Below are 288358 nucleotides of genomic sequence, written 5' to 3'. Positions count from 1 at the left end.
TGAAGAGCCTGTGGAAGTTTTAAGTGGAGAAACAGAAAGTTGGGTTGCTAGTGCCAGGTTCAAATATTTATTCATGAGCCAGGTTCCCCCAAAATCCAAACAAAATTTTCTTTAAATAGCAGCAACAAAGGTGTTCTCTTGACTTAAGCTGTTATTACCCCTTTGGATTATATTTCCTCTGCAAGCACAAGGGCAAGAAATTTACTTTTTGTAAAAGGCAAGACCCTCATCTCAGACTTTCAGAAACCACAGGTGTAAAAGCTCCCAGAGTGACTAAAACATCACAGGCAATGTTCTAAATAAACCTGTCTCCAAATGCTGCTTTGTTTTTTAAATGCATTGACTCAATACCTGGACTTCTTTTCTTCTCTTTCCTTCAGTGCTTTTTTGTTTCTCATACAGAGGGAAAAACAGTGCTTTTTTAGAGGGTAGCATGATAACGTTTTTGCAAGTAGATCCAGAGTCTCTTCTTCCCCTTTGAAATGCCTTAGATTATGAGATATTTTCAAGTTTAAAAACTGCCAGGGAAGGAAATTTCTTCAGAGGTGTCCTTTGAGTCAGAGATAAAAGTGATGCCCAGCAGGTATAGGCTAACAGTAGTCAAAGAAAAGATGAACTCCCAGCAGAAGCTGTGAAATTCACTCCCTCTAGTTCTGCTACTGTATAAGACTACATCATTCTTTATTTCTAACCTCTTTTTTTTCCTATCCACTGGCTTAACCATAAGTGTGCAAAAAATCTGCCTGTGAATCTGTGTTCTTAGCCTAATTATCCTGCTGTTTATGACGTTTTCCCTGAGGACAGGACTATAGACTACCAGCCATTTCATGCAGTGACCCAAGCTCCATCAAAGGGTGACACATCTGGACACCTCTGCAGAAGGTGAAGCACACCCCAAGGCTGTGGGAGCAGGCAGCAACTTGAACCTCACAAAGGCAATGTGCAGCTTCCCTGTTTAGCAATGATCTTTTGATACATCCGTGAGCATTTAACATCTTCTGCCTTGGTAAAGCTGAGGTTTTGTGAAAGTTCATTGATAGTCCCTGGAATTGCACATTTGAGTGTAATGCTATGAATGCAGTAAATGCTAAGATCCTTTTGCAAAAGGGGAAAAATTAATCTGGAAAGGCAGGGTAAGAGCATCCAGATGTAACAGGAGAGATGCTGGTGGTGAAAGGAGTCCTTCTGAGAAACCTGTTTTTATCTCCTGCAAATCTGTTTTACCATTTCAGCCCACATTCTTCATTTGCCCTCACCTCATGCCACGCTTGTTTAATTTCAACCTGAGATAAGCCAAGGACAGAAATGCAAACTCTGTTTCCATGACTCTCTCATGCCACCTCCAGCTTCCCCAAGAAAGCCAAGTATGCAGAGAAGAGTGACAGGGAGAGGTCTGTTCTGGCAGGACAAATTAAAACGTTGGATTCATTGGTGCTACAGCATAGAATCAATGTTGCACATTAAATAGTCCTTTAATGGATGTCAGGGAGGAATTTACATTCTATCTGGCTAGATAAATTATCTTTTAGGTATTAACTGTATTCCTAATCCATTTCTAACTCCCAGTCCTTTAAGATTGTTGAGGAACAGACCCCTCAGAAGGTGCTTCTATCTCTAGCTCCAGAAGCATGTACAAAGGAAGCTGCTCTAATACCTGGAAAAGTTGAGTTTAGAAGATCAAATGACTATTCACAGCCAATTACCAGTGCTGTGGCAGACTGAGTCTCCCTGGCTCAGCTCCTGGGGTCTCAGCTATCAGTACAGATGCTCAGACCATGGCAGTTTCATTGTGTTAGTTGAGAACCTGTAATAAAATACCTTATTTCCATGCTTTCTGAGTAACCTGCACTCCATGCACCCCCACTGTGCCAGTACTGCAGGCAGAAACCAAATAAGCCTGTGCTGACTCCTGCCTAACCAAACAGAAACCATAATCCCTGTATGCAAAATGCCTTAAATACACTTCTTCCAAGTTAGCTAAATGGTGCTGATGTTCTCTGATAAATAAAAGCCCTAGAAACTGTTCCCAGTGGTACAGTAGTGAGCAGAGAGGAGTGTATCTAAAGACAACTCCTTTACACCGAAGCTTTATATGAAGAATATGCTGAAGCTTCATCATAAATAATTAAATACCTTTCTAAACTATTAATGCAGCTTGTTGATGGCTTCTGTTTTGCTTATGGTGTTTCAAAGGTGTTGACTGTAGGCAAGTATAGATCTTTATCTGTGATGAAAAAAGCTTTGAAAACAGTATAACACCTTTGCAGTTAAAAGTCTTTCTCCAGACAGGGACTTAAAACTGAAGTGTGCTGTCTGCAAAGCAGCATTCCTAAGGAGAAATATCTAAAGATCAAAACAGAGCTCAGCGAAGTCACAGCAAACAAATCTATTTGGTGTTTGACCAGCTAATGTCAGCCACTTACAAAACATAGAAGTTTCACTCCATAAGGCCACCACCAGAAATATGCTGAGCTAGACAGAAATTGTCTGAAGCAATAACTGACATTATTTCCAAACTAACACCAAAAGTGGTTATTCAAGGCACTTTAGTGCTCAGAAATCAGGTATGAGACTGCAGTACATCACTTTTCCTTACAGTTCCCCTCCATTTAGAAAGAGCTTATGTGTATCAAGGCAGATGGTATCCAACAGATGAGTACTCCCAGTTTCTGGAGCGTGCCATGAACTTGCAAATTATCAGAACTCTATTTTTGAACTTGGAGAAATGTGAGAGAGGTTTTCCAACTATTTTCTGTTCAGAAAGATTTGAGGTTTCTAATCAGCTGATGAAGGGTTGCATAGAGTAACCTGGAGTATTCCAGTCAACCTCCACCAACCAAAGGGCACAAATGCCACAGCTCTTTTGCCAGATTTATGTAAAATCTCTGTCTAAGCTTATTCTGCTAAGAATGATCCCACTTGGCCAACAATTTTTGTTGTCAACCACATGCCCTGTACATGCATGAACAACTCATGCATGTACAACTCATGCATGAACAACTCTGCTCTGAACAACTCCAAGCTGATCCATAGATAATATTTCTGTGCACTCTGGTGATGATGACAGCCCATTAATGGCAAGTGTCCCAGTGGGTTGCCTTAGTGATTTCATGTCAAAGTAAAAAGATTTATGAGAAAGAGAGAAAACTAAGCTCAGACTCAAAAAAATATTCTGCTAGTTTGTAAGTAGGGTCCCAGATGTGGAAAAACATGCCCCCCTGCCCCATCCTTGCCTTTGTACTACCACAGTAAAATAACCAGTCTCAAAATGCCAACATTAGATCATCTCCTGTTAGTGCAGTAAAGGGCACTGCAGAAGGGCACTGCTGACCTGTCCTACAGAACACAGGGAGCCCCTGTTAGTGCTGTTATGTGCTGAGCTGGAATTCCAGCGCTGCACACAGCTGCAGGGCATTGGAACACTCGAGCCCATCTGCTCTGATGTTTATGTTAAATGGGTTGTTCATGTAAATACCAATGTAAATGGTCAAACTCATTATTTCCTCCTGGGAAAGTGCTTCATCTGTTTCAGTGAGAAGGGACTGCTTCTGTTGACTCCTGCAGCCTGCCTGCAGACCTGTCATTGCAACATGATCTCTAATCAATTAGGCCACTTCAAAACAAAATGAGAGCATTGAGTGTCACCGGCAGATGCTGAAGATCTGTGCCAAGTGGATAAAGCCTGTGTAGATTTTTGAGGAATATGAATGGAAAGAATAAGCAGAGAAAAATGAAATGTTGCTAGATGTTGGAGCAAAAATCGTGTTCTGCTTCAGCTGGACAGGAATAGCAGAGCAAGGAGCAGTGGCATCAGAGGGGATGTTCTCCTGCAGCCTGCTCTGCATCACTGAGACTCCCAAAAGCCTCCACTCACAAACAGAGCCTAAGGAAAATGACTAAAGTGTTGAGTGCTTTGCAGTTCAATCTAGTTACCTCTGGATAATGCATGACTTCCTCCCCATCTCATAGCACTAACCCTTTTTGGTATCATATTGGGGCACAGACCTTTTTTGGAGTGCCTGATCCATCTTCCAGACAAGGCACTTTCAAAACTACCAAAACACTTTCAAATTGCTTTTGTATGACACTATTGGTCTGGATTCTTATCTTGGCAATTTAGCATCAAAATGTCACTGACTGATCAAAGCGCTGGAATTCACACTATTTTTCTTTGCTTGAAGAAGCAAAATTATTAACTAGGTTATTAGAATAAAGACTTAACAGTGTATGTATTCACAACATTTTGCTCCCACTAATTAATCTCTGATCTAATACCCTGCCAGAGGATCACCTTACTACTGAGATAGAGATCACAGCACACAGAAGCTTAATTGGATGGGAAGTAGTCCCAGAAGGACACAACTCTGCTGCATATTGATGCTGTGCTGGATCAAAGGCTGCCAGGGGCTGGGCAGAACTGGAACCCTGTGAATGTGGCTGCAAATGCAGTTGCAAGGCTTTGCTGGCCCCAGGGCCCTCATTGCAAGCACCAGGGCATCAGAGCACAGGAGAGTGTCCCCCTCTTATTGAAGAGGGTTTTTAGTCAGCTTTACATCCCTGGAGGAGGCAGGGTTACATCTCAGCACCAGGATGATCAGGTTCAACAGCACAGTGTCCGGGCTGGGCTGCTGGCACACCTCAGCTGTGCCTCTGCAGGGCATATCCCCAAGGCTGGCTGCCAGAGCTCTTGCTTGGGTCTCTCTGAATTGCCCACCATGCCTCAGTGTCCACTTGTCCGTGCAGCCTTCAGCAGCAGAGGGGGAAGGCAGGGAGACCCGGGGTGGGCACAATGTCCATGACCCACAGGGCCATTCAGGACCTCATTCCCCTGCCAGACCATGCTGCCAGCAGCCACTGCTAGGGACATGTCCATCGTGGGGCAAGACTGACCTCACTGTGGCTGATGGCAGAAAGGGAAGACCAATGCCTTCAAGTTGTTTTTAGCCAGCTTTAGTCAATTAAACCAGGAATGTGACCAAAATTCATCTAACAAAAGCATCCATAGGACAATTCCTTATTGTGAAGAATCAGATGGGCAGTTGTCATCTGCTCTCTCTTCCCTGCTTTAAGGATTAATCACAGGTCAGCACCTGTCTTGCATTGACTTTATGGCTGGTCTTGCTTTCAATACACAGTCATTACCTCGTGGACACAAACCTGTCAGCATTGTCTGGAGGACATGGGGCACAATCCTCAGAAGAGTTCTTCTGTGAGGCTAAAGGTCGATTCAGTAATGAGTGACTCAACATGCAGCATCTCCAAATTATAATCAAAATTGAATATTGGATCATTTTAATGAAATTAATCCATCACTTCTGCTAACGGAATTGTGGTTAAATGACCTGGGGCAAATTGAGGCAGTCCCTGTGGAAAACTTCTTAGCACTACAAGCAAATTAAAAAGAAAAATGCAGGTCTTCTTTAAAACAGTCTTAATCCGGTTTGCCTTGGCAAAACTTGACTCCAAGTTCTGCCAGCAGCCTGATAATGCTGCTAAAAGACAATTGTACTCTGCTGCAGAAAGAAAGGTGAGCAGTTCTCCAGTTCTCATCATTCAATACTGAGATGAAAGGTCCTTTTCTTTACAAAAAAAGTTACTAACACTCAGTAGACCATAATCCTCATGCTGGAGTCTTAAGGGTAACAGCCTGGGTTGGGAGATCGTCTTTTGAAATGTTTTTCATGCTTGGATAAATCATTCCCTTCCCTCAATGCAGTACCTTTTTTCCCAGCAGCCATTCAAAAATGAATGAAAAATCTGTGAAGGAATTGTAGACAAAAGACAGCAGACACCTTAAACTTACAAGGAGCTTTGAAAAGACCTACAGAAAACCCAGATGGGTGTGTGATACATCATTAAATGTTTTATTAGCAGCAGTCGTAGTAGCTCACTGGAGCCTCTGAAGCATCTCACTCACTCCTCTGGGTGACTCATTTCTCCCTCATCCCAAACACTGCAGCCCATCACAGTGGAAAATACCGACTTTGCAGGGCAGCATTAAGGGATGAAGAATGTGCACTCTGAAAACTCCTGTGCTGCCCTTTAACAAAAATAGACCTCGCTGAAAGAAAGCAGCGCCCAGGCACGTGCACAGCCTTGACATTTGAGAGATTGTCATCCCACCAGCACTAATGAAGTCTGTGCTAATGCTCATCACTGGCTGTTCCTGAGTGGAATATGTGCAGATTCCTGATAGCCAAGTGATTTGTTGCAGAAATCACACAGCAGAGGGTAGCAAAGGACATTATAAAAGGAACCTGGAGCATGAGTGAGGTGGGCCTGGCACATTTAACCCTGCTCAGTCTCCTGGAAAGGTATCAGGGGTCAAAGGGTTTATTTTGTTCCCATTGCTTTCTCCTTTCTGCTGAGAAATGTTTTCATGGCAAGAAATGCTAAGAAATATATTAGTATAAAGCAAAACAGGAAGGGAAAAAACAAATACAAGGAGGAAGTTAAACCTGGTGTTTTCATGGTGTTTCTCAGGGCCTTCTGCATGTTAGCTGCCATGAAGCTAGGGATGCTTTCCTCCTTGCAGAAGCAAGATCTCAGTTGTGGCTGAACCTGCAGTTTTGGCTCAGGGGCCAGAAAACAGCCTCTTTTATTTACTGGTGAAAACACAACCATAAGGCTGTGCTAGTGACCTTGCTCTGCAGAATGTGTCTCATGCAGTGTTTTGCATCCAGAGCTGATGCATCCTGGATTAACATAGCAGCCCTGCACTTGGTGTCTGGTTAAGATCCTCACCAGAGTGGAGGGCTGAGGCAGCTCCAAATCCTGCCATGTGCTCCTCATATCCTGCTGCAAATCCCTTCCAGGAAAAGTCTTCATCTGTGTATCTCAAAGTGGGCTTCAGAAAGTGAGGCTGGACCCATGTTTCACTGCAGTTGAGATGATTTAGGGCTCTGTATCTTCATTCTGTCCTTGTGAGCACAGACTGATGCTGCTTGGAGCGCCCATGGCAGCTCTATTGCTGCAGTAAATGCTCTTTGCAGAGACCAGAGGACACTCACTCTTAGCAGACGATGCTCCACTGGAAACTAAGACCCCGAGAAAGCCACTGCAGCTGCAGTGCATCCCAGCCGAGGGCTGCACTGCTGTAGGTCCTTCCTGCTGCCCCAGGGGAAGCCTCACAGCAGCTCCTGGAAGAGTTAGGGGTAGGTGAGAGGTGCCCAGCACCCTGCCCTGCCTCCTGGTATTCCTGGGCAAGGAGAGCAACCAACTGCCTCGCTTAGAGTGAGGAAAACAAGCAGGATAAGAGCAAAATCTCTCTGACAGAGCCCAGCATGTGTCACTGCCCATGAGCCAGTGCAGCACAGAGCTGAGGTGGCATCTCCCGTCTGCATGCATGAAACCTGCAGGTAGCCCTCGGGGTCAGCTAACCCTGTCTGTTCAGCCAACACAGACATTTCCCATGGCAGCAGGAGCAGATAAACACTGTGAGAGGGAGGGAGGGAGGGAGGGAGGGAGGGAGGGAGGGAGGGAGGGAGGGAGGCAGGAAGGAAGGAAGGAAGGAAGGAAGGAAGGAAGGAAGGAAGGAAGGAAGGAAGGAAGGAAGGAAGGAAGGAAGGAAGGAAGGAAGGAAGGAAGGAATCTTTTTGCATGTTGGTTCCTGTATCACTACATTCATAACCTTAATAGCACATTAACACAGAAAGTGCATTAAAGCTGTAATTATGTTCCAGCTCCCTGAATGCTTCTCTTAATTCAGTCACGCTACCTTAGCTTTGTTATGAGTTACAAATCATTCTTGCTCTCAAGAAGCAAATCAACTTACAGATGTTGCAAGAGATAGGATTACTCAGCAGATTTTCTTTTTTTAGCACATGTAATGTAAAACTTTATTAAATGAAAGCAATTTCTCCAGGGAAGTCCAACAGGCGCTTACACTGATGGCAGAGGGAGACAAATTGCAAAGGTTTTTGAGCTTCAAGGAGCATCACATTGTGAAGGAATTCTGCCACAAACAATACAGCAAAGCAAGAACACAAGTTGTATCCTGTACCTGCGCAGGTTTTTAAATACTCATTGATTTTTCAAGGGCACAGATATTATGCATAAACATATATTATTATCAGAACATGAAGTGTTGACTTGCTTGAGATTGGTGGCATCTTTTTTACTCTGAACAAGATTTTTCAGTCAGTTTGAATTTTGCTATGGTTTTGGTCAAATTTTCAAGGAAAGATGACCCAATAGTTTGAGACCAAAATTTTAAAAATTCCCCACTTTGTTACAATGATCTGTGTGAGGATGAGTTATCCAGTTTATTAAATAATAATAATGGGTTAAAGCAAAACGAATTCTTTCTGAACTACTGGCAAGCATCCATACTCTTGTGCAGCCTTTTTCTGCTACATTTACCCCATTTACAATCACCACCTTGGTCATGCATTTACTGAATTACATGGTTGTGTTGGAGAAGGTGCACTTTTGCCTATATGAGTGCTGCTCCTAATTAAAATAATTAGAGACGGTGTCAACAGATGGTGCTGAAGAGCAGCAACATCACCCTGGACTGCTGTAGCATCAAGAATATTCCAAAGATCTGCAACCGATGCCACCAGCTGCTGATTACATAAACTTCCTGTACTTCTGGAGATACTGCACGGCTTCCAGCCATCAGTACATAATAAACTTTGGTATTTCTATAAAAACATCTGAACATATCAAATAAACATGAAAATTTCATTTTGTACAGTAATAATATGTCTCTATATTTTTTGGGCCATCTTCCTTAATGCCTTCTTTGGAAGTTGTCTGTAATGTAGTTCCAGTACATGTTGTCCGCCCTTTTGGAGTACCCTGGAGACTCTGATGCTATGATTTATGGGGATGAAACACACATTTCACCTGCAGTGACAGTGATCTTTCTGCCTTGCTGCTCAAGCTCTGCTCCTGGTATTGACACAGGGAGACACTCTGGAGATGAGCTGGTGAAATAAAGTCTGTTTTGAATAGGGTGATATCATGGGCTTGAGTTCAGTGATACTGACCCCAGCCAACACATTTAAGATTAAAATATCACAACTGTTCCCAGCTGGCAGCTTAACAAAAATACATCACTCTTGAAGGGCAAGGAAACCTGCTTTTGGAGGCTGTTTACTCTCAGAGAGTTCCAAGAACTGTAACTTTCTTCACACTTTATATATCTAAGAGCCAGCACATGAAAATAAAATCAATCCTCCTACTTCCAGAAGAGATTAATTCAATATTGCTTTGAGAATTTAATATCAAGATTTTAAAGAAATGCTGCAACATAAGTAAAACCTGTACCTTTTTCTTAGTTTTGGCTGGGATTGTGTTAATTTTCTTCCTAGTAGCTGGTACAGCATTATTTTTCACTTGTGAGCAATCAGATGCAACATGTTAACCCATGTTGTACAAGAAATCAGATTTTTCCTTCCATCTCTTTTCTGTAAAATCTATAACTTTCAGTGTTGAATGCTCTTATACAAGAGAAAAATTAAATTGTATCAGGAGAGGAGTGAAGGAGGTACATTTTGGATATCACTGCACACAAATCTTGTTGAACCAGCCATGGGCCTCCCATAGCTGCCCAGGAAATCTCTCTATGTCTCTTTCACCTCTCACATAAACTGTAAAGTTTCAGTTTGTATAGCTGCTCACTACAGACACCAATGTCTGTAGGAATGGGACATTGCACTGGGTTGGGGTCTCTAGGTTTGGCTCAGTTCCGCCTAAAAGTAGGCATCCAAAACAAGAAAACTCAACAAATAAATATTGGCATCTCCAAGGGAGAGCTGAATTTCTCCCTCTGAGAACTGCAAAGAGAGAGCTCAAGAGGGTGAGGTTCCAATACCTTGGATGCTGTTTGCCTGATGAATCTATGTTTAGGTGTAGCCTAAACTTAAACATTAAATCTGCAACATCACAGTTCATCGGATTCTCATCAGGTGTAACACTGAAATTGCCAGGAGGCTGTATTTTGGGGAAAAAATACCAGTTGCAGGATCCTTCACTTTGCATTTTTAGGAATCTCTTGTCTGCTTGCTCAAAATTGTTCATTATTTGATCACGGAGCATGTGCAGCTTCTGTCTGTCAAACCTCCTAAATTGATTGAAATAGCTAGTTTCAAGACAAGCAATGAAATACCCCACAATAAATAGTGTGAATGAATGGTGTTGACAAGAACTGATGTGCTTGCTTCAGACATCACATCGCATGCAACTGAGTATGTCCGACCTACAAAAGGTCAAAAACCTTAAAATAGCTAATGTCCACAAGCCCATCCTCTCCCTCAAACTCCAGAGATGCTAGCACTCAATTAGTGACACATTAATTTCTTATTTCCCAACACACCATGACATTTTGATGCCAGATAACTTCTACTGTTTTGTAACCAAACCTTGGAGGAAGGCTGGATGTCACACATTTTTATTTGGATTCTTGGGTTTAATGCAAGTGACAGATGGATTTTTTTTTTCTCCAGCTTATTCCAATATTCCAAAAAGATTTATGTTAAAGACTCACCCAGACACCTTGTCTCAGAGGTAACAGAGAATCTGGCATATGCAATTTGTTAACTGAACATTTGTTTCTCCATGAGCAATACATGTGTCACTTGTGCTCTGAAGTAATATATCTTTCTTCAAACAGTCTGCACCCACTTCCTTCTGATTCATGGGACAGACAGCAAGGACAAGTGATATATTTGGCCTCATCCCACACAAAGCACGTTCAGGGGACCAGCACCCCATGCTGAGGACTCTTCAAGGTCAGGCTTCAACTACCTCATGTACCCAGAGCTCGGATCACACCATGGTGCTGGTTTGTGATGCAGAACTCTTCTGCAAGTCAACTTTGCCTCCTCTTCACCCAGGTAGCCATTCCACAGGGATGCATTAGAAATTTAAGGTTATGAAAGGACACAAGGTGTACATGACCATCAGCATGTGGCTGGCCACCGTCCCAGGCTGCTGTAACCCACCAGAGTTACAAGGAGATAAATGGGAGCCACCATGAGGACAGCAAGAGTATAGTCATTGACAGAAAGATTGACAAAAAATACCAAACCTTGTCCTCACTGAGAGCTTGAAAGACCTTGGTGGCATTAGCACACATTAGCCTTAGCTACACACAATATGCCAGGAAATCTTTGCAGGGGGTAAAACCACAGCGTAAGAAATTAAATCACAGCCTGTATCAGTGAAACGGAGCTTTTAAGTTTTCAACTCAGAATTTAAGTGTCAAATCACTACACTGTCCCAGTGTCTGTGCTGGGGAATCTGAGCTGTCCCACACTGCTCCCCTCTCCTTTTGGCTCAGCAGAAGTCCTGCCTGGCCCAATTTGCCTGAATCAGATTTCAACCTCCTGTTACAGTCGGATTTTAAAAGCCTTGGAAGAAAAAAATCCAGGTTGTGCCTAGAATCTCACCCATGTTTTAGACAATTTTGATTTCAGTGGTCTATATATTGAGAAGATGAGCTACTGCCTGAGCAGTCACACCATATCACAAGATGGTCTTGCATTTTGAAGACCGGCCAAAGTCTGAATCAATACACACTTCCATGGACTTTCAGATAAAATATACACTATGTTACACTGATTATATATCACATAACTTTAGAAAATAAAATAAAAAACATCCCCTCTCAAAAGGAGTATTCTACATGGGAGAAGACCCAAATGCTTTTCACAAAATATCAGCACCTGTTCACCCTTCTGTGCATGAACTATGCAGCGGAAAAGCAGTGTCTGTGGCTGAAGCATCTGTTGAACCTTTGTTTTCCTATTGCTAAACAAAAACCAGGTAAGATTTTTCCTGAAAAATTTTGCTTGAATAAACTACACCAGAAGCACACAAAGCCAGTCTGTGTCATTTGATCACCAGTACCTTCACAAAATGTCATATTTCCTTCTAGAGCAAAGCTTAGCCTGTAAAATAATTATTTGTTGGGCAAAATTAACCAATACAATTTTGAGCAATAAAGAAACCCTAGCTTAAAATATAAGCAAACCAAGACCCATTCTCCAGCTGCTGAATACTTTATTCTTTTGTTACTTCATACACCTGAGCTCTGAGGGCTTGTAAAAAATATAAAATATAATAAAATCCCAGTATGGTTTTACTGATATTAAAACTGCAGCCTTGTATTTTTTAGTCATTTATTGTAAATATAAAGAAAGGTAGGAAAACTGCCAGTGTATCTACTGAAAGTACTTAACCTTTTGGATATTACTTCATTATTGTTGCAATGAGACTTGGCTTAGATGACTCAATTTTTTGAAGAGATGCCAATTTTATTACAACTCTTTCAGCAGAAATGTGTCCCGTTTGAGGGAGAAATTCAGTGAGAAGTGAACTTCCGTCCAAACCTTTTTGCTTTCTCATCCAGAAAAAAATCCCCACTTTCAGTTCTGCTGAACAGAGTAAGAGCCTGCCTTTGCCTCCCCCACAGATAACAGAATGCACCAAACAAAAGGCCAGAGAGAAATAAAAGGAATTATAAAAACACATATTTGAACTTCCCATACAAGCAAAATTCAAAATAAAATACACGTAGCAGCTCCAGCTGCGACAGGGAGTGTGGCAATATGAAGAGATGAACAGTTGGGGTGGAATGTAGGCAGCAAATCCTTCCGTAGAGGAATGAAGTTCACCGGCACGTAGAAGGTGTATGAATGTACTATGGCTTGCAGAACCAGGTCCTTTGAGAACCTGAGAGGCTTTTGCAAAATGCTATTTGAGGGCACCTGGCACCTGGGGCTGGAAACCATGAAGCCCTCAGACAGCATCGTGCAGATTTAGCTCCCTAATGCAATATAAAACATATTTGCTCCACTTAGTGACCCGGGAGCTTGCTTTGGCTTAGTTTTTTCCCCAGGCATTTGTTGTTAATTAAGCACTTAAAAATAACAGTCTCACACTTTCCAGAGATTCCACGTAAATACTAATCTGTCTTCTTCTAGAGGCCAGATTTTCTGCAAGGGCAAATCAATACAGTTTCACTGATTGAGGATCTGGCCTTAAAAGTCTATCCAGTGCATTAAACCCAGCACAGTATGACATGTGCCTTGGCAGTAAAACAATTCTCTGGATTAATATTTGAGAGAAATTTGGCAATTAAAAAAAAAAGCTCTGTTTTGAAGTGCTGCCATTTCTTTAATCAGTGCTGACCACCACAGTTTCTCCTCTTGTGAACTGCACAGTTGTGGCTGGAGTTTCACTTTCGCTGTCCTCGAGCTTTAGCCCAGCGTTGTCCAAGCCGGTGCTGTCGGGCTGGGGAAGGGCTGTGGGCTCTGCTGTCTGAGTAGGAGTGGAGCAGTACATGGTGAAGCCCACCATGATGATAACAAAGGACAGGATGTATAGACCTGAAAACTGGCAGAGGAGAGAAATAGATGCATTAAGTCTTGTCTGATGTAAGACTATGCCAATGCTGCTTTGTTTCAAGAATGTGAAAACTATCCTTCCTTGTAAAAATTATTTTAATGAGGATTATCACCATGAGCTGTATTTAGGTTCAGAAAACAAAATTCAACAGCTCCATTTACTTAAAGACTTGAGCTCCTGGCTGGTTTTCTCTACATCTCATTCCCAAGAGTGTTGGACATGGAGTTTCCTCAGGTCTACATGCAAGAATCTTAACAGAGAGAACAAATGGGTGTACACACAGTCGTATGAATGAAAGTTGTTTACACACAGGAATGTTGAAACACTCTAAGAGAATTTTGATCCAACACATCCAACTATTTCAGGTTCTGGCAAGAGATGAATCTCTGTCCTATCACAAGTCACCAGAGCAGTTCGTTCTCTGCACAGATCTCTTAACCATTTGCTCTCTACACCCAACAGGTCTTTGAAGGGAGGGAGGCTTGGGCTCCTTTCACAAGACTGGCATTTGTGCTCTATGAAGAGTGGTGAGAGCTAAAGAGCATGAATTGCAGAGGTACATCAGGCACTCCATTGTTCACATGCCTGTTAAAATTCCAATAAATTGCCAAGATTCATCCACCTTGACAGAAAGATAAATGCTTACTTTGTAACACCAGATTCAGTAATAACAAATGCTGAAGTTATCCACAGCCAGGAACACCTTTCAGCAGGTTTATTAAAATCCTCCATATTCCCTTTGTCAAACCACAGTGATTAAACACTAGGAGGAACGACATAGCATATCCTACATACCTCTGTCAATATTCTCTAACTTCCTTATCTTCCTTAGACATGCTTGAAAAATACATTCTAGTTTATCAGGTTGAAATGAATGATAGGGCCTACACGGTGGACTCTCATCCAAAAAAGACTGAGGCATCTACAACTAAGGCATTGCAATTCCTAGCTGGCGGTCACTTGGGTTGGAAACCCTTGGATGTCAACACACAGAAGGAAAAGTAGACTGAAACACAGTGGCCTTGTGTTTAGTGCCCTCTCTCCTCACCTTGTTGGCTATTTGCCTGGAGGAGATTGAACTCAAGCATTCACTCTGCACGGGAGGAAGCATCAAGCTCTGAACATCCCCCAACAGAGGTAGCAGGATCGCCCATGGTCATACCATGGACTGACCTGTTCCCATCAAATGAGCAGAGCCTGGGGCTGTATCCAATCAACTGCACAAATTCTCCAGCCTAAGGCCATGACTGAGGACGTGCCTGTATGCAAGGACCTGTGGCTGAGCAATCACAGGAACTGCAGATCCCTCTCACAGCACGTACAAGGCTGGAGGTGTCTCTGATCCCAATGAGTGAATTCCTCAAGGAGTCAATACAGTCACCAAGGCAGGGTGCCAAGGCTCTTGCAGTATAGCTGTGACTCAAGGCCTGCCTGTGTTTTTGAAGCTATTGACACAGGTGAACATTACCCATGCTGCTCCAACAGGCCTACAGTCTTTTCTTCCCTTTTGTTTCTGGTAAGAACTCAGTGCTATTTTCCTGGGATTCTTTTCCTTTTCATTTCAAATATTCCAACAACTTCATTGCTTCAGACAGTGATTTCAGTCCTACTTTGTGCAGCTGATATCCTCAGTCTTACTACTGAGCCTAGAGAGTACTTTAATGTTACTGGAGGACTGTAACTCCATCTAGTGTCTGTTTGTGCAGTGTACTCTCTTCCATAGAGCTTTATACAACAAAAGCATTTGAAGATCTTTTTCAGTACCTCTTGAGGGATTACAAGTATCTATATAATGAGATCATTAGGAGGCACAGCACGGATTCATTATGGAGTAAAAGAAAAAGAAAAGAAAATAGTTCAAAACAGGCATGCAAAATTCACATTTCACTTAAAGTAGACATGGCTGGGCCAAAATGTTAAGTGCATTAGCAAAACACTGGGCACAAATCAAATCTTTATCAATTCCTGGATCTGGTCCCTGCTGTAGCCACTGTTTGCTGTCCTTCTGTAAGTTTGTTTCACAGCAAGCTCAGCAATTCAGAGCTCTCCACTATACAGGCCAGCCAAGCCTCCAGCAGCTAGTGAAATACCACGGGATAACGGGGAATACAGAGCAATTCCCTGTATTTTTGCTTGTAGATTCCTATGTACAGAGTGCTTTTTAATCCAGCAAACATCCTGCTTGGTTTCTTTGCCACATAGGTAAAGAAACTATATGGTTAATTTGGTAATAGGATTTTCTACCACTGAAAGCCATGTCAAAATGGGGCTCTCTCAGTTAGTGGTTATCTCAGATAACAGATCAGATATATCTTAAGTTATCTCAGATCCTCTGACTACTAAAAATGTGGCATTATTATTGCTCCCCTTTTTGCTACTTCATTGTTTCTAACCCCAGATGCAAGTTCCTATTTCAGTAAGTATCTGAAGTTCTCTTAACACAATCCCAAAGTCTTCTCTAAATAATTTTTCTTTTTTGCTATCAGAATACCTTGCTGTTAGCAATTATGAGATGGCCTGCTCCCAGAAAAACCTCTTTCCAAAATAAGCTAAAAACATGAAAAATAAAAGTTTAATATATCACTTCCAAAGCTCTTCGTCCTCTTCACTATTATGAATATAAATTTATAATCATTTTTTGACTTAAGCTATCCGGGTGCCAAAATACACGTTTGGAAGTGACTTAGGAAGGATTTAATTGTTAGAGTGTAAGCACTGTTTGCTTCCCACATTCATTTTTAATGGATGCTTTGTAGCTTGGAGCAAAGTTTGGAACCCAAAACATGGAGAAAAGCTTAGCTAAGAGACTCTTGAAAAGGAAAATCTAGCTGCTGTCAGACCCTACCATTACCAGACTCTGCACCGCCTTCGTTTTCAGAAAACAAATCTGACCTAAAAGCCTCTGGCTGAAGAGAAAGCAACCACATGGAATAATACAAATTAAGTTCCTAAGCAAAGCTCACAAGCTTCTCACTCAACACTTCCAGTCACTGAGTGACTGACTCAATTACTCCAATTGCTTTAATGAGCTAGGTTCTCACAAGTGATTCTGGATGAAAAGTGGAGGGTGGAATGAAATCCTTTTAGCACTGTCATTTAGCTTGAGCAGACACTGCCAAAAATATTTTAGAGGACAATAAAAGTAACTGCCTTTTGGAGAGTGTACAGAATAATACATTTATCTGTATTTTTTCAGATCCTTTAGTCTCTCCTTAGCAGCAGCACTGAGAGAGCTTGATTTGCAGCCCAAGATGTTGCTAATGAACAGATCAAATTCCTGAAAGAAAATATTTTCTGAAAATCAAACTGGTCCCCTTTCAGACACCAAATACCTTTCAGGAAAGGGAGATGCAAACCGTCTCCTTGGACACTTGGAGTGACGAACCAGATCTAACATACAGTTCCACAAAGGGCTCTCAGTGAGAACTCTATTATTGGAACACCTCAGGAAATTATTTACTATCTCTTAACATTAACTTATTCCTTCAAGTGTGAAATGGTTTAAAAATGGCTCTCTGACTAATGGTGCAAGGCTCTGTCATTAACTAAGCACAACTCCTCCTGACTGACACCAGCCAACAATGAATGATAGAAGCTGCAGAAATTTACAGGTGGCAAGCAACTGTTCTGGGGCTTCTAAGAACATTCCAGTTTTTTATCATTTTGGAGCAGGAACACAACTGAAAGAATGTGAAAGTGAAGGAATGAATGTACTCACATTGTAGCGAAACAGGAATAGCCCAAAGAAGAGACTGTAGAGATCTGAGGTCAGAATCCCCAGGTTGACAGAGGTTGCACTGGTAATTTGTATCACAACTGGCATGAAGCTGTACAGACCAAACATGCACAGGGCAAAGGCTATGAACAGCAATGCTGCAAAAGAAGACAACAAGTCACTCCCCAGGCACAGAACAATGACTTTAAAGAGCACTGATATTCTTCAGATGCTTTAAAATTATGCATTTTTATCTCCTAAAAGATATGGGAATGTACATATAGGAAAGGCATGGGAGATTACCTTGTATTGCAAGAATTACTGTTTCTATACAAGACAGTTCTCATTCATTCCTACATAACATAAGAGCTGACTGAAGACATTTAGAGCTACATTTCTTGACAACGCTTAGTTCTGTTCAGGTCAAAATGTGTCAGTTTTTCCAGTACTTCATTTAGGAAGGACAACAGAGAAATGTTTTTGTGATGCTCCAACACCAAACACATCAGTAATTCAACAGGTTTCATTTTATTTATTTCAATTTATTTTGAAAACTTATTTCAAGTCATATGTAAAATGCAAAACCAGTTTTAATGTTCAATCCTGCAGGCCCTCTCTTTGCTGAGCTGCAAAGTTTGCAAAAAATAAACTTGTGAAATATAATATTAATGCTGCTTATTATTCAGAAAAAGAAAAGAAAAACACCAGCATTTGAAGTCAAAATTTTATAATTTTCCAGTTTTCTGTAGCATGTACATTATTTTATCACAAACATACCAACATGCCAGTTCCACTGAATTTTCGGCAGCATCTTATGTTCCACAGCAGCTCTAGAGTCAAATAAAAGATATAATACAGTAAAAAAGGGAAAAAATCATACTTGAATAAAGAATTTAATCATTAAAATATATAAGAAACATTTTGATTTAAAAGCCATTCATTTTTTCAAATTTTACTGAATGACACTAGCTCAAACATCTAATAAATATGAAAAAAGACATGAAAATTAAAGTGCCTGAAAGTCAAGAGCACTGTTATTTAATTCTTACGCCTTCTTCACAAGTGTTTTAATCCTTCAGCAATTCAATTTTATTTGATATACCATTTGAGGAAATTATTAACTATAATGATGAGAAACGAGAACTATATAATTTATTAGAAACACTTCAGTGCATCTGGTCTGTTACTCAAATGTGGTTATTTGTAAGAGCATACATGGCTTCATTTTAAACTTGAGTTTATTATGGAAGATCTCCTGCTAACAATTATCTCCTGAACTTTTCCACAGAGAAAATCCATTAAGAAATACATTCCTGTGAACAGTCCTCAGCATACTGAGTGTCCTCACAAACATCAACAAAATCAAAAATGCAGCCAAATATCCTCTGTGTCCAATTGCAGAAGTTCAGCTTTGGAATTGCTGTAATAAGTGTAGTGCAAATAAAAAGGATATAAAACAGATGCTGATCAGCAACAAAAATCAATTCAAGTGGAAAGACTCCCATATAGGCCAAATACAGATATGACAAAGAATTTAATAACATCATTTCAAGGTATACAAGCAATCATCTGTAGAATATTCTTAATTAGTTTTAAAATAAATATTAGATCCTTACAGCTGTATTCCGCTGATAATAGTCCCAAACAAGCCCACCATTCCTAGAAACTCCACTCTGCTCAGACTTTTCACAATGTATTCCTCACCCACATTAGAAATGGCATAGCAAGAAGCACCAAGAAGCACTAAGAGATCTCCAATCACCACGTCACTACCTGTACAGAAATATTAATCCACAATAAGGGTAATGCCGCAAACACTTTTTAACTTTTCTTAAAAAGAGAAGCAAATTTATCTTTAACATCTCTATCTTCCTAGCTCATTCCAGGGGAAGGGGGAAGGAAACGCTTCCTGTGTGTGCAGAGGAGTGTCTGAGTGCAGAGTCTGCTGCCTGCTCACCTCACCCTGCACAGTGAGGAGGGAACTAAATCCAGAATTTACACCTCATCCCAACCAAGACACTACTGTATCATCTGGTCCAATTCTACAGCTCACCTCAAGCACTGCAGAGAATTGAGCAAATTCCCAGTTAGAGATGCTCTCTGCATTTCAAGAATATTGTCCCCACTTTTGCAGTTAGGCCTGATTCAAGTCTTGCTAAAATCAGTCTCTTGATTTTGGCAGGACCTGGACTCAGCTGCAGGTTTCTGACAGGTCCTAGGCGAGCCCTGCAGACGGGTGGCACCATGTGTCCTGCTGTGATGTAATTATACTGCAAATGGGACTCCCTAAATGGGACTCCTGTGCTACGATCACTCACCATTAAATGCCTCTGTGCATCAGCTAAATAGCAAAAGGATCACTGCTGTTTAAATTCTTCGATTGGTTTAAAATTTCCTTCCCTAAGCAATCACTAAGAAAATATGTCTAAAATATGAGGGTAAGCACTAGTAAGAATCCCCCAGGGCAGCAAATAAAGCACAACTGTCCTAATGTCTCAGGGAAATATTCTTCTCCCTCAGGACCAATGTATTTGTACCACATAGCAGTAAAGCTAAACTTCAGTTTGTCTTATGTCTTACCTACAGTAACCCCCCCAAAATAACACCACAAAGGCTTATCTCTGTACTGCCTGATGAAGACAATGCTCTGAAATTTACCTTCGCTCATACCCTTTGGCTCTGCAAATTCAAAATTCTTATTCAAAACAAGATCACTATGATATGGGTTGATGTAGGCATCTGTCATAGAGAAGATGAGACCTGCCCTTATCTGCACCCAGCTGGCTCCTGGCCCCCAGAGCCCAGCCTCTGTCACAGAGGTCCCAGGAATCCTGGCATCCTGCCCCATCTCTTCTTGCACTCCATAGCAATCCCCCACTTTCCAGGCTGTGCCCTTGGGGAGTCATGGACCATTTCTGTTGGGTCTGCAAAAGGTAACTCTGAGAAGTCAGCTGCTGTGAGCAACTTTTTATTTGGTACTTGTACTCAGAAAACTGCAAATCAGAGATGTCTGGCTGCCAGTGGGCTGATACTGTATAAACAAGACAAGGTTCGCAGGGAGCGGCAGCTTCTTCTGTTAAACCATCTCACATGATGGTCAGAGTGAATAAGCTTTCATGAATGAGACTTTCCACCAAGTCGAATGAACAGCAGCAAAATTTAAACATAACAAAAGTGGGGTTTCTTTAAGGCAGATGAAATATCCAAACATAAAAGCAAAGAAACTTCACAGCTCCCCATAAAATCAACATCTCCTCTTCTTGGACAAAAAATAAAAATAGCAGCATGTTCTCTTCTAAACAGAACTGTATGTGCTACTGTTTCTGCTTTACAAGTTCCTGTCCACAGCAGGAACCATCTTTCTGCTCTTCCCCCCCCCAATAAAGGACTCCTTACCTTCACCTTCGTCCCTCCCTGCCAAAATGTCTGCACCCACCATTGTTCCTACACCCAGCAAACAGACAGCAACAGCAATAAAATGTATCAGCTTGTATCTTGCTCGGAGAAGGAACCACGACAAAGTCATCAGCACAGGAATCCCAAAAGAGTCCAGGAGCTGTGTGTATAGAAAAATGGTTTGAGTTAGAAACCCACCCCAAATCCGCACTGCAGCATCCTTAAAGCAAATGCACAGGATCTTACTTCCAACCATCAGATGTTAATGAAACCTGTAAAGCAATGCCAATAGATTTGTTTAAGAGAGGAGTGAGACCCACATTTCACCATTAAAAACGCTTTGCAAGTGAAGGAGGATCTGGAGCAGGGGTCCACCTTCTCCTGGTAAGAAAGCACTGATTTAGAAACTCTTCTAATCATGGCTCTAATCAATCTTTGCAGCTTCACAAATGAATGCTAACATGTTGCTCTGAAACAGCATTGCTCCCCAGGGCTCCAAGTACGTAAAGCAAAAATCTGGAACTATTGATGGGTAAAAGTAATCTGATGTTACACTGATGTGACTATGACAAGGACCTGAGCCAGCAGCTTTGGGTTTGATTACCCAGCCCCCCAACCCTGGATCATACTAAAAACCAAAATTGGTATGTGGGTTGGAAGCCACGTGCAAAACCAGTACAAGTAATATAGGAAGGGAAGAACAGCTTTTCTTAAGTCACCTTCCCAATCTCCCACCTTCCCACAAAACCACATACAAGCCACCAATGCATTTTCATCACTCTGTCAGAGCTAACTCTCACTTAGTCAGAAGCAGATAACCCACTCTAATTCACCCATGCCACGGCAGCAGACACACAAGGCAGCAGGAGTTTTGGAGCACTTCAGATGTGTTTGCAGACATTGCCCCAAGCAGACTAAACAGCTGTGGCTCAAGGATGTCTGTACTCCATGAAAAGCACTGACACTGACTTCATTTTTTCTCTACATGTTCCTATGCATCTTTGCTTTGCTGTTAGACCCACCCACAGAATCACAGAACTTCTTGGACTGGAAGGGACCTTAAAGTTCATCCCGTTCCAGCCCTCCAGCTATGGGCAGGGACACCTTCCACTCGACCACTCCAACCTGGCCACAGACATTTCCAAGGATATTCTACCTATTCTCATTTAGTACAGAAAGCATCAAGAGTTAGCTGTGTACTCAATACAGAAAAATACACTGCATAAAACAGACATATTGCTCTAGAACAGCCAAACACCATCAAGACCACTGAGCCAATCGTAAAAGGCTTAACTTTTAACTCAATGAAACAGATCTAGTTTCTGAATTTGTCAAAGGAAAGAAAAGGTGTATATTCTGACCTGTCTCAGTAGAGTGCCACGGAACTACCTAAGGGAACAGCCTACAGCAGAACATACAATCAACTTCCCAAAGATTCCTCAGAAATTACTCGCTAATGTCAGTCCTTAAAACTTGGCCTCTTGAAGTCCCAACAAAGTATAAGGTCCAGGTCAGTAGGACTGGGCCATAGTCCCTGCAATCAAGGCAAGAGCCCTTAGTTCTTAATGCTAATTTCCAGACTCTGCCTGCTTAAGTGCAGCACTGCAGTCGACTTCCGTGCCGTGCCATTGTCCCCAAGAGCTTTAACCACATTCATTAACATTTTGATGATATGTCTGCTTTTACTTGTTCATAAGTACACATAGTAAAGTCTTACAAGCACAGTGCTAAGGGAAGTTACTAAAGATTAAATCCTAGCAGTGCCTCTAATCCTTCCATCTGTCTTTGCTCCTTGGATTGCCTCCAGCTTGTCCAGTTTTTAAAGCCTGTGAAGTGTAAAACTACTTCTTTAGCCTGTATTATGAAAAATTACAACTACCTGAGTCCCAATATGTCATACCAAGTATTTCAATACAACTTTACACTATGGAAAACATCACGCTGTGACCTTCTATCTTGTCACAGGTCTCATTCTCTATCTTACCTTTAGTCTAGACTCAAGAAAAACCTCTAACATTTCCTTCAGATTAAATTGTTTTGATTAGCATCAAACAAGATATACTAAAAACATTAGAAAGCCAAATTTTTACCCCTCTGGTTGAAGACACCTCTTCTACTAATAAGTAAGCTTTCACTTCCCATTAATAATGTTAGCATGTAACCTTCCAACCTCCAAGCAGTTTTTCAACCCAAACAAAAAGAAAACCCTTTAAAAATATCTTAATTAGGATGTAAGGGAGTAGTACATAATGAGACAGAAGCTCTTTCAGTAACACCAGATGCGGAATTGCTACAACCACACCAAGAACATACTGGAGAACTACAGTACCATGGCTGGAGGACTTGCAGCCAGGACACACAGGCACCAAATGATGAACAACATGCCCTGGTAATCTGTTCCAGGAGACAATTACCCTCAATTATGGACAGATGAAATCAGATTTCCAACTACTGGATCTTGCCTTCCCTTCATCTAGTACATTACAGAGCTCTTCTGTACAAAATCAAGATCAAAGAGGTGCAAAGCAGATATAATATCACAATGAATTGTGTCAATGGAACCAATTAAAAGAATAAAGTTTATTTATTGAGGTTTCATGACATTTACAGCAGTACTGTGGTACTGACTACTATTTCCAGTAGAGCCTCTTTAAACTTGCATCTTATTCAATTCTAGCCTGAATTTTTACAAGGGGGAAAAACAGATAATCTGGTAATTTGATTTACCAATGTTTTGACTCAAGCCAGGCTTTGGCCGCACTGTTTATAGGAGGTTTTAAAAATAGGGTAAATTATTAAAAGATGTTTTAATACATGGTTAATAAATTATCATAGACAGCTGGGGGGTCATTGGTTTGCTTATAATTACCAGCTTCAGACAGCTTTGTAAGCAAGAAAGCTCAACTACTCATCCTGCTCATTCCCTACAAGACTCCCTCAGGGCAGCCTCCAGCTGAGCCCCAGGGGCTCATCCTGCATTTTCTCCTGTTGAGGCTAGCACTCTTCCTGCAGCTGACTTCTGTCAATAGTTGCCTGAAAAACATATCCATCTGAATTATATACAGAGCAAATGCTAAATGTGCCAAATAACATGCTGAAAACATGAAACCACAGCTATGTTGCTTGGTTTTTTGCTATAAATCACAAAATCATAAAATATCCTGAGTTGGAAGGGACACATCAGGATCATGGAGTCCAACTCCTGGCGCTGCATAGGACACCTCAAGAATCACACCATGTGCCTCAGAGCATTTTACAAGTCCTTCTTGAACTCTGTCAGGCTTGGTGCTGTGGCCACTTCCCTGAGGAGCCTGTTCCAGTGCCCAACCACCCTCTGGGTGGAGAACCTTTTCCTAATATCCAACCTAAACCTCTCCTGACTCAGCTGCATGCCCTAAGAGATGGTCAAATCGCAACACAGTCAAGTCCTGCCACAAGACAGAAGGACATAGGCAGCAAGGAGTATCCTGGCACTGCTTCAGCCACAGCCAAACAGTTCAGTTGTGGGCTAAAGTCTTCTGTATTTAGAGAAACCAGAGTTGCCATCCCACTATTATCACCTTAAAAGTCTCCAAGCCCCTTCTGTAAAATGCTGGTATTTGATAACTAAAGGGAAACCAGTTCTGCTTTTGTGTGCATGTGTGAGAAAATACATGGAAGTTCCTTGCTGAGCTGAAAAAAACTTGTCTTTGAAGCTATGTTTCATAGTGCTGAGCTGAAGCTCCAGCCAGCCAGCATCTTAACATTGATTACACTGCATTTGGAAAGGTGCCATATACCCCTGTGCTGCTGTTATGCTCCCTGGGCATCCACTTACAGCCACTACTGCAGACAGGCCATCAGGCTGCGTGCTCTGAACCACAGGTACTGATGTAGCTGCAAAATTGCTTGCCAAAAACAGAAAGAAAATGCCTTGCACTAGAGCAAATCACAGACTTTTGCTGTGGTGTTTTTTTCCTCCTGTATCTCATTTCTGACAATGGTAAAAAAAATGGCAACTTCAGAGAATATACAAGAAACCTTAGGGCAACAGGACATTGCAGCCAAATCAAAATCACTAAACTGACACAAAGCAGCATCAGTCACAAGGTTACCACAATGGGAAAAGGCTCAGAAAATTTTTGGCAACCAGAGAGGACAATCTATTATATCTATTCTTTCTTAATTTCTATGAAAGAAATCATGGGAATAGTTTTACTACTTCTGAGAACTTGGATCAAAGTCCTGGCTTTTTCAGCTGTAAAGTATAAGGTCAAACAGTTTCTCACTTATCAGCTTAACTTGATCTTGAGACTGAAACATGTCACTCTTAAAGCTTTGATTTCTTAGGCATTATTTGTAAGGCGATTAAAGGCCTAATGAGTCGTAACACATAAGTATGAAGTGGAAATGTGACAATAACAACCCAAGAGGCACAACTGGTCTTTAGCAGTGCAAAGAAAAGTTCCTGCAATTTTCTAAAGGGAGCCCAGACTACAGGAGTTTATTGCTTTACAGGTAATTCTCTTAAATATTAACCCCTGTTACTTTGACTCTGTAAAACACTGACACCTAAACACTCCTTTCCAACTAAAAGCCAAGTCTGCATGTTACATTGTTTTTTATTCAGGTAAGTGGGACCATGATCCCAGCCACAGATCCCCCCCTACTGCTAACAGCAGGCATGAACTGGCACAACCTGGACACACTCCCTCCTTGCTCATGCACCATCCTCTCCCTTGTTCCCACAGCAGCTGTGAAGTCACACAGCTTGAGTTAGCTGTGAGCTAACTTGAGCCTGACACAGCTTGCCAACAGTATAGCCAAGTGTAGGGTTTACTACCACTTTGCTCAGTGCTCTGAGCCAGTTTGTTCAAGGAAACTGGCCCTGCAAACTCAGGAGAATGCAGTTGGAGGCAGGAGGAAAGCACTGACTCTTCAGCAGTTTTTGTCTCTGTAGGGTGACAAAGAAATCCCCAGTTTTAGCCCTTCTGCTAGTAGAGCTTTTTCAGAACATGAGATTCATACTAGTGCAGCAATGCAATCACTGGTGTTGAAAAGGATTTCAACTATTACTTTTGGCATGCTGACTTTCTTTCCACCTCCTCCAGAGAGGGCCCTGAACTGCCACACCCAAAAGCCACAAGGCTGGTCCCTCACTGCATTGTCAGCAACACCAGCTAACATTCAGTGTGTCCTCACATGTCAGGGTACTTCTCACAACTCCTCCTGCAGCTTCAAGGACTAGGCAAGAGATCCACCTCACTCTCATCAGCAAGAATCTGCACTGAGTGACTGTTATCTGGTCATAAATCTTTACTTTGTGTCAGGAGAAAAAACTGAGTGACCGTCAGCAAACTCTTAGAAGTGCTTTTATCAAAATATTGGAGTTCAACTCAAGAGCTGGCACAGGGTAATACCAGCCAATTTTCCCTGCTTCCTGGAAAAGCTATTCATGAAAGGCTTAAATAGCTTCCATGTCTGTCCTATGAATCTCATTTTAGAAACCAGTCCAGAACTGTAAATAAAAGCAACAGCTCAAAAAGAGAGATCAGTCCTTACCTGCACACTCGTGAGGCTTGTATATTGGTAGGCTTTTACCATCACGTAATTGGCTTCAACATCAGCCAGTACTATAATACCATACTTCCACCACCTGTGCTTCAAAATGTGCCAAATACTGCCAATACCTGTTTAGAAGAAAGCAGCAATGAATATGTGTTTCTTTTCAACCAAATGTTGCACAGGAATTTTGCTTTTTAGAAGCATAAATAATACCAAGATGTTTGACTTTGCCTGCCCTTGCTTAAGATACAATAACAGGAAAACGCAGCCTGGGAGGAGACAATACAAATGGTGAAAAGCACAGAAATTCTTTCACATGAAGAAAAACACAGCAAGACTAGAGTTGTTTAAAGAGTAAATTAATAAGAATAGGAGGAATACTAAATAGCTTCTGGTAACAAAGCTTGTTACAACAAAGCCCATTTTTCCTAATACAACATAGGATTTCAAACCAAAGAGCATAAAATTCTAAACAGATACGAAGTTATATAAAATTAAATGCACATTTAACCTGTGAAATTAATTTCCATGTGTTATTATAACACAGGAACTTTAAAAACTAGGATGAGTATTGAGTTCTTTAGTTTCAAATTCTGAAAGGAAAATGTAGAAAAAAAAAAAAAAAACAAACCATGAACCAGAATCTCCCATCCCATATTTCACATACCAGTCCTAACCACCAGCATTGTTGTATAAACTACAAGCAGCAAAGCATAGTTGAGGAAACTTTGGAACATTGGAGTATTCACTTGGTATTTTTCGGCCAGATACTGGCTTGTAACAGCAGTCCCACAGATAAACAAGGAGAGCATCTGGCCCAGAATTACAGTTTTCCAAACATGCCTGTGAACATAAAAAACAAAACAGCAAGTTTAGAATTAAACATTCAAGTTTCTAAAAGAATATTTGCTAATTGTACAGAGTAAACGCCATTTTTTTTAGACTGAGGCTTTGTTCTTTTTCTACTTCCTACCACTGTTGTTCTGATCTACAGGTAAGCAAGGTTTTGTGTACACAGAAGGTCTAGTCTGATCTCAGGACTGCCACACGAGAAGTGACCCAGCACAAACTACCAACAATGGAGTCTGCAATTACTTGCAAGGATCTTCAAACAGGTCACCTGGGCAGGCTCTACCCATTAGCAAGTCCTAACCTTATTAAGCAGGTTTTGAGCTAAATCCTTTGTTCTCCACTGAATTTCATTCTGACTTTGGTCAACAGAGATCAGCAAAATGGAGATAAAGCCCAACTACCTTCAGGCTCATCTGAGACCTGAGTTTTAGTGAGCTGAGACCTTAAGCCAAGCAGTGCTAAGGAAATATAAAGGCATTAATGATAAAACCATAGAACAGACCAGTTTGGAAGGATCTGGAAATATCATCTGGTCCAACCTTTCATGGGAAAGGGAGCCTTGATGAGACTATTTAGCACCTTGTCCAGTTGCATCTTGCAAACCTCCAGTGATGGGGACTCCACAGCATCCCTGGGGCTGTTCCAGTGATTGATTATTCTCACCTTAAAATAAATCTTCCTTATAATAAGAATTATAATTAACACTTACTGTGGATTTTTTCAGTTCTATTACATCGTGTTCTGCTGTAGCTGAGGATGGAGTTAAGAATGCATTTTGGGCAAGATCATGTTTGCATATAAAGCTCCTCTTTAAGTCCCACCTACAGCCAGGGGCCAGGGGGGATCTCATACTCTTAGAGCAGCAATAGCAGTTTCTCACCTAACGTAAGATAAACTATTCTAGATGGTCCTAGACAAACAGAAGCATGTAACTCTATGTATCTTTTGGCTTGCTTTCTCCTGCCAGTGGAGGTACTGAGATTTGCACCACTCCAGTCTCTACACATGCACGATATGACAGTGACAGGAGCTCAGCCTGCAAAGTGCGAAGTTCCCATTTAATTTGTTTTCTCTGAAGACTACTGATGAGAATTTAACTGTCTGCACAATCAATTAATTTGTCTCCACTCAGACTAACTGAGCAAGGGAAGAAAGGACTCCATTAGGATTCTGCACCTACCCTGTGCCCTCATCTCTCCACGCTGACTTCTGGGAAGACACCACTGTGTCAGGCACACCACCTGAGAGTAACGCTGGCTGTTTTCCCAAGGTGGGTCACTTCAACACAGTAACTATCAGCTTACACTGCTATGCTGTGCAATCCAGCTGCCAGGCAATGAGAAGGGTGTGTTCGACAGTGCTAAAGCCAACTACAATCAATCAAATCCCTCCTTTTGGAAGGGAGGCATCTTCCTTGCACAGACTCTAATGCACCTGCATGAATCCTGTTTTCAATTCAGCCTGACACCAAGGTCTTCTGACTTCAAACATGCTGCTGGGTACATTTTTTTCTCCACGTACATTGTGATGAGGCAGCACATCTCTACAAAGTCCAGCCATGCTGCCTTTCCAAGAAATTTGAACCCAATGCTTTACTACAGCTTGCCTTGGCAATCCCAGCAATGGTGCACATTCACACTCTAAGTATTATATATCATGCAACAATCTTGCAAGGTACTATCCAGTCTCATCAGAGTAACTCTTACTGGTGTGTGAAAGAAAAACATACTCATTTCTAAATAGATTTCCAAAATACATATGGGGGGTGTTTCATTAAAAATAGCAGAAGAAAAAATTTGAAGTTACCTCACTTCTGTAACATTTTAACTAATTTCTTTTTAATTTCTTTATATTCCGGTTAATGGTCTCATTGTGATATTTAGTGAACAAATCAGACACATTCTGGTTAATTATTCTGGCTGATGCAGAAATATCTTTTTATGCTCATGTAAAGCATTTAATCAGTTGTCATCAGAACAAATGTAATGTAGGTTAGCTAAAATTTCAAGCAGGCATGGATGATGATTCCAGCTTGCCCTTTACCAGCCCTGTGAACTCTGGCTCCTTTGCAGCAGGTAAAATGAGAGAAGACCCACTGAAATTCAAAGGAAGATATACCGTGGTGAATAAAATATAAAAAAAGTGGTTTCAGGCATTAAAAAATAGATGTACACATTTTATTATTAAAATAAAGCTTCTTGTCCCAAACTAGAAGAAAAGTATTTCTTCTTCACCATCAGCACACAGGGAACACAGCAAGCCTTTAGAAGTTTATTGGACTAAACTCATCCTGTGCTTGGACTAGCTGGGAGGAGAGTGTGGACATAGGAACCAGACACAAATAGAGAATTGACTGGGCAAAACTGCTGCAATTTTACTGGACCAAAGTCTGCGAAGCCTGTGTGGTGCACAAAATGAACTAAATTTGTCAATATGCTGCCAGGAGACACTAAAGCTGCCATGGCTGGCCCGTGAAGAAGCCCTGATCTCCTGGACACAAACTCCCCTTCACCCATCTCCTGGGTGTTGTGACAGAGATGGGCAGAAGCACAGGCAATACCACCCCACAAGCTTGGTCAAGGAGGATTGTTTAACATGGACTTCTGTGTGTTAAGACTTTAAACTTTTTGTCTAGGATATGAGTTGCAAGGGGCAACTTTGCTGAGCTACAACACCTTCCCTGCAGCAAAGGCCTGGACTCTGCATGCAGCATTCTGGCAAACTGGATAGCGACCATGTTCCAATGAGAGGGTAAAATGGGGAAAATCTGCTGCCATTCAAATTAGCTAACACTTGATCTGCTTCAACCATCATTTACTGAAAATAAGACAGATCCACCTGCCCTCTTGCACTTGAGTAACTCCACTAAGTTGTTCCTCAGCTTTTCTAATAGCCAAGTTTCCCCAGTTTAAAGTACCTAAGGAATTACACCCTCGCATTTTTGCATTTGGGAAGAGATGCAGGTGCAGAACCTTCAGAACTGTTTGCTTTGTGGTTACTGCCCTAGCAATCATTGCTACTTAGTTAATGTATGTCTTGGCAGTCCTAGAGCATTTACTTCTGCTGTAACAAAGGTATCTGACAAAGCAAGCAGGCTTCATCACACTTCATGCCCGTCTCTATTTTTCTCTATTTTAATTCAGGGATTTTTTTTCCTTCCCTGAATATATTCAAAACGTTAACACGAAAAAACACACGGAAAGATATTGTCCACCAACAGTGGAAGGCTGCCCTCAAAAAATGTCTTCTGTGAATCCCAAAACGCTCCATACCTGGCAGCTTTCTCAGCTGTGTGTAAGGTATCAGCCTCTTGCTCTGACTGCCCCCTAATACCAGGTGGAAGTCTCAGCAGGAAGCAGCAATGGTTTCCCCTTACACCATTTGCCGAAGTGTCAAAACTAATTTCTTCAAATTGAGAAGGCAGCACTAGGCATGATGCACTGGGCTCACAGCTTATCTTAAAAGATGCATTTGATACCCTGTAAAACTAGGCAACAAACTTTAAAACCTACTGTTTGCATTTTACAAGGCAAGTTCTTCTGTGAAAAATGCTTTAAAGACACAAGTTTCCACTTATTTTGGTATTGATACAAGTAGCGATGACAGTGACTTGCTTATTAATAATTGATCATTTCTTGAAATATATTAATTATTAACTTTTCCATGCCAGAACTTGATCCTCTCTGCTTTTTTTTTTTTTAATGCACTGGAAAAGACTAATTCACTTTGGACTCTCAGACGATGCAAGGTAAGTGGTCTGAAAAGGCCTTTTAGTTTTATAGTTGAGGAGGGGGATTTGCTGTTGGCTTTTAATGCTTAGTAGAAAGCTACAAAGAAATTACTCCTCCCTTTCCTTCAGGCACCGTATCTTAGCTAGCTGTATCTATGGCTATGAGCAAAATTAGGAGTAATTTTGGGACTTTTTAGAGCATGAAAGTTTGCCACAAACTGCCTAAAGTGAACACTGAACAATGTGTTACTCTAAGAATCATGAGAAACTCAAGTTGGCTTTCACTGGTTGCATGTGAAATGCAAAATAAAAAATACACCAAGAGATTAAAATACAATCAGAGTCTATCCCTCAGGAAGTTAAAGAAAATTTAATAAGCACACAATTAACAATTTTATTGGTGGTTAGTTTACTAAATCCCATAATTTTAATGTGAGTTGTTTCCATGAAAATAAATACAGCTTTTCAAATATTAATTTTATTTATGTCACCAATCTAATACTAACATGCAAAGCCTAGCAACCCTCTCCACATACAGAATTTACTTGCACTTAGCTTTAACTACTGAACACTTCCTAAACTGGGGCGAAGTGACCTTTTCATTTCAATAATCTCACCTTTTCATATCAGTAGTTAAAGGAAAATGCAGATTCAGACTGAACCCATATTGCAACATAATTAGTAATTAGCTAAGAACAATAAAATATATTTTTAAGAACTAACATCATCAGACATTAATTTTTCCATGTTCCCCTTTGAAACTGAGGTCAATTTAATTTGTAAAAGATAAGAAACAGAAAAGCACCAGAAATATTTTCTAATGGTTTTACTCAAATTAAAGAAAACAAACAAAAACAAACAAACAAAAAAACCCACCACAACAAAACCCACACCCAGCCTAGTTTACTCCATATAAGCATTAAACCTTCCTACAACTCAGAAAGGCCTCTAACAAAACTGAAGTGGCTGAGCCTCCTGTCACCTGGGGGAAAAAAAATAAGAAAAAATATCAGTTCAGTATCTCAGACAACACTTTGCAAAATTCAGTGAAAGCACTTGATTTTCTTTCAAGTACTTTCCACAGACTCACTTAGTGTAGCCCTTTGATAACTACTAGCATAGGTTACGTTACTGAAGAGTTCAACAAGTTTCTATTTTGCCTTTTGGATCTCTCCTGGCAGACAGGAGGAATGAAAAGAGAAAAACTTATAACCTAAAGAGAAAAGCAGGCTTTGCCCACTGACACAAGGCTGTGCTTGGCCAGCACACACCAGTGTCAGACTCCAGCTGATGAGCATAAGGCTGGCAGGAAAGCCAGCACATCCTTGGCAGACAAATCCAATGCAATAATTACTAGTGACCAAACCTATGGCCCAAAAAAGCCTTTTAAACAAGGGCTATTCCTCCACAACCCCCCTCGCCGATGGAAAGTGAAACTCTAAGTGGATGGCCTAGAAGTCTGAGGATGTAGTTCTGATCTCCTGCAAGGCAGTGCTTTGCAAACACCAGCTTTGAAACACACGCTATGTCTGCACAGCTCGGCAACCTTTTTTCCACAACTTTTCCATGCTTAACTAGTGCTCGTATTTCAAGAGATACACGTGAACGGGTCTCTATCCTGAGCTGATTCGCAGAAGGAGGAAATGGGGATATTGGTCTTTCTGGACTCCACATCTCATTTCAGCTATTTTGTTCGATTCCCTTCCCTACCCCCCACGACCTGTCCTTCACAACGATGCTAATCGAAGAGTAGGAAACAGAAAAAGTGCGGGGGGGGGGGGGGAAGGGAAAACAGAGAAGGAAAAAAAAAAGCCTAATGCACGTGTTTCTATGTGAGAGCACAGTCCTACCTTAACAGAGTAAACCACGTCATTCGCTAATTTCACACTCAGCCGCGGCGACCCTTGGCGCTCTCGCCAGGAGCATCCGCAGGCTGCCCCTCGGCGGCGCTCCCGGAGCAGTCCCGCAATCAGAGCGCTCCGCTCCCGGGCCAGCGGCCAAAGCTCGCCCGGGCTCCCCTGTGCCAGGCCGGCCAAGGGTTCGGGCTCTGCTCAGCCCTGCGCCGCCCGGCCCGTGTCCCCCGGGCCCGCACCCCGCGGCCGCTCCGGCCCGGGCACCCCGCGGCCGCTCCCGGCGGCACAGAGAGGCCTCCGCATCCCGGCGGTGCTGTCCGCCGGCGCCGGCAGCAGCAAGGGCGCTTCCCCCTTCCTCCTTTGCTTCCCCCGCTCTGGCGGGCGGCCCGGAAGCCGGCGGGCGGGAGGCCGGCGCCGCGCGGCTCCACGTGGAGGCCTGGGACTCACCAGGTGCAGAGCTTGGTCCGGATCAGCAGCAGCAGCCGGCGCCGAGCGGCCTGGGGCGCTGGCTCGCCCGCAGAAGCAGCAACCGAGGGCAGCGGTGTCTCGGCGGCAGCGGCCGCTTCTTCCATGACGCGGCGCTACCCCGGCGCCGCTCCCGCCGGGAGCAGGCAGCGATGGATGGAGGGCGGGCGCTGCCGAGGTGGCGGGCGGCGCCCGGCGGACGGAAGGGATGAGCAGCAGCACCGGGACAGCGGCACAGTGCTCCGCGGGCACCCGCCGAGCCCGGCTTTGTGCCCGCCGAGGGGCCGCCCCCGGGAGGGGCACGGCCCGTCCTGTCCTGTCCTGTCCTGGGGCGGGGGGTCGGAGCTGTGCTGGTGTTGCTTCCCCTCGGCGCTCGGCGGCCCCGTGCTTTCAACCGCCGGGCGCAGGTGGGAGCGGCATGGGCGGCTGCAGCAGCGCCAGCGCCAAGCTCCTGCTCCTGCTCTCCCGCGGGGCTCCCCGGCAGCAGCTCGGCCCGCTGCCCCGCTGCGGCTCCCTGCAGGGCTACTTTGCCCCCAGCCCCTCCGCAGGCATGGAGCCCCAGGGCATGCGGGGCCTGGCTGCGGCTGGCCTGGTGCGCCGGCAGTTCAGGCGCATCTGCCAGTTACAGGAGTAAAAGTTACAGTAAACCCTTAACGTTTAACTTCTCTCAGCTTTCTGCGCAGCCTCGAGCAATCGTAACGTTTCAACTCCCACTTCTTTGCTGCTTCTTTCCCATGCCTGTGGATTTTTCACATCCTGTTTGTCTTCACCCACATCTCAGGGCAACTTACCTGGAGAATCCAGTGACATTTTGCATACCTTGGTGGGTATTTCAACAACACTTCTTATGATGCTCTGTATGTGCCACAGGTGACAGCATTGAGCCCCGGAGGTGTCGCCAGGAAGAGCAATCTTTTGCCCTCTTTGGGGCAAATACTCGTCACTCTCCTGGCTGTACTGGCAGAAGGGGTTTTCTGCCACAAGACACTGTTGGTCTCTACCCTCACCTGTTCCCCACAGAGCACCACGATTTAGTTTTTCTCCCCCTACCACCATAACATTTTCCAGATGTGTCTTTCTCTATCACAGTTCTCCCATTCAAATTGTGTTTATCTTCCATTGCTATTACTTAAATTTCCCATACTTTTCCTTCACTTGTATAACACAATAGTTTATTGATGTTGTAATTTTGAATTCCTAATCCAAAAAAAATCTTGCTGTGACTCCTGCAAGAAATCAGTTTGTCCAGATTAGTCTCAGGGTTGTGATAGTTATGAATCAAGTCATGCTAGTCACAATGCTTCACAACCTAAACTAAAAATAAGTTTAAAAGGAGCAGACCTATCAAACCATGTCTATTTAGTCATATCTGAGTTCCACAACTGTGGTACTATTATCTTCACATTTAATTTTATTCATCCTATGTCTGCAATCTGCTTCCAGTTTTCCAGAGATGGGGAATCATGTCTTCGGTGCTCTTTGTCTCCATTTAAGCTCAGCTCCTGGAATTTCTTGCTACAGGTAGGCTGCAGCAGCTCACACCAGAAAGGCACTGCAGGCCTTTGCAGGGGTATCTATGAACTGAAAGTATGAAACAAAATAAAACGAGTTTAGCCAGGCAGGGAACTCTTTTTAATTTTAATTAAAAAACAAACAAACAAAAAAAAAAAAAACACAGCCAGTAACAACAATTGTTACAAGTACCCTTTGTTAGACTTTGGGGACTAAGTTCATTGCAAAGTACAATAAACTTCGCTATCTCAGGAAATTTTTATGGCATGTGGACAACATGGCCATGAATGCAGCAATATCTGAGATGTCTAAACGTGACTTTGTGTTCAGCTACTCCTGCTTCATGCTCCTGCTTTACTACCAGTCAGGGTCCATCTCATGTGACTGTAGCTGCATGTTTCTGGGTCTTGGCCAGCCCCTGAGTTTGCCTCATGCCAGTGAAGAGCTCCATCTGCCTGGAGTGTGTGCCAGCCAGGCTGACAGGCATTCCCTTTCTTTCAACTCAGAGCTGGTATTGCCACTTCCCTGTGCTGTCTCACCAGTGGAACACGGGAGTGTGTGCATTTAAGGCTGGGCATCCTCGTTTAGAGATAGAAACTCTGTTCCTCATGCTCTACAACAGTAACTGGTTTCACTGTAATATAGTTTAATGTGTCTTTTCCGGGATGAGTGAAATCCCTGGGAATGACTCTAGTTTATCTACAGGCAGGGTTTATTTGGAATCTTAATGTCCCCCTGGACTAACTAGTAGGTATATAACTCTTTTTTCACAAAGAATTTTTAGCAATACATTTGTAGAATTCTTTAAAAATTAATTATTTAATTCAAAAGTTGTGTCTAAAATATCAAGCTACTTTGAAGTGTGACTGAAAGGAGCTAAGAATCCAAATATTTCTTATAGTTGGATATCTTCTCGAATGGATGAAGGATAACTCAAAAGTACCAGCGTAGCTTTTTTTGCTGCTTTTCAAAAATAAAAAATACTTTTGCGCTGAGAACACATAAAAGAATTAGCACAGCCATTACAAATAAGACAGAGACATAGCTCTGGTATCCTCAACTGCTTTCAAATCCTTTTTGCTAGTCACTTTCATTTCAGTGTAAAATGAAGTAAGTTTGAGTAGGTGATAAAAGTAAATAATGGTAACAAGTAAAGGGCAAAGCCATTGTATACCTAGACACTTTGTTGTACATTACTGTAACAAAATTATATTTTTTGCACCTGCATTATGGACCAAGGGAAAGACAAAAAATATTACATGAATTGAAGTTAAAATCTGAAACTGCAGAAGTGATTCCTTCTAAAATGCTGAGAAAGCATAATGTCAGGGTTTTTTTGATTGGAATTATATGTGCCACTAGAGGTCCTTCATGGTCAGATTATGTCTTCCTCCACAGCGTTTTGGGAGGGCTTTTTCTATTTTTTCATCCATGCTATACATGAAAATTATCATTGCTAAAGAAATTTATTTTGTTTAATATATTACATTCTTAGAATGATTTTTCCTTCATTAAGCCTTTTCTGGGGAGATATCTATACAAGGATTTTTCAGATAGCATTTCTTCAGTAAAAACTCTTGGTTTATTATGAAATAATAAATTTTATTTATTTTTTAATTCAATAACTGAATGTTTTCACATTTCCAATTTCTCATTGTCTTATACCACATCTTCAACATAATTGTTTTTCTTTTAGAAAAATAAAGGAAGAAAACAAATTTTAAACTAATGAGTGAAATTAAGATAAAAAAACTGGAACAATAAAACAAGATGTAAGGTAATTTTCCTCTGCTGTTTCATTATTTTCTTATTTTTCCTAGTCAGAAGTTGGTTAAAAATGTCCAAACACTATTTGGAAGTACTGTGCAGCCTTGGGACTGATATTATATTTATCTCTACAGAACACAATATCATTTATTGGGAAACCAGTAACAAAGATTTGTAGCTCATTTTTTGGAAATTATTAGGAACTAAGGCAAAGAAATACTTTTTCCTAGGATGGCCATGAGCTGGAATGGCCTAACAGCTGCACAAAGGGCAAATGAAATCACAGAATGCATCAGATGGAATCAAGACAGAGATGTGTTACCCTGTACAAAGTCCTGGGGAGACTTTTAATGAAAGATAGGGTATGTGCTAATTACTCGTATTCAAGACAAATATGCAGAAAGGTGCAAAAGGATCTACAGGAGACCATGGGCTCATTGGTCTAGCAAAAGACACTGAGAGAAGATGGGAACACTGTCAGAAATGCACTGAGAGCAAACCCTACAAACAAGCTTCTTTGGATCAAAGACAATATTACTACCAGAACAAACACACATATATGAAATATTAATAGGTTTAGGCTGAAAATGAACAGAGGGTTCCTTACTAAAATTTACAGTACAGCTGTGTCTATTGCGACCAACATGGCCTGGGACAGATTTTCCATAGGAATAGCAAAAACAACAAATTAAATACCTGGCAGCAGGGCATTAGCCCTGATAACCAAAAGATTCCTTGCCACCCTGTATCTTTAAACAAAAAAAAAAAAGGATTTACAGATGAAGGAAATCACCATTTTTAAATTAAAATATTCTAATATTCTCTAAAACTCTCTTTAAAAAATCAATCTGGGAAACATCACAGTAAGCTATTCAGTGCAAAAGCATACCTTATGGCTTCACCACCATGTCCTGTGGTGCAGGGATGGTTCTGCTGTCTCTACCAAGAAGGAAGTATGAAGAAGGATGTGTTTTCACATTGTAATGTCAAGGTATCAACTAAACAAAAGCAACTGAACAAGGAAGGGTCAGAATTTCAATATGTGGTGAGTTTTACTTACGAGAAGATATCAAGATTGGAATTTATGTACTTTATTGTCATTGCAAATAACCAGAGCCAACAGAAGTGGTAAGACAGATGCATTTTGGGGAAACCAATATGAGGTCACACAAGTCTATGCATCTGTAATTCTCATCTCACATACCATCCTCACTTCCTGTTCACCTGAAATGTGACCTCCTGCCTGGAACTGTATGCAGGGGAAAAAAAAAAAGGGGGGGGTTTGTTGCAAATTTAGTGTTTCCAAGGCATAAATAAACTGATGTGGGTGTTTAATTTCAGTAATAACTAGCAAAATCTCAAAGGACACTGGTTTTGCACCCAGTCTAAACACAGCTCCCTCAAATCTTTAACCTTCCAGCATGGACAAAACATATAGATATTGAAAGAGCTAGAAGGACAACTGGAGATTAACAGCTTCAAACCATGAGCTCAGTATTAGAAAGGCAGACATAATAAAGCCCAAGGACCACCAAAATTTAAATCCGTTTAGCACATGTTGAAGACTTTTTTGTTAAAATCAAAACTCTCTGTCCCTGAAATGAAAGAAAATGTTCTTCAACCCTCTGACAGATTTTTCTCTTAGAAGAATTGGATTTCGTGGAATAGCATCTAATACCTCTGATTCTGCAGCTGCAGGATACAATAAGTCCTCTTTAACAGGCATCTTCTACTCTTTTGACTTTACAGAATAGTTGGGTTTTTCTCAGTTGATCACACTGATGACTACGAAAATAATACTTGAAAATACCCAGAAAATTGCCTAGAGTTTCCTCTATACTGATGGGTACAACCTCATCTGAAAGCTTTCCACATTCTTTAGGAATTATGATCCAATAAATATTCCCAAAATTTGTGATGACTTTTTGTTTTGTTTTGCAGGGAGAAACTCCTGGCACAATGAATTTTTGAGGATCACGTGGGTGTACTTGGCTGCATTTCTGTCAGAGTGGGCAAAGCACACAACATGGTTATTCTGGCCTGGACAACAGGCCTGGGACCTGATAATTCAGTGTGTGTTGTGTCTACCATTTAGTCCATGCCTTCAGCATGGGACACTTGCACTGTGTTGGTATGAAATGTTGGGGATCATACCAAGTGGAATTGGATTTCCTTTTCTAGGATGGACCACTGTACTAAGCCTTCCACCTCTGGCTATGTGTTCCTGACCCTTCTCTTGTATTCCTCCAACCCTGAGATTACCCATGCAGCTGGTTGAGCCACCAGAAAATATCTTGGGATATGTGGGTTTGGGGTGTTTTTCTTAAATAACATCAGTGTTATATTGACTCACCTCTCTGCATTAAATTCCAGTCATGGAGTGGGCCTCCAGTCCCATTGCAAAGGTAGAGGCATTATGGAGAAAGGGCTGGGGAGACAAGAGCAGCTCTGATGTAGACCCATTTTGTCAGGATTGGGTTCTTCTTGAGAAACTACATTTTAGCTGTGCTCACATCCTATTATTATTATCATCAGACTAGGAATTTTAGTCTTAAAAAGAAAATCACAAACAAAATAGTCTTTTTACTATATTCACCCCATTTTTTAATCAGAATATCCTGTGATACTGCATTCAGCCTTGACATTACATGAAAAATAAAATCAATGTAAATTTAATTGCAAAACTTGCCATTGTGAGATATTTCTTGATTAAGATTGTGTTCATTTCAGTTTACTTGCTTGTCTGTGATGGGATATTGTCATAGTAATTGAGACTAAACTTTACAGTGGCAAAGGCCAGAATCCACAATTCCCTGCATGAGTGTGAATGCCAGACTTTACATTGTGTGGTGCACTTTTAAATCTCACCACTTACATACAGACTAGAGCTGAGAAGAGACTAACCAGGCCCGGACTAAAACAGGTTTAAAGGCAGGATAATATTTTACAGGTAAGTGAGATCCCTGTTTCTAGTCCCAGCCTAACAGAAGAGTTGGAACAATCTTTCCATGATTCTTTTTACACCTTACTGGCACTGGCACTTTTCCTTAACACCTTGATGAAAAAGATGTAGGTAACAACATCTAAGGCAGCATTGTGATGATCCACCACAAACAGAACATGGATTCCATGCAGAAGAAATTCTTTAATTAAATCAACTGGTGTAATTTGAAAAGAATTTAGCCAGACACACAGCAGTGCATCCAGTTGGGTTTGCAGTGTTGCAGATTTGGGCAGCATCAATGTGATATTATTAAGACAGGGATCCTAGGATAGAAAAAAAAAAAATTCATAGAATTGCAGAATAGCTTGAGTTGAAAGTGATCCCTGGAGGCTATTTAACCCAAACCCCTGCTTAAAGCAGGGTCATCTTGAACAGGATTTTCAGGGTCCTGTCCTGTTAAGCTTGAATATCTCCAAGGCTGAAGATTTCACAAGTCTTTGGGTGCTTGTTCCAGTGTCTAAGTATCCTCGTGGTCCAATAGATACATAAATAAATAAATACATAAATACATAAATAAATCCTTTTCCCTACTCAGAAATTCCCTCATTGCAAATTGTGATTGTCAGTCTTTGTCTTTATGCTGTGTGCAATCAGGAAGGTGAAGACTGCAAAAAGATTCCCCTTAGCCTTCTCTTCTCCAGGTTCCCCCAGCTTCACCTTGGCTGACAAATGCTGCAGACCCCTGACCACCTCCATTGCTGTACACCCTCCTAAATGTCATTTTCTTTTTTTTGCTGGAGAACCTAAACCTGAGCACAGCAATTAAGGTGATCATGCAGGGTGATTTCAGCAGTTTTAACATGTATTGTCTCAGAAACATGGATTCTGCCAGGTCCTTTCTGAAGACTTATATTCTCTTACTGATCTATTGATTCTTCATTATCTTTGTGGGTTTTGTGTTTTCTTTCATTATTTTTGTGTTCATATCTACACTGAAAGAAGTGTTAGTTAGTATAGACTTTATTCTTTAAATAAAAACATGCCTTCTGACATTTTAAATCACACTTGGAGGAAAAGTATTCTGTAGAAGCATATTACGTGTTAGACAAGAAAAAGCAGAAATTGAGTATCAACATCTGTATGGAACTAAAACCAAATTATTTTTTCTTCCTTTTAGTTTTTGGCAATCCAACAAATCACAAGTAATACCAGACATTTGAATTATGTAAAATAAAATTATTCTACATATAAGAAGATACTGTAGAATACTACATAAATAATGCAAACAGCTTTACTTTTTTTAAATTCCTACATATACAAAAGCCATTTCATTGAAATGTCTAGCTTGAAGAAATTTTAGTTAAACAATATGCTCATGTCTCATATCAATTCCTTCTCAGAAAAATAATTATCTTTTCTCAAAAACATTTTTTTCAGTTTTAAGTATTTAAAGTCAGGGGTTTTTAAATATGCTTGCTCTTCTATCCATGTTGGAGTTTAGGTCTTTGTATTTGTATTCTGAACAGTTCCTAAATACTTTTGTTAAGTGAGGAAAGAGAGACAAATGTTTCGTAAAAGTAGAATAAGAGCTACAGGTTAGGTATCACCGAGACCTGTGGAACTGCATTCCACTCTCTGTTTTAATCTTGGCAAGGCATTCCACTAATGAGTAAATGATGCAAGCTGTGCCTTGACTGTAGCATTACTTTAGTTGAACTTTCACTATGTGGGTAGATGTTGGAAGACATTTTGAACCTAAGGTTTAATATACATTCCAAGGGAAATTGTTTAGTTCTCATAAATTAACACAAAATAAGCAATGTTAATCATGTGTTTATTTTTTTGTTTTCAATATCAGTGTAAGAAAATATTGGTCTTTGAGACACTTGCAGAGCTTAGTTGCCAGGTTAGGAAAATATTAAGTACCCACTTACCTTCATGTGTTGAAGTGCTTTCCTAAACATTTTTTACTAAAAAATGTAACCAGATAATTTTAGTCATTCCTATTCCTCTTATAATTCCATCATATGATTTAGATTGTTTTAGGACTAAGATTAGTCACAGTTTTGACAGTCTTAATACATATGCAACCTTTGTAAATTCAATGTTACATTGAAATGTAAGTTAATGATGGAAATTTTTCTTTTCTTGGGGGAGGGTTTAAAAAGATATGTAATTTTCTGAAAGCTTAGCTGTTTTTTTGTAAAGTGTGTTCTGTGTTTCAGATTCTTATATCCTTTATAACAATGTAAGGTAGTAATAAGTTTGCAAATTGTAACACAGACCAGAATTTTATTTGGTCATTTTCTTATAACTTTTCCTTACTTGGTCTTCAGCCCTAGAAAATAAAAGTTAGGTCTTCCCACAGGAAATACACAGGCAAAGAGTTGTTAACCAAGACTGAATAACCATACAAGAGGATAATATGATTGTTGCTTTTTCATACTGCTTGGGTATCATGAATGTCATATCCCATGCCAGAAAACTGGCATTACATCTGTGAAAGAAGAAAAAGAATGGTTAGGCTGATTTACAGAAATCATGTGCATGATTTTATTACAAAGTTTATTATTTATCTGATGAAAATTGTCATTTTTGTTGTGTGCCTTGTTTCTTCTGTTTACATTTCTTTTCTGTGTGATGTCTGTTTGGCACATTTTCCACGTCCCTCCCCCAGCAACCCTTGATCCATCAATATCCCTTATCCACCACTACCACTCAGCCCACTTACACCACAAAACCCCCTATCAGCATTGCCCAGCCCTCCAAAACAGTGATATCAGCCACTACTTCAGCAGTCACATCAAATGTCTCAGCTTACAGTGACCACTATAACCAGTATGTACAAATCAGTGGTTGTTCAATTCTCTCAGCATGCTAAGGAGGGAACTCCTGTTATCTCCACTGCATTAACAGTGAGCTAAAACTTTTTCAAATAGCTCTGATTATTTTTGCATTATGAAAAGGCCGTTGTGCTTCCTGGAGCTGTAAATAGTACAATATCTTAGACAATGCACACTTAAGAAAAAGAGCTTCCTAAATTTGTACTCAAATATGTACTTAGTTGTGTTTTGACCTGCCTGGAACTGTCCCACCTTTTCCCGTTTCCTTAGAAGTCAGTCAGAACTTAACCAAAAGAAAGAACAAGGCTTTCTGCTATTTGGAAATTGCAAGCCAGATTTTGATTTGAGTTAGAGTGGAATAAATCCAGGGTGGCTGCCAAGACTGTACATATACATCTGAACTCCAGCTTTGATGTAGCCACACTCTATTTTTCTAGCAAAGAAAAATAATCCAAATCAAAGGACCAGGTAGCTGAGCCTGCCAGCTGGCTTTGGCTAGCTGTTACTACTGGATGAAGGCAAAAAAAAAAAAAAAAAAGTCTGTACAACTGTTTGACATAAATGCATCTACTTGAACAAAATATGAAAACTTGAAGGTTTAATAAGACTAATGATGCATAAGTGTTGACCAAAGCAAGTAGACTTTATCTTCAGGTCTGTCTTGAAGAGATCTGGTGATTGATCTGTAATGTCAAGAGAGCTAGCTGTGCGTGTTTAGCACCTCCCAGGGAAAAAAAAGTGACAGGCTGAACATGTTTAGCTTGTGTCCCCTCTTAAAAGCAGCTGGGTAATTGTCTTCTAGATTATTTGATAGTCTTGTATGGACAACAGCTTGTACTAAATAACATTCATCACGGTGTTTCTGTTGGGGCAGTGAACATGATGCTGTCATTTCCACAGACATCAGAGAACAGAGCACAGGAACATCTTAACCACAGCAATTGGAATTTATTCCCAGAAAAAGTTTTTTATAGAAATGATCCATCTATAAACCTGTCTGTCGGTCTGATCCTGAAAACCAGTGAGAATCTCCTCAGCACCACGGGTTTTTTCCTTTGGTTTCAGCAAAAAATACTTTGTCAAACTGTTTGGGTTTTTTATCAACTTAAAATGCCCTTGGTGCATGCAGACACATCTCTGGCACAGGACATCATGAGCACAACATGACATTACAACTTCTCACCAAGTACTGCTAATGCAGCCACGTAAAACTAGTGTCTTCCGTAAGACAGAATGGGTTAAAGACATTGTGTTTTAAGCCAAGGTGTAGATTTGGAAGGTAAAATATAGAGTTTTTCTGTAATTTTGTGTTAAAATAATAGGGTGGTGGAATGGTTGAGGTTGGAAAAGACCTATAAAATCGTCAAGGACAACTGTCAACCTGGCACCACCATGTTCACCTACTGGTGAACCATGTCCCTAAGTACTACAGCTACATGTTTGTTGAACACATCCAGAGATGGTGGTTGCACCATCTTCCAACTGAGCAGCCTGTTCCAATGCGTGACCACCCTTTCACGGAAGAAATTCTCCCTAATATCCAGTCTAAACCTCCCCTGGCACAACTTGAGGCCACCTTGTTCTGTCACTTATTACCTGGTAGAAGAGGCTGACCCCCACCTGGCTACAACCTCCTTTCAGGCAGATGCAAAGAGTGATAAGTTCCCCCTGAGCCTCCTTTTCTCCAGGCTAAACACCCCCAGCTCCCTCAGCTGCTCCTCACAGGACTTGTGCTCCAGACCCTTCCCAGCTCCCTTTCCCTTCTCTGGACACACTCCAGCCCCTCAATGTCTTTCTTGCAGTGAGTGACCCAGAACTGAACACAGGATTTGAGGTGTCGCCTCAGCAGTGCTGAGTACAGGGGGACAATCACTGCCCTGATCCTGCTGGCCACACCATTGCTGATCCAGACCAGGATGCCACTGGCCTCCTTGGCCACCTGTGTCCCGGAAAACTCGTGTTTCCGCAGCGCAGAGCGGAGCTCCATGAGGAGTTCCCCATTCCCAGGCCGCTCCCCCTGCACAGCCCGAGCGCTCCGCGCCGCCGCGGGCAGAGGGCGCCCCCTCGCGGTGGCATGGCGCCCTCACAGGCCGCAGTCACAACAGCGGCAGGCGGTGAGACTGCCTAGGTCCCTCAGGGCCTGGAAGAATTCCCCGCTCCTTCCGGGCAAGAAAGGCAACATGCATGGCAACTGCAGTGGTAATTAAGCCATTCAAGCTTTTTCTGCCCTCAGCCTTTAACAGTGATAGACCTCGGGCTGCCCTGTCTCCTGAGCTGAAGGAGCACGAGTGTGGGAACAGTGACCCTCCGTTTGTGTATGCTGACATTGCACGGGACCAGCTCTACCAGGGGAGTGCTCATGGAGCCTGATGAGATCCACACTAGGAGTCTGAAGGAGCCTGCAGATATTATGGCAGGACCCTTCGTGATCCAAAGGTCTTGGGAGATTGGGGAGTCCCTGCTGACCGATGTTAGTCCCATCCACGAAAAGGATGTGAGGGAAGACTCAAAACTACAGACTTGTTAGTCTAACCTCAGTTCCTGGGAAAATTATGGAGAAGATTGTTCTGGGTGCTATTGAAAGACATTTAAAGAGGAATGCACAGTCCACATGGGTTCACAAAGGGAAATTCTTGTTTAACTAATTTGATGTCTTTCTATGATAGGATCACCGGCCTACTGGATGAAGGGAAGGCAGTGGATGTAGTTTTCCTGGATTTCAATACAGCTTTTGATCCTGTTGCCACAGCACCCTTCTGGACAAGTTATCCAGCTGTAAGATGAGTGGGTTCATGGTGTGCTGGGTGAAGAACTGGCTGAAGGGCAGAGCTCAAAGTGCTGTAGTGAATGAGGCCACATCTGGCTGGCCACTGGTCACTTGTGTTGTTCCTCAGGGCTAAATTCTAGAGCCAGTTCTGTTCAATGTATTTATCAACTATCTGGATGCAGGAGCTGAATACACCATTAGCAAGTTTGCTGGTAATACCAAACTAGGAGGTGCTGCTGACTCTCTTGAGGGACAGGAAGCCTTGCAGAGGGATCTAGATAGATTGGAGCATTGGGCTTAAAGGTGATTATTACACTGTGTTCAGGATTGGTGCAGCCTTATCTTGAATGCTGTGGGCAGTTCTGGGCCCCACAATTTAAGAAGGATGTGAAGGTCCTTGAAGAGCTTGTCTGTTTTGGAGAAGAGGAGGCTGAGTGGCAGCCTCATCTCTCTCCACAGCTTCCTGAGAAGGGGAAGTAGAGAGGGAGGTGCTGAGCTCTTCTCCTGGTTATCCAGTGGTAGGGTGTTCAAAGCTGTGCCAGAAAAGGTTGAGACTGGGCACTAGGAAGCATTTCTTCACCAAGAGGGTGGTCAAACACTGCAGCAGTCTTCCTGGAATGTGGAGGGTGCTCCAAACCTGTTGGCATTTAAGAGACATTTGGATAATGCCCTTAATAACATGCTTTAACTTGGTCAGCCCTGAAGTGGTCAGGTAGTTGGACTGGGTGACCATTGTAGCTTCCTTCCAACAAAGATAATCCTATTCTATTTTATTCTATTCTGAAGTTCCTATAACAATTACTGGGGCGATGGGGAAAGGCGAATGCTCTTCTGTTAAAATGCTGTTAAAATGCAAATTCTCTCTCTGCAATTCTGGGTAAATATTAACTATATCTTTGGTAATGTTTGATTTTTAAAGAGTAAAGAACAGTTTCTTCTGTATATATATCACACTTACTTGGCATGCCAGACCACAGTATGTGTTTTGAAGAAGAAAAAGTAGTTTCATTGATTGCTTATCCAGGAAAATATTTAACATCCATTGTCATACTCTAAATGTTAAGATGTGAGTTCTGCCAAATCAATAATGTACTCAGAGGGCACACATGGTAACATTACGGATACATAGATGTTACACCATTGTTTTATAGCATAGGTATACTTTAAAAACTATGAGGATGTTGGACATACTTCAGAGATGTATCTTTAATTTCTCAGGTTAGCTAAATTTCCAGATTCTGTCTCTGCACTTCCACACTGTAAATAAATTTTGTGAACTGAAGCTTCAGCCCTTTTCTGCTGCAAGGCATTTGTAGTGACCTTTTGTTGGTGGATTAAATGGCTGTTGCACATGCAGTACAGACAAACACTCATCTGAATAGAGACTCGAGCACATCCACTTATAGCCTTAGAGTGGGGTACTTTGTGCAGAACCACTTATCTGCAAATGCTGGACCTTCTTTTTGTATTGTGAGAGAAACCTTTTGGCTTGAGGATTGCCAAAGCTGGTAGTCCAACAGGGGTGGGGCTGCTGCAGCTCCATGTTGCCAGATGCAGTGAGCACCGAGGTGGGCTATTGCCTGTGTTCCCAGTCCCCCAGGGTGTGTGAGCATACATATATACATAGCTGATCTCACAAACAGAAGCACAAACATCCTAATCCTGCCTCCTCTTTGGCAGTTTGGGGATTTTAATTGTGAAATGTGTACATACATTTATGTACAATAGGCCATGGAATGGCCAACAGTTCAGGCACTCAGTTTGTCCAGTAACTGACCCTGGACCCTTGGCCTTTCACTTTACTTTGCATAACCCCACACAAACCAACGTTTACAAATGGGCACTGGGGATGTTCCCAGTAACTAACTGTACCTGAGTCCTCCTGTCTCTCCTTGACTAATGCTCAGACACATAACCTGCAGATGGATCTCAGGTTGACCACTGACCTCACAGCCTCTCCTGTGGTTGGTTTGGACCTCTTGGTCCCTCCAGGAGCCAGCTGCCAGACCACTCTGATATCCCTGGTATCCAGCCTAAACCTATGGCTTCTCCAATATATGACTTCCAAGCCTCTTAACCTTCTCACCAACTGATCCAACTTGATATTTGCAGGTATGCACACACTGAAATACATCCCTTCATAGCACACAATCTTCTCAAGAAAAGCACCATCCTCTCTCAAGACAAACTTATTTCATCGGCACTTGCTCATAGCACACCTCTCAGGTGACCTTTACAAAGATCAATAGAACAGGGGTTGCCTTTTGCTTACAGCATCAAGTAGTGGTTTATTTCCTAGTCACATCATGTTTCTTACACTTTCCAACTGCAGCAGTGTGGGTTCCTCCCCAGACTGTAATCCCCTTCAGTGTAGTACCTGCTCCTGCAGGGATTCTGTCACGTGCTGCAGTTGTTTCAGGATGTTTCTGCACCTGTCTTTTTGTGTCCTTGTACCCTTACACATCTCCCAGCAGCCACTCCTCTTTATTAAATGTGTTTCACAGAGATGCTGCATGCTTCTATAACTGGTTCAGGTTTTGCCACCTGGTGGATTGATGGTATCTGTTGCCAAGCCAGCTGGAACCAGCTGCGACTGAAGGGCAGACCCTTCTCCTACAGGTTACCCCTGTAGCCCCACTGCTACCATAACTCTGCCAGCTATGAACAGTGTAGTGTTTTCTTTCAGTCTGAGGCAACTCACAGTCTTTCGAATTAGGGGCTGTGTTCAGGCAGAAGCATTCTCAGCCTCATCTCAGGTTTCCCCAGCCTTTCACTGCCCTCCAGTGGATAGTGCTGCTTGTCAGCTTTGTCTGCCGTGGCATATAAGGCAGTTTTAAGGTGTTTCCTTTCCTTCCACACCATATCCTTTAGCAAATAAAAAAAAAGAATAACATGCATGTGAGTGACAGTGTTCCTGGTCTGAACAATGAGAATCCCTAAAGGTCTTTGATTGATTCCTGCAAAATCACAGAGCTTTTCTTTTAAACCCAGACACATTCTGGAGCATAAGAACGGAAGAAGTGAGAGCAAAGACGTTTGAATGGTATTTGAGAGATCTCAGAGAGGTGTTACAGTGGGCATTTGGCATGTTTATAATAGTTTTTATTTTCATTCCTGGTGTCAGAAGGTCTGCTGAGTTCTCTTTCAATTCATAGTGTATTTTACCTGAGATGAGGAGCAGGACTTCACTGATGGAAGGCTTGTCTATATTTCTTCCTAAAGAACTGTTTCTAGTTTGGGGGACAGTTCTATTCCTGACAGTAGCATTAAATGATTCAGAAGGCACAGCTGAAGTGAAACTCTCTTGGGAGGATGGTCAGGAGCTAGCTCTTAACTGGAGTGCAAACAAATCCTCGTAAAACACACCCTTCTTCTCTCTGTACACCTCTCCCCTCTCCTTCTGCACTCCTGTTCCCACACACCATACACTGCACTCAGTCCCTTCAGTGAGACAATGGGCAGCGCAGAGGTTGGGATCAGTGCGTAGTGGTTCCTCTATCAGCAGCAGTCCCTTTAGAGTCATGCCTGGTGGGCCCTGCTCAGGCATGGTTTTCTCTATCCTCCTGGCCATTTTTTCTTTCTGTGCTGGTGCTTTCTGCCCTTCATGAAACAGATGTTTCAGATGTGCTACAGACCCATCTGATGTCTCAGAGCCACAAAGCAGTTTGGTTGATGTGCTCAGCTGTGGCCTGTGGTGGTTCAGGTGGAGACTGGCTGTGTCCAGTGTGGCTGTGACCTTCCCTCGGAGCTCACGCCTGCAGTCCCCTCCCCAACCTGCTAATTATATTTAGTAGACAGATACTTGACATTTTACAAATTACGTGGCTTCCCTGTGCCATGGGAGAGATGGTGCAATGAAGTGGAGCAGTTGGGCAGGCTGGCATTGTGGCTTCTATCACAAGATCCTGAATGACACATGGTACAATCCTGAAGGGAGCATGAGTGGGTCAATGTGGTTGTTCCTGCCATGGTCTGTCATCCTAGCACAGGAATATGGGTGGGTCTTGGGTTTCCCTCACTCTTTTCTACTCCCTGGACTCAGAGGCTACAGAAATAGTCCTGCATCCTAGAGCAGAGTCATAGGGCTTCCCTCCCCAGCATCTTTCTTCTTTACCTAGTCTGTAAATGCTGTCCTCATTTAGATACACTTCTTGAAGTTATTTGGGGTAAATAGCTCTCTGACAGTAGTCTTTTAAGTCTAACACGTTCCAATGATTGCCTTTACTGTGAAAATTTCATCCACTACTGTCTGCTAATTCCCTTCTACAAACTTCTTCTTTGTTCTAAATATCCTCATGTGATGTGTGCTTTTTGAGCAGAGACACAGTCTCTTAAATTTATAAGAAATTTTATTCACTTTAAAAAGGCTTTAAATTCCCATGAACAAGAGAGAAGACTTCCTGTCCTAAAGGCACTTGGTCTACCTCCAGTGTAAATAAGGAGGGGCTTTTACTGGAAGCAGAGGGGGCAGTGTTCTGGGAGAAAGACCATTGGGCCTATTTCCAGTTGCAAAGCATAAGACAAGCCTTTTACACCAGAATTAGGAGTGTAGGGCCACTGTCATTGTTTTTTGAATAAAAGTTGTCTCTGAGCTACACCATGCATCCCATGGTCACAAGGAGATGAGGTGGTGTGATATTCTGCTGAGTGATACCCAGTTTGCTTGAGCACATGGATAAGTGGATAATGATGATTCCTGATCTGCAAACACATCACACACAAATCAGAGCTTCAGCCCCACCAGAGGAACAGGTAATCCCAGAGGAACAGGTCACTCATTCTGACTGGTTGACATGCTGGGTCTATGGACGACAATTTAGCTTCCATGGATTGCAGTTCTTGGGCTTCAGCTCCTACATGGTATCAGATGACTACCTGTGGTGTTGCTCCCAAAGGACTATCATTTTAACAATTTAATACCTTTCATATTAAATCATTGATATAAGTTGGCAATGGCTCGGCTAATCGCACCACCTGAGGTCAAATATATTTTCCTTCCTCCATCCCAGAGGCAAATTAGTAGTTCCCACCAGAGTTTCCATAACCCTCCAGCCCCCCATCCAAGTAATGTACAAGAAACATGAGCTGTGCTACCAGCTCATACTGGATTCATCTAGTCAGTTCAAACTTGGCAGATGTTGTCGCAGCTCATTTGCCTGGGCAATTCTTCCAGATAGGCTAAATCAGCAGAACTTGCCATACAGGGAAGTTCTTGTTTAATATTTGCCAGCAGTGCAGGGAGACTTGTTTGCCTGTCCTGAATTATCTCAGCAATTACATTTATGAAGGCAATTAAAAATAATACTCCTTTTAAGAAATTATCAGAGATTGCATCTGACCAAAAGTGGGAATCTGTGAAAAACAGAGGACCATGATGGTGGGCCATGATTTGTAGGATTCCTTCAGAAATGCAGTGCTTACAGAAAAAAAGTATCTCTTTGATCACTGTGCCCAAAGAGTCCATGACACAAAGCTCAGAAAAAGAGCATTCTTTATTAGTGGAAACCTATATTGTTTCACACACCAGCATTTCTCAAACAGAAAGGAAATGTGGGAGAAAAACATTATCAGAGCAAAAGAGGCATAGGATCCTAGAAGGAATTATTCCAAGTGACAAATGGAAGAGTGAGGCACAAGAACAAATATTTCACTTGTTCTGTGTAGTAGAATAAATTTCCGTTTTGGGTTTTGTTCTTAATCTCACCTAAAGGCAATAAAATCCTGCCTAAAGACAAGTTTAGGCATTATCTGTGAAAAGTCAATGTGCACAAATTCACTTTAGCATTTTAGAGGAGCAGGTAACATGTTCCTGTATTTTCATGATTCTTTACTGAATTAGGTGTGTCTCTGTAACTGTGGTTGTCTAAAATGCCATCTTAGATGTGTAAAATGGCAAGATTTGCAGAGCTAGATACCTTCTATTGCTCCTGGAATACATGGATATTTGGGAGGGAAATGCTCTTCTTGTAGTACATCTTATCTAGGTACAGCAAAGATCAAGCTGTGAGTCATTGCTCTGAGTTTAACATAATGTTACTAACATTTTGAAGGAGGAGATAGTTGGCCAAGAGGGGTGAGATGGTGATTCAGGCACACACTGTTAACCAGTGTGGAACAGAGATGGCTTAAGAGGTGATGAAATGCGAGGAAAAGTATAAAATATCTAATAATTATAAAGCATTTTTTGAGTAAATACCCGGTCCTTGATTTTTAATACTGTTAAGTTAGTTTGGTTTTTTTCCCCAGGCTTGTCTTTGAAATTATGTTATAGGTACTTCTGGAAGATCAGGTCTGAACAGTTAGGATAAGCTTTTGTTGTCCCAGAGGTGTTTCTCTTCTTCTTTGACTGTCTCTGTGAGTTCATTCCTCTGTGAAATATTTTCACTTGCATCATCTCCACAGAGCCATTTGAATGCCTCACAAAGTGAATCTCTATGTAAAAATTTATTTATTTAGATATTTAAGTATTTATTAAATTTTTCTGTAAGTCCATTCATGGATTCTGATCACTCAGTTGGGCAAGTTGGTTTTTTTCTGAGGTTTGTACAATGTTTTTCCATGCACATATTTATCATCTCAACAAAGTAAGAAACACCCTCATGAAACAAGAACATCTTCTAAGAGGTTGTCATTTAAGAAATGTCCTTCCCACCATCACGTGAAACCTACCTGGCTTGATGATGACATCTTAGAGGAAGGAAAGTCACTGCTCATTAGTAGGGAGTATACCACCTCCAGTACTACTCTATCAAAAAAAAAAAAAAAAACACCAAAAAAACCCCCACAAAAAATAAAGAAGTAACACCAAAACTAAAAACAAACAAACAAACAAACCCCAAACCTTACAACAAAAAAATCAATACTTTGCATCTATTGAAACTTGTTCTGTGAAAAAATGAACAGCTCTATCAGCCTCCAGACCAATAGCCTAAGCAATTAAAACAGGCATGGATGGCATCTTGCTTTCAGATTGGTCCCTCAGTTCTCTTGGGTCATTGGGTGGCAGCAGAAGGTACAGTTTCTCAGTCACAGGCTGTCTGGGGTTGAGAATCAATTTCTTTCATCTGTGTTTCTCTAAATTTCTACATAAGTGCATGTACACGTTCTTCAGAAGTGCTGTGATCTATGTAGTCACCTACCCACTTACCAACATTTGAGAAAAATCCATGCCAGGTGAAAAATGTAACAAGAAATGAGAAAATTTTAGATTGAAACATCTTTGATTTGCATCTTAGTGCAGTCATTTATGTGATAATGGAGAAGATTTGGAAGTTTGGGGGTTTTTGGCTCTTATTATTTCCCAGAATTTAGGTCTGATTCACCCTCCCTGGGAAGACCAGATAGAAGCTGCCAATGCACAAGTGGTAGAATCTGTCTGAAGGAAAGTCAGATTTGTGTTGCTGCTTTAACCACTCTGCTCTAACCATCCCAGCTCCTCAAAAAATAGCCTTTTTTAATCACTTCTTCTGACTGTTGGTCTGAGATCTTTGCAAGAACTGCATGCTGTCAGGGCCTCTGTAGTCACTAGTAAATGAACAAAACCTGAATGACTTGGACAGAAAATTCACCCACTCTGTTCACTTCAAAACAGATAACACAAATGGAGATTCTTTAGGTAGCATTTATCCTATGACACTCAAAAGATCACAAATGGAGGTATAAGTTTGTGCTTTAGGTATGTATATACTACAGTTTTTCTACAATGACAAGCTTAGCTAGACAGACCAGATTGTGGAAGCCTGATAATATTTGGAGACATATTTAGCTCAACTGTAAATGCCCTAGGCAAATTGACTTTGCTCACCTGTTCGGAACTAAATGAGCTGTGTAACTCATTAGTGTGGGGTTCTTCCAGCCCAGATGTGCAAAGAACACCAATCTGCTGTGCATCTGATCTAGGTATTATGCAATGAACAAAGTCCACTTAAAATTTTTCAGTATTCACATTTGGCAAGTATCAGAGCTACTGGTACCACATACCTCAAACCTCTGCTTCACATGCAAATACTTCTGGTATATAAGTGCCACTTTTTCAGAACACTGAGGAAAGATTCCCAGGAATCACCTGTAATCATGTCCCATGCAGAACCGCAAGAAATTGACTGATTTTAGCCTAATGAGGGTTCTTTTATCATTATAATATGTATTATTTTAATTGTTACTTAATGTACAAGGGAGAAATGTACAGGATACAGAAAGGAACGCTCTCAGAGATACAGGCAGACAGAGAATCACCATGTCCCAGGGACTGACTGGCTGGCCAGAAAGGTACATGGAGAGAATGGATTCTTGGAGCAGGTGACATCTTGCAACTTCAGCTCAGCATGCATAGCAAGATAAATCCCTCTGGCAGCTCCTCGCTGTGCCTTTTACAGCTTTTGAGCTGCCAGGCCAAGTCCTTGCTGGAAGGTTCTGAGGTCATGTGGATCTGTTCCTCAGGGCCAGCCACCCATTCATATTCCAGACAAACTCATTTTGGGTCTGGGAGACATGATCTCCCAAGCAGTGCATGCAACCCTTCTTTTGACTTCACCCAATCCTTGGTCTCACTCATCCACACTGTGGAGCAAGATCTACACAAGCCTACAAGGGAAATCTATCAGTCTCACACTAGTGACCAAGTAACACATTGCAGTATTAATACCAGACCTGGACAATGAGAGTACAGCAAATAGCCCCAAAGAGTTACAGAAGAAATGTGGTTTCAGATGTAGTTCTAGCCAGCCACAGGTACTTAGGGGTTTAGTTGCATTTGTGTCCAATATGAACAAAGGAAAACAGACTGTGTGAAAAAAAAGTCGCCCATCTCCTCTCCCTGTCCTTTTCACTATCAAAGTGCCTATTCATATCAGTATCCATTTGCTGCTACCTTCTGCCAGCAACAACCTACTTCCCAGCTCTCCTAGCCTCAGCTGGGTTTTCAGGCTCTCTGCCCATGGCTCCCTCACCCCAGACTACAGAAGAAGCTGCTCCAATTCTGTTTACCAGAAGTTCAACTTTTTCCTTTTATTTGGCTCTAATGCCCTTACCAGCCATCTGAGGACTGTTAGTGTTTGTTATCCCATATGGTTCTCAGACTTTAAAAAAAATCTGAGGAATCTATTGCTCAGCAAATTTATCATAACATGATAGTCAGCTGAAGGTCCCAGTAGGGCAAAACAATTTCTCTGACGCGGGAATCTCTACTGACACAATTCTTCTATTACCGTGGGTAGAGACACTTTCACCAAGGCCAAATACATGCAGTTTGTTCCACCGGGAAATGAGTAGTGTGTGTCCCTGTCATTTCCAGTATTATGTCTTTTCTCTAGGGAGTTTGCATGGTTCTCTCTGGGGATGTCTAGATTGCTAACTCTCCTTTCCACTTTTGCCACTTTCCCAGCACATCAATATAGTCAGGCACTTGTTCCTCTGTATCTGTTGGCCTGCCAGCTCCCGCCCCACTGGATACCTTCCTTTCCAGGTCCGTGCCCCTTTTTCACCTGCCGATCTGGTTCCTTCCACACCTTCCCCAGCATTTCTTTTCTGCTCCTGATTTCTTTGCAAAATCATGTTTTAACAGTCTCTCTCCCACGATTTTCCATGCCGGCCTGGTGCCCTGCCCCAGCATCCCCCTACTCTTGTGCCAAGGCTACACTTGTTGCCCGCGGGGGGAGCTGGATGCTGGGCACGGGCTGTAGCCCCAAGGCAGCGGGGAGCAGCGCTGCGCTCCCTGAGCTCGGTGCGGCGGAGGAGGGCCAGTCTGGCCGCGCTCATGACGGCACGGTGGGAGGGCGGCCCCGGCGGGCTGCTCGGCTGCACCACCGCCCAGCGGGCGGCAGAGGCGGCCCCAGCTCGCACTGACGGCGGCGGCGGGGCCGAGGCTGCGGGAGCAGCGGGAGCAGGCGGAGCAGCGGGAGCAGGCGGAGCAGCCGGGGCAGCGGGGGCGCGGAGCCGCGGCCGGAGCGGGGCAGCCTGGTGCTGAAGGGACAGCGCCCACCCGGCCCCGCCCCGCCCCGCCCGGGCAGCCGGCGGGGACTGCGGCGCGGCGCCCCGGGAGCGGGGCGGGGGGATCGGGCGCCCGGCTCCCGCCTCTCGCCGCCGCCCTGCCCGGAGCGGCCCCGTCCTGCCCCCGCGGGAGCGGCGCTCCGGGCCCCGCGCAGCGCCCGCCGCCGCCCGCCCGCCGCGCCGATGCCGGGCGTGGGGGCGATCGGGGCGCGGTGCAGGCACCGGCCGCGCAGGAGCCCCAGGAAAAGCCCCAAGGCGGAGCCGGGCCAGGCCGGGGCCGCCATGGACGCGGCCATCTGGATCTACCAGTTCCGGCTGATCGTGCTGGGCGACTCCACCGTGGGCAAGTCCTGCCTCTTGCACCGCTTCACCGAGGGCCGCTTCCCGGGACCCCTGCACTCCGACCCCACCGTGGGGGTGGACTTCTTCTCCCGGCTGGTAGAGATCGAACCCGGCAAGAGGGTCAAGCTACAGCTCTGGGATACGGCGGGGCAGGAGCGGTTCAGGTACGGGACCTGGGATCTTACCCACACCCCCTCCCTCTTGCTCCCCAAACCTGCCGGCCGCCGGACACACCCTGCTGTCCTCCCGGCCGTGTACCCTCCTCGTCCGACACATCTCCGGCCCCAAGGACTTTGCCGCGCCCCCAGCACATTTCCCTGCACCCATTTGGTTGCTGTGCCCCAAACAGTCCTCCACCCCATTGCCTGCCACTGGTCTTGGCTCACCATCCCTCTTGCCCCACTGCTCACCAGTTCCTTCCCAGGAGTTTCCTTCCCCACTCTTTCCCTTCACACACCAGGGAACAGCTACCCTTCTCCTCCCAGCTCACTCTATGGGGTAACAAGTGGCCCTGTCCTGTTTCTTCTTCCTTCCCTCATCTTTCCCCTGAAGTCCTGAACCAAACATAGCAATCCCTCTTCCATGTTTTTTCTTTCTTTGCTGCAAGAGGCCTCTGCCTAACTCTGCGTTGCTTACTTTGTCATCACCTCCGAACTCATCCTCCCCTGCAGTATTTCCCTCTGCCTTTAACTTTCCCATTCAATCTGGAGACCAGGCCGCCTCCCAGCTCTTCCTCCTTGAAGCACAGCAGCACCGTGTGCACCAGTGCAGCCATGGCAGTGTGGAAGCCACTGGCAGCCAGCTACAGTCCCTTATTAGTGTTTTATCTGCATTCTGCACCTGCTGTGCACTGATGGTTGCCAGGAGTCTTCACTAATACCTTTACCATTTACAATGTAGCTAAACTAGCTCAAATGCTATACTGAGTATTAAATACCCTCCTTTGTCCCCTCTGTTACAAACAGGTAGCAAAACTACCCACTCTTCCTCCCCCAGAAAAGTCACAGTCATTTCCAAGTTTACAAACTGATAGTGTCACTCACTCTTGTGTCTCTGTGGCATTTGTAGTGCATGCAAGCAGAGGCAAGTTGTGGATGGATTGTAGTTAGGACTTGGGGTTTCACAGATATGAGCTCAGGGCGGGTGCAAATGTGTAACCCATCTCTGTGTACCTGATGCACACACCTGTTGTTACTGGAATGCTAGCAGGAGGATTGAAATGGGCCTCTTCACTGGCCAGAATCAATTCCTCTGTACTCCTGTCTTCCATCACAACAGTTGTGCAGATTTCCACGCCCAGCTGAAGAGGTGGGATTGCACTGTTTTTCTGGGGGAACAACAACTTTTTTGCCACTATAATAAGCGTTACAGTGAAACATCAACTTTCCTGGGCTTGCATGAGTCACAATTTCAGATGTATTTTTGCAGGTAGGCTTCTGAAGGGTTAGCAAAGAACTTAACGGTGTTAATGGACAGCTCTTAGTATTTTTCACCATCTTTGTGCTTTCCAGACAGAATGAAGAATAGCTGTAAATCAGTGGCTAAGAGTGTATAATCTCTTTATTTTGAATGTGCTGACAAATAGCCAGGATGGCCAATGACAAGACACTCAACTGAAAGAAATGTAAATGCACAGAAACTTGCATACATTTAAAATCAAATCATAGCCATCCTTTAACCCTGGAATGCTCAGGGAATATACACTGATGAGTCATGCAGTCAGCTGCTCTTAAATTTACCATTAGTATACCTCTGTGTTTTTTCTAATACTCAGAAAGTACAACCTGAAGAAAGTAGTTTTAAATATTTGTGTTTGTTTTTCTGCTAAGAGTTGCTTTTCAGTTGGTGTATTAAATATCATAGTGTTTATTGTATAGTCTGTTTCACGTTTAGTCAAATAAATTATAACTACTTTACTAGGTTACACCACAGGCTAAAATGTTGCACATTCTGTTCACTCCTAATGGAGAACACTACAGATCACAAGCAAAGAAGATCTTAGGGAAGAGCTAATTACTCCACTAAGTTATCTAATTCTGGGGAACACCAAGCAGTTTGCAGTTCTGATTTCCAATTCTGCTCTGGCTCACGCATTGGGATTTTAGAGGAGGTAAAACCTGTCTGGAAAGCTCCCTGGGGAGTTCCCTGCATGCAGGGCAAACTACTGGCTGCATAATAACCCCCCTTCTTTTGGTCCCAGGTATTAGGGACATTCCCAGGGGAAAAGTAAGGTGTGACACACCTGCCATCACACTCTCTTGAAAGATATCATGTACTTTCTTGGAGGAATTATTTGGGAAAAATTCTTACGTATCTTTAGTTCATTGATGATTCTGTATTTGAACTGAATTTCATGCACTGACAGGGCAGTTATTGACTATATTTTGACATCAGTAAGGCATCATTGAGCAGAATCTCTCATTGTTTAAGGTGCCACATGGAAAACAACAACATTATCAGTAACACCGTTAACACCTGACTAGAACAAGAACCCACAGACTTGTTTAGTATAGACTCAGGTTAATGCAGATTAATGTAAATGAAGGGTGCACCCTCAGTTTATTTCTATCTTCAGATCAGTCATTTAGAGCAATCTGCTACTTTGGATGTGTTTTACATCATCTACTTTGCTATGATTTTTGTTCATTTGTTTAATTTTCCCATACTTAAATCCAATAGTATATTTAAACCATGGAACCCCCAATGTTATAAAATGCTCGGTAGTGGTGCTAAGACTGAGAGATCATTTCAGTAGGGACAAAATATTGTGGGGGTACTTCCATTAACCCACTTTTTACTAGGCCAGGGTATTAGATACATTCTGCTTCTAACATTCTGGAAATTAAACACTATCCTATTCTTTTTCAGTAAACAATATGTACTTTCAAAATTAATACCATTACAATGTAGTCTTTAGTTATAGTATAAAAATAACTTTTCAAAATTAGATGAAGCTTTTAGTGAAAGTTAGGTTCCTCTGGTAAAGATCACTGAGATCATAATGAAAAACAAACACTGTGACTGTTTTAAAACCTCCCTAAAGCCACAGTCTGATGTGATTATACAAAGAATCATAGAATATCCTGAGTTGAAAGGGACCCACAAGGATCAAGCCCAAGTCCTGGCCCTGCACAGGACGACCCTAAAAATCACACCATGAGCCCAAGCACATAGTCCAAAAGCTTTTTGAAGTCTTTCAGGCTTGGTGCTGTGACCACTTCCTGGGGAGCCTGTTCCAGAGCCCAGCCACCCTCTGGGTGAAGAACCGTTTTCTAATATCCAGCCTAAACCTCCCTGACACAGATTCAGGCCATTCCCTTGGGTTCTGTCACTGGTCACCACAGAGAAGATATCAGCGACTGCCCCCCTCCTCTTCCCTTTATGAGGAAGCTGTAACTGCAATGAGGTCTCCCCTCAGACTCCACTTCTCCAGGCTGAACAGCCCAACTGACCTCAACTACTCATACAGCTTCCCCTCAAGGCCCTTCACCATCCCTGTTGCCCTCCTTTGGACACTCTCTAATAGTTTAATATCTATTGTGGCACCCAAAACTGTCCCCAGCACTCGAGATGAAGCTGCCCCAGTGCAGAGTAGAGTGGGACAATCCCCTCCCTTGCTCAGCAAGAAAGACATTGAGGGGCTGGAGTGTGTCCAGAGAAGAGAAAGGGAGCTGGGGAAGCTGGAGCGCAATGTGAGGAGCAGCTGAGGGAGCTGGAGGTGTTTAGCCTGGAGAAAAGGAGGCTCAGGGGGGACTTTATTGCTCTTTACAGCTCCCTGAAAGGAGGGTGTAGCCAGGTCGGGGTTGGCCACTTCTCCCAAGTGAGGAGTAGTGGGACAAGAGCAAATGGCCCCAAGTTACTTATATTGGATATTAAGAATGAATTTGTTTGCAGCAGGGTTGTAAAAGCACTGGGACAGATTGCCTGGGGAAGTGGTAGATTACCATCCCTGGAGTTATGTAATGTTAGTTTAAAAGCCATGTAGGTGTGGCAACTCAAAGGAAATGGTTCAGTGGTGGACTGTGCAGTGCTGAGTTAATGATCACTAGAAATTTTTCCAACTTAAATGATTCTGTGGTTCTACAATTCTTTTCTCAGATTTTAGAAAACCACACAGCATGATATTGTAGGTATCAATGTATCTTTAAGAATTTTGTATTTTTTTTTCTTGTGTTCCTGTTTTCGAAAGCCTCTCAATTATATGATTTTTTTTTTATAATGAGAAAACTAATTTAAAATTATGCATACCAGAGCTACAGAAAAAATGACTGCTGTCTCTCTGATATATTTACCCAGCTTTTGTGATGAACAGCACAAAGTTACAGGATACTTTTTTAGTCATCCCCAATAAAAGCAGTACACACACATAATTCAATATAATGACTTAGATCATCAGCTACTGTAAATTAGCACATCTCTGCAGAAGAGACTTACAAGAGATGAGGGTACTGTGACTGCTGTGTATAAGCACCCAAAACCACACAGAGGGCTGTGTTTCTGTACTCCAGTTCATAGACACATGATATAACATCTTTTTATATAGAAGTGCTTGGCAGATGATGCACTGCATTTTCAATACTAACTTTCTTTCTTTCCTGGCTAATGCTTTTCTTTGTTTTCAAGGCTTGGCGGGGGATGCTTGGGTTTTTTGTTTGGTTTTTTTGTCTGTTTTTTTGGTCATGAAAATAGGTTGTATTAGCTTTCACTTCTCCAAATCAAATCCCATTTTTGTCACTCACATTTGCTCTTACTAGAACCACCTGAATTATTTTTATGCCTTCATTTGTGTTTGCAGACACTCTAGAGGAAAAAAAAATGGTTAAGAAAACCAGAAACAGATCCTTATGGCACCTTTATTCAATACTTCACAAAATGTGACACCCCTCACTTATGGTCTTAAACAATTTTGTGGAAGAGTGTGCCATTTTTCATATCCAGGCCTTTTGAATTAATCTGAGGTTAAGATCCTATTTTCTTCACATTCAGGGAGACACCGCATGGACTCGGTTGCTGGGAATGTAGAAAAGATCTTTCTAAGCATTAGGAGAAACAGTCTCTCCCTCTTATCTAAGTAAAACCATTTCAAATGCTGTTTGCTGTGGCTAAATGAATTTAGATATGCCAAGAAATCTCACTCTTATTTATCTGTGCACTTACCTATCTGTAATAGGACTATTGCTGCTGACTGTACCTCTGTGTTCAAATTGTTATCAAAAACTCTATTAAATGCAATGAACTGAAAATCAGAGGGTCCTACCATTATAGAAAGATGTGTTATTGTGTACAGTTCATCCTGCTTCCTGAAGTTTCAAGTTGGCATCAGCATCCTCTTCATAATCATGAGATAAAAGGGAATTCATTCTTAGCTTACATTATGATTTCAAATAATGACTGTTGAAAGATTGTGCATCTCATTTAGAGAATACTTATATATACACTAGCTATATATTTATGCCAGCAACAAGTGCTTGTATCCGCTCCTTGGTAGGCTGTCACTTTCTTTAAAATGTCTCTTCTCACCTTCTCTTTTCTCCCCTACTGCGCATGATTAGAGACTTAAAATAATTTTTTAGTTCCTGTATCTTTCTTTCTCTTTCTCTAACATTCCAACATTTTACTTTGTTATTCTAGAGCACATTAAAAATTTTTTCAACCAGAAGAAGGAAAAAATTCTTTCAAAATTCCTTCCAGTGAATGTTCTGGAGCTTAGAGTTCTCAAAAGTAGAAAATATTTCTTGCCAGCCCTCATGCCAAAAAATACTAAATCTATAAAGAGCTTTTAAACCTCTCTGTGAGAGAGATGCTGGAGGCAGATGTGTCCCTTGCCTGTAATAAGTGTGTGTTTGCCCAGCTCACTCAAAGCTTTTGGACAGCTTCGTTCAGGGAGTTTCCTTTCTCTGCCTATTACCTGTTGATTCTGCAAGCACAGAGAGTTATGATTATTTGTATAAACTTTCTTTTAAATCATGTTTCTGCAAGGAATGCAAATGGATATGCCTGTACACTGGCAAGTTTGGGCTCCAGGTTTCGCAAATACGTATTTCAGTTTGAAATAATTAATTAGAACAAAGTGAAGTGCATGTTTATATGAAGCTGAAGGACTCAGATTTACACCAAAAGAATATATCTTTTCTTCTGTGAACATGTCCCACAGTTTGCTAATAAAGAGCACTTTGCAGAATAATTCAGCATTCAAAATTCACCCTAAAGATGTTGGATTCAGGAATTTTTAGAAAGTGAATTTTGAATGTAGGAAAAACAAATAGTAGTCTAGTGATAAATAATTAAATTTCAATTAGCTTTTAAAAAGCAAAGTTATTTAATAAAACTTATAAAATATAAAACCACATTGCCATATGGAAAAGTAATCAATTTATTAATAAACTGAAAATTATTTTAATTTTCCTTTTCCTTTTTTTTTCTTCATAGATCAATAACACGCTCTTATTATCGCAATTCTGTGGGTGGCTTACTAGTGTTTGACATCACAAATCGACGATCTTTTGAACATGTGAAAGACTGGCTAGAGGAAGCAAAAATGCATGTGCAGCCCTTTCAGATCGTGTTCTTGTTAGTAGGACACAAATGTGACTTAGAGTCACAGCGTGAGGTTGCAAGAGAAGAAGCTGAAAAACTGTCATCTGACTGTGGTATGAAATACATAGAAACTTCAGCAAAAGATGCCACAAATGTTGAAGAGTCCTTTACAATTCTTACACGAGACATCTATGAACTTGTAAAAAATGGAGAAATCTCAATACAAGATGGATGGGAAGGTGTCAAGAGCGGCTTTGTTCCAAATGTTGTACATTCATCAGAAGAAGCTGTAAAGCCCAGAAGACAGTGCATCTGCTGAATTTGTAGCATGCCAAAGAGCCCATGGGGTGTTTAGAAGATGATGCCAATCTAAATGACAGAAAAATAATTTTGAAACAATATTAGATCATGACATAACTAAATCATAGAACGGTAATTTGGTTTTGTATCCTTCTGTCTAGGTTATAATACTTTAAGTGCTTTCTTTTCTTTACAGAGTACCATAACTTCATGTGGTCTTCAGGAAAAGAGATCGTATATTGCTAAAGGGAAAACTAATTCTATAGCAAGACACTGAGAAAGTGCAATAATCATTGCGACAACATCCTCGCTTGGGCTTTGTATTTTGGATACTGTTTAAAATCAAGCCTTGTTAGGTGAGGATCACATGAGCTCATTACTTTTGTTCATCCTGCCTTAGCTTTGGACAAGAAAATATTATACCTTATACTTTTTTAATGTGATTCTTTACTCAAGTGCAGGGTTGCTAATGATCATTAAAGTTTAGAATGCTGTAGAATTTGATAATAAAGATAACTCTAAAGAAAGCAAACTGAAAGATTGCTCCAATAGCAAACACTTTTGATATGACAATGCATACAAGCCTTATTAAAGAAAAAGAATGTTTTAGAAAAGATGATTTATTTGTATACAAAAGTAGGGAATAGAAACAATGGAATTTATTATTCAATATTTTCTGAATTGTCAATGAAACTAAACATAACGTTACGTATGACCCAGCCGATCATATTATTTGACTTGTATACAAATCAGCTTTCCTGACCACTGAAGTTACATTTCAGTGGCCAGATCCTCAGCTGGGTAATTATCATAGTCACACTGCTGCCTCTGGAATTATGTTAATTTACACAAACAAATTCCATATTAGCTTTAAAAAATAAACCTAACTAGAAGTCAAAAAAGTTTAAAAGTGCTGCAACCCATGGGAACCCAGGCCTTAAATTTGAATAGAGCAAGGAGAGTTTTATTCTTAGCCAGCAAATGTTAAACTGTTGTCTAAAAATGGAAGGTTTTAAACTAAAACTGTTACAAATAGAGCATTTGGAGAGGAAAGACATTCTAAAATAATGCTCGGCTACAGAGAGCAAAGTTAGAGAACTCCTATTCTAAGAAGGAAACCCATAATGGCTTTTAATAACAACAACAATAGGAGATATCTGTGATCATGTAGCATTTTACTGAGCTTGGAGTCATCTTCCTACTCCTCTGAATATAACACACACTAGCTTTATGCAAACTAGGTCTAGCACTTAAATACCAAATAAATCTATTTCTATTTTATTGTAGTAGTATAAAAGATTACTTGATCTCCAAAGTTGATAAGCATCTACAATTTATCTGGCATACTCATAACCACCAAACATCAAGCCAGTATTCTTCATATAAAGGTGTGTTATTGTGTACAATTCTCCTTTTCCAAGACCAGGCAACAAGTCTATCTAATTTTCTTCTTCAACAAGCATATGATTGATTGTCTCTCAGTTTACTTTCACATTCTTTTACAATCCTTTTTCATATATTTCATCATATGGAGACAGGTTGTTTGGCTCCAGTTATTTTATACATTATGGGCAACTAAAACCATTGACGTCTAAGGGCACTAAAAGTTTAAGTTTTTCTAGCCTGAGTCTTACTTGCACTGAGGCACAGTTACATTATCATGGAAGGATACAGAGGCCTTAATATAAACAGGAATCAGCCTTAATTCATTAGCAATTAAAACAGTTAATTTTAGTCTCAGCATGCCACAGAGTAATTGCTGTGACCCTGATTCTCTGTTAAGCTACATGTATTGACACCAAATCAACTTTGTTTTGAGGGTATTTTAGGCCCTCTTTACAAAGTAAACATGACTACAGATGCCAAAAGGTAGTGTAGAATCAGGCTGTGTGCATTTGACACTGATTCCCTTATGATATGGAATGCATCTCAGAAGATCTTCTCTTCATTGTTTAAGAGGCCAACAAAAAAATCAGTGACTGGAGACTCAACAGACCCAAAGTGTACCACTGGTTCACTGTGTGTTTCTGAGCAAGGCATTTACGTTTTCTGTGCCTGACCTTCTGTATCTCAAATACAGAGATGATTGTTCTTCCTCAAATTCACAAAGACTGCTGAGACCAAATCAGTCTATATGATCTTCAGTCCTGGACTCTATCCTCTGTGTGCTACCTGGTTTTGAGTGTTTAGCACCATGGGATGCGGACAGTGGTTTCTTCTGACATACCCAAATAACAATAATTTTTTTTTAAATTAAATCAGCCTTATAAATGCCAGGTATTGCTGTGAATCTACATTTCATTGCACATTTCTTTGCTTTTAAATTAAAATCTTGTATCTTAAATTTCTCTTCCTGAATACTCTTGAGCCAATTAGCTTTTCATTCTGTATGAAAAATAATGGGTTGTACTGGGGGGAAAAGGACTGGGAGAAGAGAGGAATGGAGGGGAGGTATGCACAGAGAAATAAACAATCATCAGAACAGAGCCTTAATCTCTGTTGTCAATGTTGTACCTGTGGTATCACATTTATTACACTGGGAATAGAGCTTTTAACCAGATTCAACTGTGTAAGGAGCTGGTATTTTCAATGCAACTAGAAGAAAAATTCACTGCATTTTAAAGTACTGTGCACATAGTTGTCTTATTTGTAATTTCTAAAAATGTAGATTAACATGTACTTTCAAACATTGTCTGTCTTTATAATGTATTAAACCACTACTGTACCTTCTCACTACACACTTGCAGTTAATAGAAATGTCTGATAAATAGATAATTGGCTGAAATGCATAATTTTCTTTTCAGATGCTTTGTAATATGTTATGTAAGTAACAGCTTGAATAGGCTGTAGAATGGGTTCAGTGCATGTATATTACTTTTCCCCCCAAGGAAACATGAATGTTTATAACAGAATTAAATTACCAGAAATTACAGAAATTGGATAAATTTTACTTGGTAGCCAAATTTAAAAAGTAGGAAATATTTAATAAGAAAACACAAACTTTGCAAATTAAGGTTTGGTCAATCCCCAGTTAGGAAATGGAAAATGTTGAAAAACCTTGACAAAGGTTTTATTTGGATTCATAGGCCTCACAAATTAATGGATAAAAAGTATAGTTTTGGACTCCTAAAATGTTTAAACTTTCATTGCTTTTATTTTAGGTTTGATAAAGAATAGCAAATATCTTCCTCTACTCATTTAAATAATTTACACATGAATTCTTCCAATATTTTGGCTTGCTTATAATTGTATCTGTCCCATGTATAAGCAGAAACTAGCCTCGTACCTTAGGAATCAACCAAGGAAAAGATTTTGAGGTAGCAAATGTTCATACTGCTCATTTATGCCTTCAGTATGGAATAGACTTACGAATATTACTTCAAACTGGTGACTGTCCTGTGCTCACAGAAAACAATGCAGGCTTGACTGAGCCCCCCAAGCACACTGTGCTGCCCTGTGCTGAGATCCCCTCTGCCTCAGCCGAACAGTTATTGCTACGCAAGTTGCCTGTCTGAAAGCAAAGGTGGGTGGATGCACCATGATCACCGATATTTCAGTCTCAGCATTTCAGTTCCCTTAGGGAGTACATGCTTCATTGCCCTCTTTTTACATAAGTAACATCCAGGAAGAGTGCTTTTTCCCTCACTGTAGACCCCAGCACAATATGAGCTACTCCAAGACTCCGCCTTTGCTTTTTACACGGAACTGGCACAGCAATTTCAGCAGCCTTTATTCAGTCTATAAGAGAAAGAAGGAAAGCTGAGGGTTTATTCTCTACATGGGCATGGAACCTTACCACAAACATGCTGGACTGTTTAAGAAATCATTAAATATCAAAAAACAATTGTCAATAGCAGACATTTGTATTTCTCATTCCTCAGAGTCTATAGACTCTTTCAAATAAGTTAATGAAATTAAAATTCTAAAAGAGGAATCTGTAAAACATAAATCTCCCAAAAAAGCCTAATGGATAGGACTACGCAACAAAATAAACAGATTTAAACAAAAAAGTCACACATTTATGTAATGATCCTTTGCTCTAGTACTTAACTGTGTGTGGTAGCACCAACGTTGCCTAAGTTCTTTAAGGATAATAATGGCATAATTGAATGTATTTAAAACTAGAAAGATTAAACCAAAAATTCATCTGCCTAATCCTCTGAAAAAATACTACTATCTTGTAAATGCATGTACACTTACTTCCCAGCTCAATTCTAGTAGTAATTCAATATCTGGGTCTAGTGCTACATTACGTGCTCTCCTCTGAAAACTGACTACCTGCATTTGCTGTTGGTTTACTCACTAACATTTCCCCCTCTGTGAAGTGAAAACAGCTGTGGAAAAAGTGAATTTCTCTTTTGAGCATGGCAGAATTGTTTATCGTGTGTCAATCAATATGCAAATCTGATGAAGATGTGCCAGTTGAGCATAATATGAAGACTATGAAGGCACAGGTTCCTGAGTACAATTTACCTTGCATACTACTTAATCAGTGGGAGTGTGAAAAAAGCTAAGTTGGTTCTGCAAATCTAAAAGCATTTTGCCAAACAGGACTTCTAATGTGGAAGAGCCGGCTCTATAGGCACTGGATTCTACAGAGCAATGGGTTTTCTTCCAGAGTTGCTGCTCCCACAGGCAACCAGTGGAACAGCAAACACATGGCTAAAACGAATCCAGGAAAAGAGCTTCAAAGCACAAATGTACAAACATATAATATACACAACGTTAGCTTCTTACCCTGGGGAGTCAGGGAACAGTTGTTTGGCTGCAAATGCCACTTGCATGGCTTTTTCTCCCATAAGCCTCCACAGTGGCTAGACAGGAATGGGGAGTAGCAGGCTCTTTATGGTGGGGTAGGTAAATATTCATTTAAACTCAAACTGAGGAATTCAAAATCCCAATCCCGAGCTGCTAGAGTAGATCACTGTCTTTGAAAGCATTTAATTAATTTACTTCTCAGAGAAAGTAATGTTTTAAGCTAGGCCTGAGCTCTGTGGGTGTGCTCAGTGTGTAACCAGCAGAGAGATGACTACCCGCTGGGAGCAGTGCTGTGAGCCAGCTGACAGCATCCCCCAGCAGCCTCACAGGCAACAAGGGCAGCTCAAACTAAGATTAACCTAATCACAGGCTGCTACAGGCTCACCTTGCAGCTGAAGACCTTTTACAGAAAGGTAAAAGAACTAGCAAAACCAAAATCTATGCATTGTCCAGGTAAAGAAACTGGCATTTCTGCTATAGTTCAATTACTGCCATTCCTCACTGCTGTGGCTTCAGATATGCACCATCTATGCAAACTGAGTTTTCCAGCTCCAAGAAAATTGTGGAGGGACAAACTGAGCCTCCTGCAGCAATAAAGTCAGTCACCAGAGAGGAGGCTGCACAAGATTAGGGTGGAAGAAGGACACATAATTTTTTTCCATCCCTTCACAGCCCTGGGGGAGCAGTGAGACTTACCACTGCCAGAGCCCTTAAAACCCTATAGAAGTATTCATCACTGTTGTGGGATTTGTGGGATGAAAGAAAGCGCCAAAGACCTGGAGTCAGCACAGAGATGCAGGTTATTGACTCCCTAACTCCAACACTCCCTAAGGATAAGTTACTTCTGTGGCACAGCTGCAGAAACAGTTGGGTATAACTCTGTGCTGGCACTATGTCTACATTGCATAGTGTCTACATTGCATAAAAGCAAATGTCTACATTGCAGGTTTTTTCCCCTTTCACCTTCTCCCCCATGTGATTTCTTTACAGGAAGGGACTGACAGAAGCTGTCAGGGTCTGATAATGAGCAAGGCAATAGTTGAAAATATTAGTGGTAGCTGCTAAGTATTAAGGTAGTAAAACTGAGGGGAGGAGTTGTGGAAAATATTCCAGTCATAATCTTAGTAATAAAAACCTTCCAGGGTTGGCACTGCTCTGCAGCACTTTCGAGAATTGTCCATTTTGGTTAAGTTTTCAATGCCAAGGAAATAGTTCCACTATTTAGTAATAATTTATATTAGTTTGTCATTGAAAAATAATTACTGCTTATTATTCAGGGAGAAAAGTCTTCTCCATGCAGATCATTTCAGAAATTTTGCTGACATACAGCTTGTGTTGTATGTTTTAAAAGAGCAAGCTATGCCAGGATGTAACTTTAAAATATGCAAGTCTCAAATCCTATCAATCAGACCATTGAAATGCACAGTTCATTTTATTGGGATTTTTCTCTGCCCAATTCTCTGTGGAAAAGAGAGTCTGATTCTCAGAAAAGCTTTTAAAACAAAAGAGAGGCAAAGTTTACTGAGCTTTTGAAAAGAGATGCATATGTGAACAAGTGTCAGAAAAGTAGAACATGTTTTTTCATGTTGTATCCCCTTTCACTCTACCATGCTTCACAAACCAACTATAGCTCCCCGAGTACACAGTGAATGGAACAGTAAATTTCTAGCTGTCAAAAAACCACTGGGAGATCAAATGTAATTCCCCACAGCAGTTCTCTGCAACTCTGTGCTTGGGTGAGGAACAATGGCCACATTCTGCCTGACGCATGCCATGTGCTTCTCTGTGTCCCAGGAGGAATTTGGCTTCAACAAAAACCCTCCGGCAGGTTCTGCCTGCAAACAGTCACTCTGCACCACCCCACACCATCCTCAGTGACACTCAGGATAAAAAGTGTTAGGTTTTCCAGCAATGAAACTGTGAGGGAATAGCACCATGGTCTGAAAAACACATCAGAGAAAAACAAATGTCAGGGAGAGAAGTTTTTAAGCTAAAGGACAATGTTGGCATACTAACAAGGGGGGTCATACTGAGATGCACAGGATAGGTGGCTCTGCTGACGCTAAGATAGCAAAGCTTTGGGCCACTTTAAGTGAAAGCAACAGTAATCTCTACTGCCACATGCAGGCAATTTCTCCAGAATGCCATTGTTATTAACTGAAAAGGTGATGTGAAGTCCAGATAGTAAACACCAGAAGTGTTTGCTTTCTTGTTGAAATGGAAACAAACATAGGAGAAGTTTGGTCACTGACAGTGCTTCTGTTTTCAGCAACAGGTAGATGTCTGAGTGTCCTTGTCCTTTTAAAAGGATTGTCTTCAGTGACTTGCAGCATGGTTTGTGCATGAGGTCATTGTGACAGTCCACACCAATGATAAACAAGATTTTCCCACACAAAGAAAACCTGTAAGTTTTAGTATCCCTACTAAATAAAACTAGTGTGATAGGAGAAGAGTTTAAAATGGACTAATCAAGCATCAAATGTTTTTTCCCATCGTGGACTAAGTGAAGATCAGAAGAAACTATGTTCATCTTTATTGGTCCCTATGTTTCAGGGCATTAGAACAGATCATAGAAACACGTATTTCTCTGTGATGCAACTCATTCAAAGCCTGGAATCAGCTCACTCAGAGACATCTGGAATATTAGGACTGTATTAATTTCCAAATGATTAGGACTGTATTAATCATCCAAATCTTAATGAGCCGTTCCTTGCAAATCACTTTGAAGCCGTGCACATCTCTGGGATTGTCATTCACCCTGCCTTTTACAATCCATGCAAAGGATATAAAACTGTAGGCCAATGTAGTACCAATCAATAATTAATATCTTCATTACCAGCAGAATTTAATAATAATCCATTTGTAGTAGAATTAAAGCAAATAAAACAATATTATGTAACACTTAGTAATGTCAAAGAACCCTGAAGTGGTAGTAAAATACCATAAAACCTTAAGGCTCATAGATGTCTTTACTTCCCAGAAAATTCAAGCACAGATCTTCAGGGAAGAAAACAATTACAGTCATTGTGTAAACTGTGCATAATAAGATGCACATTATTTTTAATATCACAGTAAAAAGTACCACTGTTGCCTTGTCTCCCTGCTTCTCAGATCTTCAAGTTCTCTTTATTCCTTGGCTAGCCTACTCATAACTATTGCACAAGAGCATATTTGGGCAGGATGGAAGAACTCTCATAGTCAGTACAGTCATTGCTGACCCATCCAGGCCAGGAGCATAAATGTTACATAATAACTACCAGGTGCCCAAGGAGACTTAGAAAAGACCAGACCATGAAATGTACTCAGGTGCTGCTGTATCCCCTGTACTACATTTTTGTGGCAACATTTGGTAAGTTTGGATGAAAAGTGCAAATACAGAGAAATCCATAATTTTCAAACACAGCATTTTAAAACACCGCCCCACTTCATTTAGCTTCCATGTTGGTTAAGCAAAATTTGCTATTATAACATTCTAATGATTTGTGTTGTGGTTTTGTACTCCAAGCTTTGCATCAAAGGGACCTGAAATGAAGTTCTCTATAGTAGCTCATTTTCTGGCTCTATGTATCAAAAGCAGCTTATAAACCTCACAGAACTGTGGCATTAATAGCAAATATACATTCAAAAGAAACCTAATAGAAAATTAAAAGAACAAAAAATATCAAATAATTGGAAATGCTCATGTTTTTAAAGGATTTGGGCAAAAGAGAATAAATCAGTTCACAGACTAGTGGCTCATAGAAATGGCTGCCTCCACGTCACATTCTGTAGAATATGTGTCTGTATCTCAGCTTCTCTGGTACTTACATACCTGTAACTTAACACACAGACTGGGCAGAGGAGAGGCTGATGCACAAATACACAATGCATACATTATACTGACCCTGCTGGAGGCCTCCTAACTTCAGCACTCTTGTAGAATATATGTGCAATGGAAAGTGCATAATGCAATTAGATCTATATTGCATAATTATATATCATATGTAAAACTGTAAAACTGAGTCCATTATATGTGCAATGAATACTGTATCCTTAAATATTTATACTACAAAATATATAATAACAACAAAGAAATAAACAAACTAATTGGAACATTTGGAAGCTGGAAACCTTGTCAAAATAGGAGATTATTCAATACCTCCTTCTCACTTCTCAGTTAAAAGAAGGCCTTAATACGACTATTGTAATTTATTCAGTTACTAAGGCTGCAGACCACATTTGGTCAGCATTATCAAAACTTCCACAACAGCACACACATTTCTTAAATCTGTTTTTACAGGTTTCCTTACACTTCAGGGTCTCTACCCTCTGCAATATGAATTTATCTTCAAATCCTGTGCCCAAGGAGAGGGAAAGGAAGGGCTGCAGTCCTTGGTGGCCCATGGTGTGCCTGTCCATGCTAATGACTCATGGCAGGGCAGGTCAAACAGGCAGCATCAGCTCTCAGGGCTCTGAGCCTGTAAGAAAAGCTTGGCGAAATTTTCTTCAAGATACATTTTTAGGCAAAGGGTAAATGTTTTAATAGAAAATTGAGATTTGTTTTATAGAAATAAACTCTGAAAGTTTCCAAACCCCTTTAAAAAGGTGCCTAAATGCAAAACATTAGGAACATTCCTAAATGTTCCCTTGTCTCACTGCCAGGAGTCGGACTTTGACAAACCTTGTGTGTCTCTTCCAGCTCTGAATATGCTGTGCTCACAGAATCACAGAATGTCAGACTGGAAAGGACCACAGTGGGTCATCTGCTGCAACCTCCCTCCTCAAGCAGGGCTACGCTAGAGCACATGGCACAGGCTTGTGTCCAGACAGATCTTGAATATCTCCACTGAGGGAGACTCCACAGCCTCTCTGGGCAATCTGTCCTGGGGCTCAGTCACCCACACAGTAAAGCAGATCTTCCTAATGTTCAGATGGAACTTGCTGAGCATCAGTTTCACCACGTTGCCCGCTGACCTACTGCTTGGCACCACTGAAAAAGGCCTGGATCCATCCTCTTGGCACCCTCCCTTCAGATACTTGCACACTGACTGATTCTGTGAATAGAACACTTGTGACAAGCGGTACGAAGAACGACGGCTCAGCCGGAGAGGGCAGCGGCTCGGCTCGGCAGAACACGGCTTAGGGCTAGTGGCCGTGCGGGGTATGCCTGCGGTGCTCTCCGCTCCCTCCAGCCGGCCGTGCGGGGGGCCGGTGCCGCGGGGACAGGCCGGGCCGGGGCTAGTTAGTTATTCAGATGTCAAGTTTTTGCCGTGCTTACAAACCGCAGCGCCCCGGCACGCCGAACCCGCGGCTCCGCGCCGAGCGCCGTCCCCGCGGGGCCGTGAGGGCAGCGGCGGCGGGCCGGGCGGCGCGGGCGGCGGGCCGGCAGGGGGCGCTGCAGGCGGGGCCCGCAGCCGCGCTGGGCGGCGCGGCCGCTCCCGGCGCCGCATCATGTGGGCCCGGCCCCTTCCATGGAGCCGCGGCCGCCGAGCGCCGCCCGGGCGGACGGCGCCATGAGGCTCTGAGGGGCGGCTGCGTGCGGAGCGCCCGGCCGGTCCCAGCGCTGCCGAGCTCCCGGAGCCTCGCCGCAGGACAGGGAAGCCCAACGCTGAGGCCGCCGCCGCCGCTGCTGCTGCTGCCGCCGCCGCCGCGGGTCCGGCCGGGCGGGCGGGCGGCCCGGGGCCATGTAAAGCGGCAGCGGCCGGTGGGAGCCGAGCCGAGCTTGAGCAGAGAAGCCGCCGCTGCCGGACGGGGAGGCCCCGCGGTGGGGATCATGGCGACGTCTAATCTCTTAAAGGTGAGAGCGGGGCCCGGCCGAGTCCTGCGAGAGGAGGGGGGAGGCGGCGGGGCCGGGCGGCCCTGCGGGTGGCCGGGCCGGGCAGGGCGGCGGGGACGGGGCAGGGATAGGGGCAGGGTTGGGCCGCGGGTGCCGCTGCCCGGAGTTGCCGCTCGCAGGGCCCTCCCGCAGGTGAGCGGCCTTGGGCCGCCGGCCTCGGCCCGGCCCGGCCCGCTCCGGCCCCGCCGGTCGTGCCTGCTGCCAGCACCGCGCTCCCTCCCCCCGGCTCTCCCTTCCCAAACACGCCTCGTTGGGAAACAGCGTTGCGTCGTGCGGATAGACAGGGCACGGTGTCTTCTCTTTGTTTATTTAAGAAAACCCGGCTGTACGGAAAATGAGTTTTAAGTTGAACAAAGAGTTGGAAAATGTCTTCGCCGAGGGCAGGTGCCGTTATTGGGGTGGCCACCGTGTTCCAGTTTTTTTGTTAACCGCAGTTTTCCTGCAAAGGAAAACTCCCAGAGGCCTTTCGCTTACGTTAAGCAGCTTTGCTTTTGTAGTCATATGTTTTCAAGCACTTTCCCGGCGTTTGATAGCAGATGTCAGTCACCCCAAGCTGCTGCAGGTTGGAACAGAAGATCTCAGTAGGACAGTCCAGTGTTTGAGCTCAGGACTGCCTGTCCTGATATTTGCGGTATGTATGGGAAGACTGTGTGTGGCCTTTGAAGCCATGCCAGCACAGGGAAGATGGGCCTGCTTGAAACCACTGTTATTAAATGCCTCCAGTAAGTGTTTCTACAACATCAAGTAACTGCAGTGGTGAGATAGGCCTAGGGAAGGCTTTCTGCTTAACTTGAGGAGTTAGCAATTGAAGATATATATGTAAATATAAACATAAATATTTGTTCAGCACTATGTGTTATAGTTCAGTGTGGTCCTGAAAAAAGTGCTGCTTGCATTTGAACAACCTGACCTAATTTGGATGTATAGATCTAGCCTGAATCTGCTGGTTTTATGTATTACTCTGAGACATTAAGGTTGAAGAATTGAGAAATAATTTATCCCCTTGTTTCTTCCTGGTAATTTTTTTAAGATCTCCATATTAAAAATATATGTTTAAAAGAATCTTCCTTGAAATTGAAATGAAATTGAAATTAATTTTAATTAATTCCTGTATATTTTTATGCCTGTAAGAGCTTAGTTAGATATTTAAGCAGATAACATTTCCAAATACTTAAAAATAGGAAATTGAGGAACGCAACAACACGGGCAAAAAAATTAATGTCCCATAAGAAGCCTTTTTGTGGAAAAGCATGTGTTCAGAGCAGGGCTCAGACAGTTGTATCCACTTGTTAATATTTTAGAGTATCTCTTTACTGTATGTTTGAGGGTTTCTGGAAAGTCCAACACTTGCTTTTATGCTACACGTGGTGGGATAGCCCACAATAAATAGGGGAAACATGGGCCTGTAAGATTTGTCAGCATTCCACTTAAGCTATTTCAAAGGAGTAATAGGTGTTCAGTAAGTGAAAACAGAGTCAAAGGCCTTGACTTGGCGAGATGGCTCTTGCCAAACGGAAGTCTTTGTGTTAACTAGTCATGGTTTTGCCACTGGCCTTTGAGTCATCAGTCCTTTTATTGACAACAAGATATATATGCACCATGTGTTTTAGGAAAAATGCTGCAGATATATTTCTTCTAAAATAGGCCTTTCTGTGTTTCTTTTCTTAAAAACACTTTCACTCAAAGTGTTTTTAAGCACTTCACTTATTAATAAGTGAGTTTTCCAATGACAATAAGGTATGATTCCCACATTACAGAAGGAAAAATTATACAGTGATTTGGCTTTGTTTATAATGGCAGAATAAACTAGTGTGAGAATTAGAACTAGGTAAGTTCCTTCATTCCCCAGTTCCACTTGCCAGAGTGCTCTCAGAGAAGCAAACTGTTGATTCCAGGTCAGTGTTGCCTGGCAGTGCCTCATGCCATCTGAGTCTGTCCAACATACTTCTGCTTTCATCTTTAAGGGGAAAAAAAGGCAATGCCTGGGCACAGTAAAAATCCCAGGATAAGAAAGGAGAGGGGTTAAAATCTGCAAATTGTTTCCATGTCTTTTCCAAATAAGCCTGCATAATCAAATCTGAGTTGGGTATAGACAGGTCTTGGTTTTGCCAGCATGAACAGGAACTGAGCATTTTCTTTTGTTTTCCCCCATCCTGGTTCAGCTTTCCCACACTGAGTTGAGAAAATGAAGTTAAATATTCTTTTCTTATTCTATTAACAGATCCTAGCTGAATCCAAATCTGACTGGCTGTCATAATTTTAAAAGGCATTGTTTAAACTCCACTAGTGCATAATTTTCCTAATTGTAAAATCTTTTTTTTTAGTGAGAAGCATATTCTTGGAGAGCCTTCTTTAAATGCAAAATTAGAATGACCAATCATGTTCAGTCCTGGTGAGACAGAACAAACTGTAATGTGATGGAAGTACTGCAGTACTTAGTAAGAGCCATTACAGGGTCTGCTGGTGCCTGCCCTACTTGTAGGAGAGCTGCTCTCCCTCGTCGAGGCAGTGGCTTTCTGCTAGGTGACTGAGCCTGAACCATGTCCAGCAGAGTCCCCTCGAGTTTTCTGTCTCAACACACATGTGACACACGTGACACTCTTAAAGTGGGGTACTTCATTTCAAGGGCCCTGTTGGACTTGTGACTTGTTCTCTTTGCAGTGATGATACAGTCTAAACCAATTCACCCCTTTGACATGAAGACACTTGAGTGTTTCTGCAGTTTCTGGAGCAGAAAGCACCTCAGCTTATTGTAGCATAAAGAAAACCTGTAGCTGTATCCATGCTGGCAGATCTTGACACGGTTGTAAAGCCTTACTGGAGCTGCCAGCAAATGCAGGAGTCTGTCCTTGCAAGATGAACTGCAGCATGAGCCTGGTCTTAGAAAAGAAGCAGCAAAGGAAGCAACTGTTTTTCCATGGACTTAAATAAAATGAGAATCATTATTTACCTTTGCATCAGTTTCCACTGTTTGTCACTGACAACTAGAAACACATTTGAGGTTTTTTAATATTTCAATATAAAGTGCATGTTTCCAGATCTGTGTTTCAAGTTTATCTGTCTCTTCCTGGCTGTTTCCATTTAGGATATCCTTAAGAAGCTAGGGAGTGTTGCAGGGTGGTTAGTTACATACAAAAGCTTTTCCTGTGGCTACTTTTCTTCTTTGGTGGAAACTTGCTACAAGCATTACACTGATTTTTACAGCTACTTGTAGCAGAGATTAATCAGACAGTGCTTGTTTCCATCTAGGACATCGTATTTCGTACCTCATCCCTCTGTGAACTGGCTTTAGTAAAAATACTATCTGGAAACAATGCAATAAAGGTGAAGATGTTACTCATATGTAAATCAGATATACAGTAAGACCTAGAGGATGTTGATTTTCTGCAGTACTGTTTAGAGCATCTGGTAGAGATGAGGGCTGAATTGCTATGTGGCCTGAAATACAGAGAGTGCACAGCAAAGAGAGCTCCAAATAGACATTTTGAGGTTCAGAGGGAGAGTAGTGTGAAGGTCTTGCTGTATTGCCTTACCTTGTTATATCTATTATGTTTACATGCTTATGCATAGAATTGAACAGAGGAAAATAAAATGCGTAAAGTAGTATGTATTTCGAGTAAAGTTTAGTGTTAAAATGGGACTTTAAATCTTTAGGAACAAGTGTAATGAGGTGACTTTTGAAACAAATTATTTCATAAGTGGAGCTATTTTTCAACACATTAAATTTTAAACTCTAGAATGGCTACTTAGCCAGGGTATGGCTATCAACTATAGTGCATATTTTCAGAGAAGATTTGATAAGTGGAGTGATTTTATTTGGTATGCCTTACTGTCCTGCTTACGTTCCTTTTGGAGCTGTGGTTGGAAGCAAGCTAGGAAAGAAAAATTTTCCAGGAAATACTGCTCAGAAATTGCATGGGTGACTTTGGTGACAACTACAAATTGCCACTGTTTGACCTCCTCTTCTACTATAAAATTTGTTTTCTCTGGTGCACTAATAGGGATGGAATTAATGAATGTGAATTATCTGTGGTAGGTGGTATTTAATGAGGGGAGACCTCATTGCAGCTACAGCTTCCTCATGAGGGGAAGAGGGGCAGGCACTGATTTCTTCTCTGTGGTTACCAGTGACAGGACCTGAGGGAATGGCCTGAATCTGTGTCAGAGAGGTTTAGGTTGGATATTAGAAAAAGGTTCTTCACCCAGAGGGTGGCTAGGCACTGGAACAGGCTCCCCAGGAAGTGGTCACAGCACCAAGCCTGGCAGAGTTCAAGGAGCACTTGGACTATGTGCTTGGGCACTGGTGTGATTTTTGAGGTCATCCTGTACAGGACCAGGAGTTAGACTTGATGATCCTCATGGGTCCCTTCCAACTCGGCTTATCCTGTATTTCAGTGAATTGTTTATTGAACTTAAAGAATAGTTCAGTTGAGTACAATTTTTCATCCATTAATTTTATTTCATCTTTGACTTAATGAAAGAATAAAGAGGGAAATGAGGAAAAAAATTTACTCCTATGTATAGGAAACAAAGTTCTAAACTTCTGCAATGGTATTTCAGGACAAGTTTTATTTGAGTAATTCGTTCTAAAAAGGAAGGCAGATGTTGCTTATTAGGTGGACATACAGTTGTTGCAACTGAAATTGAAGGTTTTTTATGCATTTTAGGATTAAATAGGTGATCACAATCTAAATCGTACAAACAGTTGTGTTTGCAATGCTCTTCCTCTCCACGTTTTACAGTGAAGCTAATCGTATTCACAGAGAGCATTCAGGTTTTATCTTCAGCTGTTGTCAGTGAACGGCTGAATTGCACTTCACAAAAATTGGGTCCTCTCTGAAATTTCATTCCAAAGGAAATCTTTTGAGGAAGTTGCTAGTACTTTCCTTATAATGCCTTTTCTGGAACTTGTAACTGTTCAGTAGCTGATCTTTTGAGTTCATTATCCTTCAAAGAGGGACTTGGAACTGAAATATCTGCACGTAGAAGCTAACAGTTTTTGCGGGACTAGGAAAGATTAGAATAACACACCAAATTTTAGGGAATAGTTGCAAAGCTAGCTAGCTAGCTCTGTATGGGAGAAGCATTTAGTTGATGATTTTCAAAGATGATACATGCAAATGACTTTTTCTTTCTTTTTTGCAGTGAGAAAATAGGTAAAACTGTCTCTGATTTGGCAAACAATTTATTATTCTATTTTGTATATTGCAAGATTTACAGACTTTATCAACAGGGGCTGATTCCATGAAAGCTCTGTTCAGTACCTGCCACAATGGTGTGATAATGCTGTGAGGCCTCCAGGTGCTGTTGCTGTAAAAATAGTTAACTGTGGTGCCTGTTGCATCTGTATAGCTTGAAAGTGAGGTATCTTTGCACTTAAGAACACCAGGGGATATAGCTGCCAAACTGTGCTTACTCTGAATACTAAATAACAGATTTAATTGTAAATTTCCATGTAGAAATTAATCAAAAGGAGGTGATTGAGGGAACATGGTGTGCTGCTTGTGCTTGTTTATCTGCAGAGATGTTAGTAGCAGAATAGTGCACTTGTCAGAATTTCAAGTAGTTGGACTGTATTAGTTGCCGTATTTGAAGTGAATTGTGTCAAATGTAGTATTTCTAGCCAAGATAATGATCTGTTCAAAAGTAAACAGTGCACTAGAACATAACCCTGCAGATAACTCAACCAGTTGTTATGATCTTTCTGCCACGGAACTCTCAATCAGCGTATTCTTTTAACTGCAGGTTATTCTTTTTAAAATGTGGAGCTTTAAGCAAGTAGAATCACAACAAATGCAGTAGAACTGCTGTTTTTCTCTCAAAGTTGTTGTGTTTAGGTTTTTTAAAATAATGGAAGTTAGCCTGTATACTGTGGTGAGATTTTCCAGAATAATCAGAATTATATGGGAGCACTTAATTTCTTTAGCTTTCCTCTTACTTTGTATTGTAAATTTGAAAAATCCACCTTGGATTAGATTTTTCAGCATGCTGTAAATAATTTTTATCTGCACCAGCTGTAGTCTTGGCCTTCAGACTGCCTGTGGCCAGTTAACCCACAAGGAAGGGCGTCTGTGGTACAGCAGCTCATGTGTTAATATGCTTCCTTCCTCCGTCTTTGCTGCTGATGCCAGACGCACAGTGAGAGAAAAAAGTTACATGGTAGCATCCACAATACGATTCCTGATTCCTATCTGCCATTTTGATCAGGGTAATTTATTCAAGACAGATTTGCGACTGCCTCCTGACTTTCACTGTATGTATCTTGGTTGGGACAGTGGAGCTGACCCAAGTATCATTCATGTTCTCTGTGTGTAACTTCACCAGCAGCTGAAGAACACTTGCCAGAACTTGTTGCATTGTAGCTAATGCAATGATTAAATGAAGAAGTTGGCAGTCTCTTTGTAACAAGTAATAGCTCTGTCACTTTTTAAAATAATACTGTGAAAAGTACTGTTCAGCTGTGGTGGTGTAGCTTAAATGCTAGCTTATGAGGGATACCTGAGAAAATATTTTCATGTTAACTGTAGAAACTGCAATCCTTAAAGATAACTCAAGATACTGGTTTGTTAACAATATATTTGTTGTTCCTTTTAGAATAAAGGTTCACTTCAGTTTGAAGACAAATGGGATTTCATGCGCCCAATCGTTCTGAAACTTCTTCGTCAGGAGTCTGTCACAAAACAGCAGTGGTTTGATCTGTTTTCGTAAGTAATTTTTTTAGTTTCTTACATCCTTCTGCATGATGGGAATACAGTTACTGAACTACTCCTGATACAAAAGTTACATGTGACACAGCTTGTGTAGAAACACAGAACAAAAATACTAGTTTAAGTATGCCAACATCACTGTAAGTGTGCAAAAGTAGAGCTTTGCTGAGATTCAGGTCTTTGCAAATAGGACGGAGAAAGAACAGCAGTGCTTTTGACTTCCGCTGATCGTAGTAAACAAGTTTAGTACCTGCCCACAAACTTTTTGTTACAATTAGAGAGAAAATGTTTACTGCTGTGTCAGTAAATTCATTTAAAGGCAGTTTGCTGAATGTTACATTATTCTGATTTGAATGGCTTTCTTCTAAAATATTCTAAAATAACTGAAGTAACAGGGTGGTGCAGTTTAACTGGTATAATTTGAATAGTTTTTACCCAAAGAATGAAATATAATAGTTTCCAGACAATGTTTTCATTAATGAGCTTTCTATAAACTCTGCCATTTTCTTCCTTCCAAGAAGCCAGAAGTTACTTTTCCAGAAGTTTGGGTGATGTAGATTTTTTTTTTTATTTTTGCAAATATGATATAGAAGTGAGTTACAAAAGATATATCAGAAGTATATCTAAAAGGATCTGTCTCAATGGAGTTATTTTCCCTCAAATACAGTCATAATTTAGATCTGCAGACTCTCTTTTGCTTTTTAAAATCTGTTACAACAGTAGGTTTTTTCTCAAATGCAGTTTTGTTGCACTGTCTTTATTGCTCTTTTTCATGAAGACAGCATAGTGACTCCTTTTACACCCAGTCAATACACCTATCACACTTTTCTGCCAGCCAAGGGGAAAGGTAATCTAACATGTAGTGGGTTTTAATATCCTATGATGTGTCTGCTGTAGTAGTTGCCAGAAACATGGTATAGTTAAGGTACAAATTCAATTCTGAGTCATTGCTTTAATTTTTAATAACTAGTTCAATAATTCTGCATTGGAATTGAAACTTTATATTTATTGTTTTTATCGTAGCTGAGTTATTGAACAGAACTTAAGTAACTTCATTGCTAAATTAAGGCTATTGAGGGAAAGGATCACACTTCCCTAGGTTTATATTTTTGGACAGTGCTCTTTGTTAAGCTTCTTAATAAAAATGCAAAATCTGTAGGTGTCTTCTATGTGCCCTTTGAGTAAAATTATCCAGTACTGCTTTTTTTCACTGCTGCCAGGAAACAATGGCATTCTAAATACAGTAACACCTTTTCTGTCTGTGAATGTTGTGTAAGTCTCACCAGTTAGTTTAGACCTCTGTAAACCTTGGGCCAGCACCTTTAATCTGTGTCAAAGCAACTTGCAAGTTTTGTCTTTTCAGTCAAACTAAAAAAGCTGGTTTTGTATTCAAATAAGTGCTTTGATTTAATAGGAGCAAAGTAATAGCTTTAGACTATGTGGGTGCTTTTCTACAAAGATGTGGCCTTGTTGCTGAAAGGTGGAAGAATAACCAGAGGACAGTACTGAGTCAAAAAAAAGGCTTGCTAAGCCATGTTAAATATGATGTATGGTGAAGAGTATAACTCACTTTTAGTCTTCAATATGGAAAGAGTAGGAGTTAAGTTACATTTGCTGGGCTGTCAGGTAGGAAAAATTTCATTTGAATGTTGATTAAAACTCCGTAATAGAATTTTGCTTTGCAATGCCATTTAGTAGCTTTTCTCCAGTAACAATTGACTTGAAAATGCTACCACTGAAATGTTTGAGTGATCTTATTAAACTAATTAAATCATCTTTTAAATTACCTGATCCCTCAGGGTTCAAATTTCTCACGAGGAAGGTCTATTTCCTTTGTAGGATGTTGTAGTGCTTGGATTGTGAAACTGTCAGGGAAGGCTGCATGTTAATGACAGCATTTTAGAATAGCATGGGCTGAGTAGTTATGCTGCTACTGGCAAGTTACTTTTGTCTTTGTTGAGAAAAGCTTTTAAAATTGCGCTTAATTCAATAAGGGTTATTGAATAGATACTGAAAACAGAATTGGCTTATACATCATCTTGACCATAGCCTTCTCCTAGATAGGTGGCAGTTACTTACTTCCAGGACTTTTCTTACAGCTTCAGTCTCTTCCCTAGACATGTATTCTCCCATGTATCACTGGGATCTAATTGAGTGTTGTTTTAACAACAGCAGATAAAGTGTATTAATATCTTAGACATATTAAAATTATGACTGTTAAGGCCTCAGACACTGCAGCATTAAAATTTGAGTAGCTGTTACTAAAAGGTGGATAAATTCTTTTCTAGAGATGTACATGCAGTTTGCTTGTGGGATGATAAAGGTCCAGCAAAAATTCATCAGGCTCTGAAGGAAGACATCCTTGATTTTATTAAACAGGCACAAGCAGTAAGTACTTAACATTTCATAACTTCTATGCACATTGCTAGAAAAATAGCCAAATAATTCTGACTTTTGTTGGATCTAAATGTGTTGCTTTTTTGTTTGAAATTTTGTCATGTTCTGGAGGTCGTAATTACCCTGCAAACTTCTATTGACAAAAGGAAGAGCCTTGAGCATTTGCCTTGGCTGATTGTTTTCTCAGAGTGCTTGAAGCTGGGATGGGCAGTGATTTTTTTTGTTGTTGTTTGTTTTTTTGTTGTTGTTGTTGGGATTTTTTTGTTATATTAAAAACCCACAAAAAACACAGCATTATTTTTGTTTATCCAACAGTACTTAGGGAATTTTATTCCACTTGAAAAATTCTAAAGGCAGAATTTTCCATAAGATATTAATGTCTGAAAAAAGTGTTTACATAGCTTCAGTGCTATTTTGACATGTTCATGGATGGCTTTAAAATAAGCCATATCTGTGGCATTCTACAAATACCTGTTATCGACTCAGCAAGCTTTGCTGTCCAGTTTTATGGGCTTCCCTCCAAACAAGTGAAGCTGTCAATAGACTCAAAAGAAATTCTTCTGTTTGTAACACATATTACAGAAAACATCTTTTGCGATGGGGGATTTAAAAGAGGGAGTTGTTGTGAAATTAAAAAAAAAATTCTAGAGCATCCCATGACAAAGGTTTAGAAAGGAAAAAATAAAAGTGTACAAAATCTTTCTTCAGTGAAGTGATTTACACCACTAAGACTTTGCTTCAAGGGAAATAGTTTTTTACAGAGGCCTTTTTATAACCAGGCCTATAAATGTTGATTTTTAAGTTTCACAGTTTACCTGCTTACATGTATAAATGCTATGCTGAGCTGAGGCCTTTTGATGTGGTCTGTGTTGGCTGTTATTTGAGAGACAGGTTTTTTGGCATTATGATAGTCATTGTACAATGTAGCTAAGTTTTCAGGCTTTAATAAAATATACATGTTAACTATCTGTCTGGGCCTAATGAATGGTTAGTAGACTCCATTGTGTCAAAACTTGTCACTGTATGGAATATAAGATAGTACTCGTAGGTTTATGTTACTTCAGGTTTTTTTTTTTTAACATGGTTGTACCAGTACATGCCTTTAGACCAAAGTTTTTAATTTTTCACTTGCAGATTACTTAAAAGGAGAAAAAAAAAAGGTTAATGTGGAAAATTTGAACTTACCGAGTGCTTGTTTGTTGCTATCTTTCTTTGCCCTTTATAAATTACCTCCTCTGCTCCCCCCACCTGCAGAGAGTGCTGAGTCACCAGGATGATACAGCTCTCCTCAAAGCCTACATAGTGGAGTGGCGCAAGTTCTTCACACAGTGTGACATTTTGCCCAAGCCCTTCTGTCAGTTGGAGATCACTCTGATGGGCAAGCAGGGCAGCAACAAAAAGTCCAACGTGGAGGACAGCATTGTTCGAAAGGTGAGTGAGTGCTGCTGCCAGAGAGCTTTGTTGCACAGCTAGCCTCAGTTACAGCACTGAGGGGATTCTGGAGTTCAAGATGAAACTGCATCAGTCATGCAATGTGATGTATCACTTGGCGTTGGGAGGGTCAGAACAGCACTGCAACATTTTTTTTCCACTCTCCACAAGAGTTTGACTTTGTTTCTGCAGTTTTGCTTTGGATATTAACACAGGTGGGGCTTCCACTGTGTTGGTGGCTTGGTAGCCACTTTGGGGCTGGACCAGAGGCTGCAGGCTCCAGTGGGTGGGTGTGGAGCAGTGCATCACCTCAGCCTCACAGAACTTGCCCTACCCACCTTCCCCAACACACACTCCAGTTGTTTTGAGCTATTAATCATTTCTCTATTCCCCTTTGCCCTACTGTTTTGACATCTTGTCCTTTATACCTCTTGAAGACCAGGAAGAGAGAAAAGCAGGAGAGAGGAATTGCCACCTCAAATTACCTTTTTAGTTTTCATTGTTTGTTGGAGAAAGCATGGCATCTTAGACTCCCCAGGATTTGGCAAACTTGAGCTGTAAACACTGCCTTTTGCAGAAGGTAGGAGACCTAAGAAATTAAAGAAAAAACAAGGTGGAGTGGACAAAGCAGTGAGGAGAATCTGAGAGAAAGAACTGGTTTCTAACAATTCAGATTTTGGTCAGGACTGAAGCTGGTGGAGGTGTCTTGTCTCTCATATGCAGTCCAGTTAGACCAGCCCATGGGTGGGACATGAATGCCCAGAGTCTCCAACCTATCTCATTATTTCATGTTCACTGCTGAAGGTCCTCTTGATTAAGGCATCATTCTCTGTAGTTGTCTGAAAAATGCCTTGTGGAATCTCTTCCCTTGCTTGAGAAGTTCTTCATATATTCACCCAAAGTGATGTGTGTTTTTTTCCTTCAAATATCTCTATAAAATTTCCCTGTCTATAATGTCTGGAAGCACTCTGACCGGGAGAAAGCTGTTTATGTGCCTTCCAGGTTGCTTGATATTCTCACTGTTTCTTTTTCAGTTTTCACTCGCTTCAGCTCTTTTAAACAGTGCAATATAATGTTTATATCAGTGAAGTTAAAATACTGGAAAAAAGTAGTTGAGGAAGCGTAATCAAATAAAACTTTGCTTCTACATATGTTGCAATGTTTTAAACATTCTCTTCCAACACATAAGACTTCAGTGTCAGAAATGGAAATTAGCTGAAATTGAGAGACAGTTATGGAGAAATTAAGACTAAAGTATGGGAAACTTAACTCTCTTGAAATCTGACTTTTATTAGGTTCTAGCTGTGTTAAAATCTAAAATTTACAAACTAATAATGGAATGAGATAATCTAATCTTTATTATTAACTTTGCCATGCAATGGTGTGAAGTCGTCCTAAGCTTGTTTTTTAGTAAGCTTATTCACAGTCATGAGGTAAAGTTTGAATTGATAAATATCGTGCTTAAATTGCATTCATAACTGTTACTGTCAAATTTGTAGATACTTAGGTTTGAGCTTTCTTCTAAGCTCAATGAAATGGCCTAACTCGGATAGGAAAATAACATTCTCTTTTAAGCTTTGGCATAATTTTGTTCGATATTCAGTGTCATGTAGAAAGAGCCAGATCCAGTGTCTGAGGGCAAAAAAAAAATAACTCCAGTAACTGGAAGTTTAAAAGCAAACTAAGGTTTTTAACAAACCTATAGCATGCTTCAACTATTTACTACTGAACTAAGCTAAAGGGATTTAGGTGAGCACAGGTATGGTGGTCAGGTGTAATGCAATGCATTTACAGCAGCATCAGCAGCAATCACCAAAAATAATAAATCACACAATGGAATATAAACAGTCACATTGAGTGCTAAGAATTTTGATAAGAGCCTCCACAACTAATTTTGAAACTTTGCAGTGCTTAGTTGAGATTTGGAGTTTTTTATAAACTACATATGCATTGCTTGCATACTGAACTTTCTTGTTGGATAAATGCAGTCTAAAGCCATCAGTCCTTTTCTTTATGTAACTGTGGTGTTAGTTGAGTTTTTAGTTTTTTCTAAGACTGTGCCTGCCAAATGGTGAACTGTATTTGGGTGTTTGCCTCAAAAGTACCCCCTGATACTGCAACTCCTGATACACTGTGTTGCTGGAAAAGTTACTTGACTGTTTATCAAGAACTGTAGAAATAATACAGAATTTCGGAATGACTACATGCGTTCAAGACTGATTCCCCTAGCTGTCAAGTTACATTAAGTAAATTTAGAATGTGAGCTGAATATGGCTTCTATAACAAGTTCAAAGCAAGATCAAGTCCTAACGTAGTTGAACTGCTGTGTATGACCTGAAAATTACATTATAAATTGCTTCATTTCTGTTTCTGGTCTCTTGTATTTATTTTTTTTGCACAAACTTAGGTCTGCGTGTACCTTTCTGACAGGATTTTTTTTTTCTTCCTGATATGCAGCTCATGCTAGATACATGGAATGAATCCATATTTTCAAATATAAAAAACAGACTTCAGGACAGTGCAATGAAGCTAGTTCATGCAGAAAGACTAGGAGAAGCTTTCGACTCCCAGCTTGTTATTGGAGTTCGAGAATCATATGGTACGTCTTGCACACACCGATCTGTTGCCTCCTCACTTTAGTAAATGAATTTTCTTCATACAAAGTTGGCAGTTGTGGTGGTAGGGTTGGGATTATCTCAGTATTTTGTATTGATTGTTTTTGTTGTGCTTGTCGATACATGATACCAATTAAATTTTGTTTATAATCTTTAGCTTCTAAGTGATTTATTTACCTGTGTGTCATTTACTGCAAAATCAATGTTTTCAAAGAGAAGACTACTTTTTGACCTTTTGGAGTTGCAAATATAACTTGGTTTTTACTCCTTTACATACTGTTTCTCTTTCTTTAGACAGTTTGAAGAAGAAATGCTAAACAGGCTACATTTAAGACTTTCAGTCTTTTTCTTTGTTGCAGAATTGATCTGTGTATCTGAAACTTCTGTGATGTTTCACCAGGGCTGCTACTTTTGAAAGCTTTCCAGCCTGTTGAACTAAAGTTGTGGCTAATACTCTCTGAGATGGCTTTTTATAGAAGTCCAGTTCTAACTTTTTTTTAAAGCATATTCCATTTAACAACTATTTATTTCTCTGTAACAGTTGAAAATGGAAACTCTTCTTCAAATAATGCAAAGCACTGCAGTAAGCTCACTGTCTCCATTCTTGTAAAACAGGAAAAAAGTCTAAAATGGAGACATTGTAATTTCAGGAACTGTGTCTTAGAGAAGCTTTTTGCTCAGTCACGTGGAGAACTTTTCACTTTATTATGGCATTATTCTGATCACTTTTGTTCCTTCCTTACAGTTTTGCAGTTGTATGTGTATTTATGGTTACCATGTTCAAATGTCTGAAGTGCTGGAGCTAAGTGTGAAGTTCTTTCCAGTTTCCCATAGTTGATCTGAATGTTTTTGTGTGCAAAGATTGGCCAGATTTGGTTACCGTTGTGATCAGAGTCCATTCACCAGATATTTTGAATTGTTCAACGCCACCTCTTAATAGACGTCTCAGTCTCCCATTGAGATTTGCTTATTGTTAGCAACATAAATTTCCAAGACTTGAGAGTAAGTTTGGACTTTCTCTTTGCAGTTAACCTTTGTTCTAATCCTGAAGATAAACTTCAGATATATCGGGATAACTTTGAAAAGGCGTATTTGGATTCAACAGAGAGATTTTATAGAACACAGGCTCCTTCTTATTTACAACAAAATGGTGTACAGAATTATATGAAATATGTAAGTAAAAATTCTGTTGTAACTTTGTACTGAAAGTTTTAGTACTTAAAATGATTGCTGTTCTACTTTTGCACAGGCAGATGCTAAACTAAAAGAAGAAGAGAAAAGAGCACTACGATATTTAGAAACAAGACGTGAATGTAACTCTGTAGAAGCAGTGAGTATAATGTGTAAAAAAATTATGTATTTGATATTGATACAGTATACTGAAGTTTTTAGTTCTGTGTTACAGTATTTTTTGATAGCAGCAAATCAAAACTGTTTATTTTACATTTTCTGATCATCAATTATTTGTTGCAAAAACATGTATTACTTTCCAGTCTGGTGATCTACAATTTTTGCAGGTGTTTTAACAGTACATGTAGATCAAAAGTTCAAACTGAAGAGCAGGTTTTTATTCAGGTTGGTTTTTGTTCTTTCATTTTGAGTTAAGTATGGTGGGTTTTTTCCTGTGCTTAACAGTGGATGAGAATCATGTTGGATAGTAAACTGGCAAATGTGTTTGGCAAAGGGTTTGTCAGTGCTCATTTAGAATACCTGAGTTATTGTTCATTGTAATCAAAAATAGCAATAGAAATTTCATTAAAGCTGTAATACATATTTCCTCTTAGACTGAAATATGGCCATTTAACATAACAGATGGGTTTTCTTTCTTTCCTTCCCCTTCTTCCCTATTCAGCAATTTTTTACACTATTCAGGTTCTAAAGGAAGATTTAACTACAGAGAACAGTTCATAGTTGTCTGTGTAGAAATTAGTCCAGGAAACAGGTTATTCTAAATAAATACCTTTAAAATCTGGGGGTTTTTTGCAATGGATCAAAATGTGCTTTATGCCTTTTGTTAAGCTGTGAATCATTCATTTTGCACAGCTATAAATTGTAGCCCGTATAAAGAGGCAGACAAGAGAGAGATGGTCCTGATATGTGCAGGCAGTTTCTGTTCTAGATCTAAGGCCTTGTTCAAGGCATCCAGCCTGGTCCAAATAGGGTATGCTGGAATGAGAACTATTCTTAGCTCTTGGATGTATACTTGGAAATGAAACAGGGTAGTTACTGTTCCAAAAGTGGTGGCTCCCTTGAGAGAAAAGAGACCACAGAAATACTAAGCTCATTAATTCTTTGGAAGAGACTTTACCACATTTACTAACCTAAACATTTTGAAGAAATATGGTTCCCATATAGATTCTGTTCAAACTGCGCATACTTTTATGAATCAGTGAATGAGTTAATTTTTTTATAGAGCTTATTGTTGAGAACAGGTTGGATTTTGTGTCATGGCAAACTTGAGATACATCAGACTTCAGTGTTCAGGTGACTGCTTGAGCTAATCCTGTGTTTAATATATTTCAGCTCATGGAGTGCTGTGTCAATGCCCTGGTGACATCTTTTAAAGAGACTATTTTAGCTGAATGCCAAGGGATGATCAAACGAAATGAAACAGAAAGTAAGTGAAACTTCAAGAGCAGTGCAGGGTGAACCCTGCATGAACTGCATAAAAATAGATTTGTGTGTAGATATATCAAATTACTGTTTTTAATAGATGGTGGCAGTTTCATATAAAAATACTATTGCACATGAACAGTCCCACAAAAAATTTGCATCATTGGTTAATTTTTTTTTTCTATCACTTCTGAAATTTATGTGCACAGTACCCTAATTTGAATAAGTGCATAGCTCTCATCTTGCTTGAAAGAAAATATTTTGTGCTCTGTTTATTTTTTTCCTACACTTATTTTCATCGTGTTGACCAACTCTGGTAAGTGCTACATATGTCTTTACTTTCTATTTGAATACTCCAGATACAAACATTTCCTCTTCATTTCACCTCACCCATCTCTTTATACACCCAGGAAAAAAGTGAAACATCCCTTTATAAAAGCTTTTTTTTCTGAAAGGCAGGGAGACATTTTTCTTATTCTGATTATTGATGCAGGACCAGTAGGTCAAATGAACAAAATCTCTGCAAGCTGTTCATGTGGTTTTTTGCCATTATGTCAGTGTGAGTATTGAAAGTTAGCTCTGCATGCCTCTCAAAAGTTTTCAGAAGTTTTTTTAACTCTTCTGCAAGAAGCTAAGATGTTAGTGTGATTCAGAAGTCTTGTGTTGGTCCTGTATGATAAAACAAGCTAGATATTTCTTTAAAATGTTATAATTCAGGTGAAAAATGAAAAAAAAAAAAACCAAAAACCAAAACTGAAATCACAGGTTAATTTTTCTTTGTCTTGGTATCCTGCAGCCAGGGAATATTTACTAATGTCTTACAAGGTTTTCATTTCTATGGAAATGAGAAAACTGTTTTATGACTTAGAATATTATAGAAAATACTCACTTCTAAAGCCAGCATTTAAGAAAATATTTGACCTCAAAACTATGTCATCCTGATCTGTTCATCTAGCAGGATGATTTCTGGCAGTAGTCCAGAGCTAAATGTAGAAAGCCGTGAAACTTCTTACAAGTATATATTACAGCCTTTGGGAGAATGCAGGAGGCTTATGTAAATGCAGAGCTTCAGAAGAGTTCATCTACAGGCACCAAAGGATCTTTCTTTAGAAACCTGCTGAAATATTCACACAGCCCTCTCTTGTGGCTGTGTCTGTCCTGTGATCGTGCTTGGTTGCAGAGTACTTCCGTTTAGTTTGTAAGAACTGTTTAAAATGCTTTAATGAAGGATGCAGGTGCAGATGACTGAAGCATAATTAAAGACTGGAGCTATACATAGTAATGTATACATCTGATAGTATCCTCTGTTGTGCTGTGCTGTGCTTATGCATGTGACTTTCTGATATTATCTACCCCAAAACATTCTGTGATGTTTTCTTTATTAAACAGCACTGACAAAAAAGGGCTGTTTTGGCAGGGATTTTTGGCTGTGAGCTGGGCACTACTGTAAAATACTCGTTATATTAAGTAATATTTGCATGCTGTGAAGACAGAAAAGGATAATGTTTTCCACCTAGAAACTATCAAAAATGTCATAGCTCTCAAAGATTTCAGAATTGCCTTAGTGTGTTTTTGTTTGCTTATGGTATTGGGGAAGGCATGTCTAAATTTTAGTCTTGAAATGCAACAGAAATAAAAGTACACTTGCCTTTCACAAATACAGAATGAAAGCAGACTTTAAGTTCCCCATGAACTACAGTATAGACTTCTTTACTCTTCAGTCATGTGTTCTGAGACAAATTCCAGTGAAATACTCTTGGTTTTGTTACATTGAAGTCTGTCTTTGAAGAATTCATGGTTTTTTGGGTCCTGCAGTCTTAGGGATGCGCCTAGAGTCATTCTTTGCTACTGATTCTTAAAAGAAACCACTGATTTTTTTTCTTGTGTTGTTTATGCTATCACTACTGTACAGAAACAGATGTAGAGCCCTACATCTTTTAGTTTCTCTTTTTCTGCCATGTCTTCCTCCCTCTTATTCTTTTTAAAAGCCCAGATTAAAAGATCCAGTAAAAGTTGAGTGAGCTTTTTGGACTTTTTCTATGTAAAAATGCTGCCATTTCTTACAGTAGATCTAAATTGCACTGAGAATGCCTCTGACTAATTTTTTTTTCTGGTTCCTGAAATCCTGTCATTCAGCCTATAATGAGTTGTCTCTAGTACCATTGCAAGTTCTTATTCAAGGCTGTTTGTAGTTTCCATTCTCTAATTTGCATTGTTATGTTCTAAAAGGATTTTTTTCTTCTCTGTGCTTTTTTATTTGCTTCTGCAGCAGCTGTTAAGATACAGATGATGGTAGCATATTTCATCCTCAGTGGTGATGGGATCTTGATGTTTGCTGCTGACAAAAGTAATGCAGAGGAGAAAGCAAAGGCTGGGCCTCTGAGTTTTCCCCTTTCACAGTAGACATAACATTGAGGAGCTAGGTGAATCTATAATTTTTTTCCTATCAAAAAAGAATCAGAGTCCATTTGTTCTACTTCATGAAGCAGAGTCCTTTGCCGTGTTGAGTTCAAATCTCTGTGGTCTCTTTATAACAATCTGGTGACCTTAATCCCAGTGTCATTTGTGAACAGCTTTATCAAGATGATAATGGATGTTTCAGTATCCTTTTTTTCTCTTTTTTTTAGGCAGTGTTGAAATATCTTCACAAAAAGTAGACAAATAAAGCACATCGCTTTTTGAAGTTTTTGAACTGGTAACTTTCAGACAAACTGAATAAACTCTTTGGGAAAGAGTTCACTCTTTGCATTAGTCAGTTTTAGTTACTTCAGAACTTTTCAAGCTTTTAAGTAAATCAAAGCATTGTTAGTGGTATTGAAAGATACACAAAGACAGGTGGTTTTGGCTTTAATTTAAAATTTAAAAATGTCTTGAATCCATACAATTTCTTGTATAAACTCCTGTAGGCTTCCAACTAAGAGACATTTTTGCCAGGGATTTGAAGGCAGTTAGAACCTGGACTTAATCAAAATTTGCATTGGTTTTAGGGGGGTCTTATTCAAGCTTGTGCATAAGCATACTATGTAAGATACAAGCATACTATATTCATAAGGAAGTATTACATCACAATATATAGCTTTTTTTGCCTTCAAAAGAGTCTTCTTGTGGGACCAGAATTAGAACAGTACTCAAGACATCTTTCTTTTTAAGAGAGGAATTGGATTATCTGTTCTTCAAATATTTAATGTTTCACTTAAGACATGCCTAGGAGAAATGCAGTATATTTGGGTTTTATACAGGTCTTTGACTGGTGGCTTCATTAGTATTTGTATCTTTCAGAGTTGCATTTAATGTTTTCGCTGATGGACAAAGTTCCGAATGGCATAGAGCCTATGCTAAAGGATTTGGAAGAACATATTGTTAGTGCTGGACTTGCAGACATGGTAGCAGCTGCTGAAACTATTACTACTGTAAGTGTATTGGGTTTTAGTAAAATACCAACAGGAAAACAATTTTGCAGAAGTTAAATATTCTCTATTTGTGGGACAAATGTGTGAATGGAAATAATTTTTTAAGATTTTGTGTTTAGAGATCAAATTTTGATCCAGTGAAAGTTTTAAATGTCTTTAGGATAACTTTTTATTGTTTGTGTTTTCAGTTGTAGCTTTAAAAAGTGAATCTAATTTGCAGTAAAGGTTATAAATAAAGTGCATGGGACGCTTATGCAATACAATTGTGTTAGAATCTTAATTTTAAAAGCCTAAATCAATTTTTCCGGAATTCTAACTTCCTGATGAAATTTGAAATTTGGTTTCAATCTAAGAATGGTTGTTCAGTGTGGAAATTACAAGGTTTTTTCTCTCTGCTGTATTTTTTCAGCTTTTTGCCACCTTTTTTTCACTGGGTCTAGGAGGGCTAGGTGTCTGCAGCAATTGCGATGTGGCATGTGTCTTTTATTGGTCCTTGAAAACTTCCTGTAAAATAAAATGTTATTGTATAATATTTGAAAGTTACAGTTTGGGATTTTTTTGTATATTGGAAATACTATCCTGCAAGTCTGTGTTTAGGCCTACATGCTGTAGGCATCTTCAATACAGAGACTAAAGATAAAATGTGCATTCATAGTATGCAGGCTTTTGATAAAACAGCATTTTTGCAGATTAGGGAAATATATGTGTGCTTACACTGAATTCTGTGGAGTATTGTTTTTTTATTTGATTTTTGCCTCTTTAGGATTCTGAGAAATATGTAGAGCAATTGCTCACGCTATTTAATCGGTTTAGCAAGTTGGTTAAAGAAGCTTTTCAAGATGATCCAAGATTTCTTACTGCAAGGGATAAGGTATGTGTTTCTACTGGTCTTTCATTCACTGTGAGAATTGTCGCAATTTGTATAATGGTGTCTCCAAAACCCTTGTGCCTATTCACTGTTAAATTTAGAAGCTGCTATTACCCTATTACATATGCAGACTAAAATATTGGTGAAACTTACTACCGAGTAGCTTCTAATTTCTGTTGTAGTCCTGCATAAAGTTATATGTATTCAGTTTTGTAATGTTGTAGAGGACTTTAGATGATCTTTGTATCGAGAACCTTAATGTCTGATCCAGCAGTAATTTGTGTTCAGAATTTACTATGTATCTGTCTCATGACTTCAGACATGCAACCTGCTCCATGTAATCCCTTCCTAAATTGTTGTTTAAAGGAAACTAGTATGGTGGTGGAAAATAGGAAGATGCAATCCATCAGTTTTTGGGAAATTGAGTCATAGAATTTGAGCTGTCAAATTGAAAATAGAATCTGCAAGCTTTGGGCTAATAAAAAAATTAATTTCATATTACAGTAGTGTACAAAGAGATAAAATCATTGCAGTTCATATCAAAGAGAAATTGAGTGAAGCACCAATAATCTAATTATTTTTCAGGCATACAAAGCAGTTGTGAATGATGCTACAATATTTAAACTTGAATTGCCATTGAAGCAAAAGGGGTAAGCCATGTAAACTTTATGTGACTCAAGGTTTTTAAAATGTCTCCTCAAAAAGTAATGCTGTGTTTAAAAGAGCTTTGTGTTATTTGCATTATGGAATTTCAGATTCCTTGTCGACCTCAGGTAAGACTGTCTTTGTGTGGAAGCAGATCAGTGAATAGCAGCCTATTTCAACTTAAATTTATTTGTAGTAATTGGGGATCTATTATTTTATACTATGAGTCAGTTTGTTAGCTGAAGCTCATAGTGGCTTCCTGGACTATTAATTCCAAAAAACCTCAGCTGTATAACTCTGCCACAACTGCAGCAGAGATCGTGGGAAAGATGAGGCAGTATTCTTCATGGGAATAACTGCAGCTGACTAAGGTGTAACCATCCACAAGCTGTTTTACACCTCCTCTTGTGCCAGTTGTGAGTGTGACCTGTCCAGCTGTTGCATTTTTGTTTCAGTGCAGGATTAACCAGGTTAGTTTAAACAACTTCCACTAGATTAGGCAGACCTGCGTGACTCAAGAAGAAGGACCATGCTTACAGTGCCTGCTCTGCTAACTCAGCCATGAGAAGGTAGCAGTCAGTTAATTGATTGTTAACATTTACCATGTGATGTGCCACTTGAGTAGGAATTTGTATATATTTAGGTGCTTGGGATTGCTTATATATAGTTTGTCATCTGATTTACTATGGAAACAAAGCTTGTATAGCTGGGCTGCCAGCTTCCCTTTCAAATTGCTTCTGGTTAGGGGTGGATGGTTATAAATATCTGTCCAGCATCTTGGTTTGTATTCTCGGTTTGGTTTTGGACTAATGGCAAGCCTGAATAGGGATTAGTCTGTCTCCTTTTATTTATTGGAGAAGTGCTGTCACAAAAGACTGGATCCCTGCTGTCTATACTTTGCATAGATGTAGGTAAGGTAGAAGAGTTTTTCTAGGTATCTTCTAATGTTTCAATTTCCCCTGGGACCATCCAAATCGATACCTCATTCAAACTGTTTCACTCCTAAAGTGAAACCTGCCTGGTTGTTTCTTGGAAACCACTGTAATTGTGATGGTCTTCTGTTCAGCATTCTCCTTCCTAATCACTTTGAAGTTGTCTAGATATGCAGCTTGGTTTGAGCAAAATGAAATTTTATCTTCCTTCGTCTTTTGTAAAAGCCAGAAGACTTGTGATCTGCTTGTACTTCAGATGGTCTTTAGGAGGGCAGAAGACACTAGCCTGCAAGTTGCTTCACAAACTAAAAAAAAAAGACAAGGTGTCTGAAGAGTGTTTAGAGTGCTCTATCTATACTAATTGATTAGAGGGTGAAATAATGAGCAAGAAAACTAGGTCCTGAGCTTGCTTTGGGCCCTTAAAAGCAGCAGTCAAGTTGTTGCCATCTGACTCTAGAAATAGGGATTGGTCCTTGCTTATGGTTTTATTCACCAGTCTAGACACAGGTTCAGAACATGACCTGTGCTTGATGAATTTTTGAAGAACCACAGTCTCTCTACTGTAGCATCTTGTTCAGCTTCAGTCTGCTTTTAATCTCCAAGCTGTTAGTCCATCCTTTATAGCTGTGGTGAAATAATGTTATCCTGTTACTATGTGGTAGATGTGTTGAGTTTTGCAGTCTGTCAGGTGTGGTGCAGGAGGCTCTTCTCATTACAGCATACTGAGGAGATGAGTGAAACATTTCACTGTAGTATTTGTTAATTCTTTACTGGAATACTTCTTTCCGTGCAATATTTATTGTTTCAAACTGTGGTTCACCTATATCCTTCATTGTTACAGTTCTAAAATTACAATTAGTTAAATTAATCAACCTATAGAAGCTGTCTGAAAGTATTTGGCAGTATTTATTCTTTCAAGAAGAAAGAGTGTTATCCCTAATTTTTCATTAGTTTATGAGAATATAAATTCACCACCAGGATCCTTGCCAGGGGGATCAGGAGAGAGTGGTCTGTCTTGTTAACAATGTGACTACTCCAGAATGGCAGGATTCTGTATGGTTTGAAGATATACTGTTCTTCTTTTATCTAGTGTTGGATTGAAAACACAGCCTGAATCCAAATGCCCTGAGCTTCTTGCTAATTACTGTGACATGTTGCTAAGAAAAACACCACTAAGCAAAAAACTAACCTCTGAAGAAATTGAAGCAAAGCTTAAAGAAGTGGTATGTTTTTGCCTTCTATTTCTCAATTATTCTGAAGAATAAATTTGTTCTTTATGTGGGTCGAGGCCTTGATCTTCAAAAACAGTTATGCGAGATGTAATAGTAGAGAAAAGAGTTTATTATGTTACTGTGTGTGTTTAAATATTGTAAATCATTCAGTGTTTCATGTCTCCTCTGTCAGTTAACAAAAGTGGTATACTAAATTAATGCCTATATGAGACTGTAATGTATTACAATAACTAGTATTTGCCTAGAAAATAATACAGGAGATTTTTACATACCAGTGTCAATGTATTTTTGATTTAAGAGAATTTCTTGTTGCTTGACAAATGAAGAAATTTAAGGTGTGGTATTATGAAACATTCATTGTTGATGTCTATCATAGTATTAACACAGTTGATCTTAGGGCAATGTCAAGTAGCCTTTTTCTAGTCATAGTCTGCAGTTTCATTAGATCAGCATTCAAAGACTTGTCTGGTTGACAATGCAAATAAATATATTGAACTCTATTTTTGACAGCTTTTGGTACTTAAATATGTACAGAATAAAGATGTTTTCATGCGATATCACAAAGCTCACTTAACAAGACGTCTGATACTAGATATATCAGCTGATAGTGAAATTGAGGAGAATATGGTGGAATGGCTCAGAGTAAGTAGCATCACATCTTTCTTTGGTTGTGTCTCATACTTGTGGTTAATTAATATTCCAGTCTTGAACTTAAATATCTTTCTTGCTTAGGTGAGTTCTGTCTTAAATTGCAGGCAACTCAGGGCATCTTATACTTCCCTTCTATCACAGTACTTTGTGAAAGTAAAACAGTTCTCCTCTTCTCTAATAAAGGCAGTGATAGATTTTAAAATATTTCATATACAATTACCTAATGGCTTCATAGATTCCATATGCGAATGAACAAAATGCAGTGTACTTGTGTAAGTATGTAAATAATTTGAAATGCATTCTAATTTTGAAATTTTATGTAGATTAGAATATTATTTGTATGTCTTAAACATTCCTTCAAATCTCAGAACTCATGGATTCCTTAAGACATGCGTACATTCTTCAGCACTTGAATTTCTTTAAAAAATCAACATATGCCCTTAAGGGATGACTACTTATGATCCATGCAGAAAACCTTTTATATTGCACTGCAGGTTCACTGTTACTGTAAAGTGATGATACCTCTGTACTTTTATGCTCTTAATTTATTTGAGCTTATTATTTTAAAAACAAAGTTTTTTGTTCATAGTTTTCTATGCTATATTTACTGTTCTGTTTGTTTATGTAGGAAGTGGGAATGCCAGCAGACTATGTAAACAAGCTGGCTAGAATGTTCCAGGATATCAAAGTGTCTGAAGACTTGAACCAAGCCTTCAAAGAAATGCACAAAAATAATAAACTTGCTTTACCAGGTATTGTTTTCAAATTATTTGCTATTTTTAATTTCTCTTAGTGTAAAATAACTCTGTTAAATCTTAAGTTAAAAATTATGTCAACTGCAGTTTGAACGCAGTCTTCATGGCATTGTTGCCCCTAAATTGGAGGTCTGTAGACTCTGCTTTCTCTTGCAGTTGATGCTAGAGCTATATCACTCTGTGAGTTGTTGTGGGTTTTCCTTATGAGCAATCTTGTAGATACAGATTCCCTACTCTTATAGACAAATTGCAAGCAGGGGCTTGAATTGGCATCAGCCAGGTGAATGCCTCAACTACCTCCTTCTTTTATGCCCTCCTCATTCTTCAAGTGCTCCTTGCAATCCTCCTTTATCTGCCAGCAGGAGAGCTGGATGAATGCTATGAAGAGCTTAAATCACATTCTGAGATTGTTTCACTGATGAGAGAGGCTGAGGAACATCAAGTATTGGACCTGCCACTGCTGAAAACCCTTAAGTAGTGCTTGTAAGCATCAGCTGTAAAGCTGCACCAGAGTTCAGGGAACTCTGCAGTAGCAAGCCAATAAAACAGGTTTCTATCAGTGCTGCTGGCAGAAAACCAGTGTTGCATAAATAGAGTACTTATGTTTAAGTTGGTAGATACCCTACAGCTTTCTGAAAATTCAGTCCTCCAAAGTTGTGTTCAGAATAGAATAATAACCTGAAACATTTTGGTTTATCTGTTATACCTGGAGATTCATATAATCCAATATCATCTTACAGCTGACTCTGTGAATATTAAAATTTTAAATGCTGGTGCCTGGTCCCGAAGTTCTGAAAAAGTGTTTGTCTCGCTGCCCACGGAATTAGAAGATCTCATCCCAGAGGTTGAAGAATTTTATAAAAAGAATCACAGTGGTAGAAAACTCCACTGGCACCACCTCATGTCTAATGGAATTGTAAGTGTGTGGCTTTCAGCATATCAGTCTCAATGACTGTACTCTGTGTGAATTTATAACAGTGAGAAAGCTTGTAATCCAGACAGGCTTAAAAGTAAAATTTCCATCCTCTTCACAGATAACATTTAAGAATGAGGTTGGCCAGTATGACTTGGAGGTAACAACATTTCAGCTGGCTGTGCTGTTTGCGTGGAACCAAAGACCCAGAGAGAAGATCAGCTTTGAAAATCTTAAATTGGCAACTGAACTTCCTGATGCAGAACTTAGGAGGACTTTATGGGTATATCCCTTTCTCTTGAAACAGATTGCTTCTTGATTTTTTAACTCTGAAATACTGGATTAGTATTTCTAAAGCATTGTCTGATAACACTTTGAAACTGAAATGTGAACGTCTTTCTTGTAATTAATCAGTTGTAATGCTAGTTCCTTGCACTACTGCTGAGCACACACAGCCGTTACATTAGCACATTCTCTCTACGCATATTACTTCACAAGCTTTTGGAAACTGCAGGAATTTTTTGACTGTATGCTGCCTAAAGCACAGAGTTATGATTGTGTTTTGTCAAGTGGGTCTGGTCTAATTCTGGCAAATTAGTGACACCTGATAAATATGTGTTGCTTAAAAATAACTTCAGTGTTTGCTTTAGTAGACTTCTAAGTATTTAGCTCATGAATAAAGAGAAAAATCACATAAGTTAGACTTAACACCACTTCTGTAGCCATGAGTTTGTGTATTTTACTACTTTGTATGGTTTTGCTTATGTTAACACATTTCAGATGGAGATTTGGTAAACTGTATCCTCTCTCTGATTTTACTAGTCCTAAACAAGGCTATATGGGTCCCTCACTACAGTCAGCACAGCAGTGAATTATGGTCTTAAAAAGTAGTTGTTTCCATTTAGAAAGTCTGGTGTTTTATTTTCATTCTTTCTCCCCCTTCCCTTTTCTCTGTAGTCTCTTGTAGCATTTCCAAAGCTGAAACGTCAGGTTTTATTATATGAACCTCAAGTCAATTCACCCAAAGACTTTACAGAAGGAACCCTCTTCTCGGTGAACCAGGAGTTCAGTTTAATGTAAGATGATGTTTGAAAAGTAAAATAACAAAGTACTGTTTTGTAACTATAGGAATTCGCTTTAACTTAACCCTTGTTCTTGAAAGTTTTGAAAATTAAGCTAGACACAAGCTTTGCTGCCCTGGCCTCACTTAGATTTGGCAATAGTCATGCTTCAAGTAGGTGATTGGACTAGATGACCTGCAGCAGCTCCTTCAAACAAATGTTTTTGTCATTCTGATTTCTGTGAAATTAAATTTGTCACACACCTAGGGATGAGGTGCAAAATTGGAGGCTTTGGTATGTTCCAGTTAGCAATGGGTCCATGAAATTTCATGGAAGACAGCCTGTAATCAGAGCACTAGTGCTGTATTGATTATTACACACACACAGAATTTCAAAACAGAGTAATAAGTTAAAAAAGAGGAAGTGAAACTGCTTAATAATATGGTGTGCTGCCAAAAGCCAGGATTTTTGGTGGGGTTCTCACCAGAGAGGAGTGTCTTTATTTCTGTAAGAAGTGCAGTGCTTATTTACTGGTGCTTTGAAATAATTTGAGCACAAAATAACACAAAAAGAGAATATCTAAGTGCTATATGCTATGTTCAGTGTATTTTACTTGTGCTTCTGCCTGCCTCTATTGTCAATGACTGTGATGAGAACTGGCTCCTTGCTAGTAACCTCAGATTCTGTGCCTCATTCTCAGTAGCAGCTGGACATCTGGATCTGTGGAGAAAGAGATAAGTGATGAATCTGCTTTCCTGGGGCTTAGTTTCTTACCCAGGGCTATACTGCTTATTCCTGTCATCAGGATTCTGAGCTTTGGGAAATGATGAGAGGACATAATAGAAGACACAGGCTGTAGAGAAAGTTTGTGGGTGACCACTGATGAATGCTATCAGCTTCCTTTGTTGCAATAGCTGGGGTTTGCCCCAGACAGTTCTTTGATGGAATATGAACTAGTCAAATTTCCTGAACTTTGTTGTAAAAACTTCCTCCAAAGAACCCTACATTTATATAATTAAATATATTTTTCTGAAATTTTATTGTTTCAGTTGCTGGATTTACTTGTAGTGCTTGCTAGCATTATTTATTATTATTATTACTTCATTGTGTGGAGACATTGGCGTTGAGTTTTAATCTCTCAGTCAGCTCTCTCACTAATGCAATGCTAATAACCTATACTTACCTAAACTGTCATGGTACTCCTTGCTGCTGTAATATAAGTTTACCAGGAATTCTGTAATTGAAAGTGTATTTTTTTTTTGTGCTTACTTTCATGCAATACAACTTTTTTCAGAAAAAACGCTAAAGTTCAGAAAAGGGGCAAGATAAATTTGATTGGTCGATTACAACTTACTACAGAGAGAATGCGGGAAGAGGAGAATGAAGGAATAGTCCAGCTAAGAATATTGCGAACCCAGGCAAGTAACCTGCCAGAGGAATACAAAATTCCCCTATTTCTTTTGTTGCATTATCATTACTGTAATTTGTTGTATTATCGTTATGTGCTGTCCACAATTGGATATTGATGTATGAAATTGGTGCTTTTGAATCCCATTGGAAGTTACTTTTGCAACATGACTCTAGATCCTTGTGAGTACCTGATTTTGCGTGTGTGTTCGTGCACTTGTATTATCAGCCTCCTGTTCTGAAGCACCAGGTCACCATCTCCAGAGAGGACAAAGCAGATATTGAGCAAGTGGTGAAGGCCTAGTGATATACAGCAAATCAGCAATGATGAACAAACAGCACTGTTGCTCCTTGCCTTACCAGGAGCCTCCTGTTAATGCTGTGTTCATTTTGTCACTTCACCCAAACGTTTCATTTTTTTTTTTCTTCTTGTCCCCCACCAGGAGGCTATCATCCAAATAATGAAAATGCGGAAGAAAATTACTAATGCCCAGCTTCAGACTGAACTGGTAGAAATATTGAAAAACATGTTCTTGCCACAAAAGAAAATGATAAAAGAGCAAATTGAATGGCTTATAGAGCACAAATATATCAGAAGAGATGAGTCGGATATCAACACCTTTATATACATGGCATAATTGGAGGACTCTGCAGGATGCTGAGAACATAAATGGAAGGGTGCTTGGACAGACAGCTGCAACAGTTTGTGCTGCAGAAGGACTTGTTTTGACTTTCGTTACGTATTAAAATCCCTGCCTTACCTTACAGAGGACTATATTTTGCCAATCTCATTCAGCTAGCATGATGGCATTCCCTTCATGTTGCACACTTTTAACAGCATGCTGTTTTGTGGGAAACTTGCATTCATGAAGAGCCCATTGTGAACTTTTTAAAGTAGATTTGATTTACACCCACCAGGAAGAATACAGGTTTGGGTTTTTAGATGACCAGTACTTGCACAAGGAAAAAATATTCAAATATTCATGCACTGAGGAACTGCTATTAGTTTTGTTTTGGGTTTGTTTTTTGTTTTGTTTGGTTTTGGTTTTTGGGTTTGTTTTTTTATTGCAATTAGGACTAGAAGTAGCACTTTCACTTTTGTGTTTTGGATCAACAGAGTAATGTACTGTCCACCTCTGATCCTTGTCATGTAATAACATTCAAGAGACACAAACGCATTACAACTGATATGTATTTGTTACAGTCAAAACCTGTTGGCTAGAGCAGTGCTTCAATCTAGTACCTGGATTTTAATAATTGATACATTAAGTGACACAAAAGTAATTCCAAGTCATGGGTGATATTTTTCCCTAAGCAAGAGATCATTGTTTTTAAATTGTTTCCTGTAAACAAGTGGATATGTTACCTTATTTGGATGGATGATTTGCTACAATCCTTTTTGACAAGGTAAAGGCTTCTTGAATGATACTTCACTCTAAAAGCAGTTTTTATGGGTGGGTCTGCTATATGAACAGAAATATTAAGTGTATTTCCTTGTACATTTAATATTTATATTCCAAATATTTCAGTATGACTACATATATCAGGATGCATTAAAGAGTAATTTATGCACAACTCCCCCAGAAAGATAATAACACTTGAAGATCCCTGTACTGTTTCCTCAGTGGTAACTTTTATATACATGCAAGGTTAATCCAATTGGACTAGTCAACATCTTTATATGAAAAACAAACCCTCTGCTTTTGATTTTGTAACTGGTAGGGTAGGAAATACACTTCTAATGAAAATGATAAAACGCTAAGGAAAATACCTTGTTTAGTGTATGCAGAGAGAGTGCCAAACACACATCAGGAATTTCAAGTTTTAAATGTTACCTCTTCCATTCTCAATCATCTGAAGTAGTCATTTGGCACTGCTCTACTCTCTGCTATTCTGAAATATCCCAGCATGTACTGGAGCGATACCATGAGTCATAGGAGCAGAGTGCCTGTCTTTGGACAAAGGTAAGTTGTGTTTTACTCAGTTCTGTATGAATATTTCTTCTATAAATCGCAAGTGTGCGAAGTTTTTTTTTTTTTAATTAACCAGTTGAACTACAACATCTAAAGGTCTCATCTTCTTTGATGATAGAAAGGGAAGAGGATACAATTAACTTTAGTCAAAAAAGAAAGCCTTCCAGTAAGTAAGAGGAGAAGTTTTACTTTCACATGGTTACAGTAAAGTATGCAGTAAGAGTGGTTTAAAAGCAAACTTTCCAAGAATGGCTGTTTGCACCCTCAAGCAGGCTGCGTGCTCTGTTACTAATGTAAATGCCAGTGTGACTGCCTGAGAAGAGTGTGTACTTGGACATCTGTTTGAGTAAGAAATTTTTGGTAGTGAGGGTTTCATGACCAAGAGATGGAGAGAAATCAAGGCCTGGCCAATTATAATTGATTGAAATCTTACAGCTTGTGTTACATGCTTTTATTGATACTCAAAAGTAGATGCTGTTTAAAAATATTGCATCTTTATGTTGGCCCTGTGGTGTTGCAACTCAGAATCAAAAGCAAGTGGTGCTCTGTGTAGTTAACCAATGAAACTATTTGAACATTAGAAAACAAAATTCTAATAAAAAACTTTGTGCTGCAAGACTTCCAGTCTTTGTAAGTTAAAAGTAATAAATGCTTACTTGGGATAATTGGGGAAACATGACAGTCTGAGCACACTCTTCCACATGAAAAATTCCAACCCCTAACCAGAGAAGAACAGGTGTGAAATGGTCACATGTAAAGACCTGCCAAGGGGATAATGCTGATTTTTGAAGCCATTGTTTTAGATTTGAGAGAGAAGTTTAAGAGACTGTGTTTCACATACAACTGTTTAGGAAGCTGAAGTGTATGCAGAAAGCAAAAGGTGGCTAAAAGCTAAGGAGCTACACGTTCCCTCATAAATACAAAACCCTAATAAATACAATACAACCTAATTGTTACCTGTATATTTCTCAAAACCTGGGATGGAAATAGAATTGGTAATGTGCCTATGACATGGTCATTTTTTCTTTAAATATATACCAGAAATGGATGTCGGGTTTTTTATGAAATCTGAGACAGACACCAGCAAATTTGTTAAAGATGCAGAATCACGTTTAGCGTCCTTCATCAGGTCACTTCACCAATATGCACTTAAAACTAGTATCACCTGGGGCACAGGGAGATACCTGGGGTAAGCTGTTCTTTTGGGGAGGGTAGAGTTCAGATCTAAATGAAAACTATTCTTCACTTGCAATATGGCAACAACGCACTTTTAAGGCTGCAATTGTTAGCTATGAATATATATGTCCAAAGACCTAGCTTAAGGAGGTGCTGCATCTGAAAAACACGTTGCCACACACACTGCCACGGTGAATAGCTAAGGAATGAAATCTGATACAGAAGGGGTGGGGGGGAAGTCACTCTTAATGGGTTTAATTAAGAAATACTGTTAAATCTTTCTCTGTCCCAACAGCTTGATGAGAATCTCAGTTTCAATTCTGAAGTCTTCCATTTTCCTCTTTCCACAGTTGGTGTCCCTAACTTCTATTTCTCCACAATTATCTTTCATTTGTTATGACTGTAATGCAGTTACATTTCCAAATGACAACGTGAGTTTCTCATTTTCACCTTTTTAAAATTAATATAAATGTTCTGAATGTTCACATCTTGCATTTATCTGCATTGGGATGCCATTGTCCTGTAAAGTGCAAATTTTAAAAATACAATTGGCAAAAAGATTTGATAGTTTTACAGAAAGATTTGCTATCTCAAACTTTTCTATTTTCATCTAAATGACTGGGATGCTATCTTTGTAATTCTTTGAGGTCATATTTGTGAAATAAACAATACATGAAAGCTTTCCTGTCATATACACTATATGTAGTCTGGAGTGTTGAGCGAATTCGAGTTCCTAAGTTGTAATAACTATCTCCGTATGGTATTTACAATTTTGAATGTGTGCCACTACCAAGATAATAATGCTGTACAATTTTGAATGGTGGTAGTTTCTGTATGGCAGTCCAGCTGAACTATTTTGATGTACTGCTTAATTTTTGAATTTTATTTTTTAAGTTGTATAATTTATTTTCTTGCAAAATAAAAATGTAATTTAAAAGACTACTCATTTAGCAAGGCATTTTGGTATCTCACCCTGCAAAATTTTAAAGTTGAATCTAGGTGCTGCTCCTAAAAAATGCCACTGTAAGAAATTTGCCTGACTTCAAGTCCTAACACCTGTTATGATCAGAGTACTTTTTTTAAAAAGTGGAGACTTCCAATTCTTTTCTTGTTAATTTTTTTTAAAGTACTTAAGGTTATATGTAGAGCCATTTCATCTTCTGAATTCTGTTTAAAGATGAGCTGTAGTCTTTCAATTTCAGTGTATCAAAGCCTGCCATACCAAAAATGGCTGGGAGTGCCTGACTTTATGGCATTTTTAAAAAGGGACATAACCCTTTTTAAAAATGCCATGTCTCTGTGCAACTTACTGGGATGAACTTGGATTGCTGAATATTTTGGTTGATATTTCTCTGAAGTTATTTACAGTGTGTGTCACTGAAAGTTACTGGTGTTGCCACCAGATAGTTGGGATGTTTGGGTAGCTGATCCTGCAGTAAACAGTGATGTGAGAACAGTTGTTTGCCTGAAGGAGTGCTTTTAATGTAATAGCTTTTCTTCTCTGATTGTCCTTTCCTTCTAATGTGTATCTCATTTTACATTTCAACCCCTTTCCTTAAGTGCACCAGCTAACATCAGTGTTTTTGTTTTGTGCTTTCTGGTGTGGAATAAATAGCTATTTTTCAGTGACTGTTCAGTACTGCACATGGCAATTGGCCAACTGACAGTTTTTGCAGACAGAACCACTTGTTTTCCCTTTGTCAGGGCAACATATAGTCTTTCATCATGGTTTTCCAAGAGTTCTTCTCTAGAAGCCCCAGTTATCACAGGAGTTCTTTGGCTGAACCAACCCCGGTTTAAGTTCATCATTGACCTAAATACAAAAGGCTCTAAACCTTGTTCATTCTGATAAAGTGAGAATGTGGCTTTATTTTCTTTACCTGTCAACACAGAATCACAGAATTGTTTAGGTTGGAAAAGACCCTTAAGATCCTTAAGTCCAGCTGTTAAGCCATCACTGCCAAGTGCACAACTAAACCATGTCCCACAGAGCCACATCTACACAGCTTTTAAAAGGCCAGGGATGGTGACTCACTCACTTCCTTGGGCAGCCTGTTCTACTGCCTGACAACCCTTTCCATGAAAAAAGATTTTCTTAATATCCAATCTAAACCTTCCCTGGCACAACCTGAGGCCATTTTTTTGTTACTTGGTAGAAGGGACTTAACCCCACCCCCCTTGGCTACAACCTCCTTTCAGGTAGAGTTATAAGGTCCCCCTATAACCTCCTTTTCTCCAGGCTAAACAATCCCAGCTCCCTCAGATGCTCCTCACAGGACTTGGGCTCTTGATCCTCTCCCTGGGCATCTCAACATTTCTAGGTAGACATGGTGCCTTGCATTTGATCCTGGTTTATTTTAGTGATGCAGATCTGCTATGGAAATTCAGTTGGATGTTGTGCTTCAGCTCCTGTATGCAACTTGAAACACCTGTAAGAAAGAACAGTTGGAGGCATGAATGGCAGCTGCGGCTTTCCTTTGCTGATCTGAGGCACAGCCAAAGCAAATATCACCTGCTGAGCTAAGGAAGAGCAGCACAGTGTGACTGTTCTTAATAATTTGTGACTGAACACCAAAAATTAGTGACTTTGAAATTAGTAGGTTGTAGTTGTTCTTGGTGAGAAGAGATGCTGAAAAAATTGAAGAAGGGGATGCAGTGTGGGTTTCCTCCTGTTTTTAAGACCATGGTCTAATATTATGTATGTACAGCTCAGGATTTGCCATCTACACCATTGACTTCTGCTACTGAAGACATCAAGGAAATAAGCACACCTCCTGCCTTTCTTGGAACTTACTCAAGCTGACGTGAATATGCTGGGCTTGAGCTGCCATCAGTCATTCTGTGAAGGCAGCTGCCGAGACCGTTCTCAGCCGGGTCTGAATTCTGAGATAACACGGTTAGAGGTTTGTGCCATGGCCAGGCAGGAGGGAGGTTATGGGAATTAAGTTGCTGGCTCTTCTGAAAACAGCACGCAGCTACAGCACAAGGGCACGCCAGACACCAAGTGCCCCAGGCTCAGCCAATAATACTCGGCACCTGCATCCCCACCGACCTTGTCGTGCGCAGGCTGTTTCCGATATGGGATCCACGTGGAGATTAAATGTCTGTGGCTCAGGTCAGCTTAACCCGCAGCGTGCGGCGGGCGAGGAGCGGGCCGGGGAGGGGCAGAGCACAGCCCGGAGAGGCCGCACCCACAGGGGCGGGTTCTTTTCCGGCAGGGATCTTCCACGCTGTCTCCACACAGCTCGCTACCAGAAATTTTCCTTCTCGGCGCGGCATCCCAGGCTGTCCGCCCCGCGCCTGGGGCTGTCCCCGCACCCCCTGCCCTCTCCCCGCCCCGCCTGCCCCGAGCGGCAGCAGCGCCAGCCAGAGGAACGTGCCTGGCGCTGCGGCATCACAGAACCACCGAATCAGTTAGCATGGAAAAGACCTGTGGGATCATCGAGTGCGACCTGCGGCCCAACACCCCTGTGCCAACCAGACCGCGGCACTGAGTGCCACACCCACTATTTCTTTAAACACCTCCAGGGACGGTGACTCCACCGCCTCCCTGGGCAGCCCATTCCGGTGTCTAATCACCCTTTCTGCGAGGAAAGTCCTCCTCACGCCCAGCCTCGCGGGGCTCCGGCGCCCACCGTACCGGCGGCCCTCAGCCCGGCCCGGCCCCGCTGACGCCACCGCCCGCCTTCCGCGCCAGCCAATGGCAGGGGCGGGCTTGGCGCTACCCGGGCCGCAGGGCCAATGGCAGCGGGGAGGGGGCGGAGCGCCGCCGGCTATAGGCCGCGGCGGGGGCGGCGGTGAAGGTGACGGGGGCGCCGGCGGGAACATGGCGGCGGCGGCGGGGGCGATGCTGTGCGGGCGGCGTCCGGCCGCGGGGCTGCTGCGGGTGAGGCGACCCCGGCTTCCCTTTCTCCTTCCCCGCGCAGCCCCGACCGCGCCGCCGCGCCCAGAAAGGCTCGGCCAAGGTCACACCGCTCCTGCGGCGGGGCGGGCTGCGCCCCCTCCCCTCACCCTTGCGGGAAGCCCCGGCCCGGGAGGGAGCCGAGGGGAGGGAGCGGGTCCCGGGCCGGAGGGAGATGAGGGTGAAGGCGCTGGTGGGTGAAGGGAGGCCTCTGCCGCCCCCGCAGCCCTGGGCCCAGTGAGCGCGGCGGGACCTTTATCCGCGATCCTGAGCGCGGCTTTTTCCACTGCCAGCGCCGGGAATGCCGAGCCCTCTGCCGGGGCTCCAGCGCCTTCCCGCACGCTCCGCTGCCCCAGCCAGAGCCCTTGGACCAGCCGGCACCCGCTGCGGCCACAGCGATGGGCAGCAGCTCTCAGAGGCTGTGGCCAGGCGGGACACGAACCGGGTTGGATTCCTGGAATGGAGCAGTGTAAAGATACAAAACTGCACCTGTAGGTGTTGTTTCTCAGCTGGGCCGTGGGATGCTGCTGCCCAGCCGTGGGATGCCTGGCAGCACTGCTGGCGCTGTGGATGGAGGTGATCGCTGTGCCTGCCTTGCCTGGGGCGCTGCTGACCTACCTGGCAGTGGAGAACTGTGCTGGGAAGGAAAGGAGGGCAGGTGGATCGCATCCCAATTGCCATAGGCAAAGTTGGAAGTTGCATTTTACCAACTGTAGAAATGGGGTTTACTTTTATATTTTGGAATCTGTGATCGCAAACAGAGTATGAACACTCCTAGCAATGCCAGTTGCACTTGGTAAACAATTGTCTGGTTTGTCCGGTTTAAATTTCAGGCCTCGTGCAGTAAGGGTGTTTTTTGGTAGTATAGGTATTTATTTTGCTAGGCGGGGTTTTGGTTTGGCTTTTGGTTTTTTGACACTAACCCTGGAAAGCACTGCTATCAAAGCCCTGTAGGGACATAATTCCTTTTCAGGAAGAAGTTTAATTTAAAACTTCCTGCTGGCTATTATAACCTGAGCTGAGGAGAAAAACAGACAGACAAAAATCCCCAAACTCCTAAAAAACCCATAAATTAAACAACTAATTCAAAGTAATAGAAAAATCAGTATTTTGTCAGTTGAAGGTTGTCAAATTAAGAGGAGAAACAGACTGAATTTTTATGTTGCAGACAAAACCAGAAGGCATTCTCTAATTTATAATAATTATGGTGTTCTTGTGGTGTCTTTAAGCAGTTGTTTTTAATTAGTATTTATTTAGCTGTAATTCAATAATGACCAGAAGTTTCCAGTGTGCTGAAATGTTATCTAAGGAAATGGCTAAAGAAAGTGGTTTAAACCACTCATGGAAAGATCATTCTGTTAATATATGAAACTATATCTACAGATGTAATTTTGGATCTTTGCACTGCTTAATAGATGAAGTTACCAGCTGGTGAATTAGACTGCTGAGATAATCCCTTTTTCTTGGTTTTATTATCCTATTTTGGTGTGAGGTTCTGAATTCATTATCCTCAATTTTGTTCATGAAACACCAAGGGAATGGAAACTGTAGATGGAAACTGCCACTGTTTAAAAGCAGTGGAGTTAATGATAGGAATGAATGAACCAAAGTCCAGGGAAGCAGGCAGAGGGACTAGTAAACTTTTTCAAGATAACACCACTCACTCCTGGCTTTAGACATATGCTGTAGGTGTAGATAAAAGAGTTCGACAAAATGAATTGGGTTTTGTTTTTGAAGGAGCATTTGTTTATTTTTCAGAAAACATTTTATCACAGATGTTATGGTGAGACTGTACTAGACTACACTTCTTTTAAAAGGCATGTTACGATTTTTTCATATTTTTTCGATGTTTCTTAGATACTAATTTTTGAAGTAATGACCTTCTATGAAAATGGTACATTACTGAAACATCATGGCATTGGCTTTCTTCATGTGAAATTCTAAGGACTTTCTTATTTTCAGGCTCTGAAATATACAAGCCGTGGCTATGCATCACAGCGTACTTTAAATGTAAGTATAAAGCACTGTCTGACTAATAAAATGCTATTTTAAACTTCTTTGTTAATCACTGACATTTTTAAGAAAATCATCACCAAAAAACTGCCATAAAGACAATGTCACTTATGCTCAAGCCACACTTCACTGCAAAATCTGAAATAAAAGTCAGATTGCCATTTTTATTTTGATTTGTTAAGTGTTTGATAGTGCAGGACAAAATTAGAAATATATCAGCTGATGTAAGCTTCATGTAGCTATCAACCCAGAATGGAAGAAGACAGTTGATATCAACTGATCCCATTGAAATTATTTGTGTTACTGCAACTTGCTGTTACAACATAAAAGATGAGGACAAGTATGTTACTACCAATGAAGTCAATCATGATGAAGGAGTTACAGTAACAGACTGTAACAGACCTTCTTAGTTTTAAACAAGTATCATTTGTCTTTATTTTTTTTCTACTGTTTTCATTCTTTGCCTCATGACCAAACCCTGTAAAGTTTTGTGCTTAACTTCTGCTGAAACCAACACAGATGGAGGCAGTCATTACTGCTGTCAGGGGCAGCCAGAGGTCTGACATGGGCGTCTTTTTGCTGCCAGATTCTCGTGCTACTCTCACAGGGCTATCAGGTAGACATGTGGCTGCAATACTGAAGCTAAGAGGCAAAATAAGAGTAACTTGTTTTGAGGGGCTGCTAGTATAGAGCTGAATGTCATACCATGTCTTAGACTACTGCTTACACATTCTGCTGGGACCTGAGCTTTTGAGTATGTCCAGGGATGGAGACATCACAACCACTCTGAGTAACCTGTGTGAGAGTTCAGTCACACTCCCAGAGGAGAAGTGTTTCCTGATGTCCAGTGGGAGCTCCTTTGTGTCAGTTTGTGCCCACTGGTCCTGTCACTGGGCACCACTGAAAAGAGTTTAGCTCTGCCTTCTTTGCACCCTTCATTCCAGTAGTCATATACATGGATGAGGTGCCCCTGTTGAAGTTCTCTGTGTGGCAGTGCAACACTCTGGTGTATTGGCTGCTCCTCCCAGCTTGGTGCACCAGCAAACCTGCTGAGGGAGCACTGCACCATCATCCAGCTCATTAGTGAGGATGTTACACAGCACTGGACCCAGTATTGACTTCTGGGGCACATCATTGGTAACTGATCTCCGGCCAGATTTTGTGCCACTATCACCACCCCCAGCTTGGCTGTTCAGACATTTTCTATCCACCTCCCTCTCTGCTTACCCAGCCCATACTTCATTAGCTTCTGTAGGAGGATTTTTTGGGAGACAGTGATGAAATCCTCACTGTGGTCTAGATAGACAATGTCTGCTCTCCCCTTATCTACCAAACCACTCACTTCACTGTAGAAGGTCGGCAGTTTGTCTGAGCTTGGCTGCCCCTTGGTGAATCCATGCTGATGAGTCCTGCTGATTTTCTTGTTCATGTTCATGTAAATGGTTTTCAGGATTGATTGTTTCATCTCCTTTCCAGGGATTGAGGTGAGGCTGGCTGACCTGTAGTTCCCTGGCTCCTCTTTCTTACCTTTCTTGAGGATAGGAGTAATGCTTGGCTTTTTTCCAGTCCTTGGGCACCTCTCACAATTGCTGTGACTATTCCAACATTATTGAGAGTGACCTTAGAAAGTCACCTGCCAGCTCCCACAGCACTCATGGGGGAGTCTGACCAGGGCCCATGGAATTATGTAGGTCCAGTTTACCCTGACTTGTTCCTCTTCCACTACAGGTACATCTTCCTTGCTCCACCCTCCCCCCAGTCTCTGGGACCTGGGATTCCCGAAGGCTGCTCTTAGTACTGAAGAACGAGGCAAAGAAGGCATTCAGTACTTCAGCCTTGTCCATTGTCACCATGTCCCCTGCCCTATTTAGCATCAGATCCATATTTTTGCTTCTTAGATGCTCATGGAGGCCCTTCCTGTTGCCTTTGACATCCCTAGCCAGATTCAATTCTTGGCTTTCATAACATCCCTGCATGCTCAGACTGTGTGCCACATTCTCTGTCCCCATTTCCACTTACTGTATGGTTCATTTTTGTGTATGAGTTTTGGTGTCCATCCTGGTATTTTTACCTGACTTACTGCTGTTGCAATGAACTGCTCTGGAGCTTGGAAGTGGTAATCTTTGAACTTTAACCAGCTTTCTTCAATCTCCCTTTGCTCCAGGATGTTGAAGATTCTTGCAAACATCTTCAATTCCAAGGCTGAGCTCAATGCACTGCAGCTGTTCTGTCACATAAAGGGCGAACCTCCTCCTCTTGCCCTCCTGTCTGGTCTTCTTGGCCCGTCTTTCTAAGGAGCCCTTATCCCTGCATGCAGCACTCCAACCATGTGAGCCATCTCCCCACAGCTCCATGATCCTAAGCTTGTAGTGCTGCAGCTGCACACTGATCTCCTTATGTTGACTCCCCATGCTTCATGCATTAATAAAGATTTTAGTGCTCTGAAACACTTGCAGGATATAAGAGAAGCTGTGACATCAATGAAAGAATAAGAATGGTTACATTTTAAAAATACTGGTATATGTGTGCAATTGTGAGAGAGATTGTGACTTTTACTCCATTTTTCTGCACGTAGGAGGTGGTGATAGCAAGTGCTGTAAGGACACCAATTGGATCTTTCCAAGGATCCCTTTCATCATTGCCAGCCACTAAACTTGGTTCCATTGCAATTAAAGGAGCAATTGACAGAGCAGGTATGTATATACATTTCTTTTCCTGTGACAAAGAAAACCTCGAGTGGCTCAGAACAGCATTAGTCTGTGTCTTGTCAATTGCTCGGTAATGAAAAAATCCCGGAATGTCCTGGGTTTTTTTGCTCCTGTGATGTTTTTAAGTCTATCCACAAATGCCATTTAAGTAAAGTTGACTGTCAGGTTTTGGTTCAATCTGAGTTAAGTGCTGCTTCTAAGAGCAGAATGTTGCCTAGGGATATCTGTGCTAGTCCAAATCTGATTGAACATGTTAATTGCTTTTTTGAGGTGGGGTTTTATGACATGTGTAGGCTGCTGCAAAGGCTACTAGTTGCTGAGACCACCGGCCTTCCCTTTCCCTACCCATTTTTTATGTGGGCACATGTACTTGAAGGACAGCTTTGTGAGCCTTTTGATGGATTCAATCTAGCAATCAAAAACTGTTTTTAGGGGAGAGGAGGAGAACTCCCCTAGATGCTACAAGAACTTGGCCACCTGGGTGTTGCAAGAGATGCAGCAGGAGAGCTGGCCTCTTCTCTGTGATGACAGTTAGTTGTGGCCTTGGCTTGCCCTTGCTGAACAAACAGACAGAAGTGTCTATAGACATAATTGTAGCACATGAAAAGTTTTATGCATTTAACCATCTGTGAAAATTGAGCTGCTCAGGTGACTAATGAGACTTGGAAATGTTGACTTTAGTGAACTAATTGTGGCTTGTTCTGCAGGGTGCCAAGGAAATTCTCTTCTCTGGGGGTCAACAGTTCACCATACTCTGTGAATATGAGGGTAGAGATCTGGGATGCACCCACAGGAGCCTGGGTGCTGCTAGAACCTGGGTTGGATGTGGCAAGTTTCATTAGTCTTTGATAGAAAACCTCAGTGGGAACCTTTGTCAAAAGGATCCTGAATCAAAACGATTTTGTTTTACAGGTATCCCTGCAGAAGAAGTGAAAGAGGCCTATATGGGCAATGTCCTGCAGGCTGGACAAGGACAAGCTCCAGCAAGACAAGCAGTCTTGGGTGCAGGTATTCATTCCCTTGAGAGCAGGGTTGAAGGTTTTCTGTCTTTATGTAGCTGGAGTTGGTTGGGCTGTGAGTTAAAGGAGAGTGGTGGGCAGCCTTTTGTCAGGACAGTCTGTGTATGCTTTTTTCCCTCTGGTGGGTGAAGGGTGCATGTTACACTCATGCAAGTGGGATGTTCCTGCCTACAGTGTTTGAGAACCTGGGGAAGATGGTACTGTAGACCAGGCTGGTAATTCCACAGTACTTTACATTAATGGTGGATGCTGCTCTGAATCTTTCACAAAACAGGCTTTTTTCTTCAGTATATCATTATTCTTAAGTCTTACTGGATAAGGAGTCAGTGAGTTTCCTTTAACCCATGAGTATGTCATTACACTCATCTTCCCATGGATTCTGGAGCTGACACTGGAAGTATTCACTATATAATGTTAGCTCTAACATGGATCTTATTGGCCTGCAGGAATTATTTTCTTCTTCCTTCTTCTCTGTTGATGGGATTCCATACCTTAGCATGTTTCTAGAAAAGCCTATGGAGTCAAGGAAGAACTATGTAATTTCTTGGCTCTGTTCCTGTACATTTTTGAGGGTGAAGGAACAGTTTCCATGTAGGGCAAAGTGATAAATATGGCTCTTTTGTTTCACAGAATTATGGAGTGGTTTGGGTTGGAAGGGACCTCTAAGATCTAATTCCCACCTCACTGCTGTGGGCAGGAACACCTTCCACTAGGCCAGGTTGCTCAAAGCCCTGTCCAGCCTGGCCTGGGGTCTGTCTTGTTACCAGTTGCTAATTTCTGTAGCTTTGTGCTTTTTCAGCCTTGGATGCTGCTTGGAGGCAGGGATCAGGATTTCAGGAACAGGAATAGTTCTGGAGTCCGTTCCTTGATCTTCCATTTCCTTGCTTTCTGCCATACCACAAGTCAGTTGTTGGAAGGGGGTCTCCAAGAAAGATGGTGACTATGGAAGAGGGTAGATAAATTGCCCTGGCAGGCTAAATAGTGCAAGCTGGACATCCTGGGCTTAGATAAAAATTGGTGCCATATGAAATGTTGATGAAACACCAACAAAACACTGAGGTCTGCCCTTTAAATAACACAGTTGTGCAAACAACTTCTTTGACTCAGGTCTGCCAATCGCCACTCCTACTACAACTGTCAATAAAGTCTGTGCTTCAGGAATGAAATCCATCATGATGGCAGCACAAAGCCTGATGTGTGGGAGTCAGGTATGTGGATTTTAGTCCTGTTCTGTGGAAAAAACACACAGTTGATGTTGTAGATCCCATCCTACCAATGACTGCTCTTTGATTTGGGATTGTGTTTTGGCTTGGGATAATAAAGCTAATTAGCAAGGGTTTATTTTGTTTATGCAACACTAATTTAGTAGCCATTTAAGTATGTTTTGATTTAAAACAGAAAAAAAAATATAGTTGGAAAATTGTCAGATATGTGTTTAGAGCTGACTAACAAGGTGGATTCTTTTGGGGGGCATTTACATAATCTCTCTACTGCTCTACCCCCACCCCACCTGCCAATTCAGCCCCTAAAATATAATTAAGAGAATTTTCAAGCTTTCAGTTTTGAAAAACTGAAGAAATTTTTATAGACTTAGTTTTTGGTGACTTGACTCTCAGACACTTTTAACATTTAAATTAGTTAAATACATATGGTCAAACAATGTTGTTTCCAAGTACACTAAAGATTTTTCAGGCTTTTTTATTGTTTTAGAAGAAGAGGAATTTATTGTTGTGGAATAAGCTTTTTTCATTAAAGAGCTTAATGAAGGGGAATTGCTCATCTCTGTACAATGGGAAAAATACTGTCACTTAATGGGAGGATAAGAGAATACATAATTTTCAGTGAGCCTTTAATTGCTGTGCAGCAAAGAATGTGGGAGAAGTGTGAATATGAAGAAAGACATTTCAGTTTTGTTTTTAATTCGATACCCAAAGCATTTTGGTAGCATCTTTGGTTCTCTGAAGTGAAAATATCATCAGTTCAATATATATTTTTGGCTTACAAAGTAAGTGGCTCTTAAGTGAGGAATACTTTTGTGTGTGTGTTTGGAACGAAAGTAAAATATTTACATTTTGGTGTCCCTTCTTTGAAAACCACAGTGTAACTGGAGTTAAGCAACTGCTTTATTGCTGTGGCCTTGCCCTGCAGAGAACAGCACTTTGTCTGGGGCCTGCTGAAGCTGGTGGAAATCTTGTCACCAGACTTTGAACCAGGCCCAGTATGTCTTTGTAAACAGCTACATTTGGATTTAGTCATTTATATCCAATGACTTCATGAGAGTGGTTGTGCCTTTGGTTTGACGGATGTAGGCCATGAGCTCTGAATAGAACAGGAGTTTTCAGCTGAATTAATCATACAAGCTGTGCTGCCAGTCTCAGCAAAAGCAGAGACTCAGCCAGTTATTAGTCTCTTAGAGCTATAAATTATGGGGGGGTTGGTATTGGTTTGTTTTTCTTGGCTGTGGACTGTGAGGTATCTGTGGTATGACAGTCAGTGATGGTTCCCAGTGGCTCAAGTCAGTGTACACCACTATATGAACAATTGTATTGGCTCTCTCTCCAGGTCTTTCACTTCATGGAATTGAAATGCCAGGGATTCTTGTTCCTCTGATCTACTGCTGCTTCCATATCTCCACTGCCTTTCCAATTTATCTGTATTTTCAGTTTTGTCTCCTGCCTTCTTTCTCTTCTTTATTGCTTCATGTCACTGTTCCTGGATCTAGTTTATAATCTGTTCTGAGCTAAGCCATTATTTCTCTGAGTCTTAATTTAAAGAAACCTTTCATCTTCTTCTTGCTGTTTTGTGTAAAATGTTTTTGAATTTATATGAACAGCACTGTTGAACTCTTGAGGACTCACACTGCTGTGTATTTTTCTTACATTTATCTGTATTTGAAATACACCTATAAATACAAGAGTGTCTATTCTTCACATCCTGAAATCCTAGGGATTTTGGGGCTATAGCCTGATGAACAGTGGGTATAGTCCCTATAGCTTTCCTGTTGCAGGTTTTCTGTTTGCTTTGTTTAGCTTGAAAAGTACACTAACTTATAAATGCCCATGATGATTCCAGTTATGTAATTGTTAATTACTAATGTGTCTTTGTTTTTGTGGCCTTTTCAGATGATAAAACCATAGTGTAACCATAGTGTTTTTACATAGTAAGATGAAACAATATTATGTAAGACTGCAGGTACTTTTAAATCTCCTGCCTCTTCATATAATGGTATATGTCAGAATAACAGCAGTTATTCTGACTGCTGTTTGTTCCAAAGGAATGTGGAGCTTGGAATAAAGAAGAAAAATGAGAAATTTACAGAGGAAAAATCCCTGTAAAAGCGAAATTTCTAATTTGATCTTGGAAATTTTTGACATAAAAATGTGAGAGATCAACATGTGTCTTGCAGCTTTCCTAAAGCTGTGTACCAGACAGAAGTCCAGTTATTCTGCCAGGGTGGATTAACAATCTTCAGTTGTTCCTGCTGTTTGCTTTTTAAATGCTTATAGGGTTTTTTCCCTCTTTCTCTAAGACTCCTCAGAAAAATGAAACACCCATGCTTAAGCTTTTGCTAATTTATTTTCCTACAAGAAGTCTTGGAGAACACACTGCTTGTTTATTAATTTAAGCTTGTTTCCTTTGGGCAGGATGTCATGGTTGCTGGTGGAATGGAGAGCATGTCTAATGTTCCATACACGATGAGCAGAGGGGCAACACCTTATGGAGGAGTAAAGCTGGAAGACCTGATAGTAAAAGATGGGCTCACAGATGCTTACAATCATATCCATATGGTACATATTCCTGCACAGTGCTAACGTATCAACCTCATGAAGCTCTGAGGAGCTTGCTTATAGTTATTGAGAATCTGCTTCATCTAGCAAGCCTGGAAATGAGGAGGAAAAAGTCTTCCATTTCCAGGTTTCTTGCAGTAGCTGTAAAGGAGAGGCTAGACAGAAGACCAAAATAGCACAGCAGTTTGTGTGTTAGTATTTACCTGTCTCTGAAGTCCAAATAGCCTAAAGCAAGGATTAAGAGAAAAAATAATTCTGCTAATGATGGATAGCTGTTGCTCCATCTGAGGGAGGGAGCAATCAAGTTACTTGGTGTCTTTGAAGGTACCTGCTCTGTAGGATCCAGCAGGCTCATGTTTTTTCCCTCCCCCAGTGTACGTATCTCATATCTCCTGTGGGAAGGTTTGAGTCATCTGGTGTGCTTACTCATCAGCAGGGTAACTTAAATTGGACAAACAAGGGCAAACTTAGAATGGGTTTAGAAAAACAGATGATTTAGAAAACAGCTGATGCAAAGATAGTCAAGAACAATCACCAAGGAAGAAAAGTTTGAAAAGAGAATGGCTGCTTTCAGCTTATGAATATTTCTGACCTTTACCAGTGGCAATTCACCACTGTGGGGTATTATTGATTGATCAGTTAGTGCTCTTGCTGAGGTACAGGAAAACAGGTCATGAAGAATAGGAAAATTATGAGACCATATGGTTCTGTGGCTGAACAATCTGAAGATGTCAGCCCTAAGCACTTTAAAACTTACTTTCGCATACAGTTTTTTAATTGGAGAAAAAAACCAGCCTTTTAAAGAGAGTTCCTCTATGGTTTTGATCATCTCGATGATATTTCAAAACCAGAAGTTACTATTTCAGCATGACTGTGTAAATCACATTCAATTCTAGAAATCTGCTGGTTTAGTCTTTTTCTGTTGTACCTGTGCTTTGCATCTTCAGAAATACCAAACCTAACAGGCCTGGTTTTCCCCAAGGGCAACTGTGCTGAGAATACTGCAAAGAAGTTCACTATTTCCCGAGAGGAGCAAGACACTTATGCCATAGGCTCTTACACCAAGAGCAAAACAGCCTGGGACTCAGGAGTTTTGAAAAATGAAATAGTTCCTGTCACTATTTCAAAAAAAGGTATTGTGGAAAGATGTGATGAGATGAATTGTGTTTCTCATTGAAAGCTATAACATTGTCTGTATTCAGTGAAAACTGAATGTTGTTTAAACATGCAAATCTCAGGAACATTAATTTTGATCCCCTAAGAATTTTCTGTTAGGCAGATTTTCTGGTGAACAGCAGTCAGTGACCTGTCTGGTTTTTGTTTTTCAATCTTTCTTAAATGTTACACACAATATCTTCTTTCTTTTTTGTCTAAGGGAAAGATCAGCTATTGAATTTAGTTATGGTTTAAGGACATTTGTGTTTTAATTTACATTAAAGATATGCTCTTTGTCCCTTTTGTTCAGCCACTTGGAAATATAAATGGATTTGCTGTGAATAAATTTGATTAAGGAATAACTTTTTATTTCAGTTTTTGTAAGCACCTTTCTTGACGTGCATTTACATTCATTTGCACTTTTTTCCTGAAGTAAGTTATTTATATAAGGCAGCATTTAGTCACAGTACTGTGCTAGAATGTCTTAATAATTTTCTATAAAATACTCAACCTAATCTGAATTTCAGGAAAGCCAGATACTGAAGTGAAAGAAGATGAAGAATACAAACGTGTTGATTTCAGTAAAGTTCCCAAGCTGAAGGCTGTTTTCCAAAAAGAAAATGGTAAATACCGTTAAACGAGTTGCTTAATTTTCTGCTAAGTGCAAGGATACTTTGTCAGGGTGGAGAGAGCTGTTCACAAGAGCTTGAATGCCCAATAATAGACCCTTTATTTTTAAATGTCTGCTGAGATAAAGAAACATGCTGTACAACAGCATGGATTTGGTTAAAAGAACCTTAAAGCAGTGGGTACCTCTATTAGGGACATTTACTTTAAAAAGACTGACACAGATTGGTTCCAGTTTTGCCCTTGGCTTGGTCTCTGCCAAGTATAAGCTTGTGGCAGTGGGAGCTGCAGTGCCTTTATAGTGCCTTTACAGAGTTGCCATTGCTTCCTGAATCTGTAGTTGATAAATCTTCCTGAGGGCGAAGTTTTCCCTCATTCACAAACCTTTCTGAGCTGGAATTCGGTGAAAATGCTAGCAATGCAGCTGCCGTGGAAGGCATGATCTAAACCAGCACGGGCATAAGGATACAAATACCTGTGGCTGTGCTTGTTTAATCAAACAGGTATCAAAACCCAACTCATTTTTAGTTGACTCAGTGCAACAGGTGTCACCATATGATTGAGACTTCATGGTCAATGAACTCAGGGGAAAACAATCCTTAACAGGATACACATGAGCTGTTTTGCATAACACTTCCACCTCTGTCTAAGGAATGGTTTATCTTTTCTAGGAACAGTTACAGCTGCTAATGCCAGTACTCTGAATGACGGAGCAGCTGCTTTGGTGCTGATGACAACAGAGGCAGCCAAGAGACTGAACGTCAAACCATTGGCACGGATAGTAGGTATGATCTTTCTTATCTCTAGGGAAGTCCTGGAAAATGCTCCCATAGCATGCTCTCAGACTGGCTCTCAGACATAGTGTGCTCTCTCTCCTGTTTGGCTGGTTACCTGACATTATGGCTCAGTATAGTCCTTGAAATTTCAAGTGTTGTACCAGCAGACTTTTGACCATAAACAGAATTTTCTATACATGGTTATACTAAAAATCTGAAAATACTCTTGTGTGGCTTACTTAGGGTACTGCATTTTCGATGTATCTAGTTCATGGACCATGGTATTCAGAATTTTTCTATTTTGGCAGGGTTTGCTGCTTGCATGAAAGAAGATCATGTATGGCAAGAACACAAGGTCTTTAAACACCTTTTGTGATTTTTTTTTTTCAGCTTTTGCAGATGCTGCTGTTGATCCTATTGACTTTCCAATTGCACCTGCATATGCTGTTCCCAAGGTAAGAATAAAACTGAGTGGGTTTTGGAAAAAAACCCAGAAAACTTCTCTAGCATTCCACTGTTGGTTCATCCTTCAGTGGGTCTTCTTGAATTAGGATTGACATTATAATGATGTCATAAACACAAAGAACAGATGTTTTTTAGAGGATCAAGGCTAGAATGCAGATCTTCAGAGCTAGCAAATTTCTCACACCTATTTTGAAAGAGAATATTATTCAATACTGTTTTTAGCAACTTTGGGCATGTTTATACCTTTGAAGCTTCCCAGCTTGTATGGCTAAAAGGCAAAATAAATTTGATTATACAAGGATAGACTCGTCCTAAAGGAACTGAAGTGTATGGTGTGAGGCAGTACTGTGTCAGTTTAAATGGACTTACTGAAGCAGCAATCTTGGTGTGTGATGGAAATGTATCCTTGGCATGGGCTACTCTCCATTCCTTCTTTGGTGAAGTTTGTGCTTCAGTCCCTCAGTTTTGCTTTTTCCCATCTGACAAAGAGGTTCCAAAATGTGAATTTGTGAATCAGAGTATGGGCAGCCTGAGTCACTGACTTCAGAAAAGACCAATTATTTCTATAATTAATTTCCTAATTTTTTCATAGTAGTAATTATTTTTTATTATTTCTAGATTCTAAGTGAGTCAGGCCTGAAAAAAGAAGATATTGCAATGTGGGAAATTAATGAAGCATTCAGTGTTGTGGTGCTGGCCAATATTAAAATGCTGGGCATTGATCCACAAAAAGTAAATATTAATGGAGGTGCTGTCTCTCTTGGACATCCAATAGGGTAAGCAAAATAAACACTGGGTTTTGCTCTGCACAGAGGCATTGTTTTCTAGGTAAACAAGTTTTAAGCAAATAAGAGTATGTTTGAATTTAATCATTATTATAGATTTGGTTGTGGGAGATTTGTTCCCTTGTTAGAAGAGCTTTGCTCCATGTAGAAATACTTTGTAATATCCAGGCTCACATAGCTGATTTCTTTTTCCTGAAGAAATTTTAGATATACATACACAAAACTCATGTTTAAGAACCTTTGTGCTTATTCCTCTCTAGCTCCAGTACTTAATCTGTATCACATATTTACTATAGATGAAAGGATTTGTTTGGTCTTTTTGTTGCTACTATATTCTGCCAGCTGTCCTGGGCAGGTCAAATTAAGAATTTCCTTTAAACTAAGCTATATTCTTTTCTTCTTGTTGTATTTAGAATGTCTGGGGCAAGAATCGTCGTTCACATGGCCAATGCTTTGAAACCAGGACAATATGGTCTTGCAGGAATCTGCAATGGAGGTGGAGGTGCTTCTGCAATACTGATACAGAAGCTGTAGCTCAAGTAGCATCAGAAACACAGCCTTAAATGCTCTCTGATCAAAATCATGAGTGGTAGCTGTTACACCTTATTTATCAATCAGTGGATGAATTCTATAACTGCTATTCTAAAATTTCCTAAAGCATCAATGATTACTGATCCAGACATCTGGGCTTTTATCGCTTTATCAGTGTAAGTTTTTATACAGTACAAATAAAAAATGTCAAATTATAATTTTGGCTTGACACCTGACAATAAAGAATGTTAACTATGGCTCCCTCTGTCACTGCCGTGTCATTTCTCAAAGGCCCTTGAAAAGGAGTTCTCTTGGTAACTTACACAGTGCTGCTACTGGACATGGCTGTTTTCTCCTAAAAATTATTTGCTCTATGACAGCAACTTTTTTCCTATGAAAGTGACGAGATGATTCACATCTTCAGTAGTACCAGACTGCCTGAGCTGAAAGCTTGTGGTGGGTAGTGGGTGTCCCATGCAAGAGTTACATTTGGTCTCAAACAGCAAATTCTTTTTAAATGTCATTATCACTATTAAGCATTTTATGCATTAGACAATTTTTGTGCTGGCCTGCCCATGGCCTTCTGACAACTGCTATTAGAACTTAGTGTTTAATACTGAACTCTTTCTTCAAAAACAACTGACCAACATGACTTTTCTATACAACATCTGCAAAGCTGCTTAGTGGACTTAAAAATATTAAGGAAGACACAGAAGTTTTTATTAAAACAAAAATATTTATTCAAGCTGTAAATGCTATGCAGTATTTAGTTATTGGATGGGTTTAATATAAACATCTACTGCATAATCTTGGTTCCTTAGGAATCCTTGTAGTCTATCTGAAACATTGCCCTGTTGCTGTACAGATCTCTTACAAGAAAACTTGCAATTTTTTTTTTAAGATGTCAACAATTTGGGAACAAAGGAAGAAATACCAGTAGAGAAAATTCTGCAGTTTTGGAGCAAGGTGTGCTCATTCAGTAAAAGGTAGGCTGAGCTTCTCCTGCACCCCTTTTGGAGAGAGTTTGTGTAATAGCTATGACAACCTCTATGTTAAACAGAAAAATCAGATGCAAATTTTTCCATGTCTGGCTAAATATATAAGAGATAGATAGTAACAAACTTCTCAGCAGTACTAATGAAAGGTGAAGGAATTAACTTTTGCAATAGAACACGCTGTAATTCTTGTTTAGCTGTTGCTTCAGTTTAAGTGTTCATACTGAGGCATGACCCACACAAAAGTACATTGCTTGAAAACAGCTTTTGCATTCGAATTACATCCTATGCAGCAAATACTGTAAACAGAGGAGTTTTGCAGCCCTGTCCAAATCAAAGTTCTTGTCTGAGTGAGTGGCTGGGAAAAGCTTCATTAGATGATAAATGCTTTTTGAGGTTTTATTGGCCTTATGTTTAGCTATTGGTATTTTTATTACTTCATTCAAAGCCTTACAAGTTTGACAGTTATGAGACGAGAGTGTGAGCACAAGGCAGTTAGATCTGAATATTTAAGTCTCTTTCAGATTCAACAAGACAATGAGAAGTGGCCAAGGTAGCTGCCTGTGTCTTAGAATGGTGAGTGACAAACACCACCTTTTCAGACTGGCTGAGCAGTTCAGAGGGGTAAGTAGAGAAAGCAGCAGAACACAGACAACGTGGTCTAACAGGAAATGTACAATCTTTCTTACATTTCATTTACACAAATTTACAATTTTGCAATTTAAATGGCTCTATAATTATGCAAGTGCTTTTTCAAAAATAAACATATACCAACTCAATGATATTTACACTTTGCAACCTGCTTCAGAAACAGCACGACTTTGCTATAAAGTGAAACTTCAGTGCACTGAAAGTGCAACTCGCCCTTTAGAGTTATCTTCTCCTCCCATGCAAAACCTCAGCACCACTCCACTGAACTTCAGATGGTCCAACTTCGACTTCTTTGTGTTCATTCATCATAATGCAAAGACAACAAGAACTTGTCCACATCCATTCCTGCTGGAAAAGAATTCGGGAGCTTCTTTTTCTGTAGGAGAGGAAAGTAACAACTGTGTTAAATACAAAGAACCTGGGGGAACTGAAGAGCCTGTAAGCATTCCTTTCTTCCTCATCCTTCCATCCACCTTGTACCTTTTCCTGCACAAAGCTTCCCCAGAACTCACACTGCCATGTGCCCTTCACATGTGCCCCTTCTCTGCAGAATGGTGTATTTTTCAGTCAGTGTTTCAGGAACATGCAAGAACTAAGTATGTGAATTACAGAGTTACACTCCTTTTTGGTTATTTACATCCATTTACATCCAAAAGACACCTTTTGTGTCTCACACCTTGATGGCCCTTAAATCCTCAAGTCAAAGGCACAACGCTGCACACTACAGAGACTGGCAGTATCACTCATGGTGATAAACAAAGAAGCAAGAACAACCTGAATTCTAGTAAGGCCTACTTTGAGTTTGGTCCAATTCCTTCATTCCACCTAGAAACTTACTTAGAATTTAGAAACTCATTTATGTTTTACGAGAAATAACGTAGTTTTCATAGGTGTGTATTTAGAGAGTAGGAGTTACTTGTGTGTATCTGAAGACTAAATCAATCCTAAGAAATCTTAGTTCAGAGTATGCTCAAGAGGCAAAGTTTGAAAAACTGAAAAACATAAGCTGGATGTCAGGGATTTGCACTAGCATCTCTGAACCATCCCATTACAAATAGTATACACATAGATATATATATTTAGAATTTTAAATAAAAGAAGTAAACACTTGTACTTGCCTTTATTTTCTTTTTTTTTGATGCAGTTGGAGAGCTCTGAAGGTCTTTTCTATTTGCGGAACGAGAATTTCTCTCGCCCTCATTCAAGTCCTCCAGTTTCCTTTTCTTTACGGTGCTCCTCAGAGCCCTGAACTGCTGGGTGTTGTCCTTGAGGGGGGTGGCAGTGCTAGTCCTTGCGATGGCTGCCCGGGACAGGATCATGAGGGTGTGGGCAGCCATGCTGACGCTGTTCTCGCTGCCGGTCTCGCTGGCCGGGCTGCAGGCAGGCAGGTCTGGCGTGGCAGGAGGCACCATGATGCGGGGGGTGGTGCTGTCCTCGGTGAAGCGCCGACACGTCGGGGTCCTGACGCTGTCTGCGGTGTCATCCATGTGCCTGTCCCCCACTCCAGACGGCGTCCGGGGGACTGGCAATTCTCCGTTTTCGACCGTCTTTCCGGTGGGGCTTTGCCACTGGATGTCCTGCAGCATTTCCACACACTGTTTGCTGAACGGGCTGGACAGGCCAATGCCTTGGCTGGAAGCTTTAGCAGGCTCTCGCTTCGGCTCCTTCGAGGACAAAGAAACTGCCACCGACGACTTGCCACTGCCTGCCCCATTCGAGAGCGATCCCTGCTTTTTGCTCAGCTCTTGTACTGAAGCAACTGTCTTCTCATTCCACAGGCCAACGCTTTGTTGGCCATTTGAGAGTTTGGCAGTGTCCTGGTTCTTCTGCTTGTCATCAGTGTCCCTTCGTAACTCATTTTCTTTGTTTGCTGTAGTCTTGTGGAAGGGATCTAATGAAAGCCCCGTGGCTGCCACCTTCCGCTCGGGCTGTGGCTCCTTTGCAGATGTGGTTCTGTTGCTACTAATTTCTGGCTTACACAGAATTCTGGGCAATGTTTTGTCTTTCTCTCTCTTTGGTACCTGTGCCTTAGCAGAAGAGGATGCAGAGTCAACAGCAAATAAAGTATTTTCATTTCTTTCTTTCTGGGATGAATTCTTAGTAGTCTGATTTTGGGTGCTTCCCCCTGGAGTGGGTAGGAGGTTATCAAAGCAAAGCACTCTCCTGTGACTCTCACTCTGTCTTGAATTTGAACTTGTGCTCTCTGCTGGTGCCACAGGTAAGTTCTCTTCCACTTTTCTTCCTAGTTCTGCACTGGTAAGCTTGTCCCAATTTCCAGTCCTGAAAACGAGATGAAAATATGTTTATTCTTACTAGGCAACTTCAACTGGCTGGAAGTCCTCACTCATCCCTCAAAAAAAAAGCTCTCACCATCCTAAATGTGTTTCATCAACAGGCAAAGACCAAGAGTAAAGGATGACAAAAAGCTGAGCAGAAAGCTCAGAGAAGGCTTTCTCAGCAAAAAGGTAAGAAACAGTCTGTACCACTGAGCAATTAGGTAGACTGGGGCTCTTCAGCCTGGAAAGAGACATCACTGAGGGGAAATGCAACAGAGGTCCGTAAAGAAATGCCACAAAAAGGAAAGTTTTTGCTGTATCTTCTGGTAGGAAAGCTAGGGGCTTCAAGCAAAACACAACAAGGAGGTCTGGACATTGCATGTAACTGAGCATGTAACTAAGCCTGGAAACTTTTTTACCTTGGGGTACTTGTGGATGCTGGTAATTTACTTGACTTCAAAAAGAAATTGAGTGCATTCATGACAAGACAGTCCACCTCAGAATACTACTTATGGTTCTGGAAGTGCTTGGAGCTGACATTCCTAAAAGGGTGCCAGAATATTTTGGGCAATGTAATCATGCATGTGCCTTGTACTCTTCCCTACGCATTTGCTGTGAGTGGCAGGATACTGAGCGAGGCAAAAAGCTTCCAGTGGGCATCTGGACAATAAGATCCAAACTCCTGGGGCATGGTCTCCACCTGACAACCAGCCCCAATCAAGTGAAAAAGCCACCACTGCACTGTAGCAATGTGGAAAGAAAAATGCTTCTGCTCTGTCAGCTCATAGCACTGTTGTGTCTGTGCCCTTTGCCTGGCTTATGCTACATTTCCAAGCAAAGTTTCTGCATCATTCATCTATGCCTGTAAGACTCTCTACCTGCAGATAAATCTCTGTGACTTCTAAGAGGAAAAGTCAAATTTCTGGGATGGTAACTTTTTACCTTTGAAATGGCAAGAAAGGTCTGACTGGTAGCAGTTTGGTTTTTTTCCACAAAATTTGAGATGAGACAGAGGGTAGAAAATCGAAATAAGAAATTACACCTCTTTGGAGGGAACATTTTCCTCTCTTTGCTATGCAAACTATACATCTAGAGATGAATTAAAGTTAGCAGAAAGCTGAATTAGCAAAGTGGTAATATCCAAGATACTGCTTCTGCGGCTTTTTAAAAATCTGTACTTTTTGCATGCATGTATACTGTATAACTTGAAGTATGGCTGGGTTTTTTTAATAAGTTGATATTAATGTTCCTGTTTTATCTCCACTTTTCCAACATTTTAACTGAGTTCTGAATAGGCAGATTTTTTTGATGTATGTGTTATTTTTACAGTAAAAGATCATTTCACCTCAAATATTAAAGCTGAACTTCTGATCTCCTCCTACACTCTTTTGCTCATTCCAACATCCTTTTGTTTCTGAAGTCCATTAATGATAAGGAGAGTTCCTACTGCAGCCTTGCTTCCTTCTCTCATTTGCCCAACAGAAAACTAGTACCTACCCCAATTAGAAATTAAGTTACATTCATCAATATAAAGTTAGCATGCCGTTGTCCTCGCCATCTTTGCATTCAGTTCCCACTTTTTAAATAACCAAGCAGTGTTCTAATCCACACAGCTGAAACACAGATGCAGAACCCAATCCAATAAACTCTATTGGATTTGGGTCAGAGAATGGTAAAGGCAATGAGGCCACACTACAAAACCATGGGTACCACTCATCTGAAAAGAAGAAACGAATGGTTTAGTCATTTAAATCTCCCAGTAAATGTAACAGGCAATTCTCCTAGCTTAGATTCCACGCAAACAATTTTTATTTAACAATTGAGACAGGAGAAAATGAAGACAAAGCCATACGAAATTAACAAAGGAACAACAGCAAGACAATTCTAGCACAGGCTGCACCAGTACCAGCACACATCTGTACCAATACTCCTAGCAGACAGGCAGCAGGAAAGGGAGTACTGCTTATGCCACTATTAAAAAAAGCTCCTCTCTTCACCAATATTGAATGAAATTCATGACAAGAAAAAGAAAGCAAGTTTCAATACCTAGCACTACTGACCTCTGTGTTCGAGGATTTGCATGGTTCAAAGGCTCAGCTACATTTGGTACCAGTTTTCCTGAAACAACAGATGAAGTATTAATGAATGACAGATAAATAATTTCACAATTAGTACAATGACATTCCACCTGACAGAGAAGCAATAAAGAAAAACCCAGCAACAAACTTCAATATTTTGTACCACTAAAGTTTACAAATTAGTAGACTAGCAAAGGTGCCCAGCTAAGATCAAACAAGAAGTGTGCTCTCTATACTTACATAATGCATGGCCCTACCAAGACAAAACCATCTACCCTGAACTTAAACATGCACAGTGGGGATTTCCAAGTGGAAGGGAAATAATACAGGGAACTCTCAGTTACCCATCAGCAAACCAGAATGCAAACTACTATACAATCCTAGCTTTTATCTTAATTTGAAATTTCATTCTATTTTCATTTTTATGTGTAAGCCTACTCTTTTTTGAAAAGGAAGATAGGCTAAAGCACAAGTTGTCCTTGTAGCTCAACGTTTCTATTTTCAATTATTTTTATTTACCCCTTTCCAACACTGAGAAATGAACACAACTCCAGTCTTGTTACAATAACTATTGAAAGAAGCAAGGTCTCAATGAAAAGAATATACAGAATCATATACTTGAAAGGGCAAAAGGAAAATAGATAGAGTGCATTTTTTGTATAAACATGCAACACTTCTATTAAATGTTTTTTCTTAATAAATGTTTAGAACTGCCAACTCTTATAATATCTCCGTTATTATATGGCTTGGTTTCAATGGCAGCAGTAAACTATTTAAAACCAACAAGATGAAAAATAACTAGAAACATAGAGAAAAGTAAATTTTTAAAACTGCACGAGAACCTTGTGGTATTAAATTTTGGAAATAAGCTTGATCCCAAAACTGGAATAATGTTGTATGCTGGAAGACCTTTGTAAACTGAGCAAATAGAGTCACTAACTGCAGGTATAGACCTCTCTCAAGCCATTCCAGCAGCTGCCAGGCAGAGAAGCAGAGAGAGATTTATCAAGCTTTTTTACTTAGAACTGACTTGTCTAGAAACCCCTGCTTTTCTTCTGCTCTTCTCAAGAACGCAAGGCAGGTACCTGTATTAGTCTTGTTTCTTGCTCCAGGAATCTTCTGTGATTTGGGAGGGATGGGAAGCTTAGGGACACTTCCATTGCACACTGGGTTAGCCACAGGCATATGGAGAACCTTGCAAGAATGAAAATATTCTATTACAATTTACCAAAGCACTTCTTCTCACTTCAGCTTTAATTCTGAAAATCTTTATTTGTGACGTGCTACCTGGCAGGCAGGTGCTGAGAACGTATTTCCATTTTGTCCTACTACAGAGAGAGGTATCATTCCCACCATTCCTTGCAAAACTGGTTGCACTGGAGATGCAATTATAATGGCAGAACCTAAAAAACACCAAAGCGTTAGGTCTGTACAGAAACTAAAAATACTTCAGTCAGAAGGAAAGCTTCAAGACAGGATTTCTTAAAATTATATGTGGTCAAACCTGTGGCAAGAAAAGCTCTGGCCTTTTACAAAAACTTCACTGTCCTTGCTGTAGTTCACTACTAGAAAACAGGGTGAGTACCAGTGTTATTTTTAGTTTATAAGGAATTCTTTAGATAAATCTTTTTCTTTGCAAGAGATAGCTTGAAATAAAGCTTGAAGTATGATAAACCTATCTTAAGGTTTAAACGTTAAATTAAAATTATTTATAAAAAACAGTAAAAGTATCATTAAATAGCTTATTTAGCTGTGAAATATACAGGAATTATAAAATATGGGAACTATCATAGCACATTAACTGAAACGAGGAAGAAAATTTTCAAAAGTGAAAGAAAACTGTTCCTTTCTGTATGAAAAGATCAATGAAGGTAACGGTTGCATAAAGAAATTATAACAACAGAAGAGGCTGTCACTCTAAGACCTTGCACATACTGTTGCACTGGTCTCTGACCTCAATGAAATGACTGCATACAGAAATTCAAAGGTAACTGCAACAAATTTTTAGTTTTTGAAAGAAATCTAAATGTGGTGAACCAGCTGTGGTAAATCAGCTGTTAAACCAGCTGTTTTTAACATTTCAAAAAGCACTCAAAATTTTTTTATTGCTGTAGTAATAAAAATGCTTGTACCAGATTTTGTATCATGGAAAGGAATAATGTTATACTTTCGTATTTACTTAAAAGTACTTCTAATGCAGACTAGGTTTTTGAAAAATGAAACAAAACCAAGGAAGTAATTTAGGAAGGACTAGATATATCTACCCAGTTATCTAAACTAAATATGGATACCTATAAAACAAAGCATTCCAATTGTAACAGTATTCTTATTAAAATAAAAACCTGTTATATTTAGCCAAAACAATGGAATCCTTTCCAGTATAAACCAAAATATGCTTCCTAAATCTAATGCTGCTAAAATGATGTAATTTAAGCTTCTGAAGTATGAGGCTTTTTTTTTTTCATTCAAAGCAACCTAATCAATGACGTCTGGTAGTTTTTATTTCATTTCTACTAGCAACTAATACACTAAAAAAAAAAGTAACTCCTGGATAATTTCAGGTGGCAAACAGAGCTGTTTAAAAATTGTTTACTTTTAATGCATTTAGGAGGGAAAAAAAAGACCACTGTATAAACACCACATTTTCAGTAATTTTCTAATAATGTGATTACCCTGTGGGAAGTTTGGGGAGACAGTCTGGTTTGCTGGAAATGTATTGCTGGATCTGGGAGGAGTCCGTAACTGTTGTACAGCTGGAGCTTGGGAAGCCAGTGGCATAGAATTGCCAGGCAATACAACTACATTTGATGGTGTTACAGCTGCACCTAAGGTTGCTGGATCAGTCATACAGGTGGCTATGTAAAGGTTGCTTGAATTCCCAAAAGCTGTGCTTGTGGCTGGCATCAACTGTATAAATCCCCCTTCGTTGGAAAGATGAGTTGAACCTGCAACTGAAAAACCACTGCAGTCTTCATTTGGAGTGTTAACCGAGGTGACCACAGGATCCTTAGGTCTAAGCACAAGAAGATTCTGCTCTGCCAAAGCTGAATCCACGTTTTTTTCTGTGTCTTCTGAAGTCAGACACTTAGGCAGGCCTGTAGTTTTGGTTGGAGATTTGGCTGGAGATGACAATATTATAGTAGGCAAATTTTCTCCTGTGATGCTGGAAACAGCATTATTTAACTCGGTGTCTGATGAAATAAATGGATCATCACTGATGATGATCTTGAGGGACATTATGTTAGAAGGATCAACATCCATTGGTTGACTACTAGAAGATACACTGCTTATACTTTTGGCCTCAGTACCTGACTCATCTGTTGAGGATGCAGTTTCAGGGAGAGGAGAGTGGCATATTTCAGAGGTAGTAAGATTATTTTCAGTGGATACTACAGAAATTTCTGTACATGCATTATCACCAGAAGAGAAATATAAATTATCAGCATCTACTTTTGTAGAAGAGGAAGGTTCTTGCATTTCCACTTGTGTACCCTCTGAGTTTGACAGTCCTGAAGGCAGGTTAAAATCTTTCTCACAAGGCTTATCAAGTGCATGCTGCTCATTTGAGTAAGTTTTGTTAGAAGTATCAACAACTTCAAGTTGCAGCTCCGTTTTGTCAAGATCCGCGATGTCCACTGCAGATGTTGCAGCACAGTCTGACTGTGTGCTCTGGTCCTGAAGGTTAGAGGGGTGACTGGAGTTCTCCTGTAAAGCACCAGGCAAGGCAGCTGGATCACTGGTTACAGTCTGTTCTTTTCCTGCATCTGCTGATGGGCTAGAAATGGACAAGTTGTTTTTCCTCAGTGGTGCACTGTGGCCAGGGCTCCCATGGGAAGGGCTTCCAGGAAGTGTTTTTTCAGACAGTGATGTGTCTGGTGACAATGGACATTTACTTCCAGAATCAGTTTTGTTTTCACTGGCTGTAGTATCCTCTGGCAATGAAATCAAAGAAATCTGAGGAGTACCAGAATGAACATATTCTAAATTAGGACTACTTTGAGAGCTATGACTTGGTGGACCTTTTTCAATTTCCATAGCACTTTCACTTTCAGATACTAACGCAGATGACTCTTTTGTAACATAAGTATCTGCACAGTGTTCATCACATTTGCTATCAGAACTCTGTCTCTTGTTAGGTTCAGTCAAACCAGGCACAGAGTCAAAAGCAATTTCAAGCTCTCCAATATGTTCAGGGGTAATGGTTGTAAGTACTTCAGTCTGCTTCCTTGGTCTACAATTCCCATTCAGCTGTTCACTGGGTGTATTTTTCTTAGCCACATCATCATCACTAATGCTGGGCTTCAAGGCACACGATGCTTCTCCTAATGGAAAACCTTTACAGGATAGTGGTTCTCTAGAAGTATCACCTGTAAAACATAAAATAAACTAGTTCCATAATTATTAGAACAGATGATCCTTTTACGGCATTTTAGAAATAACTTATCAGCTCAATGGAAAACGTACCAGTTCACACAAAACTAAGTGGGAATAATGTTACTCATCCTTACATTCAAGTTGAGTGGAGTATTTATATGGAACATAAAGTTACATACACTAGATAATCTGAAAAATTAGTCTGTACATTACTAGCAAGTACACACATAACATGTAAATAGCTCAGGTCACTACATCAGGTTTCTGGAAGCACAAAAAACATCACATGATAAAAATCTCTTGGCTCTATTTCTCATATATCTTCACTAAATATCTGCTACTCATGGACTATTATTAAGAATAGTGAAGACAGATTAACATCCCTTTTGTCCAGAGTAAAACCATTTTTGTGTATTAATTAACAGATACATTATAGAACAGAGATAAAACATTAATATAGTTAGATGTAAAATATTATCTTATGTGTTCCACAATGGATATTGCAAAGTATTCATTTGCTAACAGTCTGGTTGCATTAAGGAGCTTATCAAATACACTTTTTAAGTACACTGATGGGACTACTGTTAAATTGAATAGACTGAAACTTTCTAACAGACCAGGTGTATCTGCATGTTCATACAATGTAAAAAGCCACTTGGATATTACCAGTGAAAAAAGATCATTTTGAAATGTACAAATTGTCTGAAAATACTTTCATAATGAAAAGTTAACACAGAAATCTTAGAGAAAAAATAAAAAACCTACATCTGTTAGTTTCTTCTGCTCCTAAAGATCTTTCAAATGTTTCCAGGCTATCCTCACCCACCAGGATTGCGTTTTCTACTTCATTCCGACCAGAAATACCAGCAGGTAAGTTCTTGTTTACCTTGCTCTTTCCTATTTTCAAAATAAAGCATGAAGAATGGTTAAATGTTATTTTACACATACAAGTCATCACTACATTTTAAATGAATCATAGTGCAAAAATCTCCTTACGGTTAATGTGAGGATACTCCAATCAGACAAATAGAAAATTTTACAACACTGAACAAGTATGAACTATCATCCTTTAGACCTGGAGAGTGTAAAATAACAGCAATAAAACAATCACTGAGCCAGCCCAAAACCAGAGTATCAGCCACAGGAAATGTCAAGCAATGCTTGGGAAGCCTCATCATTCCGACGCTTTACAGTAACAGTACAATTGAGTACAATGCAGCCTACCATAATCAAACCAGTCAAAGAGAGCCTGGAAAGCTGGATCTGATTCTGTCTGCTCCAGAATGTCCTGGATAGCCTCTTCTGACATATGAATTTCACCCTGAGAAAAGACATGATACACAGAACTGTCAGACAGTTACTTCTACCCCTTAGAAAGGAAAACAGGCAAAAATTGTTTGCTTTTCAGATTGTTTTAAATTCTATTACTCTTGCTCAGCATACAAACACGAAGACTAATGCTGGAAACATTTTTGCCACAAATTTCATGTCTGTCAAAAAATTTTAAGTGACCGAACTTAATAAGGTTCTCCAAAACCCAAACACGTCTGTCAGACATTACCCCACCACATACATATTGGAGTATTCTCCACATAATGACCAGGACTAACCAAAAAGAAGGACTAAATCTCAGGCTACACTGGAAGCTTATGCAAGATGGTATGCATGCTGTGAGCCTGTACAAGCGAACCACTGGTAAAAAAATTCCCCAAATTAATCCTAGTTTCTTAGGTTTGAATATATCTAGAAGCCAACACCAAGCAAATGGAAGTTTTATTTCATATACCTATTACATGTTCTATAATATAGCTTCCAAGTACTTTTTTGTGGAAGGCATTTGGAAAGCACAGCTCCATGTGACAGTGCTCTAAGGTTCCTGTTTCAAGCTGACTTGTTCGGTAGCAGCCCAGGAATAAAGTGAGTAGGAGATCAACATACTCGATCAACTAAAATTTCTCTTGCCTTTCTGGAGACCCTCTAAGCACTCTACAACCTTAGATATGGTGGTTTAAGGGTGGATATTCCATGTGAAACACTTGATTTTGTCTCAGCTACTCTTAACTAAACCAAGAAACTGCTTTGATTTATTTTTGCTCAGAAAAATGGAGCTTTTTAGCTCTGTATTGTGACAACTGACCTAACATCACCAAGCAAGAGAAGAATAGCATTTATAAACCAGATACCTCTACTTCACAAACAGGTAACTGCCCCTACTCTCCTCCCTTTTCATGAGGGCTCTGAAGATTGTAATTTCCCTCATTAAAAGTTCTTAGTTCTGTGATTGCCAGCTTGAGGCTTGTAGAAGAATGGAGAACACTATAATTACGTTTTGTTTGTAGCAGCAGAACACACATTTCCTCCAAAAGCAAGAAAATACTAAATTTGAAGAAAAAGCATCATTGTTTAGGTTCCAAAAATAATTTCTCTTGCTATACTAAATGATTCATGCTTATCTTGGAGCAAATAAAAAAATCGGATCAGAGTAAACACATTTGGAGACAGCAAGGCATTTTAAATTACGTTTTCTTCTCTAAGGCTACCGATTAGATCCCCAGTCAGAAGCTGGTATCCAATCACTTGTATGAAAGACTGAGTGAGAAGCAGACAGCTGATGACTGTGGGACTGTTCTTAAATCCAGTCTGAGTGTAAGGTTACCAGCTAATTACTGCCAGAAGCAATCCCACTCCCTTGGCTTTGGACCCTGACGCATGCTTATGCTGCCTTGTACAGGCACTGGGAATGAATTCAATATGCTAAACTGGTACAAAATTGGCTCCTGCAGAACACCAGTGTCCTGTCAGCTCAGCTCCTCAAACCTGCCAGCACCACACAAGATCAGAGCTCACACCTCTGCAAGGGAAGCTGGAGAGCTACGCCTGCACAGTGGGGAGCCCTCAGGGAGGCTCAGCTGTACTGGGAAACAGAAACTCATAAAAAGAAAGGACAGGAAGAGGGGAGAATATCCTCAGATGTCAGAGGTTCAGCATAGTTCCTGTAACTGATCATTCTCGAGTGCCTGGCCTTAAAAAAATTGTGAACAGGGCAATCTACACCTACCTGAAGTCCAAGGATTTCATCAATTGAAGTCTCCTGTTCCGTGGGACCACTGTCTGCCTGTTTAGGAGCCTGAGCAACACTGCCATCACTGGAACACATTAATCATTAGTTCAAAACTCAAAATAAACCAAATTTTTATTTATCATACATAAATATGAAGTTTAGATGTTTCTTTTATTACCTGCCTAGGATTTTGTTGATGTTTTCAGCGAGCTTCTCCTGAAGAGATTTGTTGCTCAAGATTTTTTCTCTGGCATTTTCAATAACCAGTTGCTGGAAAACAGTTTTGAAGTGGTCAGATTTCTACTTTTAACATCACTAGAAAAGGAGCATGAATTTCTGACTGACCAGTAAAAAATTATTAAAAAATCAATTCAAAGAGAGAAGACTTTTATAACAGAGACAGTCATCTGTGACTGCATGACATTGCTATGAAAATCAACCTGAAACATTCCTGTACTTCTACTCTCCTAAAACACAGAAAGGCTTGTTCTAAACTACAGCAAGGCTTATTGTACCTTCTTGTTTCCATTCTCTAAAGAATTACTGTATTCTGACAGCCAACAGGTAGCTTAGCAAAGCAAATACATCAAGAAAAACAAAACCCTACATAGCCATGTCAACCTTGTGAGTTTAGCACACACAAGAGCTAGTTCAAACACAAACCAATGCATTTATCTTCTAAAAGTAATTTCTGTAATAACCAAGATGAACAACATGTTAAAGACTAGTTCTCTTGAGTCTGAATTTGTTTCTTAAATGTAAATACCTGCTGTAAGCATATACTCACTGGGAAGTTACCATCAATTAATTCTTCTAGAGGCTCACTTTCTTTTTCTATTACCACTTCATCAGAGTCTTGAGAACTTCTAGTTGCTGAAAGAGGCCCAGATGTTGCAATACTTTTCCTCTTCTGAGATTCACTGAAACATTCCAGGAAACTTACGATGTAGTTTATGAGAAAATTGCAAACAGTAGACCTAATGGTGAGTAAATCAAGTGCTTCTCTTCCTTCTTAGCAAACAAAAAATCATAATCCCCAAAAACTTAATTACCTATTGAAAATACAATAAAATCTGGTACCTGTTTTATTATCTCTTATGCATCAATTGTGTCCAATTTCACAGAAGTTACTAATAAATATGGAGACTGTGGGCAAACAGCACAATGGCAAACTGAATTCCATGTCCACCATTCAGTATTTACTGCCCCTCCACTACTTGTTACTTTCACTGGTGGTACCAGTTAATGGATCCTAATTAACTGCAACTCAAAATCATATTTGGGCATTACCACTGGAAACAAAGACCTTTCAAGGAACATTTGTTTTCAAAAAAGAAAAAAATGCTGGTTCTGAAAAAATTTAGATGATAAATAGGAAATGTAATGTTTTTATATGAGACCACAGTGTAGGCTGTTCTGAAAACACCAATCAGCAGTGGCACTAAAATCACATTAAAAAAAATCACAAAGGAATAGGGAAGACTTGACAAAAAAAAGGGCATTCGAATCAGAGAATAAAAAATGCAAAACCAGTGTAAGAACAACTTTTTACACAATTTCTAGTGCAAATACTATTTTTTTTCTGACAAAATTTACTCAAGTCAATAGTTTTGCAAAGTTAAATGCACATTTTTATCAATATTAAGAATTTTCATAATTGAAAAGGACCTTTTGGAAGGAATACCAAGTCTCAGCTCCAAGATTATTTGCTTGTGTCTAATACTGGAGTAGCGTAATGACAGACTCTACACAAAGAAGCACTAGGAGCCTCCTGTCAGTCTAATGTGAAGCTCTTTGACTTTCCTTTCCTTTGTGAAACATCACACACTAGATCCCCTCAGTGGACCTGCCATTTGAAACACTCTACCATTTAAGAAAATTTACACTAAAGATTAGAATACTGTGTAATTTCTGTTCAATTAAAAAACCAAACCAAACCAAACCAAACCAAACCCAAACCCAACCAAAACCACACCCCTGTTTACCTTTTTCGCCTTCCTGGAGAAAGCAAGTTTGAGTGAAGCTTGCGTTCTTGTGATGTTGGAACTTGAATGTGTATGAAACCTCCTGCTTTATAGGTGGAAACAAACAAACAACAAAAAAAAAAGAAGTCATGATGCCAACACCTTTCCCAGTGACACTATTAAAGCACTACAAGATCTACACATTACTTACTATGTTCTATTCATTTCCGGGAAAGTCACACAAAATAATTTGGTACTACTATGAAAATGACGACCATTCCTTTTAAACATTTCCTGAAATAAACATCCACTTAATGTGGATCATCCCTATCTGATGAAACAAGTTATTTGAGTGAGGGTGAGAACACAGAACAGAATAGCCACAAATTAATGCAATTCTGATCTCTGAACTCACATTGGCAAGCAAGTATGCAAGAGCCATTTATCTTTTGGGCACGTCTTTTCTTGTAATCACCTGAACCAGCGCGGAGAGCTAGGGGAACAAAGCTTGAATTTCCTGGAACTTTTTGGTAGAAGATAATTAGCCCTGCTTTTAGAAAGCTTCCATCTATAGCCATAGATTTTTCACAGAAAAAAAGGTTTAGAAAAATGTGCAACTTACTGTTGATCTTTTCTTGAGTTTGTGGCTGGTTCACAAACAGTGTATTCACTCTTGTCTGTGGCATGCTTTGAGTTAATGCTGGTCTGTGAATTACTTGAGGAGGTACAACAGAAGAGGAATTCTGTGGCCCTGACTGATGGGCTACTGACAACAATCCTGAGTTTGCAGGAGTTGACTGCTGAAGCATTCTCTGTCTTTTCATTTCCACAATGCCACTTCTTGTACGTACTGGAAATAAAAAAGATGAAAATATATGATAAAGGAATTTTAAAATGTTGCTGATTTCCCAGACCTATTAAGGGTCCTCATGGAAACTTTTTTGTGCTTCAGCAACTAAATCTTGAAACCCAAACAGTAAGCAACACCAGTCTTTGTCTTCTGTGTTACAGGTTTGAGACAAAATAATTCACGTACAGTCAACTTACACTGACACTGTAACCACACTTGTACTCCTGCTTAAATATTTACAGGAATAAATCATACCAAAATGAGATTTTATTACATAATGTATCACCCATATAACTGGCCTTAACTGAAATAGCTAAACAAATCTAAGTCTGCATTTATTTTTCACATGGAATCTGACAAATTTAAACAACAGACCACCACCCAATTGAGTGAATCTCAAATAGAGGGAACAATCACTGTATCTCACATTCTATTCTCTTATACAGGTCACTCAGTAAAAATACAACAGAGAAAAATTTATTTATAACCATGTAAACTTCTGAAAAGTTTTCAGCAGAGAAAATGCTATAAAGAGATTTTAAGTACCCTGCAAAAACCTCAGCTTTTATTTTCCTTTCCTGATGATTCCAGTAATCCACAGATTACACTGAAGACAACAGACATGCATTACTGATTGCTGCAGCAGTCCCCCCATTTTTTTGCCAGAACAGATAATTTTAACATAAAATCTACTGATCCCATGGAATTGACTCAATTACTTACTCCTCTGATTTGAAGAAAATCTGAAATCTGAATTCTGCATGCTCCTAAAAAAAACAAAGCAAATGACATAAATTAATGGAGCATAATGGAAGCACTCAGCTACACAGTGTGACAGTACCAATCATGTCGTTAATGTCAGTCTGGTCTGGTCCTAACCACACATTCCTTCAGAAAAATCCAATGATTGATTTTTTTATTCTAACAACGGTAACAGATCCTCCAAATAAAGCTTACTATTGCATTTTTTATCAAGTAACCACAAAGGTATCAGATTCCAAATGAGTCATAGTATATTGCTTTATTACAGGAAGGTCACATGCTCACACTAATGCTCTCCTTATCTGCTAGTTCCACCTTAAAATCTTCAAATGTCTATTCAGCTATCAACTCTAACATATCCATCTTTTTCATCATCTCTCAGAGGAAACACAGAGCCAAACCATTCTCATACAATGATAAGGGGAGTTGGTCAATATAGGGACTCACCCTTAGAGTGAAATTTTACTTTCTTGATTTCAAAACTACATTACCTGATCTGAGAAAGTGTATAGTCTAATTTTTTCCACAGAGAGGACATCATTGCTGGAACTTCATTTGTTGTTTCTAAAATGAACCATACAAAAAAAAATTATGCCCAAAACTGATACACGTTGAGAAAGAAGTAAAACCACAACCAAAATAATTATTACAGAATGTTTCAGACATCATCTAACTTTAGGCATCCAGTTGCCTTCTTAATATTCTATTATTAAAAAGCCCTAACTCCTAGTTTAAAGAATTTTGATTGATGTGGATACAGTTGGTTTTAGAAGCCTAGATGAAACTGAATTCATGATTGTAATTCTCAGCGGAATTTGCACATGGTGTTGTTGACTCCTCAGCAAATAGATACTAACCTAACACATGCTACACCCAAACTCACTTCTGGAAATGGTGTTCACATTCCCAAGTCACTTCTGTGCTTTTGAAAATGATAACCTGGCAAACAGGCCTTTAAAAGTAATAGTTTATTTTATGATGTTACCCAAACAGGTAAAAACATTTGGCCTTTTTGAAGCACAGAACATCAAAAGTGTAAATGAAAAAAAAAAGTAAACAGTTCAATTTACTAAGTTTTTCAAGGTGCCAAGTGCAAAGCATTTTGAAGGAAGTATTGTTGTGTCCTAGTTACCACTTCTATCCAACCTAATGTGAAAGGAAAAAAATGTTCAGAAATGTTCCATACATTGCAGTCTTAAACTGCAAATTTTACAACCAAGCACCACTAAAATCTGATCCTACAACAGATATCAAAAATCTGTATGACTTGGCAACATTCTGAAGCTTGATAACTGCTTTCAAAAACAGCTCTGTCTGCAATACTCATACAAAACATTCAGTAATTCTGAAACCATTTGAGTTAGTCTTAAAAACAAGACAGGAAATATTTCATACCACAGGACTCCTGATTATTTCAAAGAATCACAGAATACCTCAAGTTGGAAGGAACCCATAAGGACCATTGGGCCCAACTCCCTGCTCCTCACAGGACCACTTAACTCTAAATCATGTGACTAAAGGCATTGTCCAGATGCTCCTTGAACTCTGACAGGGCTCAGTGCCATGACTACTCCCCTGGGGTAGCCTGTTCCAGTGACTGACCACCCTTTCAGTGAAGAATCTTTCCCTAAGGTCCAATCTGAACTTCACTGACACAGCTTCATTTAATTTTCTCACGTTCTATTGCTGGTCATTAGAGAGATAAGCACCTCCCCCTCCTACTGATAGTATAAACAATAAACAGTATAATTTTACAAGCATAAACTCATACATTTTGCACACTTTATTATCCCTCTATGTTTTTGTGATATAAAAATCTCACATTTGAAGTGAAAATATGTACTGGCATTTGCAAACAAAGATAATAAATTACTTTTGCTCACTAGATGTAGTGGTTGTTGCCTGTGTAATATAGTAACCTTCAAATTGTAGCCTAAACGGGGGATTACTCTAAGACCATGTACCTCTTCCTCAAGGAGTTCACAGCAGGTAAATAAAAATAAAACAGCACCTCATTCCGAAGGCTTACCTTTTGTTTTCATGGCTACATATTCATTAAGAATAGTTGTCAAGTTTTTTCCACACAGCGACTGTAAAAAAAATACCGATCTTAGAATCTGCTTTAATAACTTCTACTTTATCTGCAGTAGCACATCATATTTAAGGAGTTCCTTAGAAGTCTACAGCACACAAGGGACTGTACTTGGTAGAGAGCAATCAATGGAACAAAATGCTACTATGTACCCAAAATCTGGTATACTCGGTCTCAATGCACTACACTGGTGTAGCAGTTAGAGAGCTCTGATTTACACTCGCCTTTGTTATTATGGAATAAAACCATGAAAATTAGATTATGAATAGCTGTAGTTCAAAAGTTTTATTAATCTGGATAATCTATTTACATTTGGTTTGTCTAATTTTTGCTGGCCATAGCTTGGATTGTGACTCCCTACAACCAAAGTACAGATGACTAAATGCTTGTAAATAAGTTCAACAGTTTGTTTTGAACAGGTGCATCAAGAAGGTGCACCTTGGATCTCAGAAAAGACCTCCACTTTTGAATACTGTCAACAAAATCCCAGACCATGAAATTAACTAGTATACTAGAAGAAACAGAAAACATGAAGAGGAAACACATTTAAACACTAAGATGTTGACACACAACAATACCTAAACCTTGTAATTTGCACAGTATAGTAAAAATCCCATTTTGTACACGCTAAAAATGCAAACTAATTATGCTCTAGCTCTACTCACATATATACAGATGTGGTTACACAACATTTATGCACACCTGAAATTCCACCTTTCACCCAGAACAATGCAGGTGATACTGAACAGAGAAGAAGCTGAATACAGTTTTTGTCAAAAAAATTTGGTAGACTTAGACAAATCTGAGGTGCCTTACCTACGTATTTACTATGTACCTGAAATGGAATATTATTGGCTGCCATGTCTAGAATAGGAAAGGGATCTCCAGTAAATTACAAAAGCAGCCCTGAAACCAATAAAACCCTTGTGATAGCAACCTTCCATCAATCAACCTCAAAGCTGTAAGGCAGATTTAACATAACATATTGAAACCAATTTGCATATTTCACGCTTAACTGTTTCCTTGTAAGATTAAATACTGGAAACCAAAAAACTGCTAATATCACTGGATGAAAAAATACCAAACAAATCAAATGTAAAACCAAACATTTCGAGCAGCATTTGAGAAGTAATTGTCACACTGAGAAATCCTGAATATTCTTTTCCTCGGACGCAAAACACCGTAACTTTCTGCTTTGCAAATACAAACTCACCAGCAAGCAGGCTGGGATAAAACCATCTTCTGTACAGTGCTCTGCATATTCTTTCAAATCTGAGCTTTCCAGAATAAATTGATGGCAGGTAGCTTGAAGATTTTCCTGTTGCAAATAGCCTGCAGATGGAAAATTTTGCCATTTTATTTATTACTTCTGCTCAACAGGTAACACAGCTGCATGCAGTATTGAAATAATTAGATAAAAATTTGTATGTAAGAACAGGAAGTGAAGTTATTTTGACAAAACATATGCTCCTACAAAGCATTTAATAGTTAAAACCCAGAAGAGCAAAAAATATATTTTGGAATCACACTGTATTTACGAACTATTCAAGACTGGAAGTGAGGCAATATGAACAAATTTTGATTTATCTTTAGTACAGTCAAGAAAATAAAAATTCTTGGCTCAGAAGGCTGACAAACAAACCCTCATATGGGCCGAACCACCCTATTTGATACTTCAATGGAAATCTACAATATTTTGTTAATAAAATGCATTGCTATGTAACAATAATGCTCCACACATGGTACTGTTTCAAAATAGGTAAAACCTGTACAGCTGCTGACACAGTGTATAAGATTTATTAAAAATATTGGCATTGTACAAAAGTTAATAACATAAGAAGGTTTTTTTCCTCTCACTTACAGTAATTTTCATTTAGGATAAATGTACTAGATGCAACTTGTGCTCTCTACACACCCTAAGATTCAGTAGTTACCCTAACAGGAAACATACTGAAAAAGTTTTCCAAAATTCCATTCCTCATCAAGTATGTTCTGCTTTAATCAAACTTTTTAACGCTGCTTTAATCTTCAAACACCTTAAACACTAAAATACAGAAACAGACCAATCTGAATGAAGGATTCTAGAACAAAGAATCACAAATAAAATGTTTCTTCTTTCTTGCTCTTAGCAGAACTTAACATGGACTATTTTAAAGGAAGGATAAAACATGTGCCTAGTTACACAATGCAGGATATATATACATTAGCATATCTATGTCAAGGGACCCCCAAAATGGTCCACCTCAGTTCATGAATGCCTGCAGAAAAATGTGGCCTTTAAGTTTAAATGAAGACAAATATTTTTCAGGAGATCCGAGTACAGCTGAAGAAAAATAATTTCCAACATGCAAGCACTTGTTCAGGTCTTCAACAAATAGACAAACTTGAAAGTTAAACACAGTTTGGGAATAATCACTGTGAATTTAATCACTGTGTAGGAGCAGGCCTATCTGACAGAAAATATTAGTAGTGCCTGTGGAAAGGAAAGGACTGTCCTATTGAATTTTTCAAATATATTTTTCTAGAAAAACCTCAAGCTGCAAATTGCTGGAAGCCGAAAGTGTATTTAGGTAAACACGATTATATCTCACTGTTGTCCAGGCTGGAAGATGGGTTACTAGGCTAGGTGGAGCTCTGATCTGTGCTGGTATGACTGCTCTTCCAATCAAACTCACCCGAACATCTGCTCCAAAAGTTGCAGTCTTTCTTTCTTGAACCTACTACTGCAATATCGTAAGGGATGACTGAATGCTTGCATACAAGCACATTTACATATGCCAATTTCCTGCTAACAAAGCATTCCAAAGGCTAAAAATGCCTGTGCAGCTAACCCAAACTGCTTGTGCCCACACTGTATAATGATGTAAGAGTATGTGGTCCCTAACATCACCAAAATCAAATTAAAGGCACAAAAGGTGCCATACATTTTCAATGTATAGAAATGATTCAGTATTTTGTTCTATCTTAACAAATGTCTAACTCATAGTACACATTCACTCTATCAATTAGGAAAAGATAAATCTTATGAATTTTCTAAGTGTGAGCTCAGCCTCTCATTTTAGTTTTGCTTCTTAAACCAACAGTCATCAACCTTCACAGCACCAGAAAAATTTGTTGGTGCTGGAGGAGAAAGGTGGAAGAGCTGCACTGGGAAGTCTGTTTAACTGCTGAAATTCAGAGATGCCTCAAAGAAGAGGAATCCCTTCTAGAAATGATTACAAGGAATATCCTGTTCTACAACCTTAGGTTGCTCAGAGGTTTTCCAGACATGATGCATGCTCCATGAGCCACAACAGACACAGGCTAGGTCAGATAATCCTCAGTGCACAGGGTGTTGCCAAGATTGTGTGCTATGTCTGCAAGTCTCTGGTAAGCACATCAGAGATAAGCATTCCTCCTGGAAATTTGTAACTGCACCAATTTTGTTTGGAAGAGTGAAATAAGAGCTCTCACTTGTATGATTTCAAATCCTTTACAGTGCAAAGTGTTTCTAAAAATCCTCTGGTACTTCATAGCAATAAAAAAATTGCATCTCTTACTAACCTTTTTTCTCAAGACAGTAGCAAGGAACATTTCGGGTAGTATTTAAAAATAAATTGTGCTGGAGGAACACTGAAGAAGAGATTCAGCTTTAATGGCTTTGGAGTCAAAAAAAGTATGAACAACTGAAAACTGAAAATCACAGGGCAAGCTGCCAGGAAATCTTGGCAACCTGTGCCAATAGGTATTTATGTGTGGGACTTAAATATGTGGGTCATATTTTTGCTTACCATCCGTTTGCTCTCACCTTTGGCAGTATCAAAATTATCCAAAGCATAAAGTAATTTAAAAAAAATCCACTGTCTACTACCAGTGTCCTGAACACACTCACGCTGTGCTTTCCACAGATTTTGATTACGCCTGAACTTTCGGTGCACCCACAAAGGTGAGCAAAACACGGCCGGAAAGAAAAACCATCTGAGCCTTAAGGCAGCCTTGCCAGGGCTTTCGGGTCACCTTTGAGCGCCTGCTGTAAGCAGGAACTGTTTAAGCACCCTCAGCAGCTCTCAGCCCGCAGGTGGGCACGGAGAGCACCACGTTTCCCGGGACTGGTGAAGCACCGAGCGCAAGGCAGGGCCGGGAGCGGCCTGCTCCCTAAGGACACCGATCCCTCAGGAGGAGCCGCGCTCGCTCCCCGACACAGGCCGGCCCGGAGGGCGGCGGGGCCAGCTCGGGGGCCGCCGGGCCCGGGATAAACCCGGCGGTGACAATCCCAGCCCGGAGGGAGCCAAGAGACGCGGCCGAGGGTCAAGGGCGAAGCAGGCTCCGCGTCCCGCCGCGCCGCGGCGGCTGACAATGCCCAGCAGAGCCCTCCCGGCGCGGCCGGCGGTGCGCGCCTCACCCATCCCTCCCTCCCTCCCACCCACCGTCCCCGGCTCGCTCACCCAGCACCAGCCGGGCCACGTCGGACGGCAGCAGCATGGCCCGAGGCGGCGCGGGGCACGGGCGGGCGCAGCTCCCGGAGCGCAGCCGGCCGCCCCGCCACCCAGGCGAAGGCGCGGAAACTCCGCCAGCCAGCGCCGCGCCCGGCCCCTTCCGCCGGAACCCGCCGCGGCCGCTCATCCGCTTCCAGGTCCGCCCGCGGCCGCTGCTTGCACGCGTGAGCCGCGCTGGGCTCCGCGGCGCCGGGAGCGGGGCTGCGTGCGCCCCGGGCAGGTGAGGGCCGGCCCGGCTGTGAGGGGGCTCGCGGCGGGCCGGGGTTGCCGGGGAGCGGAGCTGCTGCAGGGCAATGTGGGCACCCCGGAGCGGCACCTCGCAGCCGCTCGGCCAGCTCCTCTCGCCGTGACTCGTGTCATTTGGTGCGCCTTCCTTGCCCTGGGTAGATTGTGTAGGAGGGTGAGGGTGGCCGTCGTGTGGTAGTTGGGAAACCATGTAAGTAGTACGACAAGTAGTAGCTGGCTTCAGTCTTGGGAATTTTTCACTGTTGTCATTATTGCTGTTGAAATACCAATAAGTGCATTCTTCTCGGTGAATGCCTAGGCCCTACGGCAGACGAGCCCTGTGGCCGCAGTTTTCGATCGAGCGCTCCAGAAACCATTAGCGTTTAAAAAGTTCCTTTCTGTTTCGTTTCCAGAAAGAGCCGCAAGTTTGCTGGGTTGGGTTTTTTTGTTCCAGTGCCCAACCAGCAGGGGGAAGAGGGTGGTTGAGCATTGGCACAGGCTCCCCAGGGAAGGTCACAACATCAACCTGCCAGAGTGCAAGGGCTGTTTGGACAACACTCTCAGGGACATGGTGTGATTCTTGTGTCCTGCACAGCGCCAGGAATTGGTCTCGGGAATCCTTGTGTGTCCCTTCCAACTCAGGATATTCTGTGATTCTATGAAATTGGTAAAGGAATGCTTAGTTTAAATTAGTTCGGTTGTACAGTGCAGGCAGCCTTCACGCTTGAAATGTTTTCTTTTCCATACACATCTATCAGTCACCAAATCTCTGATCATACTTAGTCCAAGCCTGATCTTGGTTGAAAATAAATGCAGTCTAAGACAGTAGATATTTAAAGTTTTGCTTATCTAAATGGCTTTTTTAATATTCTCACGTAAGCGCTCAAGAGGCAGTGCTGTGTGTCATGAATGTCTGTTCTCAATTACTTATTACAGCAGTAGCATATGCTTAGAGTTACTTCCAACTTGTGTGATCTGCCTTTTTCAAAAAGGGTTTCTCTTGGGTCTGCTTTAAAGGTGTGAAAGTAGAAGCATGGAAGTTAAATAGAATGTCCTGGTTGTGATCTGCAGCAGCATGGTTTTATGTAATGCAAGGTATAGCCAATTCCAACATTTGTCAAAGAAGAGGTGTAATTTTAAGTGATCACAAAAGGCAAAAGTTTTCTTCTTACATCTGATGTTTAATCATCCTTTGACATGTTGAGTCCCCAGGGACCTGTCAATAGATAGTGCTTACCTATGAAAATGCACAATTGAGAGAGGAAGAGCATTCTCCAAGTGCTGTGTTCTTATGGCAGCATCAGGTTAAGAGAGCTACCAAAAGTTAGTACTGCTTGCCAGAGTGTTTTCAGGTCTGTCATCCTTGCTGTAATTGCACTCGCAATTGTCTGCCCAACTCTACTCAGCAATCATGAAAAGGGAAGGAAGTCAAAGCTATGTGAAGGGGTTCTCTGCAGTTATTCTGTGACTGTTGTCTGTGGAAACAGATTATATTTTTGACCTGAAACTGCTTCTGTTCAGTGAGCCATTGAACATCGTGGTTCTGTTTGATACTGGATTTTCAGTATATTGCAATCCCAGGTTTTGTACTTGTCTCTGTGTTAAATAATTGGTGTTTTATCCATTTCTTCTGTTTGCAGATACAAATGACTCTGCTTTAAGCTGAACCATGAGTCTTGCATTACACGATCTTCTTAATTGTTGTCGTCGCCTTGAAAATGAGAAAGCTGTGGAGCGAAGGGTAATAAGTTTTATTCTGGGGTACCAAATCAATTTGGGGTGCCTCAGTTAGCATTGAAGGGAATCATAAAAAATTATTATTCTTGAAATACATTTTCAGAAGGAAATTGAAAATTTCAAGCGACTTCTCCGTGATTCTGAAACAGTTCTCCAGCTGGACCGGAATTCTGATTCTAAACAAGGAAAGCAACTCAACTGGGATGCTGTATTTAGGTAGCTTCTTGCTTTTGTTTTTGAATGGTCACAATTTTGTTAAATGGGACATCATTCTTTTGTTAGCCAGGCCTATTTTAATGCTTGTCTTTCTGTATATTAATTTAGACTTCTTGTCAGCTTTTAAACAAGAAATTACTTACCTTAGTCTCTAAAGGAAGTAAATTTAAAATGGCCAAAAGTGCCACACTTACCACTTACAGAAAACTGCTAGGAAACTGATCGTTAATTGGGTGGATGGTTTTCCTTGCAAAAATAATAGTTACTTTTTTATTGAAAATTATCTTTTGTAGCTGATTTTCAGTGTATAGTTTTTATGTAGATTACAGATAGCTTTGTTAAAGTTTCTTGTGCTGCTGAATTCCTCAAGACACAGTAGAAAGACTGCGGCATATGAAGTAAAAAAGGTGTGCTGAGGTTTGTAGAGGCTAATCTTTGATACAGTCTGCTTCAGGTGTACTCTAAGATTGGACTAAACATGAGTGTAATAAGTTCTTGGAGCAGCTTCAACCAATGTTAAATTTCATGTTAAAAGTTCATGTGAATTAGTACTTTTCATAGAATGGTGTCTGGTCAGCTTTCCATTATGTTTTTCGGTTGGAGAGCTTTGGAATAGTTCATGTTTCACAGGTGTACCAAAAGTTTCATAAAAAGCATTTGATAAATTTTATATGTTGCTGTAGAGACAGTCAGTAATACATTAGAAATACATAGGAGGAATACAAAAATAGAGACTCTAAACTAAATTCAAATAGTAGGCCAGAAGATCTATAGCAATTACAGTGACAAATACAATGAAAAGTTTAATTTATTCATAGATCTAAAATATAATTAATATATTAACTTTGAATCATAAAGAAATAGGACTTGAAGGCTTCCCCCAACAAAACCAGTAATAAGTACTTCTTGTTATTTTGTTTTGTAATGTTGCAGCAGAATAAAAAGACTTAGCAGTGGTTTTTTTCCTAATTATAAGTTGTATGTTTAGCATTATGCAAAGTTTAAAGGAAAGTTTGCCTCCTACTCCAGGTTGCTTCTGGATTATCTTTAAAACTTACATCTCCTTTTATAGATTGTTTTTGTCATGCTTCAACTGTAATATATTTCACTTGGTTTTAGTCTTTGATAACTAGAATTGTGAGAAGAACAGTAACTGGCATTTTAGGCACTAACAACACTTTCCTATTTTACTTCAGTTGTAAATAAGCAGATCCTTGGTTAATATCTCTTTAATTTTTGAAGTGTCTTGCAGAAATATTTCCAGAAAGAACTTAAAAACCTGCAGCAGACAAAACCAAATGCATCTGCTTCTACCCAAACTACCAGACAGAAGAAGATACAAGAAGTTGGAAGCTTGGTCAAATATTTCATCAGATGTGCTAATAAAAGTCAGTAATATGCATTGTCATATAGAGTTACTGGTTTGGTTGGGTACTTTGCTTTCAACTTTGAATTTTTACTTTGAAGTTAAGTTGCCAGTGTAGCATTCATCTTGCTTGCTTCCAGATGTTCAGTATTTAAATATCTTAATGTGAATCAGTCCTTTGTGCTCCTTATGTGTCCTTTTTGACGTTAACAGTGCCTTTTTCTAATTACTCAAAGGGTCTGTAACTTATCTATCCTCTCATAGGTAATTTATGTTTTACAAACAGTTTAAGAAGATATTTTCTAATAGAACTGTTTCAGAACTGTAGGTTTTTTTAAATTAAGTAACATTTACAAACAATTAATTACAGATTTTATTTGGTAGAATTTGGGTTAATTAAACAGTCTCATATTGTTTCTTCACGTAGGAGGACCCAGGCTGAAATGTCAGGAACTTCTGATTTATGTCATGGAAATTATAAGAGATCCAACAAGTTGTGCTGCTTATGGTTCTGACTGTAGTAGTATACTCCTAAAGGATATACTTTCAGTAAGAAAGTACTGGTGTGAGGTATCCCAGCAGCAATGGTCAGGTAACATCTTTGAGCCTACTTAAAAATGTCTTTTCCTTTTATAGAAGCATGATTAGATGCATTTTAATTTGTTTGATGCCGTGTTGTGTGAGGTAATATACAAAATAAAGGTAAAGCAATGTCAGCCTTGAAGGCTTACACTTGAAATAAACAAAGAAACAAAGATTAGGAATGGAATTTTTTTGTTTCTTACTGTGTACTGTTTGTCTATTGCATGCTGAAGCATACATACTTATATACAGTCAGGTTATGTATGCATGGTCAGCACAGGGCTTAACATATATAACAAATCTATGGAATGTGTGTGCTGGAGAAAGCCTGAGTAGAACTGGTGTTGGTGTGCAGTTGTTTGCAAGTTATTAAGAACTGGCTGGTACAGTTTTGATACAGTTAATGTATTACTGTCAAATTTTATTATCTGAGTTTTGTTGGCTTATGAAGTCCTTAAAAACCATTGAGACACTATATGCACATATTGTATATAAAGAAAAACTGAAAAGGTTAATATTTAAATAGACAAAAATAGATTTAAAAGGTTAATAATGATTTAGATTACAACCTGAACTGAGTGGAAATGCAAAGATAATTTTTTGCTTTTCAGAGGATTGGATTTGACTCCAAGACAGTTGATTTATTTAGCATGGAGAAGAATGGTTATGTACTCTAAATTGCTTGACATGTACTAAGCCCTAAACTCACTGTTTTCATTTGTTGATGTAAGAGAAAAATGTTTTGAAAAGAAAAAAAGTACTAGAAGTTTTACAGTCTAGTTTGTTTAGTGTCGCATATGCAAGTGTAGAGGAAGTTTAGAGGTACTGTCTTTATTTGCATAGTGTAGTATTTGCTTTTAAGTCAGAGTCTGGTTTTCTGAAAATGTTCTGCTCCATAGCTTGAATAGAGTGGCTTAACTACAAAATAGAAATAAACCTGCAAAGAACTTGGAAGAGGGGTCTGGTAATACTGGGAGTAAAGACAGAGGTAAGGAAAACTGCTGATGGTTGGCAAAGCAGAGTGACTGAGATGGAATCATTCAGGATGGGAGATTCCTGCCTAAGGCCAGGCTGTATGGGGCCCTGAGCAGCCTGGTGCAGTGAAAGGTGTCCCTGTCCCCTCAGATGAGGGGTTGCAACTGAGTGATCTTTAAGGTCCATTCCAGTCCAAACCATTCTGTGATGCTGTAGTTGGGTAATTAACCTGAGAGTGAGATTGCCGAAGTTAAAGAACTTGATACAATTTGGCTGTGGGGATAGAACTGGAAGATTGAGGAGGAAGCTGGAACTGTGGGGGAGCCCTGCTTGAGACTGGGAGCCAGTGAGGGGAGTAGATGACAAAGTGCTGTCAGCCTGCAGCTGGACCAGAAAAGGAAGGCAGAGATTGATCAGCTAAGGATGCTGGAAGCTGGAGTTCAGAGCAGTAAATTTGACAGAAGGAATGGGTCGAGAAGCCAGGGAGGTTGAAGACAGATATTGAAGGAGGTGGAGCAGGGAAACTGAGTCTGAGTGTCACTGGAAGAGAATGTAGGTATGGGGACCTAGTGGGGGTTGCTGTGTGCTGGTTAGTTTCTTCCAGAGCATGGAAGTTTAACTGAGTCTGTGTATGGGCAAAAGCTGGAAGTGTGACTGAAGGAATTTTAACATTAGATCAAAATTTAGTGACTGAGGTCAGGCAGGGCTGAAGGCCATAAATCTAGAGGAAGTCAGTCTTTAATCCATTAGGTGAAACAGGTTGCTTTTACTAAAGAAGGGATATATAATCTCTATAAAGGTTACCATAACCTTTTCTAATGATTGGACCTTAATGCTTATAACTCTTCGGGTACAATAAAGAAGTCAGGTGTTTTTTTTATACAGTCATGGATCTGTTGCTGTTGAAAGTAAGAACATGGATTCCAGCTGTTGACCACAGAGTGGGGTCTCTGTATCTTTAATGCAATATTTTGTGTCAAGATTTTTTAAAGTAAATCTCTTTAATATATATGTTTATACTTACTTGTATATTTTTTAAATACATTTGCAGAATTGCTGAACCTGTATAGCCAATTATACCTCAAACCTTCTGGGAATATTAATAGAGCCTTGGTGGCTAGGATCATACACACACTTACAAGGGGGTACTGCTTCCAAACTGATGGCTTGAGTTCCGATATGCTTGTCTTCTTTTCAAAAGCAATGCAGTCTGCAAGGTATGTTGCAAGTGCTCCTTTTGTATGCTGTAAAATAACTTACTTTAAGTATTTGGGATTAGACTTGAGTAACAAAAGGTAATACTTCTTAGACATATTTTCTTCTGTCTTTGAATGTCAATTAAATAACTCCTCTAAAATACTAGTAACTTCTGCATTTGTTAGGCAAATACTATTCTGACTGTAGTTACTTGCTAGTCTTTACATTTAAACAGTTCTTGTGAAAAGAAATAAGATTATTTCTTATGGAACTTTGAGTGTTAGGTTTATGTTACAGGCAGGAGAAGAATACTGCAGGCCTGGATCATATTGTTGGAGCAATGAACATCTTCTGCAACAAGTTTGCTGACAACTGTCGCATACGGATTTGCAAAATAGGGGAAGAAATTTTGCCTACAATGCTTTACATATGGACTCGGTATAGACCAAAGGATTCCCTGAAAGAATCAATAATTGAGTTATTTCGTCTCCAAGTTCATATTCATCATCCAAAGGGTGCAAAAACTCAGGGAAGAGGTACAATAAAAAGCTTAATTTTTTTTTATTGCTTCATGTGATTGTTTAAATTATTGTGCCAGCTCTGAATTTTGATACTGAGCCTTGAAAACATTAATGATAATGATGTTTATTTGTCAGTAGCTTTATCCTATAGGTTAATATTGTGTGAAACTAAGGAGTTTTCAAATTGTATGCACTAAGACCATATTAATTGTGTTAAGTCCTTTAAATGTAAGGGCGTCTTTTAATCAAAAGGCAGTTTCAATTGCTAAATGAAAATACAAAGTCTTTGGGGAAAGGAAATAATTATTTAGAGTGTGTTTAGATTGCCCATTTATTGGTATCTGACCAGGTCTATTTAAGGCCAGAAATTACCACTGTCAGTTAAGTTTGACTTGCACTATAAAACTGCTCAGAGAATATAACTCAGTAATTGTTTGTCTGTCATGGCCTATTTTAGTTCTAGCATAATTTTTCTTTATACTTTGTAGAAATCTATCCATTACTTTAATTGTATTCTTTCCAGCTAGATGAAGAGTTTATTAGAAACTTAATTCCTATCCTAATTATTTGTATATGCTGATTGAGTTCTCTTAACTTTCTCACTTTTTTACTTTATTCATTTTCCATTACAGAGTTTGCTTTGCATCTCTACATTTGTTGGACTTTGTATGCTTTACTCTGTTTTTGCTGTATTTTGCATTGTCTGGGTAGGTTTACATATTGTATCAAGTGGGTGATACATGCTATCTTTTAATTGTTTTTGCGTGTACAGGTGCATATGACTTAACGAAGTGGCAAAGCATCTTACATAACCTGTATGATCTGCTGGTGAATGAAATAAATCTCATCAGTAGCAGAGGGAAGTATTCCTCAGGCTCACGTAATATTGCTGTAAAGGAAAACTTAATTGAGTTAATGGCTGACATTTGTCATCAGGTAACATTTTTATTCGAATATAAAGTTGACTATATAAATACTACGTTGTATGTTTTGCCTTTTAAAGTAATATGATGTAAGCATTCTCTCAAAATAATATGCTGAAGTATTCATACCTTTTGTCTGCGTTCTGTTGTGTTTTGTTAATTCTGTACAATTTAGAAATGTATTACACTGTATTTCCCTAGTGTTTATTGTTTGGCTATAAACAGGGGTTTTCCTATAGTAAAGAGTAATAAATAAGGATTCTAATTGCCTCTTAAGAGGCTTTATACTCAGTAAAAAATGAACTAGTTTAGGTTGGTATTTCAGTTTTCTTGTAAATAGTGAGGTTTTTTTTTAATCTGCATACTTTTTAATTTCTCTTTATGAAAGGTTTTTACAGAGGATACCAAAGTCCTTGAAATTACCCAGTCCTATGCTGTTTCCCAGAGAGAGTCTGGTGAGGACGCTGTGCCAAACAAGCGCAGGAGGATTGAGCTTGGCTGGGGAGTCATTCGAGACAACATGCAGAGATCCCAGAAGGATTTTGATGTCATACCTTGGTAATAACATCTTTGCAAGGAAAAAGTATCACTCCAGAGATATTTTTACATTTAACATTCTCCTGAATATGCTGTGCATTCAAATTGGGTGTCTGCACATGTTATAATTGTATATCTAAGCACTTATCTTAGATTCTCAAAGCGTTTGGAAAGCTGCTTCGAGCTGGCTGTGGCATGGTACAGTAACCATTAAGGGTTTGGCCATTTTGGACTAGTTCACACAGGTTTCTGTAATACCTGTCCTGAAAACTGTTGCAAGGCCTGGCTTTTTACCTTGGACCTTGATTGAGGGGTATTTTGTTTGCCATGAGGGACTTCTGACCTGGAGGTATAGCTTCATGTCTTCTTTCACTCACTCTTGCAGGAGGATTCTATAGCAGAGAGCATAGCAGGGAGTCAAGTTATTCTTGTAAGACTACAGATAGACTCTTCCAGAACTTAACAGTTGTAGTCCTAAGCCCAAGCATGTTGACTGTGTAACTAAAATAGATTACACTGAATGTTTTTTGCTGTTACAGTTCCTCTCTGTCTTTCTGAGTTTTCTTGGAAGTTGCTGTACGAGATACCAGAGCAGCATAGCTGCTTGTGAATTGGGTCCTGAGCTGGGGTGGCAGGTTTCTGTGAGGGTGTGTTTATTGCTTGCAGTATTGAGGCAAAGTGGCTGTTTAGGATCCAGCTGAGAAGTTAACATGTGTGGAGCTACCAATCACCAAGAAATACTGAGAGTACTGTAATTTCATAGAATCATAGAATGTCTTGAGTTTGGAGGGGACTCAGAAAGTTCATTGAAGTCCAATGCCTGACCCTGCACAGGGGAGCCCCAAGAATCCCACCATGGTTTTCAGTATAGTTGCAACCATTGCTTTAAGCAAATCCCTTTCACCTTAACCATCCCCAGCTTAACATTTTTTTCATTTGATAAATTTAAATTTTTCTGTCTGCAGAGATGTTACAGTAATGTTTCCTATTTATGTAATTTCATCTTTGAGGTCCTTCTCTGGGTTAGAGTTTATAGCAGGCTAGTCCAGAAGAAGGAGAAAAATACTTTTTTTGGCCCGACACTTTTTTTGCTAATAGTCAGAAATCTGAACTCAGCTAAGAAGAAGCCAGAAATCATTGAAGTTAGCGGTAAGAAATTGCTGGTGATAGTGAGCCTAAATAAGCACTCTTTACAAGTAAAAATGGTAGAAATACTAAATCTTTAACTTTTCATAGTAAACAAATCAGCTTATTACTGGAAAGTACAAATGAGAAGTGGCAGTTGGAGAAGGCTTAATTTGTGTGTTCATTTACTTCTAAAAATGCGAATTTCTGTATGTTTGGTATTTGTTGCTTCACTTTGTGTTTTTCAGGTTACAGATTACAAGTCAGTTAATATCAAAGTATCCCATGAGTCTTCCTAACAGTGAGCTGCCTGCCTTACTCAATGTCCTTCACCAATTACTGCCTCAGCAGCGCCGAGGAGAAAGGACCCCATATGTGCTGAAGTGTCTCACAGAGGTAGCTTTGTGTCAAAACCAGAAAACTGATTTGAAAAGCACCCACAAGCTGGAGCTGCAGAGAACCTGGGCAAAGATCTGGACTCTTACCATTCGCAGTGTAAGCCTTCAGCAAATTGAAATGGAGAGCTTTGGACTGCTTGGAGCTATGATTCAAGGGAACCTTGTTGTAACAGACAAAGAACTCTGGAAGATATTTTCAGGACCTGCATGCAAGCCTTCAAGGTAAAATGGAAGCAAGGATAGTGTTTTGTGTCTGATTCATATTCCTCTTTACTGTGCAACCAAAACCACTGTGTTACTCAATGTTATTGTTGTGGTGACTGTATTTCTATTCAAGAACTGCACAGATTTGTGTTCTAAGCATTTGAAATGATCATAAATACATAATCAGACTGAAAGCAGAGGCAAGCATCTTCACATTTAGAATGTACTACAATTTAAAATGGACTAAAAATTTTAAAATCTGACTGACAGATATATGTTGATTTTTTTGAAGTTAAGAAGTATGTTTTCTTCTAAATTTTTATTCTGAAATAAATACTCTGAAGTAGCCTTTAAGACAGACAGGAAATGTCTGCAATAGCCAAGAAAAATGAAAATGCAAAGATTTTAATAAAGGAGTTGACCAATATGCATGCTTGTTAACTTGCTTGTGTACTTGATGCTTCCTGTGCATGCAGAAATACTTTGTTTTAGAATGCTGCTCAGCAAATATCACATAGTGTCTCACAAATCCCATTCTGTTTTTGTTGCAGTTCTGCTGTATGTTGTTTATCACTAGTGATGTCTGCCTATTCAGTGCCAGAAAATTTGGACATAGGAATCGAACAGAATAATGCTGAAAGAAATCTGGGTTCTGTGTTAAGGGAGGCAATAATGAAATGGCTCCTGTCCAGCTGTTTGGAGGAAGAAATAGAAGAATGTGCAGAGTTGCCTCCTGTGCTCTGCAGGTAAAGTTTTTTGACATAATTTTACATGTAAGTTCACCCTAAAACACAGAAAATTCTGCAGGGAAAAATGTATTATAGTAATGCAGAATTCTATTATATTAAAGCTTAAGTAGAATCTGTAGGGTTTTTAAGCTTCCTGTAGAATGTCATTCTAGGAATATAATTTGGTTATCTGTCCATATCATAGCAGATATGTGACCTGTGCATTAGAAATCTTCAGTGAAAACGTATTTTTCTTTGAAGATACACTGTTAATCTGGTTAATGTTTGGGTGTATTTCAGGAATCCCAAGAGCTTGTCTGATTGAAAGAAAATAAAAAAAAATTTCTTTTTTACAGTGATTTTCCTCATCTAGTATTACAAAAAATTCTTGTGAGCCTTACAATGAAGAACTGCAGAGCTACCATGATCTTTTTCCAAAATGATGCTAAATGGTATGTTTTTAAATTAATCTTTATAGGTACTTAAGGTAGAAATGTTGCTGCAGCTTTCACCAATGCATATATATTTAAGCCTTTGGACTGTATGCAGTTTCCTCTTAATGAAACTAAAATGTGTGTGACTTGTTCTGATGCAAGATAAGACTTACCTACTAGAAGTTAAAAACACTATTTCCACTGATTTTGTAGATTCCTGCTCTAACTGTGTAAGTTAGGCTGAGGTCAGGGATCCTAACACAAAGCAGATGCTGCTCCATAACTGCAGGAGAAGCTAGGATCTGTGTGCAGGCTTCATGTTTTCTTACAGCTCAGTTAGAGCTAGAATGGTATTGTCCATTCTGCAGTAAAGATCATTTCAGAAAGTAAAACATCAACCAAGGTTTGGAAGCACAAAATGATACAATATTTTATTTTGCTTTTGTATGTTCCTTGTATTTAAAGAATAGCTTTTAAGGCCTGTAAGTTGTATACTGGCTGCTAAAGTAAAAACTGTGTCTCTTCTTCAAGTGAGCAACATGTGCAAGGAAAAGAAGAAAACAATTTTTCTGATCTTGAAGAGCTGTACCTGCAGACAACATTTGATGACATGGATATTTTCAGTAACTTTGCAGTAAATGTTGCAGATAAAAATGTGACTGTTTCAAGACTTTCCATCAACCAAAATCTTAGGGAAACACTGGAGAATTGCCTTTTAGCAATGTCAGAAAAGCTTTTAAGCAGTTGTGGTCCTAAGGTAAGTTAGGAATTTTTCTTACATGCTTGCATTTGTGCTCCCACACAATATATTTTCAAGGCAAAGTATATGGATTCTGTATTTTGTGGTGATAAAGCACTGGTACTTATACTGTATTTGATTTAGTCTCAGTTTGTTGCTGCTGAGCACCTTGTCCGATGTGTCAATCTCTTGGTTGGTGTTCTGGGTTGCTATTGCTACACTGGTGTACTTAAAGAAGAGGATGCCTGTAAGTCAGCCTTGTTTCAGAATGCTAAGGTAAGCACTAATGCATTTGGGAGCTATCAAAAATGAAAAATCTATGGAATATAAGTTAATTCATAAAATTTTGTTCATATTGACACTTGTTCAGAGTACGGGTTTCTCCTCAGAAAAAGGCAGCTTAGATAGGTTTAAATACATTACTGCTGCTGAAAGAGAGAAGTCACTGAAATTCCTGTCAGTACACCAGTGCATCAGTTTTGTAGTGGAGATTATTCTAAATATTGATACATTTCTGAGTCACACCTTTCAAAAAAGTGAAAGTCATGAACATGTAGACAAAGGACTATTTATAGGAAAACAAGTCCTTTCATTTATAGGTCTTTTATTCAGGAATTTAAGATAATTTGATGGTTCAAACCAGTATGAAGACAGCTATGATAATTTTCAGAATTACTACTATCTGAGGTGGTTTCTTGCTTAAATGCAGAAACCCAAAACTTACACTTTATGGAGATATGCTGTATTTTTCTTTTGTGATAAAAATATTAATGTTTCAAGCACATCTAGGCCATGGTTTTGTCACTTCACGAGAAAAATGAGCAAAACAAAAGTCACAGAAAAAAATGTGGCTTCACTGATGCACACTGTGAATATCAAAGCTGTATGAATGAGACTCATATATTTTTGTCTTTATGTGTGTGCTGTGTAAGTGCCAATGTATAAGGGCATTTCACTGAGGTTTTCTAACCATATTGTATTTTTACTAGTCTCTCATTCATTATGCTGGAGAAAGCATTTCTCAGTCTAAAAACAAGCTAAATGAAGATACCCAGATCAACACACTGAGGACTTTGATAATGCAGTATACAAAATGTTTGTGCAATTGTACCAAGGTAAAGTTTATAAAGGAATTTAAATTTCTTTCTTAATTAATGAGATCAGAAGATTGAGTATCATACTTATAATTCCTGAAACAAAATTAATTAACTTATCTGTGCATCTTGCTTCCTTACAGAACAGTGCTAATAAAATGCTGTCTAATATATTCCTGCATTTGTTAACATCAAAATTTATGAACGATCTCATAGATATTTGCAAGAATCTGGTGAGTATTCTGTCTGTTTCTGAATGCAATGCCCTTCAGTGAGAGGATTGTTTTTACAGCACTATAATCTGGAGGAAAACCAAACAAGATACATATTACTGAAAAAGTGAATTGAAATACATTGAGTTTTATGGAGAATTTCTAACTGGAAACATTTCTGTTTACTAGTTGAACACAGGCTTAGGGTAAAAAGAAGAACAGTTGGATAACATTTGGTCAAGGTTAGCATTCCAGCTCACATTAAAAAACATATTTATGCCATTTTTCATTTTTTAAAACACTTTGTTACAGTAGCAGTATATACAGAAAAATTCTATAACACATAACATTTAACTTCAATGCACTTACAAAGTAGTTGAGTTTTCTGGTGTTTATTATATGGGTAATAAAACTAACTATAAATTGCTCTCCCATGGGAAAATGGAGAAGTGTGGCACATCACTATGTTTAGCACAGTTCTTAAAACTTCTTTTTTGGGCACATTGTCCTGTGGTCAGAATGAAGTTGAGAAGTTGGTGAGTCTTACAGAGAGAACTATTTTTGAAAAACTAACACTGTCTTTGGCACAATGTAAAATGCAGAGATTAGTATCTGTCTGAGGAAGCTTCTGTCCTAAAGAGAATAGTTCAGACAAGTATAGAAAACAGGTTTATCAGAAAAACTTACTGTCTTCACCTGTTCTGTCTCACTGGGAAACTGCAGTGTCTGTCCTTGTACTATGTCTGTGTTTCTTCTGTCCCTAAAAGCCAACTTTAAAAGGATGTGATATTTTTGTCAGATGACAGTTACTGGAAAGCCAAGTGCACTGGGAGAAGTGGATCTCAGGAATGATCCTGAGGAGAGTATAATGGAAGCAGATAGCCGGGTATCTGATGATCTCTTTGAGGATCATTCAGTGGCTGACATCAGTGAAACAAATGAATCTGGTGACATGCAAACGGTAACAGGTAAGTCCTCTATGGCCAAAATTACTTCCAAAAGCTTGTTTTAGCAAACATCTATTTGCTTGAAAGGCAGTGAGATACAAAATTGTTCTGCTTTCTTAGTAATTGAAGCAGGTAATGGTTAAACCAGGTACTTTCTAACCAATAATAATTTTCATCAGTGTTTTAAAGATGTTAATGAAGTGTTCTAGCTCATTTAGAAAGGAGAAGTTTATTTTTTTATTCTATAAATAAAATAATGCAAGAAGATAAGCTAACTAACTTTTTGAAAGTCAGGCAGAAGTTTTGGCAAAGAAAAGACTAGAAAATGTGTCTGTAGAATACTTGTCTCTCATTAGATTGTGCTTAATTTTCTTTAAAACAGTCCTATTTAACTTGTCTCCTCCTGATTCGTAATTCTTGACACTATTATGTGGACCTTCAGAGGGACAGGAGCATGTTGATTCCTGCTAGGAGCTACAAGTACTGATGTTATCTTCTGTTTTAAATTCTTGCTTAAAATGTTGTGTATCTTAGTTTTTAACCAGGACTATGTCTTCTGTTTATTGTTGAATGAGAAGGAAATTGGGGTGTTATACATATTGGGATGTCACAAACAGCAGCTGGTGTGTTTTCTTATTAGGTTGAGTAAGTGTCTTTAGAAGTATCTTCTCCAGGCATTTGATAAATAATTCTAGTAAATAAAGGCAGCAATTGCAGAAAGTTACAGCAGTTCTACATGTAACAGGAAAAAGACATTTATACCTATCTTGTTTAGGTTATAATTGAAATTTCAGTGAGGATATTAACATAGCAGGAATCATTTCTATGTCATCATTTCAATTTTGGGGAAGCTTGAATCTGTAATTTAAAATATATCCTAAGTTATAGTTAACAGCACAGAAAAACTCAGTTGCAGATGGTTCTGCTGAGTTCATTGTAGCCCTGAGGGAGAAATCAACTGATGTATAGGCATTTAAGTTTAAAATCCTCTGCTTTAGAGAGGTCCTTTGTAGAAGTGGGAAGCACACTTAAGAAGCTGTTACCCTGATGCCCTAACTACTCAACAACAAATGAATGTATAGGTTGCTCGTACTCCATCTGTTTTGAGAACTTAGATTAGTTCTGTAAAGACCTAAAATGCTACCACCTTTTCTGTTGTTCTTGGAGACACATTTCTTACGTGAAAATCTTATTTCCAGGTGCTTTGAGCCCGTTAGCTGAAGAGCAGTTGACAAAGCAGGATTTGCTTCTCCTTGAAATTGTGAGGTTCTTATGTATTTGTGTAACTACAGCCCAAGTTCAGACAATGAGCTTCCGAGCCTCTGATATACGCAGGAGGCTGTTGATGCTGACTGAAGGCAGTATCTTTGACAGCTCTAAGCCACTGCATCTGCACATGGTGAGTAGGAGGCGTTTTTACAGCAGACCCACTTCTGTAATTGTACTGTTACTAAATTTGCATAGTCTCCTCAATCATATATTGTCTTTCTTTTGTCATCAGTCCCCTGAGAAGGCTTAAAATGGCTACATTTAGTGTTTTTGAAGTGTGTTGTGGTTGGGAAAACAGCAGTTCGAATTTTTAAGCCAGAAAATAAGTTGAGAAATATAAATATCTTGCCTTTATCATTAATTATTTGTTAAAGAACTAGAAATAGTCTCTGTAGTAGAATAATCTCTGTGGTTTAGTTTACAAAGGAAATATTTTTTGCTGCCAGAACTAAAAATTTCATGGTCTGTATTACTGTGTGAACAGTGTTGGCATGAAAAGATCATCAGTCTAACACAGAATAGCTGACAATAGGTGTCTTTGCTGCACAGTTTTCTGTGAGACTTAACCAAAAAGTTCCCTAATTTTTCTTATTGTCTACTTATTTTCTTAAGTACTGTTTTCTCTTTTGGTTCTGTTTGAGTTTTTTATTCCATTTGGTTTTTTTATTCCACAGTACCTGATCCTGTTGAAGGAGCTCCCTACTGAAGAGCACCTTTTGCCTGCAGTTGATGTTGATACGCTTCTTAAGCCTCTTTCGTAAGTAAGAAACTATTCAGCATGTTTGATACCTATTTCAGGGGGTTTGGCAGCTTTTTCAAAATACTTTTTTCTTTCTTACTTTCACAGTACTGTGTGTTCTTTGTATCGTCGAGATCAAGAAGTTTGTAAAGTAATCCTAAATAATATGCTCCCTGTAGCAGTAGGGTTGGCCCAGTTCAATGAACATGCTGAAGAGACAGGGGATGCCAAAGGACACTTTTTGACAGTTGTTGGAGCTTTTTGGTATGTTATTTAATGCAGAAGTCTGTTGGACATAAAATTTTTGGTTTTTAGTTTTTATCTTTGCTGTCAGTAAGAAGAATGTAGTGCTGTTGTGTATCTTGCTGGTTTTGTACTATGGTATCTTTATTCAGCATTTAACTTCTCCTATTTTCTGTATCATGCTATATTAGAAGTAAGAAATTCATCCTTATGATACTATTAGAATAATAAACACTACAGTATTGTAGAGAAACAAAGACTGATTCTAAGCTGAATTACATCAGTAATTATGACAAGTGATAACTTCAGCAACCAAAAATAAATATGGTTTGCAATTACCAATAAAAATGTCAAATCCTCCCAAACATGCCTATAGAGCACAAAAGAATCAACTGTGAGCAGCAGAAACTAACTTGCTAGACTGTTGCTCAGAATTATGGGCAACCTTTTCCTTTAATCAAGTATTCCTTGTTTCAGGCATTTATCTCAAGGAGGGAAATGCACAGCATCAGTAAGAGTGGCCCTTCTGAACTGCATGAAAGCTCTGCTTGAGGTAATCCCAGATTTTCTGACATTCATTAGCATACTAAATATTTACTTAAGATGTACTTAAAAACAGTGTCTAAAGATCTTTTCCATATTTCAGTGTGTCTCCTGTACATTTTAAATCAGAGTATTAATTTTCTTCAGGTTGATCCTCGTTGCAATTGGGCAATCCTTAATGTGAAAAATGAAGATCTGCCTGTGAGTGATGCTTTCCCACATTTCCTTGCAGACAGTCACCATCAAGTTCGCATTCTTGCTGCGAAGTCAATCACCAGGTGATAATGTAGATACATTTTCTGTTTATAAGAATAATGTTTAATTTTACTTAACTAGCTGTCACTTCTGCTACTGCATGGCTGCTCTTTTCAGTACTTCTGGAACTTAAATCTTGACAGAATATAAAAGCTTACCAAATTTGGTTCAAGTGTTCAAACCTGAAGTGTTCAAACTTCGTCTACATTTCAATTATTCTGTTATGTGAGAGATCTATATATAGAGAGAAACTGCGGTATAAGAAAATAAAGAAAAATCTATACAAGAAAATATTTTTTAAAATTATATTCAGAAAATCAGTCTTATTGATACGCACGACGTAGAGTAATTCTGTAGTGTTATGCTAATAATTATTCTTTTTTTTTTTAAAGTTTGTTTCAAGATGTGAAACAGAGAGATTCTTCTGGAATGTCAAAACCTCTTCCCCTGAAGCTCCAGCAAAAGGCTTTTGAAAATGCATATCTCAGAGTTCAGGAAGGAATGAGCAATCTGGTACCAACATCTATTCATTAGCTTTGCCTAGTTTTGATCTTTTGAATAAAATCACTTTTAACATGATATTGTTTAGTTTTCCAAAACCACTAATTCTTCTGGACTTCTGGTAATCTGAGCTGGTGAAACAAAGTGATAGTCCGGAAATTCCTTTCACGTCCAGTCACTCACTGTTTTGCCCACACTGGAAGTTTGTAAATCTTTTCAGTGTATATTTCAGACTGCTCTTATGTATCATACAGCATCAAACCTACAACAACAAGTGGTAACACTTAAGAATTATCAGAAAATGTAGCCTCAATAATCTAGAAAACATATAAATAATAAATATGGGGCAATGTAAATTAAATTTTGTGTTTGCATAATATAAGACCAGATTTGTAAATTTCAGAAAGATCATGTTTCCAGTGGTGTTAGAGCAGTTTTCATAACACTGAGATTTGCTTACTTCAGTGCAGTGACTGGAAAGACAATGGAGTGGTATAGTACCATGGAATTCCTTTAACTAATAATTTTTTTTTTAGTGTCTTTCAGTTTTCCTCCTTCCTTGCTACCATTCTAAGTCATCTACTTCATCTACATTTTCCATTTTTTTCTGTCTCGCTATCATCTATGTGCATGTCATCTCTTTGCTGCATTTTCCTCTCTTCCCTTTGCCTGCTGTCCTGCAGCTTGGGCTTGCTGCTGAGGCTTCACCTCTGACATCTCGTTTCATCCCTCTGTGCTGTCACCTCCAGCTCTTTGTCATCATCTTGTTTCTGTGTTGCTTTGGCTCCTTATTCTGTCCCCTCAGCTTGGTGGTGTCTGTTAGCTTCTCCCCTTTCATTGAAGTTTCTTGTTACTTTTATTTAAACTCATCACTTGTCAACACCATGCCTTAACAGGGCATTAAACTGCATTTAAATGGTAAGGCAGTTCTTTCCTATATGCATCAAGGAATAAAAAAAGGAGGCTTTACTTGTTCAGTAGTATTTATGTCAGAGCCCTTAATTTTAAATTATTTATGCTTATTTTTTAACTATGAAATTGCTTTAACAGAATATTTGCCCAAGTTCTTCATAATTTCTTATTGAAGGTCAGAGGTGATGCAAGTCCTGAAGATCTTTTGGACAAACAGTGTAATGGAAAAGCAGTTTTGCTGATGCTTATAACCATGGTTCTGTGCTGCAGTCCAGTCTGTGAAAAGCAAGCTCTGTTTGCTATATGCCAGTCTGTGAAAGAGAATGGATTAGAACCTCACCTTGTGAAAAAGGCAAGTCTAACATTTCATTTTATATTTAGGTTATAAACTAAGGTTAGGTTAAAATTGGAAGTCTACAAAATTATTTTCTCAGTATTTAAATTTGTTAAATATTGTAAAGGTATGACTAACATAGTACTTACATAACTGAATGAATTAGTATTTATATTTAATGACTTACATAGTAATAATGACATCATAAAAGGCAATTTTAATGGTAAATATTGTATGTTCAAAGCATAGATCTGAAATACAAATAGACTTTTATACATTGAATATTGCAGATCTTATTTAAAATAATCATTTAACCCAGTGGAAGGAAGTTTTCCTGTGTGGAAAATATGTAAAATAAATGCAAAGTTTTGGAAGATGGTATGTGTCTTGTGGAATTCTATTTTGAAGTTCAGAAGGGTATACTGAAATGATTCTTGTTTATAATTCAGCCTTTCATATTGGTCATTTTTTAAGGACGTGTTCCTTCTATCCTTTCTTTCTATTTCCTGCCTCCTGTTTTTGCACACAGTGTGTACCCTGCAAAATGTGTACAGGCCATCCTTTCTTAACTCTTGTGGGTTAGTTGTAGTTCCTCGATTGCACTTTTCTGGGGTACGGCAATACAAATAATAAAATTGTTTGTGCAGAACAGGAGCTGAGTTGCAAAAATATTCATTAAAAGGCTGGGGGGTACTCATGGAGCTCTAATATTGTCAGTTTACCATAGTACCATGTACTCTCTATGCTATTTTTGCAATCTAAATTCATGCATTTCAGGTTTTGAAAAAAGTATCTGACATTTTTGGCTATAAAAGTATAGAAGACTTCATGACATCACATTTAGACTATTTGGTGATGGAGTGGCTGAAAATAAATGACAGTGGATATAGCCTGTCTGCTTTTCCTTATGTCCTTCTGAACTACACTAGCCTTGAGGAGTTCTACAGGTAAGTTTGCTACATTAAAGCATTATAAAAGCATTATTTAAATTTTATTTACAGTTCTGAAACAGGGTCTCAAATTGAAAGATGTGGTAATGCATCAGGATTTTGTTGTAAGGAGATGTTTTGAGAACTTTTGAAATGTGTTCCAAATGTCATGTGTATTATATTTTTGCAAGTCAGATTTTTTTAAAATTTTTTTTCTGTAAAAGTAGCTAAACAATGATTGTAAGTTTAGTTATATAGTAGAAGAATGGTATTTGCTATATGATGCTCAAGGTTTTAAAAAAAATAATTTAAGGACATTTTGGAAATCTATTTACTGTGTGTAGGTCTTGTTACAAAGTTCTGGTTCCACACCTGGTGATTAGAAGTCAGTTTGAAGATGTGAAGTCACTTGCCAACAAGATTGAAAAAGACTGGAGACAAGTTCTAGCAGACTGCTTTCCAAAGTTACTTGTGAATATCCTCCCATACTTTGCCTATCAAAGCCATGGAAAGAGTGAAGTAGCAGAGCAAAGAGAAATGGCTTCTAAAGTCTATGACATGCTTAAGGATGAAAACTGCCTAGGAAAACAGGTATCCATTTAAAATGTGTAAATTGAGATCTATGGTATATAACAGACCAGAATGAAACATTTATATATTATTTAAATAGTTCAAATTTATAGATACAAAACTAGTATTTTAATAAATTCAAACTAGCCAAATTTTTATCCCAAGGATTTCAAGTAGCTATTCAGTAGAATGTTTAAGGCAGACAGTTGACTGATGTATAATTTTTTTCAGAATGCAATAAAAATATTTTTATCATTCATTGTACAACCCTGAGTTTCTATCATATATCTGTCACATTTTCCTCTTAAAGTATTTTTGTTAATGCTTTATGAGGAGCCATCTTATTCAGAGGCAGCCTGTATATTCAGAACTAGTAGTAAAATGAAACATAATTTTTTTCTCTGTATACTGTAGGAAAGTAAATTGTTTTACCCATGACTGCCATAGAGAAGCTTAACCAGGCTTAATTTATGAGAGAATTGTGTGTCATGGATAATGGAACAAATAGAGAATCTAGACAAATAAAAGTAGGCTTTCTCAGAAGCAACAGAAGTATTGGGAAATTTTAACCAAAGTATTTTTTTCCTATTAAAATGCTATTATTTTTCTTCTTGTAGCAAATTGATAATTTATCTCATAGTAACTTACCAGAGATTGTGGTTGAACTGTTGATGACCTTACATGAACCAGCTGGTACCACAGTAGAAGAAGGGGCTTATCTAAGTAAATACATAAGGTATGTAGATTCTTTAAATGCTGAGTGTGTTTGTATAACATTGTGCATTAAAATGTGCCCTTTGGGCATAAGAAGAACACCGAGGTTGAGAATTGAAGGGGTTTATTGTCATTTGTAATGATTCATCATAGTCATGCTTTCTCATGTAGTTACTCACCAAGATCAGGAAGGAAAAGCTCTGTAATACTGCAGCAAATGGAAGGAATGAACAGAGGGCAAGAGAACACTGTTGTGTGTTGGTGAGCTGGACTGTTGTGGTCATGCCAGTTTAGATCAGCTCAAATTGGGATGGACTGCCCTCTCTGTAAAATTGGTCAGATTTTAGTCTCTAAATTAAAGTGATTATTTTAACAGTCTTTAATATCTGGAAGACAGAGGGGTAAAGTGAACTGTTTCTTAGTGGTTCTTGTCGTGGCACCTCTTATTATTGGTAAGGAGATTGGTTAAGCAGTGCCAAATAAACAAATTCCTAATTTATAGAAAGAGTGTAGTGCCATAAGTATCTTCGTGTTTATTAGCTTTTCAGTCTTGGTATCCCTAAAATATCCCTATTTGCATAATAATTTTCAATATTTTTATATTCAGATACAAATTTTTGGAAAAACGTTGCATTTTTTAAAGTTCTCAAAGAAGATACCTTTATTGTAAAAATATTATTAAGTTGAAAGAAACCTAAGCATATCTGGGAAAATCTGCCAAAAGTTAAGGGGCTGAGGATTTAAGAACTCTTCAAAGAATTTTTGTGCAGTGAGTTTTTTAACAGACTGTAGTGTCTGCTTGGAAGCAAAGTTGTGCTTTCTAAGAAGGAAATGGTAAGAGTAAGAGTGATGAAACTTAGGTTATGCACTTCTATTACTACTATGATGCATTTCTCTCCTTTTTGAGGTCCCAGAAAAGTTCACTACCCTGTTTTTCCTCAACCAAATTGTTCCCACAATTACAAAATGCAGAAGACTTATCCGTGGCTTGTAATCAGATTTTTGTACAAAGTATCTTAGATGATACAAATGTGTTGGGTTTTAGCAATATCATCTTTCAGAAAAAAAAATAAAAATAATGTTAAGAAAGTGCAGTTTAGAAAGGTGCCATAGAGAGACAGCAAGCAACTGCTAAATAGGGAGCATGTCACTTTTCTGGATGCTTTTGGTGCTTCTTACTGAAAGCAGAAAATATTTTCTAGGAATTAATGTGTTTATTCATTAAGACTTACTGTATTAAATGCAAGGGGTTTGATTTTTGGGAAGAAAAATATAAATCTCTTTTTTATTCATTTAGGGAACTGGATCCTGCTCCTAATCCTCCTCATTTTCCATCGTATGTGATTAAGGCAACCTTGGACTATATTAGCAACTGTCATAAAAGCAAATTAAAAAGCATTGTAGCAGTTCTTTCTAAAAGCCCTGTAAGTATGATTACAGTAATGTAATGATGATTTTCTCTTTCTGTAGAGGGCAAAATTTCTATTATGGGTACATTTTGAATAAATTAAACATTTTCATCATTTCTGTGTGAGGAAAATAAACAACCTTAGACCCTTTTCTGTTAATTTGTTTGTCTACTGAAATGGAAGATATCCTAAATTCAGGGACAGAGTTATGTGCATTATATAACTATATTACTTTATTAATTATTATGTAATTGTTAATAACATATATGTTATATAATGTGTCTTACATAATTGTGTAAGTTATATAATTATATGCATTATATAATACATATAAAGTAGAGAGGATTATTTTAAAGGCTGGTGAAATCTGTGTGTACCAGACACAATTTAGATGTGACATATTTGTCACATGTCTGAAGAATGTTCTAAAATAATTACATTTGGGCAATTTTATCTAAACACAGCCTACCATTAAAATATAAGTTTGTTTACCTTTACTGACAGTGTGAGATTTTATGGTCAGTGATATCTTTTGATACTTGATTTTCATTTGTTATAGAAGTATCCAGTAGACAAGTATCAAGAGAGAGGAAATCATACAGCTCTTGCTATAAATCATAAACATGTTACGTCTAATAACTTTATTGCTTAAAAATATGTCTGGTTAAAGTTAAGCTGTTTTATTGCATGTGTTGTCAACAACTTACTTTGCCTACCTATAGATAATATAAAAATAAGAAAAAACTTTTCTGGAGTATGTTCATCTAAAGCTTTTGAGTGGAAAAGTTAATATTGCCAGCCAGTGGAATAAGTTTTTTAAAATGTAACCTGTCTGGTATTTTCAAATTTTATTTTTAAGTTTACAGTTTTAACAGGTGCAATCTATACTGCTGCATCCTGTGAAATAGTGCATTTTGCACGCATGAACATTGTGTTTGAAAAAATATGGGTTGACTCTTTAGCTGATGTTTTAATGGTTTTTATTTTATGTTTCTCCTGTTGATAAAAATTGCCATAACTCTTTGGCTTTCTGAAAAATATGCGTAACATTTTTCATGTGGGAGGAATAAAAAAAGAAAATGAGGAGATATGTGGTTTATAGTCCTGTTTGGAGAATTGGCTTCTCTGTAGGTCTTTAGTTTGTTTAAAGCAATAAAAATAATGAAGCTTTTTTGCCCATGTTGGGTTTTAAGTTTTTTAAGTTTTTCTTGACATCTGCATTGACATTATGAATAATATTTTTACTCATATTTTATTCATTTTTAGGATTCATTCCAGAAAATCCTTCTAGCTCTTTGTAAGCATGCATCAGATACAAAAAACATTTATAAGAAACACAGAGTTCTTGTAATTTATCACTTGTTTGTTGGTCTGTTACTTAAAGAGATCAAAGACGGTTTAGGAGGAGCCTGGGCTTTTGTCCTCCGAGATGTAATTTACACCCTGATTCACCACATCAATAGCAGGTAAACAAAGGGATTAGTTCTTCCTGTCTGTGCTCCCATGCTCCTCTAACCTTACGTTTGGATATGGCTAGCAGATGTTAATTAATCTGTAAAATTCATTAAAATTTGCTAAGATTAAAAATTAAATTGCTGTGCTTTTATAATTTCAGAATTTAAACATAGAACTCTTAGTAAAATATGGAATGTTTTGTGCTAGCCTTGTATTTAGATGTTTGCTGCAGTGCAGGTTTTGTATCTGTAATAGACTATCAAATTGTAGAAATAGCATTGGGCAATTTTGGTGACAGGGTGTTTAGGAATTTAAAGCATGTGGAAGAAAAATTCAAAGCATGGAGTTAAGTGCAAAGTAAGCACACATCAAATAAAATGTGCTTATTGAGTTAGAGTGTTGACACTTGCATTCTCACCTTTAAGTACCTAGTGAGAATTGTTATCTTGGCAAAGTGGTTGGAGGTAAGGGAAAGGATTTTCACAGTGAGAATAGTCAAATTGTGAAGCAAGTTTCTCTGGGAAGCTATTGGTTCTGCATCCAAGGAACATGTCAGAATTCAGCTCAGCAAATCCTCAGAACCTGATCTGAATTTGAAGCTGAACCTGCTTCAGGGAGGAAGCTGGACTAGATAATTTTCAGAAGTCTTTTATAACCTAATATTTTTTTTTCTTTAAGCTAATGGTTATTTTAGATAGAGGAGGATTCAGAGAACGTTTGCCACTTTGTTCTGCTTCTGTCAAGATTGTCCTGGCAAATAATAATCTAAAAACCTTTAAGAAATTTTTTTTTTCTCTTTGGTATGTATTTTTCTACAAGATTTTATTCCATTTTTCAGGTTATCAGTCAAATTCAGTGTGTTTTAGTTTTCCTGTGTCTCCAGAGCTAAGTCTTTGATTGATCAAGTTGCTACATTTTAAAGTTTTGATCAGGTCATCATGATTTTATCTTTTCCATTATTGTCCGCTGTTGTATAAAGTGTCAATATTTGAGACAGTGACCATTTGTATTTTTTCAATTTCTCTTTGTTTCCTGTGACAGACCCATCGTAATCAGAGACATTTCCCTGCGCAGCTTTTCACTCTGCTGTGATCTTCTGCATCATGTTTGCCACACAGCAGTTAGGTGTTGCAGTGATGCTCTGGAGACCCATCTTCATGTTATTGTAGGAACCCTAATACCTCTTGCCATGGACCAGTCTCAAATTCAGGAGCAGGTAGTTTTGTGTTGCTGCTTCTTCTTTCTTTGTTACCTCTGCAGTTCATGTTTAGTGTTGTTAAGGCTCTATGTGTACTTGTGTTCAACTTTAATTCCATTTACCTATGCTTTGGAGATTTATATAAAAACTATTTGGGATGTAGTACCATGCCTTTAATTTTTTTAAACAAAAGCAACTCCACTTTTGGTACTTATGTTTTGCCAAATAGTACATCAAGTAGCTAAGCAATTCCTTAAAAACTCTGGATGATTTCATGGGAATGTAATGATCTTTGGTACAAGAAGGTGTCTAAAAGACAAAGAGGAAATGTGTGCAGAGAATAGATTTCAGTAGTTCAGCTATTTATTTAACAAATGATCATTAAAAATAAATGGAGCACATGGGCCTTAAAAGGGAAACAAAGCAGTTTCTGTTGTGTGATAAGCATCATTTTCCTTCTGGTGCTGCTTTTTATGTGCATTCTGCTGGGAGGGAAAATACAGGAAGATTCAGACACTTACAATTAGTAGCTGAAGGTGAGAAGAGTGTGCCTGTTCCACCTCAGTCCTCATGTTGCCTTCTGGCTTTATCTGGTTCCACTGTACCATATGCATCTGCATGGTTGCACTGTAGCCCTACACTATCCTCCTCCTTGTACTTCCAGTTCAGCTGGAGGGCTGTGCTGATCCAGCTGAAAATAACCTGGCAGTCTTGTTTCACAGCTTAATGATTGTGATCAGATTTATGATATGTCTGTGTAAACAGTTGCACATGCACATCTGCAAAGGCAAGGTGTCAGGGCATCCCTAGGCAGTAGCAAAGTGGGGAGGTCAGAAATTTCTGTGAATTGGAGCTGATGTCAAATATTAAACCTTCTCATGATATTCCTGCAGGGATGTCTACCCTCCAATGATCACTTTTCCATTTATTTTTTTAATTTTTTCTTCTAGCATTGAATGAAGTCTAGTTAATAATCTGCAGGTAAATGAAAGTCTTCAAATAAAACCCTAAACTATTCAAAGGTGCTTGGATTGAATATCCAGTTGCATTAATTTTTAAGTAAAGCAGAAAAGCAATGTTTTTCCAAAGGAAGTATGGTACCTCTTTGATGAGCATTTATTCGAGTTGTAGATATGTTGTTATACAAATTCTGCCAGAGTTCAGTAATTTGGGTGGTAAGTTATAATATATAGGCATTTGTCTAAATTTCAAATTACCAGCACTTGAGTGAGAATAGAAAGTCCTGGTAACAACCAGAACTGCTTGGGTGCAGTGTGTTGTTAAATCATTGTGAATATCATAGAGATTATATTGGCCAGCATTAGAAATCAGCTTCCTCAGAAGACAGGATACAACTGCAGGCTCTGATAGTAAAAGCTTTGATTTCTGTTTGGGAGGAGGAAGAGCAAACGTGCCTCACCATTTTAGAATATATCTGTGATTTCCCCAAGCCTCTAAACATCTTACATCTATTTTAACAGTGTAAATAAATTATCTTACCAGCCTAATGGAACTTAGAGAAATACAAATGTTGTAACCTGAATAAGTAACATGGCTCAAAAATGTTCCTCTGTCTTTGTTTTCATTTTCTTTTAATGTTTAGGTCCTAGGCTTGTTGAAGTATCTGGTGATAGATAATAAGGATAATGAAAGTCTGTACCAAGCAATCAAATGCTTAGATCCTTTTCCTGAATATCCAGCTTTTAAAGATTTGCGAGCAACTCAACAGAAAATAAAATACAGTAAAGGACCATATTCTCTTTTGGAGGTAATTACATTTTAAAATACATCTCACAATACAGTGTTTTTTGTAATGAAAACTTTCCACAGAAAAAGAATTTTCTAACTATGGTTTAATTAGGTATGTGAATTCTTTTTATTTCCAGTTTCAGCCACTGAGATGCTTGTGGGTCTCCATTTTTACTTTGCATCCACATTGTTGCTGAGATCCACTGCTTTACCTGAAGCCTTTGTTTGTATGCTATATGTGCTTAATACAGTGTTGTTTTTGCAGGAAATTAATCATTTTCTCTCAGTTGGGGTTTGTGATTCACTGCCTGTAACACGGCTCGAAGGACTGTATGATTTACGCAAAAAGTTGGAGCAATATAAAGATCAGATGAAGGATCTCCTGAAAAATTCCCCGGGTACTGATATCAGATTTGGTGTTTTCTTTCTTTTCTACCTGGTTTTAGGTGTTTGGTGGTGTATTCTAATTTGACATTGAATGTTTTTTTTTTGTCTTGGTTTTTGTATGTTTAACAATGTAATGTTATAATTTCACACACAGAGTAGAATGACATTTATGATTCATGCAACATCAGAACTATGTTTAGCAAAGTTCATTATAAATACCAGATGAGGTGTTACATGGCAGAGAGGATGAGATACCCTTCAAGCTTTTAGCATGGGGCATGTATGATTGTGAGTGACCAGGATAATGTGGAAGTATATTGTTATATGGTTGCTTAATGAGTTTTCTTGTATATGAATCTCCCTACTCTTTTAAATGTAGTGAAGCTTCTTTTTATTAAAGGCATGTTGTTAGAAAGTAAAACACTCATAATAAGTGGTAGGATTTAGTTTAGTTGAATTTTGACACATGCCAGGATTGTGTTTCAGCCCTCAGTCCAGATCCAGTTCCTTCCTATTTTGGTTTTCAGATAATTGTGCCAGTCCACTTCACTTCTGTACATCAAGTCTTCATCAGCTTGCATGCATGATGGGAAGATGAAAAACGCTGATGTAATTAATTGTAAATAAGTGCAAAGTAAAATTTGGGGGAAGAATTGTAATGTTGTAAGGCCACGGTGTAAATGCATTTTGGCCCCCACATCCTCTATATCATTTACAATTTCAGTTTCCAAGGTCTGTTTGAACTGAGTTAGTGAAAGGGCAACAAGCTTGTGTGGAACAACTTCCATCAGAGGAGAGCCTTGTGAGACTGGAAAAGAGGTTGAATAGGAATAGAGAGAGGTGTATGAACTGGTCAATGAAATGATGAAGCATAGTAGGGAAGTACTTATCACTTTTATCACAGTGAAAGAATTTAAACCCCAGAATTAAGTTCCAGATTAAATTATGTGGTAGCAGTTACACAAGAGAAACCATGTAATTTTTTAAAAAATATATTCACCATGGAACTTACTACTACTTGCTTTGGAGATTAGCAACAGAACTGACCTTAAAAGGAGTTGGACATATTTTATAGAGATTATTAGGTATGAAGATGTGCTCAGGCAAAGCCTGAGAAGAAGTACTTACTCTTGCTTTGCTGGAGACAGGCTGGCAAGCTTGATGGGCCTGTTGCCTTGCTTTTGCTTTGTAATAAAATTATATTAAGCACTTAAAAATATATTATTATATTTATTTATTTTTATAAAGATGTCAGCAAGCGTAAAGCCCAATTCCAGGTTTGCACTGCAGTCAGTACTTTTTTTAAAAGTATTGCTTTCTTGGTGGCTTTTTCTTCCTTGCACTGATAAATCGTATTTTTTCCTAGACCATTTTTTTGGTAATGATTATTTTAAAAAAATACCTCAGACAGGGAGCAAATATGAAAGGACATACCTACCTTGAGAGTTTATAACTTGGCAACATTAATTTGGCAATTGAAAGCTAATCAAATTCTGAGAAAGTCCTGGCAGAAAGCCTAATTTTGAGGTATTCCTTGGATTTAGATTTAGAATAGGACGATGACATTAGTTTAAGGGCTGTCAGTGGAGCCACACAGTATGACCTCAGTGTTTCAAACTGTATTCTTGCACCAACTTATGCTAATATTTCATGTATTTAGTTATCATTTTTGCATCAAAACTGTGAAAATAATAGCATATGTGCATTCTAGTTTGGGGGACTCTTTGGCTTATTCAAATGCACAGACATTTTTCCAAGCTATGATGAATAAGAAAAATCAGTAATTTTGTAGATGTACTCTTTAATACCAGCTTGCTTCAGCGTTAATAATACGTATTTACATATGCAGATAAAAGACACTGAAGCAGTTTTCTTCTAATAACTTCACATGACAAATATACTGACGTGTTTGGCATCTGTTTTTCTTTCTGAATGATAGAAAAGCCAGAAGATTCTGTAGTAGTGAAATTGGTGGTGAGCTTACTGCAGCTGTCCAAGATGGCAGTTAACCATACAGGAGAAAAAGCAGTGCTGGGTAAGTTAATTAGTCCCACAGGCTAATTAGGGCTGTCATTGCAAACACCAGACTGAAACTGTGGTTGGTCTCAGTGTTACTTCCCACTCTGCTTCCCACTATCAACACACCTGCAGAGTATGAAGGAAAGAGCAGGGAAATAGATTTTGCTTTCTTTATGATGAACATTTAACATCCCTTTTTAAAAATTATTTTCTAGGTTAGTTTTGTTTTGATTTTTTTTTCAGTGGTTGTGTGTTTTGATAAAATATTTTGTGTGGAAAGCAAATGAGGGATCAATGTAATGCAAATGTAGATTAATTCTAGCTGAATTTGCCAGCTACTGTTCACACAGGCTACTGTTTGCATTTACCATACCCTTTAGGGATTGAAAATGAGTGATTCTGACCTTTTGCACTTGCAAGTTTCTGACAGAAACAAACATAAAACATATATCTGATATAAGCTGGAAAATCCAGAGCCATAGGCACTCTGAGAAAATTGAGTTAAAAAGCATAACTGTAATATTTATGAATCCTAAGCTGCAAGGTTTGTTTATGTGTAATTTTATCATAAACCTCCTGAAGTGATTATTTATAAATATTTATTGCTTTTTACCCCATAACAGTTTTAGTTCCAAAAGTAAAAGGGTGAGACCTTGTTTTAGTGTGCATAAGACTATAGAAAGACTATAACATGACATGCATTTGCAGAGGCTGTTGGAAGTTGCTTGGGAGAAATAGGCCCCATGGATTTCTCCACTATAGCTCTGCAGCGTGCTGAAAATGCCCTGGATTCTAGAGCAGCGGATTTACTCGAAGATAGAAAACTTCAATGGGTCTTCATAATGTTAATTCAAATAAATACTGCTTTAACAGATAATTGGTGAGTATGCTTATTTTCTTTAGTTAACTCAAATCATATTGGGAACTATTAATTTGTATGTTGTTCAGATGACCTCACAGTAACCTCTGAAAGTTAGAGTAACCTCTGAAAGTAACACACAGTAACTCACAGTAACCTCTGAAAGTCCTGTTAGTGTCCAACCATGTGCTTCTCCTAGGCTCAGACTATTTACCCAGTCAGCCTTAGATGTTCCCTAGAAATTGTGTAATAGGGTGCAAGCCAGAGAGTCTCCTCTGTGCTGTAGAGGATAGCAGTGCTGTGGAGTGAATACTCAGGCTTTGTTTTATAAAAAAATATGCAATGGTGTATTCCTTCTCCAAAAATTTCTGATTTGATACTCACATAGACTGTGGGGTTATTTGTCTTGTGTATTTATAAAGGTTGGTTTTGAAAATCAAAAACGTGAATGAAATAAGTAGTAACAATGTTGTGTATGTTATTTTTTCAGTATTGATGTTAGAGCTGCTGCTGTTTCCTGTTTGAAAAACATATTAGCCACCAAGTCTGGCAGTGAATTTTGGGAAGTTTATAAAAGTAAAGCTGATCCCATGTTAATCTATCTGCAGCCTTTCAGAACATCTAGGAAAAAGGTACTTCTGAGACACTTTACATACGTGGCATATGGGGTAGAGAAAAAAGAAATACATATATTTTTTAAAAAGTGAATTTGAAAAAATGTTAGAGATAGACTTTGATAAATGCCAAATTTGCCATCAATATAATTGCAAATCTGATTGCTTTTGTACATCTGTTTCTCCTTCCTATTTTGCCAGCATTATTTGCAGCTTTCCCTTCACATAGGAAATCTCTAATTTGACATTAGAAAGCTGTGTGCTTTCATTTAGACAGACAATTTTTGATTACCTAATCAATAACATAATACACTCTTTCTCAGGACTCCAGTGTTATTTGATGCAAAAAAATGGTGGAAAATAAGTCAGAAGATAAGTGCACAATTAACCATAAATCAGATATTTCCTAATTTTTAATCTTTTTATTTGTAAATTAAATGTGATGCCTAATGTGACCTTATTTATGTTATCAGTAAAATTTTATTTTTAGTATTTCCAGATTTCATTGGAAAACTTTACATTTGCATGAACAAAATTGATATTGTTCATCCATGGAAGCACCAGTGATAGTTAATATATTTTAATGTGTGCATTGCAGTATGGCTTTTTAAAGTGCTGTAGAATTTTTTTATGTTTGCAATATGTGTATTTTCATTCTAGTTTCTTGAAGTATCTGCTAATGATACAGAGGCTCCTTTAGAAAGATTGGATGACACAAACCTATGGATTCCCCTGGGAGAAAGTCATGAGACCTGGATCAAGCACCTAACTAGTTCAATATTGGACAGTGGAGGTGTGAAAAATGAAGTTCTCCAGTTAATGAAGCCACTGTGTGAGGTGAGCTAAGTCTTACATGTGTGCATGTAGGTGTGCTGTGATGCACAAAAAATATGATTACTCATCTTGTGATAGCAAGTAGTAATTTCTGCTATTCAATAATTCAGGACCTTTGTAATCATATATTGCATATATTCATAGAATATACTCTCAAGGTACAGGATTTGACAGATAATTGCAAACACAGGTGAACTTTATATGGCTGCTTTAACTGAATGCCAGCATAGCCCTGCTGAGTGGTTTGCCTGTTCTGTATCATGCATTATATGTTTGTTTGAGTAATTGTCTGTTTGGGTGTAACCTGAGAAAGACAACCAAAAATGATTTCTTTCTCAGCAGCTGCTGTGCATTATTGTTTCCTAGGTGAAAACAGACTTGTGTCAAACTTTGCTTCCATACCTGATTCATGATATCCTTCTTCATGACTCAGATGAATCCTGGAGAAATCTTTTGTCACTTCATATCCAGAAGTTTTTTACAGCCTGTTGCAAATTTGCCTCATCTTGTAGATCTACTCCAAATTCTGATTCAGGTAATGCCATAATATTTTTATTTCAGCTGAAAGAAGGACTCTGGTTGTGAAAAATCTATCTTCTGATATCAAATGTATGATGTGCACTTGTAGGCAGGCAGAATTTAGAAACTCCTGCGCAACTGATCTTTTTCAATGGAGATAGCAGTGATTTTGAAGCTGTTCATTGGCAGCACCCAAGAAGTTTCTTATGTCTAACTTCCTTTCTTATTCACAACTGGATAATGTTTAGAGCTTGCTGAATTTGGATGTTTTGTGTGCTGCAAGACAGAGTCATGGACTGTCTTTTAAAATGACTGATTGACAGTTAAATTCCTCTCTTACTCTAACAGGAGCAATAAAAAGCAGCTTTCACATGGCTTTTCCTCTTGGAGAAGACCAACCCTTGCTTTAACCACTGCCTAGTGTTGATAATGGTCTTCCTGTGCATTCAGAAGCCCTGTTCCATTCCAGCAGAATAAAAGGAAGTTGGAACCAAAAGAACTGCAGCAGAGTATGAGAAAGGCGTACTGGTTGATTGGGGTTTTTTTGTTCTGTAGCTACTGTACAATGTCTTCCAACTCCCTTCTTCAGTGGCAAATCACCAAAGGAATGAGTCTGTACAATGTCTTACAGCCTCTTTACAGACAAGTCATGCAAGTTTCAGGTTGCCTGAGAGGAAAAGGCATCCTTAGTATTGTGCTTTTTACTAAGAGTGGTGTAAATAAGCCTAATACTAGGTGTATTTTGAGGTATGTTTTATGGATGCTGACCAGACTGGACTGAAAGACTAGAACAGTATTCTTTAACATTTTTGAATTCAGGTGACAAGCTGTTTCTTTGATTCAGGTATTTACATAAGTGTCTCACTTGGTAAGATAGAGAAAGATTAACAATTTTGTATTTCCTCCCTGTAAGCAGCCAGGGAAAATACTGCACAAATTTATGCTCAGGTGTACAGATTGACTCAGAATGTTTTAAGAAAAATATGAAGGGATTTTTCCAAGTTTAGTAAACTTGCAGTTAGTTCAATGATACCAGTGAACAAATGATAGAGGATCCTTCAGACATGGTGATTTCATAGAATCACAGTCACTGAGTTTGGATTGTCTCTGAGATGATCGAGTCCAACCTGTGGCTGAACACCACATCAACTACACCATGGCACTGAGAGCCACATGCAGTCTTTCCTTAAACACCTCCAGGGATGGTGACTCCACCACCTCCCTGGGCAGCCCATTCCAAGGTCTAATCACCCTTTCTGTGAAGAAATTAATCCTAAAAGGAATTCTATGCAAGGGGTCTGACGGAGGCAATAAATTTAAAAAAAAAAAAAAAAAAAAAACACCAAAAAAACAGACATATAAAAGTTTTAAATTGAGCTCTTGAGGTGCAAAACTGTCCTGGTACCAGAAAAAAACCAAACATGAAGTAGCTCATTGTGTGAGTGATTGTTTGCAGATAAACTGGAGGTGCAGTAGCCAACAGAGCAAAGATATGTTAATTCCAAAATTGGCATGATAGAACATCAGTATTCAAAGCAAAAAGTTTAATCATCTGGTAACTACCAGTTTCTTCAAGGAGAAACTGTTACCCTATGAAAACAAGGAGAAAACTCTTCCTAGAAAATCCGGATAAATCTCATTCCAATCCATCAGAATCCAAACTGGAAAAAAACAGGTAGTTAGACATTGGAGAGTTAAATACTTCTGAACACCTTCATTTCTGTTTGTTGGAACACACAAAATGCCCAGATACTTTTTTAATGTGGCTTTTGCTTTCTTTAGGGGAAATTGCTACTTCTGCATCTTACTGTAATGTAGTAGTAATTAAACCTTTGCTTGTGTGATCCCTATTTCTTGCTTTTTGGAATTGATATTCAGAAATTACCTGAGGAATGAAGAAGTTATTAACCCAGTCACCAGAACACAACCTGTAGCCATCTGATTTTTTTTTTAAATCCAGAAGTAACACATGGAAACATAAATCCCTTGAAAGTATGTACCTGTATGTGGAAAGTCAGGGGTTTTGTGTAACCATACACATTCTAAAATCTGCAACAAAGTAATTTAACAGTAAGTATTTCTGTGACTTTGCAATGACTTTATGGCAGAAGCCTAATGGAAGAGATCTGTTACAGAGCTTTTTACAATGATCTTAGTTCGTCTCTGAATTCTGTAAGAAGAAAGAGAATCCATAAACTAATAATAATAGATAATTTCATAAAATTGTGGTATAAACTACTATAACATCACTAAGTAATGTAAGGAGAAGAAATACATTTGGTGACAAACTATTAATTTATATTTGGAAATGCAATTCAAGGAAGTTTTTTGTTATTTTCTTGACAACAAAATTGACCTTTTTATTTTATAAGTGGATATGTTATGACAAAAGTTCATTATATTCTTTCCTTTGAAATTTATATCCCAGAGCAAGAAACCCATAATTTTAGAAGTTTGGATAAAGTATCTCGACGAGCCATGCTTGCTGTTGTTGATTACTTGAGAAGACAAAAGAGGTGAATTTCAAGCTTTCCAAAATGTCGCCTGAATTTAATTGTGACTGTTCAAAGATCTGCTGATGCTCTAGATTAAAGAAAAAGGACATGGTAGAGATCATGTTGGTTAAAAGAAAAGATGTAGTAGTGACCTTGCATTTGTTACAGAAGTGATATGGCTACCCTTAAAGGGTTCTAACTCTGCTGAAGGAGTTTTCTAAAAACTTTTTGTCTGATACACTTCTCGTGGTGTGGGCTTTCCAGGGGCCAAGATAAAATTAGCCTTTGGAAAGCTTTATAGTTAATATTGGGTTTATTTTGTTTAATGTTAGAGAAAAGGCCTGCTACAGCAGTATTAAAGTCTTTTATTTTATCAGATCTGTTTCAGGTACAGTTTTTGACGACAGCTTCTGGCTAGATCTGAATTATCTGGAGGTTGCTATAGCAGCACAGTCCTGTGCTGCTCACTTCACAGCCTTGCTCTACGCAGAAATCTACGCAGACAAGATAAATAGGGACAAGCAGCAAGAAAGGTAGAAGGAATGCTGGTTCTTGACATTTCTGGTAAAATGTATCATGTTCTGTGTGTCCCAGCAGTGTTTTGTTATGTGAAAGGTCAAGGAAGCTTTAAAAATATTCTGTAGGTGTGTGTATGGATGTGGAAAATATTTCCGCCAGTCCTTGAATGTAATCCAAGCCTCAACATAGTGTCATGTTGACTTGTAATAAGAAACTTTTCTTAGTGCTGTTGGTTAAATTACAGCCAGAAGTAAAGAGGAGAAAGAAAACCCCACAATGATGACCAGAATTATGTGTGAATAGAGCTAAATGATCCTTGTAGGAGTTGTCTTCTGTAATGAGCAATTATCCTTGTTTTCTGGTCTTGCGAGATCAAAATATGGAACTAGTTTAGGTTTTGTGACAAGCCACTGTAAGGTAGTGAAAATAATATAACAAAAATTTGGTTGTAAGCACATACATTAACTAATTACTTTTATTCTTTCACAGACAAAAGAATACTTCAGGCATTCACGAAAGCAATTTGATTTAATCTTAGAAATTACAAGGGGTGGGGGGTTGTTCTTCAATAAAACACCTTGGAGTCAAAATCCTTTGTTGTTGATGCTCCCAGCTCAACTGATCATTTCCCCATTCTGATGGAGAGCTTACCAAATAACCTGGGCATATGAAAAGCACAGTCTTGCATTTATTGTTTGTGCCCCTCATTTCTTTAGTGTTTTCTCAGAATTTCTTTAGTTCTCTGTATGACATTTCATTTAACTTTACTGGTTGAAACATTTCTTTTAGATCTTTTAAAGCAGCTAAGAGTTTGACATTTGAAGAGGAAAGTCAGAGAACACCTATTACTACTTTGACTGAAAAAAGTAAAGAAGAAACTGGCATAAGTTTACAGGTACTTGTGTGTGCTTCGTAATCTGAATGCAAACCTTCTTGCATAATTACAATTAACAGTAGGTTTCATCTGAGCTGAAGGTGGATCTACTAGAGATTAAAAAATGTGTTTTTAAGTTCTCCTCATGCTTTAATTCAAAGTGAGCTCAATGGCTTTCTAGACAAGTTAAATTAAGTATTTGGTCACCTAAAACATTAACTGGCAAGTTTTAAATCACAACAAAGTAGACTTTGTTTCCCCAAAGAACTGATCTCAGGGTGGTAGCCAGCCAAATATTTTTCAGTTTGTTTTGTCACAGATACGTGTTCATTAAAAATCGGCAAGTGATGTAGGAATTGTAATAATCAAAACCAAAGTAGTATTATCTCCCACAAGTTTATTTGATGTATCAAATCTGATCCAGTAGCCTTGTCTAAGTTATTTCTTTCCATAGTTCATTATTCCAGAACTGTGCCTGTATAACTTCTAACATGCAGTGCTTAGCTGGAATGTCTGATGCTCATTCAGTACTACTGCCTTTTGCAACTAGTCCACCTAAGGCCCAGATCAGGATATTTTTTTAATAAATAAACAGAGAAAGTAAGTAGTCCTGAAGAGTTTTGCTACACTGCATAACTTTTTTCTCCTGTCATGATAACAGGCTCAGGTACTACATAAAGGAAAATTAGGCAATGATGTTACATGTAAAAACATTTATAAACTGATATGGTATATGTAAAATTAACCTGAACTGGTTCCAAAAAAGGTAATTCTTTTGTTTTGTTGTGCATGTTCTAGGACCTTCTGATGGACATCTATAGAAGCATTGGAGAACCTGACAGTCTTTATGGCTGTGGTGGAGGAAGAATGTTACAGCCATTAGCACGGTATAATTTATTCATGTTCTTATGTTCTTTAAAGTCACTGCTTGCATTTACTAGTAGGGAACTTAAATTGAAAACTTCTTTTTCACTTACAACAGGATAAGAACATATGAGCATGAAGCAGTATGGGAGAAAGCCCTTGTAACATATGACCTCGAGACAAGCCTCTCTCCATCCACTCGCCAAGCAGGAATAATAGAGGTAACCTTATTTTATAAGGGGAAATGAGTGTAGGAATTGATATTCATCATGCTGAGGCATTTGTAGTGAGTCCAAAATTGTTGTAGGACTGAAAGTGATCTCAGTTCATTACATGTAGCCATTGTCACAGACATCCAAACTGTGTAATATAAGACAATTCAATATTTCTTCTGAAAACAGTAAGGTTCCTAGACCTCACACATAATGCCCATCATGGTTAGTGAATTTTGTGAAATACTTAAAAATGAGTATATTGAATATTTTTCCAGATTTTGGCTAGCTCCTAAAATTGCAGGATATAGACAGTAATGCAACTGGTTGTTGTTGCTATTTCATTCTTTAAACCTCTCCATTATGGCAACTGTCATACTGACACCATGGATTTTCTGATACAGTAGATAAAAAGAATTGATGTTATTTTGAACCCTTAAAATATATTGCTTTATTTAGCCCAAAAATATTTACACCAGTTTATAATGCTGTAGCACAGGTATATATGTTTTTCCCTCATTTAATTTTCCTATGGTATTTTTATTTTCTTACCATAAATTATTTAGTATCACTGTTAAAATTCCATTGTGTTTGTCCTTCATAGTGGCTTCACACATAATCTGATTAATTGGTGGCAATTATAAACACATTATGGTCTTCAAATAGATAGGAGTTGTAGAAAATATTTTCAAATCCTCATCAGGAGAAACAGTTCATTAAGAAGTAAAATTAATTTTGACTTGCTACCCAGGAATGAGGGAATGCAGAAATGTGAGATGATAGTTAGTTTAAAGCACCGTGTGAAAATTTATTTCAAAGAATGCCAGCCACAGTAGTAATAAAACCATTTTCCTGGAGTTGCAGATATCAGTAGTGTGACTGGTAGTCTTATTAAAAAGCTTTCATCTTATGTGCTATAGAGTTTAGAAATAGTTATGGTCCTGTCTTTCCTGCAAAGGGTTCTTCGTTTCCAAACATAAAACAAAGCTCTTAAAAAATATCAGTTCAGTTTAATAAAGGAAGAAAATCAACTTTGAGTAATTTTCTTAATTCCAGGCTTTGCAGAATTTTGGGCTTTGCCACACTCTTTCTATGTACTTAAAAGGGCTGGAACGTGAAAACACTGAGTGGTGTGCAGAACTCCAGGAAATACGCTACCAAGCAGCGTGGAGGAATATGCAGTGGAGCCACATCTCTTCTGTGAAGTAAACCACCTTATGTTTTTACTAGTTCTTTAAGCAAAAGGCAATGGTGTCAGATCCAAACAAAAAAAAAAGACAAGATTAGAATATAGTTTCTGGGAGGCAGGTCACCTAATTTGTCTTAATCATTGAATCAAAAGCAGTGTTTTTCACTTGGACTTGTCTGGTTTGAATGCACATCACTTTTCATTCTCCTGGGAAACTGTACACAAGGGGTGATTTTTTTTATTGTTTGTAACTCTAAACTGAATTTTTCCATTTTTGACTCATACAGTAGATGTGTCTTAAGTACAAGGGAGGGATAGATAGTTTTTCATGTCTAATTAATAAGAAAATGGGGAAAACATTACTCAATAAGCCACAAGAGGTTATCAAGTTCTAGATAAGTAAACACCAGTAGTGATTCATGGTTACTCACTCATAAGGAGCAATGTCCTGAAGAGAGGATACTGGTGGATGCCTAGTAGCAGTTGTTTGATATGACTGACCAGGATCTAGTGTGAACACTGTCCCTAGCTGCATCATCTCCCATTTTAGGAGAAATACAGAATAGCCTCACTATATTTTGGCAAAAGAAGAAAAAAGGTTCTGTGATAGGATCTTCAGTAACTCCTCCTACATCAATTTTCAGTCATCAGGAGAATGAAGGATTTTTCCCCTAAGACTCTTACAGTGGGATGGGCCTGGGGAACAGACTCTGGGTGTGTTCTTTCTCTTCTCCTGCACTATCTTAAGGTCATAATTTAGACACACCTGGAGGACTTCACAAACAGCCTGTTGAAGGGTATATGCCATGACATGATCAGAACAAACTTTGTATAGATGAGCTATAACAAGATTCAGGATGCAAGAACAGCTTGAATTTATAAAACACGAAATTAATTTAAAACGTAAAAGGTTGCATGATTATTTTTATTGTGCAAAACAGCAATCTATCCAACTGCAGAAAATGTACAGCTAAAAATATTCGTCACAAAGACAAAATTTACTTCTTTGTTGAGAAATATGGTTTTCATTTTATTCTATGTTACTTTTGTTTTATTTGTTAGAGATGAAACGGGAAGTCCAGGGTACCATGAATCATTATATGATGCTCTTCAGTCTTTACGAGATAAGGAATTCTCTGCTTTCCATGACAGTCTTAAAGATGCCAGGTAACAAATTATATGCAAATATTGTGATGTTAGAGAGAGAGAGAATGTATGTGTTTGAAGTCACAGGTTATGCATGAAAGACTGTCATGGGGTTTTATGGGCTCAAATAAAGACTCATGCATAGAATGAAATTATTACTTCCAGACTGCAACCCTAAGCATTTTAACTTCAATTTGTCATCTGTGCATATGTAATTTGTGTGCTAATTGAAGATACATTTCCTGTAGTATACATCTCTTACTTTGTGGTCCTTTTAAGTGGATTCGAGTGCTGAGTGCTCTTCTTTAGCTGAGTTATCGTATAGGCTTTGGAGTTTCTATGTGCTTACTGTGTTTTCTTTTTTTTTTTTTTTAATTTTAATGGTAATACAAAATAACTGCAGACTGAAGAGTTTTGCTTTTTCAGTTCTATTCACTCCATGGAACCTATGTTATGAATATTTGGAATTATTTGCTGATACTAAATATTCTGCTATTTTTCTGTTAAATCCACAGAGTGAATGAAGTAGAAGAGCTGTGCAAGGGCAGTCTTGAGTCTGTTTATTCATTATATCCAACTCTTTGCAGACTGCAGCTAATTGGAGAGTTGGAAAATGCAGGTCTGCTGTTCTCCAGGTGATTTCTTAAGATTGTTTCACACCACTTTTTCAGTTTTCAGGATTTTTAGTTATCAAGCATAGCACAAAACTTAAAATTACCTCAACAGATTTTGTTCATCAACATCTCAAACTACGGTTAAAAATTACAAGGATTTTAGTTTCACTATGTAAAGACAATTTCAGATTCTCTTTATTTCCAAACTGGATTAATTTGCAGTCTAGTTTGAATTGTTTGGTATCATGTCAATATTGTGTTTTAAGTAATTGTTTTCTTTTCTTTGTATTGCATTCCCTAGCACTCCAAGGTAGCAGTCATATCTCCTTGCTTCTGCCTTACTCAAGTAACCATGTCACCCTCTTCTACTTTCTTTTCTAAAAATGTTTTCCATTTCCTTGATGGTATCCATAGCTTTACTGAAAGCTGTTTCACTTTGAATCATATTCTTCATGGACCTCTCTTACCATCAATATTCTTCCTAAATTCTTAAGATTGCTTTTTAATCACAGGAAGGTATTTATCTCTGCAGTGCTATTAACAGTGAATTTTCTCTGCTATAGTTCCATCAGTTTGGTAACTAATAGTCACTCTAGAGTCTTTTAAGTGGCCCAGTGTTTGACTGTGATTCCCTTTGCTGATGGACCTGTAACACAAGTTTTTGATGCTGTTCAAGAATGTTTACAGAGGAGTAGTTCACCTGAGTGTTGTACGTCATGTTTGTTAAGAGTGGAAGGCTGCTAGTTTAGTCTGAATATTGTAACCACTGTAGAGTTTTATGGACTATTTCTTGGTTTTGAAGTGTAAAATTTGAACTTTCTCAGCAGTTTGCTTTTTAGTCATCTTGCATTTCACTGATATTTAGTGAGCATTAATAACAAGTCTATTTTCTTTTGGCAACAATTGCAGATCTGTCACTACTCAGCAACTGAATGACGTTTATTTGAAATGGCAGAGACAGTCCCAGCTTCTCAAAGACAGTGACTTCCATTTCCAGGAGCCTATCATGGCTCTGCGCACTGTAATTTTGGAAATCTTGCTTGAAAAGGAGAGTGAAAATACCAAAAGAGAGTGTATTAAAGACCTCCTGACCAAACATCTAGTAGAGCTCTCTAGATTGTCAAGAACTGCTAAAAATACACAGGTAATAAATTCCAGAAAAGATCAGGAACTGATGTTTAGGTTTTTTTAGATTATAAAAAACTTCATTTTTCAACAGTACTGAGGATTAACTATATTCTAAGTTTATTCAATGAATCAATTAATCTGAGACTTAAATTATGTAGAATTTTAATAATAAATTGTATTTGTGGGCATGTTGTTTGAATTTTGTTTATAAGTGTAAGCCACTGTATGAGGTAGATAACGTAAAAATTACATTTTTAATGAAGAATGCTCTTCTAGGTCTGTTTCTCATTTTGGTGCAGTTTTATATGTCCAGCTTTTACTTGCATCATACTGTCATAATGTTCCAGAGTAGAACTGCAGAGATAACTTCATTACATCTCTATATTTAGTGTTGTCTTCAAAGTTGTTTACTCTCAAAGCACCATTGCACTGTGCTAAATCTCTTTCTCTGAATGACTTAATGGGATTTGCAGTGTCAACGTTTTTTTAGTTGCTGATGCATTTAAGGTCCAGAGTCAGCCTTGGCTTGTTCAAGGTAGTGCATCTGGAGGAGTAACTCCACAAGAATTTAGAGAGAAACAATATCCTCTGAGGACCTTTGCAGAAAATAGTTCCAGCTAAATACAGAACCTGGAAAGATGTTTAACACTTCACATATGCAATACTAAATTAAACTTTGATTTCAGGAAGGTCCTCTTTTTATGAATAATGATCTTTGACAACAGCTGTCTTTGACTTCATGAAATTGCAAGCTTTACTCAGTGTCTCTGGAGCTGTTTGGGAGAATTACTTGAGATATTTTTGTCTCATGCCTGCCCAGCCACCATCCCTGTGGCAGTGAGTGTCCTGTAAGAGTCTCAAGTTTGTTAAAAACAGTTTGCTCTTTGCACTGTCATAGTGATACTAAGTAATAAGGATGGTACTTCACCAGTGGTATGAGTGAAGATGCAGGCATGCAAAAGAAGTAGTGTATGGTGGTGCCATATTTGAATTATTTTTTGTGGTCTGTAATAATGTATGTTATACATATAATAATGTAATAATAATTGCTAAGCTGTAAATCCATTACTTCAGTAGGTTCTGTTGATAGAATTTCTCTACCTCCAATTTAAAATTTTAAAAGTAGATACTTTATTATAGAGTTTGTAAGGCTTGATTCCAGTGTATTTTTGTTGCAAATCAGGATTTTCTGAAAGTATATGGAAAAGTAATTTCATATTTTTGCTGCAAATAAATTCTTAGCATTGGATGGGCAGGCTATGCTGCACAAGTAGAGAAAATGGAGACAGAGTCTAAAACCAAAACTTGCTGTGAGATACAGATATTTCACTTAAAGAATTGTTCATGATCTATTTTTTCAATTTCAGCTTCCAGAAAGAGCTATGTTTCAGATCAAACAACACAGTCCAAAGGGATATGGAGTTTCTGAATGGCAGCTAGAAGAAGCTCAGGTTTTCTGGGCTAAAAAGGAAGAGAGTCTTGCACTGAATATACTTAAAACAATGATAAAAAAATTAGATGCAGATTGGTTTCAGGTATGCATTACATAATGTATAAGCTATGGGGAATTAAATTATTTAAGATCCTAATTCCACTTTTGGAAGTTTTCCCATAGAAGAAAATTAAAAACCCATCTGCAGTATTACTAAATTGGGTTTGTACTCTCAAAGTCTCTGAGAGAAAAAAAACCTATGTTAGCAAATCCTGTTAGGGGTTTTCAAAGTGAGTCTGTAAGCGTGGCAAATGTAAGAATTCATTATTCATAGTCCACCACTAAACCATGTCCCTAAGCCCCACTTCTACATGTCTTTCAAACCCCTTTTAAATAGGGATGGTGACTCCACTACTTCCTTGGGCAGCTTGTTCCAATGCTTGACAATCCTTTTAGTGAAGAAATTTTTCCTGGTACCCAATCTAAACCTCTCCTGTTGCAATTTGAGGCCATTTCCTGTTGTCCTACTGCTTGTAACCTGAGAGAAGAGACTGATCCCCACCTGGCTACACCTTCCTTTCAGGCAGTTGTAGAGAGCAACAAGGTCTCCCCTGAGCCTCCTTTTCTCCAGGCTAAACACCCCCAGCTCCCTCAGCTGCTCCTCACAGCACTTGTGCTCCAGACCCTTCCCAGCTCCCTTTCCCTTCTCTGGACACACTCCAGCCCCTCAATGTCTTTCTTGCAGTGAGAGGCCCAGAACTGAACACAGGATTTGAGGTGTGGCCTCAGCAGTGCTGAGTACAGGGGGACAATCACTGCCCTGGTCCTGCTGGCCACACTATTGCTGATCCAGGCCAGGATGCCATTGGCCTTCTTGGCCACCTGGGCACAGCTGGATCATGTTCAGCCACTGTTGACCAGCATCTCCAGGTCCTTTTCCGCCAGGCAGCTTCCCAGACAATGCCTGGGGTGGTTGTGACCTGGCACTTGTCAACCTCATGGAGTTGGCCTTGGCCCATTAATCCAGCCTTTCCAGATCCCTCGGGATGATGTTTGTTAAAATATGATCTACAAATACTTGAATAGAACTTAATTTTGTGTACCACTGTGGTGAAAATTACTTTATATCCGTACCTTTATGTTTACATATGATGGCTTTCTTTGAGTATTTCTGGAGGATAAAAGATTCTTCCTTTGAATACTTGTATGTTCTTAAAGAAAATCACACATTAGAAAAGCTGGATTATTTTGGGCCAAGTTCTCTATGCATATCAGGGCAAAATCAAGAGTTGCTGCTCTTTGATTTTTGTGGTTTCTCCATGGATCAGTTGACTAGGCCATCCAAAAATTTAGTCCTTCCTTACATTTGTCCTGCCCATGTAAGGAGAATTTGTGTTTTCACAGCCTATTATGATATTTACATATGTGTTTCACAGTCAGTGTTGCTCTCTTGGTCACACAGTCTTTAATAAGTACCCTATACTAGAAGTATTTTGCAAACTTATCCTACTTGACAGTTAAAGCTGAGCATCCAATCTGAAGACAAGTCCTTTGGAAACCTGCTCCATCATCTTCTCAGAGCACTTTTAATCAGGTTTCCATGTAGAAGTCTGTCTGAAGAATTTAATGATCACACATGGTTATCGTGGTTCCTGACTGTTACCTGTGGGGTCATCAGTGGTACTTCAGGCTAAGAAGGGATATTATAAAATACAATTCTGAAAACATGCTGGGATTCTTAAAAAAATTTTATTACATTTTGTCATTGGTTTATTCTGCTTTTCATTGTTCAAACTATCAGGTATTTTAAAATATGTGCTCCCCTTTAGTATTGCATAGAATGTGAATGTAATTTAAGGTTATTGACTACTGTAGATGTGGATGGAAAATTACTCTGTAGATGCATTATGTGTAATAGGCCCCAGTGAATTAATTCTGTTCAGGGTTTAAAAGCTTTAGAAACTGCCTACCTCATATGTAAAAGATATTTTTGTTTGATGCCTCCCTCTCTTTAATTTTTTTTCCCAAAACTTGCTTTTTCAAAGGTTGAGAATGATCCTCACCTGAAACTGATGTATACAGAGTGCCTGAGGCTCTGCGGAACCTGGTTAGCAGAAACATGCCTGGAAAACCCTACGGTCATCATGCAGAAATACTTAGAAAAGGTGCATCTGGTCCTAGAAATCTTTGAGATAGCATGTGTGTGTGATATTTTAAATATGGTGTTAAAATGTCAGCTAGATTTTTCAGTGCAGCCTTTCTTTTTCTGGATTGAAAATATGGTTTCTTATATAGATATTTTCACATTGTATTGTGTAATACTGTAATCTCATAAAATGTTCAGAATATGGCTTTGTAGAAATCACGGTGAAACATCTTATATTGGCCTAGAAGCGCAATGATAACAGCTGCTAGTTTAGTGTCCCTTTCCTGTTGGCTATCCCTATCTCTTCCTTCTCAGGACAGATTATTCACTCACTAGGTTTTCAGTATGGTCATTGTATTTCACAGAGCCACAGAATCAGTTAGGTTGGAAAAGACCTCTGAGATCTTCCGAGTCCAACCTATGACCAAACACCACCGTGTCAATCAGACCATGGCACTGAGTGCCGCAGCCAGTCTTTCCTTAAAAATCTCCAGGAACAGTGACTCCACCAGCTCCCTGGGCAGCCCATTCAAATGTCTAATCACCCCTTCTGTGAAGAAATTCTTCCTAATGTCCAACCTGAGCTTTCCCTGGTGCAGCTTGAGGCTGTGTCCTCTTGTCCTGTCACTTCTTACCTGGGAGAAGAGACCAACTCCTACCTGACTACAATCTCCTTTCTGGCAGTTGTAGAGGGTGATAAGGTCACCCCTGAGATGCTTCAAAGTCTTGTTCTAGTGTTTCAAAGTACTGTAACTTTTTTCTTTTAAGCTCTTAGACAGTAATAGAAACATTTGGGTTAACATTTGTCCACTCTGCATTTCATTATTTCATGCTAATTTGTGAAACTCAACATAGTTGCCTCTGTTGTTATCTTTATGCTTTCTTCACTCTGATGATTTGCATCCATGACTTTCATATATAATTTCCTTTTGTCACTTTCTGGACTGTCCTCCATTTACCGTCTTGTGATATAAGGCTGTAAGACTATTGTGAAACTTCATGCCTCATTACTGTAAGAGATAGAGAAGTGTGGAAAATTCCTATATGGTTATTAAAGCTGTTTCATATAGGACAATCTTTCTGGCTGTTTGTACCGAAATATTTCTCAAATATTAAATTCACTTAGGAGAAAAATATTCAGCCTGTTAGATTTATTTTGTATGCATATATATTCCATCACAGGCAATATTAAATGATCTATTCAAGCAGATGACCCTGCCTGAGCAGGGAGGGAGTTGAACAAGATGAACTCCAGATGTCTCTTCCACCCTCAATCATTCTGTTTCTCTGTGTTAACAGAGTTTCATCAAGTATTATGCAGTGCTAGTTACCTGATTATTGATCTTACCATTATTGTAACTTCTCCTTCAGGCTGTGGAAATAGCTGCAAGCCACAGTGGAGACAGCAATGATGAGCTGAAGAAAGGAAAGATGAAGGCTTTCCTCTCCTTGGCTCGTTTCTCTGATAATCAGTACCAGCGAATTGAGAACTACATGAAATCCTCGGAGTTTGAAAATAAGCAGGCATTGCTGAAGAAGGCCAAGGAGGAGGTTGGTCTCATCAAGGAGCGCAGAGTTCAGACCAACAGGTGAGCATTCAACTGGAGGCTGGGTTACCTTGGAGCTGTCACAGCTCTAATCTCTGGGCAGCATGTGCAGCATGGGTCACATCTCTGCAGCTGAATTTTTCCTCCTACACAAAGCAGTGGCCAAATGCACAGTGCTTGTTGTGAATGATTTCTGAGCTGTGCCTGCGTGTGGTCTAGGCATGTGCTAGATAGAACACTTAAACATTATGGATGATCATGGCCTGGAATTCATGCTTATTCCCTGGATCTGTTCAGTTTATTTGACAAAACATTACAGAGTGAAAATAAATGAGTTGAGATTTATATCCATTACACATTTAGTGAGAGAATACAGTTAAATTTAATCCAAAATTCTTAAGGATTTAGTGAGAGCAGCTGCAGATGAGCAGAAAAGGATGAACTTAAGCTGTTGGAGACTGAAGTCTTCACACAAATGATCTGTACTGGATACTCACATTTATACCAATATTGAGGCTAAATCATTTAAAAGAAGACACTGGCTGAAAGTTTACTTAGACCAGTGGGTCTCTGCACATGCAGCAAGGGAGTAGCTCCCACAATTCAGTTTCTTAGTTGTTTATTTTACTGTGCTTGTACATACAAAATAACTTCAAAAATGTTAAATTAGTAGATGAGAGAGCTAGGGACAACCTTGCTGTAAGTTTATTAAAAATAATCTGTTGTTTAAAAATAACATCTGTTCACATAGATACACAGTGAAGGTTCAGCGAGAACTTGAGCTGGATGAAGGTGCAATACAAGCCCTGACTGAGGATCGTAAACGCTTCTTGTGTAAAGCAGTGGAGAACTACATCAGCTGCTTACTGAGTGGAGAAGAACATGATATGTGGATATTCCGCCTCTGTTCCCTATGGCTTGAAAATTCTGGAGTTGATAGAGTTAACGAATTGATGAGGGTATATGTTTGCTCCATTTTTTTCCTAATGCTCTGACAAATAAATACCCATCTTTCTTCTCCTTCTCCTGTATTTCTAGTGGATGAATTTTGTAGCTCCTTAACTTTTCCCAAAAACTTTTACTTACCAGTTAATTTTTTATTAGTGAGATCTGTAATTCTCAATGCATTTTAATTTAAATTAGCATTTTAATTTGACAAGTCTGTATGATTAAGTATATCTCACGGTCTTTTACTGTGGTCACCTTCTTCACATACCTTGGAATCTACCCATCTTCAACATCCTTAGGTACATTATTCTTGTGTATGTTATATATACTTTTAGGTGAAAAGCCATGAAAGATAGAGTAGAAAATAGTACTTCTCCTATGAAGGACTTGTAGCATTTAGGAGACATGGGCCAAGATGATGTGATACTCACTGAATTGCTGTTTGATTACACAGCTGTTATTTTTCTTAATTTTATTCTTTTCTTAATGTATTTTATGATTACAGTTTTTGTTAGGTGTTTAGTACAGCTCTCTAACTGAATTTTCTCTACTATAGAAAAATGCACAGAAGATCCCTTCATACAAGTTCTTGCCTCTGATGTACCAGCTGGCTGCTCGGATGGGAACTAAAATGATGGGTGGTTTAGGATTTCACGAAGTTCTGAATAATGTAATTTTTGCTTTTCTCATCTAAAGATAATCTTGATTGTCTTGTAGTGCCCACTTCTAAACAATATCCACCTTCCTCTGAGCACCTACAGCTAAACAAGTTATGTAGGTGATAAGGGTGTATTGAAAATGAGTGATGCCAAATCAGTATGGTGGGGGAAGAGGACTGGGGACTTTTTAAATTTCTACTTAATTGATTTTCTTGTAGTATAAGCATAGTCTCATGCAGCTCTAGGAATATACTTTGAATGCTTTTTCAGTTGTGGAAATACTGTCTATTACCTTTTATTTAATCTTAAGAACCATAGAATTTCAAAAGAATTAATAATGTTAATTAAGTATTGTTTTTCTTCTTCTGTACTATTTTGAATAATGGGATCTTTTTCTTTCATTGACAGCTAATGGCTCGAATTTCACTGGATCATCCACATCATACTTTGTTTATAATATTAGCTTTGGCTAATGCTAACAAAGATGAACTCCTCACAAAACCAGATGCAATAAGAAGAAATAAGTTAATTAAGAATGCACCAAAAGAAATCTCCCAGCTTGATGTGGTGACTACAAAAATTTCTATCTTATTAATCACATTCAATCATTTAATTTCATTTTAAAATGAAAAAAATACATGTAAAGGGATATTTTAGTATAGAGCTCATCAGCAGACTTCTGTTAAGAAACAGTAGGAGGGAAACTACTTTTAATAATTAAAAAACACCTTTTGTGCATACATAGGTAATTATTATTGAAAGAAATAATTACAGGGTTGAACAAAATATGGTTAATGTTTTGTGCCACAAATAGCTCTGATTATTGCAACCTTTTGTGATAAAAGTCCCTGATGTGTCATTCTGTCAGACATTTTAGATGCAAGAAGGACTTGAGTGGCTTTATTTTTTAAAGAATAGAGTATTTTTTCTGCCTTGAGTGGTAACGTGTTCCATCTAAGCATTTGGCCTTGTGCAGTATGTCTTTTGGTCCTTGATACGCTAAAAGGCATGCTGGTGGGTTATACTAAACTGTGGTTGCATGTTAATGTTGTAACTGCTTAATTTTTGTTTAACCTGTCTTTGGAATCATCCTGCATCTAAATTATTACCCCTTCTTTCCCCCATTACTGTAGGCCTGACATAGTTGATATTGCCCTCTTACCCCCCACACTGATACATTTTTTCACCACATTTTTATGTGGAATTTTTTAGCCTTTCTCTCACATCTGTAGTTTTTTAGGAGTGGCATTTGCTAAACTAAGTCTCTCAGAGCCAGGCACAGAAGGAAAGGAATGCATGGACAGGTTTCTGTCTTTTGCATACAAGATTTTTTTTCTTCAGCTGGGAGGAAATAACAGAAGCAGGTAGATGGTGGAAGAACATCTAAACCTGCCTGTCGTTTTCTCTGAAGAATTTTTGCATGCTTTTTGCACTTTGCCTGGACAGGTTTGCTCCCTCTCTATCTCCAATAATATTTTACGTTACTCATTATCTCAGATTAGATAGCACAGAATTTTTCTTCTAATTATTTCAGGTCATGTCACAAAGGGCTGTCCATTACTGCAGTTTGCTGTGTTTTCATAGGACATATCTCAATTGTACTTAATTGACTGCATGTTATGATGCATGTTTAATATTAAAAGGTGCAGTTTACAAGATCTGATGTTTGTATTCCGCTGGGTTTTTTTAGGACAGAATGGAGGCTGCTAGCACTATAATGAATATCGTAAGGAAAAGGAGAGCTCCTATGGTTAGAGACATTGAAGCACTCTGTGATGCTTACATCACATTAGCAAATTTAGATGCTAATCCATGGAAATCTCAAAGAAGTAAGTCTTGGGAAAACTACTTTTGTTTTAATAGTGAAGATAGGTTTTATTTTCTCATATTAAAAAGTGTATTTCCAAATAATGATATTTAGGTAAATGGGGTACTGCATTAACATTATGTCCTATTATTGATAGATACAGAATGTAGTCTGGATTAAAAGTCATAGTAATTACTTACACTGTAGGGCTCAGGTTCTTAGTATAAAACACTAGAAATCACCATTTGTCCTGTGGTCATCTTCATCAGCTCAACAAAAGTATGTAGTGAGGTTTTGTGTCCCATAAGCAATGTAAGCTGGGTTTTGTCAATTTGGATGGTTTTTTGTAGCTCTAAATTTAAAAATATTAATTCCTTTTAATTACAGAAGGAATAAGTATTCCAGCAGACCAGCCAATTATTAAACTGAAGAACTTGGAGGATGTTGTTGTTCCTACCATGGAAATTAAGGTGACTGAAGTTGAAATAAAAACACACTATAATACCACATCATAGAATCAACTTCAAGCTTTTGTAATGGTAGTCAGGGAATACATCTCTTCATCCAATTCCCATGGTTTTTACAGGTCCACCTATGGGGATACTGTCTTGTCAGGTGGGAGGTGCAGGGTGAGATGATTTCCTTAGAAGACCTTGATCCCAAGGTTTATGTATGCTGGACAGTGGTTTATCGTACAGAGACAGCTTTGCCACTTACCACTGAGTAGTCTCTCGTTACCAAAGGGGTGGTGAACTACCTAACTCACAGAGGGATTTGGGAGTCTGAATCTCCTGTGTCATAGGCACTGGCTCAGAGTTTCAGGGAGGCACTGAATGTCTCAAAAGGTGTGAGAATTAATAGACATGCCTCTCTGTTGTTCCTGTGTTTCTATCATTCAGTAATGGGGAATGATCCATTCCCACTGTTGTAAGTGATTGATTGGATGGGTGCATAGGCACTCACCCTTGATGCCATACACTCCACCTGGGAAACTTAGCAGTTTCAGGAGTGTAGAGTTGCTTTTTGGGCCAGTGTCTAAATCTGAATGTTGCAAAGCCAGAATTCCTTGTGTTGAAATTCCTCAGGCTATGTCTATAAGGCTGAATAAGTCAAGGGACTGCTTTAAGCTGTGTGACTTCAGAGTAAGAAGTCGCCACCCATGCTAAATAGCATCTGTTTGTAGGACTCCTGTTGGCCCCAGGTGTTGCTCCTTTGTACAGCTGTATTGTTCTTTTCTTTGCCTTTCTTCATCTCCAGAGCAGACTGACTGAAATGGCTGCAGGTCTGTGCTGTAGCCTGCTGGGGCAGTATTTGCCTACAGCTGGCTGAGTGGGGTTGCTCTGGGGCATGAGGATATGGAGGGTGGCGGAAGATACAGATCCTGTACCTTGCAGCAGGTTTGGGACTGTAAATTGGGTCCATTTGCAGCCTACTCTAAGCCTAACGCTCCCCAGCCCTATGTGAACATTTTCCTGGGACAGTGCTAGCTGGGACAGGCTAACATTGTGTCACAGCTTGTTCAGTGGAAATCTGCAGCACCATGTCCCCTCTACCACTGAACAAGGAGGAATCAAAAAAACTTCTTTGCTCAGCATATTTTTGTAGCCTTTGTGGTATTATCCTTGTAGATGATGGAGTGTTCATATTAATATTGAGCATATAGTTTGCTAACGAGGTTTGCAAACAACTCATTACCACTTTGTCTTGAGTGAAATTGAGGTAATACTTGCATTAATTTTAACCTTATTTTTAATTTCAGGTGGATCCCACAGGACAATACGAAAATTTGGTCACAATAAGTTCTTTCAAGCGAGAATTTCGTTTAGCAGGAGGCATGAATCTGCCTAAAATAATAGATTGTGTAGGATCAGATGGTAAAGAAAGGAGGCAGCTGGTTAAGGTGGGTTCTGTCAGTTGTAGTGGCATCTCAGAGACTTGGCATGCTGGAATTTTTTTAAAGTTCTGTCAGTTTTCTCATGCATCATTTCTGTACCATGAACAGACCTTTCACACTTCACTGTCAGTTTTCTCAGTTGAGGAATGCTTTAATAAACAAAATTGCAAAGTATTAATAACTAATATAATATAAATAAGTAACAATATTAAATACATTTGTAATTGTTTTTCAGCAGTGCATGTAATTAATACCCAGTAGCTTACCTGACAATTCCCAGACCTGTGACTTGCCTGGTCATGTCTCAGCTGGTGACCTGAAGTGTACCATAAATAAAAACCATCAACATTTTGTGTTAAATACCTGTTTTTTCTTCCCCTTATTAAAAAAAAAATTCAGAGACAACCAAAAGCATTGCACATAGAAGTAAAAATCTCTAAAAAAATTTTTTTTCCTTCAGCTGATTTCATTTTCTCTTTGAATGTAAACCTTGAGCAGTTGCTGGGAGAATTCTGTTTTGGTGCTAAGTATGGGTTAGTTTTGAAAGCTTTAAAGAGAAGCATGAATCACTAGATCTGCATCCAGTAATCAGAAGTGCCAACTGATGCTGCTTCACCTGTGTGCTGAGTTGCTAAATAAAGGTGAATGAAACATCTGTTTTTAAAAAGAGTACCATAAGACATGTGGGTTGATTGAAGCCTGAATCAAATAACACCTGCCAAAAAATGAGTGGTGATGATTTAAGTTAATGATGATTCTGTTTAAGCAGCTGAGCACTAATAGAAAAGCAAATACAGAGCAAAAAACAGCTGTTAATTACATTTTATTGCAAGTGATTATTGTGGAAAAGTAACTTGCGGTTTGTGCAGTTTTTTTAAATAATTTTTGTAGTTGCTGAACAAGAAATTGGACGCTGAGAAGTGTTTTTTAACTGCTGTTTCTGTTTATGCTGAAGGGGCGTGATGACCTGAGACAAGATGCTGTCATGCAGCAAGTTTTCCAGATGTGCAATACTTTGCTCCAGCAAAACACTGAAACACGAAAGAGGAAATTAAATATCCGAAGATACAAGGTAACCTTGAACACCTGTGGCAGCACAGAAATAAAGCATATTTCCCCATTCTCCTCTTTTTTAACCCAAAAGCAATATAAAAGGATTTTTATTTATGTGTTACTAAAATAGTCACTGCCCCTTGAGGTATGGAATTAACAATGTATTTTATTAATTACAATTTAATTTTTTTCAAATCATTAGAATAAATTTCTTGATGCCTAATATATATTTAAATACTCTTCAAAGCTATCTTTATATGAACTTATAATTGAAAAGAAATTAAGTAATGCACTGTCATTAAATTTTAAGTTGCTAGTCATTAAACTTGAGCATAAAAGTTTATTTATGAATTCTCATTAATTTGTTGTGATATTCCTTAATTAATAATTAATTTTAGTCATGCAATATTCCTTACAATTGAATTCAGAAGTTCCATCTAGGATCTTTTATGCAGAATGTGAACTGTTTTTTTGGAATTGGGAATACAGCAATAAATTCCTTTTGTGAATGCAGAAAATGTATTTGAATGGGAACTTTTCCTTCCTTGTTCCTTTACTTCAGATTATAATAATAGCTGTGAAGGTGACTTCTGAATAAGTACTCTCAAAGCATAAGCTCTTGTCTTTGACAAATGAGAAATGTGCACTCTGGAATCTCTAAAGGTGCTTATCTGAATTGCTAGAGTGGTTTTAAGAATTCACAGATGGAGCTAAAGTCACATTTTTTGAATAATTTTCAATGAAGACTCAGGTTTTTATGTGTGTAAAAATGAACGACAGCAGGGAAAATAGAATGGGAGTTGCAATTTGAGATAAAAAGACTTTCATAAGAAAAGAAAATTGAAGGAAACAGGCAATAGCTAATCATTAAGTTGTGCTGAAGTATCTGGTGGAAGGTTCTCTGATAGAAAAAATTGGAATGGATTTTTACATTTGTATAAGTGTGTCTTTAAAAGATATGTTGTGGTGAGCTGCATGGTTTGGCCTTGTTTGTCTTAAACAAACAGAAATGTGCACTCATGCTCTGAAGGGTGTGTATTCATAGTTCAGTGTGTATAACCATCTCCCATGTACAACCTCCCCTCCATGGTTCTGCTTTTCCAGGTGGTTCCCCTTTCCCAGAGAAGTGGAGTTCTGGAGTGGTGCTCAGGAACAACTCCCATTGGGGAGTTCCTTGTGAATGCTGAAGAAGGAGCTCACAAGAGATACAGGCCAAAGGACTACTCGGGTTATCAGTGTCATAAAATAATGCTGGTGAGTCCAAATACCTTTTAAAAAAACACCAAAAAAATAGCTGGTTCATTATATTTACTGGAGGGGGAGTGGAATTTACAGAGAACTATGTACTATACTTTTAGTATTTGTAATAATGAATATTACCAGTGGCATGGAATGAATAGATATGCAGACTTTCAGTTCAGTTCCACAGACCATCTCACCATAAGTTTAGAAAACTTCAGACAGGTTTACTTGTTACTTACATACTCACCATTGTGCAAGAAATTATTTCCTTTCAAATTGTTATAGTAGTAACAAGATAAAAGTATATTTAATTTTGGCTTTGTGCATGAGAATGAGTGAGAATGAGTTTCTCACAGCGACATGAAGCCATCAGATAAGCAGAGGTACCAGAATAGAGTGCAAAGCAAAGAAGTGTTTTCCAACAAGATCCATTTACCTATAAAATATGTGCACCTTCTGCACCAAGGAAATAGGAGTGTAGTTTTTCCCATGTTTTTTAGCCTCTGAGTTGTGTATGAAAATAGAATTGTTTAGTAAAACAGATAGATTGGTGCATTAATCATTGCTGCAAAAAAGACAATAATTCTTAGCTTAGAAAGAGAAAGAAGTGAGAGTAGCATTTGATGGAGGGAAGGTGGGCAGAAAGGAGGAATCTGTCCCTTTTGAAGAAAGAGACTTTTCTCCCAAAGTAGCTATTCATGGGTAAAACATCTCTTATGTGTTTAAAGGATGCTCAAAAAAAACATTCTGAAGAGAAATACAGAATCTTCATGGAAGTCTGCGAGAATTTTCAACCTGTGTTCCGATATTTCTGCATGGAAAAATTCCTGGATCCAGCTGTGTGGTTTGAAAAACGGTTGGCATACACTCGCAGTGTGGCTACATCTTCTATAGGTATTACATTGCATTATTTAATGTGGATTTTTAGGTTACACAACCAAATAGTTTAAACCATTTCAGAGGTAGTGGCTGTCCTGCTTTTGTCACATGTCAGAAAAGGCACAGTGGGGGCAAAAAAGACCAGCAAGAACATCAGCATTATTTCTGTAATCAAGATTTCTGATTTGTTCCTCCCCACCCCCATTTTTGCTACAGAAGGAAGAATGAAATTCTGTGTTTCTTTGTTTATATAATGGTTTGTGTTCTTAGGTTCTGGTAGTTTCTTTTTTTTTTTTTACTTAACTTTATTTCTCTTGTTTTGATTTACCATTTATTAATTCCATGTGTAGCCTCAGATGTTTTAGCTGAATTGAAAAGCTCAATCTTTTATTGTCTTTGTACTGGCATTCTTATCCATGGCTGAAGTGGTTATTTAAGTTCTGGCATTTTTCCTTTGATTTTCCTGTCATAATAAAGAAATAGAAGTACTTAGATGTAAATACTGTAGATTTTTTTTTTTGATGACTCAGTTATGTATTGAGTCTCTGGAAGACATTTGTTAGTAGATTGTATACATTGCAGTAGATCCCATTTTAGATGCTAACGTGTTTATGCACTCCCCTTTTACTGAAAAAAATGAAGTAAATCTACAGTTTAGTAGAATTCAGATGAAAGATTTTTGTTGGAAATACTACTGCTGTCTATGTCCCATCAGCTAATGAAAACAGTAATGGGTGTAAATTACAGCAAGGGAAATACAGTTTGGAATTTTTCTACATTTAAGGATAATAAAGCACTGAAATAGGCTTGCATGAAAGATCTTATAACTTGGATCACTGGAGATATTTAAAACTGACAGACAAAAGTTGTTTGGTTTGTTGGGGGGGTTTGCTAATGATAGTAATAATTACAAAACCTGACTTTATTATTCACTTGCTTTTAGGGGTTTTTTTAAGATGCAATATTATTTGATAAACTTTGATCTACAAATAGAAATGGGCAAGAAATCTGTGGAGTAGACTAAACAAATGCCTATCTGTATGAGAACCTTTTCGCAATTTCAGTCAACCTTTTCTTTTTGGGTTTGTGGAATGACATTTGCTCTTTCACTGTGTAATATCTCTATGTGGGGGAAAAAATATTCTCACTTTGATTTATTTGCATCCATTACAATTATTCCAATAACCCTTCTTAAGCTTCCTCTGTTTTTTATGACATGGTTTCAACACTTACATTTTTGTTTCAGTTGGCTATATTCTTGGACTTGGAGACAGACATGTTCAGAATATCTTGATAGATGAACAAACAGCAGAACTAGTGCACATAGATCTGGGTAAGTGAGACAGCAGGAGAGCCTTAATTTTTCTTTACTTTAACTTTTTCTTAAACATTTATTATTCCTTTATTTAGGGGTTGCTTTTGAGCAAGGTAAAATCCTTCCCACTCCAGAGACAGTTCCATTTAGATTAACCAGGGACATTGTGGATGGAATGGGTATCACCGGTGTGGAAGGAGTCTTCAGAAGGTGAGTGCTCCTGCATTGCACAGGGATAAGGAGGCAGCAGAGTACTTCCAGCACTATGATTGTTACATGTTAAATAGTTCTGATGCTTGAGAAGAGACTCATATTTCTGCTGATAACACCCTAAACCTTTAGCTCATATGCTCAACTTATATAACCAGCTGCAAGTTAATTATTGTTGCTCAGTGTTTCATATTGTTTCTAGCTAATGGGTTATTGTCACCCTCTTGTGGAATTCAGGGAGGGCTCAGTGTTTCCAAAGGCTCCACAGCTAACTGTCTCGGAATGATTTTTCTTTTCCTTCAGAACTATGTATTTCTTTCAGAACTATACTATATATTTGGAGCTGTTAAATTTCTTTGAACCAATTTGTTTTGACTCTAATTTCTGTTTAGTTTCATGTGAGTAATTTGGAGTCTTTTTCCCCTTTTGGATCATGTATTTGATATCACTTTGCAAGTGCAAAATATAAATCCCATAATAGATCTGAGCAGCAAAACACAAAAATCCCAAAGGAGTTGCGTTTCTGTCAACCTCCATCCTATCTTTTGTGAATGACCCAAGGGATTCCTAAAAAGCAGGACATTTCCCTCATTCCAGACTTTGATGATGTTCATGAATGTAATACTTGCAACCCCCAAATTTCATGTCTTTAAAAGAGTACATAGTGTAGGTGTTGTCTTTCTAAGGCAGCAATTAAAGTTAATAAGTAGTTCCTAGTATACCTTTGTGCCATGAAGGAGCAGTCACTGCCACTTCTACTCTAAAACTGATGCTGTCAAATTCACAGTTCTGAATGACTTCTGAAACTTCTGTCCCATGATACAGAAAAACATGAATTTATTGGTTCCAGCTGAAGTAAATAAGACTATAAAAGCCACTGGTAGAGATTCTGTTTCTGCCTCAGCCAGCCTGACTTGTACTTAACAGTAGAGGTGTAAGTGCATAAACAAGTCATTGGCTGTGAACATGTTCAGGTAACTTCGGGGTTTGTATGCTCATCCTGAAATAGACAGGAAGCCTAATTGCTCTTTCCCAGGAGTACCTGCCCCATAGGATAGCTTGGCATTCCTTCCAGGAGCTTAGTTTCCTTGGGAGTGAATGTAGGTATCCAGTTCTGTATCAAAATCATTGGAGGGATTTCAGAAATTGCTTATAGTCTGGCTACTAGATCTGCTCATTGCATGGAAAACAGCCCTTCCAAGATTCTCCAGTGTGTTCCAGAGCACCCGTGGCACGTGTTTTCATCCAGCCAAGCAATTCTGCCATGATGGCACACCTGAACAGTCAGTGTGAACTCAGTGGTTAATTCCACATATAGAAATATTTCAGACAGTGAAACATCCTGGTCATCCCTTTCCACAGAGAAATAATAATCAGCGAACTACACAGTCTCCTCTTGGTCTTACATGTCTAAATTTCTCTTTTTTTTCCAAGTGGAAATAGGAGTAGCCTCTCTTATATGTTAGAAATTAAATTTTAAGTGGAGTACAATTATCCATTATTTAAATTACAAAACCACCATTTTGTTTTACCAAAAAGAACCTAAAATATTGTAAAATATTTTCTAGATGCTGTGAGAAAACAATGGCTGTTATGAGAAATTCTCAAGAAGCTTTGTTGACTATTGTAGAGGTAAGCATTTTTTCATTCTTTTGGACAGCAACCTGCCAGAACGTCTTCAGTTTCTTGTCTTAGTCTTCATATGCATCACTGCACCATATACCCATTTAGGGTGTATTGTACTGAATTAGAACTTAGTGGCATTGGTCACATTTGTTAATTAATGTAATCTTTGATAAAGTTATAACCAGTTTGCATTTTCCTGTGGGAACTGTTTCCTTCAGGCAGTTTTCCCTCTTCAGTACCTACATGCTTCTAGCCATAGTGCAACATTCCCAGCAGGAGTAATACTGATTGAATCAAATCCTCTTTGCATAAGTCAGGAAAAAGAGAATGAAATTGATTTTTGAAAGCAGCTTATACTGTGCATTAAAAGCTAATGATTCTATTAATTCTAGCACTATATTAAAAAATTGCCTGTTCACTGCTGAGGTGGGACTGATGGCAAAACTTGGTGAAGTATGAACAACACAAATACCTGCAAGCGATCAGAGGCAGTTTTGTTGTTGGATCATTTACTGAGCAATTTAGCCCAATTCTATTGGTTTAAAAAAAAAAAAACACCAAACCAAAACATTCAACCTCCTAATATTGTGGTTAGTATGAGCATTTCCAACAGTGCTAGGGCACTAAACTAGCTGTAATTACCAGTTTAAATTAAAAAGAGGTTTATTTACTCTGCAGGTGCTGCTCTATGACCCTCTTTTCGACTGGACCATGAACCCCTTGAAAGCTTTGTATTTGCAGCAGAGGCCAGAGGATGAGGCTGACATGAGCTCTACACTCGGTACTGATCCACAAGAACCTAAAAGAAAAGCCAGGTGTGAGATTGTTTTCTTACCCTCCTGCTGCTGCATTGTTGCCTTGCGTTGTGGTTTTCTGCACAAAAAAAACATGTAGCTTGTGTTGTTCAGGATCCATACCTAGAGCTCCTGTTTTTCTTTTTTTATTCTGCCAGCAGTGATGACCAGAGTTTTAACAAGGTGGCTGAGCGTGTTCTGATGAGACTTCAGGAGAAGCTGAAAGGTGTTGAGGAGGGAACAGTGCTCAGTGTGGGAGGGCAGGTGAACCTCCTCATACAACAGGCCATGGACCCTAAAAACCTGAGCCGACTCTTTCCTGGATGGAAACCCTGGGTGTGACTTGGAAGGATCCAGCATGCTTTTACAAGAAACCTCTATCTTTGCAGCAAGTGTCCTAACATTTCAAGTTGGTATTTCAATTAAAATCTATATCAGGAGCTACCATAAAGCCTTATACATATTAGCATTTGGTGGACAGTTTGGGGTGTTTTTCAATCATCTGTTACTGAGAAACATTGTTCTGCTAAGGTTCATCCTACAGTCTAAACCACCAAGCACTGCTTTGATGCTCCTCGTGACCCATGAGGACTTTGGGCAGACTTGATGTGTGGTATTCTTAAAACATGAGATTCATCATTGCTGTGTGTCTGTTAAAATGCTGGACTCTGGTAATTCTGTGTGGTAACATGACTGTGTAGAACGGATGATCCCAAAACCAGGGCTCATGCTATAACCAGCTGAAGTACACTTCCAAAAGGGGATTATACTTTAATTCCACAGTGACAGAAAAGAAAATGAGAGAACCTCATGTGTCATGAATCAAGGGTTCTTGGGGTTGGGGTTTTTTAAGCTTAGTTAAATGGACACTTCTGTACATAGATACAGACTTTAGGTCAAGTGTAATATGGCTGCTTTTTTTTCTGTTGTAAATTAAATTATGTTGGTACTTTATTTTTATATTACTCTAATAGTACAAAACAATAAAAAACTACTTTGCTTTTGTTGCTCAGACTTCCTTGACACAATATGTTGACTATACAAACACTTGTAAAGCAAAGTGCCACTCTGTATCAGCAGTCAACACCTGTCAGAAACACTGAAGTTGTATTTCAAGTGCAAACATCTCATTCTGAGTGCACGTGGTTTTACAGAAGACATTGCTCCTTTTTAAAAATAAGAAATTGGATAGTCTGAATATGGATAATCAGAATCCATTCCAGTAATGGTCTAACTGCCATCAGTAACAAATCTTGCCAAATCATCCTTATATTTAAAAATATGAATAAAGGTTGGTGTACACTTACATTATCTTAGTTTACATTTCATGCATTTTTGCAGCAGTATAAATGAACTGTTCCAATCACCATTTCAAGGATTTTTTTTGTACAGTGTTCCCACAATTTTTATGCTGTATCTTTATTTTATAAGATATTGTCTACATGGCAGAATGAATGTCTTGTACTATGTTTTCATGAAGCTGACATAAATTTCTGTTGATCCCTGAAACCAAAAGCACATCCTGGCTTTTTTTGTGGGGAGGAGCTATCATCTGGGCTATGGTGATCTGTTTGTTCTCTGAAAACAAAACCTTAGTGACAGAGCATGCACTCTCTATGTGAAATTTAAAGGACACTTAGGAAAGGGAGAAAAGTCCTACCAAGCAATGCAGGTAGGAAAAGACTAAACAAAAAGTTCTTTTTTTTTTTCCACCACAGATTGTCCTGGGCTGATCTGTAATGTTATTGTCTTCCGTATCTATCTGCACACAAAAATTGTTACTGTCTCTTACTAATCACTGTAGTATTTTTGTACAGTATATCCTCAGTAAAGGGAGAGCAGACCCTGCTTTTGTATGATTTTTTCCATCTAGATACAGATCTAACACTTCCATACAACACCCTGTGGAGGCAGCTTTGCCTCCACATACACTTTCCCTAAATCACCTGTGTCTGTGGTAAAGAGTCCTTGAGATTTGTCATTTGATTTCTTGAAGACCAAACGTTTAGCTGTAGGTGTTTCTCAAACCACTGCAGAGAGAACAATGGCTTTGGAAACTCTGTCCAAAAGTGCTCCAGACAGAGTTCAGACTATGTACAATAAACAACTGATAAGGCAGTTGTACTTCTCATTACTCGCCTGGAATTTCCAGACATAACTTCCAGTCATTGTACTCCTGAGCTTCCCTTTGCCTGGACACTACTATTGGATTTGGGCCCTTCAAGCCAAAGGAAAACCTGAAATGATGTAATTGTACAGTAGCTGAAGCTTGTGGTGTGCAGGTTCCTCAACAAACCTTCCCAATCCACTCTTTGTTCTTTAGGGAATGTAACCTCTTACGTACCATAAATTTTATCAACACAATTAATCGTTGTTAGACAGCAAATTACACTTTGTCCTCAAGTCTCCAGCCCTGCTTCCAAGCCCTTAAACATGCCATGGAAGTTCTGGATAACGCTTATCAACAGGAGATGTTTTGCTCAAATGAGTACTTCCCCTGGGCAGCTCCCAAAACAAATGCTTGCATGGAGACTCTTGGAGTGTCCTGAGCTGTGACAGGACTAGACCAGTACTCCTCAGTTAAGGTTTTCATTCCACAAGGTTTGCCAAGATACCTGAAATAGCTCACATATTATGTAGATATTTAATTTGAAAGTAACATTGCCTCACTCAAAAATTAAATGTTAAGTCAATTACTCAAGTCAGATATAAAAAAAAAGAAGCAATGTCTCACCAACCTCGCTAGTACCCTGGTAATAAGAGTTAAAAATAAAAGGATCACTTTGTAACAGCTTTTTCAGCTTTCAGTATAAACTTTGAGCATTAATTTGGCAATCTACTGTGCAGAAGCCTTGTGCTGTGCTCTAAAGAAATTCATTCTGAATAACTAAATTACTGCAAATGCGTTTTGAGCAGAATGTTGACATTGGTGTTTATAGCAGAGTCCACTATAAAGCAGTTGACATTTGCTTTTTCAGTCAGGCAGTGCTTGTTTTAGTCAGCTTCTACTGCTGAAATTGCAAGTCCTCATCACAATGGAGTAGAGAAAATAGAAACAAATACTAGCAAAATTACCACTTAGGATTTTTATCCATTGGAAAAAGGTCTTTCTCAGAGAAAAATTAACTTACTGGTGTTACATCTGGTCCTGATATGAAATCTGTTTCTCTTTCTTGAAAGGCAGTAAAAGCCTCTGTTCCACTGAAGTTATGGTGTGGAATGTGAGTCAGTTCATATGGATCATGCTGTCACTTAAGAAACTGGAAGTTTAAACAAAAGAGTGGAAATGCGAATAAAGGTATAACTCGCATCTTTAAAATTACACTACATACCTGCCACAAATCCTTATAACACTAACTTAAAACTTTAAAAAAACAAACAAATAAAGTTTGTGACAGTTCTGTTTGTGCCACAGAAATGGAGATAGAAGCAAATTAACTTTCCCTAAGATGGCACATCTAACAAACTAGTTTCTGTAATTACGAGACGTATCTGATATCAGTGCTGTTGTATCATTTAAAATACAAAAATATTTCTCACAAAATAAGTTTGTTGGCCGATTTTTTCCCATACAACAGTGTGAATCCTAAGTTACATCAAACAATTTAAATCATCTCAGTGTAAAGGAGAGGAGAATCTGGTTCTTTATATGATTTTGTTTTGGTTTTTAGACTTGCCTCACTACCTTAATCAGTTGATTATGTTAACACACCTATGCATTGCATAATGTGTAAGTAGATCATACACTCTAAAAGCCCCTTGGCTATGTCAAAACACAGAAACTGATGCCCTATCAGCACACAGCTGTCCTACCAGTGTAATTAAAACCAGTTTTAAATCAATTTATTTAGGTTTCTGAAAACCACTGTGGGTGCAAACCTCCATGTGACACACATCTCATTATAATTATCTCTTATCTGTTCACCTTAATGCTGTCATTTACACACAAGGTCTCGTAAAGCCCTGACAATACACGAGGTATTGTGCTAAGGCAGACATTATGTACAGAAAGATAAACACAGACCTTTCAGCCTCTGCTTCTCCTCAGGATGTACAACAATTACTTAAAGAAAAGTGTTCTGTCATCATTCAGTTCCAAATTACTATTCTTACTTTATGTAAAACATGGAACTTAGCTTGTGGCCTCTGCTTCTCACTGTCCTTTCTCAACTGCTTTCCTCCTCACTCCTATGCTATTTTTTGAGACTTGGTTTTAATGATTATATAGGTCATACAGTATCTTTTTTTTTTATTCTTTAAATCTCGAAAGCCCTTACTGAATGTGGCTTTCAGCCTGTCTCTCCCCTACTTCATTGTTTTCTGTTTTCATTACAGCATCTGCATTACAGCTTTTTGTAGCTTGTTGCTGTGAAAGAACTACTCATCATTAATTCTAGGCATGCTCAAAGCTTTTAAAGTTAAATAGTGCTTTAAGGAATTGCATGTCTATAAAATCATTTTAAGGAACTAATATGATAGTATTACAAATATTTCTACATTTCTATCCTATTGCATTTTCCAATTACTCTTTATTAGAAATATGAATATCTCAGCAAGGAAGTGATCCAACTGACTATACACCAAGGAGTTTAGTGGATTTCTTAACTGGAGGAGGAGGCTGTTACAACATGTTCTCTATATAAAATAAGTGATTTATTGCTGGCTGTCACAATGCATTTAATATATCCAATTTATGAATAACTCATTATTTTGGTATTGGTCTTTCAAATCTTTCTATGAGCTAATTAGAATTTACTGAAAATGCTTTATCATCCACTGAGAAGAAAATTAGGGTTTCCTGGTTGTAGAGTTGCTCAATTTTTTATGATCTGAAAATGATTTATCCTTGCAAATTAATACAAACCAGCTGTTTTTCTTCAAAGATTCTTGAGACCACTCCCACGTATAGATGTGTGGCCTTTGCCAGTTTTGTTTTGTACAAGAAGGCACTATTTCCTAATACTAGAAATGTTAAATAGAAAGAAAGTGCTGCAAAGGACTGCATTTGCAGCCATTTATGAGGTTGTTTCTCTTCAAAAAATGCAGTCAGAACCGAAATAAACTTAATTCTAAAATTATTTAAGTGCTCATGGAGTGGTTACAATCCAAGTGGTTAAGCAAGTTACAATCTTGCTTAACAAAATCATATGCCAACAATAAAAGACAATAAAACCAGTTAAATCCTTAGAGTAATTCAAAAGTAAAGATTAAATATACAGAAATCTCGACTGCAAGAGCTGCACATGTCAAAGCAGATTTTAATGGACTGTTAAGGCTTTGGGATTCAGCTGAGTGACCTCCCTGCTACTGTTGCTGTAGAGAAGAATTCATGGCAATAATTCCTTATGGCACTTCACTGTGGAAAGGCAGTGAAGCTTTCTTTCACAGGGTCAGTCTACATGACAAGAGTGACAAGTATTTACTTTCTCAAAAATGAGCCCCCAGGTCTGGAGTGACAACCACTGAACTTTAGAAATAAATCCTGAATCGTGATTGGCAGTGATGAGTCTGGCACTGAGTATTTGCCTCCCGTAGTACTTTCATCAGCAGCTCTGACTCACCACACAGATTGTGTATTTTTCCTCTACAAAGTTATAAAAGGGCTCTGTAACTCCTACCTACACAGCCTTTCCTTACTTCATGTGAACACTTATTGAAAGGGATCATCTTAGGAAAAATAAGTAACTTTTTCACCTTGGCCTTCACACTACAACTTGAACAGAAGTCTAAGGAGTGCCTAATGCTTCATTATCCTCATGTATAATTTAATTGAGGTATACTAATGACATTTTGTGCATAAGGCAAAGTTAAATAAGGAAGAAAAGGAGAAGGTTTGGGAAAGAAACCAAGTAATTATGGAAGAAAACCAGAAATTTAGTAAAAATGCCAGACAGCTGGGCGATAAAGTAGCTTCCTTCCAGCAATTTCAGGTGTGGTAGCCATAATACTTAGTTAAATACCTCAAAAGCATTAAATATTTACATAGGACTATGTTTTTTCAAGTTATTTGAACACCAGAAAACAAGAGACAAGCATTTTATGCCTAAATCAAAGCAGACATGTATTAAGGTATTTCAAGTAAAAGAACATTTAAGCATTCCATACCATTTTTAAAGTCTCCCTGTAGCACCCAACTCAGAAGCCTACACACCATAGGCTCCCTCTGTAGCTACCAGAGCTAGAAAGGTACATACCCAGAGCAATTTTACAGCAGCCAAGATATTAATTTCCCTGCAGAGATACCAATTTCTTCCTCTTCACTACAGAGGGACCTTGAACAACTCTGCTGCTTGCTGATGAATCTCTGCTAAGGGACCAAAGACAGGTGGAATAAATCTGGCCATTAAATGTCTGCCGTAAGAATCAGGTTCAGCTGAAATCAACAGAAATGCTAAGATTGAGTTGGAAAAAAGGCTGTGTTTTAGTGGTAGAAGACAACACCTCCCGCACCCCCCAAATCTCTGAGTCAATAACATTGACAAGTGGTTAGCACTGCAGAGATTGTGGATTTAGGAATCTAGTTTTATCCACCTTGACTTGCTTTGCTGCACACATTTGGTGAATGCAAATATTCTTAATGCTTTCATGCAGTGGCAATTTTGTGCATTCAGAATGAACACCACAGAGAATACCCCATATGGTAAAATGATGCTTACACTACCCAGCCTGATTTTGATGACAGCATTTGCTGCAACACCTAGCAACTCTGTCTGCAAGTGGAAAGATAATAATCTGTAATGCTTGCATCCTACAGAGAAATTAGGTCAGAAAGTATATTACTGTGAATACTCTGTTTCAATTACTTGGCAGTACTTGCAGAAACAGGCTCTTGATCAAGTTTAGGCCTTTTAGTAGAGAAACTAGAAAACTTGCAAAATATAGCAAGGTTTCTAGCAGGCAGACAAAGCTGCTTAAAGAATACACCATCTACAGTCTCCCAAGAATAAGCAAAGGAAGTCAACTTGGCCTATAAATATTTTTATAATTATCAAGCAGCTTTCAAGTGGCTTGTAAGAAATGAGTTCCAGTCCATTATAATTAATTCTAAAAGAGAGCTACCTTCTGTGTGCTCAGATGCTTCTCTTCTTCCTTCCCTTTAGTTTTGTTTGTCTTTACTTTGATGTTCAGCTTTGTTTTCCCTTGGATCATAGTTTCAGTTGTTTTCAGCCTCACAGTGCATCTGTAACTGTGGGACCCAGAAAAAGCTGGGGGCAATCAAAAATAACTGTCTGATTTATATTACTGTAATGAGCCTTATTTTACAACCCCATGCCACAACTATAAAGCAGTGAGACAGTGAGTAGTAGAACCCAACAAGCCACTAGTAGAATGTATCTTACTTTGCATTGCACTCCAGAACTTGTACAGCCCACATCTCCTGAGGGTAAATGCTCTTCACCAGAAGAGGAAGATCTCTAAAGCTCCTCTAAAACCTGTAAGTTCTTTGTTGTAAAGAAATGTATGTGCATCCTGGAGAGAAGTGCAAATATACAAAAAAAAAAAAAAAGACTCTTTAACTTACAGTTTTTGAAAAAAGCTGTGAACAGATTTTCCCATTCCAACCTTAGAGAATTTAAGAACTTTAAACGGTCAAATAAATCATATTCATGTAAGAGAAATTGAACACATTTTTAGAAGAAATAGTTTATTTTTATATTAGAATAAGCTAGTAGTGGAAAAGCTTTTAGAGAGATGTATAAGTACAAAATACCGTCCCACATTCACTACGTAGAAAGTAGGTTGCAATAGAGCATCTAGATCCTTGAATTTGTTTTTCCTAAAAATAATCACTGAGTGAAACTCAGCTCTTTTTCTCCACCTTAGATTTACAGAGATACCCTGAAAAATACAGGATATCCATATCCTTTCTTGAATTCTTTTCTAGCCATAAGTAACTACCTGTGACCCTTGAAGAATTATTGCCTCCTCCTTTTTAAGTAATAACAGAGAATATGTGTATGATTGATGAATTAGAGTCATCTGTTGGATAAACCAGCATGTAGGACAGGTCCTTACTTCTGGAAGAACGACCTCTGTAAGTACATGATGCTGAAGAAAAAAAAAAAGGCCATGAAGAGTAGGAAAAAAGCAGGAATAACGAAAGGCAAAGCAGGCAGGAGTGGGTTTATGAGTGGCCTTTCACAAGAGCTGGTCCAGAACACAGACTTGGGTGCCATGAGAGAGCAGAAAGGAGATGAGAGGTGAACCTGAGGCTGAACAGGAGACCAGTGAAAGTTTGCAATAATTCTGTGATCATCCTTGAGGTTGGGGTACACACGATTTTGGGCTCTTGGGCACATGGTGTGACTCTTGGGGTGTCCTGTGCAGGGCTAGGAGCTGGACTTGATGAGCCTTGTGGATCCCTTCCAATTGGCAGCTTTCAGGAAGACCACAGAAAGCCATCCCAGTGCCTGAATAGTGAAACTACCCCCTTTAGATTTCTTAGTCCATGTATCTTTCCCCAGTGCTTGTTTTCCCCTCAGCCTGACGGACAGGTGTAAGCTGAAACATAAGCTGAAACTCATGCCATGACATGACAAATGCGCTTTCCACCAGCTGGGAATAAGCAGAGAAATCCACCTTTTTCTTTGAGGATCAAGCCAGGAGGAGGGGGTGACTCACAGGGAGTTGGCACTGCCACAGCAAGCCCTGTCTGCTCCAGTCCTGGCGTGTCTGGTGACTACCAGGGAGCAACTCTCGGTCATTTTTTTTTTAATTTGGTATTTGATTAGTGTGAGACTTCTATTACTGGATAGTTTTAGAGTTTAAATTAGAGTTCCATCAAGAACATTCAAGAAGGAGAGCACTGGTGAGGATCCTCCCTGTCAGAATATCCAATTACTTAAAGAATAATATAAGAAGAAGGAAATAATACCTACTGCCAAAGAAGTAGATTTTGTCATTGATTTCAAAGACAGCTGAAGATATGCAATTGAATCTCCCAATGGATCCATTTTTAAATGGATATGTATGTTCATTTGTATTTTTATGTCATGTCCATCACATTGGTAAGTAAGCAAAATCTCTGTTTCTTAAATCAGAGATTACCAAATAACCAAATAAATACCTTGATTTCTGGATAGCCTGTGACCAGTTAGATATGGTAGCAGCATGTGTACTACTTTGACTTTCTTTGTCAATAATGTGAAGGCCTGAGAGACAACTACCTTATTCACACTGTTGATCCAGCCCAGGTAAGTGGAATGTTTAAATGTATCAGAGAGAGAAGAAACTTTATTTCATTTGGATTTATTAATCCTTCTCATCATGTAGCATTTTGTCCTGTATTGTTTACTTTATCACAGAAAAAAACAAACAAAAAAAAACCCCTAAAGTTTTTTATTGTAAAATAAATCTCTTATATATGGTTATTGCTGTTTGATCAGTCAGATGGATAAAATAAGATAAATAAAAGAGGAGAATGCCTGTACTGATTAAACCAGGAGATGCTGTTTCACAAAACCTTTTGCCTTTTATATAACAAGGAGTTTCAAAACTCTTGAATGAAGAAGAGGACATAAAGCACAAGAGGAAACACACCCTAGATTTGCTGATGATATTGCAACTTGGTTTCAAAGACAAAGACTTTGAAACAGTGATCACAAAGCTGTGAAAATAATATAAATTCTGTTTGAAAGCAGGCCCAACTACACTCACAAGATAGCTTTTGGAACTACTCAGGCCAGTTTTAAGAGACAGCTCTTGCCAGAGGCCTTCATCCTCATCAGTACTCCAAATTAAGATTTATTACAGAAAGCAATTACATGTAATTTAATTTTAAATTAAAATGCAAAGCTAAATCCAGACAAGTATTAGTCTGACAATATGGGGAAAATACAAATGTAGGTGCAATATTATACAAATGGGCAGCTTTAACTATAAATACATTATATTGTTCCATGGAAGAACAGAGAGGACCCTGTAATAAGCATTAGTTTAACTGAAAATACAGGGGCTGGTTTACCTACTGTGAGTGAATTCTTCTTGATCATGGGGAAATGCCAGGAGAGCTGTCATGGCTCTCAGAGATGCCAGCCAAGGGAATACCTGCTGGCTCCGTGATGGGAGCAAGTGTTCCTGTGAAGTCAAAACACTTATTTTGTAACTCATTATTTGTTTTCTTTGCTCGCTTTCTTTCCCACAGGAAAATCTGTCTCAGCAATCAATGAACAACTGATTGTTCATGAACTAATGATTTTTTTCAAGATGGGGAAGAGGAGAAACTTTCTAGGTTTAGATTCAACCCAATATAAAATATTTTTGTGTGAAAGAGAGGCTTAGCTTAGTTTTATTCTGTCTTCTTTTCAGGCAACCACTTAAATTATTTGAGTACTATCAGATTGTATTTATTTAATCAGAAAATACTTATTTCCCATGCCATTAATGAGTATGGAAAATTTTAACCATTTATTAACTTGGGATAATGTAGCATAGTGATCCAATTCAAGAAGTCAAAAATTAGTAAGATGGTTAGTTAACACAGTTTTGCAGTAAAAGCCAAACCATTGTAAGTGAGAAGACACACAAAATGTCTGAATATTTTCTTACTTAATAAATTGAGTAACTTAAGTGACCAATATAATATTTTCTCTTTTTCTATAGAATTAAGAATTGCTTAGGAACAGACCATTTTGTTCTCAGAATCAAGAAGGAGACTACAATTTTATACTATGCAGTTTTCAAGGGCCAATTTAATGAGTTCAGTGGCCCTTGGTGTTGCCTCTGTTGCCCTGAAAATGGCAGCTTATCATCCAAGTTCATTGGGCTCTTCATATCTGGGCAGAGGTTGTTAAAATTATACTTGATGGTGTAACCATAAGAAATAAATCTAACTGACAAGCAATAAAATTTCATCTCCATAGCTTTGCCAGTTATGCATATAATTTCTTACTTACTTTAGGTTTTTAGCTAGTCTTGACAAATGACAGAGTGATTCAAGGGAATTAATTTAGGGGACAAACTGTTAAGCTATCAAATTCTTAGAAATAGAACTATTTATTAGTTCCTATTAGTTCCTATTTAGAAATAGGAAACTGCTTAGCTAGTTTTAGATGTCCTGTGTCTTAACCTTAAAGATAAGCAAGCTAATTTTTCATTTGTCTGTGAACAGTAGGTGCTTTTCCCTTAATTTTTTCATTGGATTAGGTAACCTTCAAGACCTTATCTATTGTTACAAATCTGAATGCATCCAGCAAAAATCCAGTGCCGTTTACTCTAATGGGACCAGAGCCCGGCCTTTCTATAATTTGTATTCCCCATCAAAAGGGATTTCTTAATGGCCTCCTTAACAAGATAATCCATCAAGGAACTGGTGACAACTGCACCTAGTAACCTACTTAACAGATCCAGTTTGACAACAACTATGCATTACGGCATGTCATCAAGGCAGGGTGTAACTTGATATTAAATGTAGCAAACCCAGTTGATAGTGGACCATAGCTGCTCGAGAAGGTTGAAAGTGGTAACTGCTGAGCAGAATTGTTTGGCTTTGGGGTGATACTGACTTGGGACTGGAATAGAAAAAAACATCTGCTGCATGTGAGGGTAGTTCAATTATCATCAGATTCAAGTAAAGGCGTGAGCTTGTGAATGGTACTCAGAGCTGTGTGCTCATGGAGGACTTGCCGAAGATTTCATTTCATCAGATCCATAGGACAGGCATGTGATGGTAGAGGAGACCTCATTCAAATTGGCATCTCACATGCATATGTTGCCTGTTCTGAGGTGATTGGTTCAAATTTTACAGGGAAAAGCCAATTCTCCAACGTCTCTCTCCACTTTGAAATAAAAGATCCTATTGGTAGTGTGTGTTTCTATGACTGGAATGGAACTGCAATGATGGAAATATATTACATATGTAATATACATCTATCTTGCAAAAGAGTAAATAGCATTAGCCATCAATGATTCCAGTGAACAATTCACTATACATATACTATTATTAATATTTAGGAAAAAATCACCATTTTTCTGGATCTTTGGGAATATTTTGGTTTGAGACAACATTTTATCACAGAGAAATTTGCTTTCCTGCAGGTAATCAGAATTTCGAAACTATTTCACAAGAAATACTCAGAAGTACTCTGCATCTTATGCATGTACTACTTGCATGTAAGTATTGCCAAATATTTACAATTGTTAGAAAGTCATAAGCTATGTGATCTGTACCACCTTTAAATGATTGTGTTTTTTAAAGAGTCAAAAGTTAACTTAGAACAAATCAGGTATTTAAAATTTAAACCTACATTTCAGGTTCAGTTACAGGAAGTTTGGGATCAGTGTGACTGTAGGTTACCTTACAGACACAAATAAATCTTTCAGAGAGTAGAGGAAATACCAAAGTCTAAATAATATGGAATGGTTGTAGTGTGAAAAGACATGCTGGAGTTTGTCAGCAAAGATTAGTCCACATTAAAGTACCTTTGTTTCTTAGGCAGAAGAAACCAGAATTTACTGGCAGACATGCAGCTTCTATCAGTAACATACATTCCTGACATTTTCGAAGTAAGTCACGTTGCCAAAAAGCCTAAGTAAACTTAAGGAGACTTGGCAGAACAACTTGAATCCCTTCTCTGAAGGATTTTGCTTGAATGCCTATGTCAGAGGTATGATGTTTTCTTGATTCTTCTGTATCTTATGTTTAAGCAAATAAAATCTTACCATATAACCCAAGCTCTTAATTTCACAGTTTTGAATTATCTAATCTTGGAGATCACTGTTAGTGCACAGTAATACAGGATAGCCTATTCCTGAAGTATTCCTTGAAACTTATTTTGATTAAAAAGTTAAGTTCATGCTTTGCCTTCACTACAAAGAACATACCAAAGTATCTGTAACAGGCATATTTTTTCAAAAGTGTAACAAATTTTACCTTCAGATTGTTTTTTGTTTGGTTTGGGATAATAATGTTTCCTTTTTCCATTCATTAAGTGATATGAACTGTACTGACAAAACTACCTTCTTTCTGAAATGAAAGCTGATGGGTCCTGAGCAAAAAAAAAAATCATTTGGAAGCAAACCCAGTTTTCATTATAAACTATTTTCACTCTGAGAGCAGATTTCAATGTTAAAGTTAATAAGATTCTCAAGTATCAAGTATTCACTGTTGTAACAGTGAAAAATTTAGTGAGAGTAACATGCAAGATGAAATCAGGTGTTGTACCTGCACGATATTAACATGGTAGCAACCATTTTGGTTTATCGTGGCTATCAGTCATGAGATGGCAGATGTCTGCAGCTGGAGTGGTGAAACAGCTTGGCTGAGCTTTTAGGGAGGCATAGAGTAGCTGAAAGTGTGGGTACTGTTGACCCAATAATAGGCAAAATCATCTGCTAATGGTAAATTACCTCTGTGAGTCACATAAGCTACGGGGGAAGGTAAGGTCTCACAGGTATCAATCACTTGAACTGATCATCTTTTGGACAGGTTCCATCCAGGATAATGTATTTCATGGATTCTCAGCAGAAAGGTTATCATGTTTCACATGTCCTGTATCAGGTAGGCCCTTCTGGCACTCTGCTGAGCTGTCTTGAGTCTCTCTACACTACACTGTGAACCTGTGGTACAGATGGATCCTGACTGATTCTTTTTAGTGTTGGTAGTGGGATGGGTCATGCCCATTCACCAGTGGCCTACAGAGTATGCTGGCATTTAAGCATATGTGTAACTTCTAAAATTCATCAATATCCCCACTGACTGCTTAAAATTAATTACTTTGACGTTTCATAACTGTACTCAAAATATTTTGCAGTTGTCTCATACCTGTAAAGTACATATTCAGCTTCTTGGAAGAGGAGGTCTTGCACTTTTCAGTCCAGGCCTGTAATGCCAAATCAATGTATCTGACTTCAGTCAAATCTTCTGTGTACTGCATGACTAGGATATATTGTGATAACATGTATTAGAAATGTATAGTAATATATTACACATTAATATTAATATTATACATTTAACATATGATTAATATTAATATATAACTTTATAGTCTTATAAGCTAACAAAAATACATAAAAGTGCAAAACTTTTAGTTTTTCAGTATTATCAACAGAGATATAAACATGAGTAGTGTCAAAACTGTCAGCACAGAAAGGCTACATTACCTCTTGGAGACACTCAAGAGCTGGGTTCATCCTTCTGCTATGTGACTAGATAAATGTTTGTTGTATGACTGAAATGTAGTTCACAGAATAATGAACATCTGGAGTTCACGTAGGCCAAGCTTCATCTCCTTGGGGATAGCAGTTTAAGATTTTTCTCCCTTATCTAATTGGAATTTCCCATGATGCAGCTTCTGTCTGTTGTTAGGATTTCTGCTGTGTCCCTCTGAAAAGTCTTTCAAAGGCTGACCTAACCCTGCTCACTCAGCTTCTCCTCACACACCATATGCCCCAATCCCTTTATCACATTGGTGGTCCATAGTGGATCTGCTCTGCTGTGTCAATGTATTCCTTGCAGGGGAGTCCAAAACTGCATAGAGCACTCCAGCTGCAGTCCCCAACTGCCAAGCAGATGGGAAGATGCACCTGCCTTGACCTGCTGGCCACACTCCTGCTAATACACCTCACTGCTCACTCGATGGGACTCAATTAAGTAATGTGCTACAGATGTCTACAGTGACCTCAAACTAACATGCAAATAATCCTTTTTCCCTTATTCTCACAGCAAAATGCAAAATTAGTGCCATAACTGTCTGTAGTATAGATTTTCTTATTAACAACTCAACACAGAAGCATTGTATTCAAAACTCAAGCATTAGTATTCATATAGCCTCATTAAAATGCTATAAAAGTATTCACAGACAAGAAGGTTCTAGTGGTTAAATCCTGTGAACAATATATTAATATAAAATCTTGCACTTCATCACTGCCCTTACAAAGAAAACTTTTGTGTAACTGCAGTGCTAAAGGAGCTGATAATATCGTAGGTTTATATAATGCTTCTTTTCCTTATTATAGTTTCTTTGCAAGCTTCTCAAACGTGCTCCAACAGGTGATGTATGTTTCCCCTGTCAGCTCTCCTCCCTAACTAAATAATTTACTCTGTAATGTAATAAATGTGGGGCGTATGCTTTCCAGCAGGGATGCTTGAATCTAACATTCCATCAGACAAGCTTTGATTATAGGGCTTTTTTAATTATGAATCTACAAGGCGGGCCTGGCACGATTCTGTCATGAAACCAGTATACTGGTGATCTTGAGGTAAATCTCAAAAAAGTACAGTCAAAAATACAGATGGAACTGTATCTCCTTTGTGTTCAACAGATCAGGATTTACTAGTTCTCATTTCAAGCTGAAATTGATGTTGGGTGTTTACAAATGTGGGTGCCTAAATATATTAGGACATACATATGACATAACATAAGAGCAGTGTTCCCTATATGAAGCTACTGTAAAGGTTAAAAGAACCTGAAAATTAAGAACCTTACATAAAGGCTCTGCCTGACCAACATTTCTGGAAGTCAGACCTCTTCTCTGCAGATATAAAAGCATAGCCCCTGGGCTTTAGGACATACTGTTTCAAACAAATAAACCCTGTCTCTGTCATCACTGGTAAGGCACTGATGAAAACAGGACAGGTTTTACTCTCTGTATTTAAAAACTGGAATTGCCATGGCAAAATTCAGTACCGTGGTATGGTAACTGTTTTTCAAAATTACCACCACCAAGTGATTTTTACACCTTTGAACAGTTGCTGTTCAAGAACTACCATAGAATAATACAAAGTCTAGTCTATGTATGCCACCTAAAAATTCTATTTAATATATACATTACACTTTACTTGCAAAAACAGGTTTTATTCAATATTTAGCAGTTCCTTTAACACACCAGGCCAATAGGTACCATCCTCTCATCAAACTCAAATAGATCTGACATCTTTTCTGGCCTGGTGGGGCAATTGTTACTACTGTTCTTCATTACAATTTAAATTGCATATAGTAGCACCAATGGAAAGAAGAGAGACTTTGCCTTACCTTCTGTTATCTTTGGAAGACCTGCAGTTATAAATTTAGCAGATTTTGTCAAATTACTATGGACTTTTAGTAAAAGTTCCACCATCTCTCTACTGTTAATTATGGCAAGAAGATTATTGTAGTAATATTTTTCAGGGTACTTCTTGCCTGTAAGCTATAAAAGCATCTGTAAGGCACTCTGTTGACAAACTAGTCTTTGCTTTGAAGTGACACTTATTACAAAAGCAAGGAGTTTTTTCGCAGAGAAGAATTAAGAATAATTTCTTTCCCTTTTTATGAGGGAAGAAAGGGAAGATAAAATATTAACATTTATTTATATTAATAATTTAAATTTTATTCTGATTCTTCTTTCAGTTTGAAAGACTTCTATTTCAAGCCAGGCAAGTTTTCCTACACAGGTATTTCTAAAGAACCATAAAGTGTATGCCATGACTCCCCCTATTCTCTCCCATTTTAAAAAATGTAAATGGATCACTTTTGGACTCTTGATTTGAAGTATGTGAAAACTTTTTGATTTGAAGTATGTGAAAACAGTTGTTCAACCACCTGTTATGCTTAATTGCCTTTGCTGAGCACACCACCCCCAGAAATACTGGTGAATATAAAAAGCATATGGTATAATGGATAATATCACAAAATAAGATCATATTATACAGCAAAAATGACTGTACACATAGAAGGAAAGAGGAGCACATATTCAGTTTTAAGTGTCAGCTTCAGCAATGGAACCCTGTTCCTGAATTATGATGTCGAAAATTTTATGTCAGATGAGTTGAACATCTATTTATAGCCTGAAGTTTTAGGACTGGTTGTCATGCTAAATAAAAATACAACCACTATATCTATGTGTGTTAGAACCAGAACAAGGAGGATTATGGGTAGAGCAACATGATACAGGTTTTTTTCTTAACTGGCATCATGTAATGAACGACTGATGGACAGTTGCATTAACCTCTTTAAAAACCTGAAGTTCCTTCCATATTTAGCATACTGAAAAATCTAGCCCTTCCTCCTGCTCTAATGCACAAATTCTATGGGAGTAATTTGCAGTGTAGAACCAAGAATGAAGCCTGCATGAGGTGTAGAGCACTAAACTTTGTGTATGAAATCAGACAAGTCCACTGTCCTATCTCCATTCTTTTCAGTTCAGGGAGAACTTGGTATCCATGAAAGCTTTTATCTGTCTGTATTGAGTCAGGAGCTGCTCAGGTGAGCTGCATTAGCCAAGCTGAAAACAAAGAGGACAGAAATAGGTGCTTGTGGGCACTGAGCTTGGAATTGGTTTCTCTTTCCAGGACTATTTATCCATTTTGAAGTAGACAAACTTGGGTAAAAATCAGCAGAGGTATTTGGAGCCACATCCAGGACTAGGATTCTTCTTCTGCCCCACCTGAAGGCACCCTTTATCACAAAGGTATTACCAACTCCCTCTGGCCTCTAAAACTGATGAGTATTGTATCATGTTCTCTATTCTGTTATCTGTCACAGGCCACGAAATAATCTGAAAGCACGACCAGATCTGGTATCTGTAAATCTCAAATATTCATTTTCTTCGTCTACTTACAAAATTGTTTTGTATACAAGAAACAATCTAACACCGAGGTAAACTTCATGAAAAAATCATAACACTGTTTTAATGTATCACAAATGCTCCTTTAGAATAACTTGCACTGACTCATGGCAAGATCTTTTGTGGTGACTAGTTCCTCAGAAAACTTTGGTAAATAGGTTCCATCTGGAACACGAGCAGCTCTGTGCTCTTCTACCTGATGATGCAGTACATCAAACAAATCCCCCAGACACTCCCCACTGCAGGCTCAGTATCTGTCTGGTGGTGGTCATGGAGCCAAAATTGTGGGAACCAGCGCTGTAGATCAGAACGAATGTGAAAAAGGGTATGAAAATACAAGAATACATAACTAAGAATGTCTGCTAGTGCATAAGTGTCTTAGGTTTCACAGCTTAATTCCTATTCTTGCATCTTAAGTGGGTGATTTTCTCCATCCAGTACAGTTACAGATCTTCCCTTAAAGGCTTTTTCCTGTGGCAACTGCACACTGAGTCCCTGTCATCAGGCTGAGGCACAAGTTCCATTCCATCCCGTATTTCAGGTTTGCTGGCTTGGCGTTCGGCATACTTCTGAAATATGTAAACAACATTTAAGAATGCTATAAGCACCAACATATAATTCATGAAGCAGAATTTTCCTCCTCCCTTCCACTCAGGAGCCTACCTTTATCCAGGCTCCTTATGTCATTGTTTACAATCTCTGCACAAGGTGTCTTTGTAACACACCTACTAATAGGTGACACTGCCTCTGAAAACCTCCTTTCATGTTTTTGCCTATTATTATGGTAACTTGAATATTGTCATTATTTGTGCCTAACCACTTTATGCAGATAAGGCATTGAAATGTCATTTTTGTACACTGAATAGTTCCAAACTTTGTGTCACCCTGTGGCTGATGAAGCTGACATCCCACTGCACAGCAGAACAGGAAAAAAAATCCATACTTTCAGAGAGGAAAAACTTCTTTCACTAGGAATTTGCATTTTCTAGGGAAAAAATGACTACTGGGCCTGCTTCACCCCCTACCACTCTACTACCACTCTACTAGACCTTCTTTTCCATGTATTCATTGTTTTGTAGCAGAAGTAGTTTTTGTAGCAGATGTAAGTATGAGAAATATGAAAGGAAAAAGGAAGAAAACTGGACATACAGATTATTTCCTACAGAGGCTGGAAACCAAATACCAAGTGACAATGAAAACAGTCTGACTGGGGATGGGGGCAAAAAATCTGAATGCTGATTCTGTAAAATAGCTATTATGTAAGGTTCCTTATTTAATGAGGAAGCAGGGTTTAGCAAAGCTCTTCCAGTGATCTCCTGTGAATAATATGTACCATGTCTGCTACTGACCTAAGTAAGGACTGAATATGAAATTTGTAGCATCAGTAGCAGTAGCAGCTGGGGAGAAAGTAATAAAGTGATCTCTTGTACTAACCTGAAGCACTTTATAATAGTAGCAGTAAAACCTGTGAGGCTGAAGTAACTCTCTTGCCATTAACTGTCCTTCTTTAGCAATTTTTCTTGCTTCCTCGTCATTTTCCTGGAAAATTCAGATGAAACCAATGAATAACAGAGCAATCATTAAGTTACTCAAAGCCTGGCTAGCATTAGGAGTTTTATTAAATGGGCTATTCAAATCTGCAAATTTATGTGCAATTACAGGTAGATTGCAAAGGCATGATTAAAATTGCAGATGTGTTTGAAAATACTGGATTGCTTTTATTGTCACTAGTGGTATCTTAGGGCTATCAATAACAACTTCCATGACTAACTGTACAATTTTGACAACTCAGCTGATTACTGCTCTACCATTTTGTCCAAACCACAATCCTCTTCAAAATCAGGTCTGACATGTCCCAGACATACTTAGTTTTACAGAAGACAAATACACAGCTGTTCTCCTGTCCTATGCAATGGAATTCAATGTCTTCCTTTTAAAAATAACTGCTAGAATTCATGTACTTATTCCCAAGCTTTTTAGATCTAGATTTCAAAGCTTTTAGTACTCTCCTCTGATTCCTTAGGCAGAACTCCAGTACTCTCAGAAGAGAAATTTCTGTGTTTTTTGACGTAACAGTAATATGACTTAAAACACAAATGGTGTTTTCAATCACACAGTTACATCTGTCTGCTTACAAGATCCCAGCTTCTCATTCTGAGCATGTTACAGAGAAGCAATTTTTTGTACATTCAAACAGAACATGCAGTAACTTCTGCTCTAGTCAGGGCCTAAAAAAGCTCTAGTATTAATTAGGCAGTATTTAGGTATCTGGTTGTTTCTTTCACAATTACTTTAGTATACTAAGGCTCTGACTCATGAACTCTTCTGCCCATACCTAAAATGAACTCTTAAGTATTGCCCTAAATAGAGATGGTTACTTCAATTAAGGCCTTCCCATCTTATACTAAAAACAGAATGTACTTCCTTTATGTCAGGATCTTGATAGAGTTCATGCAAAATATATATGTGGAAATATAAGAGACTATTAAGAGAAATTGTTTACGTGTCTGTTTATCACTGTGAACTTGAATAATTAATGGAACTTACCTTAGCCCATTTTATTTTCTCTAGCAAGTCCTCTAAGTTTCTCTTAAATGGAACATAATGTTTCCAAGGTTTTAATCCAATATAAAAGTGTTCATAGTACTGGGAATCTTGCTTCAATACCAGGCTGTCACCCAGCAACAGGTATGGAAACCTGTAAGCTGCTACAGTGCCATCTACATTCACTTGGTATTTGTACTACAGAGCGAAGAGAGAAGGAAAAAAAAAGTGAAATGTTTTGTATCAGAATGAGAAAACCTATGGTGTAAAATATTTTTTTAACAGCCAAGAAGTAATCCTGTTTATTAATTTTCATCTTCAAATTAATTTTTAGTATTATGCAGATGTAGTTTCACGATCTTCTGGATAACATAATGGGAAAAGGATTTGTTTTCAACCCCAAGCTGACAGTCAAGAACCTTTGTGTCACATGAACTGCCTGATGGGTATCCTACTGAAGTGTCCTGGGATAGAACAAGGGTTATAGCAGGGAAGGAAATAAAACTAATCTATACTTAAATTTAAACAAAGAAATTTATTCTGACTTAAAAGCACATCATTTCGTAGAATAATCTGAAGCATATTATTAAATAAAACAATCTGAAACACTATACTAAAACTAGCCACGAATGTAGTGCTTTGGCAGATGTTCTTGGCTGTTACAGCATTTCTGATATATCAACTTCTGGAACAGAATTTTAATTGCTATATATTATAATGACTTTGTACAGGACTCTGTCCCCTTCCTTTTTTATACCTCTGTTGCAGTAGAATTTGTGTGTTAGAGTACAACAAAAGCACTCATCTATTTTCTAACTTGTTACTACAAGGACTCTTTCTGACATCCATAATGTAATTGCAATGGATACAAGTTGTGTCCAATGTTTTTATATTTACCCCAAATAAAAGAAACCCTGATGGCAAGGGATCCAATTTCTCAATCTATTAAAAAATTAAAAATAAGCCAAGATGTCTCTCTAAAGTCTTTCTTGGCTTTCTTTACAAGTGTGTCACACTAGGACATCGATTTCAGTTGGTTTACCTACCCTGCATGGACCCATGCTCCCAGTGCAGCATATTTTGTTTACTGAAAAGAATTAACAAAAGTAAGCCTTGTCTTTTCAGCTGGTAAGAACTTGACAGCAAAATTAATCCAAAACCGCAACTTGCTTGCTACCTTAAAGAAGTCAAAGAAGCCCATCAGCTGAGCCTTCCCCAGCTCTTTTTCTTTTTCTCTGAAGAAGAAATATCCTGTAATTCCAGCATCTAGTAGTTCTGGATTTTCCCTGGATAACTTGACAAGATGGAGACGTTCTTCTCGGCTGTCTCGACCTCTGAATAAAGCCCGCTCAGTTTTGTTTTCCCAGAAGGGGCCTATGAGCAGGGAGTGATAAGGCAAAAGCAAAGAGCAGTGAAATGTTCACGGTCTGTTTCATGCAAATAAGGAACTTGGTTTGTCAGTGGCATTACACTCAGAGACATGGGAAGACAGGCATGGTTTCCCATAATCACTTATTAATCACAGGGTTAAACTCCCAATTCTGGTTTGAATTTTGGGATAAAAAACTGAGCTGCTCGTAAAAGAAAAATCAGAGAATTGCTTTTCCACTCAACAGTTTTGTATTTAGTTAACTTCAACTATCTTGAAAGCTGCATAAGTGATTGTAATAAAACACTGAAGGAAAATACTAATAATTAAAGCAATTCTCCACCCATAAAGCCTGCCACAATAACCAAACGTCTTTAGTAAAATCTACTTCTGTTACCCAGCAATTTAGTTAGGTCCTTGAGAAATCACCTAATGATGCCTTAAAAAAGAAAATAAATGGCTATGTTGTGTCCTCTAGATACTTAGCAAGAGCCTGAAAGACTTAATCTCTGCTTACTGCCAGATTTTAAAAACATTAAGTATGTCCTTCTCACCCTTCTGCTGAAAATTTCCCCAAAGGACCCACTAAGTGGTGTAATCTTGTATTCTCTCCTAATTGGAAAAGCAGCTGTACTAAATCAGTAAGCACACAACGCCTCTAATTGATAGTTTAATTAAAATATTTAATTTAAAAACGAATAAAGAAAAGAGAAACTGGGAACTAATTAAATAAAAAGACGTAACTTCTCACTCAAGTTTTACTCCTTAGGTATTGCTAATGCCATTGGTTTGATCCCTAAGTATTCATTAATTTCCTGGGGGTGGAGGAAGACACCTGTCAGTAAAGCTGACTCTTCTTTCAAAGCCAGAGAAACAATTCAGGAGATCCCACTCTGAGGTATTTTTTATACAATGTTTTCTTACTTGAAAGAGGCTGTAGCACAGTATTAGCTTACTTCTTCAGGATTCAAATTCATTTTTTTGTAATCAGAACACTGGGCCACAACACAGTCAGGCAAAGGGTTGCTGTTTGATCAGAAGAAATATATTTGATCCCATTACTGAGGAGAAAGCCCTTTCAATTATATTTAGTATTCTTTTGCCAGGTCACAGCAGGTATCTTCTGGATACCTTTAAGTTAAAATTCACATTTGCAACTGGACTTCCTAAATTTTGGTTCTAAATTATACTCCTCCTTAGTGGCAGTGTTGAAATGTGTTTGTAATCTGTAAAGACTAAACTGTCTTGTATTATGAGATCTCCTAGGACACTCTGAACTTAAGACCTTAACATATTATTTTAATGCAACTTGCTTCTTTGATGGAAATCACAAATTCTTTTTAAATCCAGGACCTCTAACTCACCTGTATTTCCCTGAATGGACAGGAGATCATTTGTCACTCCACGCAGTGTTTCCAGAGTTGAGTGGGTTACATCATACGTCGGAAGGATGATATCTCTGGAATCCACAGAGCCACACCAGGAGATGACAGGTAAAGGACCAGGTGTATCATTAGCTTTCCGATGCTCAACTGGCCAGTCTCCAACATTAAGATAAAACTCCACATCAGGAAGACGAACCTAAATGTATACCCAAGAAAGGATAACAACACAAAGAGAGAAGCTGTTTGTCACTCTTACATATATTTCTCAGTTCTCTCACATCATGCAGACTCAGTAGTGCTACTGGATCGTTCACAGATTTAGCTGTGCTTAAGGTATGAATTCCAAGTTTGTGCCCTGCAAGCAGGTATGAAAGAACACCCAGAGGCCAGGAAACAGCTTGCAGTCGGGCCTTAGCCCCTGCAGCTGAGCATTTTCATCACTGCCAAGGCCAGCCCCCACATATTACCCCTAACACACAGTGTTTGTCTTAATGGAAAAACAAAAATCAAATCTTTCTCAAGATACAACAAATGCCATATTTAAATATGTTTAGCCTGGAGAAGAGATGACTGAGAGGGCATTTTTTCAATGCTTACAAATATCCTAAGGGCAGGTGTCAAGACGATGGGGCTAGACTCTTCCCAGTGGCGCTCAGAGACAGGACAAGGGGAAACAGGCATCTACTTAAACACAGGGAGTTCCATCTAAATATGAGGAAAAACTTCCTTACTGCGAGGATGACAGAGCCATGGAACAGACTGCCCAGACAGGCTGTGGATATTCAAAACCCACCCTGGAGGTGATCCTGTGCAACCTGTTCTGGGTAAACCTGCTTTGGCAGGGGAGTTGGACTAGATGTTCTCCAGAGGTCCCTTCCCACCCCAACCACTCTGTGATTCTGTGATATTGCCTTAATAGCCTTACGTGATCCAAACTGATACCTTTCTGGCCAGCGACAGGAACATTTCATCGGAGAACATCTTGAAGTCTGTGTACTTCCCTAAGGAGCGACGGTAGATGTGATTATCAAGGATAGTGTAATGAACAATAGCTCCTCTCGTCTGGCTGAACTTTGCTGGGATTTCCTTAAGCATTCGCTGCAGGTCAATGGTGGGAAACGAGATGAAGTCTTCTGTAATCTGAGGTTCTTGGGATGGACAGGACATAATGTCCTGCCAGACCTCAGGGTGTTCTTCAGGACAGTCACAATATTCATGATAAACTGGGCCTGTGGAAAACAAAGCAACCAGGGTCTACATTTGTGATTCTACAGTAATCATAATTTATACATTACAGTGGCTTTGACATTTTCTGTTCCTTGTTTTCTAAAGTTTTCCTGGGAAATAATCCTTCCTATAATTTCTGGAATTTAGCAGTGTAACTTAGAAAACAACAACATTCTTCTCTTTTCAGAAATACCAGACTTTGTGTTATCAGGGTGAAATTATTCTGCTAAATGAAACTCCGTTACTGTGAACCTGCCAAAGCACATGGGGGATTCTGAACTGTTTGAGCTGCCCACAGCTACCACAGCCCACGTACTCAGTTTCAAATATAGCCTAATTCAGAGCTTTGGCACATTACATTATATCAAAAAATACCCTTACCTTTCAAAATATAAGGTGACTGAGCCACATGCTGATCACCATAGAGTATCTCAATTTTTAAGCCTTTTGTGACACTTCCGTACATCCGATACCGCATGAGAAATGTACCATCGTTTCTATCCAAAGGCCGAGGGGTGTAAATTCTGGTGGCTTCTTTTGGAGACAGTGCTTTAATTACCACTTTAAACTGTGTTCTCCCTGGAAAGAGGAAAATAAAACCAGATGTAAGCATTCTAAGCTATTAGAATCACATCTAGTAAATAAAGGTAAGAGCAAACACTGCTGGATTAAGACCACAGAATTTAATTTATTTTTTCACTGCAATTTTTTAATTAAACCAAGTTGGTAAAACTAATTTCTAGTGATGAAATATCATCCTACCAAATTTTCTTGGTCATCACATACCTCTAAATGGAAAACCTGGAGGTGGAGATAAAAAGTTAAATATTTGATTACCAGACAGAAGGAAAGCTAACAGTATTTTGAAGCTAAGATTATTTTTAATACTAAATTTTCAAGGTAGTGCTCTGAGGAACAATAATTTCCTCTAGAGTAAGAAAGACAGGAAACCAAGTTAAAACAACAGGAGAAAAGAATACTTGCCAGCTTGTGGAAAGGCAGTTGCAGCATGCAGGAGTCACATAGAAATTGTTCAGCTTTGGGATGCTGCTGACTGTCTTGCACATTTAAAGTCTCAGCTACTGAAAAGCAGGGATAAGAGAATGAGAGTAGAGATGCTCCCTGGACATCTGTCTGACCTGTGCTTAAAGATCACCAGCATTTCATTATTAATGCACTAAGACTTTTTAACTGGGTATGGAATCATTTATGGACAATACGGGTACGCATAAACATAAATCTGTTATATTCTTTAATTCTATCACAAGAGGCTATTGTCAACATTATTTATTAAAAAAAAAAGAGGGGGACAAATTATTCATGAAGCATGACAGCTTAAGTATTGTGAACCAAACAAATACAGTGAATGTTACCACCAAGCAGTATATAGAAATAAATGAAATTGAAAAAATCCAGATAAAATCTAGATGCTACTAAAATTGGAATATGTCCCAACAGCACCAGATGATTGAGGTAAATATTGAGAAATCACAATTTTACCTGCTGGTTATGTACGTGCTGCTCTAGACATGAGGAGCCCTGGATCTACCCAAAGAATATATCAGTTTTAGTTGCTAGTACTTTAGATGCAGGAATCATGTGATAAGGGAAGTGACCCATAACAAAGCCCTCTGGGAAAAAGCTAACTCCATTAAAAGGGAAGGAAAAGGAGAAATACCGAGTATTTCATGTAGGCACAAGTAATTCACTGGAGGCAACAAAATTTTGTTTATGATTTACAATATTCATTGTGTAACAGGGCCAAGGCCTCTAAGTTCTACTGCAGTATTTAATCATAACAGCTTTTTGATGATTTTTAATTTTTTTTTTAATGGGAAGAAGTCACCATGGTACTTTCATTCATGTTTTTTTGTTTCTCTCAATCCAAAGGAGTTAGAAAAAATGTGTCCTTGTTGAATCAGCACCACTTCTGCTGTTCTGTTACCCTGAAAATGGACAGCATTTTAGCACAAAATAATTTCCCAGTACTGAAGAGAGATTAAGATATAGACACAATCAAAATAGGATACTTTAAGAAATCCAGATAATGACATTCCCTTTATGCATTTTTTTTCTCTTGTGCAGCTTGCAAAAGAGGTATTCCATGCATGGAGGAACAAGTGAAGAAATGCAGGGAAAGAGGGAAAAGGCAACAAGATATTGATTTAGGCAAATTGCTAAAGAACAAAAAACCTAGTCACCCTATTTCTGACATGTATGCTGAAGAGAAATTAAAAGATCTGAAAAAAAGGGGTTTTTTTTCTTCAATTGCTTTACTGAAATTGTTGCTGGTTACTTCTGCAGATGGAAATTACAAAATTGATGGAGTCACTGAAGAGACATGGATTATTAGCATATCCTTTAAGAGACTTAGATGCAAGAGCATATATCCAGGAACAAACAAGTACAGGTCTTGTGTGTGACAATCACAAAAGCCCAAGGATCATGGACAACCAAAGACCCAAAGGGAGGTCCTATGGTGCCCAGATATGAAGGTGACTGAACCAAGCTGTACAACTCTGTTTAGCAGCACTGGAACAAGAACTGGAAGAAGCATGCTCTGCTCTTGGAAAGCATTTGGTGAAACCTGCAAGAATACCTGGGAGGCCTTGAAAAATATTTGTTAGCTGAGTATGTAGATCACCCGAACAACACTTAACAGCTGATTTTATCACCATGTACATAAAGATACAGTTGGCAGTTGTTAAACCTCACAGAAAAGGGTAAAACTTCACAGAAAAGAAGGATAAGACATATCTAAGTATCCAAAGGAAAAAAAAAACTATGCAGTTTACACTAATAGAAAGTTCTGTACTTTCAGAAGGGATTTTTTAATATTTGAAATATTTTTTCTAGCAAAAGAATGAATTCTGCATCATTTGACATCTTCCTACAAAGGCAGGTCAAAGAGTTACAGCCTCCGGGTTGAAATTACAGTGTGATGTCCAATGGTGCATTATCAATTCTTGTGAACAGACTTGACATTCAGAAAACAAATCTGGATTTAAAATCTACAAATTATACTATACAAGCTTCATAATTGATCCCAGTAAGTAGTGACCCATTTGACTGAAATTCTAATGCACATAAAACACAATTTAATAGATTTGGACAAATTTTACAAATGTGAAGCCATAACTGTAGCTCTTCTGCTCTGATCACAGTGTTCCTGTTTTGCAATGGAAGTGATAATGCAGATTTTTTGCTATCTCATTAGGCATATCTCGAGAGGTATTAAGTTTACATTGGAGAGCAGAACCTAAATAAATATTGTTAACTGTAATTCTTAATGACATTTTACAGATAGAATTCGAACATTTTAGATCATACAAGAACGTAAGTTTATAGCCAGGGTCTCTGTGAATTCATTAAACAGTGCTCATGCACTGGAATATTATCAAGTCTACCAGTAATTTTTTAAGGATCCTTTTTACCCTCCTAAACAATTCTCAGCATGGGACAGCAGTCAGCACAGGCTGAGCCAACAGCTCTTCCCTGTTGGCAACACGCATGCTCTGTCTTTGACTGGAGGCCACAGCAGGTCATGGGATGAATGGAGATCACTCCATGCCAGATGGCATTGGGACCTGGAAACTTTCCTGGGACACTGAATTTATTAACATAAATATGAACACACACGAACACACTGAGATGAAAACTAGGTTCTCAGTACCCATGTCCTACCAGTTTATCTTGGAGGATTTAAACCAGCATGAGAATCCAACTGAACTTCACACCTTTTCACCTTTAGCAACCTGTTGTTTGAAGCCAAGGCTCTCCCTGCACAGCTGGTATCAGCCTCCACTTCACTGGCAGTGAGCGTGCAGTCACATTCCTGACTGCAATTACAAAATTGCACTGACATCCAGCACCAAGCTCCAACAGCAGATGGAAGAAAAGTCCAGACCTGAAGCATCCATGGCTCTGTCAGACTGAAGACACACTCTGTACAATATATGTCTACTCTTTGATTCTGCAAGCAGCAGCTTTCTAACGACCAAGACATGAAGAGGCCGTGCATACGTGGTAGCTGCCCTCAGTACCATCGCTGTGAACAGTAAATAATACACAGCAAAATAAGTAGCTCCTACCCTATATAAATTGGTCACATAGGATTTCCTCCGGGGCTATCTCAGGGTTATCTTCATTATGGAATCTGTGACATAACAGTATTTTTTATTCCAAATTGAAGCTATTAGTACAGTGTGTGGAGTTAACTTGCAACAGCAAACAGCTGACTAGCATCAAACCACTGGCCTGCGAGAACAAATCCAATTCCCACCCTCGGGAGAAGTGTCATGGGATGGTTTGTGCTTATGCTGAGTCAACAACAGATGAAAATTACTCCTTAACGGAGCAGCATTAGGATAACAGAGCCCAGAGGGCTCTGCTGACCGAAACAGAAATTTTAAGCAACTGGTGTGTGCGGCATTAAAAATAACTGCGTTACCACTTCCCAGCGGGGTATTGGGATTTTATGTCCACTAGCTCCAGGAGCACTGGTCCATTTTGAGCTGGCTGGTTCTTTGCTGTAAATCCCATACTGTTTAGAGCAGACTACTGGTGAGAGCAGAGGAAGCACCAGAAGAAAGGAGTGTCTGGCCATGTGCTTCGCTCGCCATCGGACCAGCGTGTCCCGTGGGGGCAGCCCCGGAACAGCGACAGCACAGACACCGCACGGAACGGGGAAAGGAAGGAAGCACAGGAGGACGGGAAGAGGTTTAGGGCTGGGCAGCTCCGGCCAGCTCCTGCGGTGCAATCGCAGCCCGGGGCAGGGTGTCCATGCCGCGCCCCTGCCCGGCCCGGAGCGCACGGACGGTACCTGGCGGGGAGCGGGAGAAGTTGCGTCCGGCCGCGCTGACCGCCTGGATGTAGAAGTAGCGCACGGGCAGCGTGAGCCCCGCGTCCAGCCCGGGGCCCCACGCCAGGCTCCGCTCGGCGCTCACGGGCTCCGCCGGCTCTGCCGCCAGCAGCAGCGGCCCTGCGGCGCCCAGCAGCAACAGCAGCAGCGGCAGCCCGAAGCCCCCCATCGCCCCACGGCCCCCCATGGCCCCGCCGGCCCCAGCCCTCGCCGCCGCCGCCACCAAGCTCTGTCGCGCCCGTTCGGAGCGGGTCCGCGGCCTCCTCCGGCCCTGCGCGGCCCCCGCCCGCTCCCCGCCCCGCGGGGCGGCCCGACGGGGCCGGGGCCGGCTGGAGCCGGAGCGAGGTGTGGGGAGGGCCGGGCTGTCCCCGGGCGGCTGAATCCGGCGCCGCCTTTCCTCGTTTCCTCCTCCGGGCTGTCCCGCGATGTCCCCAGGGCTGTCCGAGGGTGAGAAGCTGCCCGGCCCAGCCCGGCGGCGGGACCGGGCCCTGCCCGCGGGGTCGGGCACGGCAGCGGTTCTGAGGCGTGCGCTGCCCCAGAGCCGCGGAAAGTACAGCAAAACCCCTGTGAGAGCCAGGAGCGCCCTCGGACCCGCTGGTGTGCGCTTGGCTGTCCCGAGAGGTTTTTCTTCCCTGACTGTGGGCGCTTTGCGGGACGCGCTCCCTCCAAATAACACATTACCTGTGGCTGAGGATACAGCTCAGACGGCAGCTGAACAGCTGGCCTGCAGTTTAAAGAGCAAAAAGTCATCTTTCTCTATAGCTTATTGTTACTTATCTGTATAGCCTTGTGTCAGCTGATGTACAGCGATTGCTGTAAAAGGAAAAAAAAGCCAAACCCAAAACCCTGAGATAATTTAAAACTCTTCACTGTTTCTAGGATTTCCCATGGTAACTGTACTTCAAGCGAAGGACAGAGCAGGGACCCTGTTAGGGCACACTGAAACACTGTTCCCTGTCACTGGGCTCAGCTCCATGTCCCGGAGAGGAGGCTCAGGCACACATCCATGACCAGGTGCTCCTGAGGCCTCAGGGTGAGATGCAGGTGGCCCTCATCAGTGCTGTGATGCTTGGTGATGGGGAAAAAGGGATAACTGTATTATCCTGTAGAAAATGTAACAACAAAATAATTTTGTGGGTTTAAAAGGTTGGGATAAAAGTAAAGAGGGTAAAACTCCAAAGATTTGTCTCCTAAGGTTGTTTTATAATTTTTATGATTTGCTGCTACTAGGAAGTATTTCCAGGTATCTGTAGATGGGAGGGCTTACAAGGCTGTAGGAGAATTAAATCAAGCTTCCAGGCGAGCCTGGATTTTCACATGCAAAGCAATGAGAGCACAAATGATTTCTGCCTGGTTTTGAATAACATGAACTTCAAGTCTCTGTGCATACAGACCATGAAAAACAGGTTCCTTGAAAGAGGAATTATCAAGTCTGGTTTCCGCCTTGCTTTCGTCTTGAGTCTTCTCAATTCCCTCACTTCAGATAGCCACAGATCTCCACCGACATACCATGTGTGATACTCCCAATAGGTCCAAGAAATCTTTTGTAGTGTTGCAGGGTACAGGGCAGGGCTGAGGTCAGGTGGGGACATCAATCTGCAGAGCAGGATCAGTCCCCATGAGGGGAACCGAGGTCGGACACCGCTCTGGGATGGCTGCCTGGTCCTGGGGATGTCAGCCTGCAGATAGGGCCAGACTCAGCAGGGCCCATGGCTGGGCAGAGAGGGCAATGGACAGGTGGAGACCAATGACCTACAGCATCAGTGGGGCAGGGTCTGATGGCTCCAGGCTGGGCTGAAGTGGTGTCCTGAGCCATGGGCAGGGAGAGCCAGGGGGAGCCCTGAGGAAGAGGGGGGATCAGGGCCTGATGGTGCACTGGGGCCTGTCCCTGGGAAGGAGCCACCCCTGTTCTGGTATGGGCTGGGACCAGCTGCTGGGACCAGCTCTGAGGGAATGGCCCTGGGGGTCCTGGTGGGCAATGAGAGGGACATGGGCCACCAAGGAGCCCTAGCAGTAATACTGGCCTACAGCAGCCTGGGCTGTATGAACAGGGGCAGAACCAGAGGTCAAGTGCAGTCATTATCCACCTCCACTCACAATTGTTAGACCACATCTAGATCCTGCATCTAGCTTTCTGCTCCCCAGTACATCAATACATTGGATCAAATCCAGGGGAAGCCACTGAGCTGGAGCACCGGCCCAGTGAGGAGAGGCAAGGGCAGCTGGACTTGTTAAGCCTGTTAAGAGATACTTTCGATGAGGGGGTAGACCTTACAGAATCCCCCAGGAAGATCATGATATGGTGCAGGGCAGAAGGATGAAGGACAACTGGCACGAGTTGAAAGAAGAGATGGTCACCCTGTAACACATCCATGTTACAGACCCCGAGGCACAGGGTGCACAGAGAAGCTATCCAGTCTCTGCCCTCAGGCATTTTCAAATCTTAACTGGATGAAGCCTTGAGCAGCCAGCCTTGACCTTGAAGTTAATCTGCTGTGAGCAGGAGGCTGGACCAGAGACCTCCTGAGGTCACACCCACCCTGAGTTATCCTTTGATGAAACCATGAGATTTCTGTCCCTTCGTTCAAATGTCATCAAGATAGCAAAATGCTCAAAGATCATCCAGGTGGACAGAGGTCTAGACAGAAAAACCACCTTAGTTCATAAACCATGTTTCCTTCTGAAGCCAGACTGAGGGACTGCGTCACTGAGCTCAGGTACCACAAATACTTGCTGTAGTAATTAAGGCTGAAAGACCGTGATGAGTCTCACACACCATTACATGGCACGTGGCAGCCAGGCTTCACCCAGGCCTAATTACAGCTGAAGGGATTTTCACGTGGAACTCATCACCTTGTAAAACTACTCATCAAACAGTACCCCTGGCCCCTATGTGGAGTATTGGCACCTCAAGGCAAGTTGTAGGCATATGGCTCTCTAAGGGCTTAATATGTCTACTGTAAAGATTCTACCACTGATGCAAAACTGTGTGCTGGAGACTCATCAGCTGATGGGACAGGAGAAGGTGACACATCCTTCCTGTGCAAGAAGCAGGTCTGAGCCCAGCAGCTGATGTGACTGCTGGCTGCAAGATGGACCAAGGCCGGCTGCCCTGCTCAATCCATGGCTTTGTTGGCCATCAGCATCCTGATGATGTTGGCAACCAGGCTAAGATGCTGGATTTTTTTTTCCAATAGTCTATTGCATTCATAGCAAGTGAAAAATACAGTACCAATACATTTTTTAAAATGTAGAATGCAGAATTTATTTTTAAAAAATCGTTTTAAATATGAAAATCCTATAAATTATCAATATTTATAGAATATATTTTTGCCGAAGAAAATCTTGGAAGAGTGGAAGTGTCAAAATTTGGCTCTGCTAAACTGAATGGAACTGACTGCTATTCAAAAGATACCTCTCCTTATGTTTTCATGCAATTGACTGTTAGAATACTGTTATTCAGTGTAAATTCTAGTTTGCAGATCCTCGACTTCCACAACTGCAGTCTTCCACAACTGATTTACTGTCAGGAGCAGTTTTTACTTGCTTACATTAAATCAAGCTACCTGATTTCCTGAGATACACAGCATAGCAAATGAAAATAATTTATGCCAGCAAGGCGAGAACTTAATCCAGCTACTGTTGAATGGGTAGAAAATAAAACAAATAAAAATGTTCTAAACCATCTACCTCTACTCAAGAAAAACTGTATGACCATTTACTTCCTTTGTAAACATTTATTTTATTATCCTTTACCTTACGTAGGCTGGTATTCCCAGTTTCTGGATTAATGTATTTTGCAGAAATGTACAACAGCAGAAATTCCGCACAGATACTCAGCTGGTTTTATTGTCTTACCCTACAGAATCCTGTACATAGAGAATAGAGACATTTACATACAAACATAATTTCTCCTTAGAATACCACATTTTACAAGACTGCAATTATACAGTAGTCATTTCCTTCCAGCATTGCCTATTTCAGTATATTCTTACATCCTTGTGAAAGAGGCACGTTGTAGAGATCAATTCTGACTATAAATACACAGTTTATGTTAGTCCTTCTATGTACAACAAAAGACAAATTACCCCAGCACAAAGTAATAATACTTATATATCAGTACATATTTGAACTACAGACCCACTTCTTTAACGAAGTTTACAGTATGAAAAAATAAGGATACCTCTTACCTACTGTAATATTTTCAACTTTTAGTTACTTGTGGACTAGTCAGTGAAACAAGCATTGATTCTTTTGTGTAAAATATATTATTTTGAAATACCGGTATACTATCCTTCCAGTTAGAAAAATATAATTATGTCCCACAGAAATTTTATTGGATTAAAAAGCATATAAAAATATGGACCATCATTTCAGACCACATGTGAAATTAGAAATAAAGTAGAAGAAAATGTATAATTATTTTAAAATAGTATCTTCTGGCCCAGTGAGCCACTTCTGATTTTTCATTAAAAAAAGAACAAAGCTTAGTTAGAAATTAAATGGCCAGGGAAAAGTTTTGGCTACTGAGTAATAATACTACATTATTGGTGTGGCTGAAGAAGAGCCACTGGAACATGTTTACAGCCATTCAGTTTGGAGGACAAAGAGTATTGTGATCACACCAGGAGCAGCTGAAAAATACCAAAAAGGGTAAATAATTTTAGATTTTGAATTGTTAAAAGTGTATTTTAATCCAAATTAACCAGTTTCCAAGTCAAAGGCAGAAATCTGGCCAATCATGTCAACTGTAGTCAAAGCTGTGCTGGTTATGAATCTCCCATGTCTGGAAAGCAGAATTCTATGCTCAGCTGCCTTTCCTTTGGTCAGTTTTTCAGTGCTGTACCCTGTGTTGAGCATTTTCTCCTATACTAGAAGGACTTCTGCAACTCACATTGCTCACTGCTCTCGCAATGCTGAAAAGTCCTGGTGTGGAATCTGCCTCAACAGCATAGCAGAAAAAATGCCACCAGGGACATTGCTACTATGCTTCCCAGGAATGCACAAAAAGAACATTCATACATAATATGCTGTAAAAATTTAAGAGGTTTCATTTTGTGAGGATATTTGTTCAGTGAGGGATGGATTAGCATTTTCATGCTTCATAATGAGTAAGATTGGAGAAAAAGCAAATTATCAGCAAAGTAACTTCTTGGTTTTCTGTGAAGTTTTGTAAGAAAAAACAGCTCAAGCTAGAATTTATCCATTCCAGCACTGTGTACCTGACAGGAACCTAACTACTGCTGACTCAGAGGAAAGCCATCTCTGGACTTACACTGCCCAAAGCACCACAGCTGTTTACCTTCTATTATTTGGGGAAGGAATTTCTTAACATTGTTTTTCCCTGCTAAGAGAAACAAGAATGGTGAAGCCACACATTTAATACAAAAGTCAAATGGTCAGCTAATATAACATGCTAACTCCTTTGAAACTAAGGAAGTTGTACCAATTTATAGCAGCACAATTACGGGCTTAATGTATTTGACATGTTTTTGCCTGCCCAGAAACTACCACGCTATCGTGCCTTCTTCTACCACAGTCCCTTCATAGCTCTGATTCTTTATCTATCTCATCCAGGTAATATTCATCATCAGTGGTGGTATCACTGTCTGAGTCTGAATAAGCGGCTTGGTCTTCCATGTAGGTATCAGTCAGCTCTCGGGGCGACGAAGCTGATGACATTTTGCTCCCAGCAGAACTCGAGCTCAGAAGCTCAGCCCTGTTTATAGAAGAGTTCTCTGTATCTCTGAAAGCACCAGGGTTATTAAGAAGACATGGTCTCCATAATCGTCCTTCTGTTAGTGACCTCTTGATATTTTCCAGGAAAGCCAGCTGTTGCTCTTTGCCAAATATACCAAATTCCACAGAAGGATACATTAAATTCCTAGTGCTGTAACATTTCTCATTGTCTGATGCCCAATTTTCATTCTCATCACAAGACAGCAGCTCTGAGTAAGATTTATATCTCTTTCCATGTATGCCATCTTTGGGTAGAATATTGCTTCCTGAGGCAGAGTTCTCTAGGAAATCTCGGGCACAGAAGCTCTCAGAGAGGTGACGCTCACGCTGACTTTTCACGTGGCTCTTGCGCAATTGATAGCCATTGAGGTTAGCGTTTTCTAAGCCAGAAGGCTGAGAGGTATTTTGATGCTGACCAAGCACTGTCTGGGAAGTCAAATTTTGCTCTGGACATGTGTCTGCCTGCAAGCAGCTATTTACATAGGTGTTTAAGTTTTTGTCAGTTAAAAGTGGCGAGGGAGGAGTGCAGGCATGACTGCTAGCTCTTCCTTTCTCTTCATCCAATGAGTATGAGGTAGTAGCACTGGGAGCAATGGGCTGGATTTTGCTTTCCAACACGAGATCAAGTGTTTGGGAATTCTTATTTCTTGTGGTTACTGCTTTATCTGGAAAGAGGGTTGTGAGTCTTGGCCTATTTTCCACTTTCACTGCAGTTTTCTGAGGGCTGATGGATTCCTTCTGGGTGTATGAGCTTGTAAAAGGCCTCCTTTTGGTGTTAATGAGCAAAGAAGGATCATTCTGATTTTCAGTCTTCTTGTTCTCAGCTGTTCTTGGTCTTGGCGTATTCTTGTCAGAGTTCAGACTGTGATTCTGATTTTCATTGTCCAGCTGCAGGAATGGCTGGTGGGAATCCATTGAAATCAATGAGTCAAGGGACATGTTGACCTCTAAAGAAGTGGCACTTCCATCATTCTGTGAAAAAATGTTACTTATGTGCGGTTTGGGGGGTAAATTTTTACTTGAAAATTTACGACTTGTTTTGTAAACAGCTGCCAGTTTATTTTTAATTGAAGGTCTGTTTTTCCTTTTCTCTATATCTTTGACTTTCTCTCTTGTGCAGTCACAGAGAAGCTTGCTCTCATCTTCTACACCCTGTGTTATCTTCTGATCTTGTGTAACCCTGGCGACTTTAATGTTCAGGTTGCCTTCACTATGCCTCTCTGATTCCTGAAAACTGCTGTAAAGTTTACCCATATGAGAACTCTGTGAGTTTTGCTCTTTCTTAGTTTTTGAATTTTTTACTTCATCTGTACCTGTGCTAGCCACTTTGTCCAGCTGAAGTAATGGATCAGCACTGGAAGCTGTGCTTACCTCAGATGCTTTGCTCTGAGACTCCGGAAGGACTTTGCTACAAAAGCTTAAACCATTTTCTTTTTTTCTTGAACTGTCAGCCCTTAATTGCAGTCCACTAAATTTATTATTACATAGAGGGGTTCGGTGTAGGAAATTTACTCTCTGTTTGACTTGGGTACTATCTCTGTACTTGTCTTCCATGGGAGTAAGTGGCACATCAGCACGCTCTGCGTTACCACTCCTTCCAGGGGAACTCTTCTCTCCTGAGCGGAGGAGTAAACTGCTCAGATTTTTCTTGTTCACTTTTGGGGGCTGAGAACAAGTTTCAGAGCCTCCCTTCTGTACAGTATTTTTATTTGTTGAAGTAGAATATAAAGGATTCTCTAAATGTCTGCCTGGCTTGGGAGGGGTTGATAAAGTGGACCTAAGTTGTGTGGCTCCTTGTAAAATTTCCTTCTTTTCTTTTAGATGTATTTCTGACTTTTGGCTGCTTGAAGAATCAGAAATGGCCTTACCTGACTTAGCCACTATTCCTGGGGATTGTGAGCCACCAAAAGAAATTTCTTTTGTCGCCACATCAGAAAGCACATTTTCTGCTAAAGAAAGATATGCTGAATTGTCTTTCTTATTAGGTACCACACTCACTGGCTTCTCAGAGCTAGAGGATAAGTGAGAATTTTCTTCTTCACTATCAACAGTAGTTCTTAAATTCAGAGGTGTGACCAGAGCTGAAGATGCTTGGTCAGAAGAATATGAAGGCACCTCTTTTTCTGAAGTAGTAGGGAAAAAACCATCTTCTAAACTCACATGATCTTCATTACTCTTGTTTTGTATTCTTGGTGACTGAGCATTTTCTTTGGGACAAGGTAAATCTGCATCCTCTGGATTCTCTCTAAAGAGGCTACAAAATGTTCTTGAATGCCTCCGTGGCAGTGTGTAATAAATAGAAACTAGTTCATGATACTTGACATGATCTTCATCAACACAAACTGTAAATGTGCTTGTGGTTTTATACTTCTGCAAGAAATTTCCCCCCTCCTTATAATCTGAAAACACAGAGGATTCTCTTCTGCTTAGATGTTTACATCTGTCTGTCAGATCAACTGATGTACTACTACTTAGTGAATCATTAACACTTTTGGTTAAAAGACTGGGGTAATCTTTGTTACTTGTATCAGCATGTAATGATGCTGATGTTAAAAAGGAACATTTTGGGTCTAAACAAGACACATCTCTTTGACTAGAATAAAAGGTGTCAGCTCTATGCGGAGTTTCAGACCTTAAACAATCGTATGTTGTTCTACTTTCTCTAGGCAAAGAGATGGGTGTATCTGACAGAATACTACCAGCAATGCTAGCTGATTTTCTAGGCAAAGTGTAATAAATAACAAGGGGGTCAGAAGATTTGGAGCTGTTTCTGCCAGGGGAGCCAGTAATACTGCAGCTACTGGTATGTCTTGGTGAGCTGTCTTGCTTGTGAAACCTTCTGATACAAGGTGAAGTACTCCTCATTTCTCCAGTTCCCTTTTCAAGGCAAAAATAATTTAAACTATTTTCAGAGGTATTGGGGTCTCCATCAAAGCTACGCGTATAAATATTTCCAGAATTTCCACTTTGCGAAGAACTAGTAGTGAATTGTCCATTACAGTCCTTAGTAACTAAAGTGCTTGCATTTTGCAGTGTTTTCTGTGAAATCTCCTTGCTAACACCTGTTCTGCTTACTTGAGCTGTTTTGCCCCCTTCTGCTTGAGATTCAGTAACTGTGCAATTTACTGAAGAGCTAGTTAGTGTTCCTAAGCATTTAGAGTTGTCTTTATGAGAAAGTGCTTGTGGAGAGCTTTGTAAGAAATTAGATGAGCACTCAGGAGGACAGGACAACATGCCTTGACAGTTTGCTAATTTTTCAGTAGATAGAGCAGAAGTAACATTCAGTAGTGAGGACCTTCTCTTTAGAGTAGCTTGGTTAAGGACTTCTGCACTCCAATCACCCTGTTTGATGCTCTCTCTTTGTGCCACATAATGCAGATTATGTTCCCATTCTTTCTGACTTGGAAGAAGAAGTTCCTTCCTGCTCTCATCAGCTGGCAAAATACAGGGAGGCTGACTGAACACACTGGTGGGTGGGCAATCATTTTCCTTCATTTCTACGTTTCTTTTACCACCATTTGATGTATAAATTTTTGCAATATCACCTCTGGCAGTTTGTCTCTTTGATGTCATTGTGTTAAAGAGAGATACATCTCTTTGCCACATGGCAGAAGCAGGGCTGTTAGAGGAAAAAGTCCGGGCATTGATGTAGCTTGTATCTGCTTGTTGAGGAGCTGACTGTAACAGCATGTCTTCATCTGACTGTTTCATACCTTCAGCCTTTTCCAGGTGTGTAAAGTCTGCCTTAGTACTCCTTTGGGTAACGACAACTGAATTCCTGTTCAGTCCTGTAGGTTTTGTTTGGTCCTTTGAATTAGGAAAGACTGACTCATCAGTTCTGATACCAGATGAAGAAACTGAAGAGTTACAACTTACCCAAGGCTGAGAGCCCTCAGTGAATTCTGAAAAAGTTCTGTTTGCACTTCTTGTCATCCTCTTGACACTTGTATTTTCTGGAGAGTACATGTGGAAATCATTCTGCAGGCGCTGTGAACCAAACTTGGCATTCTTTGTATGTGCCCACTGCTGGTCATTTAAATTAGCCATAAATACTTCAAAGCTGGCATCAGGGGAAATAAACACTTCATCACTGTAACACTGGGGAATATCAGCCCAAGAAGCATAGCTGTCTTTTTTTCCATAAGAATTCTTTTGGTTTGCATACAACTTGCCATGAGAAGAGGCATCTCTATAGTAGGATCTAGAGAGGTTATTTTCCGACTGGTATAAAGGATAGTTTTCCCAGTTATCAAAGGGCAATGGAGAAGTAGTGTTGTCAGGGCAACTAACTCTACTAAAGCAATTACTGCTTGAAATAGATCTTCTGTAGTGGTGTTTTGAGTGGTAACTTGGGTATTTCTTAGTTTCTTGTAAAGAGCTGGGATATCTACCATGGTCTGTAGCATGAAATTCCATCAGTGATTGAGTTCTAAACATTTTATCTGGAGTTTGTTCAGAAGAGTCTGGTGTGTTGTTCCATACAATGGACGACAGAGGAATTCTTTTTGGGTTCTGTCGACCAAACCTTGGTACAAAACCATTCTTGCTCTCCCTTGCCAAGGGATGCTGTAAACTAGATGCTGACAGCTGATCAGAAGATACTGATGATGGACATCTCCGAAGGGAACATACAGAGTAACTTCTGCCGGCTGTATCCCTGTTCATACAACTCTTGTGCCGAAAGCCGCTGTTGTGTGTTACGGAAGGGGGATATAAGCTCCCTTCTGAAGACCGTCCAAAAGAGACGGAAGACAGCCTCCGACGGTGCAGGCGAGGATTTCCATCGACTGCATCACCATAACTGCAATTGTCTTGAAAGGCTGTCTGGTGCCAGTTTATATATGCACTGTGTAACTTCCTTGGTCTGATGAAAATCTTGTGCTCATCTTTGGCCCTTAGTGTTCTCAGTCCATCTGGGAAAAATGTGCTAGGCATGTCACTCCAGTCATTTCTCTGTTGCCCCCTACTAGCAGACTGCCTCTTTGAAGTAGGGAATGCACTGCTACTTTGGACATTTGATGCACTACTAGTAGAAACTGTCCTGTCCAAAGGGTCTTGGGCTTGTTCCTGGGCCAGCTGGTCATCCAGATCACTTAGAACTACACACGGAAAAAAAAAAAGATACTTGTTTTTGTTTTCTTTAATAATCTTCTGACTATTTATGTTAAAAAGTTTCATGTACTACATTAATAACCAGAACTGGCTTTAAAAGGAGTCAGCTTCTCAGCATTCAAAACCCTTCCCAAACCACACATTCTTCCTCCATAGGACCTTCCAGCAGTCACCCATTATGACTACAAGAAAAAAAATGCTATCCTCCATGACTGCTCTTTATGTAAATGTTAGTTTCTATGCTATTTAAAAGAAGAACAAAACAATTTGAAGTCTGAGCTCTCATTCACACACTGCATATATGTGTGTGTGCGTGTGCATGCGTAAACCTTCCAAATATAGTTTGTAAGCAAAAAAATCCATGAAAAGAATTCATTAGGCAAACATGGACCTTGCTCTGTGTTCACAAAGCACACTTATGATGTAACTTAAGAAAACAGAATCCTGCAAACCATCAACAGGCATATTCAGTAGTCTGGCATGTCCACTGTTTGTTTCATTCATAAAAGAAGTTGTCTTCTGAATTTTAGTCTGTTACTTTTAAATGAGCACTGAAAATGGCATTTTCTGGATAAAAAAGGGTAATTAAATAGTTAGGAAGCTGGGATTCAATCTAGCAACAAAGACATATTTATATACATATATATATAGGCCACCTTATGAACCAGAATTAAACACTATATAGCTCAATTAACCAAAATATTCAATAAGAAGACTAAGTGACAGCAATGTATTAAAACTATTTTTATTGTCAAAACCAATTATGCCTTTGCTAATTGTATTCTTCTGGTATTTTGAAAATACCACACATAATATTTAATGGATATGACTGTTTTGTTACAGAATTTCCTAATCCACTTAAATAAATAAGACTGACCAATCAGCCATTACAGATCTGTGCTACCAGTACAAAATCATCAAGAAAGTATTGATAAGTATGTATAGTTGGAATAAAATGTGATCCAAAGGTACTAAAATTCTCCATTTTTCTAAGTTTCTCTTCAGCACACAAAAGAGAAGACCCCTGAGAAACTCAGCTTAGAACAAGAAAAAAGATGAGTTGTTTCTGAGTCTTCCATTTGGATTCATGAGCCAAGCTAAAAAAGAACCTGTAACTTTTGACTGGGGCTATAAAGTTTCCCAGAAAATTAACTGAATGCCATAATGCCTCTTGCTTCTGTGGTTTGTGGCTTTACAGTTTATAAAAGCAGGCCCAGTAATTCATCATTATCAAAATTATGCATGCAGGAAATTGAGATAGAATTCTTCTCACAGAACCATTTGTCTGCATCTAAAGGGTACAGTATGGGATGCTGACAGAAACTGCAGAGAGAACTGCACACAATTACATATGATTCTTCTGCACTGTATCAGTATGAGATGAAATACATTCTAAGAGTGATCAGTGACATCTCTTGAAATCAGTGCTGGAGAATACATTCTGCTGTCAGACAAAGAAAACAAAAAGTAGCTACTCTGCTAGAAAGTAATGAGCCATATCTTTACAGCCTGTGCTTTTGCAGAAAATTCTCTCAAAACCACAGTCACACTTCTGGTAACAATACCATCAGAACAAAGTAAGGACACACACTCACCGCTGAAAATCTCTTTCTCTAGCTGTTCGTTCCATTCCAGTGTACTTTTCTCCGCTGTTTCATTTTGGTTTGTCTCAAAAGAATGATCACTTGTTTCAGCTGACATTGGGGAATTACACATTTCAGCCTGTTAAAAATTGTAGGGTAACGTGAGTTCTACATGTGGGTTCAAATCACATTTCCCAGGTCACATCACAAATTGTGTCACAAGTCCCAGAGGTCAGCAAACTCTGTCAGTCCATTAAATAATGTATTATTAAAATAGACAACTGACGGTTGTAAAGTTGCAGGCATTTTATAGACTTTTATTCACATAATAGGAGAATGACTCACCTTGTCCTCATCCTGTAGCATGTTTTGGATAAGGGCATAGTTTACTTATTTTATCCAAATGCATCCTTATTCCATTCTATATCTCAATTTACTTTTTCCCAATCACTTTTTCCTTGTCCAGTGTATTTTAAAATTCACATACTGACCTCCCAACAGAGATTCAGTAATCTAACGCTACAGTCCATTTTCTTATTGGAAGACAGTGGTAAAAGTGGGGAAAATGCCATCCTATCCCCCTCTGTGTTTGGATTACGTGTTAAACTGGAGAGGTTCTATTGCACTCATATTTCTCTCAGTTCACAGTCTCAAATGGTAAAAGTGCAGACAACTGTTTAACTGCTGAATTATTTTAGCTGAGACTCTTCCTCCTTTTTTCAAAAAAATCCACTCTACTACTTTTTTGTTCACAATATTCATAGTATTTTTCCTGTCTAGCTATACTATAGCTTTATATAATACGTTTATATAACAGACAGGATTCTCTGATAAGATCTTTGCTCAGTCATATATTAATATAGATTATCCCTTTGTTTTTAAAATATGAGAGAAGGGAGGTGGCCAGTTTACATCCTCTCTGGCTTTGATTATACACTTTATACCTTCTTAGTCCCCTCTGTGGTTATACCACCCAACTGAAGACAAGGAAAAACATGTTAGTAATACAGGGCAATAAAACAATTAAAATAGAAAATATCATCCTTGGAAGAAAATCTGTTATTTTAACAGCATGCACTTAAATGACATCAGAAATAAATCTGTTGTTTTATCCTTAAAATGAGCTTGTGCTGATAAAATGGAACATCCACTAAAAAAAAAAATTTCTACTTCAAAATTTACGTTTAAATGGAAACTGTGTATGGAAACGTTGCAGAAGAGGTTCTAGCTTACTGCCTGCCCAGGCCAGCTACTCTTTTTCACCCTCGTACAAATGGAAGTAAATGAAGTAAATACACTAGATTAGTGTGAGTTTTGATCAATTTACAGGTTGGTTACAGTTGTTAAGATATGTGAGGGTCTTGATCTAGGAAAAGATCCATGCAATTATTCTGGCATTATGAGAGAACTGAAATCTGGCAGAGCTAGACTCAAGGTCTAGCTAGGAAAACTTTGGACTTTTCTGCTTAACAGGCAAGCTCATTCTACTACATGCAACAAGTTCAAAACACAGACATTTTGCTCAGTGTTTAAAACAAGAACTGCAAGAATACTATTTAAACAGGTGTTAAAGCAACAGCCCAAACCAAGGCAACTAGTTTTTGAAAAACTTGCATTTAAACATTGCAGATAATAAATTGATAAGCTACTTACCGTTGCCATTTCTTCCACTTTTGGGGATGGGCTAGAAGAACTGTCATATCTGTAGGCAGAAGGATTTAAATGTTGGCTTTGAAAAGGAACTTGATGTAATTTTATCAGGTAGTGAATATCCAGCAGTTTCTCATTTTAACAACTATTGAGAAGCATCTGAAGAAAACTTGCTCTATGAAGAATTCATCCTTACCTCCCACTCAAACAAATCCTGCTAAAATAAAATGCTGGAAAATGTACCATTCTGTTTGGCCTTGTCAGCTTGCTCATAACTGCACAGCCAAAAATGAACTCAACCTCCTGACATCTCAGTGGCTGCAACAGCATTTTGGTATTTGTTCCTTTTCCAAACAACAATAATTTAGTAAGTATTACTCATAGCCCAAGTTATATACTTGTAAATCTCTGAGTGGTTTACATCTGCAATTCTATTGTTTTTCTCTTCCATTTCACCCTGCTCAGATGCAGAGCTGTGCCCTGCCCCTGCGAAGGAGGAGAGACAGCAGATTGTTTTTGGTGTGAACTTTGGAACTTGCTGCTATTCACCTGAAACAGCCTTTATTTACCAATTTTTAAGACATAGTAGAAGGTTTATCTGCTTTCCTAAGCTATTTAAGACTGCAAGGGCTTGGCAGAGAACTGGCTTGAGTGTCCGTGAGTAATGCAGTGGTTAGAACAAGCCGAGAAGCCGTGAATATAAAAAGTACTCTGTTCAGTGGGGTGACTTGCAGACAAATACAAAATCAACTAAAGAAACAAGAACACGACTTAACTTCACTGAGTCTATTCGAGTCTGCACATCCTTATTTTACCACTAAGTAAACCCAGTCTCTTCAAAAGCCCTGAGGGAAATGTTGTTCAGCCTGTGCTTATTGACAGTTCTTCCTTGTCTCAGAAACTGTTTTTTCCCAGGAAGTTAATTCTTGAGAGAAAATGAAGTAGGGAAAGATGGTTCTGCTCAGTCCTGTTTGTCTCAAAGTCTTTTTGAATGACCTTGTTCTTAGGCTCTTAAAACCTCCTTGTGCTCAGGTAGACTACTTTATTGTGCTTCAACAGCAAGTATAAACCGGCTTGTTGGCAAGTTCTTTGTGGCCCAGCCTTTCCTCCTGAAGTGCTTTGTCATTTGTTTGCAATGTGCTTGCAGGCAGGGAAGAACAGTTGAAAGGTGCAATTTGTTTTTGCTTCTGTAATTGTGAACTGTAAAACCAGGATTCCTCTCTGTCTTGGGGTCCAACTGAAACCAAACAAGCCTGTTGACTTCAGTGGGCTTAGGATTTGGCTAGACAGCCTGAATCTGAAACTCCTAATTTTTCCTTGTAGCTTTGAATAAAAACAGCCATTAAATCATGGGTTACCTCTCCCTTTGAATGAAGTTTACAGAACCAGAACTCAGAAATGTATGTAGCTCTTCCTTTAAACTTGAATACAGTTGAGCATGTTTTTAATGCTTCTAAAACAAGTTAAGAACGAAACTTACGTTTCAAAGTTTTACAGTGATTTACTGCAAATTAAGTTCAGTAAAATCCCGTGGCTTAGCAAGTTACTTTAGTTTTACTTCTATGCATAACAAAAATGCAAAAGCTTTGTTAGAAGCTTTCTTCTTCACCTTTACTGTGCAAAGCTACTGTACAGCTCTCCCCACTTGATGTTGTGTTAATTGCTCCTTGCAACGAACCTACATGAAGTAGGACATGTTAGTTAGAAATGTCAGTTAGAAATGCCTTCTGATAGTCTAGGCAAAATTTAAATTTTCATTTGCACCTCTGGCACTATTCTAAATTCATCCGTGTCTCTATTGTCACTGCTCTTTCAGAAATAACTGGTCATTGCATCCTGCTTTATTTTTTCTCCCTGCTAACTTATACAGACAAGCTTATTTTAATCTTTTCCCTATGCCAATCTCTCCATTTCCCAAACTGCCTCATTATTTTCTATCAACTGTTTTAAGGTTTTCAGCATTTCAAAATTAAAGTTTTGCTTACTTTCAGAGAAATATTGCTTAATTGTAGGAAATAGTTATTCCGTTTCTTTTTTGGTAAATTATATTGAGCAATGTTTACATTATTTTGCACACAATGCATACACAGATACTTGTAACTATTATCTATTATTCATAAACAGCAAAGAAGCTAAATTGATGTTCAAGTTCAGAAATATTTGCAGTCTGAAAAATACTAGTCTGTATGGAAAAACAAGAAATTACATTTTATACTTTTCCACTTACATACATATGTATCTTTTTAATGAGAGTCAAATATAAGATTAAAAGATGACTATCACTACTGGTAACAATAATAAAAATCCATGAATTAAAATCTGCTGCAAATTAGTATTTCCACAGAGGCAAGGCACCTGTCTTCCCCTGGCTACCTCCAAGCTGTCTAATGTCAGTATAATCCATTTTCTTCAATACTATTCTTATCAGTACTACCTAAGAAGCCAACTAAATACCAAACACATAACTCACATACGCTGAAAACACATTTAAACAGCACTTTTGTCAAGGATGAATCACAGTTACATGTTAGAAAATAGTAAGAATGAATTCAAGAACACCAACACCTTTGAACCAAAAGTGATCAAACATTTCACTGCCTTCAGACTACAGTTACAAACCTTTTATTAGCATCTTCTGTATCTCCATGTAAGTGCACTCCTTCTTGTAGCATCCATAATTTATTCTCACAGTAAAACACCACCGCAGCTGATGAAACTGTCTCTCCAGAACTGAAAGGACCCTCTAACCAGCCATTAATGTTTAGCCATTGGAAACCTTCTGCCAGCTAGGCTTACTTACAGGATTTACAGTGCTGCGTCCTATAGTGTTTCACTAGCTCTCCAAAATAACTCTACCTGGTGAGAGGCAGATCATTTCAGTGCTTTGCCTATGCATAAAACAAACCACATGCCACGGCAACACCTAGAAGAGGGTGGGGGAAGTTTTCAACAGAGAGGCGTGACTAGAAAATGTAGCAATCAGCTCAGTTACACGTCAGGATTGACTTGTTTATTTTTCAAGGTATGCTCGGCCAGAAATCAAAGGCTTCCGAGCCTGAGATATGATAGATTTTCCATGGAAAAGCCAGATAAACACACAGGTGAAAGGCTGATGTAATGAGTAGGCATGGTTTGGGTTTTCTGCCTTCTTAAATTAAGAAATCATTTCAGTCCTTAGATTCTACAGCAAAGCCAAGACCTTCATGTGTACATTGGCTACCTCACCGTGCAGCAGAATAAAGCACCCTTGAAATCTGATTCTGTTACACAAGTGTCCCTTTATTCTTCAGGGACGACTATGGCCCAGCAGTTCTGTGTTCCAGGATGAGGGGCATTACTGGGTCACAAGAAAGAGGAAGGAGGAGATGACAGGTATGGAGCAGTGTTAACACTGCATATTCTTTTTCTATGTTGCGTTGTTATGTAAGAGAATTGTTACCAGTGAACATCCACAAAGCTAACCTCACAACCTCTACTCAAATCTCTCCTTAAATCTTCTGCTTTGATACAAACATTCCACAATGGCAAGCTGCTCTGTTACAAAACCTACAAATCAGACTAATCATAATTTCTTTAGAGGCTTGCATTTCCTGTCATTGTTTATTACAGCTGTTCCTTGTCTTACCATCATGCCAGCAGGGAGCCCCAGGCACTGATCAGAACACCAATCTGAGACTCACTGAGTGAAGATCAGCTTTTTGTACCAAAGATCTTGCACTTTTATACTTAGATTTCACAGCACTGCACTGTGCAGCTCTACCTGTGATTGCCAGTACCAAGCATTGCCCTAAGATGCATACAAGAACAGTAAGGCTTCATTCACGTGTTGCTGACATATGGCCATCAAGGACAAAATTTAAGAGAACAGGCAGCCTAATTAGCCTGACTGTAGTTTCCCCCCCACCCCATTCCCCCTGAACAGCAGCCTGAACCCTGGAGATGCCAAAGCAGAAGGATGCTCTGCAAACAGCAGCTCCAGGGCTGTGCATGAGACCATCTTTGGTTCGGATCCAGCTGAAAACAAAGCACTGACCAAGCACAGAAGGCAAAAGCACTGAGAGCCGTCTGGTTTGCCTGGCTGGAGCTAAAGCTGCCGGGCTGCCTCTAAGCTGCCTCTGGGCTAGAAATGGTGGGAACTGATGCAGCTGAGCTGCCTGGGGCTGGTACTCTCTGCCATGACTTGGGAAAACTACACTTTCCTATTGTATCACAGCCATAGGGCACCAGATCACAACATGGGCCTCACACCTTGTCCTCTTGAGAGGGAGTTAAACAGGATGCAGCTGCTCCTAAGTCTACAGACTTTCATATACTTTAAGTCTTTATGAAAAACCTGAGCAAAATAGATTTAGCCAAGAGACTCTACCTATTACTTGTGACTTAGTCCTCTTCTGACGCAATAACAGATAATCTCTCATTACATGACCAAGTAACATCCCAATCTTTCCAATGAGGTGAAAAGCAAGGCACAGGAAAAATAATTTAACAAAGTTTTCTAAGCAAAACACAGAACAATTAACAGACTTTTTTAAAGCTGGAAATAATATATGTTCAGATTATAGCTCACCGTGGTTGCTTCTGAGTCTGGGTTTTCCTTGATTTTCTAAAGGAGGAAAGCCAAGCAAAAGGTGATCTGAACCCCAGAAAGGAAGCTGAAGTGTTCTTTTGTGCTTGAGGATTTGTGCGGGATGACATTTTTATTTCTTTATGATCTAAAAACATGATAAAAAGGAGATTTGTTTCAAGTTCTTAATATGTACAGTATTAAAATATAAATAAATGTCATGTCATCATAAACAATTTTCTTTTGCTTACCTTTTATGTCAGGAAAATCCAGTTTTATTGACATTTTTGGACAGACTATGTGGCATGCTGGTTTATAATGATTAACTAGAAGACAGAGAAAGATAAACAGGTCTAAAGTTTCAAAAAGTATTACTGCTTTTGGGTGATCCATGTGAGATACATGACACTGATTATCAGAAAGTAACCAGCACTCAACCATTTGAAAATTTTAACAGTTTAAAAACATAGGCAAATCAATTTGAAAATTGAGGCACTCACAATCATTACGCACTTTCTTTTCATGTTTGTAGGAAATATGTGACAACCCAGAATATACAATGACTTAATAGACTGTAATGTAACTACATGACAGTAACTCAGCCTAACGTGTCTTCTGTATCGTAGAATTCCTTATGATGGGATTCTCGTGGCCACTGCAGTATTTTTTTTTCTGCTACAAACTGCATATCAGTACTGTATATTCAATGCAAGATCTTGTGAATGTTTTCTTTGGGAAGGTTATGATTTTTTTTCTGTCTTCAAATGGAATATAAACTCAGTCTGCCTTTAAAAGCAGCTGGCATTTGGTGTGAAGGTGAGGATGAGTATTGCTCATAGATTAGGGAAAGTAACTGCAGGGTCTGCTACATACCACAGGGAACTGGAGGATATAAGGAAACAAGACTTCACTCAGCAATAAGGCACTATTTTTTTTTTCATTTAAAACAACACATGCCTGAAACAATACAACAGCCTGATAATGGCTTATCCAATAATTGTAGCAGAAAGCAAACCCAGAAATTAGAGTAAAGTGTCATTTATAACAGTAGCAAGGGGCAGCACTTTGGACATCATCCAAAATGAAGTGAATAATTAATGTAATGTGAATTAAATCCTATGTGTAATACATGTCTTTCCCTTCAGTGACAATCACTGTCTTCATGACTTCATTACTTGAAAATGCCACATTCTTTACCCCTTTCAGAGCCTAACCTCTTGGTGGCATTGACTTTACAATGCAGGTGACATCAGGAGAGTCCTAACAGCACTCTGTCATAGCCAGGATGGGCTAGGGATGTAGACACAGCAAGGCTTGCACGTAGAAGTAGCATCTTTTATTAAGCCTACTTATACAGTTGGAAATATCAGACAAGCCTCTGAGGCACACAATCCCTTCTTCAGATCTGAAATAGAAACAGGAGCTTTCAAAGTTAAATACCAGAGAACAATTACGCAGAGTCTAGTTAGCTAGCACATCAATTAGACCATATCTAAAAGAGAAAAATAGTAGACAGCTGTGGACTAGAGGGGATGTTGGTGAAAAATGGTCAGGAAAGACTGAGATCTGTTCTGTGTAGGTCTGTAATATCAGGGAAATTTTTAAGGTTTCACTTTTCTTTTGAAACACATGACTGTACTTCCAGTTGCTATGAAGCACAAATGGGAAGAGCTCAATGAAAAACATGAACAAGTGTGAACGGAATAAAAGCATATATTATGCATGAAAACTATCTGAATGGAAGATGAAAGACAATGCAGAATACCATGCTTTTTATAGAGACACCATGTTTATTGTTCATGTTCATTTTGGATGGGCATCAGAACCTGTGAAATGAGATCTCAAGAAATTGCTTCCTGGTCAGGCCAACTTTTCAGGCTTTGACAGCTTTGACACTCGTCCTGATAATAAGTACTGGTGTGCCTTTAGCCCAGTGTTACCAGAAAGTTTTCCACTGGTATATTCAAACCTTTCTCACCCAAACCCATCTACTTATTCCGAATGTCATTTAGGTGCTTTTAGTTTTTTAAGGAAACTAGGTAAAACCAAACTTTCTTGTCCTAGTTTTGCCTGGTATAGTTAATTTTTTCCATAGTAGCTTGCATGGGGTATGTTCTGGATTTGTGCTGGAAGCAGTGTTGGTAACATGGGGACGTTTTTGTTACTGCTGAGCAGGGCTTACACAGAGTTAAGGCCTTTCCTGCCCCTCACCCCACCCTACAAGCAAGTAGGCTCAGTGTGCACAAGGAGCTGGGAGGGGACATAGCTGGGGCAGCTGACCCCAGCTGACCCAAGGGACATTCCAGACTATATGGCACCATGCTCAGCATACAAAGCTGAGAGGAGAAAAAGGGTTGACATTCAGAGTGATAGCGTTTGTCTTCCCAAGCAACATGATGGAGCATGATGGAGCCCAGCTTTCCTGGGAACGGCTGAACACCTGCCTGCCCACAGGGAAGTGGGTAATTTAATTCTTTGGTTTGCTTCCTCATGTGCAAGGCTTTTCCTTTACCTATTAAACTTTATCTCAACCCATGAGTCCTCTCACTTTTAACCTCCTGCGCATCCCGATGGGGGTCAAGTGAATGAGCCACTGAATGGTGCTTAGTTGATGGCTGGGGTTAAACCACAAGAGTCCTTTATGATGCCCAATGTGGGGCTTGAAGTGTGAGATAACAACAGATTTCAGTGGAATGTGCTAGACTGAACTTATCTCTGTTCTTGCTGTTTAGCTAATAATTGACAGGCTCCTGTGCTTGCCATGGGGCTTGCTCGCCAGACTGTATATTAGTGCCTAGTGCTCCTTGGTGGAATGGTTATGTGCCATGGTTATGGTGCACCTCTGAAGGGATTGTGGCCAAGAATAAGTCCATACTGGAGAAGGTACACCTCGAAGCATCTGTGGCTGTGCACCTGGTCATGCTGGAGAACCTCAGAGTGTGTGGCCATGGATAAGACCATGACAGAGCAGGTACTCTCCTGCAGGGACTGCAGCCATGGGTAAAGTCATGTTGGAGTAGGTGCATTTCTGAAGGCATTGTGGCCCATGGAGGAGGCCATGCTGGAAAAGGTGCACCTCAGATGGACTGGGGCTGTGGATAAGTCCATGCCACAGCAAGTACATCCCTGGAGACACTGTGGTTCTACTTGGAGTAGGTATAGCCCTGAGAGACTGCAGTATATGGGTAAGTGCAAGCTGGAGCAGGGGCAAGGGGAAGGCAGTGGGACCTGGACAGTGTGGGACCTGAGTGTGATGTAAATGGTATGGAAAAAGGAGTAAAGAATGTGACAGATTTGGCTGTGATAGTTAATTATTTCCACAGTAGCTAATATGGGGCTATGCTTTGGATTTATGCTGAGAACAGTGTTGATAATTCAGGGATGTTTGCCTTGCTACCGAGCAGGGCTTACAACAAAGCCAAGGCCTTTTCTGCCTCTCACCCCACCCCACCAAGAAGGATGCTGGGGGTGCACAAGGAGGCAGGAGGGGACACAGCTGGAACAGCTGGCCTTAGCTGACCTAATGGATATCCCATACCCTATGGCATCATATTCAGCACATAAAATCTAGAGGAAGAAGAAGGAAGTGGGGGATGTTCACAGTGATGGCACTTGTCTCAAGTCACTGTTACATGTGATGGAGCCCTGGAGGTGGCTGAGCACCTGCCTGACCATGGGGAGTGGTGAATGAATGCCTTGCTTTGCTTTGCTTGTGTGCATCACTTTTACTTTATCTATCAACTGTCTTTATCTCAATCCACTTCTAGCCTTCCAGTTCTCACCCTCATCCCACTGTGGGGCAGTGAGTGAGCTGCCAGCTGGGGTTAAACCACAACATTTTTTGTACAATGCAAACATCACTGCTTTGATTGGGAAATTACCACTGAATTTATAATAATTATAGCAATTTTATTTTGATTAATAGTTTTTTACTGTGAGGACAATTAATCACTGGAACAGCCTCCTCAGGGACATGGTAGAGTCTCCATCACTGGCAGTTTACAAGATGGGACTGCAAATGGTGCTAAATAAGCTCGTTCAGGTTTCCTTTCCTTTGAAAAGCTGGACCTGAAGATCTGATGTCCTTCCAACCTGAGCCATACTGTGATTCTAAATATGGCATAACACTGTCAGGGATTTTCTGCTCTGAATCCCAGCTCTGCTTTTAACAGAATCTGCTTAAAGAAGCATACTAATTTTGAAAATATCTCTTTCCTAAAACTATGAAATGAGAAGAAGCTCAGTGCAATTTCAGAAACTCATTAAGTATTACACTCTGACATGACGTAAGACATTTGTTTGGTGACCATTATTATATAGATAGGGAAATGGACAAATGCAACTCACTGGTATTTTTGCTCTTCTTTAGCTGATGCTCTAATGGTGGTTTTAACATTCTATTGACATCAATGTAATTCTGAAATTTTCTTCTTTTTATTTCTTCAAACCATTCTCCAGTCACTCCCTGCAGCCCTTTTTCAGACTTCTTTCTCTTCAGAATTTTGCTAAAAAGGAAAAAAAATATTTTAAGTCATTTTAGAGAGTACAGGCCCTTCATTAGGAGCTCTGCTTGGTGTTCATTAAAGTATTTACAGAAAATTTCCACATACAATGACTTTTACAAAGTCACTGAGACATGATACTTTCACAGCAATCACATAAAAGTTTTAGTGACAACAACATTCTACAGTTTAACAAATGAGATTATGTGACCAGATTAAGTGGATGACTCATATGCTTGCATTGTTCTCTGCCTTGAAAAAGTGCATCTTTTTTTCTTGCAAAAATAAGGTAATTCATAGGCATTCTAAAACTAATTGAAAGTAAGACTAAATTGCTCCAACAATCAAATTAGAATAAACAACACTCTAAACAAAGCAATTTTTGAGATATTTTTCACTCATTTAAGTAGAAGCAATAACAAAATTATTTTTATTTTCAAGAGGAAGATCACAGACGCCCTGACTGTGAGGTGCCCACTACACATTTTCTATGCAAAGAAGAACAATAAATTGTGAATTCAGCTAATAGATATTCGTGCAACATGTTCAACAAGTTTATCACATTTTCCTCTTTCCTTGATGCATAGTGATTTTGCCTGTGTTCAATATGGATGGAGGCAGCTGATAATGAATATGAATGTTCTACCACCCTGAGGTGAAGCCTGAGCAAGCTTCACACATGTGGCTGCAACTGACAAAGCTATTTAGTAGCAAGTTCAGGTTTTAGACCAATAGGTCACAGGAATGAATTGTTTAGCTGGACATAAAAGAACAAGGTACAGTTGCAAAGGAGTGGGAATAGTGCAAGGGACACGCAAAGTTACTTGTTTCCAAATTCCATTACACAAATGCTTAAAGTATAGATGCAAATGCAGCAAATCCACACCCCAACTGATTCTGATGGCAACAAAACAAGACTTAGTGCACAGCCTGGAGATGTAATACCAATGCTTGAGCAAGGCTTTCATGTAAATCTGCCTCCTTAATCAGTGGTAAAACCTGTGTCTAGGAATACAGATGCTCTCAGAGAACACAAATTATTCCAGTTATCAATTTAAATAAAAACTCATATTACCTGAGACAACACTACTTCACAAAACAAAATTAAATAGCTAGTCTGGAAATGGATATATTTTGACCTGGAATTTGTAGAGTCCATTGTCCATGCTAGCACCTACTGTGCATCTGGTGGCATTTGATGACGAGGAAGGCTAGAGGGAGAAATTTTTGGGAAGTGAGTATTTCCCTTGAAGAAGATTACCCAGCCACATGCACAAGTACTAGCCATTCCAAATAAACTTATTACAGAGGCAAAAATGTTAATCATCACAGATATTACCGCACCATGGGAGTGACTAAACACCGTAAATGCATTGTGCAGCCTGGAACGCAGCCTAGCACTGATGTGAAACAGGAGGGGATGAACAATGTGCTCTCAAGAGCCAACTTCATGACCTCACTGCTGTGGCTTTACCAAAGAGGATCCAAGATACCGGCAGGAGTAAAAGCACAGCGAGCAAGGCATGAGCTGCTCGGGGAGTGGCTGCAGCCACAGCGACTGCCCGGGAACCAGCGCCTGGGCAGTTCTGCTGCAATCCCGAAAGTGGAGACCATCGATTCCAATCCATGCCCGCGGACTTTCAGGAGCCAGCCATGCCGAGCTCCTTCTCCCGCGGGAAGCTGCGCTGGGATCGGCGCTCCCGGGAGCAGGCGGGCGGGGCTCTGGCGCCCCCCAGCGGTGGCCAGCGGCAGCACCGCCGAGCGCCGCTCCTGACTTGTCCCGGACAGCTTGGCCACCCGCCTGCCCGCGGCCCGGGAGCGACAGGAGGGACAGGGAAACAGCTCTTTGCTGCACATGTACGCATTCCAGAGCAAAGGGAACATATAAAAACACCGCAATCACTCCAACATCGGCTGTGGCAGGCACTGCACGAACGTGCCTTGCACTGAGAAATGGAGTAAAAGTCTTGCACAAACACTGACTTCAATGCTTGATCACTGTAAAGTCTTTACCGATACGTGCTTGGCATTATCTGTAGTCGTTATCTGTGAATGTGCTGCTTTTGAAATCTCCTGTCATTCCCAACTCATGAAATAAATCCTTTAAACTGCTTGTGAGTATTTATGCACGCTCAGAGCCCCACACATTGAACCCTATTTGCATACTTCCTTGGGTAACAAATAATATTAATATGATACACAATATGTAATTGCAATATCGCATGACTATTAAGGATTTCTCCTTCGCAATGACTCCCAGCCAAACCACATCATTTCCCTACATACCTGCTCTGTCAAGTTTACATGCCCCCTCATGATACTAATGAACGACAGTTGTGAGCCAGAAGGAAAGCCTGTCTGAAGAAACAATTACAGCAGGAGATGCTATCTGCACTCAGTATTGCAATGAACTTGCCTCTGAGGCAGCACTATTGTTACTTGGATTACACATTATGTATTGAGACACTGCTCCATAGGAGTGTCAAAACACCTCTTGCCCTCTAAATCAAATGTACTAATCCAGCTTCCCCGTCTACTCCATCTACCCTGACTCCTCATTTGCCTGCAGCTACTTTTGTACACTTGGACCCACTACCCTTTGAGAGGAGACAACATCATTGTGACTGGGAAAAGGACTTAGAAACTGCTGTGGGATTGAAAGCAAGTCCTTTCCCAGGATTACATACAGGAGACTGCTCCACAAACCAGAGCAGGCAGCAGTTCTAAATGACCTCACAGGCCATACCTCATTACCTTTCCCATCTACTATTCTACACAGCATCTAAACTAATGAATCACTCAAGAGCAATTTCTTTGCACTGTTTTAAAATTTCCTTATTGGCAAAGGGATGTCCCTGTATTTCTTATAGACATCTCCAGGGAAACGTTAACCTATATGTTTGTATGCACTAGACTTTCATGTGGGTTGTCATAAATACTGTCAATAGACATGTAGCCTCCCCTGCCACTTCCTGTTAGGATAATAAGCAGCTTTAATTGCTACTGTAAGAGGAAAGGTATTTGCCATCTTCACCCTGAATATAAAGAACACACGTGTTCAAGGTAGTAGAAACTGGGTTGCCAAATAGGACATCTAGGGCCAATTCTGCTGTTTGTAGGGGACAGAGGATTAAATCTCACTTTCGCTAAAGCAGAAATTATGATTCCTTTTGAATTTAGCAGAACAGGATTTGGCCCTAAAGGACTCTTAGCACACACCTCATAAGATAACAAATAAACAGCAACTATGGAGAATGAGGAATTGCACCAAAAGAAAAAGCAGATTCAATTTGCTCATTGGATCAAAGCTCTCAGTGTCTGAAAAGACAAGGCTGAAAGAATTGCAGATAAAAACAGTGTTAAAAGCATTAGATAAAAACTACAGCACGGCAGATCGCAAAACCAGTAATGTAAACCAAGATTTTCTCTTTACTCTGTTCATCTTCCTTGCTTTGTCGGAAAGGAAAGGCTAAAGATGTTAAAAAACAGTGCCTGAAGAACCTGTTCTTTCCTAATTTTTTTACTTTAACTTATTCCCTTCCCACTGCTTTATACATTATGCTGCACTGGTGAACTGTACAACTCCATCACTTCTATGACCAGTTATTTTTCTAGAAAACTTTGTCTGTTATCACAGCCACAAGTAGCTCTAAAATGCATATGCAAGAATTTTTTCTTACTTACAGTTCCTTTTCATTTTATGAAAATAATTTAAAGACATACTTTCAAGTTGTCATCTTATTTGGAAAAAAGGGGGAAAGAAGTATTACTGACAAAGGTAAAGACTACCACAGCTGAAGTAATTTGAAAAAAATATTTTTGTCATTTCCTAGAAACATATAATAGCAATAACAACAACATTCTGGTTTCCAAGGTGTCAGAGAAGCTTCTGTTGCAGGTTAATCCTACCAGGAAGAAAAACAATGATATTCAGAGTCAACATACTCTTTCCCAGCATGTCAGATCCACAACAGCTCTGTTCTCTAAGGCAGTCTTTATTCTTAGTAGCTGGTATACTTTTATTCATGTCAAAGCATTTTTTGTTTGTTTTTCTTTCTTACTGCTGTCTGTTTGGCTAAGGAAAATGAACCAAGTCAGCCTCGTTATTACATGTACAACATTATGCACAAGTAGGTGAATCACAGAGGAAAAATGACTCTCCTGTTTTGGTTGCACCTACTACAAGGCAATATAAAAATATCTAAGTGAAAATGCACTTATTTTATTTGATATTTGTAAAATTAAGCATTTCTGCAGTAATTCTCTGAAAAATCAAGGTCTCCTCTATTTCAATGAACAAAATGTATTGGCAAGAATGCTTGAATCTAACCTGCTAGGTCATTGCCAATCAACCACCCAAATTTAATTTTCTCTTCCCTTGAAATACTAGTTTTCTATCTAAGTCTTCATCCTTTTCCTCCTTCTGTCATTTTTGTTATTATGTATTCATTTTATAATGTCCATTAACTCACTAATGGCTCTCAGATGTACTTATTTGAGTATGTGCCCAATAAGACTGAAGATGTGCATGGGCAACGAGAATGGACCACAGCAATGATAAACAAGGAGTCTGCGGGTTCAGTGTTTGTTACTGACGGTGGCCCAAACACCAATAAATGTAATGGAAGGACTTCCACTATCCTGAGCAGACATCAGGTCAGGCTGCAGGCGGGAGAGTCCCCTAGTGGTGACAGCCCTCCATGGAAAGGAGCAACTGGAAGTGCCAAGAAATGGCACTTCCCGAAGGCCAGGGGCACCCAGCACCCAACTTTATGGGATATGTTTTCAATTCTACTTTGATGGTCGCGTGAAGTTGCCAGATCACAATTATACCTAAATATTTATATTCCGAAAATGTGCAAAACCAGAAGATGGCAGTCAGAAAAAAGTGAAAAGGGAATGAATCTTCTCAAGGTTTTCCTCCCAGGCTGTACATTTAATAGGCAGAAGTACTTTAAACACAAAGATACCACTTCTGGACATGATTTTGATATGTGCCCTGAAGTATCCTTTCAAGCAGCAAGTAGGGCTACATAACCAGATACCTGCAGACAGAAATATAATTTTGTCCTTAGAACACTTTTCTGAAGATAGGTGTCAGATTCATACATTAAGTCCTGCTGTGTGTGCCAGGGATACAGTCAGGGAATATGTGAGTTAAAGGCAGAACATCTTTTCTTTCCTTACTAAAGTTCTACCTTGTCTGCTTATGGGGAAAGCCCTTCCATTTCCACTTCTCCTTTTCTTAATTACCACACAGAACAAATCACAAAATCTGACATTATTACACTATCTCTATTCAGCAAATTTATTCTTTTAAATGAAAGCTGATCACTTGTTTTGAGATAGCCTAATCCAGTGGCATTGTGTACATTTATTAAACACAATTCACAAAGACAGTGAGACTAAGAGCATACATGAAACATTCTCATTGGACCCCCACTGTACATTGAATAATTCTACTCTATAAGTCACAATGTCCTTTGTGTCTACAATTCTTTAACTTAGGCACTCTCTGTACAGTGCCCAAAAGTTACCTCTGTTTTTTTCCAAAACAATAACTTCTCATATTAAACGATGTGAAATTAATATACTGACTTACACTAGCTGCTGTTTTCCTTCATCAAGTCCAACACTCCTTTCCCCTTGAAGCTTTTGTCTGCTTTCCTGAGCAAGAGCATAGAATGACACTTTCCTTTGAAATGGAAAACTAGGAAATGTTGTAAGGGCAAGAACAAAGGTTAATTCTCGCACTGACCACGTAATTCTCTGTTCTGGCAGCTCAGGAATCAGAAGCTCAATGACTGTCTTCAAAAAGTGAAGTTTTCAAAGCACAGAGCATTGAAAACTGAGATCATGGGAACTGAGGGTAATTAATCATGCACCTCAAGGTGCAACAATGCCTCAAAACATGACTTTTAACATGAAACTATTTCTTTAGCAGCTACCCCAGGCTTACAGTGAAAATATCATTTCAGCCCTGCTGGAACAAACAGAAAAGTCTGTAAGTATATAACTTCTGGCATACTTAGAAAATGAAAGCTTTTAGTCCTTTGGGCAGCTGGTCACTAAGAGTGAATGAGGTGGAATACCGCTAGGAATGTCACTGCTGTTGGTGACTCTCCAACTTGGGCTGACTCTCTGCCATTCCATTCACAACAGGGAAAAGCTCTATCCTGTAAATATTTTATAGAGTAGTTCCAGTGTCTCTGTACAGGCTACAAATGACAGTCAAGAAAAAAGGCTGTTACTTTACTATGCTGTTAATACTTGCAAGCTACCTACCAATCTTATATGGTAATAACAAAACAAATCCATGATGCAACGGAAAGGAAAGCCACCTATCATCTTTAAAGTGTGTCACATAGCTTCTGAATGGTAGTAATTGATGTCTCTAATGAGATTACTTCATTAATAGGAATTTCTATTAATGTTAATACATGCTAATAGGGGCAATGGATATAATTCTCCATGTAAAGATTCTGATTTGTTTGCAGTCATAGATGTAGTCTCAGTCCAAAAACACTGCATGTCAGGAATAAGTTTTGAGCTCCCGAATTTCTGTCCCAGAAATCTTACATGGAAATATAAGATGTATACCATGTGTGCCACATGATGGGTTGAAAGGCTGAGGATCAGGTCTCTCAATAAATCTGAAGCTAATGATTAACAGCAGACATATTTACTCTTCCAGGGTAGAGCTGCTAGCTGATTACAATCAACTTTTATAAGTACTGATAGCATGCAAAAAGACAGTCATCTATTGCAAGTAATTTACAGCTCAGCCATGCATTATAAACTAAACTGCCTTAAAAAGACATACAATGCAGATGCTATTCCTCCTGTTATTGTTTGACTTTCTTCATGCAAAACCTTTCATAAGAAACAATATAAGAAAAAAAACCCAAGAAACAAGAAACAAAACACAGGCCAGGTGAGAACTCTGAAAAGAGGGGAATTGGTTTCCAATTGAGAGCAATTCTCACCTCTACAGGCAGGTTTGTGTACGATGGTCCAGGGGTCTGGACACAGCTCTAAAACTGAGAGGCTCCAAGCAAGCTTAGACATTTGTTTGTACAGAGCTAAGCCTGAAGCCTAGGGCTCCCAAAATACACCTTTGTGATGTTAGATAATTGTGCAGAGTCTCACATCGAGCAGAGTTTACAGTTCTGGACAACAGAAGTAAGACAGGTCAGAGTGTACATGCACATAACTTATGTGTTACTGTGACACTACAAAAGCCTCATTTACATTTCTTTAAATTAAGGAAAGAGGTCATAAGAATTAATGTAAGCTTTAAAAGTTGACACAGTGGGTTTTTTTCACCTGGAAATGTGATGCTTATATACATATATATAATATATACTTACACAGAGATCCTCTGCTATAGTAGCTTAGAATCTCATAATTTATCACAGCACTTCCCTGGAAATAGAATGATTATAGTATAATAATACTTTTAAATATAATATTTACATGTATATAGTTTTACATATATGTAAGAACACACAAATATACACATATAAATATGTATTTGAGAACACACAAGTCTATAATGCAGAAAGAAAGGCTGCAGAGCACCCCAGACACACAGCTGCAGCTTTTTCCTGACTGCAGCTTTCTGCACTCAGACCCTCACTGATCTAAAAATCCAGACATGGCAAGCAGAAGTGTTACAGTTCCTTGATTATTCCAACAACAAAGTAAATTCTATGTAATTTACGTGCTATAAAGTGTAAACAGACTGTGCTTTTCATCATTTATGCTTAGCTTTTGTTTTGTAGTTTTGATGTGTTTGTTCCCAGTTAATATGGTACCAGTATATGGATTTATTTATTTCTGAGGTAAGACTGAGAAAATAAAGATAGTTTCCGTTAGGAGTTGAAAATGCAGCCATTTAAATACAGTTTATTATAGTTAACAAACTATTGTCAATTATTAATTTAACTTCTGCACTTGAATTGTGGAGGAGACAGAGGGTGTTGAGAATGTAGAGACATTACTATTGGAAAGGTCAATGTGGGAAGTGGGAAGTGCGCAGACTTCCTACAAGATGCATGAGACTGTAATTGGGTCACAAGGTCATGGAAAACCTAAAAAATTGGACTTTTCTGCATTAGATATTCCAGAATGACCCCCCATATTGACCATCTACTCAGTAGTTAGTGCTTGCTTGTTCTGCTGTGTCCGACCTATTTATTCTTGAAGACTGGTCAATTTATCTGTATAGACAAAGTTCAATAAATTCTACTTTTATCATTAAGCTTGGACTTAGAAAATGTCTGCCCGTGATTTAACAGTGAGTCTTTGCTTAAATCTCATCAATTTCAACACCATCTTATTTTTGGCAGCCCTAGTGACATCAGAAAGTGAGCTCAATAATAATAACAACAATGATCTTTGCAATTTTCACTTTTACACTGTTTGGTCACTCTAAAATGCAAACATTTGTCTCAGTAGTCTGAAAGACATGGCACAAGGCCTGTGTTTGAATGAGCACGGGTGAAAGTCCCTGAGTATGTCCTTCCCGCTCCTGTGGGTTTGGCTGCCTAGAACCTGGACCAGCTTGGGAAGAGCAGATCTGGGTGTCCTTGGAGAAAGGTGTCATGAAGACAACACCACAGGCATCAGCAAGGGCGAGCCCTCCTTCCCCTGGGAGCTGCATCAAAGCAGAGGCTGTCCCACTGGGCCTTATTCCAGTTCCAGCTCCACGTGCATCCCCAGCTCTCTGCATGGCCACTGCCTCGACCCCTGGGCTGACATCCCAACTTGGTCTCAAGCCTCACCACCTCACCCCTGGCCTGCCTGGCCATCACGGGGCCACGGCTGACCCTGGTCACTGTCACCAGGCCTGAGATGACTGCTTGGCATGACCACTGGGTTGTGGTGGAGCTGGGTGCCCTCAGAAGGCCTGACACCAGCCCTGGGTGTGACTCAGCCCCACAGCCAGGCCCTGGCACTGCCATGCCACCACAGCCATTGCTGGGGCTGCCCATCTGTGTTGGGCAGATGCCCCTACCCTGCCAGCCTCATGGGGAGACACCATGGCCCCAGTAACCCGAAGAAAGAAGAAATACATTCAGTGCCCTACAGACAGGCTCTTCCAAACATAACATGCCTCAAGAGGTTCTTCCTTCTGCTGCCACACTCACCAGAGGAAATTCTCTGCCCTCAAACACCAAGTACAAGTCTTTGGAGGAAAGGATTGACACTGAAATGAGTTCACTACGAAAGGACAAGACCAATGAGCTGGGAACAATGCCGGTACAGACCCTGCTCTGTAGATGTAAAACTGGAGTTTCACCACAGACTTTGGGCTAGTTAGCCCGGATGGACAGAGCTAAAAACTGACAGAGAAAATGGCACACACAATGCCTACCTGCCCCTGGCCATTTCTACTTGCTCTTTCTCACCCCATGTCCAGTCCCTGAGTCCAGATCCCACCACAAGATGGAACTACTAAAAAACACAATGAGGAAAAAATTTGATATGCAACTTAGCAATTGTGTTTGGTTACAGCACCCTCGCTCAAACAAGGGAAGTCACAAAATGGGATTCTTATGATAGTAATTGTTTACCAAACAGAATAAAGCTTTTTAAACCCCAGTCTTCCTTGCCTTTTTTTTTTTTTTTTTTTGTGTTTGCACTTCTTTAGCATATTAGCCCTTCAGGGCTTGAAGGACCTATTTTCATAAGTGTTGACAAACCACTAAACATGCCGGTGGCACAGTATCAGTGGCAAGTAATAATAGTATCTCATCCACAAACAAGACACAATGGAACACTTGCGCCCTGAAACATTCCCGGGTGGAGTATCTCTTATGAAAGAATTTCTTTATTAATGCTTTGTTCAGGGAGGGAGCTCCACTGGAAGAATATACCCAGGTGCTGTCCTGGTATCCTGCCTGCTCTCCTCACCCATGCAGCTCATGTATTTTGGAGCTGACTAAAAAAATTCTATGTAATTATGAGGAGTTGAGCCTCAAATCTTGATCTCCAACACCCAAGAAGTTATTCTTGGTCTCCAAGAAGGTAAAAAGGACTACTTTTGTGAATATGACAAAATAAAGCCTGCAATGGCAGACCCCTCAAACTGTAAGTAAGACAATATAATGGGAGCACAAGTATGAATATGCTCAAATACATACAAAACTTAGTATGTCTGAACTTCTGAAACAAGTATCTTCCCAAGGTTATGAGTATGAAGAAGGTGAAAAATACATTTCCAACACAACGTTTTATTCCCACCTTCTATTGCCAGATCTGTGAGAGCAAATGTCCGTCAAGAGAATACAGTAAGGAATTACTTGCAACAAATGAACTCAGTAAGTGATCTGCTGTGAGGCAGTAAGAACAGTTGTGTGCCTGTAACAAATTACTGCGTCCTAATGATTTATTGTAGACTGTCTGGAACAGTCTAAGAAGGGGATTCATCTTTCCCACAACACTCATATGTTTTTAATGGGTCAGCAAGAGTGAAGCACTGAGTGGTGCTGACTGTACCTCCCAATTAATTTCATATTCTTTTCATCTTTAAATTTGAGGATAAATTAAAATAAACCTTTGTTTTGCTGCCATTTATTCTCACTGTCATCTGCAAAACAGACCTACAAACAACCTCCCCCCCCCCCGCCCAAAGCATAAACCCATCTGGAAAAGAGCAAAACAAATTAAACCAATTTGAATGAGTGCTCTCCTCTCCCAAAAGCTCCATTTCCCTTTCCTTTTCTTTTCAGTTCCTATTCATAGACAGTGGCTGATGTGCCAGATATGTTCTAGAGCTGGAAATTAACTTTTTACCATTCTTCCTACTGAGAAAAAGAAAAGAAATCCTTACATAATACATGCATTGTTAGTTCTCAAAACATGATCTAGAAAGTAAAGTGCTATTCATGGAGGTAAGTTCATTTCCCTATTCTGTGGCTCAGTCTCTCAATTATTTTCAATGTCTCATTTGAAAGTGAAGATAACAGAATTTCCCTTTTTCTTAAGGATTGACAAACAAAACCAGCACAAGGCTATTGTATGCCGTCATAATAGGAGCATTATATAAAACAGCCAAGTCTCCTAAATAAAAGTTAATTATTAAAGAACACAGAGCTCTTGTTCTTGTGTCCTTTTACATGCATTTTCTATTTATCCATAGCTCTTCTACTGTGTCTCCCAACTGTTCTTTTTTTGGACAATCTGCAACTATACCAGCTACCTGTTCCCATGCCACATCCCCCTACCTGCTGCCTCTTTTAAGTAGCTGGCTCCATGTCTCCTGGCTCTTCTCATCTCAGCTGCTTTCTCTGGGCCCAGATGCAGTCCCAGAGGTGGAGGTGCATCTCAACACCCAGTGCTCAGACATTATGAGACATCAGAGACCCAAAGCTGACTGGAATGACACCTGCTCGGGCACTGTCTCCACACTCTGCAGAGGGAGGAGCTGCCTTGGAGATAAAAGGCAGTAGCTCCACCTCTCTATCCCATAGTTTCATGCCCTCATACTGCTGAGCCTTCCTACAGGGACAGCCAGTTCCTCTGCTACCTGCCAGGCTCTGAAGTGCTGTCCTGAAGAGATGGAAAGCAGTCAGCCTCCCTTCACCTTGCCCATTTGCTTCATCGATAAAGGACAGAAAAGAGAAGCACCTACAGGTTTGTTTAGCTTTTGGGACCTGGAGCTCTCTGTGCAAATATATAGAGCTCTCTCTGTCAATTCTTTTTTTATTTCTGTCCACAGCAGCTGCAGAACAAAGCTTAAGAAGATGAGCTGGATGCATCTCAAGTCTTGAAACCATAAGTCAAATAACATCTTGAATGTTTTTCTGTTGTGATTTTCAAGCCTATTTCATTGCATATGGAAGGTTGATCTGTGGTATTAATAACTGTGCAAGTATTCATTGTGTTCTTATGGAAAGTGAATTGTTAGGGAGCCATCTGAACATGGATACTGCACTCTGAACATGCTGTATTCCTCCCTATCTTCTCCTGGGCATCAATTGTAACTGAAATACTCATTACAAGGAACCTCCTGTTTCCTTAACCAGGTTTATTAAAATAGCATTTCATGACTTGAGTGGGACTTGCCATAATACTGCAAATACTATTATGGTACAATGCATGTATATTGATATACAGAGCCTAAATTCCTCCTCTCTTCCATGCTAATGCTTATGGATAAATGAACTTTTCTTAGAATTGGTATTGTGAATTAAACTGGATGGGCAAAGAAACTTGAAGAGAGGGTTACCCAAGTTCAAAACGAGCATGTACTTTTCCTTTTAAATTATTATATAAGTGATTAATAAGTTTCTGAACTATTTTCGGTGTTTATAGCAGTGAGCAGCCTTTGGTGAGTTACACCAAAGCTGACTTGCTGCTTCTCCGAACTTGTTTGAAGGAAGAAGGAGGCAGGTAGGGCCGGTTTGCGGTGGCTGCTCAAAGGTCCTACTGAGAGGAGCCACGAGAGGGCACTGGAAGAAGGAGCTAGGCAAAAAGCCGCAGTCCTGGGAACCAGCAGGCCAGGACAGCAAGAGCTATGTCCCCGGCCCGTCGCAAGAATAAATTAAAGTCCAACAGTACATACAGTTCATTTCATATAAAAGCGAAAGCTATACTGAGAGGTCTCCCAGGCCAGGCTTAGAGGTCTGAAGCCTGCCAAGGAAGCTAAGAAAGGGCCAACAGTACCCAGAGAGTGTGCTGGGGCATCGGGAGCAACAGGAGAGGACAGCACCAAGTCGAGCTGAGAACTACACAAATGCGCACAACTGACAACCTAACTCACATGTTCCTGCTGCACACAAAGGCTACAAAGAGAAAGGGAGATGAGAGAGGTTCTGTAATGCAACCACTTCCCAGAAAATATCCCCGTTGTGCATTTAGTTTCACAAAGGCATCGGCTGCCTGGGTGAAGAGAGATCCAGTGGTTCTGCCCAGTGCAGTAAGCAATAAGAAAAGAAGGAAAATATGTGCATCGGGAAACAATTGCAAGCTCAATACATTTGAGGAAGTCACAATAAACCACAGAAAATGTCAGAATTCATCTTCTGATCTTATTTCTTATTTCATCTTTCAAAATTAACTGGTGTTAACATTTTTCAATATAACAAAAGTAGCTTGTTCCTGCTTTTTGGATTCCAGTTATATCTGGGAATGGATTTCAATTTTTCATTGATCTTTTAGGAGACTGTCAGACAGCTATGTGCTTGCTTGTATGACATCAAACAGTATGGACAAGATCAGGGCAGTCATTAGAACCTGACTTCGATCTGCCAGCAAATGCTTCATTCCCTCTGTCAATCCAGTCTAGATTGCTCTATACAGGGACATGCTATATTGTAAATACAGACAATCACTGAAAAAACTTGACAAGTTTGGTATTGACCACTGGTTGTTATTGATTTGCTCTCTGGCCCTGAGCAGCTCCAATTAGGTCTTTCCACAACCATGCCCAAGAGCAGTTTGAAGGGCAACTCTCTTCAGTAACTTTGTAAAAAGAACAGTATTGATGAAATTGCTCCTTCCATTCCACAGAATCTCCTATATGCCTCATTTGATTGACAGCATACATCAAGTAGCTTCAAAATCATACTTTGAAAATATCCCCGGAGTGGGCTGCCACAGTTCTCAGACATTATTTTTAAATCTTCAAACTGAAAAAAATGTCAATGAAGTTAATTATCAAAATAATAGTAGTAAGAATGACAAGGAGGCAGGCTATATGGGACAAAGGGGAACAAACGCAATTTTGTTTAGAGCCTATGAAGCTCACTGTGGTCATATTGGAACTGCAAGATTTGGCCCTCCAGGGTGATCACTGTTATTATTTTGATTATAGTAGCACAGGGCAACACCACACAGACTGGAACCTGTCTGCTCCTGATGGGAGTCTTGTGGCCTGAAGAGCTTACAATCTAAATAAGACCAGGTAGACAAGTGGAGTGAGAAAGAAAGTACTTTTATTAGGTCCAAGAGAGATTAGGAAACTTGCCCAAGGACACATACCTTTGACAGATTCAGGGTTTAACCTAGATTTTCAGTATGGTGCCTTGGTCATAAACACTTCACCTACCTTCTGCTCAACTTGTGAATGCCTCTTTAGGTGGGATTTAAATAGACTACATCTCAGTAAAGCATCACCAGAAACATCCTGTTATACCATGTTTATTTTGACAGCTTTCACATACAGAACCTTTTCTATTGACAAAGTCCTAAGTGCACAGATTAAGAATCACATACAAATTTGGGGGCAGGTGAAAAGCTCGAGCTCAAGAGCGAGCTACTGCTTCTCAAGGCTCTATACAGCATTGGAAGTTTCAGTGTATTTGCTTCAGCTTTAGTCTCACGCAGAGTTTTAAACTTACAGGTCTCCAGCTATGTAATTCCCCACATCCAGCAAAATATTCCTCCTTTTTTGGGGGGTCATAACAAGACACATGGGACAGAAATTAATCAGAAAAAGAAAAGTAATACCAAATTATGGAAGAAAGAAAGTGCCAAATTTAACTCAGTCTAGGTTCACACATGCCACAGAAAACTAAGACAAGTTTTAGATGTAAGTCAGTGCTGACACATAATATTTAACCATGCCCATCATAAAATCCACTTTACTGAAATAAAAAATACACAGTACAAAAATCCACGTGACACAAATGTTACTCATTAACATTCCTTCTACATCTTACACGAAAGTATTACTTGTGAAAAGTGCCCACTTGCAAATTTAAGAGGACACTGCCTCTCACTTCACAACGTGCTAAAAGTCATACCTGTGAGAAGAAATTACCACCTTTAATAATAAACGGCTCATTTTCCAGCATAACTTCTATCAATTCCTCGACCTTTGCTTTCACTATCAACACAAATGGCTTTGATGATTGCACGTAGGGGAAATATGAGCTACAAGCAAGGTCGAGGTGTCCTATCTCTTCACCAGACAGAGAGAATTCAACTAAGTCACTTTCAGGACTCTTGTGAACTACCTTTCAGACAGGTGAGTGCCTGGCTTCGTTTCCAAAAGCTGCCAGGATCGACTCAAAAGCCGCAGAGCTGCCACGTTTCCCTGCAAGGTCCGGCACAACTTCCCCGCCGCCGCGGTCTCCCGGGTACCGGTGTTTAGCCCACACCCCATGCCAGCGGCACGGTGAAGCACAGAAGCGGCCTCCTCCTCCTCCCCGGGGAAGGAGAGGTGCCACGGGGAGCCGCAGCCGTGACTCAGAGCCGTCTCTGTCACAACACGCGTTTCCCAAACGTCCCGATGCTTCAGGTGCCCGGACGGCCGGCTCCGGCTGCCGCCTGCGCTGGCGGGAGGCACTGGCACTCCCCGGTGCCCCGATAGGACCGCCGGGAGCTCAGCTCTCCCTGCCGCGCAGCACCTCTGTCCCCCGGCGCCTTGGCCAGCGCAGACCCTTTCCCGCGGGACGCCCGCCCTCCGCCCCCTTTCCCGCTCTTCCCGTCAGGATGAAGCGGCCGCAGCTCCAAAGCCTCCCCGTGCTCCCGGGCTGTGGCCGTGCGCCCTCCGCAAACGCACACCCCGTTCCGCGCCCTCCGCAAACGCAAACCCCGTTCCGCGCCCTCCGCCTCCGCGCGGGCGCGATGGGCAGCGACAGGACGGGGGTGAAAGCCGGTACCTGACTCTGGCCTTCTCTGCCCGCCGGAGCGCCGCGTCCCTCTGCAGCACCTTGAAAATCGCCCTGGCTTCCTCCTCGTTCAGAAAACTGAGATCTGGCCCCTGGGGCGCTGCGGTCATGGCTTTGCTTATCGGCGGGCGGGCGGGCGGAGGCGGGCGGGCAGCGCTGACCCCCGCGCAGCGTGCAGCCACACCAGCATGGCCGGACGCCGAGCGGACCGCGCACGCCGGCACCGCGGGACGAGCGTCCCCTTGGACGGCCACAGCCAGAGCCGCTCCCGCTCGGAACCGCCCCGGCGCGGGCTGGGCACCTCCCTCTGGAGCGATGGCAGCGCAGCCCGGCGGGGCGGGGCGGGGCAGGGCAGGGCAGGGCAGGGCAGGGCAGGGCGGAGCGGGGAGGTGGCACCGGAGTCGCCCTCGGTTTGGAGTTGCCACTCGCTCTGTGCTCGTGTCCCACCGCGAGCGGGCCGCGGCTGACTCGGATGATGCGCCGAGCGCTCGGCGCGGTGTTTGCTTTGGCGCTGCCCGGAGAGCACACACCCGCCCGGCGGGTCGCTGCGCTTCCCCGTGGCGGTCACGGCGCGGGTCCCACCGGGCAGCCCCGCCACGCCTCTGCCCCGCTCCCCGCTGCACCCGAGTGCGGCCCCGCCGCTCCGCCCGGGCGACGCTCAGCCCGCGGTAGCCCCTCCGCGGAGCGCTCCGCGTCCCGCCGCTGCAGAACGTGCCCACAGTCCATGCGGATGGATGCAAATCGGCCGCTTTTCCTTGACGAAAGAACGGGACAGTGTTTCCTGTGTTTCCTATTTACTCTTCTTTAAGGCTTTCCTGAAGAAATAGTAGAGAACATAAGTTCTTTACCTGGGAGTTATAATCGCATTTCGGAAATAGTTTCATCCTGATTTCATTCTAACGGCTCTGATCCAGCTCTGTGCTGGTGAGAGCACCACCAATTGCCATGTCTCTCCAAAGCTTGTATCTGTCTAGTACGCTGTATTAGTTGAATACTTTATAAAAGGTCCTTTGAAATTTTTCCATCGAATAAGAGCTTTATTCGGAGCTGAACTGTAGATGGAGAAAGAGAATTGTGGTAAATTATTTCAGGCCAAGGAAGTTGGGGCTGCTCATCCTGTAAAAGAGAAGGTTTGTTGCGGAGACCTTGTAGCAGCTTTCCAATATCTGAAGGAGGCCTACAGGGAAGCCAGAGAGGCACTCTTTGTTTGGAGCTGTAGTGATACGACAAGGAGTAATGTGCACAAATTGAAAGAGGAGAAATTTAGGTTACCTATTGGGATTTTTTTTTTCCACTGTGAGAGTAGTGAGATACTGGAAGAGGTTGTTCAGGGAGGTTGTGGATGCCCCAGTCCTGGTAGTTCAAGGCCTTGAGCAACCTAGTCTAGTGGGAGGTGTCCCTGCCCATGGCTTGAGATTAGACGATCTGTAAGGTCCCTTCCAAACCCTTAATATTCACTGATTCTGTGAAAGAAAACACAACTTTTATTATGACAAAGCAAGTCAGTGGAAAAAGACAGGTCAGTGTGCAGCAAGAACTGGGCTGTGATGCACGCAGCCACCTTCCCACCCAGCAGCAGGCTGACGTGGGGCTGTGGAAGAATGTTTCCACACTAGGAAGCTGAGTGGTGCAAGTGGAAATAAGGGCCTTAGAGCACAGTGAGAATAATAGGTTGCATGAGGCTCCTTGTTTTGGAGGAGCTTCTGGCATTACTTGTCTGGCCCAAAAAGGAATTTACCTGATTCCTGGTGACCAAACAACAAAAGCAAGGCTATGAGAGACAATTGATGAAAATGTAAAAAAGCAAATTATGAAGAATTATGATGTGGAGAGGGTATGTCTCCAACAGAGAAAAAACCATGAATTTTTAGTAGTGTATGTATGTGAGATGCTTCTGGGTAAAGTCCAAGCACTTTTCTAGAGGTGCAAGAGCCACAGCTGTCCCCGATGCACTAGGAGAACTCTCTAAGGGTAAACATCCTGTCTTTCCCATTCTGTTGCATTGAGCATAACAGAGTGACTGTTTCACCAGCAGAAGCAGAGTGTATGGAGTTCTCCCGAGGACTCTCCCAGGCAGTGAATTAAACATCACTCTCCCTTTCTGACTGGCACCTGCAGGATATGGAAAGCAGTTGCTCATTGTCCTTCTTCATCATGCTAGATCTGCTCCCAGAGCTGGGGCAGAACATGGTCACATTTTTTTCTGTACATCCATTGGAATAAAGCTCATCAATGCCCACACTTGCCTTAAAAACATTGTTTGGTTTTATTGGTGAGTTGTGACTTTTTGACTTGCGCAAACTCATAAGACGTCTGTGCTCATTGCAGGAGATTGAACTACATGATCTTTAAAAGTCCCTTCCACCCAAACAATTCTGTGATTCTATGATGAAAAATAAATACATACATCCAGAATATATAGGAAAACTGTGCCTTTTCTTATGGTTTTGCAAAGGAAATTATGTTTTACAGTTTTTACATATAAAGGGTGAATTCCCCCACAAATTTGGTGGCTATCTATAATTATATTTATCCTGCATGTAAGTCAAGAATGGAATTGTATTTTTAACTTTCTGTCATTCTTTTTCTTCATTTGTAGAAATCTGATTAATTGGTGCTTTTTTCTTCCCATCATTAAAATATTTTTTGGCATGTTTTTAGTGCAGAGGGAAGCAGGGACAAGATGTTAATTTAATGTATAAGCAATGTATAGTCCTTCAGATAATAAGAAAGAAATGTTTTTTGTTCTGTAGAAAGCAGTGGAATTGTTTAGAAGAGTGACAAGTACATACACTAATGGCTTTAGAGGGATGCCGCAAGACTTCACAGTGATTTTTATTTCAATGGCTTTTATCCAGACTATTTAGAGATTTGGGCATAACCATTTGTATAATAAAAAGACCTTCATTCTACACAGCATGGTAAGTCACATAAGCATTACAAAGTGTGTGTTGGACCATGACTAGAAAGAGCTCCTGTCTACGGAGTCTTTTACTAGAAATTTATTTTGTGAAAAACAACCACTTTTCCAAATATCTCTTCATTACTCCACCTCACTTCAAATTTATATATTTTCCATATATGGATCATGATGGCAAGAAAATCCTGCCTGTATGCCAGTATTTAGAGTCTCTAGCACCTTATGTGCTTTAATTTCTGCTCCATAAACCTAAGATAAGATACATGCTTTAAATTTTTTGCATGGGTTTTAGCTAACAGCTGTTCTAGGACAACACAGAAGTATTTCTTGTAAATAAGTAGTATTTTCCGGTTTAAAAACCTGAAACAGAAGGCCAAAACAGCATATGAGAGGCTGCAGACATGAGACATCATTAGTAATGTTAATTGCCAATGCCACTAAAGAGGATGCTGACACACATACCTTAATTATAGGGCAAATTCTTCAAAAATTGCATTTCACAAATACTGCTGAACCAATGGGTGGTGCTAACTCCACTTATTCTCAGTGGAGGAATTCAAAGTGTAGGGTTCTGGAAAGCCAGAAGGATTGATTCTAAAAGTTGGTCTGTACCTAGGGAATTAAGAGGAATGCGCAGAAGGGTTGGTTAAATCTTGTTGCAATTGGCCTTGAGGCTCATATCAGCCTAAAGGCTTGAAAGAACTGTAAGGTCTTGTCTGTTCCTGTTGAACTAATTACTGTGTAAATTGTCAGCCAGATTAGTGAAGGCTGGTTTAATTAACTCCCTGCATTAAGTGAGAATGGATTCATGACCAGGCAAAGAATAAATAGGAAGCGTCTTTCATTCAAAATGTACTAAATCTGCTTATTGTGTTTGAAACAAATATTTCTAACACTAAGCTAGGTCAAAAATGGTTGGATCAGAATACTTGTAAGGACAAAAGCAGTACCTCTCCTCTGTTTAACAAACCCATCATTTATATCTCTGTTTCTTCTGATAGTAATTATTTATTTGTGTGTGTTAAGTTAACATCTGGAGATCCATTTGAGTTTCAGGGGACAGGGAGGCTTGCAGTGTATGGTTCCCATGGCCACAGGTCAATATTTCCACTGAGCAGTGAGTGTCCTCCAGGAGCTTTCACTGGGCCCTCAATTCCCACTTCAAAAGAGCTTTGGACTTTCATTTAGGCATTTTAGCTGTGAAGTGGTGCACTTTGAAGAGTGCCTGGACATCAACATCCAAATGCTGTTTGTGTTTTTGTAGCTGTTTGCGTGCTACACAGCCTCTTGTGAGGCAAGGAGGGAGCCAAGACCAGGCTGAGCAGGCTGTGGAGCGTGGGCTGTCACTGACCACCCTGTAAATGCCACAGGCAGCACAGCTGCTCCCACAGGGACAGCCAGTCTTCCACGTACACTGCGTTCCCAAGTCACATCTTGCAGCCTGTGTGGCTGCAGACTGCTCCTTTTCACAATCTCCTCAAGCACTTCCTCTTGCTGAGTCTGTCATTCACCTGCTTCTTTTTTCCTCCCTATCCCTTGAGTGTGGGCTGCTCCCTTCCCCCACTTTGAGGCTCTGCTCTGCCCACACAGCACATTTCCTCACCTTACAAGTACTGCTTGCTGCTGCTGCCTCTTGCTCCAAGGCCTTCCTACCCCATCCAATGTCAATATGGACTCCTCAATTCTTTCCCTGTACAGGGTTGTTTCTGCTGAAATAGACTTCTTGATCCCTTAGAATGACAAAAGGGCATCATAGCAAAACATTATCCAGTTTTTGCCTACTTGGAGAAAGGTAAGAGTGATCTCCCAAAAGCTTCTTAGCATTGCATAGCAGCAAGGAAAGGTATCATGAGAGTGATCTCTGAAATGGTGGCTGCAGTCTGACCCTGGCACTTCATGACAGTACTCTCGGTCTATTTGCTGCTCCTTTGGAAAATTACCTCATGACACCTCTTTGTTTTGATTTTTCCTTATGACTGGCTGTCCTGTCCTGCCTCCCTTACTTTCATGATTCAGTTAATCACTAATTTTATTTGTAATACTCATTGGAACTGCACTTTCTCTGGACTGGAGAGAATATTGTGAGTAGGATACCTCACAGGGCAAGACAGATTGGGATTTTAGGGGCTTGCTGCAGAGGGCTGCAGCCTGGAGAGGCATATGAAGCAGATAGTCACCTTAATACCTCAGGAGTGTAAAACCATTGCTTGGAATGGGAGGGTGTACATGTTTGCTTGAAATTATGCAGGATTTCTGCTTTATTATAGGTCTGATGTCTTGACTGTCAGAACCATAGTTTGGCTAGTATTGCATATAGCATCTGCTCTCTTGGCAGAAACTAGGTAACCTCCTCTTCCTCCTTAACTAATATGTGCATAAACATAATCACCACAGGCCAATGCCTGAAACACTGCAGAATTATGCATTCAATATATTTAGGTCATATGCCAGTGCATGCAACCTATTAAGACAAGCTTGAGTAAAGGTACAAAGAACCAGGCATGACTAAACAATAAGGAAAGATGTCATCAGAAGCAAGAAGACAATCTTCAAAACACAGAATTCATATCCTAATGAAGAAAATAGAAAAATTCATGAATCCTTGCTGATAACAAGAGCCAGAGGTGCCACTTGTTGAAGATCTCTAAATGAGGACTAAACCTTTCTTCAACACATCAAGAAGTTCATCAGAGAGTCTGTAAGGCTGAACAATAACTGGTATATAAAAGAAGCACTATGGAAGAGTCAGTTTAGCTTCTGAAAATGAAACTCTTTACAGTGCTCTTTTTGAAGGATGGCAGCAAATATTTGGACAAAGACAGCCAAGTTGATGCAATGTGCTTGTACTTTTGAAAACATTTGACAGTACCATCATCAACAGCTTCCAAGGAAACTCAGTAGTCATGAGATTAAATAAAAAGTCATTTTATGGGTAAATAACAGGTTACAACTCGGGAAACAGAAGGTAAGAGGACAGGTTACTTATTACAGTGGAAGAAGGTCACTGGCAACAACTGGTCACAACCACTAGTAACTGCTGATTTTTCCAAAGCTCTGTGACCTGGAAAAGAAGTGAGCAGTGAGGTGAGCAAGTTTGCTGGTGTGGTGAGAAAGTTTAAGATACGAAGATATTCAAGATAAAAAGGACAAAGGCATACTGTGAGGAACCACAAGAGGCTTTTGTAAGACAGAATGACTAGGAAATACGGTGGAAAAAATCCTGGCTTCACATATAAGCATCTTTCACAAGTAAGTAGTGGACTCTGAGCTGACTATTACCATTTGCATTCAAGGTCTTTTTGATATGCATAACTTGTGAAAACATCAGAAAAGGAACCCAGATAGCAGAATTTATTAGAAAAGGAAAGAAATCTGTAGTTTTCTTAAAGCTTATATATGAATATGGAACTCTGCATGGAACATAGATTATATTACTTATGCATATACCATATGAACACAGATTTCTGAATATATATTCTGAATATAAATTCACATATATTCTCCATATAAATGAGGGAATTAGAATATGGAGTTCTATATATTCTGTATTTCAATGAGGTATAGAAATGGTGGAAAGGACTTAACTGTGGCATTTTTTCAAGTACAACAATGAGGAACCATCAAATTGATCTAACAGAAGCCAGACCAATGGCTGTAATCAGGAGTATGTGTTTCATGTGGCTGCAGAGGGCTCCTTGTCTTAGATAAGAAGTTCCTGAAGATTTTTCTCCTTTTATGCCTTCTGGTCTGCTGTTCTTCTAATGTGATCATGACCAACTGCCATGAGCTTTTGTTGGAGTGGCTGTCCTCAGTTGTATCCTTAAGAGCCAACAGATCCCCTCTTGATACCAGATGTTCTTCACTGTCAAAGTCTTAATAATTTTGCAGCTCACCAGCAGCAGCTAAAAGAGGGGTGTCAGGGTTAAAGCAAAGTGGTGTCAAGATATGAGGGCATACAGAGGGATAGGTGAGGCTGCTCTGTATGATGGGACAACTTTACAGGATTGGGAGTGGACCAATCCATTTGACTTGTGCATTTTGGCATCAAAACTGCTTTCAGGAACTAGATTCAAACTCAAAACTTCTCTAGTTGTACCTTAATTTCTAATCGGCCAGGTTTCATGCTTATGCTAGATTCAGGTTTTTGTGAACCAGCACAAGAGGAACATAGGCAAGGCATGCAAATCTAGGTCAAATCTCATGTGACAGTAAAGGCATAGCTCAAATGTCCCTGTGCTTCCCTCTGCATGTGTTGTTACATAGAAGCTAGCCCAAATCTGACTGCTGCATCTGACCTGGTTTTGGTTGGATAGAGAGATAATTTTCTTCTTAGTAGCTGGTATCTTGTTGTGCCTTGGATTTAGTATGAGAACATGCTGATGACACACTGATGTCTTTAGATTTCTAAGCAGTGTTTTTATCAAGTCAAGGACTTTTCAGCTTTTTGTGCTCTGCCACCTAGAAGGCAGGAGGGGCACAAGAAGCTGGGAGGAGGCAGAACCAAGGCAGCTGACCCCAAAGACCAAAGGGATATTCCATACCACATTCCATACCATCATGCTGTATATAAATTAGGTCAAAAGCTGGCCAGGGGGTGCTGCTGCTTGGGAAATGGTTGAGCATCACTTGGCAAGTGGTGAGCAACTGCCTTGCGTACCACTTGTTTCGTATATTCTAATTCCTATTATTATGATAATTAACATTATTATTATTTTCTTCCTCTTCTGTCCCATTAAACTGTTTTTATCTCAACTCGCACATTTTCTCACTTTTACTCTTCTGATTCTGTGCCTCCGGGAGTCATCTTAGTTGCTGGATGGGGTTAAACCAGGACAGCAACATTAAGCCATCTATAGTCCCTGGAATTGCCATAGTTGTGTAGGGTGATATATTTGTTTTTTCACCAAAAAAACCCCAAAACTCTGATACAATTTTAGAGCAGCCAGCATGGCTCTACCAAGATACCTGGCTGCCTTCAGTGATCCCTGCTTTGGGGATGAAAGGCAAGCAATTGATTCTGGCAATTAGCAAGGATATCAAGACCATGTTTGGTAGTATCTTTGTAACCACATTTGTGAGATATGGATGGGATGTGTTGACTACAAGGTTGATGAAACAAATGACTGGACCATCAGGCTAAAGAGTTTTAGTTAGTAGCTGAAAGTCTAACTGCAGCCAATTAGGAGTGGTATTCTTCTGAATTAGATTGTGACCCTGATGGTATTTAACTTCTTCACTGATCATCTGAATGATGAAATGGAATACATCCTCATTAGCAGGTGACATTAAATTGTGGGGAACAGATGGCATGTTGGAAGGCAGGGCAGTTATTCAGGGGGATCTCAACAGGCTTGAGAAATAGCCAGACAGAAATTTCTCAAAGTTTAAAAAGGCAAATTAAAAAAAACCAACCGAACAAGCAAAAAAACCCCAAGTTTAAAAAGGCAAGTAAAGCCTCATCTAAAGCTCCATGGTACTATGCCACTGTACAATTTGACAGGTTAGGACACAGTCTTTCGGAAAAGGACCTGGGGGTCATGGTGAACAACCCAAACCTGGGCCAGCAATGTGCCCTTGCAGCAACAAAGCCTAACTGCACGTTGGGCTGCATTATTATGACTGTAGCCAGCAGGCCAGGGAAAGCGACTTCCTTGTGAACTAACGAGGCTGCTCTGGAATGTTGGGTCCAGTTTTGGACTCCCAAATACAAGAAACATTAGCATATGGAACAAGTCCAGTGGAGGAGCATAAAGAGGACCAGCGGGCTGCAGCCTGTGACGCATGAGTAGAGGCTCAGACAAAAGGGTTTGTTCAGTCTGACGGAAAGGTTAAGAGGATTTACTTGTGTATGACTTTTAAGTGGATGGTTACAGATCTCCTTGGAGGTCCATTATTAAAAAAAAAAAAAAAAATCCTGGACTTATTTTGGTTGAAAGGGACTTTTAAAGAACATCTGGTACAACCCCCCACCCCCAGCCATGGGCATGGACGAAACCTCACCCTGCCTGACTTTGAACACTTGCAATGGTGGATTCATGGTTGCTCCAACACTCTAACAGGTTGTCTACGGATAGTTGCAGATATTTAAAATTTGACTGGGGAAAGCACTGAGCATCTCAAAGCACTCTGCTTTGAGAGGCGATTCAACCTGACAAGGTCCCAGAGTCCATCTAGATTACTTTATGCTTCTGTGATTCCAAGTGGTTTATAGCATAAATGTCACACTTAACTCTTCAAAACAAAAATCTGCAGAGACACAAAATGCTTCTGTGTACTGACTGAAAGATGTAAATGTAACCCATCATGAGGAAGTTTGTTTCATTGTATGTATCAAGTAGTTTTTACTAGAGACTAATAACCAGATTATCAGAGATAGTAACTACCAGCAACCGTGATTGGTGTCCTTAGAATGTAATGATTTCCAGTGCTGAGTGGAGAAGAAAGGTAATACATTTAACAAAAATTATTACTTCATTTTTCATTTAATTAAGAAAATTAAAATAAATGAAACACAATAAAAAAATCTCACAATCTATAATAAAGGTGCATAACAGAAAATCCTAATGATATCTTTAGTAAAATTGTTTCTGAGCTAAAACCATTTCATACTCTGTTTAAACCCTGAAGGAAGTACAATTATTAATGCCCCATAGAGAAAACTTAGGGTTTATTTACATGCTCTGTTTTGGAGAACAAGGTGCAGAAAGTATGATATAGCTAAATCAGAATGCCTCTGTGAATATGCCAGGGGAAATGAATACAAATTGTGGAGGGCAAATGCCTTTCATTCCAGCTAAGCAGCAGATTGTCTTGAATTTATTTATATTGCAGATAATTCTGTGATCATTTTTAGCACCTAACTCCAAGACTGCTTTTATTGCAAGAGGATCACAAGAATAAGGCAAAATCCTTACTTTATTACATTTGGATAAATACCCCTGACAGTGGAGGGGAAGGAGCAGCCCATTCACATCCTTCTTTTAAATATCAGTTACTATTGATGTTGGTCAGCTATAAATATAGCAGATCAAAAGAATAAAGAGTATTATTGAATAAAAAATATTTTACCTTTCCTTTGTTTATAGCAAGCAAGTTCTATCTGGAAGATCAGGTAAAATATACATCTGTGCTTCAGTTCAACTGACTAACTTATCCTCTTCTACATACATTGATGGTGAGTCTAAATACCTCCATCTGCCAAAGAAAGTAATCATTTTACTAAATGTAAACACATGTACTGCAGACAGCTCCCTTTAAATGAATTAGCCTAATTACTTCTATTTTCAATGAAGAAGACCAAATGGTTATAGTACACAATTTATCTCATTCAAAAGTAGACATTTAAATAGGTCAGATGAATCATGCCTTAAAAGAGGCACTTTCTCTCCATTGAGTATAAAGGGAGTCTGGCATGACTAGCTCCAAATTGTAAACTGTATACATCTAAAGTTAGGTGAGAGGAATCTCATCCCACCTGTTTGTGCACTTAATAAAAGAAGAATACCAATACAATATAAAATTGAACAAACTGTCCCCGGGCTTTGAAACAAGTTGTTTTAATCTTGAAGCAATTTAGCTCTTAATTTAGGGTTTGATTTAACTCCCACTGAAGTCCATAGCTGCATATTTTAAGGAGAATTTAATGAGTCTTGTCAATTATTTCTGTTCACTCTCTCATCAAGTATACTTAATTAAATTCACTGAGAAATGGATACCCAATGTTTAATGAGAAAGGATATTCTATAAATACAGGTTATAATTTAAACAGGATTTTTTTGTAAATTAGATTTTCCCCCTTCCATCTTATAAATTAAATATGTAAGCAGTATAGATAAATCCTTAGTGATAAATATCTTTAATAATTCAAATTCAAGTAACATCAGGAAATAGATATGGTTTTTCCTCCCACAGGATTAATAACTCTTTAATTAATATGTGTAATATATTAAATGAAGTCCGGCAGGATGTTATCACTCCGTTTAAGTGACAACTCTGAAACTTGCTTTGTGCTGTCACCTTTGCAGAGCTTCTCAGTGCTGGGCCCCAGATAAGAATAGGCTTACTATAGTATTCATAACACAGAGTGCAATGGAGTTGCAGTTGGAAAGTCTGATAGAAACTTTCAGGCCCTACCATCAGTGATGGAAATGAATGGCTATCCAAATGAAACCATTGAAAATTTACTATGTAGCCAGTGTGGAGTTCTAGTCCTGATCTTAATGTGGGGAACTGAGGAAACAGTGGGCACGTATTACATGGCTGGGACTGTGACATGTACCACAGGGGCCTTTGCTGCCACTAATGGGGGAGATGAAGCCAGAAGATTTGTGTTCTCTTTTTGCCTTGATGAATTGATTTGCATGTTCAACTGGTATAGAGGTCCTGAAGGAAGAGAGGGAACTCTGTGAAAGGAAGGAGTTAGCACCTGAGTGAGATTTACAAACCCTGGAGTTAACCTCTACACTGCTATTACCTAATTCAGTCTCAATTTCTACCGAAAATCTGCTTCTGAGTAACACATTTGAGATTCTGAAGCCAGAACATTACCAGGAGCTGCATGAGCAGTGTGGGAGAGGAGGCTGCTGCCTTTCCTTGGCTCTTTGCTGAGAACTGTGTGTTGTAACAAGTTCCCCAGACAACCCTTGTTTCGCAACCCTGGTGCAAAGACAAAAGAGGTCAGCTTGGAAGGATTTTAAACATATTAAAAACTGAAGTAGCAAACCTGCATATTAATAACAGGGTTAAATTAAAAGAACTGGACCAGTACAGAGTGGCTGAATGCAAAGGACTCTCTCCAGTGCACCTGGTAAAAGATGATTTAAGTAGGAGGGGAAATAGAAGCTACTTCAATACATTAGGAACAATGATACAAAATTGAATGCTTTTTCTTTTATTTAGCCTACCCCATTCTTGTGGTATGAGAATTTCTGCTAAACAAACAGCTCTTCTGTAAACTAGCTCTGCTGTTCCATTCCTAGCTTTCATCCACACAACATCCTGGCTACCTTTATTGTGGCACCAAATCCAACCACTTATGAATAGTTGGTCTGTGTAAGCCTGTAAGGGAGAACTGTGTGCTCTGCAGAGCTCTTTAGTGGGGAGCACTGAAGATGATAGCTTGGAATGTTAGCAGGGTAACCTCAGCCCTGTTGGTGCTCTCCTTCTGGGTAAATCTGTGCTTGAATTGTTCTAATTGTGTAAACCCGTATTTAAAAACATTTGGTGCAGACTAACTGAAACCCTGGGGTCCTGAAGGGGTGCAGAAGTAAGAAGGGAACCTGAAGGGATGCAGAATAAAGAAGTTTTTCCTGTTCCAATTGAAGTAACTACATTGGTAGTTTTCTTGCAAATTATCACTTTGTTAATGGACCATACAGATTTGTATTTCAACTGAAAAGAATGTGAAGTTTCTGTGCATTAAAAAGTGACTGTGCTATGAAGTCCATTACTTATGTTTTTCATAAAGAATAATGAAAAACTGAGAAGTTGTATCAATACTCCACAGAGAAGGCATTAGAGGCTACACACACAGACACACACACAGATATAAATTATAGTTATATTCAAGTATATAGTAAAGTTATAGTGATATCACTGTAGCATTTTCTGGTATTTTTTGGCACAATGCCAGTGACATGCTGAAAAATTTATATATGTTCTCACTTTCCTGTAATACCATCCATAAATTTTGCCTTATACTGGTCTATTTCATCAGATGAAAGAATCACACACAAGTTTTATAACACTATAAAGATAGGATGAGTTTCATTTCTTTAATTACTAGCACAAAAATGCTAGTAAAAGTATTTTTGATGGCACAAGAACTGTCAAAATAACTTAATCAGTTTTAGCTTCTTGTTTTATTTACAAGTTTACAAGATCTACATAAAAGCTTCTTTCTTAGGAGAAAAAGAAAAATAAAGAACCGTGATGGCAAAGCCTTAGTAATGGCTTGGCTTTAAAGGCAATAGGATTTATGAAAGGTACATATTCAGTAAACAATCACATTTATGTACTCATCTGGATTTGATGGTGGAAATGTTGCCACAGGATCAGCATGGCAACAGACATTACCAAATCAGTGAAATTGCACAATAATGATTTTGTGCCATATATAGAATGGAAATTCTATCTACTCTCATGGGCTAGTTTGCAAGAACTTGCCTACCCTGCAGGCCCTTGTATACCAGATTTATTGCAGTATAGAGATCCTTATATAGTGATGCTAATCTTCTATTGGTTAATGATTCTCAGTCATTCTCTTCTCTTGAGTCGTGGGCTTTGGGAGTTCAATGGGCTCTGACTTGTGGTCATGGTCTCCAACTACCAGAATTACCTTTTCCACAGCTGAAGCTGATTCAGCACAGTTGCTGAGTTGTCTTTATTAACCTTTTCTTATCTTGTCTGTTCTGCCAAATTTCCTGGTGGCCCATGCATTCTGCATTCTTTGTGTCCACTATCAGTGGTTCACTCTTCTTCCCAATCTCTGGTAACCTTCCCCTGGATCTGAGATCCTGTCAAGCCTTAAACCTTAACAATGCAGTCCTACTGACAAGTAATTTGTCCTTCTAACACCCAGACATCACTTGTTGGCTGCTATCTGTTACATGGATTAAATTTCTTTTCTTGTTGATTAGGTTTGAAAGTACACTAAGATCAAAAACATCAAAGAACATCCTTTCTTAAGAAAATTTTATATATTCCACATTTTGCAACAATGGGATACCTGACAGCCTGTTTAACAGATCAGATGCTGCCCCAGGAAATGGAAAATGGCATTTACAGGATTGACTACCTTAATCTGGCAGAATGGACTACCTTAGGTGTTGTAAGACATGGAAAAGCAACATTTTGCAATACCTGGGTGACACACTATTACTCAACAACAGCAGCAGCTGCCAGCTGCTCCCAGCTGGACAAATAATTAACATGGAGGGAGTTAGGACCTGCCTATCACCCTTAACTCCTCTCCCCTGTATGGACAGTCTCTGGTAATAGTATCTACATTTTGTATGATCTTAAAATTCATCAACTTGTTAGGAGCTGGATATGCTGTCAAGGGTATGGGGACAAGATCAGTAATGTAAAAGCAGACAGTTTCTAAGGAGGAGCTGAGTACTGCTACCCAGGACAGCAAAATTTTTTCCTTTCTCCTTAATTTCCTTGGTGCTGTGATGCTTGGTAGAAGATGCTCAAACAGGAGACAGAAATAACTCTGTGCCTTTGCAATTAACCCTTGTCATGGACTATTAAGTCAGATTACCAGAAATACTTTTTCATTCAAACATCTCCTCATTCAAGATGAGAGGCAAAACCAGTCCTTCCTCCATGTCCTGATGGTGACACGCGTACCTGTTTTCCATCAGCCCTGGTGGCAAAGAACAGATCTGTATTCTTTCAGGACAACAGAAAGACTTTGTCAGCCAATGCAAAAGTAATTTGTGTGCTGCAGTGGCTGACCTTGAGCCTCCACCTAGTCTCTTGCTCACTCCTCCCAAGAGGGATGGGGGATAAACTTGGAAGAGCAAAAGCTGAAGACTCATGGATTGAGATAAAGAGTTTAATAGGTGAAGAAAAGCTACTTGTGCAAGCAAAGCAGAATAAGGAATTAATTCACTACTTCCCATTGGCAGAAGGTGTCCAGACACTTCCTGGGAAGCAGGGCCTCAGCACATGTTAACAGTTACTTGTAATGACAAATGCTTTAACCACAAACATCACTCTTTGCCATAGATTTCATAGCTGAGCACAATATTGTATGGCATGGAAAATCCCTTCAGTCAACCAGGGTCATCTTCCCAGTTGTGTCCCCTCCCAGCTTCCTGTGCACCCCCAGATTATTTGCTGGTGGGTGCTGTAGAAGAAAAAAAAAGCGACCCTGTGGCTGTGCAAACACTGCTCAGCAACATCCAAAACACTGGTGTGTTACTAACACTGTCTCAATCCCAAATGCAAAACACAGTAGGCTGTGAAGAAAGTTAACTCCATCCCAGCCAGACCCAGTGCAAGGGCTGATCATGTTCTGCTGCTGCAAGAGCTGTTGTGAGAGGAGAGGAGCCCCTCTGCCAGCAGACACACCTATGGAGGAGACTGATATGTGTGGGGATGGTGTATCACTGTAAACCTACAAAACAATTAAAAATCCATAACTTGTTAGATGTCTGACTGATGCAGTCCATGTCCTCTCCGTTTCTCAAACAGAATAAGTTATAATTGTATCCGTATATGTTTTGTTTGCATTCAAAATTCAACACATCAAGCACTACAGCTCAATGGACCAAACTGCGTTCCACTGCTGGGAAAATGCATGGAGGAAGATGGGCAGGGAAGGCACGGGTGTGAGGGGGAGCACAGCTCGAGGCATGGCTTCCCAGGCAGGGCTGACACAGAGGTGTTGTGGCCAGAACCAAGAGTGGCTCCCCAGCAGGGGTGTAGAGAGGGGTGCGGCCCCAGGCACAGCTCCAGAGGTGAGGTACGCAAGAACACACACACCAGGTCCAGGGTGGGGTGGAAGAGCAGCATGTGTGCTGGCAAAAAGCCCAGGTCCTGGCTCCATGCCCAGAAAATGACAAAAGAGGGAACCAGGAAAGGACCTACCCAATGACCTTATGTGGGAAATCTAATTATGGCTCCAGCATGCGCTGTGGTGATACCTTGCTGGAGCAAGGTGAGGGTGGAAGCAACAGTGAGGGCCTAGGGTGGAACAAAACAGGCTATGAGGAAGGCAAATGTGTGGACAGATTCAGTAAGAGATTAGGAAAATGCCAACTAAGCATTGTCAGATGTTAAAGCAAAATTTTAAATTGGAACCTGCAGCATGCAGACCCAATAATCACCAGCATCAGTTTCTAGGAGGGAGAGTAGGAGAAACTGGTGAGAAGGATGGGACAGCTGCAGGTATCACTCCCACAGCAAGACAATGCCTAATGTGACAAAGTCTACTAGTGCGTGGTTGACCCAGCAACATACTTGGAATAACTTTGAAGTGGGAAAATACTTTTGACTAGGCCATTGATTTGTGTCATGAAGGTAAAGTATTGACATAGTTGTGCAAGGCTTCAGCTCCACTCTAGTGGATAACCAGACCAGAGTCACTCTTAGAATAATGAAGGGGAATTGATTTGGTTGCATGAGAATCACAAGTGAGTGTAAGAAGGCAATCAGGAGATTAGAAAGAGCATTGGAAACCTCTAGTACTGTGACTTGATGAGGAGGCCAAAAGAAAGAGCAAATCTTAGTCACTGGCTTACAGCCCACTTCAAATCTTCTACTGCATTTTTAATTCGTATTACTTAATGACATATTCCTATTATTCCTCTCTTAGAATGATATACTTCTCATTTAACAAAAAATAGTAACCATCAAATTGTGTTCATGCCTGTATTCCACCATAGGAATTAAAAAGTAAAATCTGCACTTGTAATTCAACATGGATCAAAAATTTTGAACTCAGACCTATATGGAGGAAGAGCTTAAACTTCTAAATGTGGAGGTTACCCTCCTGCTGTTGTGTATTATTATTATATTTAAGAAACAGGACTGGGTAGATGATTTTCACAATCAGGCTATGCAGAGATAAAACAGCTGTTTTTCTTCCAGTGAAAATGATCCAACAAAATGATCCTGAATACTAACTGCCTGAGTTAAGGGTAAAAACAGATTATGTATACTGAGGTATTTGCAAACTGGCTGAGTAGCTTGTTGAATGAAGATCTACTTAACCATACACTTGCTATCAAGTAATTTGTTAGTAACTTCATGAAAGAAGACCTTGCTCTGGTGCAGAGTGACTATAAATTGGAAGCATTGTTAAATACAATACTAGTTTATTATGTTTGTGTGGTGATAAACTAAACTATACGTTAAAGAACAATGCAATGGAACCACTGAGGATTTTTCTTATCTTCCATTTCTCAGTCCCTGAATATTACTCTTTCACCTACTCCTCCTAAACCATCTTCCTGATAAAAAGATAAACCCCATATTTCAAGTGCAACTGCATATGTTTACTGTAATGCTAGAGTTTCTTGATTATTTGAATCTCTTTATTCAGTGTTGAGTAAAACTGCTAGTGAGTTTTTTCCATAACGTTTATGTGTATCTGTAGGAAGAGTCTGTTTCTCTGTCACCATAGAAGCCTCTGCAGAATTCTAATGAAATCAATTAATCTCATTAAATGGGACATCAAGGCAGGTATGCATTTAAACATTTGTGAATGATGACACTTCAACAGCTGTAGAGCTTCAATATATCAATCCACATATTTTAGCATGTAGCTGTACTATGGATATTATAAGTGCAAATGAGATAAAAACCTA

At 39.6% G+C, this 288358-nt stretch overlaps 9 protein-coding genes and 1 long non-coding RNA gene across 22 annotated transcripts; 5 read left to right on the top strand and 5 right to left on the bottom strand.

Annotated features, from left to right (window-relative positions):
* Nucleotides 1-11989: 11989 nt before the first annotated feature.
* SLC35F2 (solute carrier family 35 member F2) lies at nucleotides 11990-33562 on the bottom strand. 3 transcript variants are annotated; one of them, XM_085063882.1, is made up of 8 exons: nucleotides 32894-33562; nucleotides 26679-26854; nucleotides 26009-26136; nucleotides 20468-20627; nucleotides 18688-18844; nucleotides 17849-17901; nucleotides 17075-17229; nucleotides 11990-13344 (listed from the first exon to the last, which is right to left on the bottom strand). In XM_085063882.1, the coding sequence occupies exons 1-8, from the start codon at nucleotides 33016-33018 to the stop codon at nucleotides 13126-13128; spliced, it is 1173 nt and encodes a 390-aa protein (XP_084920008.1). In that variant the 5' UTR covers nucleotides 33019-33562; the 3' UTR covers nucleotides 11990-13125. The 3 variants fall into 3 exon arrangements, with proteins under 3 accessions (XP_084920008.1, XP_084920024.1, XP_084920016.1); XM_085063898.1 differs by lacking the exon at nucleotides 32894-33562 and adding an exon at nucleotides 32444-32786; XM_085063890.1 differs by lacking the exon at nucleotides 32894-33562 and adding an exon at nucleotides 27443-28659.
* Nucleotides 33563-54907: 21345 nt separating this feature from the next.
* On the top strand, nucleotides 54908-64648 carry RAB39A (RAB39A, member RAS oncogene family). Its single transcript, XM_085063879.1, has 2 exons — nucleotides 54908-55237; nucleotides 61503-64648. The coding sequence occupies exons 1-2, from the start codon at nucleotides 54915-54917 to the stop codon at nucleotides 61927-61929; spliced, it is 750 nt and encodes a 249-aa protein (XP_084920005.1). The 5' UTR covers nucleotides 54908-54914; the 3' UTR covers nucleotides 61930-64648.
* Nucleotides 64649-72087: 7439 nt separating this feature from the next.
* Nucleotides 72088-104211, top strand: CUL5 (cullin 5). Its single transcript, XM_085063877.1, has 19 exons — nucleotides 72088-72444; nucleotides 79078-79187; nucleotides 81479-81578; nucleotides 82842-83018; nucleotides 85476-85617; nucleotides 86661-86806; nucleotides 86883-86963; nucleotides 88157-88250; nucleotides 91526-91656; nucleotides 92420-92527; nucleotides 93110-93174; nucleotides 95192-95324; nucleotides 95844-95975; nucleotides 96613-96736; nucleotides 97480-97655; nucleotides 97774-97935; nucleotides 98610-98728; nucleotides 100008-100131; nucleotides 100564-104211. Exons 1-19 carry the CDS (start codon nucleotides 72421-72423, stop codon nucleotides 100756-100758), a joined length of 2343 nt encoding a protein of 780 aa, XP_084920003.1. The 5' UTR covers nucleotides 72088-72420; the 3' UTR covers nucleotides 100759-104211.
* Nucleotides 104212-107030: 2819 nt separating this feature from the next.
* On the top strand, nucleotides 107031-121294 carry ACAT1 (acetyl-CoA acetyltransferase 1). Its single transcript, XM_085063875.1, has 12 exons — nucleotides 107031-107155; nucleotides 109133-109180; nucleotides 111759-111876; nucleotides 112804-112899; nucleotides 114018-114118; nucleotides 116555-116698; nucleotides 117681-117831; nucleotides 118381-118476; nucleotides 119152-119265; nucleotides 119647-119711; nucleotides 120340-120497; nucleotides 120920-121294. Exons 1-12 carry the CDS (start codon nucleotides 107096-107098, stop codon nucleotides 121038-121040), a joined length of 1272 nt encoding a protein of 423 aa, XP_084920001.1. The 5' UTR covers nucleotides 107031-107095; the 3' UTR covers nucleotides 121041-121294.
* A 459-nt stretch (nucleotides 121295-121753) lies between these two features.
* NPAT (nuclear protein, coactivator of histone transcription) lies at nucleotides 121754-144757 on the bottom strand. 4 transcript variants are annotated; one of them, XM_085063872.1, is made up of 18 exons: nucleotides 144565-144757; nucleotides 141354-141472; nucleotides 140078-140138; nucleotides 138540-138612; nucleotides 138010-138053; nucleotides 137059-137286; nucleotides 136458-136542; nucleotides 135260-135392; nucleotides 134651-134742; nucleotides 134470-134557; nucleotides 132636-132732; nucleotides 132177-132308; nucleotides 129710-131404; nucleotides 128325-128440; nucleotides 128123-128231; nucleotides 127020-127077; nucleotides 123792-124963; nucleotides 121754-123050 (listed from the first exon to the last, which is right to left on the bottom strand). In XM_085063872.1, the coding sequence occupies exons 1-18, from the start codon at nucleotides 144740-144742 to the stop codon at nucleotides 122989-122991; spliced, it is 4542 nt and encodes a 1513-aa protein (XP_084919998.1). In that variant the 5' UTR covers nucleotides 144743-144757; the 3' UTR covers nucleotides 121754-122988. The 4 variants fall into 4 exon arrangements, with proteins under 4 accessions (XP_084919998.1, XP_084919987.1, XP_084919992.1 ...); XM_085063861.1 differs by having other exon boundaries at nucleotides 121754-123059; nucleotides 123802-124963; XM_085063866.1 differs by having other exon boundaries at nucleotides 121754-123059; nucleotides 123802-124963; nucleotides 136458-136539.
* ATM (ATM serine/threonine kinase) lies at nucleotides 144693-204434 on the top strand. 5 transcript variants are annotated; one of them, XM_085063830.1, is made up of 63 exons: nucleotides 144693-144835; nucleotides 146481-146581; nucleotides 146681-146793; nucleotides 148036-148181; nucleotides 148587-148751; nucleotides 150768-150933; nucleotides 151211-151449; nucleotides 152207-152370; nucleotides 152746-152915; nucleotides 154268-154639; nucleotides 155173-155367; nucleotides 155706-155801; nucleotides 156315-156540; nucleotides 156667-156798; nucleotides 157512-157637; nucleotides 157760-157849; nucleotides 158628-158796; nucleotides 159975-160174; nucleotides 160719-160801; nucleotides 160892-161047; nucleotides 161504-161579; nucleotides 161717-161847; nucleotides 162217-162337; nucleotides 163413-163589; nucleotides 164349-164518; nucleotides 164845-165091; nucleotides 165688-165806; nucleotides 167082-167208; nucleotides 168460-168659; nucleotides 169690-169864; nucleotides 171450-171614; nucleotides 171861-171993; nucleotides 173922-174017; nucleotides 174710-174881; nucleotides 175351-175492; nucleotides 176135-176311; nucleotides 176675-176843; nucleotides 179256-179343; nucleotides 179700-179855; nucleotides 180631-180736; nucleotides 181514-181602; nucleotides 181698-181800; nucleotides 182848-182996; nucleotides 184043-184147; nucleotides 184642-184761; nucleotides 185650-185884; nucleotides 187236-187403; nucleotides 189346-189465; nucleotides 190818-191035; nucleotides 191745-191952; nucleotides 192498-192611; nucleotides 193009-193167; nucleotides 194291-194429; nucleotides 194795-194877; nucleotides 196167-196307; nucleotides 197257-197373; nucleotides 198459-198608; nucleotides 199325-199490; nucleotides 200722-200808; nucleotides 200886-201000; nucleotides 202569-202632; nucleotides 203305-203441; nucleotides 203579-204434. In XM_085063830.1, the coding sequence occupies exons 2-63, from the start codon at nucleotides 146510-146512 to the stop codon at nucleotides 203760-203762; spliced, it is 9198 nt and encodes a 3065-aa protein (XP_084919956.1). In that variant the 5' UTR covers nucleotides 144693-144835; nucleotides 146481-146509; the 3' UTR covers nucleotides 203763-204434. The 5 variants fall into 5 exon arrangements, with proteins under 5 accessions (XP_084919956.1, XP_084919950.1, XP_084919970.1 ...); XM_085063824.1 differs by lacking the exon at nucleotides 144693-144835 and adding an exon at nucleotides 144873-145051; XM_085063837.1 differs by lacking the exon at nucleotides 144693-144835 and adding an exon at nucleotides 144874-145051 and having other exon boundaries at nucleotides 203582-204434.
* On the bottom strand, nucleotides 199484-209938 carry LOC146444908 (uncharacterized). The gene is made up of 3 exons (XR_014852888.1): nucleotides 209615-209938; nucleotides 206552-206680; nucleotides 199484-199938 (listed from the first exon to the last, which is right to left on the bottom strand). It is a non-coding gene; the product is annotated as an uncharacterized LOC146444908 (long non-coding RNA).
* A 10078-nt stretch (nucleotides 209939-220016) lies between these two features.
* Nucleotides 220017-232549, bottom strand: POGLUT3 (protein O-glucosyltransferase 3). The gene is made up of 8 exons (XM_085063817.1): nucleotides 232309-232549; nucleotides 227868-228065; nucleotides 227202-227488; nucleotides 226239-226455; nucleotides 224683-224879; nucleotides 223509-223703; nucleotides 222396-222500; nucleotides 220017-221530 (listed from the first exon to the last, which is right to left on the bottom strand). The coding sequence occupies exons 1-8, from the start codon at nucleotides 232532-232534 to the stop codon at nucleotides 221405-221407; spliced, it is 1551 nt and encodes a 516-aa protein (XP_084919943.1). The 5' UTR covers nucleotides 232535-232549; the 3' UTR covers nucleotides 220017-221404.
* Nucleotides 232550-236064: 3515 nt separating this feature from the next.
* Nucleotides 236065-271390, bottom strand: EXPH5 (exophilin 5). 4 transcript variants are annotated; one of them, XM_085063785.1, is made up of 7 exons: nucleotides 271112-271390; nucleotides 255343-255500; nucleotides 251247-251321; nucleotides 250999-251143; nucleotides 246435-246483; nucleotides 244794-244920; nucleotides 236065-243185 (listed from the first exon to the last, which is right to left on the bottom strand). In XM_085063785.1, exons 1-7 carry the CDS (start codon nucleotides 271228-271230, stop codon nucleotides 237892-237894), a joined length of 5967 nt encoding a protein of 1988 aa, XP_084919911.1. In that variant the 5' UTR covers nucleotides 271231-271390; the 3' UTR covers nucleotides 236065-237891. The 4 variants fall into 4 exon arrangements, with proteins under 4 accessions (XP_084919911.1, XP_084919920.1, XP_084919917.1 ...); XM_085063794.1 differs by lacking the exon at nucleotides 251247-251321 and having other exon boundaries at nucleotides 271112-271389; XM_085063791.1 differs by lacking the exons at nucleotides 250999-251143; nucleotides 251247-251321; nucleotides 255343-255500; nucleotides 271112-271390 and adding an exon at nucleotides 249051-249352.
* On the top strand, nucleotides 253799-265103 carry LOC146444906 (uncharacterized). Its single transcript, XM_085063811.1, has 2 exons — nucleotides 253799-254180; nucleotides 256830-265103. The coding sequence occupies exon 2, from the start codon at nucleotides 256843-256845 to the stop codon at nucleotides 257269-257271; it is 429 nt and encodes a 142-aa protein (XP_084919937.1). The 5' UTR covers nucleotides 253799-254180; nucleotides 256830-256842; the 3' UTR covers nucleotides 257272-265103.
* Nucleotides 271391-288358: the final 16968 nt, after the last annotated feature.

Source organism: Lichenostomus cassidix, chromosome 1 (genome assembly GCF_008360975.1).
Source record: "Lichenostomus cassidix isolate B80296 chromosome 1, HeHo_3.0, whole genome shotgun sequence".
In the NCBI taxonomy this organism is placed as follows: domain Eukaryota; kingdom Metazoa; phylum Chordata; class Aves; order Passeriformes; family Meliphagidae; genus Lichenostomus; species Lichenostomus cassidix.
Note: the sequence above shows the minus strand (reverse complement) of the source record. Positions and strands in the feature narration are given on the sequence as shown.

Coding starts and splice junctions, on each gene's coding strand:
- ACAT1 (XM_085063875.1), top strand. CDS start 107,096: ATGGCGGCGGCGGCGGGGGCGATGCTGTGCGGGCGGCGTCCGGCCGCG. Junction 109,181..111,758: donor CATCACAGCGTACTTTAAAT/GTAAGTATAAAG, acceptor TTCTGCACGTAG/GAGGTGGTGATAGCAAGTGC. Junction 120,498..120,919: donor TCTCTTGGACATCCAATAGG/GTAAGCAAAATA, acceptor TGTTGTATTTAG/AATGTCTGGGGCAAGAATCG.
- ATM (XM_085063830.1), top strand. CDS start 146,510: ATGAGTCTTGCATTACACGATCTTCTTAATTGTTGTCGTCGCCTTGAA. Junction 152,371..152,745: donor TGGCTGACATTTGTCATCAG/GTAACATTTTTA, acceptor TCTTTATGAAAG/GTTTTTACAGAGGATACCAA. Junction 200,809..200,885: donor ACTAGTGCACATAGATCTGG/GTAAGTGAGACA, acceptor TCCTTTATTTAG/GGGTTGCTTTTGAGCAAGGT.
- RAB39A (XM_085063879.1), top strand. CDS start 54,915: ATGCCGGGCGTGGGGGCGATCGGGGCGCGGTGCAGGCACCGGCCGCGC. Junction 55,238..61,502: donor GCGGGGCAGGAGCGGTTCAG/GTACGGGACCTG, acceptor TTTTCTTCATAG/ATCAATAACACGCTCTTATT.
- NPAT (XM_085063861.1), bottom strand. CDS start 144,742: ATGAGCGGCCGCGGCGGGTTCCGGCGGAAGGGGCCGGGCGCGGCGCTG. Junction 138,613..140,077: donor TGTAGCCATGAAAACAAAAG/GTAAGCCTTCGG, acceptor GGTTCATTTTAG/AAACAACAAATGAAGTTCCA. Junction 135,393..136,457: donor TCTCCAGGAAGGCGAAAAAG/GTAAACAGGGGT, acceptor GGAATGTTTCAG/TGAATCTCAGAAGAGGAAAA.
- LOC146444906 (XM_085063811.1), top strand. CDS start 256,843: ATGGGAGTGACTAAACACCGTAAATGCATTGTGCAGCCTGGAACGCAG.
- SLC35F2 (XM_085063882.1), bottom strand. CDS start 33,018: ATGGAAGAAGCGGCCGCTGCCGCCGAGACACCGCTGCCCTCGGTTGCT. Junction 17,902..18,687: donor ATTATCAGCGGAATACAGCT/GTAAGGATCTAA, acceptor ATTTGACTCTAG/AGCTGCTGTGGAACATAAGA. Junction 13,345..17,074: donor TATTCCTGTTTCGCTACAAT/GTGAGTACATTC, acceptor CTCCTCTGCCAG/TTTTCAGGTCTATACATCCT.
- CUL5 (XM_085063877.1), top strand. CDS start 72,421: ATGGCGACGTCTAATCTCTTAAAG. Junction 72,445..79,077: donor CGACGTCTAATCTCTTAAAG/GTGAGAGCGGGG, acceptor TGTTCCTTTTAG/AATAAAGGTTCACTTCAGTT. Junction 79,188..81,478: donor CAGTGGTTTGATCTGTTTTC/GTAAGTAATTTT, acceptor ATTCTTTTCTAG/AGATGTACATGCAGTTTGCT.
- POGLUT3 (XM_085063817.1), bottom strand. CDS start 232,534: ATGGGGGGCCGTGGGGCGATGGGGGGCTTCGGGCTGCCGCTGCTGCTG. Junction 224,880..226,238: donor GTCCATTCAGGGAAATACAG/GTGAGTTAGAGG, acceptor CCCTGCTCATAG/GCCCCTTCTGGGAAAACAAA. Junction 221,531..222,395: donor ACTATTATAAAGTGCTTCAG/GTTAGTACAAGA, acceptor TACATATTTCAG/AAGTATGCCGAACGCCAAGC.
- EXPH5 (XM_085063785.1), bottom strand. CDS start 271,230: ATGACCGCAGCGCCCCAGGGGCCAGATCTCAGTTTTCTGAACGAGGAG. Junction 244,921..246,434: donor AAGTGGAAGAAATGGCAACG/GTAAGTAGCTTA, acceptor AATTTTTAACAG/GCTGAAATGTGTAATTCCCC. Junction 243,186..244,793: donor AGAGAAAGAGATTTTCAGCG/GTGAGTGTGTGT, acceptor TTCCGTGTGTAG/TTCTAAGTGATCTGGATGAC.